The following is a 288,358-nucleotide window of genomic DNA, read 5'->3' as shown; positions in this document are numbered from 1 at the left end:
TTTAATCCTGGTCTTCTTTTGAAAAAAGTGAAAACTTAGAAAATCAGGGTGTCACCCTTGAGGCATCATCTCAATCAAGAGCGTGCATTAGCCCAAATGACTAATGGGACTCACTAAAATAATTAGAAAATAATTTTAAGAAGACCATTATACTATGTAAATGCATAATCGTAAAAAAAAGTGCTGCACTTGCAAATATGCATATGATTTCTTCGTGCCTGTTTTAATTAACCACGTTGTCCTGCCTGAGAGATAATATGATTTATAATCTATCATTAGCAGTTGATGCTCTCTCCTTTTTTTTCGTTTGTTTAAGTTGTCTTGTAATGTCCGCCAGTTTGATCTGTTTGCTTGGCTGCCATATAGTTCATTGTTAATGGAAAAATTAATTGCTAGGCGACATCAAGAGTGTCAGCTCAGAAAATGTAGGAGTCAGTTTGATAATGTAAACTAAGTAGCGGGATGATGCAGTAACCCAACCTTTCATGTTCTCCCCCCACATCAAAAATATCAGAAGTGATTAAAAACATTTACGCTTAATGTGTTTTGTCATTTAAAATACAAACCTGATAATATAGAAGGTCAAAACCTACTGTGTCATGTATTTACATATTAAGCTGTACTTTAATTTTTAGACTAACTTAATCTGGCAGTGAAGAAATCACATTATTATTTAACATTGCTGCGTTCATTCAAGATATTGTTTTGTTTAATCTGTAAAATAATCTGACACATTGATTCTATCATTTTTTTGGATGTTATTTTGAAATAATACCGCTTGTTTCTAATTTAGCATGTGTCCAGTTTAACATAAATTTGGTATTTGCATTTTGTCAGCAAGAATGTACAGTAACAACATTAAAAAAGTTTATCCATTTATTAATTTATCATGTTTGTTTCCATCAGACTTTAATTCCGAATACTCTGTAAATTTCAATTTGATAGCTTTATTTGAAAAAAATCTAGCAAATTTATTGCTTCAGAAAATCTAGTTAAGGTTACTTAGTATATTAAGCTTTCATAAATTGGCTTCTGAGTAAACTTAAATGTATAAAGCAACCTTAACTACATCTTTCTAAGGCAATATATTTGCAATTTTTTTCAAGTAACGTTAACATTGAAATGTACAGTGGTATGAATAGTCTAGTAAAAATAATAATAATAAAAACATTTAGCCAGCAAGGAAATCATACAATTCCCGAAAATTTATATATATATATATATATATATATATATATATATATATATATATATATATATATATATATATATATATATATATATATATATATAATTTATTTATTATAAATACCTGTACAAAATCAATGATATAGAGATTGAGAAATGCTAAAATCATCACCCAATTCCTTAAGATATGTTGTACATACTGTATATTTTCTACAGTATTATAGATATCTTTATTATGTACAAAGTCAATACTTAAGAGATTTAAGTGCTTATTTATAGTGTGCCACTCAGAAAATATCTATATTTATTTGTATATGGAAACAGCATAAAAATGTCGTTAAGTCCCAGTTGCCTTACACAGTGAAGTAAGTTATGAACACACGTTCATTTCGATAGGTAATAGTGATGTTACGTTCGTGAACGAATCGTTCTTTTTGAACGAATCTTTTAGGTGAACGAATCATTCTCGTTCACGTAATCCATTGACTCATATTTCTCGTTCACTGAAATTCCTCCCTCCACCGCAGCGCGCCGCTATTGCGCGCATGCGTAGCTCTGGACCGTTTCATCTGTCAAAGAATGACTAAACCTCGAGCCAATAGCCTTCGAGTATGATACGAGGACGGAGCATGTGATTTGTTGAATCTAGTGAACGAATACGCCTTTCATTGAGTTGCTTTGAGTTTGAAAGAGTCAAATGAACTGTTACATACATACATCTCGTCTCATTATTACGTTCGTCGTTCGAACAACTGGTTCTTTGTTTTATTTTTTTATATTATTGTTTTATTTTTTTTATTTATCATTTTGTTTTATTTATTTATATTGTTGTTTTATGTTTGAACAGTTACATACTTTTAAATAAAAAAATATTTCATTATGTTAGTCATGTCATGCACTTTTGTTTGTTTAAAAACTGTGAAACATAAAAAAATATGGCAGTATTGATTATTTGCGTCACGTCATCCCATCTCATTTGCGTCACGTGACTCACGTCAGCAAATAGCATTTCAGCTCGGGTTTAGAAGGGGCATGTAATTGGTTGGATCGAACGAACGAATATAATAGCATCATTGACCGAGATGGCTCTGTTTTGAGTCTGAACGAGAGAGAGATCTCCCGTTCGTGAACGAATTGAACGAACTGGTAGCTATACCCAGTTCGTTGACCGGGTAGGTCGGCCATTCTGTCAATCTAGTTCATCAATCAGCAGAAAGCGGATGCAAAGCACAGGTATCCGTACTGTGCACGCTTGTTTATATTCATATTTTACATACAGAATAACTCCTCGTTTAACATAATCTCAGATTTGAACGTGTAAATCTCTGCCTAAACAATTAAATGTTAACTAGCCTAGTATGCAAACAAATAAAAAAACACTTGTGCTTTGGTCATCCGAAAAGAGTGTAATTTAAAAGATAAAAAGAGTAATTACTTTGATCACTTATTTAGACTTATTTTATTCATTTAATGAGAAGGGCACACTTTTTAATGAAGCCAAATCGGTTTTTATTTTGTTACAAGTAAATACGTTAGTTGAACAACACATTTTGCCGCACATGCTGACGTATTTATGTAATATGGAAAAATGGTCACTGAACGAATTAGTGAACGAATCTGAACGAATCATTTTGGTGAACGAACGAAAAATGAACGAGTCTCTGGAAAGAATCAAAATTTCCACCACTAATAGGTAACACTCCCAGCTTGCATTCAAGAACATCTGAGAAATTACAAAACAATTATGAAGCTCCTTGTATGAAAACTTTAATTGGCCTTGAGGTCACAAAAGTGTCACAGAAGTTTTCTTTTCACCGCTTTCATACTCCGAACAAGAACCTTTGGTTCACTGCTCACTAGACACCTTTTTTCAGTTCCTTTTTTTATGCTGTCCTTCCCCCCCTCCGGGATTGTTTCTACAACACACATTTGTGAATCTGAATTGATGAAAAAGTAACAAAGCCGCTCTGTTGTGGCAGGATGAAATGCCTGTGAGAACACTGGGGTTATCTGCTCAATAAATATGATGCTACCTCATACTACAACTCTGTCGCTGACAAAGATCAAACAGCTGGTATATGTAATGATACATTGCAGCACAGGACAACAGACATTTTCAGCTTGGCTGACCAGACACTAGCCTTTGAGCTGGCTCTGGGAAGGCTGTTTGTTTGACCCAAAGGAGTGGAATTGACAGAGAAAGCCTGCAGCACTTTTCTCTTCTATGACTAAGACGGAATTATTTTCCAGTTCCCTGTGTGAGGTGCTGTGTTTTTGCTAGCTCTCTCATGACCGCTTTGCACCTGCTGTGTCTACAGGGCATACTTCAACAAAGAGAGCACTTGTTGACTGAATTCTGCTTACAGCTTCTTTTAACTTTTATATGATTCAACGAGCTCTTCATTAAATGTGTGACACTGCAGGGCTTTCATCGTTACCAGTCTTCACAAGACACACAATTTGTATGGATTCATTTTTAAATGATCAATATGAACAGTCTTTCCCAGGTAGCAGTGTGCACCAGTGTCTGTTGGTATAAACATAGCAGTCCGCTGGCATTGATTTATGATACAGGGCACTCGCAAATTGACTTATATGCAAGAGATGTAAATGGGGAAGGCTGTTTGATGGAGACGCTCATTTCCTGCTATAAATGTTTTAAATTAACTCAACCCTTGTGGCAGAACAGCACAAGCTTTTCTTTTTCCCCCACTTTCCCTTTTTTTATTTGCAAGATTATCCTCATTATCAGGCAATTTGTTTCATAAACGGAAACATTTCCCTTTGATAGAGTTGGGACGAGGGAGTTTGATTAAGAGGATTCATTTCTGAAAGTAAACCTATGAAATTAGCCAAGGAACGAGCCATGTTAACAATGATGCAGAGCAAAGATGTTTATAATCAGAGCTTTTTGACAGCACATAGATCACGGTAAAGGTGGAAATAAAGCAAGATACTGAAGAATCATAGTCCCACAAAACGATACAATAGTATTCATTTATCAAGTTTGTGGAGCTTTTCCATCAGACCGTAGTCAATTACCGGTATGAATAGTAAAGATGCATGTGATTCCAGATTCAGGATTCTTATTGGCTTTTTGTATGGCAGTGATTAGGATAAAAAATGATTAAAAAAAATATATATTTAGCCAGCCAGCAAATCATGACACAAAATAAGATATACATACACACACAGTGCTGCATAATTATGTGTGTGTATATGTATGTATATATATATATATATATATATATATATATATATATATATATATTCTACAGTATTAAAAATACTTCATAAATTCACTGTTTGTTCACTTTTTGCTTAAGTAGTTTTAAGTATGTACTTACATATTTCTCAGATTTTTTTGTACAATATTTTGTAACTTTGTTTTTTCCTTAACCCTATTGCCTCTACTCTTTTTCTGCTTGCTGTGTTTTTTTTAAACTCACATTTGCTTTCTTTTATATTTTCCTAATTGCTTTATTATGTTAGACAAATTCAAAATAATTCAAAATAAAAATATATTTTATATATTTTTATATTTGCATGATTTGTATGATTTTTTTTAAATAATTAAAATATTAAAACAAACTTATTTTACAGTTCTGTTTTACACACAGTGGTGCTCCATCAATATTTAAAAAAAAAAAAAAATATATATATATATATATATATATATCATATTTATCATATATATAAATAATATTTTATTTATTTATTTATTTTTATTTATTTATTATTTATTTTTGACAACAACACACTGTTGGACTTTTTTTTTTTAGTTGCTTCTTAATCTTATACCGGACAATTTAATTTTAAACTCAGCCTATCTCTTTCTGACTGCACATATCCTTAACTGTATGATTTTTAATTATACCTCTGTGCCAACAGACCTTTCAGACATAAAAGTTATCTACCAGCTCAGAATCTGTGGTTCCTGCTTCCTAATGGCATGGTATTAAAATCCCACTAATTAAATGGAGGAAATATACAATATGAAGTCATACATGACACAAACAGACTAGAGAGACTTGGCTGCTGTTGGCTCTACTTTAAAGCAGGCACCTCCACTGCTCGCTGTTAGTGGGAGGACCCCTACTGGAGGCTTAGCATTTTCTCCGAGCCACTTGGATGTCTATGAGATCTATTGCATTTGGACTCTTGGTGTTATATTCCATGCTCAATATTTAAATGCTTTTATATTCTATAAGGGAAGTCAGTAAAAATCTCTTGGTATTTTGGTCAAGAATGTGAATTGTTTTTACAGCGGCACTTGTTTTTAACATCATCTTGTAATTCATGACAGGCTTTAATGTACAGACACGCCAACATTTGCTCATGTTTTGGACTGATGATTATCTGAATAATTACAGACTTGCTGTCACACAGTTGATGAGGTGAGCAGTATGACTGTAAATTATTAAAAATACCTTAAAGTACATAATTTCATTTGTAGGTCATCGTCAGAGCTTGAGCAATCAGTCAAATTGCAATTGAATGAAACATAACAACCAAAGAAAACATCGAATCGACATTACATGTAATTTTATGCTGACAAAAAGTCTTTTGTTAAAAGCTTCCTTAATTTTTTTCCCACATTAGTTTTATCTATTGCTTAAGCTTAAAATTGTATTCTGTCAGCATGGTCAGGTGTTCAAACCATTCACAGAGCTTCCCTTTGTTGAGGCCCTGGGGTCTTGTTTCACTTGCAGATTGCAAAACCAACTCATAGTAATATTTTAAAACACTGATGGATGTAAAATCAACTTTATTATCAAAACGGTTAAAATAAAACTTATTGGAGGTTCATCTCATCTTGTTAATTTAAAACATTGTGCAAACGTGGTTTCCTTTGCTCAAAGGAAGCCTGTGTTTTATGTTTTATTTCACAGTTATCCTCTTACAATGTTAAATGAATCGGGGGGGGTGTATGTATGAACAAAACCTCAGTCCTCTGGGAGGGAATTTGTCTTGCTGTATTTAAGAAGCAGCACTTGTAAATTATAAGCTCCTAATTTTTGGTAATTAAATACTACTTGAATAATTAACACCATTGTTTGGGTCTCCAGCAAAATGTATACCATGACTTTCGGACTATCAAGTGACTATTGTCTCCTAAATTGGGATAAAAACCGAAGTGCAAACCAACCCCTTGCTCCTCTCCATAATTTATTTGCATAATTAGCTCTTAATTTTAATTCACTATGCAAATATGTGCCTCTTTTAAATTGCATTTAAATGTGAACTGAGCTCACTGTCAAAGCTAATGTGAATATATTGTTAAATCGTGATGAGAAATGATCGAAAAAGAAAGCAAGTGTAATGGGGAGCAGAGAGCAGAATGTGCTCGTAGACCAAACATATTGGCTATTTAATCGGTTTAGCTAGGTTCTGTCTTTTTAGTTTAGAAATACTAGAAACTTTAAATGATTACTTTTTTTTAGGAAGTGAAGCATTTTCCGTTCACTCCCCCATGTACTTTTAATACACAGACAGATATTTGTTACTTCTTGAAAGTGCCTTCTTTTTTTCTTGCCCTCTGATGATACTCGGAGGATTTTTTTTTCTGTATCCATTTCTGTTTGGATGCTCTTTTGTCAGTTTAGGGAGTATTTCTCTTAGAGAAGGGAGGCGTGCTTTTGAGGGCATTTATTACCTTCTATTATTCAAAGATATCAAGTGGTCAAGAAAACGGGGCTAACTCTCAGTGGCTAAGCCCATAGTCCAGCCCAATGGTGGCCTTTGTAGAAAAGGGAATACAAACCCTTGGCTGGGACAAAGTGAAGGGAAATTGACCTGCTTGATCCCTTTTGGGGGAGCGGCTCTGTCTCTTTCATCTCCTCTTGAGGTCCGTGATCTTGAAGTAGCACTTAAACAAATTCAATTATGCCCCTGCTATCATAGGAACCTTAATATTTGTCCTTAAATGTGTGCTGTTTAAAAAGAAGACAACTTCTTTGTCATTGACTCTTAGTATTTGTCCTGAATCACTTTTTTTTTTTTTTTTTTTATCTAAAATGCATTTGTTGAATAAGTCTAATAGTTTTTGCAGAAAAAAAAAAAACCTTAGTGAGAGAGCAGGAGCAGAATAGAAATATGAGACTGACAGGCCTTTGGGCCGAGGAAGTAGCCAAAAGGGACAAATTAGCTTTAAACAATAGGGGATCTCTTCCACTGGGGGATAATTAAATGTTTTCTTCATCAAAGCCAAGACAGTTTGCAAGCTGCTCATTTTGTAATCCTATCATGTTTGCCCCTGAGATATGCATTTTGAATTTTCTTCCCCCTCTTTCTTCAGGTTAGTCACTATCTCCATTGATGGCAATTCCATTTAATAACACTGTTGGGGGCGTTAATTATGCTGAGGGCTCAGGCCAGCCTGTTTCGGGCTGCTGCTAATGCAGGCCCTATGTTGTGACTGTGGGGCTCCAGCCCACCGGATCACGGCAAACAAAGACCTTTGTCATTTTCAGGTGAAGAGCAGGGCTTGCCAGAGACTCTCAATTGGGATGGTTTTAAAGAGATTTTTAAATATTTTCTTTTAGTTTTTTAATTATTTATTATTATTATTATTTTATAGCCATAAATGTGAAAAAAGAATGAATTAGAGAAATATATATATATATATATATATATATATATATATATATATATATATATATATATATATATATATATATATATATATATATATATATTCTGATACTTAATTTTTTATATTTTATGGTATTTTACCCTCCAAATAACTTACAAAGCAAATAAATGCTGCTTATTTTAAACATTTTAAAATGCCCAGCACTTTGTTTTTCGATCTCAGACCCAAACCTGTGGAGGAAAACTCTTTGCTATTGCTCTTCGTCCCATTGCCTCAACCGGTCCCATCTGCAGCATGTGACAGGGACATGTTGTGCCCGCTCTTTCTCTTTGGCCACTGAGCTGTGGATTACATGGTTTGTTGTAGGCCGAGGATCAGAAGGAGGAAGCTGAATAATGTTACCCGTCTCTTTGAGGGAGGCCCACGGTCGGACGGCTTCAGAATAGCTTTAACAGGATATCTCAGAGGAAACGATGGCTTTTGTCCAGTGCTTTCCAAAAAAGGTTAAGTCAAAAATAGCTGGGGGTCGCCTTTTAAACAGTCGCTGGAATACAGCTTAAACCCGTGCCCACAGCGTTGCCTATCTAACCTCGTGACACCATCAAACGGCATGCTGGGACGTTCCAGCCTTGAATATGTCCCAGTGCAACATGCCGCCTCGTCCCTGTGGGCATGGCTGAACATTAATACCGTCCTTGAAGCGGAAATTTTTAATGTAACAGAGGGAACAAAATGCATACGGTTAAAATAGATGAATACATTGTATTAGGCTCTTGGCACATATTCCTGGCTTTGTAACTGATTTGTTGGATCCCTCTATCTTTCGGTAGAGGGTCATTCCAGTGTTTGCTTTGGTGGTGCAGATTGTGGCGAGAGGATCCTTGAAGTGGAGGAAAGGATTAGCAAAGATTATCAGTCACAGTGAATAAGCAGAATTGGAAAAGTATTTCACCTTCTTGGGCTCATGCTAATATGAATAATCAAATGTTCTCCAACCACCCTGTAGTCCGACGCACAACCGCCAGTACTGTTCACAGTCCTTAAAATTATCATTTTTCATTGCCGCCACAAAGACAATATGTTTTGAGGGATAAAGCCATGCTGAAACAATTGCAGAGTCTTGCCTCGGGGTCTGACACAGACTCCGGGGACAGCGTTGAGCTCAGGGACCTGTTTGCTCAACACAATCCGTCCTCTTTTCCCAGAAGGCCTGTCACTGCTCAGATCATTTAAATAGCCATTTCTCTAACGGGAACTGAAGCCTGTCTTCTTAGATGTAGACGAGCTAGCCTGTTTGCTTACTGAAAAGCAGGAATTATGGATTTAACCTTACAATGCATTAAAGGAGTCAAATTGACACAGTAGGGTGTTATTTTTGGAATGTTTTTTTCAATAAAATCATTCAGTTCCTTCCATATATTTCTTATATAGCCTCAGCAATGTCATTTACATGTTCGCTGGTCATAGGTTCAGAATAAGTCATATTTTTATAGAACTGTCCCAAGTCTCTCCATTTTATTGTTTTATTATGCACTGTATTTTATCCTCACCAAGGCTGCATTTTATTTGATCAAAAATAGAGTAAAAAAGAAATAATGGGAAATATTATTAGGCTATAAATTAAAATAGCTGTTTTCTACTTTAATATGTTTTAAAGGGTCATTTATTCCTGTGATGGCAAAGGTGAATATTCAGCAGCCATTACTCCAGTCTCCAGTTTCACACGATTCTTCAGAAATTATTCCAATGTGATGATTTGTTGCCCAAGAAAATTTTCTTCCTATCATCAATGTTGAAAACTGTTATGTTGCTTAATGATAATATATTTTTTGTTGAAACGCTGGTACATTTTTTCAGGATTCTTTGTATGTAATTCTAGAATGTTTGAAAGAACAGCATTTGTGTTTTTGTAATATTGTAAAATGTTGTACAATATTACAAAAACATTAAAAATATAAAAAAGAAAATTGAACAGTAGTGTTTTGTCAATAATATTAATTCCTTGAAGCTATAGAATTCTCAATTTTTATTATTACATTTGTGTCATACAATGTATTTTTAATCATTATCATTTTCTCACTTTAAAAAAAAAAATATTGGCTTTGATTTGGCCTCTTTCATCCACAACCATTGAAAACTTGGACACACCTGGACGAATGTTTGTCATGATCCAAAAGATCACAACAAGTATAGGCAGATTTGTCAGAATGCCTTTTCTTTGAGGAAAACATTCTTTGCTTATTCATTATAGGTGTTATGGGCCATGCATTCTAGAGTTAAATAGGTTTCAATATATTATAGGGAATATTTGGAATAGAATAGTCCAAATTGTTGTTTATGAGATTGTTACTTTAAATATATTGCCCTGGCTACTGTATTTGAAACACTTTCAAATTTCATGTCTTGAAATTCTTCATTTCCTCTGGGGACTTCTCTCATCTCCATCTTCTGTAAAATATCCTGACAGTGACAAATGACAGGCCTGTTTTACATTCTAATGTGCTTAATTGAAAATACCTATGTAATCTCAGGTTAGACTGGGAGGTGAATAGTATTTTCACAAACCAATAAAAAAATAAAACATAAGCACATTAGAAAACCCCAGAGGCAGTTTAATAGACCTGCTACTGCTGCCCGAGGGCCCCTTATGAATGTGTTTTTAGTTATATAGTGATATCTGGGAGTATATAAGCTGACAAAACTTGTAAAAAGTGAATGTATAATGACTCTGTCAAACCTGATGGATTTGCAGGCCATCTGCAGTAGCTGCCTAAACTGAATACAATCACACCATGCTTTTATGTAAACAGGCAGCACCAGAGCTCTCCCCCCTTCAATTCACAGGCTGGTCAAAGCCAAGGAGCTTGGATCAATAAGACATTCATCCCTCAGTAAGCAGTGAGACAAAATACATGATGGTTAAAGAGTTCAGTTCATGAATCTGGAGCGACTCGTGAAGGCTTCTCAGAGGGAGTGTGTTTTTTCCAGTAGTTTGGCCGAATGCAATCAATGGCACAATGTGCTTCAGCTCATTGATGATAGCCCGTCATTACAGATTACTTTCGGTGAGTAATGAGACCCCACTAGAGAAGATAATGCGATTCAATAACATGTTAACTGCGCTCATAGAAAGAAAAAAAAAAAAAGTCTGTACCTGAGAAATTACCCCCCACCACCAAAGAGCTTTCTCACAAACAGAGGATTATCCATCTATAAATAAAAGGGTTTGATTGGCACATTGTGTTTTCATAGTCCATAACTTCATACAGCTACACCTGTGCCCATTATGAATATTTTAATATAATCCAGGTCTTAATTTACGGTGTTGAAACAGGAAAAAAAACTATCCTACAATGTCAATTAATTAGGTGTGTGTATAAATATTTTAATGGCTTCTGATACAAAGGTGACACCACACAGATAGAATTTACAACCGTCTGAATCAGAATATTAATAATGCAGAGATATGTTTTTCTCAGTTTTCAGGGCATTAAAGCCAATAAAGAACGGCATATGTTTCCATTTTATTTAATTTTTAATTTTATTTGATTTTTTGAAAATCAGGCTTTTACAGAGATCATGTCAGGCCTTTTATTTGTTTTAAATATACACTGAACAAAATTATTAAGAAAAATTAAGAAAACCAGTCAGTATCTGGTGTTACCACCATTTGCCTCACGCAGTGCAACACATCTCCTTCGCATAGAGTTGATCAGGTTGTTGATTGTGGCCTGTGGAATGTTGGTCCACTCCTCTTCAATGGCTGTACGAAGTTGCTGGATATTGGCAGGAACTGGAACACGCTGTCGTATACGCCGATCCAGAGCATCCCAAACTTGGGAGACATGTCCGGTGAGTATGCTGGCCATGCAAGAACTGGGAGGTCGAGACCCCGATGAGAACGACGAGCATGCAGATGAGCTTCCCTGAGACGGTATCTGACAGTTCGTGCAGAAATTCTTTGGTTATGCAAACCAATTATTGCAGCAGCTGTCTGTGTGGCTGGTCTCAGACAATGTTGAAGGTGAAGATGCTGGATGTGGAGGTCCTGGGCTGGTGTGGTTACACGTGGTCTGCGGTTGTGAGGCCGGTTGGATGTACTGCCAAATTCTCTGAAACTCCTTTGGAGACTGCTTATGGTAGAGAAATGAACATTGAATTCACTGCCAACTGCTCTGGTGGACATTCCTGCAGTCAGCATGCCAATTGCACACTCCCTCAAAATTTGCGACATCTGTGGCATTGTGCTGTGTGATAAAACTGCACTTTTTAGAGTGGCCTTTTATTGTGGCCATCCTAAGGCACACCTGTGCAATAATCATGCTGTCTAATCAGCATCTTGATATACCACACCTGTGAGGTGGATGGATTATCTCGGCAAAGGAGAAGTGTTCACTAACACAGATTTAGACAGATTTGTGAACAATATTTGAGAGAAATAGGCCTTTTGTGTACATAGAAAAAGTCTTAGATCTTTGAGTTCAGCTCATGAAAAATGGGGGCAAAAACAAAAGTGTTGCATTTATAATTTTTTTCAGTGTATATAAACTACTTGTTCAGAAGTTTGAGTCCATTAAGATTTTTTAAATGCTTTTGAAAGAAGTCTCTTATTTAATCAAAACAGTGATATTATCAAATATTATAATTTTAAATAACTTGTTTTTGTTAATTAGTTTTTTTGTTTTTTTTCACAGATGAATTTTCAGGAGCCATTACTCTAGTCTTCAGTGTCACATGATCTTTCAGAAATCAATCTATATTTAATAATATTTTTCTATTTCAGGAAAACAAAGTGCATGTTCTAGATTAGAACATGTGAGGCCATATTTTTGTTTTCTGTTTTTGGATTATTATGTGGTAGATCATCTGTTGTGAACCATTAGCTGCCATGTAAAAAAAAAAAAAAAAAAACATTAATACCTTACAAATTGTATGTTTTGTAGCTCTTTGTTTCAGGTGCCGGAATGTTTCAAGTCTTTAAAATTAGTCAGGCTTTGTTACCATTATTAAGGCTAATTCATGCCACAACTCTGATCAGTCACTGTACAGCCTCTTTGACACAAACATTATGATACGCATTGGTGCATTGGTTAGTGATTAAAAAGAAGCCCATTATCGCAATTATTAGCATTTTTTGGCACCCTTGTGAAAAGGCCATTAATGATGTGTGTGTGTTAGTGACAGAATTAGTTCTATGCACAGACACGGCAGGGAGCCCTCTCTTTCTACTCTAATTCACATCAGAGTCAAATCAGCATGCTCAGAAGCCATGAGTGGCATCAATGCTGTGTGTTCCATCCCTGAGACAGGCCTCTGCCATTAATCACCATTATTGTTATTTTGAGATTAGATGACTAAATGCTGACATTGGGGGTAGTGGCACCAGAGTCATAAGACCTTCAGTGTCTGGTGTGCAGGGCCTGGTGTTTCACCCTAAGTGTTTGAAAGGAATGAAGATAAGAGATGGCAAGATACATTTTAAAGATGCTATTACCTTGTCAATGGTGTGTGCAGTCAACAAGGCAACTTTGGTTTCTATAATTTTCTTATTTGGTTTTCTGTTGAAATGATATATTTCTATGACATTTGAATGTCTGTATGATTATGATAATCCAACACCCGGATTTCAGCATTTGTCTGTGGAGAACCGTGGTTCATTTCTATGTGGAAGAGTGTCTACTTTGCACATTTTATGGAATATACAGTCAGATCCAAAAATCTAGCATTCAAAATCTAGGATTTGAGTTTTTGAACAATTTAAACCAAACATTAGGATGTAAAATAAGAAATGTTTCAGATTCTGCACTATTTCTAGGGGAGTAATAAATTTGTATAATAAACAAATTTGTGACATTGACCGTATGAACTTTGTACAAAGTTCTTAATGTTTTTGCTTTTCTTCATTATAGCATAACATACCCTTTGGCTCAAACCATTCTGGAAAACATGATCATCAGGTTTGACACCAGTATATGAAGTTCATGCATCTTGAGTTACACTTACATATAAATTAATATTTTTTTTAATTCAAGTTTTCATAATCGTTATAATCTGCATTTCAACTTTTATTATATGAAGTGGAAAAAAATATGAATTTGTAAAGTCCAAAATAGAAGCATTTTCTGTAGTGGTCTTGTGGCCTCCACTTTATGCGTTTAACAATCCTGATATTTTATCTACTTTTGTCCTAAAATCACACTTGTGCATATTGAAAATGATTAATCTAGGGGAATTCATCATGTGCTTTGATAGGTCCTGATTAACATGTATTTATGCAATTAATCAAACTGTTCTTGCCAAAACAATGATCACACCGGTGGCAATGCCAAAGATTGTACACCTGCTGCCGAATCAACTTACACATTATTCTGAAGACGCTGGAGCATTTATCGTAGCATCCCTGTTTCACTCCACCAAAACCACTGAAGCAACAAGATTAAATTTATCTCTTCAGCACTAATTTTTCATCCATGACCCCAAAGTAAACAAATTGTCTCAACACAATCTATCAAACAAACACCAGTGCAAACATGGTCATTGGACATGATAAGCATCACTCATCAAAAAGTCAAAAACAAGACACGAGAGAGTTTGTATTACAGTGTCCAGAGGTTACAAAATGGTGTACACTCTCTGCAATAATTGGTGTGTTTATCTTTCCTATAAAAGAAGCATGTAACCTTGTGTTATTCATGGATTCAGTCATTTTCATCAGCATGGTTCGGTAGGAAAGCTGTAAAGTACTTTCAGATAGCCATAAACACATCTGATGAAAACAAATTAGAGCGGAGAAATATAACTGTCGCAAACATTAAAGGCTGCAGTCGAAATGCATTAGAGGAAAATTTCAATGTTGCAAATAAATGTAAATGTAATAAATGACACTTGCATTACATAAAATTTTGAATCACTATTTCACATACTTCATTTAAATGCGTTTCTTATCCATTAAACATGCTATTAGGAATATCTCAACACGTTTATGGAAATAAGGTTACTAAATTAACCTGTTGATACACAAGTAACCTTTTATGAGGAATAAACTCCCGCAAATAAAGCAACCATAATCTTTTGACAACATGAGATGAGAGTTTAGCTGATTTGTTGCCGGGCTTCTGTACTATTCTTGTTAATGAATTTTTAATACCCTTAATGACAGCAGAGGAGCGATGTAATTAAAGGAGCAAGTTAAGAAAAACGCTGACTTAAACTCTTTATGAGTACCATTTTAATGTTAGTTTAATTGGAACTAACACATTATCTTAATGAACAGATTGCCTTCAAGGAGGTTCTTTCCCTTAGCAAGCTCAAACTGGCCTGCGTGCAACTTTGAAATGTCTTTTTTTTTCATACTGGAAGGAAGAGTTCACCACAAAATGTAAATTCTGTCTTGATTTACTCCAAACCTCTATGACTTTCTTTCTGCTCTGGGACAGAAGAAAATATTTTAAAGATATTTTTTTTTGCCTTTATTATGATAGGACAGGAAGTGATGTGGAAGAGAGAGAGGGGGACGGGATCAGGAAAGGTCTGAGAGCCAGGACTCGAACTCGGGACACAATATGTCGGCGTGCTGCCCGAGATGCTATTGGTGGCGGAAAACATTTTGAAGTATGTTTTACTCCATACAGTGAAAGTCAATGATCCAAAACAACAACGTCAGACTTTTATTGTACAGTATGGACAATTTTTTGGGGTGAGCTCTTTTCAAAGTAAGAAGTATTCAGGCATGTAAAACAAACTCTGTTTTATACTTTTCTCATAAGAATTCAAAATTCTACCACAACTGAAGTTGGACTAGCAATGTCCATGTGGCATGAAATGGATGCAATGCATAACTCGAAAGGGTCCAAAGCCCCAGCAAATGGACTGTACTGCAACATGACACAGTTGACATTAGCGAGACCGCCCTGTCTTTGTCAAGAATGTCTGTGCACCTGGGTCTGGGGTGGGTTGTTGGTGGCAGGGTGGGGGCTGTTTTTATGCGATGAAGCTTTGGGCAGTTGAGTTTAATTTGGGATTTACAAGTGACATTGTGCCCCCACACCCATCCTCTTACTCTCTGGGGTTTATGGAGTGAGACAGAGGGTCTTCTCCTCATGAATAGACAGCCTGCAACCGGCCATGCACAAAGTATTATGGCTCTGCTGCATTATGTATCCAAATACACCTCAGCCCCCAGCTCTGTCAACTCGGCTCTGGCAAACTACGAAGGTCAAAGTTTACCTGCAGCACTAAGGCAAATGAATGTTTCATTGCAGGTTCTACTTCAGCCAAATTATTAAATTACAAGAAAAAAAAACTGGTCTTTATATTTGAATATGATGTTGGTGGCGGTTGGTCAGGGTGTTTGGGACGAAGTGATGTATGAACCGCGAGCACCCAGATGTCGACTGCAGGGCTTATCTTCCAGAAGCGGTTTCCCTTAAGCCCTAGCATTAATACACTGATAGCCCAAGGAATAGCCAAGCATAAAATGAATGTAAAAGGATGAAGAAACAACAATAAAGGCAAAGAAAGAGCATGCGAGTGTTTAGGCCAAAAGTTTAACAGACCAGTAATACAGAACTACCAGAAGCATTACAGGATGCCTCACATCCACATGTGTATAATTCATTTTTAGGCTGATTTAGGATGAAGCTCTCCAAACGAACGTTGGATCACGTTAACTCTTTGGCATGTCAGCAAAAACGGTGCACTCTTGAATAACCGTGCAGTATTTATCATGCCATTATAAGCATGAACTGACTGATTATTGAGTTTGTCAACACATTATTCTTAGGGTTCAAAGTGCTGTCATTTAAATCTCCTCCAGCTGAGTAAAAATAATTCATAATGTCCCAATTTTAGAATACAGTGGTATTATTGAGTAGTTGTTTTTCATGTTTGATCTGTCTGATTGTCCATCCTTTCCATAACATGGAAAGATTTTGTCTATATTATTTGATCAAAAGCAAAGATGAAGAGGAGATATTAAGAGAGGATATTAACATTGTGTCTGGGCAGTAATTTAGCCTCTGGATCTTTTGCTCTAGTGAAGTGTAAAACTATTTGTAAAGGACAGTTAAGTCGTTGCCACAGCTCCACCTCCTCTGTGCACAGGACTATGCAGGAGTAGCCACGTTAAAATGTATGAATGACCATAATTACATAAACTATATACTATATAAATAAACAACAGTTGAGGGTGATCCAGTATCAGGCAATCAATCGATCGCTCGCTTGCTGAATCAATCAATCATCAATTAAGGAATTACATTGGTCGGTATTAAAATGCATTTTTTGTTTCATACCTTGTCACAGTAATACTTTTATTTCCTTATTTTATTGATTTAAAAAATGCCCAGAGGCACTAAAACATACAGGCAATGATTAATGTCCCTCTCAGAAAAAGAAATTATATGGAATAAATTAAACTACTGCAGCAGCAAATTGAAAAATAAGGATGTAAATGAGCTTTGAATACTTAATATCTTATAAAGAAAAATAGTCAATGAGGCCCAAAAATGATGAGGGATCGCCAAAGAAACATAATATTAACACTAATGACCAAGGCTAGGTTTCTGCACTGTCAAAATCTAACTGTCACATGTGATTTGCTACCCAGAAAATGAGTAATAGGGGACAATATAGACCAATTGAAAGAGCTAACCTTGTTCACAAAGCGAAAGACAAGAGCACTAACCCACTGGATGTCGGCTGTGAAATATGGCTTAGAACAGTTTTTAAATTTCAAGCGTTTTAGTGAGAATTATGATTGAGCCAATCAACGTTTGCGTGTGTGTCCATTCCAGCTTTAAAGATCATAAATGACCAAATGTGAACACTTTTTGACATTGTGAACTGTGAGAATTTAGCTGAAATGATCAAGCGCTGTATCTTGATGCGAGAATTCAGCCAAAATGATCAAGCACCGTATCTTTTTGTTCCCAAAAATTAGAACCTAGTTCATGGCTTGCTAGAGACAATATGGTGCAGTCTTGGCACTCAAAAGCCCCTTCTCCGCTGAATCCCACCCAGAGGTGCTGGTAAAAGCAGTGGGGTGAGTGAAAAGATCTGGCAGTGAACCCCTTCCCATTGCAGCAGTAGGGGAGAGAAGAGATGAGAGGAGCTGCTGTATATTAAACATCGCTCTTTCAATCGGAACCTTTAATTAGAGCAGCTCAGTATCAGTTACAACAGTCCTGCACAGCTGCCCGGGCCTTTCGAAGCTTGGTTACTCTACCAGACTTAATCTGGAGGGGGGATATTAGCTGCTTCTCGGCTGTCCTCCAATTCCAGAGGCGGCCAGGGGCACATGACCCAACATCCAAGTCCAGGTCTCCGAAAATCTTCTGTTGTCTTGTTATTTGCGATTTCACACCCCCAATCCTCCCGCTCCCTCCACCGACGCCACTACCACGTTGCCGACATCCGTTCCTGGCTCTCTCTCCTAAGGATATACTGAAGCGTGTGTTATGCACACCTAAAGACGCTATAAAAATTGCTGAGGTATAAAATCGAAAGTGCTCAAACTGTCGGTGCAGAAATACCTGGCTGCTCGGCCTGTTTGGTGTGAGGGAATCGCTGGCAAGGCCAGAAGCACTGTAAATCAGACCAAGTTCCAGCCTGTTTGTTTACATATCACAGTCTTTACTGTGGTCCCAGTAAGCTGGAAGGCCTTCTCGACTCAGGCTATTGTATGGCTCATAAAGTGAAAAAATATCATGATTGTGCGGGTTTCTCTCTCAAGCTTGTTTGCTTGTGGGGTTTATTATGGTCTGTAGGGTGCAGTGTTGAAAATAGAGTTCATGGTTTGATGAAAAAGTGTCTCTGCATTATGGAGCTTGACGTTCACAGTGCAATGTTCCCAGAAGTTGACATTTCAGAACATCATAAAGTGTCATTTTGCTGGATTAACAGTGTACAGCATGTTTTTTTTTTTTTATAGGCTTATGGAAATTTAATTGTTTAAACAAAGTGTTTCATGCTCATGTCACTTTGGAAAATTCATAATTGAGGAAATGTTGCTAAATAAGTGTTTAGTTTCTATATGTTCAAAACTATTCGTGTTTTTTTGCAGATATGATGGTTTAGGGTAAGGAATTATATTGATTTATACCGATTTTGTTGCACCTCTGAATTATTGAACTTTATTGTGCATTAGTATTAATAATAGTAGTATTGTGAATAAATAAGTAAATGTTTGAATGAATAATTGTTATCATTGTAAAAAGTTTTATTCATAGTGTTATTGTTTTTTATATTTTTATGCTTTTGTAAAAGATTAATTTTTGACAATTTTTTGATGACGTTATAAATGCTTTTATTATTATTTTTTTTATATTTATATTTTATTAGTTACCATGTTTGAGGTCTTAGTATGCATCTTTTTTTTTTTTTTTGGTTTTGTCCACTGACAGTTTATTTATAGTTAAAGTCACATTTGTGTAGATTGCAGATGCAAATTATTTGAAAGCTGTGATTAGTTATGTTCTTCTCTGCTTGACACTGGATTTAGTTTTTTCCAGCATGGTTACAACTTTGGGGTCAGGAGCACTAAGACAGTGTAGTTAGATATCAAGCTTTGTTTATAACATATATGTTTACAGGTCATGCATTCTCATTTTACATGAGAATAACTAATCAATGGGGTTCATAACTCATATGTCTACAGAAAGAATCCTGCTGTATATCAAGCGTGCATGTGTGCTTAAAGTGGACAGCGGGGCAATCTGATATGTTATCACCTCTTCCTCTCCCTGTCCAGTGTGCAGCAGTAGCTGGCCTACAGGGAGCTGAATCAGACAGGTCAGGCATGCAATGTGGCTTCCTCTCTGTAATCAGAGCCTATAAGGACACACATACACTGATGTCTCCCTCAGTCCCAGCTGCCTGCATCACTGGGAATAGAGTCTCTCTCAAGCGCATGGCTGATTACAGTGAGTCCAGGCCCACCGATCTCATGGTGTTGGAACAAATATATACCAGGTTGCAGGCTTGACCATTCCACTGAATGGCTACACCTTTCTTCATCATGCCTTGACCTGCCTGATAAGCCAAGATTTTCACATTTAATGGTTTTGCTGCGGCCATAGTGTGCCTTTTTTCTTTTCTTTCCTTTTCTTTTGAAGGGGCACTGGCTTGGAGCCCTAGTTGAGAGAAAACATGGCAAAATGGAAAGAAACCCACAATTGTTAACAATATATTTATTTAATAAGTGTAAGATGCATTAGTCCAGTGGTTCCGCCTTATACATATATAAAATATATCAAATAAGAAGTAATATTGTTCAAAAGTTTGGAGTCAGAACCATTTTTTTTGTTTTGGTATCTTATTGTCACCAAGGCTGCATTTATTTGATCGAAAATACAGTAAAATAAGTCATATTATAAAAGTAATAGTATTTTGAGCTATTATAAATACTTAAAACAGTATGTTACTAGTGGAAACTTCTTGATGAATAGAACAGCATTTTTTTTTAATATATTTTTGTAATATTGTAATCTTTACTGTTGCCTAAAGGCAATTTAATGCATTGCTGAATAAAAGTATTAATTAATTTTTTTTATAAAAAGAAAAAAAGGATTACATTTTCTAACCCCAAAATGTTGATCAATAATAAACAAAATGCTTCCTTTTTATTATTTCATTTTTAATAAATCAAGCAAAATTTAATCTAACAAAATGTATTTTTGTTGTGTGGAAAAGAGCAGCTTTGACTTTTTGGTAATAACTCCTTTTGTGTTGCACAGGAAAAAAGTTTCAAGCAATATGAGGGTGGATGATGACAAGCACATGCGCCCTCAGTTTATATGAGCACGATGCTTAGGGTTAAGGTTTTGTTGCGCAGGCCATTTCTTAAACCAACACAGAATACAGCACAGAACGGAGCAAGAAACCATTGAAAGAAGCTACAGTAAATGTGCTCGTTTTCCTTTGGTTGTAAACAAAGCTTTAATGAAATATTACACCAGAAACAGTATTAAATGTCTGCAATAGGCAACCGTGTTATTAGGAGGATTCAGCCTGCATGAGAATGAGAAGGACAAAGTGAAAGAGAGCTGGGGGGGGGGATGAGGAGGGAAGGAGTGGGACAGGTAAACAAATTCCTTGTCATTTTCTGTTGTTGTCTTCACTGTGCCACTTGGCATTTTAATGGAAGCGAATCTGATGTAACATACAGTGGTATGGCGACCGCGGCATCATACAAGCCAAGAAAACTTAACTCCTCAGACCTATGCATTAAACATATTGTAGAATAGAGTGTAACATTTATCACTGTCAATGGCAGAGAGTTTGTATAAATTTAAATGCAGTCAAGCGTGCTGGTCCCCCCCTCCCCACTGTATATGTGCACAAAAGCCCATTTTCCTGTCTTTTCCATTGTTCTACAGCCCTGTGCCAAAAATACCACTTGAGTATTAGGAATGTGCAAGACCATTTCTCACCATGATATGCAACCAACTTTTAATGTATTAAGTTAGTGTAATAAATTTTCCATAATATTAGACATAGTATATTCATGTATGTCACAGTGCATGAAGTGCAATAATTATTGTGATCATTTAGAATTGCGCTAAATGCTTTGCATGTTAAATTCAAATCTAGGTGTTATATTTAAATATAACAAAAGGTGCATATATTTTGGTGAACATTATGTAAAATTTGTTTTGTTTAGCACCTTTTTAGCACTACTTTGTCATCTTGCAGGGAACAACACTTTAAGCTCCAACTCGAAGACGCAAGCTGCAAAAGTGGAGAGCAGGACTGCTGAATTAGAATGTGAGGGTAATTTATGGGGAGCACTTTTGCCAGAAATAAGGGCTGATTTAGAAAAAACAATCACGCCTGTAAGTGTGGAATCTGTCGGAGACCAGTGCATGGCAGCAGTGGTAGCTGACACTTTGCACATTAAAATAAATTACCTAACCTTTCCACTTGCAGTGACAAAAACAGGAGAAATGAAAGATAATGGGTTATTATTCACGGCAAGATCCTATACATAATAATGATATCATCAATAATGGCCATGATACCACAGCTCCTGCGGCTTTTAAAAAACATTTAATGGAATTACTTTTCGGAATCATCACTCCTCGTCCAGTCCCCAGTTATTCAGCTGGAAAGGAGCAGGCGAAGGGAAAGTCTGTGTTAGAGAGAGAGAGAGGGGAAGAAAGAAAAATGGAGAACATTATATTCCTAGAAGCCTGTTACCAACCGCCAGTCATGAGTCAATTTGCCCGATAATGCAAGCAGAACTAGAGAAAAAGGGCCATTTTAGGACCAGCTTGACTTTTTTTAGGCAGTGAGCAGCCATTAGTCTTAGCCAATGCTTTCAACTAACTGTCTTCGAAATGTAATGATGCTGATTGGCTGGCCTTCAGGGACGAATATGTTGATGTTCAGTTTTGAAACTTCAGGTAGGCACAGACTGTAGGATAAGATGGCATAAGCTGAAGCTGGGCACATTTTGGAGGGCAGGAGGCAAGACTGGCACAGAGACCCAGGGGGCTGGAACGCTCAGCTGCCCGTCACTCTTCACTGTTGCCCTGCTTAATGAGAATAAATCCTTTGAGTGGAACACACACAATTTGTCCTTAGGTGCTGGGAAGTAGTTTTTATTATTTCTTTGATATTGGTTGAAATAAGGAGGATAGTTTTTTGTGGAGCTGATTTTGGATCATTTAAAAGGATGAAATTGGATTGTGTGGAGCTCAATTATAAACCTGGCACTTTCAGCAAACAGAATCTTGGAAGATAAAAGTGATTTTAACAGTCTCTACAATTATAAAAAATTGTCTTAGTTACTTGAAGACATTGATCTTGTTTGTTTTGTGGACCTACACTGTAAAAAAAAAAAAAAAAAAACCGTTGACCTATCACAATCAACTTTTAAGTTAACTCAACTAGCAACCGACAACTTAAAAACTTTAGTTCATCTAATGAATAAAAGTCAGTCTACTGAGTGTTAAAAGATCTGTTATTGCAACCAAAGATTTTTTAGCATAGCAATGCTAACCTTTTTTAACAATCCTCTTTCTTTTAGATATACGTTTATTTTCAAAAACTAAAGGCAAACATTAATGCTATTAGACAAATGTATTACACAAGTTGCAATGAGATGCACATGATTCTCAAACATGGCGAGGATCATCAAATTTTAAATCAGTAAAAATATGAACTCTGATCCACATGACAGCTTAGTGACAGTGACCGCAGCAGCATAAATCAAGCCAGTCAAATTTAAAGCAATGATAATAGTTTAATAATAATTAACGTAAAATGTTTTCAAGCAATGCATGCTGGGAACTTGTGCAGTATTGTTCAATGTAAAATTGTTTGTTCAGATGACTCAATTTGAAAAGTTTGGAGAACATTTGGATATGTTGTGAACAAATACTTTAGTATCTAAGTAAGGTAAACAAAACAGCTTTTGCTAGCGACATGTTTAGAGTATTTTTGTTCCGTTCACACAAAAAAAATTAAACTGACTTCTCATACTAAAAATTCTTTGTTCAGTCTACTGTTTTACATTGGTTAGTAGAACTTTTCGAAAGTTTGATTTTTTTACAGTGTAAAGTAAGTTTTGGCGTCTAGTGATATAATGCATTTTTCTTATTACTATTTTATTTTTAATAATTCAAGAAAAATCACAACAGAATCTGACATCTAGTGATCAAAATACATGTTTGATGTATGCATGCTGTTTCTTAGCTTTGGCTTTTTGATTTATAATAAAAAAAAGTTCAAATTATATGCATAATTGAAACAGTATTTAATTTTGAGTAACGCTGACATGCAGTGGTCAAAATTTGTGTTGTATTAAGAAAGAGCAGCTTTGACTTTTTATTAATAACTCCTTTTGTGTTGCACAGGGGAAAAAAGTTGAGTTTCAAGCAGTATGAGGGTGGGTGAATTAAAATTTATGGTTATGTTTGATGAAGCTTAAAGGGATATTTTACCCAAAAATGTCAAATTCTGGATGAAAAATACTATAGTCTGTAGCTATAGTCAATGGCTACCATCAACTGTTGTTGTGGTTACCCACATTCTTCAAAATATCATCTTTTGTTTTCAAGAAATGTTTGGAACAACTTCAGAGTGAATAAATGATAACAGAATTTTCATTTTTGGAAGAATTATCCCTTTAAGCTCTTTTTTTTTGTCATCAGGTTTCATCTCTATGCACATATATAAGGATATAATGCATGTATGTCTTCATGGGCTGTATACTGCAAAAGTGAGATTGCTAGGAGCCTTGTTTTGTGACATGTTTGTTTGTGCACATTTGCACAAGCTTGGTTATCCTGAAATTGAATACGAAGTTAAGAGTAAGTTCCTACAATAGATAAGATGTCCTGAGCCACTCTTCTCTGAAGAATCACAGTGATTAGCTTTTTTAATTAACATTAGCATTATGGCATATGTGCTGTGACTGAATACCTTCATTTCACCGAGCATGGAGAGTGGAGCAGTATACTCTGCAAAAAATTCACTAAAGTAAATTTAACTGTCTGCATCCAATATAGTCCACCGGAGATTGCTTTATGCATTTGACTTCATAATTAACAGGTTTCAAACCCATAAACTTAAATCATTGAACACAGCTGGCGACCTGTAATTAAATGCATTAAATATTTGAATGAACATCATCTTCAAAACAAGACAGCATTGTTGTTACACAGCAAGAACTTTAAGCTTAAACTTCAGTTGGAAGCGTTTATCATTAAAGAGATGGTTATTTGAAATAAAAGTTTGTATTTTTTCGACATTAATCCAACGAACAATTTGCTATGTGTGTACACACGAGTCAAAAGTTTGGATAATACATAATACATTTTTTTTAAAGTAATGTATGCTCACCAAGGAAAAAATACAGTACTATTTTGAAATATTTTTACAATTTAAAATACCTGTTTTCTATTTAAATATATTTCATATGTATTCCTGTGATGGCAAAGCTGAATTTTCAGCAGCCGTTATTCTAATCTTCAGTGTCACATGATCCTTTAGGAAAACAAAAATCTAATATTTCTATTTAATATTTAGTATTCTTCCAGTTGTTCCAGAACCATTTTGATTTTAAAAATGTGCAGTTGTTTGCACAGTTTTTCTCTTGAATAAGAGCCCTAACAAAAGCTGTGTTGATGGACCACCGCTGTTTGTCGGATTCTTTTTTTTCTGTTTCTCCTCAACCCACCAATGATGCAGGACTCAATGAGATGTGTCCTGGATGCAGTGTGAGATTGGTTAATACAAACGCTTGTTGGTGAAAACAATGTCCTCTCAGTGGTGACAGAGACAAAGTAGCTCCGTTTGGGGGACGTGTGCGCTAGAGACAGGTGATGGCTGCTAGGGAGCCTTTGAAGAGAATTTGAATTTCATGTGCAAGAGGAGGCAGCTCGTCATTAAAAAACCTTAATTTCTATGTCAGGTAGTCTTACAGGTAATCGATCATCTTGTCAGATGGATTTTATTTTTTCCACTCCTTCAAAGTGGCCTTTACAACTCTCCAATTAAACTTGCAGGTGAAATGGAAAAATGTCTGATGCTGTTAAAAGAAAAGCCTGGGAATTTAAATTTGCAATAAAATATAAATGCACAGGCCCTGATCAGTCAATACAGAGCATCTAATCCTAAATTAGTGCTGATTTATATTGTACATGGAGTACCATCTTTACCTTCTGTGTAATCAGGATCAGATCATTTATGAGGAGGAATACCCTTTGCACACTGTATTACAGAAGCGCTGTGTTAGAAAGATCATATGAGGTTTTTCGATCCAGCTCCCATTCTAGTTTACATCCCGTTTTCTACGACTAAGACATACACTAGGTTCACCACCATTGCCCAGAATATCTCCACATGAGAGCCATTTATTGGTAAATTTCTAAACGTTAACGCTTGTCAGCTCCAATTTCTGTCCCAGACCTTCTTGTACCTGGGGAACAAAATGCTTGTACACTTCCGCTGGAGGCTCTCTGCCTCCCAAGGCACACATTAGATCAGACAAGGAATGATGAAAACCACCATCCGACAGTATTGGACACTCTCCTACCCTTAAAAAACATTTATGGCTCTTGTGAATTTTAACCACATTGAATGAATGAGTAGGCTATTTGGAAGAAACCAATAATGGTCATTGAGTGGCGCATAATTTGGGTCTATAATGTATGTTTTTTATATTATGTCCTACTTATGAGTTGTGCTGTGCAAGATAAATTTTGTTTCTAATGCATTTTAAATTTAATTTGGTAAACTTCCAAATTTGGTAATTTGGAATACAGTTTACACCTAAACAAAAAAAGCATTTTAAATTGTTGGTACTTGTCAAGTTCTTACAATTTAATTCAAATTAATTTATTACTAATTAAGCTTTCCTAATTGACACATGAAATCATTTAAAAATTTGCAAGTAATTTGCGTTCAGTACAACAGCATGCAAAAATAGCCCTGTAAAAATGCACTGAGCATGTTGAGCCGTAGCTACAAGGAACCTTAGAACATGAATGTGTTCTATAGCTGCTCTTATAAAGCCTAAATGACAAAAATGCCAGTGCAGCAAAAAAAAAAAATGGTGGAAGAAATAGAGTTGATTAGCAGAACCTTCCCAGCATGCTGTGCAGTGACAAATGATTGACTTGGAACAATATCTAAGGTGATCAGGATAAAGCACCGGCCATTTCAAGGCTCAGCAAAATTCAAATTCCAATTAGACTCTGTACCACATTCCAAATAAAAATTGTTCCCTTGGTATTTTACCCTATCAGGTGTCTCTCTCCGACCAGTGAAACAAAACGAATAAAGAAAATGATTAAAGTGATAACAAAGGCATAAAATTTAAATTATTGCGGCATCACATCTGGGATCTGTATGTCACTGGGCTGCCATTTTTGCCCCCACACTCAGCACTCCATTTTTTCTGCATGAGGGCAACTGTGAGAACAGAGGAGAGGGAAGGAGAGAGAGAGGGAGAGAGAGCGGGAGGGGAAAAAAGGGTATGAAATTAAAAGGTAGAAAGCGAGAACGCAAATAGGCTTTCAGCTTTAGCGTTATTAATGACTCTTCAAAAATCTCAGACTTTTCCAATCTCTCCGAGAAGCGCTTGAAGGAGCTTGCAGATGAAGCTGACCTTCAAAATGTTCTTTGGTCTTTAGTTAAGAAATTCACTCACCATTATGGCATCATTAGGGAAACAAGGATAAAATTACTCCATGGTTAATGACCTATAGGATCCCCCACCAAAATTTGTTTCAGATCTAATAAAACTGCGCTTAACACACTCGAATGAATTATGAAGACTGTTACGTGGGGTATTAAAATGTGGAAAATAGATTTTCTGAAGCTAGGAGGACTGGACTTTTCAAATCAGATAGTAGAATGGAATTTTCTGGGCAATAAATTCTACCATGTCTCAATTTCATTTTTTTCCCGCTCTGAATTTTTCAGGCTGTGATTGAATCTCTGAGTGGGATGGCCTCTAAAAATTAATTGCCAATAGCCAGCCCCCCCAAAAAAACTCCTCTTATGATCGAGAGATTGACGGATGCGTGGGCAAATAAGTGTAGTGCGTTTATCTCCAAGCAATGAAAAGTATTGATATGTGATACATGAACATGGATATGGATAAAATGGGAGTTTAACCTCCTTATACACGCAACGTTTTTTTTTGCCGGAAACACGTTGCAGACGCGTGACACACATAAAAAGAGCAGGAAATATAGAATAAAGAGTTTAATTAAGAAGATCTGTGTTACTGAGCTTGATAATTTACCATGAAGACCTTTATAAAATTGGATTTGCATGTACATTTACTCAGCATGCTTGCCAGATTAACGAATGCCAAGGTACTAATTAGCAAAATGTGTCCTAGAACTGAGAAAGCATGCAAAAAGCTGTTAGGGAGGAAAAATGAGGCTGCAGGCTATTGGACCTGTTCTCTTCCACACACACACACACACACACACACACTCACACGTGCACATACAGACACACACACAGTCATTTAGGCAGATATTATGTTATTCTCTGCAGTCTTAATGTCAACTTATTTTGAGAAAAGGGAGGAGAAGTGAAGAGTTTGGCTTAGCGAGAGCTGCTTATAGCCACTGAGAGGTGGTTTGTGCGGTAATGGCATTTGCTCTCTTTAAACTTTAATCTTTCCTATTAATTCCCTGCAACTGGAGAATGTGCAAGAGTTAATGTTCCATGAACGTGTTGCTCACTCTGCAATCTCTTCAAGCTAATTACCTTCAGGTGCTAAATGGAGGGAAATTGCAATCCATTTGGATGAGAGAAATTTCACCTCTCTGTCCCCTGTGCAAGATTTTTGGGTGCATTATTGAAGGAGGGTGAAAAAGATGGGGGGATGGAAGGAAATTAAGTCTAAGTAGAGTAGTTTTCTGGTTGTATCGTTTAGTGTGAGTGTTTTTGGGGCGTGCTGGCGCTGTCTGTCTGGTGTGACCCAAGAGATGCTGTGATGCTTACCTGTGGATGTCACTCAGAGGTCAACAGGTGTTGGCTGTGACATGTGGACAGTTTAGCAGATGTTTGATTGACATGAATCATTTGAATGGCCCATTAAAATCTTGTGATGGGGAGAACTGATAACACAGCCATTCTGAAGCGTAAACAGTGAACGACTCTAAAGGTGAAGAGCCTTTCAGTGGCTAAGATGTTGAATGCAGTGATTACAGCTGAAGGTTAATACGAACGTAGTTATCGTCTTCACTTTTGAGCTCTAATCATAATCGACCTGCTTCCGTTGTGTGACATTTACTATATATTAGACCCACGCAATCTGCACCCATTCCATATGTTATGTTATAATGCATACACTCACCTAAAGGATTATTAGGAACACCATACTAATACTGTGTTTGACCCCCTTTCGCCTTCAGAACTGCCTTAATTCTACGTGGCATTGATTCAACAAGGTGCTGAAAGCATTCTTTAGAAATGTTGGCCCATATTGATAGGATAGCATCTTGCAGTTGATGGAGATTTGTGGGATGCACATCCAGGGCACGAAGCTCCCGTTCCACCACATCCCAAAGATGCTCTATTGGGTTGAGATCTGGTGACTGTGGGGGCCATTTTAGTACAGTGAACTCATTGTCATGTTCAAGAAACCAATTTAAAATGATTCGAGCTTTGTGACATGGTGCATTATCCTGCTGGAAGTAGCCATCGGAGGATGGGTACATGGTGGTCATAAAGGGATGGACATGGTCAGAAACAATGCTCAGGTAGGCCGTGGCATTTAAGCGATGCCCAATTGGTACTAAGGGGCCTAAAGTGTGCCAAGAAAACATCCCCCACACCATTACACCACCACCACCAGCCTGCACAGTGGTAACAAGGCATGATGGATCCATGTTCTCATTCTGTTTATGCCAAATTCTGACCCTACCATCTGAATGTCTCAACAGAAATCGAGACTCATCAGACCAGGCAACATTTTTCCAGTCTTCAACCGTCCAATTTTGGTGAGCTTGTGCAAATTGTAGCCTCTTTTTCCTATTTGTAGTGGAGATGAGTGGTACCCGGTGGGGTCTTCTGCTGTTGTAGCCCATCCGCCTCAAGGTTGTGCGTATTGTGGCTTCACAAATGCTTTGCTGCATACCTCGGTTGTAACGAGTGGTTATTTCAGTCAAAGTTGCTCTTCTATCAGCTTGAATCAGTCGGCCCATTCTCCTCTGACCTCTAGCATCAACAAGGCATTTTCGCCCACAGGACTGCCACATACTGGATGTTTTTCCCTTTTCACACCATTCTTTGTAAACCCTAGAAATGGTTGTGCGTGAAAATCCCAGTAACTGAGCAGATTGTGAAATACTCAGACCGCCCCGTCTGGCACCAACAACCATGCCACGCTCAAAATTGCTTAAATCACCTTTCTTTCCCATTCTGACATTCAGTTTGGAGTTCAGGAGATTGACCAGGACCACACCCCTAAATGCATTGAAGCAACTGCCATGTGATTGGTTGATTAGATAATTGCATTAATGAGAAATTGAACAGGTGTTCCTAATAATCCTTTAGGTGAGTGTATATGAATCAATGCCCTAAATAAAAAAAATATATATATTTGTATGCCAAATACTTATATAGTTTTTCTGGTAACACTTTAGATTAGGGAACACTATTCCTTATTAACTAGTTGCTTATTAGCATGCATATTACTATTATGTTTTAAGAGCACACACACTCTAAAAAATGCTGGTTTAAAAACAACCCAACTTGGGTTATTTGGCAACCCAGCACTGGGTAAATATCAGACAGAACAGAAAGGTTATTTTGACCCAGCTGGTTGGGTTAATGTTTTTACCCAACATACTAATTTGTTTTATTTAAGTCAACTATTGTTTAAAAATTATTTAAAAAATGATAGTTTTTGCGGGGAAACTGCAAGCTTCAGACCGCAGCCTCGTGTTTCACTCGTAGCTGAAAGATGCTGTGACTGACTCCATAACCTGCCCATGAATAAACAATACTGAGATTAGAGAACACATTTTAACATCAAATTAAATTAAACTCAGTATTATAATGAATAAAATCCATTTATGTTAAAATCAATCATGCGAAATGACCGCTGAAGGACACATCGTCCTTATGTTGCGTCAAAATAATATAATTTACAGCACAGCACATTAAAGAATTTATAAGTGAAATAAAACGTATATACAAACCATTATTTCACTGTAGAAGTGTACCAAATCGGCTGTGGCGGCGCTGAGAACCGCTCTCTCCTGCAAGTGGACAAAAAAACCCGCGCTCTGACCGTAACTCAGCAGCTGGGTTGTTTTTTTGGGTAGAAAAAAATAACCCAGCGTTAAAAATTACCCAGCAACTTAGTTACAGAAAAACTTTCCAGCACCTGGGTAAAAATATTAAAAATAACCAAATAAAATGACCCAACAAGCTGAACCCAGCATTTGGGTTAAAAAAAGAAAATAACCCAGCATTTTTTAGAGTGTACTTTTCTTGCTAGTACACTCTTAAAAATGCTAGGTTAAATACAAACCAGTGCTGGGTAAATATTGGACAGAACACATGCTGGGTTATTTTTAACCATCAGTTGGGTTAAATGTTTAACCCAACCTTCTGGGTAGCAACCATATTTCGTCCATATTTTACCCAGCGCTGGGTTGTATTTAACCCAGCATTTTTTTAGAGTGTAATAAGCAGAAAATTTGAGTTTACAGGGGAAAACTCTTAATTAATAGAGAATGTGTTCCATAATCTAAAGTGTTACTGTTTTTATTAATAGTTTAAACGGTATATATATATATATATATATATATATATATATATATATATATATATATATATATATATATATATATATATATATATATATATATATATATATATATATATATATATATATATATATATATATATATATATATATATATATATAAAAACCATTTTAATTGTAATTTTATTTAAAGTTTAGTCATTTTGTTGTGTTTTTGTCATAAAAAAAAATAGTTTGTTTTTCTCAATGTCTGTATAGGTTTTATTCATTTTTATTTCAGTTGTAGTTATTTTAGCACATTAAGTTAAACAAGTTAACCGAAATTAAACTTTGAAAGCAACTATAAGAAGTTTTTATATTTCATTTTATTTCAGTTAATGTTTTATTTCAAGTAACATTTTTTTTGGTTTTAATTTTAGTTTTTTTGTTTTAGTTAACTATAATAACCCTGGTGCAGAATCATTTGGATTATTACATATATTTTTTTATTTTCCTGAAACCTTTGGAATTCCGCACAATATATTTAAACGTAGTTGTACAATCTATGCATTAGATACAGTTTTTAACCGAAAAGTTCAATAATTGAACGTGCAAAGGATGATGCATATAACATAATGACTGCCATTCCAATTCTGCAGAAATCTGCAGAACTTCATGTGAAATTCTGGACTAACTGATTCTGTCTGAGCCTGCTGATTGGGCCCTGAGGTTACATAAAATGAAAAAGGTGGAACAGCTTCTTATTAAAAGTTAACCTGAGTAATTTTGTTTGTGAGATGAAAATGAAAGTTTATAAAAATTGTGCATTAAAAAATGCTTTTCGTTCATAAGCCTCAGATCAATGTCTGCAAGATTTTTCACCTAGAGTGCCCCAGTGCATCAGGCGTTTTTAGAGTCAATCACAGAGACATCTCATATCAGACATGTGAAAGGGCCAGCTGGGGAGGGCTGGCCACATTGTGATCACTCACCTTCATCCTTAATTTGTTGTCATTACCTTTACGAGCACTTCAAGATCAAAAACAAGCAGAGAGGGAGGACTGCCATGTGACCGAGTGGGATCGAGGCTTCAGCAGGAAAGTGAGAGAGCGAGGAGACATTTTGGATACCCTCTGCTTCATTATGTCTTTCATTATCCCAGTTAGTGATGAACAACATGCTCTTTCCTACCCAGCATGCTCTCCTCATCTCTCCTCTTGTGCCACTCCTACTGTCTGCACATGGATCCAAATCCTGTATTTCTAGTGTCTCAGAATTCCAGATTCCCGTGGTGTTCGAGGGCAAATTGCCTTTCTTGCGCTTGCAATAAACCCTAACTGCTAGCTATTGACAGATCTCCCTAAATGTTTGCAGGAGGGGGATGTAATTATCTTTTATCAAATTTTTCCCTCCACCTTGCGGGAGGGTCCTCGGGAGGGGGCTAAAGGGAGAGGAAGTGAGGAGATAAGAGCAGAGGGAGGGGGGTGATTATCTGTAATAGAAGAGCATGGAGGGACACTTTGTCCCCTGTTTGATCTGTCCCTATAGATGACACAGTAGGAAATTAAAGATGAAAGAGCTTTACCACCACTGTCTTCTAAGCAGCGGGAAAACATGCACTCATTTGCTGGTCGCGCACAACTCCTGCTACGGACTTTTAGCACGAGGCATAGCGTCTGTTATGGTCATGCTTCTTCTTATTCTTATATGTATGAGGTTAGCAAGATTTTTTTTTTTCACTCATTTCTCAGAAATATATTGTCTGACACACACTACATATATATATATATATATATATATATTTAACTTTATAGACTATTTAAACTAATATTTTGAGTACCTAATAAACACATTTATTATTATTAAATGTATTATTTTTTTTTGGTTAGGCATATACCTTAAAGTTATGATTACATAAATGTGGGGCATGTTTTCACACTATGAGGGGTAAGTTGTCACAGTGGAATCTATCATTAAAGAGCCTATTTAAGGTTCTTCAGCAACATTAAACCGGTTAAACAGTTGGGAAACAGCAAAAATGTAAAAGATAATGAACAAAAATACCAAATAATATTGTTGAACTTTTGAAGCATTTTTGCACAGTTTCAGAATATCACTTAATAAACAGGTCTTCCCTCATCATCGTGTAATTATTGGAAGTGTGTGTGTGTGTGTGTTTCTTTCAAAACTTTGCATTGCATTTTTTAATATGAAAAAATTTGATATTTTAAAATAGAAAAAAAGGTCAATATTATGGTCAAAATATTAGGTCACTCTTTCTTTTAAGGCCCAATTCTCACTATTATGACTTTGGTCTCAAACTCCTAATTACTGCTAATAATAGTTATTAATATTAAAGTAGTTGTTAAGTTTAGGTATTGAGTAGAATTAAGGGATGTAGAATATGGTCATGCAGAATATGTGCTTTATAAGCACTAATAAACAGTATGCTACTAGTGAGAATTCGTCTGTAAACTAAAGTGTTACCAAATATTATTAATAATATACATAAAAATAAAAGTATTGTAATTCAAGATTTTTTGGAACTGGGTGTTTGAAACCAACATACATCTCCATTGTTAGAGAAAACAAGTTTCATGCAATTGAACTTTTAACTTTTCAAATCTAATATACTGAGATATAACTCTTTTGATCATTTGTATTCTAAAGCAATACAAATAATTAATGAAGCCCCCAGCATAATTAATTATTTATTTATTTATTTATTTATTTTTTACACGTTAAGAATGAATGTTGTGTTTTTAATCAAATATTTGATCTAGGTTTTTCCAGAGAGAATCTGATTTATGTTGCTCATTACACTAATTTAAACAGAAGAAAAACTGGCATGATGTTCAGAGCGGCCCTCACATTTTTCTTTGGCCATATTTCACTGGGGTAATAATAAATGAATTAGCACAGAGGAGGTTTCCAAACAGCCTGTATCTTACACAAACATGTTGAGTGACAGGGCAAAGCTCCCACTGTGGCAAAGAATCTCCCACAATTAACACTCCCCAACATATATTTCAACAGCTGAGAGGGGAAAGAGAGTCGGCCATCAAACAGGCCGACTTCAAAAGAGGATCATTACGAATCATCATATATCTCTTCAGCTTAAAAAATACCTCGTATGTCTTAAATTTCACAAACTTGTAAAATTATTAATTGATGTTATGAGCTTGCTAGTAGCTAATCATTGTTGACAATCATTACGCTTTGATAACAAGGATCATATCTCTTTCTCCTGATAAACAGACAAGTAGTTTTATTTAAAGAAAACATTGAATAGTTTATGGTGGAGGATGTATCGGCTTTCTGGGTTTTATTACGCATATATGCCCTTTGAAAAAACATACGAGCCACTGATCCTTTGAGACAGAAAAACATTGACATTTTAAGTGAGAGGAAAAAAACACTCATAATCTCTTAGATTTTTTCAGTCGCTTGCCACTTGTATGTGTCAAAGAGGCAAGTATTTCTGCAGAAAGCCCTTTCTATTAGCCTGTGTGTGGGTATGAGACTCTTGAAATGAATTGCTCGCTAGTGTCTCTACCCTAGAGCAGTACTTATCCTTCAATGTAGCATGAAATATCAAATAAGAGTAATCGGCTTTGCAAAAAAACACTGAAAGTTAGTTGCTAGAAGTCTTTATCTCCCTCTCCCCCTTTATCTTTTATTCCCCATTCAGTTTATTTATTTTAATACTTAATGTCTTTATTATTATTATTTTTAAAAGAGATGGTGTTTATCATAGCTATAGTTTTACGGTCAAAACCTACTGACATAAATGAACTTGACTTGATTCATCATTATTTAATAAAGAAATAGATTTGAAGTGATACTGAAGACAAAAAAAAGTTTCTTGTTATTTGTTAGAAATGCTTAATATGGTGGATATTAATATGTTGCTCCCTCTGCTGGCACAGACCCTCTAACAATGTGTAACTCGAAATAAAAGGTGATTTGTCTTACAAATGGCTGCGTATGTAATACCATTTCAAATCCAGCCTCGCACTATATTGTTTTTAAATTCCTCTTACACAGGCTGTGTATGTAAAATTGACCAAAGCTTTAATTTACAGGTATTAAATAATTCAGCCAAATTGTTATACATTTCTTGTCGTAGCATTTGGCCATGTGAATAGGCAGGTCGATGTAAATGGAGCAGCTGGCAAAGACTGTGAGTGACTCTCGCAGCAATACTGGAGGTGGCTCACAGCACTCAGAAACATAGATTTACTATTTCACGCTCCAGAGTCCATGCTGTCCTTAAAGACTTAAAGGCATTTCACACCAGGATTACAATTTTACAATCACAGAGAGTGACCTATCACTCACTCCCAGGTCCCACTACTCCAACCAAATCACCTATTCTTTCTTTAAAAATGAGCTTGCCCTCTATCAGCATTATTCATTCTCTCCCTGATGGGAATTAACAAACTTTGTCATGAGAATTTCACTTACTAGATTCCAGCAACTTGTTAAATCAAAACCGGCCGGTTAAAAGAATACAAATCCTTTCTTTTGTAAGGTTTGACTAAATGAAAAGCCACTATTGACCTCACAGTAATCTTGAATTGTAAATCCAGATTATAAATATGAATTTATAAATAGAACAACTACTTTAACAGGAAATAACTTACAAGCAACTGTGATAACTGGGTCTCTGTTTTTTTGTTTTTGTTTTTTTTAACGTATTTGCATTTTTAAAAATTTGAGCCAGACTTCCCAATTGCAGCCTTTTAATAATGCATGCAAAACAAATGGCTGTTTAATAGCATGTTTAGACAAAAGTCATTTTTAATATCATTTTTAATCTTAAATTTGGGGTCAGTAAGATTTCATTTTTCTTTTCTTTCCTTTTTATGGGAAAGAAATTAAGAAATGGCTTTTATTCAGCAAGAACATATTAAATTGATAAAAAATGACAGTAAAGACATTTATAATGTCACAAAAAGATTTCGGTTTCAGATAAATGCTGTTCTTCAAACTTTGTTCATCAAAAAATACTTTCCACACTTCATTATGCAGCACGACCATTTTCAACTAATAAGAAAAATAAGAAAGCTTTCTTAAGCGCCAAACCATCATACAGTATTAGAATGATTTCTTAAAGACCATGTAATTCTGAAGACTGTTGAAATGGCTGATGAAAATTCAGCTTTGCTATTTAAATAGAAATAGTTATTTTAAATTGTAATAATATTTCATATTTCATATTACCACTGTATGCAGCCATGGTAAACATTATTTCAAAAACATACAATCTTACTGACCCCAAACCTTTGGACTTTATATGTGACCCTGGACCACAAAACCAGTCATAGGTAGCACGGGTATATTTGTAGCAATAACCAACTATATGTTGTATGGGTCAAAATTATAGAGTTTTCTTTTATGCCAAAAATCATTAGGATATTAAGTAAAGATCATCTTACATGAAGATATTTTGTAAATTTCCAACCGTAAATATATACAAACTTAATTTTTGATTAGTAATATACATTGGTAAGGACTTAATTTGGACAACTTTAAAGGCGATTTTCTCAGGATTATTTGCACCCTCAGATACCAGATTTTAAAATAATTGTATCTCGACCAAATATTGTCCTATCATAACAAACCATAAATCAATGAAAAGCTTATTTATTCAGCTTTCAGGTGATGTATAAATCTCAATTAGAAAAAATGACCCTTATGACTGGTTTTGTGGTCCAGGGTCACATAAATTTATATGTTTTAAATTATTCTTTTTTTTCTTCTTGTCAGCCTACTCCTCTCTTTCTTTTCTTTTTTGGTCAGTGACTGGGAACTATTTGCATATGTGTGATTTTAAAATTCTTGATGTTTTGTGTTGTTGCTTTGTTTTTATATTTATACTATTAGCAGAGACCATACCAGTGGTCTCTTTCTTGTTTTCATCGTCAAACTAAGAAGTTTAACTGTGTATACCCACTGTCAGTAGAAGAGTGCCATGTAAAATAGTACAGTCAGGTGGCTTAAGCAGGTAGACAGACTCCTGTGCCAAGCTGTGACCATTTAGCCGCCGATAACGCAGGTAATTGCATTTCTGGAAGAGCAGAAGCAGATGAAACACGACGTGAACAGATACCACCGGCACACCGGCCCCTTCTGTCGGAAAATTTCATTTCTTTCCATGAGGAAGCCATGAATGCGAAGGCTGAATCCAAATCCGTTCCCCCTGCACGTTTATCAGGCCTGGCCCACCAAGTGGGGAGATGGAGGTAATTCACTCAGCTGAGACTCACCACTTTAATCCAATTTACAGCCTCCCCCAGCAAGAGATAATTACAAGTCTTAAACCAGTTAGGAGAGGGGTAGAGGGGGAGAGGAAAAACCTTTACTCTCCCAAACTGCTCCCGGGTCTGCAAAATATCGACAGAGAATGGGAGAGAAGATTTCTGCTGGGAGGACTCAAGCAAAGGCATTGTTAAAAACTAAGAAAGTGTGCAACTAATGAGGCAAAGTGAATTCCACTGCAAATGGAAGCCTGGGGTCGAGTGCCGAAATACACCCCGGGTCATGTTTGCACGTTTATGTGCACCCTGGCAAAGGGAAAGCTGCCTTTAAGGTCAACGCTTCGATGCTCGGTGTGGTTTTTTTCTGAAGAAAATGGCCAGAAAGCACGGCTAGATGACGTTTTTTTTAGTGCACGAATGGCATCAAGTGCTTTGTTGGCAAACTGCTGCGCTCACTCAAATCTAATTTGTAACTTGTTGCCGAGTGTTATAACACAAAACATAGCTTTTAAAAAATACAAAAAAGCATAGCTTTCCACTTTGAAACTTTCCATTCTCGAAATGCTTGACAAAACCCATCCTGTCATGTTGTGGTGAAGTCTTTTTCCACGCTTAGTCTGCACAACTACTTCAGCTGATTATGTGTTCATGCCATCACCTCGCTGAGATGAAATTTATCACTCTACATATATATTCAATTTTCAATGACCTGTATCCCACTAGCATCTCAAAAATGTCTTTGTAGTGAGCATTATCGATTTTCAAAAAGACGTTCTAACAAAAGAAAGGGCAGGTATTGATTTTTCTCTTCTGAAAATAATGTAACATTTAGCCCTTTGTAAACAGAATTAACCTAGTATCACTGGGCTATCCATGGGAAGTGACACTTGCACTGTCACATTAATAACCATACAGATGGAGTGTCATTGCGTGATCCTGGGGTCATGAATTGTCATTATTCTTTGCAGTCAGATCTTCTGAGTGTCCGTCGGAGAGTGTGTTCATGTCTTTTGTGTGTGTGTGTTTCAGGATGAAAAAAAAAACTGATATTCCAGATATCTGGGTCATTTCAGCTGTGTCATATATTTGAGACCAATCAGCAAATAATCAGAATTAATCACATGAATGCGTTCATTGATTCTTTTTGTTCATCCTTGCGAAGAGCGGCATTTTACATTCTGCACCACTTTACTAGAAACTACAATGGAAATGCATTTTATTATATAAAATAATGATTTCATACAGTATATGAATAAACGGTTAATACAGTGTAAAAAAATGTTGCCCTCTGGAAAACTGTATTCATGGAATTCTATTTTTTTTTTCACATCAGATATCCTGATGCATCAAAAGTCACTTGTAGGTACCTCAATTGCATAATATTTATGGCAGCTATTTTTAGTAGTGCTATTAAACACATAATTCAATATAAAAATAATTGAGTAAGCATCGTAAGCTTAAGTAAATATAGAAACAATTTGCGGCCACTTTTGAGAAACATACCCCTGATCCAAATTATTTTTAAAAATGAAGAAAAAAAAATTGACTCATGGAATTATTTGTGTAATTACACTACAAAAAAACAGCTCATCTAATTAGCAATATATATATTGTGCAACTGAGGTACTTATAAGTGACTTTTGATGCCATCAGGATATCAGATCTGAAAAAGAAAATAGAGATTGCCATGATTGACCAATCAGAATCAAGTATTCCAGATAATTCCATTACAAGAATAAACATATATAATATGTTGTAATATAATATTTGAAATTATATACTTTACATAAAATGCTTTTCCATTGTATTTTCTAGTGAAAATCGTACAGAATGCTTAACGCGATTCTTTCACAGATGGGAAAATTCTTCTTAATTTGTTTTCTTATATTTAGTGAGATATTTTTGAGTAATTAATTCACATCAGGGGTTCTTTTGCGATATGTTCTCTACATTTATATCTCACCTATGTTTATTTGTTGATCATGTCCTTGTTCATCAGCTGAACTGAAGGACTGAAGTCAAAATAAAAGTACAGCGGGAGCAGCTTTTCAATAATTGATTGAATACATGCCTGTTTTAAGTAGAGGTTGTGTTTTGACATCGTAAAATGTCATGTAAACTACTGTATTCCCATCTTCTCTCCAAATAATCCAGTCGCCAGGGCTAAAACATGCACAGTATGCAACTGCAGCCAAACCAGTGAGTGACTGTGGGTCCTCTTCTGTTCTTTGATGTGAGAGCTGTGGAATGGGGTTAAGTTGTGTTAAAGAATGTGAGGAAATCATAATGAGGCGGACTCTCAGGGAGCGGAAGCGTCAGTGAGCCCTAATTAATGGAGGCAGAGACACTCCTAAAGTCTCCCATTCAGCACTTCACAATGGGTGTCTCTCTGAAGCAGAACCTGCGGTGGAATATTAAAGAAATGAATGAAAACGGGCGCAAATGCCGGACCCTCTGCCACCCCCGCCCCACCTCCCGTTCCTTTGGCACCCTGGCTCTCATTGTGTGCCTGTTCTCGAGTGTCTCCTCCAATCTTCTAGGGGAGTCCCATTCAGCGCAATCTGCTTCAGAAGATCCAGCCGCGCCGTTTTGTAAATATGGCCCCGGACAATACACACAAAGGGAAGGCACGTTGCCAACAAGTATCCAATTTAGTGCTTAAAAAAATGCTAACTCCTCAAGCTCCCCTTGACTCTTTTAGACGAGGCACGACATGAAGAGCGACAGTGCCGTCGATGCAGAGGCCAGTCGGGTCGGGGGGTATTTAAGAGGGGTTGCTGGAGAAGTGTGGACCCACCTGTCACTGATTATCCCTCCTTTTAAAGGGTTTAGTCTTGACCTCTCCTCCTCCTATCTGCCCCTCACCACTAATCTGTTCATTAACCACCAGCAACAAAGACTAAGAGTTTTGAAGGGGTCAGTGCAATGTGGCGGTATCCGAGGCATGTGTATGTGTGAAATATGAACACTGAACTTGTGTGTAACCGTGAATGTGAATAACGGTGACTGTGTAGCCCACCAGAGCGCTAGTTGTGAATGGCTACATCTTGTTAGCGACATATGGCTTCATTTTGTTCTGTTACTAGTGAGTTCCTGTGCTTTTTTTAACCATGTGGAGAGCCATAATAGACAGGACATCACCTTTGACCCTTACTGTATTATGGTGGGCATACAACTGAAGAATGTTTGTAAGGCTTCATTATTGTTGAAGTTCGAAGTCCAGTTCTTTGTTGAAAACTATGCTGTGTTTTAAGCCTTTAAAGTAAATTTGGGGGTGAAATTATAGAATGTATTTTGTGTAAATATAACTTGGAATTTATCATATAATATTTAGAATTACATATTTCCTACAAAAAAATAAAAGACTGTGCCAGTATAGTCAACAAAAAAACTCACTTATTTATTCCAGACTACAATAAGATTAAATGAAGAACAAAGAGCCTTTGCGTCATTCTCCAGCTTCTAAGATTTTCTCAGTCTTTTTTTTTTTTTTCGGAAAGTCAATCGGACTTATAATGCAAGTCCGTACCTCCCTCATTAGTTGGTAAAATTCAGTTAATTAAAATAAGTGTTTTATACTTAGATTTGTATAGAATTTTCTAGTATTTTTTTTACATTTATATGGCCTTTAAATCCTAGTAAGTAAACCTCCAAGTCCAAAATGAACAAAATTCTTTTAAAATAGACTCATTCATGCTCCTAATCTTCACTTCCTGCCTTTTTTTTTGTGATGCTTGTCTATTTATAATTGCTACTTTTGTTGTCCCTGCTGTGCTGAATAAGCGGTCTAAGATGTCTAAGATGCGGTCTAGCCCTTTTTTAGTCACTGCCTTTGTTTTTGTACACACTAACTCAGACACATTCTGTTGAACTGGATATTCTTAACCTCCTCTCCCCCTTTGTTGGAAGATTTTATGTATATGTGTCATTTAGATGTTTTACATCAAGATTCTTGAGAGAACACAATTCTATTTTTAAAGTCAACTTAAAAAAATCACTTGCCCACCCTTATGTTGTTCCAAACCTGTATAACTTTCTTCCGCTGCGGAACACAAATTAAGATGGTTTAAGAATCAAAGTTTGATGACCATTGACTTCCATTGACATTTTTTAAAAATGACTTGTTTTATGCTCCACAGAAGAAAATAAGTTGACATGAGGGTGATGACAGCAGTTTTGGGTGAACAACTTTGGGAGGGATGAGACCATTTTAATGTCTACCTTCTGTGTTTGGTACTAGTATAATAAAAAAAATGTTAAAAAAAATAACATTGATGTAATTGAAATTTTTTGTTGTGTTCCAATAAAAATCATTAAGCCTATAAGTTATGGAGAGCATGTAAAAGTAGTCATTGCCATATTAATTTCCTAGGAAGCTGTAAAAGTCAGTTAGTTGTGTGTTTATTAGTTTGTGACAGGCATAAAGACATGTAGATTAATTCATGACCCCAAGAAAAATTGGACAACAATTACTGCCAAACGTGTCTGTCAGAGCAGAAAAGTAAAGGTAGCAAAAAGATGACAAGAATACATGCTCAATTCATTATACGTATTAATGAAGTTCTGCTTGATTACTTGTAGGTGACATTCAACGCCAGTATTTTTTTTTCACCTGACATAATGGACACTCGCATGTAAATAATTGAATCTTCAATGATTAAGCATAGTAACATTTTGAGTTTTATTAATGTCCTCACTGATAGGTCTAGTAATTAAACGCAGTGCAGTCGTTGGTCATAATTATACTATTAAGCATCTCAAGGTTTGACCTTTTCGCCTCTGACCCACAGTTAAAGCAAATGTAATGACTCAGAGAAACTCGTTTGTACGGGCATGGTGAGGTGACCTTTTAGTGGCATTGGACAGGGGGTTTTTATGAAGTTTCTCTTGAATTCAGTTTGAATACGTTACATACAGCCTTTGCATTCACAATTTGCTAAAGCTCTCAAATAAAGAGGTTATATATATATATATATATATATATATATATATATATATATATAATTGTTTTTTGTAGAATCTTTCAGCTATATATATATATATATATATATATATATATATATATATATATATATATATATATATATATATATATATATATATATATATATATATATATATATATATATATATATATATATTAGTATTGTATTATATAAGATATATTATATAAAAATATTTGTAAAATATATTCACATTCACTATGATACATATGGTATATAAATGATTATATATGGTATATATAAGTGTGTGTGTGTAGATGGATAGATATAATTTTTTTTTTTACTCTCCCAATAATTCCAAAGTATCATTTTGAATTCTTGAAGGTAAACTTACAAATGATTGCTGCCTTGAATCTTGCAGCACTGACATCTTTCCTCCATTTCTTCTCATTCCTTCGGTCGAGTAAACAACATCTGCCATTCCATTTGCCCACCTTACATACACTGTAACCTCTGTCTAGTATAGTTAAGTGAATGCACAATGGAGGGTAATGATCTTCTACTAATGTCTGCTATTACCAGCACTCTCACAGTGATAGATTAGAGTAGATACCTTGTATATTTTCCCAAGGCCGCTGTTGTCTAATGTGCTTGCATTGATGTTTTTCATGGAATGTTTTTAGTTTTTTTGGACTTTTTTTCTGTTGTTTATTTAAGGTTTTAATCAATGAACTGAATTAGGATGCTTGCAGTGTGGTATTCGAGCAGTTCTCTCAGGACATCCGATTTTTTCACATTATGGCTTGGGCTGTGTTAAACTGTTAATAAAGATAATTGCCCTCGACTCCCGGCTGCATTTGCTTTATAAGTATGCCACTGTGGCCGAGTCGTATATCAGCCTCTTATGCAGATCAGGGCTGGATCAATATGACACTACATCCTGACCCCGAGACCTCAGGTCAATACCCCTTAAATCAATGCGCTCAGAATTAGCCGTCATCAACCTCAGTTAATGGAGATGCTTCATCCATGCCGGTGAACTGAATGGCAGTGGGGTGTTTTTTGTTGTTTTTGCTTTGTTGCAAGCCAGGGCTTGTTTTGTGTTGTAGCAGCCCTCCCAGAATGCTGTGTTCCTATTTGAATTCTGATTTAGAATTTTTTTTTGTTTTAACTGTCATGGCAGTTCAGTTTAAGTGGGATTTGTGTCTCATCAGAGTTTTACATCTATTTTTTTCCCGAAAACAAGTTGAAAATGTTTTCATAGTGGCTCCAAGCATTTCCTTAGGGAAGTAATATTAAATTCAAAATATGATGGGCTCTTTGAACTCATTTACTCATGGTTACTGTTTAATCCACAGGCGTGAGTAGGAGCAGTCTGAGGGATATTGTTTCCCTGAGGAGATCATTGACTAAAACACTTTGCGTTCCATTCACTGTATGTAAGTCATTTTCAGAGGTTATAACCCGGAGCCGGTGAAGGAGGACACGATTGCCTTTATGGTCCGAATCAAAAAGCCTGTTCAAGTTTCCTTTTACGACTGGTACCTCTCAGCTTTAATATTTTACTGTTCTGTGTAAAACAAGTTTTGCACTTACAACAAGTAGACACATTTACACTTTGATTGTTGAATTTCTTTAACTTCTTCTTTATAAATAAACATTTTAAAAAAAGCCAACTGATCAACAAGTGCAAGGGCTTATTCCGGCCTCACCGCTAGACTTCCCCGCTGGTGAACATATCTGAGAGCAGCCATGCGGACCCTGCTGCTGCTAAAACTGACCATCACAATCCCAGCCACAGCTGAGACTTTAACTGAGCAGCACAAACTGTTTTCTCAACAAAGGGATTGGCTCAAACAAATGTCATAAGCCTTTAATGAGAGAGCTGATCTCTCTAAAACCTACTTCTATTCACAGGCCCTATAGCCATTGGAGTCATTGGGACTAAACAGAGGCTCTCTCTCTTAGGAACCCACTGCAGCCAAGCCACATGACAATGCAGGTCAATTAATTGGTTAAAAAAGTGGGAATCCAATTAATGTGTATTGAGCTGGCATTTTTGCATGATGATAGCTCATTAGTGGGGGTGTTTTGCTGGATTATCCCCCCCTCATTAAAAGGCTGTCTTTCTCAGTAGGGCTTTAGGCAGCAGGGAGGGGATTCTTTATGCAACAGGTCTGAAACAAAAACTCTATGTTATCCTTATTAAATGGATTTAACGGTGTTGAATTTTTAAATGGCTTGGGCAGATGCCTTTTGACAGGGCACTGCAATTCACATTCACTTTCACACTGTTCCTAAATTACAGAGGGGCATTTAGTGAAAAAGTGAAAGCACTCTTTAGTAAATAAAGTAAATAGTAAATTCACCTGTAAATAGTGTGGAGCTTTTCCAAACTAAAAAATGTCCAGTGAAATTAATTGATCTACCTATGTTTGGTCATTTTTGTGACAACACAACATGGAAAGCTGCTATAAAAATAAGTCTAAAATAGTGCCCAACCATACAGAAGAAATGCTACTAAAGTTACCAAGAAAGCTACTGTAACTGAGGCCAACATCACAGCGATGTGTAGGAATGCCTTTTCTTTTCTCTCGTTGCTGCCCTCCTTTACAAACATTTACAAAGAAATGGCAAGTAATGCACTGAATTAAACATGATACTATGAAGTAGAAAAACTAAAATGGTATTTTCTTATAAAACCAATCATTATGTTTGAATTTGTTTTTGAGTGCATGTTTTGTCAAGTAAATTTATACTACAGATATCTCGTCAATTTAAATAATACTCACTTCATTATTGAGCGTATAGGGTATTTTTCAACATGAAAAACTGCCAAAAATGGCATTTTTCACATTTTGCTCAGTTGTTTTTAGTTTGTCTCTGAGCAGAAGATTGATATCCTTGCCATACTTGTGTAGAATAACTTCACTTTAATCTTGTTTGAGGCAAAAATTCAAGTGGAGTGTGTCTAGTTGTTTCCGAGATTACTTCATCTTTCTCTCTGCAGCCACTTCCGCCTTTGTCCTCTGGCATTCAATGTCCCATTACCCTTCACAAGCAGCCAGTTTCTGCTGTTTGCCTAGTGCTTTCCACTGAGGCCAACATCACGGCGATGTGTAAGAATGCCTTTTCTTTTCTCTCATCGCTGCCCTCCTTTACAAACTCTGATTAATTGATGATAGTTTGTAGTGTGGGCCATTTTTGTTATATTCACCGCCAGAAGGAAATAGATTTTTTTTTTTTTTTTAACTAACTTTAAATTGTAAAGCTTTTAGGGTAGCCTGTTCTTGTTTTGGCCCAGTTTTTTTCTTTGAGGAAAATCCTGTGTTTGTATCATGTGACATGTTCAGGGAACTGTGAGAAGGACAATTAGTCCAAAGTCACGCGGTGTTGGGAAGTTACTGATCTTGGGCACATGATTTAGGTCACCAGAACTGGGTTTAAAGTTCTTGTTCTTAGAAATGGTGACATGGGTTGTGCTAGTTCTATCCTGAGCTATCCTGTAAGCTACCGTCACCCGTGCATCAAGTCACACCCATAATTCAACCCCTTTGTACATTCATAATTGTTTTAATTAGTTTTTAGTTCCTTTTCCCTTTTTTTCCTATTTTTCCATCACGTTCAACAAACAATCAGTTATCAAATCAAATTGCTTCCAATGGTTTATAATTGAAGTCAGTAATTATAGCCTTAGAACATTAAAAAGTAGTTTTGTATATTTGATATGTGCCCTGAACACTATGCAAAATATAAAACGGAGTGTCTATTTCATGAGGGTATCAAAGTTTAGATTAATTCAGCCTCAAGTCATGGCAAATGTTAATTGTCGACGAGTAATGATGAAGTGGGAAAATAATTAGGAATATGTTAATCATAGTGTTTACTATGCAACCAAAAGCATCCTGATTTTAGCCTTAGATTGCACTGAATGTTTTTCCCCCATACCACATATTTGGTCATTATTGAAAATGCAGAATGTGCTGGAATTTTGTACACCGATCTATTTGGACAGGAAGTAAGCTCTTTTGTGCGTTTGTGCAGTAGTAATTCAACTGTGTTGTTGACCCACCAATCCCCTCTTAAAGACAGTCTGACACATCACAGCATAAAAGACTGTTTCTATTACTTCCTGTCTAATCCTTAAGGTCAAACATAGAGCATCAGCACATGGTACAATTACATCTGTGCAATGTTTTCCCCTTTTTTCCTACTCTAAGAATTAGGCCATTTATCCAATTCCAAAACAAAAAAAGTGAATTTTAGGCTCATGTCATGTTTTCCATATTTAAGTTTTTCCACAGCTATACTATTCTCTCCACATTTGTTAAATTTAAAATGCTGTAGAAAGAATGTGTTCGTAATTTAATCATCTTTTATAGATGGACAGTATAATGTCAGAAAAAACAAATCTTTAAAAGAAAGATATTCAGTAAAAGCTGACATTTTATGTTGCAAGTTGATGTTGTATTTCTTTCTTCTTCTTCTTTTGGCAATATTTCCCTCTCATTCATCTCCTAATCATCTATTCTGTGCACCCAGGTGTATACATTGACAAATGTCTCCAACAGTAGGTATTTACCCAGCGTAGATAAAGAATGTTAAACATTTCCAATACCTACAGCATTATCTATAAATGAAGACAGTTTTTCCCTCTCCTATAAGACGCTACTCGCACAAATCTAATGGATGTTAGTTATTTTCCAAAGTCTCTTTTTCTGATTGAATCATTTCAGAACCTCTGTTGTTTTATGTGCTGATAAAATGATTCTTGTGATTTTGAGTTAATGTTTTGAGGATTTTAATGCTTTCAGACACACTGTAATAGACGTGTAGAGTTTTAATGGGCTACATCCCACCTAGGCCCTTCAGACCAGTTGGGTTATAACCCTAAAAGCAACCACTGTTATTTAAGCACTGTTTTAACCACACAGAGTGTATGTATCCATTTCGAAATCAGTTTAGACTCTAGCAGTGAGTCTAACAGTAGCCGTGGGGTTAAATCCTTTTCATTCATTCCCTGTAATATACTGAAACACAGTACAGTACGGCAGTGCATCAGGGAGTTTGATTTCAAGCAGATACTGACCCCAACAATGAACAGATTTAATCTGATTAGAAAGCGGCAGTCCCTGTAAAGCAGGGTGCTTGTGCGGGACCAGCCAGTGAGTTTACCCACTCATGCCATCTGTTAAGAGGCTGCTCCAAAGTTCAGCTTGGATTCACAAGCCCCAGGAGTTCTACCAGCTTGCTTACTTCTCCTGTCCGCTGGATCGTGGCGCGTGCGCGTATGTGTGTGGGTTATGTTTGTATGTGTGTACGTGTGTTCATGTGTGCATGTCTGGACCCACCTCTGCTCCACATACCAAACCGATTGTCCCTGCATTCACACAGGCAGGTAGGAGGCTGGCTGTCTTCAGAACAGGGTAAGCCTACCGTGAATATTTGAACCACGGTAACATTATTCTCAGAGAAAGTTTTGTTTTAGTCGCTTTCTGTGTATTTTTTGTTTCTCAGGTGGTTCAAATGAATTACACTTTTCACTCAGGCTTTGAAGAACAGCTTTGTTTGTGGCCTTAAGTGCAAAAAGTCAAAGCAAAGTCTCTCTTGCTCTGTCATTCTCTGATGTATAGCGCCACCATCATGCTGAGACTGACTAATGAAATATTTGACAATGCGTTAAGGCCGTATACTGTATGTTTCATGTCAAGTTGAGCCTTTGGCCTCTTTTTTTATATTATTTCCTAACCACTGATAATCACCTCTATTCACAGAGTAGATTTACAGGCACATGATTTAATTTATTATGCAGGAGAAACAGTGACTGACTTTTTTATTTTTATGTTTTGGAACGCTTTCAAGAGAAGTGACGCACAGAACAATATATATATATATTATAGACTACGCTTTTGGCAGAATATTTTTGAAATATGATTTACACTTTTAAAGAAGCAATCTAGGTGCAATTCACTACATTAACAATGAAATAATTTACTTTACATGGAGGATTGCTTTGTAGGCTGTACAAATTTGGCTTAAATTATGAGTCTGTGTTGGAAATATGGCTGGATCACGTTAATAAATCAGAATGGATCTAAAACTTATCTTTTGTACGTAATGTACAAGGTACGTACTGGCTTTTTTATATATAGCAAACACTTAAAATTAGCGCATTAGGCTCATGATTTAACTCCTATATCTTGGATTCCTTTGACTCTCCCCTGGGTTTTTGGGTTAATAGATAACCGCAAACAGCTTGTTGAAAAATGATTTAGTTTGACCCACAAAATCATTAAAAACTCTAGCCGTACCCATACATACTTTACTATTGAAATGCTTTGGAGTTGTGTGATTGAATTTCTGACCTTTATGTGAAATGAGCATGAGGGTTTTTTTCTGTTTTGCCGTAGAGACAAAGCTCTCAACTTGACTTGTGTAATATGCAGTGTGTAGAAGATAAGGGTGGCCATTTTAGACATACCATTTATGAATGATGTACTTTTTTGTGGCAGATACATTTTGTAGGTATTAATAGGGATTTAAAGTAGGAATTTCTATAAATGATATGTAAATAATATATAAATTCCTACCTTGAATCCCTATTAGTTCATATGCATAATTTAATTCTAATAATAATAAATATTTATTTTAACGTCTAATGTTTGCTGTACAGAATTTAGAATTTTTATTTTGCTTACATTGCACTTCCAATTGTAACTTTTTGCATTATCACATTGTTGTACATATATAGGTACTTTACATATTATTTATGATAATGCAATAGAAGAGAGAGTCAGTAAAGAGTCTCTGGGTCAGTAAAGTGTGAGTCACTGGTTTGAAGTGTTGAGGGTGACTGTAGGAGACGGGATGGCGGGGAAAGTTCGGAGAGGAACCTGGCAGGGCCTGCCAATCAATTGCAAAGTTCACATTAAAAAGTGCTGACAGCAGTGGGAGAGAGAGTTCCCACTTTCATCTAGCGCAAGACCTCCAGCTAACCTTCACGTCACACTTTTCCTCTCAAGACCTTCTTTCTTTATTAAATTGTGTTGCATCCCACGGTGGAATTCAAGGCACCGCCTGCTTTGTCACTTATCACAAAACTTTTGACTCATTGCATTTTTCAGATGAAAAACAATTCATATGATAGCCTTGAACCAGGGCCTTCTTTTATTTTTGTTCCACCCACACACACACTCCAGTTCAAAACCCCTTTGCTTAATTGAGTTTGCTGATCAAAAGCTAGAATCTCTACTGTAGAGATATACAATTATTGTGTGTCTGTTTTTAAAAAAAAAAAACATTTTAATCTGTATCTTTTCTGTCTTGTTCAAAGCAGAATTAGTTTGTCTGGGTTGAGTTGTTTTATATCCTCATCTGCAGTAATTTTCCAGTTCTTTAGTTTAATGTGACTAAAGGGAAGAACCAACAAGAAAATCTAATAAATGTGTGTATTACAGTTTATTTTTATAAAATGTTGTATTTCTTTAATTGCTATCTAAAGGTGAGCTTGGCTTGCGTTTCTTTACAAAGTCTAGATCAATAATTCATAGCATTAACATGTTTTTGTAAGATAATGAACTAGTAAGGATATCACTAACAGGAATATACTGACAGTTTAAATAAAGTCAATATTATAAAGTATTGTAAATACATATATTAAACATGAAGTATTGCAAATGTGTCTTATTAATTCTTATTAATTATTTGTTTTGTTTTGGTAGTCCAATTTGAGACATGAGAATGCATAAATTGTGCTCTGATTCATTTTTATAAAAATGAAAAAAAATTTAAAATCTTAATTTTAGATACAAGATAACTTTTCTTAAAACAACAAAAATGGACATGCACGGCAACAGAGCTGATTTCAGCATTCTTACCAAAAATGGATTGAACTTCAGCCTTTGGCGCTCGATTAGAGTGATCTGCAGGAAATTTTGGTTACCAGCCGGTAACTTCTACTTAAACACATATTAGCAAAACACAGTATTTTGCTGCCCCTTAAGGCTGTATGGAGGGCTATGTAAGTATGGCTATATATGTAGTTCTGTCTTTTTAACTAGGACTGTATATTTAATTTAGCTAATTAACTTAATCTTTAATAGTGCATTCAGTGAGAGTTTATCTAACCATAAGCATATTTGCATATAAATGTCTGTTTAGGACCAGCTTCAGAATTACTTCACACAAATCAGATATCTTAAACAAGTATCTACAGTGCTAAACTGACTCATATATTAAGAGACAGTAAGAAAAAATGGGGGAAAGTGCTGTGCTATACACTTTTCAGGTCATTTATTAACAAGACTAGTCTATGAAGTTTTGTTTTTGTCAAGGGTCAGGAGAGAATATGGTATATAGGCCTATTATATATATTTGTTCATTTATTTTTAATATATATATTTTCTTGTTTCTTGATGGTATTTTGTTACATATTTACTGTCTAGCAAAACATGATCAAGTGTATATTCAAATTCAAGCAAGAATTTGGGCCAGAGTTTGGAAAAAAAGGAAATTGCTGGTGTTACAGGAAATACTGCCATCCGGTGGTGAAAATGTACTACAGCAACAAAACTATATGGCACATACTGGACTTTTCAGGAATAAATATATTTTATGCAAAATTTTTAGTTAAAACGTTAAATGTACACTGTTTATGTATTTTTTTATGAACATATACATTTATTTAAATACATTATATACATTTTTAAATATGGTTATGTATGCATTAAACAGTGCTTTTAATTCAATGCATTTCATGTTACGTTTTTATTAGTTTTTTTTCTCTAACATCTTCACCATATATCTATAATGAAAGATTTAATTGTATAATGTGCTTTATTTAACATGGCTTATCTTAACTCCTCAGGAAGATTTTTGTGTATAATATGTGACCCTGGACCACAAAACCAGTCATACGGGTAAATTTTCCGAAATTGAGATTTATACAGCATCTGAAAGCTGAATTAATAAGCTTTCCATTGATGTATGGTTTATGATGGGACAATATTTGGCCGAGATACAACTATTTGAAAATCTGGAATCTGAGGGTGTAAAAAAAATCCAAATATTGAGAAATCTCCTTTCAAGTTGTCCAAATGAATTTCTTATCAATGCATGTTACTAGTCAAAAATTAAGTTTTGATATATTTACAGTAGGAAATTATAAAATATCTTCATGGAACATGATCTTTACTTAATGTCCTAATGATTTTTGGCATAAAAGAAAAATCAATAATTTTGACCCATGCAATGTATTTTTGGCAAAAAGAAAAATCCATAATTTTGACCCATACAATGTATTTTTGGCTATTGCTACAAATATACCCCAGCGACTTAAGACTGGTTTTGTGGTCCAGGGTCACATATCTCCATATATTTCGTTTGCGTGGCTTTTGAATGACAAGAAAAAATCAACTAATCCAGAATATTTCAGATATGTTTTTGGCTTTAGCACACATTTCCTCAGTGCACTTAACCTTGCTTCAACTTCAAAGAGACGGTCACTTTAGTCTTGTTACCTGTAAAATATGTCTTCTTTTTCTCTCTTTTCCCTGAGCCCCCTACAAGCTGTCAAGTCTACACAAAGGAAGGAAGTAGGATATTAAGTTGCTGAGCTTTGCTTGTGTGCTGTGTTTATTTGCTGTGTCAGAGACTGAGAGATTACACTGTTTATATGTGGGGTGGCTGGAATCTGGTCAGGTGTCTCCTCAGGGCTAAAGTGGTAGGTCGGGAGCTAGAGATGCACTGTTGACACTGGAATTAAGAATGAAAGTTTGACTGGAGACTATTCACTGTGAGTAAGTGGCTGCTATCAATCATTCTGGGAAAAAGTGGACGTATACACTCAAAATCCAACGGTGTTTGTTGCAGGAGAAACAAGATCCTGCTTTTGAAAGAGAGCTTGTGTGATGCGATATTTGTTTTCATATACATATTCAAAGGGCATGTTATATTAGTTAAGCAGCGTTGAAATCAAATGAGTAGTTGGGGAGACGGGGCTACTTTTTACTTTATTTTTGAAAGTCCTTTTCTGTATATAAATGTATTTTTAAGTTTTAAGTTATTTAACATTTCCACTGCTTTTGCTCAGGAAAACAGGGATATAGTTCATTGATCACACTGTGACCTTTTGACCCTATATCAGGCCATGTTGTCACACTATATGGAGTAAGGCTAATAAACTGGCAGCTTGTCAACAAACTTTGTAAAGTTATAATAAAATAATTAATATTATACACAAAGAAATGTATGGACCAAAAAATAAAATAAATGGAATCTACCATACAAAATATCAAACCATTGTTTTTGCATTGTATGAATTTAAACACATACTGCAACTTGTCCCATTCATGAAAAATACCATGCTTGTGAACACAGTTGAAATCTACCTGTTATTATATAGATTTATTTTAGTTCGATAGAAAAAATGTACCAAAAGTTGCTAACAGCTAACCTAAACCAAGTCTCTTTTGAGATTAGTCTTATGGTGCATTTTAATAAAATCCCTTTCCTGCCTAAAATGCATCTAGTGCATTCAGTAATAAATACTATAATAAAATACAAAACAGCTAAATTCTTATTAAAATCTAAAACAATAGCTTTTTAGCTTCAAAGTAGGCCATTGTTACAAAAATAAAAAAAATCTTCTATCATTGTAGCGGCATCATCTGAAGCTAAAAATGGCCAGTTGCCCAGCCCTGCTGTTATTGGATTTTGATTGATTACCATAAAAAAAAAATATCTGTTGCTGACTGTGTAGAAAGTTGATCCTGTAGACCGGAACCCATGTGAAAAATTGAGGGGATATATGTGATCATCTGACTTATTATCTGTAGGAGTAAAAACACAGTTAGTAGCCTTACAGTCCTGCTAGTGCCATATATAACCTGAGGCAGGATAAACAGTGGAAGTGCTGGGATACTCTCCCTCAGTCCTGGTCTAGCCCCTGTCCTGGCTCCACTGTCTCACTGATGGGAATAGATGGAGGTTTTTGCTTGAGATGCGATCAGAATGAATACAAATGTGTATTTGTGTTGAATCGTCAGCAAAGCGGGTCTTCAAGGTCAAAGAGGCTGACTGTTTTTTTTGTTTTTTTTCAGGGCATAATTCTCTGTATATCTTACTGTATTCTTGCTTCATGTTGCAAAAAGGAAAAAATTGAACTTGGCAAGTGCTTTTGAAACTGTCGCACTGTGAAAGAGGGTAAGAAACAATAGCATTTGTTGAATGAGATTTCCTCTTCTAGCTCTGTCATTTCATTGTATTTCTTCCTTAATTAAAACAGTCACAAGTTTCACTGAGCTGGATATCAAAGTCTGCGACATTTGGAAATGGACTTGGTGAAGTGTGCTTACTTACATGTCAGGCAACTTTACAACTTGCGCACTGACATTCCCTGTGATTGGTGGAAACGAGAATGAAACTTCTGATTTTCCCATTATCAATCCCTTAGGACCGCTAATCATCTGCATGTCAATGTACACACCAATTAGGCTCTGATTTCACTTTGATTTGGGGACAACAACAGTAACGTGTTATTATCAGTGACAGGAAAGAGAAGTGTCCCAAGAGTATGTGTTAGAATAAGCCAAATATTGTTTTAATCACATATAATAAAGCTTATTTTACACAGTTTTAAAAAATGAGTAGTAATTGTTAGAAAGAAGAACTATATATTTACTGTATCTCTTTGCCATTGTTATATTAGTATTATAGAGATAATATTGTAGTTTTAATTAATATTTTGCTTTTTTTTATTTTTTTATTTATTTTTTGAATGTCTATATAGTAATAGTTATTAATTTATTTCAGTTTAAGTCTACTTCAGTTTTAATTTAGTTCTTTTTGTACACCAATTTAAGCTAAATTAAAATGAGATGTTGACTTGGCAAGCAAAAATAAAAAAAAATATATTTATTAATTTTATTTAGTATTTATTACAAGTAAATGCAATTTTTGAATATCTATATAGTTTTTATTCATTTTATTTCTGTTTAAGTCTACTAGTTTTAGTTGTGAGTACATATAAGCTAAATTAAAATGACAAATGTTGACTTGGCAAGGTCAAATAAGTTTAATATGTCTTTGTTTTATTTAGCATTTATTACAAGTAAAAAATATTGAATTATTTGAGTTTTAGTTTACTGTAGTAACACTCTTATATGCACAAATGTAATTTTCTTTATTAGTGTGGGAACCCCAAATCATAATTTCTGTGATAAGTACAAGAAGGATGTTCTCGGTGTCAGTTAAATTTTGAGGGAAAGAACTCAGCGTTCTACTCCAGATTGTGCTGAGTGATGCATTAGGCAATGCTAAAACAATTAAAGATGCAATGTTTACTTTAGTGGGCCAATAGATGTCCTCTTTCTGAGGCTGGCGTGGGATTCCCTCTCACACTGAGGAGAAAATGTCATGATATCTGTTACAGAGAACATGAATATTGCAAGTGTAGAACAAATAATCCAGAAATGACTAATCATAGTTCAGGTCATTTGAGAAGGTTCTCCCAGGAGAGTGACTGATGGGTCTGCGTTTACGAGGCACCTTTGGATAGTGTGTCAGTGACGAATAAACTCTCCATTATTCATGTGTGCAAAGTGTTGACCTCACAGCATGCCACAAACCTTTAGAAGTCCTCTGGAACGTTTTAAAAAAGGGAAAAGTGATGCTCTTACGGTAAACCAATGTACATCTGTCCCTGTTTTCCTTTTCTGTTTACGTGAGGATTTTACCTTAGATTGTTATTATAAATTCTCATCAGGACATTATTAGTCTGTTTTCTGTTTAAACAAAGTTTACAAAAGTATGAGCAAAATCCAAAATTGAGAAACCTTTGTTCATAAACTTTAATCATCTGTAGGTAAAGAGATGGACACAAGAATCAAACATAAGTCACAGGGTTATAGTTAACTCTTATAGTTAACTAAAACTTAAACTAAAACAAAACCATACAAAATTGTGTTACCTGAAGTAAACTCTAAATGAATTAAAAAAATTTCCAAGGCAACTTTTCTCAATTTCATTTAGTTTATTTAATTTACATGTATTTTATTTCATGTACTTGTATTAAAATACCTAAAGCTAAATCTGAAATAAAAAAGAATAAAAACCATATCGATATAAACTATATAGACTATATTTTATTTATTATAAGCAAAACCGGATAAAACAATACAAAACACACAACAAAATTGTTAAAACTTTAACTATTATTACAATGAAAACAATAAAAAAAATGAAACCTAATTCAAAATATTAATAAAACTTTAATAGTATCTCAAATGATACTGAAGTAACACTGACAAGCCATGGAAACAAAAATATTAAAGTTTAACAAATGTTGAGCAAAAGCGATTGGATTGGGGAATAAAAGCAAGTAATTAAAACAAAAAAACAAGAAAAAAGAACTTTTTGACAAGAGTTAAATGATACAGTCTATTGGATTTTTAAATGTCTTATGAATCCTGCGATATTCTTTTATTTATATTTTTTTTATTCTTTAAGAATGCAATTATCAAGTTCTTTAATGGTTACAAGTCCCCTTTTAGATTTACGAGCCGCAGGTTTTGCAGCACAATGGCAGAAGAAAGCTCGTGTAAATGATAGGGGGTTTATATTTTCAGAGAACTGTGTAAAGCTCTTTCTCATTCAGCCAGACGCAGATGTCCAACATCTCACTTTACAGTGGAATCCAAAGGGAAAGGTCCGCAGCCAGAACAGGTAGATGATGGACAGCACGCCACTCCTGTGAGGGACCATAATAAACCTGACATGCCATTTTCCTGACAAGCTGCCAAGCATCTCCTTTACTTCTCCCAGTTTGTTTAATTAAAAGAACACAGCCATAGACACAAGCGTCAGTCCAACCAGTATTCACGAACAGACGGCTCAATAAAGATTACTATGTAGTGAAGACAAAATCAATCTCAGGATCTTCACACACATAATAAACGATGAAGTTTTGGTTGTACTGATGCTGTTTTGAAGATATGGTCTAATGGAAGGAGTGAACAGCTATCTATCGAATTCAGTTTTTAAAGGTTGCCTACATGTACACTACCAGTCAAAAGTTTCTGAACCGTGAGATTTTAGTTTTTTAAAGAAGTCTCTTCTGCTCACCAAGCCTGCATTTATTTGATCCAAAGTCCAGCAAAAACAGTAAAATATTTTTATTATTTAAAATAACTGTTTTATATTTGAATATATTTTAAAATGTAATTGATTCCTGTGATTTCAAAGCTGAATTTATAGCGTCATTACTCCAGTCACGTGATCTTTCAGAAATTATTCTAATATTCTGATTTACTGCTCAAAAACATTTATTATTATTATGTTGAAAACAGCGGAGTAGATTTTTTTCAGGTTTCTTTGATGAATAGAAAGTTCAAAGAACAGTATTTATCTGAAATATTTGTTTTTTGTAACATTACAAATTTATGTATCACTTTTGATCAATTTAAAGCATCCTTGCTAAATAAAATTATTAATTTATATACCCCCCCCCCCACACACACACACACAAAAATGCTAACTTCAAGCTTTTGAATGGTATAGTGTTACAAAAGCTCTTTATTTCAGATAAATGCTGATCTTTTGATCTTTCTATTCATCAAAGAATCCTGAAAAAAATTTACTGTTTTAAATATTGATAATAATAATAATAATAAATGTTTCTTGAACAGCAAATCACCATATTAGAATGATTTTATAGGATCATGTGACACTGAAAACTGAAGTAATGATGCTGAAAATGTAGCTTTGATCACAAGAATAAATTACATTTTTATAAATATTCAAATAGAAAGCCATAATTTTAAATAGTAAAAATATTTCACAATATTACTGTGTTTGCTGTATTTTGGATCAAATAGATGCAGGCTTGGTGAGCAGAAGATAATTCTTTAAAAAAAACAAAAAAAAAAATCTTACTGTTCAAAAACTTTTGACTCAAATCAAATGGCATCTTCTTAAAATACAAATGAATCTCCCCGCGACCGACATCCATAGTTCACTGCCCTCAGATTGTGGGCTGGTCTGATTTGAGGATATGCTTGACCTCTCAGCGCTTGGTTTCTAATCTCTTTGAAATATTCATAAGTGTCTTCCCTGCATGTGTCTTTCAGTGGGAGGGTTTAGAGGTGGGACAGGGCTGCTTGGGGAAGCGATGATATTTGTCGTGCAGACGGCCAGTTCCTCCTATCAGCACACACATGACCAAGCCGCTCGCTTTTACCTTGTAATTGGTTTCCAAAAAACCGGGATCTCCAACCGCTCGCCCCAAGCTACCTTTATCAGAACTGGCCGTTTAAAGAGATGCCGCAAAGAAAATAATCAAAAAACATATTATCTGAGAAGAGAACATGAACCATCTGTGTTTGCACTGCCAGCTCATTCTGGGATGGAAATGTGAGCTGATTTATATCTGTGTATTTTGATTGTTTGCAGTAATAATGAGAAGGACAGGGTCAGTGCCGCACATTCAAAGAGACTGACTTCTGCCAAACTTATAAACATTTTAAAGCAGCAGTGCAAATAATTTATGTATCAGTGACCTCGAAGGCAAAAGAAAGAGTTTATAAAAAAAATGGTCTAGCTGGAGCACAGAGCGTCCCACAACACTCGCTGATAGAGGCTGTTTCCTTTGGCATTAAATCACTCATTAAAGATCAGACATGAAAGTGCTCATTGAAAGCTACAATGTTTAGAGCTAATATGCCAAATATTAGCAACTCTTTCAAAGAAAAGCCGAGTGACGGTTATGGAAGAGGACATTGTCTGGATGTTTTTTTCATTATGACAGTGGTACCGAAGCTTGACCCCATTTTATTAGTTTTAAAAGGCAACCACAGACCACGGAAATGCTTGTTAGGTCTTTTATGGTCTGCGGTCTTGAGGTTTCTTTGATCATTACTGTGACTTCTTTTCAGCCTCTCATACAAATGACTAGATGTTTGTGAGTGTTTGAAATGAGCGTTTACAAATGTAACTGATTGTACAGTCTTTCCTCATTACCAGAAAATACAAATGTCCATATTTAATTTACTTTGGTAATTAAATAAAATGGTAACGATAACAAAGACTCCATGTGAAAAAGTAGCAAAAGGGAGTAATTGGCTACTTAAAATATATCTATTTATAATATATACAGTCAAATAAAAAGTTATTCCGACACCAGATATAATTTTTGATTTTTTTTTTTTACTAGTGAGTGCAGGACACTATAGTTCATCTATGTAAGTGAGGATAGCACAATAAAGTAAACTGTGACATATTATACCCAAAAATTCTTCATACAGTGGACTACCAGTAAAATTGATTAAAAAAAATTGGGACCAAAAATGCAGACACTTTGACCTGACCATGTCTTGCTTAAGTGTTTTTTCTTTAATTGCTAATGCGACCTTTTTACACCACAGATTGAACAAAATTAAGCATTGCTTGGTAATTGTTTGACCTAAATTGGTATCTAACTGCGCTTAAATTTAACATCTGACAGCTATTCAACCCAATTCATTACATACCTTTCTATCAAAGTTATTTGACATCATCAAGATGAATTTGTTCTGACACAATTTAATCCTGAGTTCTTGTCATATTTTATTACCATTTTCTAAACTATAGCGATAATATGAGACATGTTGAATGTGTCTAAATAAATTTTGGTTTGACCATCTATATATATATATATGGGGAAGTCGTGGCCTAATGGTTAGAGAGTTGGACTCGTGATCCAAAGGTTGCGGGTTCGAGTCTCCGGCCGGCAGGAATTGTAGGTGGGGGAGTGAATGTCCAGCGTTCTCTCCACCCTCAATACCACGACTGAGGTGCCCTTGAGCAAGGCACCGAACCCCCAACTGCTCCCCGGGCGCTGCAGCATAAAATGGCTGCCCACTGCTCTGGGTGTATGTTCATGGTGTGTGTGTGTTCACTGCTGTGTGTGTGCACGTTGGATGGGTTAAATGCAGAGCACGAATTCCGAGTATGGGTCACCATACTTGGCTGAATGTCACTTCATATATATATATATATATATATATATATATGTACACACACACACACCCATCCATCCATCTATTTTTATGTGCTTTCTGCAGGGGATGCTGGGTATTAGTGCGGTGTGCCCATTAGGAACAGAGCGATAGGGCTGGGCACCCCTGTCCGCCATTAACTGCGGATTAGTGCTGGACCTCACACCCTTTGATGAGCAGTTTCTTCACATCCGCTCTACTGAAAGTCGGCAGGCAGTCACGCTCTTGCACACACACTTTTTCCAAACCTACTGTATTGAAAATACAAACGGTGTGTTTGTCATATTCATTATTCCTTGAAACTGTATCTTGTTTGTGACAGAAGACAATTCTCCTAGTGTGATTTGAGATTAACGATTCCACAAACTCTTAAAGGAGTGTCAGTGTCAAAGCTTTTAACTTTTAAAATTTGTAGTAATAATTCTTTTGATGCTGGTGTTTAAAGGAGTGAGAGGTTATTTTAAGAAGCTGGCCTGTCTGTTTTAGAGCTGCTCTATTGTCTAGTGCACACTGCCCTCTACTGTCACAGAGCTTAAGCAACTGGACAACAGCATCAGGGTGTTTTCTAAAATTGAAGAAAAAAAAACATTTTTGACCAATTATAGTCAAACACCTGGGATAGCAGAAGCTAAAAGCATAATGCAGAAGCATCTCCCCAATTACGTCGCACAATACCCTGGAATTATTAGGTTTGGGGGATATTTAAATGTTTTTAAAAGGAGTCTCTTCTGCTCACCCGTTGCATTTATTTGTTTGAAAGTAATCAGTAAAAACAGTATTATTATGAAATATTATTATAATTTAAAATAACTATTTACTATTTGAATATCATTTTAAATGGGGGGGTTTTTCGCGCTGATGGTGAAGCTGAATTTTTAGCAGCCATTACTCCAGTCTTCAGTGTCACATGATCCTTCTGAAATTATTCTAAAATGCTGGTTTGCTGAAGCCATTACTTTAAAATAATTTTTACTGATGCCAAAAATTTTGAATAGTAGTGTACAATCTTAACTAACTGGTTCAGGGTTAATATTTCTGAATGAAAAGTTCAATAATCTGACACTCAGAAGAGCTTTTATATAGTAAGAAAAAATCGTAAAATAATAATCCATATAAAAATGAAAAATCTGTCATTTATTCACCCTTATGTCATTCTTAACCTGTATAACTTTATTTTTTCTTTGGAAGTTAAAAGCAGATGTGTTGGTAACCAAAAAATGTCATTTCCCATTTAATTCTAGTCTATGAGCTAAAAATAGAATGGAAGTTAATGGGAACCAAAACTGGCTATTAAAATTCTGCAAAATATCTTCTTTTATGTTCCGCAGAAGAACAAAAGTCATAACATGATGAAAGAATTTTCATTTTTTGTGGACTGTGACTTTAATTTTTTCTTATTGTGACATTTAAAGGGTAAAGCAATATTTACATTTTACATACTACATTTTATATATTTATACAATATTATTTATATAATTACTCTTTAATCTACATTTTATACCCAGGATGGCCAGTTATTTTGTTATTATTTTGTCATGTATTTTGAATAATGAGGTACAGTACTGAGTACTGAGATCATGATGAATGGAAACTTCATCATTTGGAGGGCTTTCCAGTCCCTTTATTTATTGTTTGTTGATGGTAATTATTGGCATAAGCAGACAAGTCAGAACTCTCTCTCACACCCTCTCTCTCTCTCTCTGGTCAAGCCACGTATTTACCCCACTTTTCCAGTGCAGACTTCAACCAGACACTAAAGATAAACATCAGCAGTGAGACCCAAGACTGCATGACTAAGCAACAACTCAGAAATATCCTGAAAGGGATTTTTCCATAAACACCCAGACGTTATTTTTTCCTCACGTTATTTGCGAGGCATCAATGAGTCAATTGGAGTCAGTGGAATAATCCCTCTGTGTTGCATATTAGTCAGCTCAGGCTCTAGCAGACCAGCAGGCTTCTGAGCTGTAAACAGGCAGCGCTGTGTGCTTTAGAGACTGGAAGCTTTGGAAAGGCAGTATGAAAGGCCTGTTCAACGGCCGTCTGAGCCCTAGTGTGGACAGAACGCCACTTAGAAGGTGTGGCACATCCTGAGAGAGTGGAGCGCATGCACATACACATCGAGGCTGATTTCCTGTTGCACTGCCTGCACAACACTGTCACAGTAGTCCCAAATCAGTCAAGAATGAGTTAAAGAAAACATACATAAAGAAAATACTGTGACATTTGTTTTCATAGGCCTTTTATGGCTTATATGAACATCAGAGATGTGTTTGATATTGATTTGTGGGGTGGAAAGTCCTGTGTCAATGAAACCTGCGTTTGCATTTGTCCTCAACATGAACTAGCAACAGAAATCTTGTTGGTATAAATCATCACACTTTATGCTCAGCGTCACAAAATCGTACACTTGGAGAACTGATTTTTCAGTTTGTTCTTGTAGAAATCAGCTTTAACGAAGGCTAAGCGACAATCACAGAAGCAGAGCGGCAGCTTCACTGTTTTGTCAATGCAAATTTCCCTACAGACTCATTAAATCGGGGATTCTGATTACAAGGGGCATTGCAACACTGGTGGATCATAATAAACCCATATTTTGTGAAATACCAGTGTGTAGACACACTCTGCTCTCTCTCTCTCTCTGTCGCTCTTTGTTTAACAGATGTTAGACTCTTGAATGCATATTTATCTTATAGTGCCAGTTAATGAAATAGCGGATCTTAAATTATTGTTGCAAACAGATAGCAGCAGTACAATTAAAGAGAAACATACATTTGTGTTTTTGTGGCTTGTTGTTCTGAGAAGCAACTCTTTCTGTGAAGAACAATGTATTCTGCATGATGTGCAGTGGAAATGAAACAATGCATGAAGATACTACTGTATCTCTTTTCAAAGAACCACTGTGTTGCTAATGCAGACATCTAAGCTGTGGCATACACTAGGTCTCCATGGCCAGGAAACTCAGGAAATAGTTTGAGGGTGATGTGGATATTTAGTGAAGGTAAGATTAGTCATTTTATTTGTGCATGGAGAACATCTCTGGTTTTCAGTAAATCTGTGTTGAGAGAAGATTGTAAAATTATGTGGGCAGAGAAAACATCACTGTTCCCAGAATGTCTGTGTAGATTTCATATTTATGTCATGCTGTCATCTAAGATTTCATGTGTTTCCTAACAATATTTCACAGACGTCATTCTAAAAATAAAACGTGATGTGTGAAATAGCTTTGGAATTAGGGCTTTAGTTGAAACTAAATGCTATTCAGCTATTTTAAGAATGCTATGTTTTTCAAAAGTCTACCAGTATCCTAAAGTCTAGAATACTGGAGGGTCCTAAAGAAACTGGTGCTGCTTTTTCTCTTTTTTGCTATATATGCGTGTATGGTCAAAGAGCAGATGCTCTTGGAAAATGTTGGTGTTTTCTTCAAGTATTTTGCTGTTTCTGTTGTTATGGTTTTACTTCTCATAATTCTATTTTTGTGTTTTAAAAAGGTTTAAAATATTAAACATTTAAAAATGTGCGTGGACAAAGGTCTATTCTGCACTTCAGTTTTTTAGAGAATAATGCTACAATTGTACTCTGGGATCACAGCTGGCTGTCAAAAGCTGCCTTTTATACTGACTGGCTCTTCACACACTGGAAGTTTTTTCTCAGTTAATATCTAGTAATATCCAGATCCATTAAAAAAATTATATCTTACAATAATGAGAGATGACAAACTGTCAAAGCCAATTTTTGGGCTTTAATTTCAACAAAGCAATTTGAAATGACTGTGGTGACCACACATAACTTTAGCAGCAGCACAACACATAAATAAGATGCCCACTTGTTTCACTTCCCTTTTTGTGTAATAATGATCTTTTAGCTTTTTTCAGAAAAAGGAAACAGTCTCTAGACACACACAAATATACACATTCACAGGGCAAATTATGTCTCATTTTATGAGTACAGATGATTTTTATCCTCATCAAACTTTTTCTCAGATGAAGGCATCTAGAATCATTCACTCATAATTTCAGTTAGGCTTTATGTTCAAATAATTCAGGTGATGCATGCCACAAGTGCCTCAGTATAAGCAACATCCCAATGTGCCAGTGTGTCTCTGCTATGCACATTTTTAGTCCACATATAAAAACAAAACCTTGTCACATTTCACACTTGGTTTTCCTGTAACAATGTATGCATAAAAATTTCACACTTGGTTTTCCTGTAACAATGTATGCATAAAAAAATGCCTATGCCTAAATAAATCGTTTTTCTTCAAGCAAACTAAAAGATCTGTTCAATAGTGTCTGTTCACTGTCTACAAACCTATACCCAAAAAGTTTCATGGTCGGTCCACAAACTTTCTGTACAACTTGAGCCAGTTTGAACGGTATACTAAGCCTCCATTTCTCTACTTGTTCTGAAGAGTTTTTTTGGGTGGAATACACGCCACTTGCCTCGGTTGATGCATGTGTGTTTTTGAGGATCCAATCCCGCGCTTGTGTCGTCATCGGAATCCCTGTAAAATTGTACATTTCTGCTGCTTTCTGCATGGGGTACCTGGCGATATCCTCATAACGTACTAGCATATAACGGTTTTTCAGCCACTTCGGCTGACTCAAGCCCAACTCGGCTGAGATGCGGATATTGTTACAGTTTCCTTCGAGACGTTTGACCTCTTCGTCCTCTATAGGAATGTCTCCATTCACTGCCCAGCTTTTCCAGTTCTGGTACTTACTTGCAAAGGCCACCATCCTTGATGCCAGGATGGCTCGGGGGTCTCTAACCAGCTGAACGAGTTTGATATCTAACCGAAGGTCCTCTACTAGAGAACGAAGTGTGTCTAATTGTCGGACTCGCACTGTTTTGATCACTCTGTGCTGTTTTCCTAAGCAGACCTCGGAAGCCAAGGTCAGATTGAGCGGCCCACATCGTCTCGTCTTGCAGTGGTACCTCTCAAAAACATCTTTTACAACCGGAGAGCAGACTTGCTCCTCGCACAGGGCCTTGCTGGACTCTCTGCGAAACAGGGCAGGGGTGACGTGTTCCTGTGGAGGAGGACTGATGAAGCGTTCCAACATTGAGAAGTTACACAAGAAGAGATGCTGTAGTACATCTCTGTACACCCAAACTGAAGTGCTGGCATTTGTGCCACTCGAGCCAATCAATAGCATCCTTTCCACGTGCCAGAGCGGCTCAAAGAGGTAAAACATATTTCCACCCTGTTGGTTGAAGAACTCTCCCACGAAGGAAGATCCTGTACGAGTGGTAGCCATCAAGAGGATGTGCTTTCGGCCTGCCTGAATGCCGTTCTCAGCATACATGTCCTCTGGATAGGAACTGTTGTCGTCCATTACTACCAGAGCGCTGGAAGCATTGTAGGGCACTGGAGGCTCCGTCTGTGGGGTCCGTCTAAGTGTCAGCTTGTCCGAGACCCTGTACATTTTAAAATGATGTCAAATTTAAAACATTTTAAAAATCCATTTCAATAAATATTTGTATTCTGGGGGGCATATTTTTAGTTAATCCAAAAATTCTCACCTTGAAATAATGTTGTTTTCTTTTTCAATGATGACAAGTGCCACAATGCAGATAATGATGACTGCGTACTTGTTCCTCATTCTCAAATTAACTTTGATTTAGGAAATGCCTCCACAAGACTGCTAATTCGTTGCTGCTGCCAACTGTTTTGGATTCATCTCATGTCAGAACCTGGGTTACATTTCATCTGCAAAAAATCAAGACAGGAGTTTTGGCATCATTTCAACACAGACATAACATTCACTAACAGACCAGCCCTATGTATTGATTCCAAGCGGTGACAGATTTATACTGTTTGGCACAGGAGATTATAAGCAGACACAGACGATTTCAGCTTTGTCGCAAACAAGCAGCCTGCACTGTCATCACCTGTCCAGTAATTCCACTAATGTGGAATGATGAGAGACGATGAGGCCCACAGAACACAGTGTCTCTCTTTGGTAACTGCTTACTGTGGATTCCGATGAATCATCAAAAGTAGTCCTTCTTTAGTATTTACATTGCAATTCAAAAGTTAGTCAAATAAGTTATTTTTGTAATGTTTTTGAAAGAAGTCTCAAAGGCTGCATTTATTTGATCAAAAACAGTAATATTGTGAAATGTTATTAGAATTTAAAATAAATGTTTTCTATTTTGATATATTTAAAAATGTAATTTCTTCCTGTGATGGCAAAGCTATATTTTCTGCAGCCAGTAGTCTTCAGTGTCACATGATCCCTCAGAAATTATTCTAATATAATGATTTAGTTTTAAAGAGTTGTGCTACATAATATTTTTGTGCAAACTGTAATACCTTTTTTCAGTACTCTTAAAATATAAATAAAATATTTGTTTCTTTAAAAAAAGCTTACTGACCCCAAATGTTGAATGGTAGTCTATATTAATTCCTGTAATTATATGTACAGTCATGGCCAAAAATATCGCCACCCTTGATAAATATGATCAAAGAAGGCTGTGAAAATTAATCTGCATTAATCCTTTTGATCTTTTAAAAAAAATAAATCACAAAAATCTAACCTTTCATTGGATAATAAGAATTTAAAATGGGGGAAATATCATTATGAAATAAATGTTTTTCTCTAATCCACATTGGCCACAATTAAACGGCACCCTTTTATTCAATACTTTTTGAAACCTCCATTTGCCAGTTTAACAGCTCAAAATTTTCTCCTATAATACCTGATGAGGTTAGAGAACACCTGACAAGAGATCAGAGACCATTCCTTCATCCAGAGTCACTCCAGATCCTTTAGATTCCCAGCTCCATGACGGTGCTTCTTCTCTTCAGTTCACCTCACTCATTTTCTATAGGGTTCAGGTCAGAGGACTGGAATGGCCATAGCAGAAGCTTGGTTTTGTGCCCAGTGACCCATTTTTTGTGTTGTTTTTGAGGTTTGTGTTTGTATTATTGTATGGTTGGAAGATCCAAACATGGCCCATTATAAGATTTCTAACAGAGTCAGTCACTTATTTATTTTTTTATCTGTTGGTATTTGATAGAATCCATGATGGCATGAGTCTAAACGAGATGTCCAGGACCTCCAGTAGAAATATAGGCCCACAACATGAAAAATACAGCAGTATATTTCATTGTACACATTGGGGTACTTTTTATCCCTGTGTTCACCAAACCCATCTTGAGTGTTTGCTGCTAAAAAGCTCATTTTTTTAGTTTCATCTGACCATAGAAGCCAGTCCCATTTGAAGTTCCAGACGTGTCTGATAACTGAATATGCTGGAGTTTGTTTTGGATGAGCTAGGAGAATTTTTCTTGAAATCCTCCCAAACAACATGTGGTGATGTAGGTGCTGTTTGACAATTTTTTTTTTTAAGGTTTTCTGACCCCGAGACTCAACTATTTTCTGCAATTCTGCAGCTGTGTTCCTTGGAGAGTCTTTAGCCACTCAAACTCTCCTCCTCACCGTGCATTAGGACAATATAGACACACGTCCTCTTCCAGGCAGTTTCGTAACATTTTCTGTTGATTGGAAACTCTTAATTATACCCCTGATGGCGGAAATGGGAATTTTCACAGCTCTAGCTCTTTTCTTAAAGCCACTTCACTAATTTGTGAAGCTCAATTATCTTTTGCTGCCCATCAGAAATATATTCTTTGGTTTTTCTGATTGTGATGGATGATTAAGAGAATATGGGCTTTTTTTCCCTCCTATTTATATTTCTGTGAATCAGGAAGCCATGATTGGATAATTTCATGTTCATAATCACCCTGGAGTGCTCAAAATTGTGAATATGAATGGGAATATACTTCAGAGATATTTTACTCATAAGAATTTCTAGGGGTGCCAATAATTGTGTCCAACGTGTGTTTGAGAAAAACATTTATTTCATAATGATATTTCCCCCCATTTTAAATCCTTATTATCCAATGAAAGGTTATATTTTTGTGAATGTTTTAAATAAAAGATCAAAAGGATTAACAATACAGATTAATTTTCACAGCCTTCTTTGCTCCTATTTACCAAGGGTAAATTTTTGGCCATGACTGTATATATTTTATGAATAATATTTATTGTAAATGTTAAATATTTTAAGTGATAAAATTGTAATAAGAATGAGAATGGAGTGATCTTCAAGCAACATAAAAATAGCTCATAATTTAGCCGCAGAATGGTTCTGCCTCTATAACCCGCAGAGTCAAAAGGAAAGTACATTTCCTATTGCAGCAAGTCTGTAAAGCTTTCATTAAATCTTGGAAGCCATATGGTGTGGGTGGAATTTTGTTTGTTTGACATGGTTTTCATTTTCTGAGAGTTAGGTATACAGTTTGAAATGAACAATTGGGTCAGTGTCTTCTACATTTAGTTTCAAATCATCTGTTGTTTCCTTCCATTTTAGGAAAGCAGACATTAGCTACACTGAAACATTGGTCTGCCCTTTCACCAAGGGTTCATGACCTCTGAATTCCACAAGCCATTTGTTCATTGTAGCCATGTGTTGCAGAGGAAGTTTAGGTTTACCTGTTTAAAGAAACCCTTGTTTTGAGATATAAGGATTTCATCAGATGTTTTCCTTATCAAAGTTATATCACCAGATTCAGAGTAGTTACAGATTTGAATACAGAGGTTTAAATATGCTAATGGCTGTTCCTAAGAAGAGTATTAATGTATGAATAACAGACTCTTTATTAAGCATAAAACGTCTAATATAAAGAAACTGTTTCCTAAGGGAAATGGTATAGGAACAACACCATTACAACACTACAAATATATTGGGCTGTTGTGTTGCAATAAAATCAGTAGCTTTAGGGTATGTTTGACCCCAGATAACCCCACTGAATGGCTTTAAGTAGGTGAGCTGCCATAACCTGACGTAGCTCTATTCAGAGCTGTCGTTTACTAGCAATAACGCATTGTGTTACCTTCACAGCAAGGCAAACAACACCGGTTGACAGGGGTTAATCTGGACCATATCGAGACCACATCTGTACAAATAAGCCTACCAGACCTCTGCCAGACAGCGGCTTTTATGAATGTGACAATTTCCTAAACTGTGCTAAAAACGTAAGTAGAGCCAGTGCAATATTGTAGTTGTAAAATAAGACGTGTACCAGTGGGAAAACTGTCAAATGCCATGCAATTTGTCTGCACAAAGAGTAGCATTTAGGATATGACACAATTTTCAAGCCGTCAAGGAATGATAGTGTGCAGTCTAAGTAAATATAAACCAATTATGTGGGCTTATTATGCCATAGCCGTCAAACTGTCAGGCACGGCGGTTGAGCTGAGATCTTTACATATTCAAAAACCACTGAAGCATTTGACAAATCTGATGATCTGCTCAAGCAGAAACGGACATCACTCTGTTCATCATTCCCATACAAATTACATTAATGGCTTATCTTACAGCATTATAGATGTGTTAGAAAAAAATGCTAGCGGTGTTTGGGCTTATTTTTCATTGTGTAAAAAATACTTTGATTTGATTTGTTCCCCAGAGATGGAAGATACACATCAGTAGCTTGTTAAAATAAACTACAGTGCATCTGATGCTTTCAGACTGGTCTGTGACATATGGTCAATCATTTTAAACCTTTGGGATAGAACCACTTTTTATCCAGGAGTATTACACGGATATAATCTAGTGGCATTTTCTGTCAGAAAACATGACACAGGAAGTGAGTTAGCATGGGTATCAGAGAGGTGTGTGCAGTCTGGGGCCAGGGAGCATGTTTCATCCTTGTGTTTTTGTCTTGTTTCATTACGGAGTGCTTTGCGGTTCAGCAGTGTGTGACGGCACCTTCTGGGAGATAGGCAGTGTTTAGCTTGAGTTCTTCTATATGAGATAAATCCACTATCACCAATGACAGGCTCACTTGTGCTGCCTGGGCCCACGAGTTGCAGCTGCAGCAGCGGTGGAGGAGGGGAACAGGAACAGGGGGTGTAGTTATCATGGGCATATCACAAAATGTAAACCTTAAAGAGACGTGGCACCAAATGGCTTCTCTCTCACACACGCACACGCATAGTAAGGCCATACCATGACTTTCACTTGCTGTTTTGAACTAATCAGTGTGAACTAACAGGAGATTAAGTGTGATGACACCAATCTAATGGCTAATTACTAGGAAATACATGGTAACATGAGTTGCAGTAAAAAAAAAATAACTTTAATTGCTGCATTAAATATTTATATAAATTCAAAGTGGTGGTTAAGTCACAGTAAATACATTCCTTTTTAACCACATTAAATTTCATTAAAGATTAAGAAGATTTGGATGAAAAGGTGGAAGAAACAATGTGTTTTTAGTTTTTGTTTTCAAGAAATATGGACAAATTTAAAAAAGAAATAACTCTATAGTCATGCATATTTTAGATTAGATTACATTTTTGTCCACATCACAGATTTATATGAAGCTGTGATATTTTCTGAAATGACAAAATCCTCAAGTCAACTAACTTTAATTTTATCTCAAGGCTTCATGATTTCTTAATTGTAAGAAGATAGATAGATAGATAGATAGATAGATAGATAGATAGATAGATAGATAGATAGATAGATAGATAGATAGATAGATAGATAGATAGATAGATAGATAAGTGTGAGGTAAACAAAAAGACAGAAAAGATTACTGTTGTAATGTTGCAGTGACTATTTTCAATGTGAGATAAATAAAAGAAAAGAGCAAACTCAAAATATTACAATTGTAATGTTGCAGTGAAAGTATTTACAGATATTTGGCAAAGATGAAAGTTAATACTCTGCGATTGTGGTAAAATAGCTCGATTGAGTGGAATCTTACCTTACAGACTGAACGGGTCTCCAGTAGTTCATCTGGAGCATCCTGGATGATCGCGTCTGGTACACATTGTTCCTGCGCTTATGTGAAGACTCCAAATAACCGCGCGTATGTGAGTGAAAAGGCTAATTACACTATAAAGTTAATATTTGATAATACGGACTTCATACCCTGTTATTTCCACGAACAAAAATAGAGCATTCATTGTTAAGAAAGTTCCAAATTAGACATTTTTGCTGTAACTCATAAGTTGAAGGGTCCTAAAGTTATATCCAGATCCAAAAAAGCCTCTTATTCATTTATCTCCATTTGCGCTTTTCTCCGGTGCAGCATGCTGGAAACGTGTCCATTTCACGGCGGTCTCCAAGTTTGGGCTACCCTTGGATACACGTCACGTGATCAAGCAAGAACACCCCCAGTGTGAGTGTTCACAGGGGCTTTTCTGTTTGAGGAGGGCCCTGGAACAATCCTACGTGCATTCCTGCATCCCCCTTTTGCAGTGGGGAGTCGAGGGGTCTGATCTGAACACGGTGCGTTAGTTCACGGAGACTGAACTCGTACACTCACTGAATGAATAATGAGCAAAACTTGGTTGAAAACTAGGCAAAACTAGTTCGAAATCATGGTTTATTAGGTTACCACATTTATTGTTAAGGTGTAAACCATAAATTATTATGGGATCTTTTTTAAACAGTGCGTATTTCTGTTTATTTATTTATTTATATAGATAAAACAGTGCTGCAATCAGTAATTAGTTTTAATGTAGTAACGTGTGCTGTCCAGATAGATATTGGCAGGCTACTATCTATTTTTTTTTTTCGTGTAAATTTCGTGTCGTTGATGTGATGCTGTAGTGCACCGAATGACCCTTATGGGATCACTAAAATAAACACTGTTGAAGCATAGGTCCAGCGGTGCCACGAGGGAGAGCCTCCAAACGTTCCGCGTTAACGTTTTGTAACCACGTGGGGGCGGTGATGTAGTGTTACTGACCATAACAGAGACTTACAGTGATGGAAACGATCTACTATTTTTAACAAACTACAGTGACATAAAATATTGACATCAAATTCACATTCCCGTCGCTTTTGTTGTCGAATAGCCAAATTATACTGCAGTTGTGGCATATAGGCTATACTAATAGCTACTGCCTTGTTGGGTGTAATCAAAACACTGCCAAAGCCATGTTTGAGGTACTGTTCTTATCTTATTTAAACTGAGGTTATAGCTATTTGTCTCTAATTTTATTTATAGTTTAAAAACAGAACCACGTTTCTTTAGGCATCTCCAATAATATTTTGACGATAAAAAATGATTGGGTTGGAAAACCATGTAAAAGCTTAAACTCTGAGCTAGAATGCATCATATATTTTCAGATGAACTGAAGTTTGAAAGATTAAAATTATCCTAATATGTTTATGACCCAGACATTGCATCCAATCCAAAGTTTATTTGTAATCCAAGAAGTACATTCAAACATGTGGATTGAAGATTTCAGATCTTTATATATTTTAATAGTTACACATTAATATTGAAACTGGGATTTCAGTAGTTAAATTAAGTTAAATTATTAAATTTTAGTTAATTTGTCCAAATAGTTGATGGTCCCAATTTAGGCACATCACACATGAATTCTGAAACTTTATAAATATTGAGATGTTTACATGATGGATTTGAATTTGTTGTTTATTTAGTATGAAATAGTGCTGTTATAATTGAAAATCACTGTAACAAACCTAGAATATCATTTGACGTTTCTTTTCATTGTAAACTTTTTTTCATATCCCATTTTAGCCCATGCCAGGATAATCACAATAAAAGCGATATCTAAGACCTTTTATAGTCACGTCAGAAACAGATTTAAGAAGATGATAAGATTTTGCATAAATGGCAAATCTGTGTGTCATTCAGAGTTTCTATTTTTTCCATATAATCCACACTGCTAACAATATACAAGAAATTTCCAGGGTTAATCCTACGATAAACTGGATTTTTGACCTCCTTTTCTTGTTTCCTCTGATTGTAAAACCAAACAGAAATGCAAACAGTTTCATGTTTTTAAATATTATTTATCAAAATGATCATAATTCTTTATTATTTCATTATATAGAAAAAGCAAGAGCTTTGAAACAATTCTGTTAATCATGAGCATTATCAAGGCAGCATTTTCACAGTCATATAAGGTAATGGATATATCCAGATCTGCCAGAGTCCAGTGCTTTCTGTGGCGTACATGCAGAGACGCTTCTAGTTTGTGTGTCCCTGTAGACTGGCTCTGAGCACTACACGATGATGAAGGATTATTGTAGGTTAATCTGCTTGCCTGCCATCTGCCTGCTCCAAACAAATTAAACCTGAAAGCAAAGCCACACTCACAAATGTAGATGAAGGTAAATTGGCAGGTGTTTCCTTTTCTGATCCGCACAGCTGCTCATCTGAGCAAAAAGTAATACGAAAACAGTTTTAATTCTATATGGCAACTGGATTTTGAAACTTTATTAACGTTTTTGAAGTCAGTAATACACTTTCATCCATCCTTATTTATTTGATATAATTTTTTATTTATAGTTTTGAATGCTAAATTTATGCATATAAATATTTTTCTTCATTCTAATGCTTTCTACTAAATAATCCAAATTAGCTCTTGACCTGGAGAAACTATAGAACCCGACTGTAAAAGATTTTATTGAGCATTAAACTTCTACTCTGAGCATAATTTAATGTTAAAAAGCTCTAATGATAAAGGTCATGAAAGAGTGAGATCGAGGTATTTGCTAATGCTGATGAGTATGAGATTACATAACTTTGTTTTAAATGTGACCTGAACGTGCGCTCTGAAACATAAACTGGATTGTCAAAGAGATTAAGACGATTCATCCGCTAAAAGGCCTGTAAAATGTCTGATGAATGCTTACAAATGTGCTATTTATTTATTTATGTATTCATTCATTCACAAAAAGAAAATTTCAGTTTTACTGTAAAAATTCGGTGACTATTTTCATTATATTTCTTCAGTATTCATTGGTGATTGTTCCTTTGTGACAGAGTTCCAGTATTCTGAATGTGGGATTTCAATAACACTATAACTAAGAAGAGTCTCTAACCCAGGGGTAGGCAACGTCGGTCCTGGAGTGCCGATGTCCTGCAGAGTTTAGCTCCAACCCTGAAAAAAACCTCACCTGCCTGTAGCCCTAGTAATTCTGAAGACCTTGATTAGCTTGTTCAGGTGTGTTTGATTAGGGTTGGAGCTAAACTCTACAGGACAGCGGCACTCCAGGACCGACGTCGCCTACCCCTGCTCTAACCTGTCATATCAGGTCAGGTGTGCTACTCATGAACCCCTCTAGTGGTCATTAGTTGCCGTGCTGCAAAGATGGGCTTCTTAAAATGTGCTCAAGGGTTAAGGCGTGTCATTGGATTAGGCTCTTAGCACCTGCCTTAGCTCTCCTCAATCCGAAATAAACACTCTCAGAAGGACACTGCCGTTGCTCTCTTCTCTAGTGCGCTGTCTGGCCTGCTGTAACTGCTTTGCTTTATTAGGATGAAGAATGATATGGAAATGCAGTTTTCATCAGTTCTTCTGCTAGCACATTTCTGCTTTGGTATGTATTCATCAGCATCTTTGAATACGGATGTGGCTCAGGCGAATAAACATTCCTTTACTTGATTGTGTTACACTGTTGATTAATGTATATAATCTTGAAATCACCTTCTTTGGTCTTTCCGTCTCATTTTCATCACCTTTATTTCTGATTGACAGTAGGAGGTGAGCAAACAGAGACTTCCCTGAAAGAAAACTAATTCTAAATCTATATTTAGATACAAATTAATTTTATAAATGAATTTATATAGTGAAATACCTTTGATAAACCAGGAGATATTGAAGCATTTATGACGTAAAACACCTGTAATCCTAGACAGAGTAGACAGAGATCGTCATTAGTATTATTACATTATGACATGTGTGTTCAGCCTTGTGCCAGAAAAATGACAAATATTGTGATAGGTACAGTTGTTGTAGGCACATGATGTCTTGTACTTATAAGTCTGGTTATGTTACACTATTAATTGTGATATTTTATTGTGATATCTTGTTGTTGTTTACAGCACAGACTGACTACGCACCCTGTTTCTATGACAATGGGCCTAACAGTAATAATGGTAATATGGCACTGTTAAATCTCTCAGAGGATACTCCAAAAGGTATGGTAAAAGTTTTGTACCATCTGATTATATTAATATCACCTGTTGATGTCACTCTAGCTAGGTGTAAACGGTATTAACATGGCGACAGCTGGTTTCCAAAGACCATGTGTCTTGAGCTTGATGCAGGGTGGTGATTTTGCCCTTTGACTTTGGTTGTTGGTATTGTCAAAGGCCCAATGACCATGCAATAGTTCAAAGGTTATTTTAGATTATTTTACATCTTCTTGAGGTCCCCTTGTGGGGCCCCAGGCCCTAATTGAGAACCACTGCTGTAAAGGTTGTTTTGACTGGTGTGAATTATAAAAGCACAGAAATAACTACTTACAAATGTAAATTACAGGAACACAGATATATGTTCTTAATGGAACTGACCCAGAAGGCCAGCCAGTAAAGTATGGAATGACCTTTCAACCCGGATCCAAAGAATATTTCCGTGTTCATCCCAAATCTGGAACAGTAACTCTAATAGAGGAACTCGACAGAGAGGTAAATTTCAAAACGTGGAACATTTTAAATGTGCTGAGAATACAGTGACGCTACATCTTTTTATTTTCACAGGCACAAGATGAGATTGAAGTCTTTGTCAGTATCTCAGATGGCCTTAATAAAGTAAGCATTGTTGATTTATGAGTCTTATCCGTTGTATGTTATGAGTGTTGTAGAGATCTTTCTGATGCTCCTTGTGTGTTGTCAGGTAGCTGAAAAGGTTTCAGTTTTTGTCATGGATGCCAATGATGAGAGACCACAGTTTCAGAGCATGCCTTCGATTGTAGATGTGCCAGAGGTGAGGAATTGTCTCGTTTTTTTTTTTTTTTTTTTTTTTTTCAATTATACTTTATTACATCATTTAGGTTCCATTTAAATATGTTTTCGAAACTACCTGGCCATCAAAAATGGTTTTGATTTGAATGTGATATGTATAAACAGGCTTGTTTGAAAACTTTAAATGTGTGTGTGCACAGAACTCTACATCTGGGAGTAGCATCTACAAAGTGCAGGCAGTGGACAGAGACACCGGCTCAGGGGGATCAGTCACTTACTTCCTCCAGGTAACTTCTGGCATCCAGTTGAGAGATAAAATCTGAACTTTCTTTTCCATCCCTTATGCAGAGTTTCATTAGAATCTCTGTTTGTTCTTAAATCCAGAGCAGTGAACCGAGCCCAAAATTTGCCATTGACCATCATAGTGGCGTGCTGCGGATAAAACCAGGTGAAAACCTCGATTATGAGAAATCCCGCACACATTTCATCACTGTGGTGGCAAAGGTGAGACTGCGTGATTTTGTTCTCCTTATTTTACCGGTTCAAGCATAGTTATTCATTTCCAGCGTACAATTCCAACTGATCTTCATTTTAATGCTTAGGCTATTATTATTTCTTGCCTCCTAATGAAATAGGAAATAACACTAACTTTTGTTTTCAGGATGGAGGTGGCATTTACAAGGGCAAGCAACAAGTGATGTCATCGTCTGCCTCTTTGACAATAAATGTGATTGACACTCAAGACACTCCCCCTGTGTTTGTTGGGACTCCTTACTTTGGTTATGTGTATGAGGTCTCCTCGCCTGTGAGCATCCATCGTAACACACTTCAGAATGATTTAACATGATTGAAGTCAATCTGCTGCTTAAACATAAATGTTAATGTATGTCATTTACAAATACAGTAAAACAGGAATATTGTGTATTAAAATATCTAGTTTAGTATATTTTAAAATGTAATTTAATCTGCTGAATTTTAAGCAGCCATTACTGCAGTCTTCAGAAATCATTCTAATATGCTGATCTGGTGCTTAAGAAACATGTCGTAGACGTAGATGTTGTCCACTTTACAGTTTGAACCTGCTAAAATATTTGTGCAGCAGCACAGATGTCTCATTCTGTCTGAGCAGCATGCAGCTTAAATCAGCTGAAAAAGACTCTACTGAGCTATTGCACACATGCTGTAAGGACAGGATATCTTATCCCCTACCAAATATCAAGAAAAATTACAGATGTTGTCTAGAATACATTTAAATATCTTCTTCTTAACTATTTGCTAATGTAACCCTGTCACTTTTTGAACAAATGCAAAGCTTTCTCAGATTCAGGTTTTTACCAAAAATCAAACTATGCAAACTTTACTGCTCCTTAAGGTCTAATTTTGTCTACAGGGATCTGAGATATTTACAGTTTTTGCCAAAGATGGAGACATGGATAATCCAAATCCAATCATATATTCAATAGAATCTGGTATGTATTATTGTATTATGTGAAAATGCATTTGTTGTGCACATCTTTTGATGTCTGGAAAGGAATTTCATTACGATGTTTCAACTCCACACCATTTGTCAAAACAACAAATTCTCAATCAATTTATTCAGGAGCAGATGGGGTTTTTGCCATCAATAAAACCAGTGGATGTATCACTCTGAAGGTGTACCCAGCAGACCTGAGGAGAGAAATCTTTAACATTAAAGTCAAGGTAAAATCTTCAGCTTCTATTTTTATCTGGCATCAGATGTTTGGTCACTAGACATTGCTGTCCCCAATTTTAGTTTTAGGAATAAGCCAATTACTAAAATCTATCTCTGTCCATGCTATTTACTGTAGCTATCTAAAACGTGTGCATCCTCATTACAAGAGTATGGCAAGCCAATTAATATAACATGGATTTTTGAAACTGTTGGTTTAGTATAAATGAATTTAGTATTAGTTATAAATAATCAACAATGTCTTCCTTTTTCAGGCTTCAGAGGTCAGTCCAGAAGTAAAACGCTTGGACTTTGCAGTCACCACAGTGACCATTCGGGTAGTGGATCTGAACAACCATCCACCCACATTCTTTGGAGAAAATGGACCACAGAACGTGTTTGAGTTAACTATGTATGAACATCCTCCAGAGGGAGAGTTCCTGAGGGGCTTGAAAATTACAGTCAATGACTCCGACCAGGTGTGTAGCATTTTTTTTTTCTTTTCAGCAGTAGGTTACAGGCTTGTCATAGCTAAAATAAGTGCATGCAGATTTATAAACATTAGAAAGAAAATCTGTCTATCTGTTCCTTTCTTTAAAATAATTTAATAAAAGCTTGAATTGAGTTGCAGTAATTTTGTAGTACAGATCAACCATTATTTAAAAATCAACAAGGCGCCATTAGTTTATTGCATTACTTCCATGAGCAGGGTTCAGTTATAATAAACATTGTGATTTATGTTACGTAAATGACAGGATGGCACCCAAACAAGCAGTTGATCTCTTTTAAGCTTTTGTCATATTATGCAATATTTTTAGTTATTCAGCATTTAGTCACATTGGAATGCAGAATTCCTTCCACACAATAAGATCACATGGGTGAGCACAACTGCCGAAATGATTATCCTGATCATTATTGTTTGCCATTCCTTTAAAATAGTTTTGACTCATGCCAACTCCGTATTCTTAATAGTTCTCTATATTAGCCCTGCATGAGAGTTTTGTGTTTATGCTGTACGTTTTCAGGGATCAAATGCAAAATTTCACCTCAGACTGGTGGGCCCAGGCCGCATGTTACGAGTGGTCCCTCAAACCGTCCTGAATGAAGCCCAAGTCACTGTCCTGGTAGAGGATTCTGCTGCAATGGATTTTGAGAAATCACAATTCCTGACATTTAAGGTAAGTTTACCTAAATTAAATCAAAATAATTTCCTTAATCATGTATAGGGACACAAATAGGACACAAATGGCCTAAGAACCAGCACAATTATAAATATAGAAGTATTAATCAGTGTTCAGTGATATGTTACCAGTTGCAGAAATATATTATACTCATTGTTTGCAGCTTCTCGCTGTAGAGGTTGACACCCCTGAGAGATTCAGTGCCACGGCAGACATAATCATTCATCTGCTAGACACCAATGATAATGCTCCCAAATTCTCCTCTGATTTCTACATCGCCCGGATTCCAGAAAATTCACCCGGAGGATCCAGTGTTGTGTCTGTGACAGTGAGTACAGAACACTCTAGACATTATAAGCACAAAAAGATTAACATGGTTGTCATCCTCTCCAGACTGTTCTCTGTTGTGAAAAAAAGACGCATTATACGCATTATTAATCTAAATATAACATTTGAGGGGTTGGATCAGAATCCAAAATCATGCTCAGTATGTGAATGCTTGCTAAACAGTCTATTAAGTAGTAAGCTGCCAGATGGCTATCATTTTCATTCAGTTGTGTAACACTAAAGCCCCAGATTTGAGCTTTAATAGACAAAAATATAATGATGTGGTCATATTATTATAGCATTCAGGTGGCAATAACATCACATCTCTTTTTTGTGTCAAAATAATGAACAAATTGGTAATAGTTTTTGTCTTGTTCAACAAAACTACAGTATGATACTGATCATGCTAAAATGTCTTATTTTTTATTTACATTTTATATGCACAAATACATTATAGTGAATGTAGTTGTATTGCCTAAAAACAATCTAAAAGCAATATCTAAAAACAATAGAAGGCCTTAATGGATAAAAGCACTACTGTTCAAAAGATTTATTCAGAAAAGATTCATTACATGTATTAAATGTGACAGTACTACTGCTAATATATGAAGAGTTCATTTGCTAAAACAGATAACTCCGTTTTTAACAATTTTCAAAAATCATTTCATTGTGGATTCCAATTAATCTCAATCAAACTGTAGTCTGGTTATTTTGATTAGGTTAAAAAATTACTACAAAATACAGCTAACTAACACAATAAAACACTATAAAAACATGATAACATTATAAAAAAACATGAATTTTGAAAGTTATCTGTTTTTGCAAATAAACTCTTCGTATATACTAATATATATATATATATATATATATATATATATATATATATATATATATATGCAGGTATGATGCTAAACTCATCTCTGTCATATCAGGGTCTAGACATCTGGCACTCCACCTTTCATCAGTGGATAGAGAGATTGAACTCTATTGAGATAAACCCTCTCCCTGTGTAAGCAGGCACTTGCCACATGGGAGTTAGCCTCTTTCCGGACTACAGTCTGTTAAATGACCTGACGGATTTTGACCTTGGACATAAGAACATGCTTCAACCATGAGTACAAGGCAAATAATGATGTAGTCTGATTAACAAATCCCACATCGCTCCTAATGTTCTGCCTTTTGGCTCAAAATGTCATCTGTTCGGTTACGTAGATGTTGGCCTTACAGTTATGTGTGGGAACAGATGCCAGTGGATGACGTTTGCTCCTTGTGCTCTTTTCAGGCCACAGATCCTGATTCTGGTCTTTGGGGTGTGGTCAAATACTCCATCTATGGCTCAGGAGCGGACCTGTGAGTACCCTGCCCTCATTGCATGTTTATTTCCCTTTTGTTTTCAGAGTGTGTGTGGTCTTTTTAAAGGCTAGAGTGCTGTAGAAATCCTATTGATTCAACGCCAGTCGACTGGAATAAGCCACATGAAAAAACAGTCGCTTATGCAACATCATTAATGCCAAAACACTGACTATTTAGTGAGTGGGAGAACAGGAGGGATGTAAGCTCATCCCAATTCATCACACACAGCCTACAGATACTAAAGCTAGACAGAATTCAACTTCCAATAACTTTTCATGTTGTTGTAAGACTAGCTGTAAGGACTTGCTGTACCCAAGAGGATCCGATTTTCTTTTCTTTTATTAGATACCAAAGTCACCGCACAAATAGTTGAAATAGCCTTGCCGTCTTGGAACAGGGTTCAGTCCTCCCGCTGTTCTAGGCTCCTAATTTAATAAATCCACCTCAAGCTTCCTAAACCCAGAGACAGATTCATGATCTCTGATAGTAGCATTCTTCTTATTTTATAGAGCATAAACACATAAATTCAAACCATATGAATGTATAATTGATGGTTTGCTGGCATAACATGCATGTTCAATCTTTGTCCTGCTGTTTGAATTTAATGTCTTGCACTCTTGAATAATGTATTAACTCTCTCATTGGAAAGGCTGAGTGAGGATGGGATCTTTTCTGTTTTGTTTCTGCCCGACAGACCACAGTCTGTTAATACCAGCTTGTTTCATTTTATTTAACTGACAAAAACTCTAAACTGTCAGCATGCTGCCTTCTATTCATTACAGTTTCTTTCAACATATTTTATGTCATCTTCAGTATTTATATAATATCTAATGAACAGCATACTTCAGCAAATGACACCAACATTTATCTTTAAAAAATCAGTAGTAGAACAACAAAACTGAATTTCTGAAGCACCGCAAACAAAGAGTTAACTGGCCCCTCTTGGTTAATCCACTAATGGGATTTGGGCAGGAAATAGACTGTTCTCCTGCTCATGTAACAGCCTCACTTAAAGGTGCAGCATATCTTTTCTGCACCAAAAATAATTAAATATGAAAATAATAAAAAACTGTAACAAGACAGATTTTCCAAAAACTCCTCCATCTTTCATTGTTTTGACAAACAGATAGTCCAAGCTACTTTCGTCTAAGATAATATTAGTTGCCATCATTGCTGTGTTGGGCTGGTGAAACAGAGCATACACTATTGTTTGGGGTAGAGGTCTACTGCGAGACCCGACCAGATTTCTTGCGTTGCGGTAACTCTGGTATAATTTGAACGGGAGCGGGCGGTCTAAAAATATCCCCTTCCCGACTCCTTTCAGAACAGCATATCTGCCTTTACTTATTGACCACTCAGGACTATTATGCACACGCTGCACGCATGGACCAGCTTTCTGCGTCATGCATTTTATTCGCAAGGTCTGTGTGCGCAGCATTTGCATAACGGTCCTCGGAGCGGGCTGTACCGAATAAGGATGGCAGAGCAAAGTGTGGATGCGCTCAACATGGACTGGAAAATGGTCAGTTTCACCCACTCACTAATTCACTCACTCACTCACTCACTCACTCACTCACTCACTCATTCACTCACCCACCCACTCACTCACTCTCTCACCCACCCACTCACTCACTCACTCACTCACTCACTCATTCACTCACCCACCCACTCACTCACTCTCTCACCCACCTACTCACTCACTCACCCATTCACTCACTCACTCACTCACTCACTCACTCGCCCATTCACTCACTCGCCCATTCACTCACTCACTCACCTACTCATTCACTCACCCACTCACTCACTCATTCACTCACTCACTCACTCACTCGCCCATTCTCTCACTCGCCCATTCACTCACTCACCCATTCACTCACTCACTCACCTTCTCATTCACTCACCCACTCACTCACTCACTCACTCACTCATTCACTCACTCACTCATTCACTCACTCGCCCATTCACTCACTCGCCCATTCACTCACTCGCCCATTCACTCACTCGCCCATTCACTCACTCGCCCATTCACTCACTCGCCCATTCACCCACTCACTCATTCACCCACTCACTCATTCACCCACTCACTCATTCACTCACTCATTCATTCATTCACTCACTCACTCACTCACTCACTCACTCACTCACTCAATGCATTTCTGCATTTGGTAATGCCATAAAATTTGGTTTAATTTGTTGGAATTTGGTGCTCTAATGTTTTGATAGTAATCACAGTGCAGTAAGAAATGTTCCTCTGTTTCCAGCTCTTTCTGCGAGCACAGTGAACACAGTCTCTGTTCTCGTGGCTGCCATCTTTGTCTGTGCCATCCTCTCTCTATAGCCAGAAAGTGATCACTCAGTCTGTACTTCGTTGGTGTCTTTCTTAATTTGTGATCTTTTACACAGCTCAGGTATTCTACTGGTTTGTAGTCTCTTTTCAGGTGTAAATACTGCTCCATCTTCTTTTGTATTTTAGTGGCATCTTTCCAATAGGCGATGTAGTTTTGTTTTTGTAATTGTGTGATTTGGTTGGGCCTGATTGTGCTGTGCTGGTTTGGGTGTAGTGTGAGTACCAGCTGTAAAAGTGCACTCTTCTGCAGGTTCTGCTCCTGCCACTGCAGGGCTTCAGCCTGGTAAGAGCTCGGATCACTGTATTTCAGGTGCTGGTGGAATTTCACAGCTCTCTTTTGAATATTAATTAATAGTGGATATTGTCCTAATTCAGCTCTGCACGAGTTGTTTGTGGTTGCTCTGTTAACTTTTAAGATGTTTTCTAGAAGTTTCCTGTTGATCTGATTTTTAGTCCCAGATAGGTGTATTCATGGGTGTGTTGGAGGACCTGGTTTCCTGCTCTGAAAGTGTATTTATTTTCCTTACACCTGGGTCTCTTTTGAAAAATCATTATTTTGATTTTTTTTATTCATTTTAAGAGCCCATGTTTGACTCAATGTCTCTATGATGTCGAGGAGCTGTTGTAGTCCCTCTGTTTTTAACAGAATGACTAAATCATCTGCAAAGAGGAGACATTTGATTTCTGATTCAGTTAGGGTTGGCCCGGGGGTAGTCGAATTGTTTCATACTTTGGCTAAATCCAAAATAAAGGTAGTTGACTGCAGACCTCTGTATATCTGTACTCACTGTACTCAGTTTTCTTTCTTCTCTTTCTTTTCTTTTCTTTAGAGGCAGTTGTATGACCTTTTGGGCCACTCTCAGCTAGCTGTCCTCTTCCTGTTTTTCTTGGTTAATTTAAAATCTTCTCTCAAGTAATATTGGTTGTAGGAAGTCTTTCTACTCTTCAATTCATCAAAACTGAATGTCTGTCTTATCTTAAAACAACATTTAAGGATAAAACAATCAGGAGCTCATTTTCTTGCTGCTGCTCTCACGGAATTCCTCTCCTCTCTCTTTCTCTCACTCTTTCACTCACTCACTCATTGACTCTCTCATTCACTCTTTCACTCACTCATTCATTCTTTCACTCATTCACTCTCACTCATTCACTCACTCACTCTTTCGCTCATTCACTCTCTCATTCATTCATTCATTCATTCACTCACTCTTTCACTAATTCATTCATTCACTCCATCACTCTTTCACTCATTCATTCACTCACTCACAGAGGGCATTGATGATTTTATTTAGCAAGGTTGCATGAAATTTATTAAGCGTTTCACATTGTTAACAAAAGATTTTTATTCCAAATAAATGCAGTTTTTTACAACACTGATAATAAGAAATGTCTCTTGAGCACCAAATCAGCATATTAGAATGATTTCTGAAGGATTGTGTGATGCTGAAGACTGAAGTAATAGACGCTGATCTCAAGAATAAATTACATTTTAAAATATGTTTATAGGAAAGAGCTGTTTAAAATTATATAATGTTTCACACCAGTAGTTTTTACTGTACTTTTTGATCAAATAAATTCAGCCTTTCAAACACATACCAACCATAAACTTTTGAACAGTAGTGTATAGACAATTTCATCCTGTTGACAATAAGTATAAATAACAGTTTTCAAATAGATAGAGTACCAGTGACTCATTTATATTGTGTTCTGAAAGCTTTAAATCATGTTAACATCTCCCTGAACAACAAGCTCTGTGTAATCCCGGTTTTCCCTATAGAACTCATAGCCACAGCCATATCACCCTGCTGCCCAAGACCGGTTGCCCACTGAAGCTAAGCAGGGTTGAGCCTGGTCAGTACCTGGATGAGAGACCTCCGGTGAAAACTTGGTTGCTGTTGGAAGAGGTGTTAGTGAGGCCAGCAGGGGGTGCTCACCCTGTGGTCTGTGTGGGTCCTAACGCCCCAGTATAGTGACGGGGACACTATACTGTCAAAAAGCACCGTCTTTCGGATGAGACATTAAACCGAGGTCCTGACTCTCTGTGGTCATCAAAAATCCCATGGCACTTCTCGTAAAGAGTAGGGGTGTAACCCCGGTGTCCTGGCCAAATTCCCTCTACTGGCCCTTGTCTATCATGGCCTCCTAATAATCCCCATCCACTTGATTGACTCAATGACTCTCTCTCCTCTCCACCTGTAGCTGGTGTGTGGTGAACGTACTGGCTCCGTTATAGTGTGGTTGCCGTCGCATCATCCAAGTGGATGCTGCACACTGGTGGTGGTAGAGGAGAGACCCCCCCACATGATTGTAAAGCGCTTTGGGTGTACAGCAATACACAAAGCGCTATATAAATGCATCATTCATTCATTCATTCATTCAACTCATTTCCTGTTTTATATTTTTCCGCAGGTTTTTCATTCAGCCTAATTCTGGAATCATCTACACTCAGCCCTGGGCCAGTCTGGATGCTGAGGTCAAATCCAAGTATAACTTTTATGTGAAAGCCGAAGACACTGACGGAAAATACAGCCTTGCAGAAGTCTTTGTCACCATTATGGACCTCAATGACCATTCACCAGCATTCAATGAAAACTCTCTAGAGAAGACAATGGTGATTGGTGCACCAGTGAAAATAGAGGTTAGCTATATTTGTTGTATTGTATCTTCTGTTTGTTCTTCTAATAGAACACTTGTCAGTTGACTGTGTTTGATTATTTGTAGGCGATTGATGAAGACGCAGAAGAGCCCAATAATATAATTGAATACTCCATCATGAAGTCTGACCCAGATAACATATTTGACATTGATGCAGACACAGGAGAAATAAAGCTGAAGTCGTACATCAAGTCCATGGACATAGTCCAGAATATCAGCAATCACAAAGACTGTACCTGGTCTGTGGTTGTTCAGGCCAAAGACAGAGGTTCACCATCTTTCAGCACCACCACGGTGGTAAAGATTGACATCACAGAAGCGGTAAGTGGGTCTTTATTAATGATTTTTTTCTGAGAATTCTATTAATTTAAAATATGAAAGTATTTATTGCATATAAGAACATATGGTTGCTTTTCAAAACAACTCAAGAGGCCTTTTCATTTATGCATTTTCACAGTCACGTAATTGCACACGAAAAGCTATCAGAATATAAATAAATCTCTTAAATGCATAGAAGAAAAATACAACTGAATCATGCTGTATTGTAAGCAAACCTCATATCAAATCTAGTATAAGTTTTCTGTTATTCTGTGCTTTACAGATCAAATCCAGAATGATTTCATACTTCTTGAGTCTGAGAACTCGGCCCTGGACTGTTTTCCGTATTTGTTTGAGCACTGTAGTACTCGCCATCTGTCTGACCATTTTCATATCCACCATAATTTTCTGGAAATCTGTGAAAAAGTCCCGGGTCCAGCCAAGGGGCAAGATCAGAAAGATTATTAGGAGGCCCTGACCATCAGCCACTTTGACACCGTCACCAATACTTAGCATTCTTCTTTTTTTGTTCCATCCTTACATGATTTTACTGTTAAAGGCAAGTAAAAAGTCTGTAAAAGAGTACACAAGCACAGTTAACAACTATTATTTTGCTCTTATGTGACTCCAAACAATAGCCCATTTATCCGTTTAGTCTACATCATACAGTAGATATTTTTGAGATGATAAAAATGAGGCTGCATGGTCATAATTCTGGGTGCCTCATTCAACTCTTCTGATCTTGTCTTACTGTGCAACCAGACTCTGTTTTAACATTCAAATCCATTTAGTCTTTAACAGAACTTATAAATCGCCAAATTAGTATCCAACGAATCAATTATCAATCTGTTCTCAGCTTTTGAGATGCCATGCAGTGTTTTCTAACCCATACAGTATACTGACTCTACATACATGTGATGCAAGTATGCTGTGTTGACTGCTGTTGGCCTCTCTGGGAGTTAAGATGTTTATTTGCCTCACTTTTACCATGTGTCTCTGACCAAACAGCGAGAAACCTATAGTACATCATCCTTGAGTCCTATGGACTTGATTTCTCTTTGTGCTCTTTTACAGACTCAACACAAGGGACCTTTGACGTCCTTTTTATTGAAAAGTAGGGAAAATCCCATGCAATTCCTAGGCTTGGTCAGTGGTGTCATTATAATCATGGTTTTTGTGACCGTCTTCATCTCTACTGTTATATACGTGAGAAATGTCAAGTCCAACAAGATCCTACCCTCCCGTCGTATCATACGAAGAAAGCGTAAACCCCGGAGACAAGACGACTTTCAGCAACCGTTCAGAGAGGAACGTTGTGGAGGTAAGTTTAGAAATGAGGATCTGGAGATCCCTACAGCAGACAATATCAACTGCAACAATAACGTCAAAGGATGTTCTCATCGAGCCCCTCCGTCGCCTCCTAACGCCCCCTTCATGCCCCCGCCGTTGCCAAGTCACTATAGACACGGTGACCGGGAGTGGACGGTACCTACAGTTTCTGCCTCAGTGGCCTCCAAGACAAAGAAAAGATCTCATAGGAGTAAAGACAATCCTGTCAACACAGCACTGGTTTCTGAACTCAAACTTAGACTGGAGCAGATAAACATGGCAAACCGATACTGATGAAATGCATGTATATAAATAACAGTGTTCAGTGGAGAGAAGACGTGTCCCTCTGCCAATTCTATGTCATGTTTCTTCTGACTGAAGAAGATTTCAGGCAAGATTTGAGCAAGGACAAGATAACAGCAGGCCAGCTCTGGAAGCTTCTTTTCTAATGCGTGAAGAGTTTAGCTGGGATTTGCAGGTTGAACCTAGTGGAAATGAGGGAAAGTGTCACTAGCCAAGACTAACACACTGCTAATGCTAGGACTCTGTGTACTGCCCTCTTCTGGATGGAAAAAAATTGGTTCATGTTTACTCTATTTATGATGGGGGTTTTTTTTGGGGGGGGGGGGGGGGTTTCTTGAACTGTGGATAAGTGGCAAGGACTGCGAGTCTTCATTCTTCAAAATCATGTAGTACTTACTATATGGTTTTTTAAAAGTTTTTCAAAAATACAATAGTGTCGCTGAGGCCAGTAAATAAATGCATTCTGGGTCTCATAATATCTTTTGGACCTTGAACAAACACTTACAATGCAAATTCTGAACATTAATTTGCTGGTTTATTTGATAAATGATTTTGACTGATGGACCCCTGAAAATCACAAACAGTCGCAATATTATATAATGATTTGAGTAAATAGTTATCTTCCTGTCCTTCAGTGAGGAAAACCAGTTATGTTATCAATTTGTGCAATTTTTCATCAATTTAATTTACCTTGTCAGTGTTCATGCAGTTCAGAATTAAATGTCAAATAATTGTTGAAGTGATCTGTTTATATTCAACCTTTTGTAAATAAATTGATATTTAATTCAAATGTATTGTTTAATTTGTATTTATTTGTAGAATAGCACATTTTTAAGGAGGACCTGTGATATGAAACTGCTTTGAATATCATCTTACAGCTTTGTGTCTGTTGCATTTTCTTCAGTGTAATATAGGATTGAGAACAATTATATTTTACTTTAATGCCGCATTTAAAACAGATTTTAAAACCCAGATGTTATTTTGCATCCTTTTTTTTTTTTTTTTAATGAGTAATGTGACTCAAATATTTCAGAAACTTACCATGTGCAGCTGTGATTTGGCTATTTTAGCACGTGCTTGTTCTTTTGGGGCTTAACATTTTCAGATTTGGTGAATTTAATATGTAGAAGTCAAATTATGAGTTGTCTTTCTCTGGCTTTCCTAAATCTCTAAACATGTGTTTATACATTTAAAGACACACATGCACTTTGTTTTTTTTTTTACGTGTGTGCTATTCATCGTTGCAAATGTTTATGACTCTTTCTTCTTTAAAGCACATGAGAAAAAACTGCTGTGATGAGGAAAGTCTGTTTTCAGATAGTAAAAGCAGCACTAGGGGTAAAAGCACAAATGACATGGAATTATACCCTGTAGGAAGCCAGTAGGATTACGTTTTTTTTTTAGAGAGGATTACAAACTTGCAAACTGCGCTGATGGACTAGGATAAAAGAAAAACAGAACATTCAAACCAAGATGCGTACATTTTGACTAGTTGATTTTGGAGCCCTCTGGTTAAGGTCACAGAGACCTGTAAAGTGATGTAAAGTCTGAACACTCAAAGTTTAACACTGAAATACATAACAAAGATCTGTTTTCTTTAAGCACTCTTCCAGAGCCCAAAGCTTATCCAATAGAATCATTTACAAAAAGTTCCACACAGATTTCAGAGCATAAGTATACCGTTTCTATATGTATACTGTGTGTAGAGAACTGTGCTCTGCTTTAGTGACGTAGCGAGTCTAATGACTGGTCGTGATTGGTCACGTACTGTATGTTTTAATCCTGGTTTAGCAGCACCACAATGGAAAAAACCGCATAACTGTCAACAAGCCTGGATTGGTGCAGAATGGCACACTTCAGCAGCACTAAACCTTCAGCATGATAGTTATTTCATGCATCTTCACAAATCTCTTGAATGAAATTTAAAGCCTTCAATTGCACCGTATACAATCTGTCACATTATTTATGTGTGATATACATTTATATACATATCTAAAAACCAACTACAGAACCACAAGTTCAGAAATATACTTTTATATGTTTACTGACAGTCAAATATTGCACCTATCACTCATTTTTTTAAAGAAACAAATTATAATACTTTAGGAGAAAAAAATGTATTATAAAACAATATTTATAACATTTATTTTACAAAACAGAAAACAGTTGTGTTCAAATTAAAGTCAGTTTCAGTTCCTGGGTCAGTGTATTCACATTTTCATTTGTTTGTCAAAGTGTTTGCTTGCTGACGCCTATGTCTATTTTAAAAGATAAGTATTGGGCCCACTGTTGGATTGACATGATATGGAACTGGCATAAAAAAAATCCTAATCTTCTTTTGTACTCCTGTGTTTGTATCATGTGCATTAAAATAAATCTGTTACATAAAACATGCCGATGTACTTAATCATATAAGTGCACCTCAACCTAAAATAATAATTTAGATAAAAATATCATTAAACACATATGATAAACAACTGATAAAAAATAAATTTTCTTTACAGTAGTTGTATTATGAATGTTTTCTATGTTTTGAGCACTACTAATTGTCACAAGTTGTCAAAATGCATTTCTCTTCTGATTATAGTTGTACTAGAGATTCTGTGGATTTTATGTTTGTCTGGAAAATCCTGTCCAGCAGCAGCTGATCCATGAGTTCATGACCAGTTGAGACTCTCTTCTGAAGATTGTGGCATCCATAATAAGCATATTAACTTTACTCTGATCTCGGATTTATCAAAGCTGGATAAATGTCGCAATGTAATTAAAATGGAGGCTTGCCTGAATCCTTTCATGGGTATTAATGAGTCTATAGCTATCTTTGAGTGTGTGGTGTCAGTAAAGCTCAGCTGTTGGTCTTCGGTCATTCTTTGGTTTCTGTATCTTCTCAGCAGACCTTCGTCTGGCTTTCCGCTCTTTGCTGGACTCCTTGCAGAGGCCTTCATCACTGGCAGCTTGGAGACTGTCAAATGTGCCATGTCTCTCATCAGATGTGTGAGAGCTTTCCGAATGTCTCCTGTTTCTCCACATCTCCGTGCAACGCTCAAAGCAGTTGAACTTGGCATCGGTGGTGCAGGCGTACATTCCCGCGGGCACAGCAAGCACCATGGCAAGTACAATGATGACAATATGAATGAGCTTCTCTCTCTGTTCCATCTCATTGAAATCACTGCCTGTCACAAATACAATGCACTGGTCATTCCGAGGAGCCTGGTTTTTTAGAGTAACACAGATTTCATATTTAGTGGCTGGTAGCAGGTCTGTGACAGAGTATGTGTTGATACCTGGCCCAATATATATCTGCTCCTTCTTGAGTGTGTCATATCGGCCAAAATGGATAGTGAACCAGGTTTCAGCTGGATTGTCTATAACAGCATGCCACTCGATTGTGATGCCATAGACTGTCTGCTTGGCAATACGGATATCGATGTAAACATTTTCCTCAGCGATGGCAGCAGGGAAGCCTGAGGAATGAGACACCGAGCCTTCCAGAGATTTCACATCCAGTAAGACACTGATGGAGGAATTGCCAATAAAGTTGTTGGCAGTGCAGGTGTAGAGCCCTCGATCGGCTAGATGGAGTGAAGGAATGATCAGCTGAGACTTGATAGTGTCCTCATCCACACGGCTCTGAATCTCTGAACACACAATAAACAGTTTTTGAAACTAAGGACAGTTTAACAACACCAACAAAAATTATAAAGAAATCTATACAAAATATATTAATAATTTATAAAAAAAATAATGTATTTGAGTATTATTATTTATGATATTAATATATTAAGCGCGGCTTGTCTATTTGGGCACCAAAATATTCATCCAAAACATAGACCTCTATATAAACTGAATCAATAATAAATTGTAAATGTGTTCAGCATTCTGCAACAAATATGTTTTGGATTTTCTATACTATTTTAAGTCGTAAAGTAAGCAGTAGCCTATAATCAAGTAAATAATAATTTAAAAAAATAAGTTAAGTGAACCTGACAATTCACTTAGCTTATTTTATTATTATTATTATTTACTTGATCATTTTAAGGCAACGGGTTTCCTCAATTTTTTTGAGTTAAGTCAACTTATCACTTTTTACAGTGTAGGTTTAGGGGTGGAGATGGGTGGGTTTAGGGATCAGGGGGTGGAGACGGGTAGGTTAAGGTATATGTAAGGTGGGAGGAGTTGGATCTTGTGTTCTGCAGTGAGGACCATCTCAAAATGTTGTGTTCAGAGAGTAGAATATAAAATTTTCAAAATAATCTGCCCCACCTAAATTTATGGTCAGGAGCCGCTACTGCTTTTGAGTAATTTTTAGGAACTTAAAAGAATATGAATATGCTTATATTTTATATAAACTGAATTGTGTTAGAAGATGAGGTTTAAAGATATGTAATTTTGTAACCATTTACAAAATGGTGTTTTTACACTTTTTGCAAGTAGGCTGTAATAATATCTGTGTGCACTAATTGAGAGTTAAGCACCTAATTTTTAAATAAAGATATCCAATTAAGTAAAGATAAACGTATCTAAACATGATTTACGGGAATATCTCTTACCACGAAATCCTCTTAGTATCTTAAGACCATATATCCACCGAACAGCAGGTTCAGGTCTGGCCGTGGCAAAGCATGTTAGCGTGATGTTCCCTCCTAAAGGCGCCGTGATGTTGGTGTCTGGGGCGCTGACCTCAGGCTTCACACACGTCTTTAGATCGACCTCGTGGAAAAATTTCCCTGCCTTGAATTCGGGACTAGAGCATGTCAAATATGAGTTCATTAGAATGAACGGTGGACTCAGCGATTTGATGAACTCAATGAAGCCTCCAAGGCGACAGTCGCACAGCCATGGGTTGTCGTGAAGCGCCAGAACGACGTTGGACGCTGTAGGTCGCTCGTGCTTGTTTTCTGTGTGATAGAGAGGCCAGTTCAGGAAGACGTCTTTAGAAATGACTGAGAGTTGATTAGAGGACAGATCTAAGTAGGTCAGGCCTGGTAGAAACTTTAGCGCGTGTTCAGGGAGGGCGTCGATGCGGTTGTGTTTCAGGTCCAGGATCTTGAGGTTGGGGGTTTCCTCAAACGCTGTCCATGGTACTGAACGCAGTTTGTTGCCCTGCAACCGGAGCTCCGTCAAGTTCCCCAAACCTTCCAGACTTTTGATATTTATGATGGCGATGTCATTGAAGTTCAGCCAGAGATGCTTTAGTAACTTAACATGCGAAAACGCTGCCTTTGGTAGCTCACTTAGCAGTGATTTCTCTATTCGGATTTTAGTTAAATCTTCCTGTATGTCCTCAGGAATGCCGGATAATGGCGCTTCCATACATGTGAGTGACCTAGAAAAAAACATTCCATACTTTCAATTGCAATTTTTTTTAAAGGTTGGATAACCTGTAACTTTGTATTTATTAAATATAATATAAAAATGTTTCTGAATTCAAGCTGTCTAGCAGAGGTATTCCCTTTCTCTGGAAAATTACTTGGCATGACAGTAATGGCAGTACTATCAAGGACAGCAATTCTAATAAATAAATAAATACAATAAAAAAAAGTTAAAATAATATATATATATATATATATATATATATATATATATATATATATATATATTATTCATTTATTTATTTATTTATTTTTTTATTTAAACTTTTTTTTTTTATTGTATTTATTTATTAGAATTGCTGTCCTTGTATGTATATATATATATATACATAAACCCATTTTTAAAATTCCTTTCTTTAACAAAAGGGGCAAAAAAGTTCCTCTAATCATACAAATATTCATATTTACAGACCATAGCACATATATACTATAGATAGCCCTGTTCTCAACACAACAACAATCATCTTTGCTCAATGCCACTGCTGACCTCTGTTAATACTGTGTGCACTGAAAGGAGCTGCAACTAACCTCCCATAACGGTCAGTCCCACAGGAGCATCCTGGAAAACACTCTGAGCTGATATGACTTAATAAAATAAAGAAAACAATCAAACGAAATATAATTGAGGCATCCATAGTCTCCTATAACATTACATCCACTCCGTGTCTGCTCGCGACATGACTGCAGGTAGAGTTGAGCAAAGCCTATTATCAGTAATCCTTGACGTACCCTGTGAGAGACTATTTGGAACTTAATTGTAGGTCTGACCTACTATTGTTGTTAAAAAACAAAGTAAATGTAACACGTTTTTAAAATATATATACAAAATTTATTTTGAAGCATGAATGGGTACTAAGCAACCTGGGACACAAAAATTATGAATGGTTTAGGTGGCACAAGTTTCACATGTTAAACAAACAGAAATAATTTCACATACATGATGACAATGTTGGTGCATACACTGTAAAAAATGTTTTTTAAAGTTATAAAGATTATCAGTATGGATTATGAGAAAATATTATTTTTGTCTTTCTATTCCAAAATTTAATTCAATTCAATGTGTTACTTGCTGTTTAAGAAGCTTACTTCCAATTTCTAAGTTAAAGCTGTTTCTGCACAAATGAAAATCCCAACTGATTTGTTTCCATTACAGTGTTACACTGGACTCATTCATTTTTGTTAGAAGAGTATGTGTAGTATGAACAAACTGTGAAAATGAATCCCCAATTCCTTACATAATAATAGTATTATTACATATTAACAGATTTTTTTCCCCACATATACAAATAAACAAGAATTCATATGAACACTTCCCTTTGAATCAGTTCCTCCTAGTCTAAAGGGGTAAAAGTACATATCTATATGTTCCTGGGATTGCTCAGCCACAACCCCACCACCAGCCAAAGGCTTAGTTTAGAACCAAGTCCAAAAGCACAGCAACAAAGAGCAACTTTACCAAGACAGCATAAAAGTCTTCACTTCTGCACTTTGTTACTTATGCTAAGTATCCTGAGGTTTCTTCACGGATGGCCAGTCATGTACTGCTGGTACAGGTTATGTGCACTCAGGTACTGTGGCTGGGCCTGGATACTGTGGTGGCTGCGTGGTGGAATTGTGGCTGAGGGATATTGTCAGCAGAAGTATTCGTTGGGCTGTCCCTCAATCTTAGCCGTGGACTCCGAGTCTAGGCTGGACCGGGCCGACAGCAGTCTGTTGGACTCCTCTGCATTCAGTCTGTTGAGATATTCCCCTTCCAAGCCTTTGGCCTTGGTGCTAGGAGACAGAGTCTCAAACGTAACATACGAGTCCTGAATGTCTTTGGACTTTTTGCCCAGAAACTTCTTTATTTTCCTCTTAAGTGCCCCGCAGCACACGATCACAGTCAGAGGCACGGCTATCACGCAGGCAACCGTGATTACTACTACATTAATGAGCTTTTGGGTTCCATTAGCGCTTGCTGCTGCATCTGTTGAGAAGATTACACACTGCTCCTTTTTGGGGATCAGCCCCTTGACGCACACGCAGGCGATGTATTTGGTTTTTGGAACCAGTCCCTCAATGAGGATCCGGTTGTTGCCAGGACTGACATTAATTCTGCGCATATCCCTCTCACCAAACACAGCGTAAAGGACGCTAAAAGCGGTTGTGTTCTTGGCGGTCGGTGCCCTCCAGTTCAGACACACAGTGTAGTCCGTATCGCCAATCACTTTTACAGCGCGCACAACCCTGTCGGGGTCTTGCTGCAGCGAGGATGTGTTTGCGGCCAGGTTGCTCAGATTGGTCTCTAGGAACCCGTCGGGACTGGCTGTTTGGGTATTCGTCCGACTGTTAGCGGCATTGTCGCTCTCCATTCCTGGATATGGGCCTCTGTAGCTCACGGTGGCACCAAGTGGTAGCGCAATGTTGGGAGTTGGGGAAACATATGTGGCGATGTGTTTTTCTTGATAGGCTGCCTTGACTATTGGGTTGGGCTTCTTGGACTTTACTTTGGTTTTTGGATCCACAGTCGGATTCTCAGCTTTTGGGGCGTCACTTATGATCAAAGAAATAACTGCTTCTGCACTCCCTGCATAATTTGATGCTTTGCAGATGTATTTACCCGTGTCACGAAAGGACACTGCAGGCACGCTTAAAATAGACCAAACGATTCCCTCCTTCGAATTCTCCAGTTGAGCTGCAAAATTTAAAGGAAAAAGGCAGAACGATTGAGTACATTTGCTCAAAATGCAAGAACTAATTAGTATTGTGTAATCACAGTTGTTGTGTCCGCGCCAGCAGTGAAATCACTGTGCATTAGCATTTCTGGCTTATGCTGCTTAGCCGCCGCCACTGTGCTGACTCACCTGTCCTATTCAGTGGCTTCCCATCTGCCCTTCTCCAGGCCAGCTCGGGGATGGGAACCCCAATGGTTCCACATCGCAGCAAGACATTGTTGCCCACTGCGCTTCTCACCCGGGCTACGGCTGTGTGGACACGAGGCCCCTGGCAGCGCCGGAGCTCAGCACCACTAAACAGAACTCCAGAGAGGCTCTCTGGATCTGCACACCTGAGCCTTGTGTCAATGAAAGCCACCGACAGACTGGGAGACTTTTGGAACTCGACCAGGTCGTATAATCGACAATCGCACAACCAAGGGTTGTCATGAAGACCTGGGGCAAAACAAATGATCAGTGACAAGTTACATCAAAACTCTTAAATTAAGAAAACCTTTATGATTGTAATAAAAAGTTATAATTGTGAGCGCATTTCCTCTAAAAGGTTTCTTAAGAAATTAAGAGATTTTTTTTTGTATTTCATATATTTTTCAAATGTATTTATATAAAAATATATATATACACTGAAAAAAAATGGTGCAGGATTTACTTTGAAATAATTTTCTGTCAGAAAGTGCAAGTAAATTTCACAAATAATTGAGAAGAAGAAAAGGCAAGTAACAATGAATTAAACAGGAAAATTTTAAGAAGAAAAACTGAAAAATAATCTATATAAATACTTAAATATACAAAATATACAATAACCTCAATTATATTAAATTAAGAAAAGAAGGCAAAGAAAAAAATTACCAAGAATAATTTTCGAACTTTCTGCTCCCTGGATGGGTTTGACTGTCAGCCAAGTATTGAGGACCTCAGATGGCACTGTCAGCAGATTATTGCTGGATAAATCCAGGTAGGTTAAATTTTTCATGTAGGGAGCAGCCTCAGATGGTACTGAGGACAGCTGGTTGTTGTGTATATCGAGTAGCCTCAGACTGGGCATGTCCATGAGGGATTCCCACGGAAACGAAGTGAGCGAATTTCCATCGAGCCTTAGTTCCTCTAAACTATACAAACCCCGAAAGCTGTCCGAGTTGAGAGAGGACAAAACGTTAAAAGACATCCACAGGAATTCTAAGTTAGAGAGGTAGCTAAAAGCCTCGCTCGGGATCCTCTTGATGGCTGTCTTTTCAATCCGAAGTTTCGAGGTGTCGCCTGGGAAAGTGGCGGGCACCAGGGAAATCTCGGGATCGTTGCAAATCACGCTCCTGCAAAACGCATTCGAAACAAGAATAAAGAGCTATAATTAGGGGGTTTGAAAGCAAGCGCACACGAATCTTTAAAACCAGCGGTCTTTGACTGACGCTACAAATGCTTGTTAAAAAAATTAAAAAATACTAAAAATCACAAATCAAAAGTCATTATTTGCGTCAAAATGTACCCATATTGCGCAATGAAAAGGAAAGATCATGTTTTCTTGATTGAATTGACTGAAAAAATAGACTGAATAGACTCCCGTATTTTAAAACTCTAAGAGATACTAAAATAAGAATAAATAAATACCTTCTGTGTGGACTACAATATGTAGCCTATGTAATGTAATGAATGTGAAATATGCAAAAATCAAAAAGGCACAAGTGCAACACATTTCAAGTGGGGAAAAATGCATTGCATGAATTAAATACAGTTGAGATCATAAAACACAGACTCACCTGGCTCTTGATCCATCACTCAGGTTATGATAAAAGCAGCTGCATTGGGAAGGGCAGGTGCTCCGAACAAGTGGAAAGCCGCCAGATGCCAGTAGGAGACCCAAAAAGACAGTAAGAGACATTTCGCTACTCGTGTCAACAAAACACCGCCGAACGTAGTTTTAATGAAAAACCATGCACTTGCAATTATGGGGAAAATAACCAGCATGTCATCGTCGCTCTGCTCCGATTGCCCATAGTGATCTGACGGCTACAAGTCCAGCAGATAAAAAGGACAGATGAGGATTAGCGAAAGCACGCGCGTTATTTTCATTTAGATGCGTATGCATCTTGGAATCTGATAGGCTACACAGATATACAGCTGTTAATTATAGGGAGGAAATATTTATGAAATGGTCATAATGTTTATTGCCCATCCCCCATCCAGCTCTCTTTCAAACCATCCTCTCTCTGCCTAACAGCCAAACAATGACATTTGTTGCATCACTTCTAGATTGTGTAAGAGCTGATGATACTTTTGGAAGCTGGTCTGTTCTGGCTGTACCAGTCACTATCGCCTAGGTATTCTTGCTCTGAACATAGGAGAGACCAGGGAGCGTTGAAAGAATTTGTTTCAACATCTGTTAAATAAAATAAAACAATATTTTTCTATGTTGTAAATAATATTTCCATATTTGCCATATATATAACTAGTTTATCGATTCTTCCTTGTAATAATTAATGTGCACTGTATCATCAGCATGAGAGTTGCCAGACTAAGGACATCCAAGTTTCTGCACAGCTATCGTTGAGTGGCGTGTCCGATAGGATTTTTAAAATATTTTCCTTCATGTAATCCTGTTAGGCCTCGGCTGACAGGCAGCTTGCTCTTCATAAGAGCCTGTTGTTAGGGTTTATAAATACCATGTTATTAATTGTTGTTATTTATTATGTTCTTAATAGACAGATACAAGCCAATGTAAGAAAAATGAATAAATACATATTTTAACATCATGAGCTCAAAACAGTAAACGAGAAAAGTGCAGGAATGATAATGAATATTTCAAAATCTTTCTTGAGTTTCTGGAATAAGTGCAAAATGCAGAGCAGTTAAAACTTTCAACACATTTTCTTTCTGAAAGGGTTACATGTAAATATTTATTTGGTATAAAACTGGTATGGCGTGTCTCTGTTTAATGAGACTGAGTTATTTTTGCCAGAAGCCTATTTGTTTTTGCTACTGTAGGTATGTAAACACAACATGGGTTGAACCTTGGAACCAGGTCATCTGTTCTTTAGTGCCAAGTTGAAAATATAAAACAGAATTTCCCTACTCTGCCATTAGCTTAAGGCAAGAAAAAAAAAATCTGCAAAATGTTATTTATAATTTTAAATAATTCATTTTTAACTATTTGTTTGTTTTGAAAAATGTGCAATAAATTATTGTAATATCAGTTAATGTTTTCTAATGTTTTAACCTCTGACTTCCTAAACTTCTCACACACACATCATTATTATTAAGGTCACATTATTCCTCTAAAGATCTTTTTGTGAGTGTCACAGTTATAAAGTATATAGAATTCAGTAAAAGCTTAAAACTGCAGTGAGCTCAGTACCTACTTTTCTTAAAGTTTTGTTACATTCATGTAAGGCAACTAATCTACTTTAGCAAAACCAAACAAATCTTTTACTTTACAGAGGTGTGGAAATTTGAGTGAAAAAAAGGGTTTTGAATGGTCATACGACTATAGGCATTTTTTAACATGTAAATGATATTTCATAACCTCATAATCTTTACTGAGGTACTTGACTGAACAATATGAGTCTTGTTTAGGATATGTATGGTATGATAAGCCCTAAATTCTCAGAAATTATACATTGTATATGTAAGTCCCTGTATGTGGAAATACACATGACTTCTTGTGATAAAACACTGATGATTGAAGATGTGGTTAAATCTTACCTGATGAAAGTAGGTTAGTGTATCAGTGTTACTCTTTGTAACTTATTATTTGGCTTTTACTCCTGTATGAATAATGCAATCAGGAAACAAAGGGCTTTTTAATAAATGCAATTCGGATTGGCTATTTTGTCTAAATATATTCAAAATGTTTCTATTTCAGCACCGAACACATCTTACGATTGGGACTGTATAGGATGTAAAGGCTTAATGTTGTAAATGTAGCCAAACTAAAATTATATCTCAGAACAACAACTAATCTATTTGTGAATACATTGTCATTTTCTCTCTCTATTGTGTCTGAAGATCTATTCTATTTCTCCAAACCACAACGTCTCCTACAATTGAGAAAAGTCATTGTAAACAGTTTCTCTAATCATCCCTATGCAAACCGTCTGGTATCCAGTGTCCGTTAGTGTCAGGAGTGACAGCTCGACAACAGAACACGACGCACTGGATTGGCACAGACTGGACTGGTTCCCATCCACCTCGGTCTTATCATCAGAGCGCTCAAGCGTCCGACACACAAAGGCTTGTTGTCTAACTGAATGAGCGATTTACAGTCGCCCTGTGTAAATACGTATTAGGGGTCAGTGGTAGGAGTTGTTATATTCATTAAGACATTCTTGTGCGGATTGAGGCAGAGGGAGAGGGCTTTACATAATTACGTTCATGCTTTTTCACGTGAAATGCTCCTTTAAAAGAAGGCTTCGATTGAACACACTGAGGCACATAGCGCGCGCGAGCGGACTGTCATTCTGCACAGTTTGGTATCAGAATTGCGTTCAAAATGGTGACGTCGTATCCATTACCGGAAGGATTCTCCGAGTTTGATGTGTTCTCCCTAGGATCTTGTCTACTCGTGGAGGGTAAGAGTCATGTTTAGGTAAAAAAAAAAAAAAAAAAAAAGAGGATCGCGTGTCTTACTTTGTGGATATGCATAGCCTCAATAGGATGCGCTTTATCCAGGAACGATAGCAAAACGGTTGAAAAAACAAACACATAGCGGTGATTTAACTGTCTGTCAGAAACCTGTCAATGAATGTGTGTTACTGTTGTGTAACCGCTGTGTTTTTGTGGTCTCGAGAAGCTCTGAATGTTCACACGTTTTCTGTGTCCTCTGAAGGTCTCCTCGGGTTCTTCCTGAATGCTGTTACCGTTGTTGCTTTTCTTAAAATAAGAGAATTACGGACCCCAAGTAATTTTCTCGTGTTCAGTCTGGCCATGGCAGATATGGGTATTTCTATGAACGCCACTGTTGCTGCCTTCTCCAGTTTTCTGAGGTGAGCACGCGCACGTTTGTGTGTTGGTGATGTTGACGGAACCCCTAGAGGCGACGCTGCGTCACGGCTGTGTATGTAAATACAGCTGTGATGTAAGAGGGGCCTTTTTTCGTAATGAATGACTAAAGTGCAGCCGTTACTTTAGAGCAGGGGTTCTGAACCCTGGTCCTGGAGGGCAACTGTCCTGCAGAGTTTTGCTCCAACCTTGATCAAATGTACCTGCCTGTAGCTTACTAGTAATCCTGAACAGCTTAATTAGCTGGTTCAGGTGTGTTTGATTAGGGTTGGAGCTAAAATTTGCAGCACAGTGGCCCTTGAGGACCAGGGTTGAGAAAGCCTGCTTTAGAGGGATATTTGGGTGTGCATGATATTTTTTTTTACTGTCTGTGTGACGAAATGTGTATTTTAATCACATCCCTGCTAAAGAAAATATAAGGTGATTTTCTTGTTTTAGCTGGTCTCCCTGATCTGGTCGGACTGGTTTGTTGGCTGGTTTTAGAGAAGTTTTGGGAGTTATCCCTTCTGACATCACCAGCTTGGCCAGGCTGGGAAACTATTATTGATTGACTGATTGATTGATTGTAAGTAGGAATTCATTGTTGGAAAATCCAGCATGGTAGTTGGTTTCCAACTGTTAGTCATTAGTTTTCCAAGTTGGTCATTAGCTAGTGCAACAAATCAGCTGTTTTTTGGAAAACTGTAGCCAGCTAATGAGCAGTTTGGGTTAGAAACCAGCTACCATGTTCTAAAACACCAATATGTTAGATTTCAATTTTTACTGATACAAGCAAGGATGTGATCAAATTCAAAATAGAGGAAACTATTTAGAAAAATGTGTCATTGAGAAAAATATATAGCACGTGACTATTAATTTAAAACTATTAATACTAGTCCTGGGCAATAATTAATCACGATTAATCGCATCCAAAATAAAAGTTTTTGTTTATATATGTGTTTGTACTGTGTATATTTATTATGTATGTATAAATATACACACATGCATGTATATATTTAAGAAAAATGTGTTAATATATGTTTATATATTAAATATATTTCTTTTTAATATAAATTATATGAATATAAATATATACAAGTAAATATTTTTAAAATATATACTGTATGTGTGTGTCTTAACATATACATAATAAATATACACAGTGTACACACACATATATAAACAAAAACGTTTATTTTGGATGCGATTAATCGTTGCCCAGCACTAATTAATACAGATAAACAACATAAGCTATGAACATCAACCAGCAAACTTTGATTTTTTTAAATACTTTATCTTCTTGAAACTCCAGATACTGGCCTTATGGATCAGATGGATGCCAAACCCATGGATTCCAGGGCTTTATGACTGCTCTTGCCAGCATCCAGTTTATTGCAGCCATTGCTTGGGACAGATACCACCAGTACTGCACAAGTGAGTAACAAAAGTAATAGAAAGAACGAGATGCTTCTTACCATATCAGCAGGATATTTGACATGCTTTGTTCTAGATCAACCCACCCATGTTGCCAAGATCACCTGCTGAAGGCACGTATAGGCACATAGGCTTCACCAAAGGCCATTCTTTTCAGAATCTCAGTGAATAGCCATTTTAAACTAACATCTGAACACAGAGCATCGTGGAGTGTAAAAGTCATGTTTAGGTAAAAAAAGAAAAGAGGGTCATGTGTCTTACTTTGTGGATATGCATAGCCTCAATAGGATGCGCTTTATGCAGGAACGATAGCAAAACGGTTGAAAAAACAAACACATAGTGTTTTCTTGCAGTGTATTTATATGTTATGGTGTGTAAAATGTAAATGTAAAATGTAAATTCTGTTACAAAAACATACACAACCATTCAAAACTCAAAAACATTCAAAAACAATATCTTTTTTAATAGATTAATACTTTTATTCAGCAAATATTTTTTGTGCACCATATCATAATATTACACTAATATAAAAAAAAATGGTTTTAAAAGTAGAAAGAGGCATTTGTAAAGATTCCATATAAGAACTACACTGTAAAAAATGAATCATGGGTCTTGTAATTTTCATTAAAAAAATTAAGGTGATACTTTAAAATAGTGTGTATATTTCATTAAAGAAATTGTGATTCAGTGTTGTGTAGAAAATATTGAGGACTTTTTACTAATAAAACCAAGAGATGTGTTTTCCTCATTTTTTTTTAAAGGAATCTTCAGCAGTTTTGAGGCTTGAATTGAGGAACTGATTAAACTAAAAAAAAAAAGGAAAGAAGGCTACCTGTTTATTTTAAGAGAATTAGCTCAATTTTGCAGTTTTATTTTAGAGGTGATTGTTAGTTCCCAGCATGCTTTGCATATAGCTGGATGGAGAGTGAATTTTGAAATTAAATGCTATTTTATGTGTTTTTGAGTGAAGGGAAACATCTATTAATGTTTAATGTTCAGTTATGTTTGACATTTGAAAGAGTTTATGTTACATTGAAGATTCCATTGTACAGTGCAATAGTTACCATTGTGCAGAAGAGTAGCGCATATGGTTCTGGATACTACACCTCTAAGGCATCAAACCTTGTTCAATGAGCAGTAGCTTTTCTTGTGCTAGTGCAGTACTTTCCAGTATTTCTCAAGTAGTTTCCTACTTGAGCTGTTTGGCTGTATACAGTCTTTTAAATGTACAAAATAACTCAGTCAACAATAACTCAAATTTTGAGAATCAACTTAAAATAAATGAGCACATTTCACTAATTATAATAAATTCATTGTGTCATAGATTAATTAATTTAGGAGATTTTACATGATTTTTTCAGGTAGATTCCATTAAAAAATCAAGTTGTAAAAACTACTCAAAAATATTAAGTGTAATATTGTTACCATAATATTTTTAAGTAAATAGCCCATTCCATTTTTTACAGTGTACTCTTCTGTAAACAGTTCTTAAAATAACCATTTTTTTGTTAGTATGAACATTTTTATAGCCTCAAGCATAGGCGCCGATCATTTTAACCAATAAGAACTGAATTGCAGCTTGTATGACTTTATTCTTATTTTCGTAGTTAATTTGAGGCTTTTTTAACGTTATTTTAATGGCAAATGTCAAGAGAGCATTATTTTAATTGAGAGGGTGCCAGCACGAATCTCTTGGCTTGCTCTCTCATATAGTGATCATGGCTCTGCGCTCCCTCAGATATTAGCCTACGTGTGTGCCCTCAAACTTTGTCCTGTGTACATGCAAATAAGTGCTTATTGTAAACATGTATTTATTAAATCATTTTATTTAGTGAAGCGCAGCCCTCATAGAAAGAATGTGTGTATTATTTGGTTACTAAATATGTATTTGCAAGATAAATTTTGTATACTATTTTGTACATTGAGTAATGAGAATGAAATATTTGAAGATATTACATTTGTTACGTATGTGTATGATAATGTAGCCCAGTTATTATTTAGTCATGGAAACAGTGGTGAAAATGTGTTTTCTATATAAAAAAATTAAATAAATGCACGTTGGGGGGGTGGGGGATTGAGCACCCACCGGCAGAAATATAAATCAGCGCCTATGACCTCAAGAGACCTTTTTTATATGTTAAAGGTTCTTCGTGGAACTACAGATGCTAGTAAAGAATCTTAGTTTTTAAGAATGTAGAATGATTTAAGAATGTGACACTAAAGTCTGGATTACTGGCTGCTGAAAAATCAGTTATGATACCAGCACTGTCTATTTAGTAAATTTATATTTATTAAACAGTATAACTTGTATTATTGTAGTATTATAATATAATAGTAATTACAATAACTAGGTACTAACCCTGAACCTACCCCATGTAGCTACCTTATATTACCAGTACTTTCTTAGGTAGGTACATTATAAGTACACTGTAAGTACATGTAAGTTCACATACTGTAAACTAAAGTGCAACCGTAATACCTTGTGATATTAGGGACAAAGCTGCAGTGGAGCAGTGCCATCACCCTGGTTATCTTCATCTGGCTCTTCACTGCCTTCTGGGCCGCCATGCCTCTGATTGGCTGGGGAGAGTATGACTACGAGCCCCTGAGGACATGCTGCACACTGGACTACAGCAAGGGTGACAGGTAAGATGCACCGTTAATTACTACATTCATAATTCACGTCATTTTGTATATTATAACATAAGACATTGCTCACCAGTGTCCGCTTCAGTCACATATTGACCCATATATTCAAATGTGAGTTCTGACCCACATAAAAAGCAATATTAGGGTCATGGAGAGGTCACATGACTCATTTCCTTGTAAATCTGTTCACTGTGAAATAAGACCTATAATGTAATTGTGTCTGTCCTTTTACACAGGAATTATGTGTCTTACTTGATCCCCATGTCCATCTTCAACATGGGCATTCAGATGTTTGTTGTGCTGTCTTCCTATCAGTCCATTGATAGGAAATTCAAGAAGACTGGCCAAGCCAAGGTAAAGTATCCTCTGTACCATATTAGAATTTGACATGTGAGACCAAAGGGTGCATGAAAGGAACAGAGTATACATTTCCCCTCACATTGCATAAGACTGTTATTCACAGGGTTTGAATAGGTCAAAGAAACGTTTTGCCTGGGAGCACAAAGGCATCTCTGCAACAGCTACTGAACTCTTCTCTAGGACAGAACTATTATGTAACACAAAAAACTTGCATGCACACCAATACCAAAGTGACTGAAAAGGAAGAGGATTTCCTTACAGACAGTTAAGACAACCACAGAACAGGGTTATTATCCTTAACTGAAACTAAAACTATTAAAAACATTTAGTTAAATGGAATAAAGCTGAAATATAATAATAATAATACTAGCACAGAATCACTTTAAGTTTGTTTTGTTTTTCTCAGTAGTGCACATAAGTACTACAGTCTGTAGTATGTAGGTCATTTTATTATGTCTTTGTTGAGCCCTCAAGCCTGATTGAGTTTATGACATTTATTCTAATTAACTCTTTTTGTGCGTGTGTGTGCTTTGTGTTTGTTCGCTCATCAGAAAAGTAGAATGTTTAATGGTGTATATCTTACATCAAAGTTAAATCTGCAGCATGTGACTTAGAAATCCAACTAAGACTAAATCTCCTGCTTGCTCTCTATGTGCAGTTCAACTGTGGCACTCCTCTGAAGACCATGCTGTTTTGCTGGGGCCCCTATGGTATCCTGGCTTACTATGCTGCTGTGGAGAACGCAACCCTTGTCTCTCCTAAACTGAGAATGGTGAGGAAATCATGTTTGAAGCACAGCAGACACCCAAAGAAGATCATACCAACATGAATCATTTACCTACCTTTATGTCTTCTGTCTTCTGTAGAACACAATAGAAGATACAGTAAAGTTTGGTTTTGTGTATACACTGAAAGTCAGTGGGTTCCAAAACAACATTGGAAAAAAAACAATACCTGATCAAATTTTCAATTTGTGTTCCACAGAAGAAAATAAAAAGTCATACAGGTTATGGTAATCCTCAAATAAAAACACACTACCATTCAGTCACTCATTTTTATTTCTTCTTTTTTTTTTTTACGAAATTAATACATGACACATCCAATTCTTACACTGATTTTATATATACAGTTAGGTCCATATATTTGGACATTGACACAATTTTCATCTTTTTGGCATCATTATGCCACCAGAACAGAATTAAAAATAAAACAATCAAGATGAAATTGAAGTCCAGAATTTAAGCTTTAATTCAAGGGGTTGAACAAAAATATTACATAAAATACTTAGGCATTACAACCATTTTTATGCACAGTCCCCCCCATTTTCAGGGGCTCAAATGTAATTGGACAAATAAATATAATCATAAATGTTCATTTTTACTATTTTATTGAGAATCCTTTGCAGGCAATGACTGCCTTAAGCCTGGAACTCTCAGAGTGTGCATTTTAAGCCCATATTCATGATATAACAGTAACTTGAATATGTTTTGGGCAGCAGCTAAAACAATCAAAATTGTGCCTGTGTCCAAATATATATGGACCAAAAAGTTTTTTTGTTTTTTTTTTCCGGTTACTTGAGCACCAAATCAACATGATTTCTGAAGGATCATGTGACACTGATGACTGGAGTAATGGCTGCTGAAAATTCAACTTTGCTATTACAGGAATACATTACATTTTAGAACAAATTCAAAGAGAAACTAGTTGTTTTACATTTTACTGGATTTTTGATCAAATACATTTGGAGACTGTAGTGTAAACAGTAACTGTTTACACATTTCTGTTAAACTATTTATTCAATACTGTGTGCATAAAATGAATCTGTTCTGAACTTATTCTTACAGATTGCACCCATTTTGGCTAAGACATCACCTACTTTCAACGTCTTTGTTTACTCCCTTGGAAATGAGAACTACAGAGGAGGAATCTGGCAGTTGCTCACTGGCCAAAAGATTGAGACTTCTGCTATTGAGAACAAGACCAAATAAACTAAGAATGTGATAACAGTTAATGTCCTGGTAGTTTCTAACAGGTATGACACTTGCTGATTGGAATTGTGTGCTTATATCATCCTTGTTGTATTTTTGTTGAGTGTTTGTGGACATGAGAGTTGAGTCTGTGTTTGTGGTAGTTTGGTCTTTTATATTTAATATAGATTTCAGCAAGTAATAAAATTTCTTAAACTGATATTTTGACAAAGCACATAAGCTGCTCCTAATGGAAATGTTACAGAACAGGGTCCAATTTTATCCGTATCGTTGCAAAGCACTTTTAAGAAGAGAATTTGTGGCCATCATTTAATAAGGGTTAAGCTGCTTCCATGTATGCAGTTCTGAAAGGAAACACAATCAGGAACCATGTAACCTATATTTTGAGGTTGTGGGTGAACTTTCAAAGATATTTCATTGCATATAAGTGCCGTTACACTGTACATTAAAGCTGGCTTTTAAATGTTACAATTAGTGAAAATGTAGCCATTACAAAAAAAAAAATAATTTACTGCTAGCAATACTTTTTACCATCTCTACAGTATATTAATTTATTTCATGTTAACCAGAATGTACAATTTGGCACACCAAGGAAATAAAGTGTACTTTATTTTGCACATAGGGAAATCATTTGCTATGAGATAAAGGTCTACATCAAGCTTATGAGACAGAATTAGGCAAGCAACATTTTCTAATCCCAGAAACAACGGTGCTTTTCATGAAAACACATTCCCCAGTGCACAAGATTAGTCAAAAGAAAAAGATTATGCACGAGACTCACTGCGATTGGAAATGTTCAGACTGGTGATCTCGTTTTCCCTCTGCAGATTCTGTCTGTTTTAACATGAATCATTCTGGCATCTGAAAAATAATTAATGAATTCCAAATCATTTTTATGTTGGTATTTTGTACACCGTAAGGGAAAAAAAAAATTGTCAGGTAACAAAAATGTGTTTCATGTTTTTAATTAAAAGTATTAAAAATATAATTTCACTTTGTGCATAACAGAAATATCATTACTACATACATAAATGGTAATGTTCAATGAAGAGAATGCATTTCACAAGCCAAAGTAGCATGTAATGCCAAGTAATTTTGCTAGAAATTGCATAAAATGTGCATATTTCTAGTTTTTTTTCAGAATTGTATTTTTTTTACAGACTACAATGCATGCAACGACAAACAGACAAAAGGTCACTCTTTTTACACATTTGTACCAAAAAACACATACTCAATACAAATATACAATACTTGTAAATACACAATAAAAAAAGTATATAATATGCTGACATAATGCAAAACAAGTTTTTTAGTGGATAGATAGAAGTAGAACATAAAATATATAAATACAATTTTCAAAAATACACAGTAGTATCAACTATTAAACATAAGGATGCTTATGAAAGATATACTTTTCTGTACCACAATGTTTGTGTATGTGACATGCTAATGAACAAATGATAGATATGTACAACTGTGTAGTCTGACACATAATGTCTCTGCAGTGGTTCATGTGTCGCTTGTAATGCTTCAACCTAATTAGTCTTTAAAAGCTCTTGTGTCCGTTTAAGCTTGACTTCCTCAAGTGCACTTTCATTAACCTGTGAATGATGTTCAGTGGATGTCTTGTCAGCAACATATGATGTGTATATCTCAGCCAAGATGCACAAGAGTGAAATAAACATCGGTGGCTACTCTTTATTATGTCTTAACTGTGTTCTCTGGACCACTGAATATTTTAGTGGACTGGAGAACTGCGAAGATGTTCATTCCCAAACTTCCCAAAAAGCAAATATTACACTGGTCAGCATCTCTATGCATTTTTTAAATGTTATTATTTTTACATTTGTACTTAAAAGTAACTTAACCCAAGATGGTTTACATCTTACTTCACTTTTTCTTAATTTGTACTTCATATGGCCCCATTAGTGTTTTTTTTTGCTGCTTTCTTTGAGGTCACATCACTGCTGACATAAGAGATGGCTTTAGCTTCTGCGTATATTGATATTTATATTACTTACATACGACTGCTTATTTCTAATATTTTAATGATCCTGCATTCAGAAATCCACACAATTCAAACTAAGAATAAATAACTAAAAGCATACTTTACAAACGATTCATTTTGGCCACTATTTGCATACCACTAAAAAGATTTTGGTGCATGGAAAGAATGATTTTAAAAATAAAACAATATTTTTAAAATACCCTAAATCATCATTCCAGATGTCATCTAAAAATGCGGCAAATTTGTGAAGCGGTCACAAAAAGTCACAAAACTCATAAATTTTGAAACATACCACTGGCATTTACAGTGGTTTTACAGAGGTAAACCAATCCATAACTGGCATAAATATGGAATTAATTGTCCAAACTTTTGAAATCTATTTTCATACTTGGAATACTTGTACCAAACAAAAAGCAAAGACTCTTCAAAATATCGCCTGTATCCCAACACGAATGGCCCACGGCTTTGTGAAATCCAAGTGGATTTGCTTTGATATAAATCACACGTGATGTCACTATGAGATACAAACAGTTCTTTGATGTGTAGTCAGTTTATAACATATAACACATTGTACTGACATCGAGAGTGTCTGATCTGCTGCCTTGCAATCCAGAGTAATCAGTCACAATATTACGATCAGATGTCCAAAGGTTCAAGAGCAGAGGGAAAGGTCAAAATGGCTGCCAGAATTCATGTATTTTTTTATTTGATTAAACAGCATTTGAAGCAGATTATGCAATCATTACGCAAATGTAAATGGGAAGCAGTCTGTCACTACAAAAGAACTGGCAGTTCATGCTGGCAGCGTTTTCACAACGAGTGATAGTCAACACAACACCAGTGGAAAAATGATGAAAGCGAGCTCCATTTAGCACCAAACATATTGGGATATTGGGGATTTGTGCTACTGTGTGCTCATAAACATTAAATAAATGTTTGAACAATTAGACAAAACAGTCAAAAAGCATTTTTGGTGGGTTTTTTTTTTTTAAGAAATTGTATTTTAAAGGATTATGGACATAGTGTAATCTGGATTACTGATGTGTGCGTCATTGCTCTTTAGAGAGCGTTGTGTTCTCAGTCATTTAAAGCGCTAAAGTCATATTAACTATACTGTGGAATGAAAAGGGATATATGCATATTGCCTACATGACTTTTGTAGCAATTTGATCTGACCTTAAAAAAAGACAGTAAAAACCAGGATATCAAGAATTAATTAGTACATAAATAAACACTGTTAGTGGATTATTTAAATACTAGCTATATATTTTCATAGTATTTATTAATGTTTTGAATTAGCTTTTGTTTACATTTTCAGTTTTAATTTTAATTTACAATTGAGAAATTCTAAGTGATTTTGTCATTTTTATTATTTAATTGTTTCAATTTCTATATGAAGCTTAAATATACATTTTATTTCAGTTTTAGTATCTCAAATGCATATTTATTTGAACATTTCTAGGTTTCTTTTAGGTTTTTTGTCTTTCTTCATCCCATAAAATTGACCCTCTAACATTAGCATTCTCTATTCTTTTTCTATGATGTTTACTTGTTTTCTTTTTATTTGTTATTATTACAAAAAACAAAACAAAAAAAAAACACCTTGCTATGTGTACTGCGTTAGACTAACTAGGACTAGTCACAGAACTAACATCATATTGCTCTTTTGCTGGTTTGATTGACTCTATTGCCTCATTTGTAAGGCGCTTTGGATAAAAGCTTCTGCTAATTGACTAAATGTAAATATTAATATAAGTAATAACTTGAGCCAATTCAATGTAATGATGTAATAACATCTAATCTTTAAGCAGCAAGCCAGAGACAAAAAAAAAATTATAATTGAGTTGAATTTATTTCATTAACAATGAATTTACATTGTAATAAGAACTCTGGAGTCTTTGAGGAAATGTATTTTGTATTCAATATTTTTAAAGTCTGTCACAATGACTAGTGGACAATGGGAACCACAGATTCCTCAAAGAAAAAGGAGTCTCAATTGCTCCAAAGTTTTGTGTGTCACACACAATAGATCCCCAATCTGGAAACAGGACTTTTTAAATGTGAAACTGCCTGTTAACATAAAGAGAAATAAAGAGCTGATGATGTGTAACGATTTCTTAGCTTGGGTTAATTTTACAAGTGACTAGCTTGGCTGTTTTCTGAGCCAGCCTCCATTAATGAAATTGTATTTTCTCAACAAGGTTAGCTTAAACCTTTTGTTTATGATTCGCTCAGGCACATGGATTAAACATTTTTAAATAATTTTTTTCCTGCATTTTTCAAGTCCACATGTGCAGCAGGTCTGTGATTTGTTACTTGGCATGACAAGAACACACGGTTTGATGTCAAACACTGTATTTTCATACTATACAGTATGTGCATGTAAACAGAAAATCAAACATACAGTAATCAGTGTATGAACACAAATGTGGCCAGTATGAAAAATGTACTTCTTTCTACCAGATTCGGTTTCAGTACAGAAACAGATTAAAAGATCAACCACAAATGAAATTCGCTCAGAACGTGCCACCTGATAAGCACAAATGTTGAACAAGGCTCAAGAAGATGACTTGGAAAAATGTGTTTCACCAGATTCAGTGATTCGGTGAATATCTGTCAACAGAAGAATACAATCAGAGCAAATATCTAAGTGTTAAAACACTGAAATAAAAGACAGCCTCCAGCTTATTACAGAGCTTTCAAAGCCAATAAATTTGGAGTTTAACCATGATTGCTTCAACTTAAAACACAGACATCAAGAATTAATACTTTTTAGCACAGAAGATTACATGGTGAACTTGTTTCCCATGATTTCAGATCAGATCAGAATGGAGTTCAGGCTGGAATAACACACAAATTTTGATCCGAATCCAGTGAAGAAGAGGAGGAGGAGGGATTGGGGATATGACGTATGTGCTTCACGCCAAGCCAATGCAAGGAATTAAAACCATATTATTTCCAGTGAATGAATAGGCTGCAAAGACAGGCTGTAGAGTGAGGGATTAAAAAGAGAGCGAGAGGAAGACAGAAAGAACACATGAAAACAACAGCTCCCAGGGGGAAACAGACCATTTGAATGCATATTATGTAGGGCACTACATGCCATGAATAAATGCACAACATCATGTGATGCAAAGGCTTATTATTATTATTCATTTTCTTTGTTGTGAGGGTTTGTTTATGATTTTATCATAGTGCAATTATGCCACTTTGTCTATAGAATAAAATCCAACATTTATATAGCTTTAAAAATCAGGTACATTAGAAGGAGTGTTTGCAGACTGTGTTAAATTGTTTTTAATGGGATATTTTTATGAAAATTATATACTTTATATATATATATATATATATTTATATATGTACGACCTACTATGGCCATCTTGTGGTAGAAGTTAATACAACATCATTTAATTAATTGTTGATTTGTATACCTACAGACCTTAATCAGGATAGCTTGTTATTTAATGTTTGCAGGAATGAAAATGAAGCTGTGAGGGATAAAAAAATATAGAGAGCATTCAATTGTTTGTACTGTTGTTTAACAGCATATTCAGCTCTTTAAAAAAAAAAAAACTTTCAGTAGATAAAAACTCAATATAACAGTTTTAAATGCTTAATTTTTGCTATCTAGGACATTCTAACTAGACGTGAATTTAATTGAATTTAAAGCCAAATAATTAATTAAATCATAAATATGTAAAATTAAAATAAATAATTTAAAAATAACAGCAAATATAACACTTAATAAACAGATCAAATATTTTGTTTACCTGTCATGTGGCCATTAACTAGTCAGAGAACCATGAATATGCAAATATGTTACTTAATATATTTTTATATACTTAAATTTTAAGGTCGTAAATTTTTTATTAAGTAAATATATGAAAAGTAAGTTTCGGAATCCCAACCTAATATGTAAATAAAAATAACATGACTGTGTATATTTTAATGTGTTTGAAAGATGAAAGGCTTTCAAAGGGAAGTATTGGGGGGAGTTGTGGCCTAATGGTTAGGAGTAAGAGTTGTAATCCGAAGGTTGCCAGGTTCGATGCTCAGTACTGGCAGGAAATGTAGGTGGGGGCTCTCTTCTACTCTCAGTACACACGACTGAGGAGCCCTTGAGCAAGGCATGCACCAAACACTCAACTGCTCCCCAGGCGCTGCAGCAAAAATGGCATGTGTGTTCACAACTCACTGCTGTGTGTGTGTGTGTGTATGTGTGAATTTGGATGGATTAAATGCATGGTTTACCATACTAGGCCTACATGTCATCTAACGTTCAAAGACATGCAATGCTGTAATGCACTAAATTGAAAGGATTTTTGTAAATCTCAATTTTCTGTGAAATTATAGCTACTTGACTAGTGACTGGTCTTTGTGTGAATGTCTACAAAACTGAAAGACTTTCTGAATGTATATACTGTAAGTGGTATGCTATTTTAGAGCAGAACATTTTAAAAAGATGAAAATAAAGAATTAGGCAGAATAAATACATTTTTAATCATTTCATATGAATAATGTGTAATCATGTAATCAATAAAAAAGTAAGTGTAGTTTGATCACAAGTATTTTAAAATGTAACAATCTAATTACAAGTACTTAATTTTTGGAATTTGGTCATTCTTTAACAAGAACACTAACAAGAATTAACAACAGTTTGTTTGTTTGTTTGTTTTTTGCTAGCGATTTCAGTAGGTTTTAAAGTTAAGTTTTTATCACAAGCCATCAAGCAACAATATTTTGTCTGTGATATACTGAAAGACAATGTCCAGATTCACCATTTGGCATAGGTTTGACCCGCTGCAGTATATCAAACAAACCACTAGATGTCACTAACGCCCAATTATTGTTCTTCACCAGGCAGGAAACGCCAAACCGAGCTCGCTGGCGGGTTTGCACAGCAGATGGCGTTACACTATCACTAAAATCACTGATCCTGGCTGTCAGTCAACGGCAAGGAAAAACAAATCTTTAAAAATGACAGTGTTTATTCCTGTCACTGCTACCTTGAAAGCTTCTGTACAAATCTTCACACTTTACAGCTGATCAATCTTTTCTTTAAAGGACGAGGAGCTGTCCAACCAGCAGTGGTGCTGAAATTCTATAAACTGATTTTTATACAATACATAAAATGTATCAAATGGAAAAGTGCTGCTATTTTGTTAATAAAATGCCTTTTCTCTTATAAAGATGTAAGATGTAGAGAATAACAAAAAATTATAATTTTGAGTTTCTCATCATAAAAACATTTGATCAAACAAATTAAACCCATTTTAACCTTGCATTATATAATTACATAGCAATTATTCCACTTTAGTTAAATTACGCAGTAGGTGTAGGGGGTAGATTACACATTGTGTGCGTAATTTTGTATTTTCATTTTTTTTCTTTCCCTCTTTCCGTCGAACTGAAACCTAAAAACATATTTTGAAATGTAAGCAATAACCGTCGGAGAATAATGCAACCTGTCTTGAAAAAAGAAACACGCGTAGAGCGCAAGTACTGTTTACTAACACAACTTTCGAAAGTAGGCCTGTGTTTATTCAAACAAATGAAAGCTCATGGCGTCTTTTTCAAAAACAAATAACGGCGATCATTAAGTTCTCAGTGAGTAAGTGAGTTCTTACAGAACAACTAGAATAGCACTGGAAGGCATCTTCCTCGCAGACAGCATATCTGTCGAGCTCGGTGACTTAAGGTTTGTGGTCCTAAGCAGTTACAGTATTTGGAAGTTATAAAGCAAAGCACAGCCTGGCGTTACTGGGTGGGGGCTTGACGTGTTAAATGAGCATAAAAGACCCAGCTGGTTGGGGGGACCACTTGAGGGGGTAGCAAACAGTGCGTCACATCCTTGGGAAAAAAAGAGGAGCGATTCCAATGGAATCAACATGTAAGCGCATCTGCATTGGGTGGCATCAATAAGAAGGCAGCTGAGGAGAAATGATGACATCACGCTACAGGTGAATTCATCTATTCGTGCGCATTCGCGCTCCGTGCGTCCTACTACAATGACAGCGTGAAGAAGGAGAAAACCAAGAAGGCGAATTTTTGACCTGACTGTGAGTTTTTGACTCGGCGTCCTCACCCGAATACGATGAAACAACACTGCCTGACAGCAGTCGCGAGAGAGGAAATGCACGCGCAACGAAGGACTGCAAGGTAAAGCAGGAAAAGTTGGTCCGCGCGCCGAGGCTTCGCTATTCAGGGAGTGCTGGACAATCCAATGTGCGCAGACTTTCTGTGGGAGAAAAGCACAGCGTAGAAGAGAGTTAGAGTCTTTTGCTTAGAACCGACCAAAGTGTGGATCATGGCTACGGAGGAATCGGGTGGCTTGGCGCAAACCGCCGCCGTTAAACTATCAGAGATGGGGGAAAGAACTAAACAGTTAGGAACTGCGATCCAGAACCCCGAGCGACAAAGAAGGATTATTTTAGTCATTGTATGTGTGGCACTTCTTCTAGACAATATGCTTTACATGGTCATCGTGCCAATTGTGCCCGATTATTTAGCGCGCTTAGAGAGCGAATCAGAGCAGGCGCATCATGTAACGGGTAATTCTTCAACTAACATCACGCAAAACGAGAACTTTGATCTGCAGATCGGCGTGCTTTTCGCCTCAAAAGCCATTTTGCAGCTCATTGTCAATCCTTTTACCGGAACTTTCATAGACCGAGTCGGCTATGACATCCCACTTTTAATTGGACTCAGTATCATGTTCGTCTCGACGTGCATTTTTACCTTCGCCGAGAACTACGCGACTCTGTTCGCCGCGCGCAGTCTGCAAGGGCTCGGCTCGGCGTTCGCAGATACTTCTGGGATTGCCATGATCGCAGACAAGTTCACTGAGGAGGGAGAGAGAAGCCGCGCGCTGGGCATTGCCCTCGCGTTCATCTCGTTCGGAAGCCTGGCGGCGCCCCCGTTCGGAGGGGTACTGTACGAGTTCGCGGGCAAACGCGTGCCGTTCCTTGTGCTCGCCTGTATATGTTTGGCAGATGGTATACTATGCTTGACTGTCCTCAAGCCCTTTTCCAGTAGGACTAGAGAGAATATGCCAGTTGGCACCCCAATTTACACACTAATGATTGATCCCTACATAGCAGTTGTGGCAGGAGCTTTGACCACATGTAACATCCCCCTTGCCTTCCTGGAGCCCACCATCGCCAACTGGATGGAGGAGACCATGGATTCATCCCAGTGGGAGATTGGGCTCACCTGGCTCCCGGCCTTTTTCCCTCACGTATTAGGTGTTTATATCACTGTCAAGCTGGCAGCACAGTATCCACACTTGCAGTGGTTTTATGGGGCGCTTGGCATGGTCATCATTGGTGCCAGCTCTTGCATTGTGCCGGCTTGCAAAAACTTTGAGCAGTTGATAATCCCCCTGTGTGGCATTTGTTTCGGTATTGCACTGGTAGACACAGCTTTATTACCCACGCTCGCTTTTCTCGTAGACGTCCGTCACGTGTCTGTGTACGGTAGTGTATACGCTATTGCAGACATCTCCTACTGTGTTGCCTACGCGCTGGGTCCCATCGCGGCCGGTAAAATAGTGCACGATCTTGGTTTTGTGCAGCTTAATCTGGGCATGGGTTTGGCGAACGTACTTTACGCACCAGCCCTGCTTCTCCTGCGCAATGTGTGCTTCATGAAACCATCTCACTCTGAGAGAAACATGTTACTGGAGGAGGGAGCCACAGGTCTGTACGACACCATCAGAATGGAGGAACGCCAAAGAAAGAAGCACGGCTACAGTTCATCCGGTAACTGCGTGCCCATCGACGAGAACGGGACATTTGCTGGACAATCAAAGCCATTCTCTGAAGAAGAGACGTCTGAGCCAGAATACATATAACCTGAGTCGTCCGTCCTAGTTCATCTGTTACAATCCTGTTGAAACCTCTGCTGAATATAAATGTTTTTCATTCACTCATTTACATGTTACTCATTGTTCCGAAGAAAACTGTTGGTGAACGGCATACAAATTTACAATGATTTAATCTATTTAATGAAATGATTAGCTCAATATTTTTTTTTCTCCAATAGAAGAAGTGTAAGAAAAAATTATTTCACTGTATAGTATTCCGCTGTATTAAATTGTATTCAGGGATATAAATATGGTGCAAACATATTAAATATGAAGATGCTTGTACGTATTAAATTGGCCTTCGTTGAAGTTAATCCGCCGATTTTGTGCTGTTACAAATAATATGCAAAATGTCACCTGACACCTTCAAAGAAAAAAAATGATGGAACTGGTGTAAATCCTACCTTTTCAGTGTCTGTTTCAAGTATTAAATGTTTAGGGTGTATTTCTGGAATGCATTACTGTATATTATGGAATATAATGGTGTACATATGTGCATATCAAATGTACATAATTAAAAGAAAATATGTGAAACGCCGTGTTGTGCGCTGTTTCTGTGACTTACACAACCGACATCTATCTACACGCTTTAAACAGACACATTCATCTATATAAGCATTGAAATGTTAATTACTCTCGTTTTGAATGTAATTTTTCTTAAAAAGGCAATGAGTAATTATTGATATTTATAAAATAGAAATTAATGTTCAACGCAATGCAATACCGCGGTATGCAAAACTTGTGCGTTTATTTAGTTTTAGTGCATCAAAGAGCCAACAAAACTAAAAAAAAAACGAAATTATTCATAAAAAAGAAATAGTACGCATAAACAGGACATAGTTACAAATATAATTACGAAATGCATATTTATAAATATGCATAAAACACACGGGGGATGAAATTCTTATGCAATAGGGTCCTCTGTGGTGGGGAGCAAATATATAGTATATATAATGAACTGTGCAAAAAAACAAACAAAACAAAAAAGCTTTTCTTTCCCCTCCAAAACAAGATTCATAAATATAAAGCGATTAACCAAAATAGACGTTTGTGGGGAAAAATGTACACGAGACTTTTCGTAAATCGAAGCTATTTATTTAAAAGAAGAAAAACAATTGCTTATGGTGCAAGAGGGTCTAAATAAACCTCTCCACTTTTCGTTTTAATTAAATTATCGAGCGCGTTCGTGTACGGACGGGTGCTCATAAATTTCGTTCAAGGACTTGACTTAAAGTATGAGGTGGGCTGGTAGATGCGGCATCGAGCGAATGGAATTTAGTGGGTGGAGTCTGAGAAAGGTACCACTCCTTCAGCATCCTTCAGCATCTTTCCTAAGGAGCATCCTAAGAAGCTCCTGACTTGGACGCAAGTATGCCGCCTGAAACAAGTTAACGCACAACATTAACGGCACTTTCCTCTTAATAAAAAAAACGACGGGACTATGAATCTGGATAAATCCTTAGAGATATCGGAGGACTCCACAAAGAGTATATGACATTTTGGTGAGTATTTCTTAAGTTGACATTTTTATTTTTTACACAATATGCTTACAGCCTTCTTAAATAAGGACCAACTAAAAAGCTATAACAGATATTCTACTTCATTTAAATTCAAGAGAAAACATATGGATTAGATGTCTTCAATAATAGACCTCTAACTAATTTGGAATAAATACAGGTTTAGTCTCAGCTTTGTCTAACTGATTTTTTTTTTAGTTTTGTTGAAAACTATTTGCAATGCAAGCTTTCTCTCATACCTGTATGTCTGTTCCAGAGGGAACTGGGAAAATTATCAGTAGATTTTCATTTTTCTTGACTGAACCTCTACCACTTTGAGGATGCCGGTTTTGAAAAGGGAGCAAGCAAGAGACACGGGAGATCCAAGTGTAAGCAAAATACTATTATATATTTGTACATAAAATGTAGGAATTATGTGGCTTAACTAAACTGTTACATTTCAAACATTATCTTCTAACAATGATTAAAAACAACATTGTTAACTACAGTACTGCATTCAGAACATAAATGATACCTTTATGCCATTATAATAGAGATTATCTTGTTTATCCAGCCAGGTCAAACACAGGGCAAAATTATTTAAATATAATACTTGTCTGGGGTCATTTGGAGCATGAAAGATGTACTAAGACTCTATCAAGTCTAATTAGACAAGAACTTAAGAACAATATAAGTTAATAAATCCCACTAAAGCTCTGGTCATGATCTCAATTTAGGGCCTCCCGAAGCTCCCAGTGCCGCCCTTGCAGCAAACACTGGACATGTACCTGAAGTGCATGAGTCACCTAATGCCTGAGGAGCAGTTCAAAAAGACAAAGGCGACTGTAGAGAAATTTGGAGCACCTGGTGGGATGGGAGAATTTCTTCAGAAAAAGTTACTGGAGAGAAGGGAACATAAAGCCAATTGGGTAAGGACTGCATTAATTGCTAAGACTTTTCTGTAAGCAACTTTGCTTTTAATGTGCAGATATATTGTCTGTTAAATATGTTTTCAAAGTTATTTGTCTCTTTTTGAACATTGTCCAAGGTGTATGACTACTGGCTTGAAGACATGTATTTGAGCAACAGATTAGCACTACCTGTCAACTCCAGTCCTGTGATGGTCTTTCCCAAGCAGAACTTCACGAGTCAAAGCGACACCCTCAGGTACGGGACTCTGGGGATACAGCAGGGACAATTTCACTCTTATAAACTGAGATGACTGATACCGCTGCATTGATATAAATTTGTTTAAGTGGAAATGCAGATGTCTACATAATTAAGGATACCGTATACGCATTAGATTGTGCAAAGCTGTCAGGTCTGTACACTGCATGATTTAATCTAACAACTGTGTAGCTCCATATGGCAACGTAATTGAAGGGGCACATTAATTAAAACTTGATTTCTCATTAAGGAGAGTTTAATCTACAGATACACATGTACACAAAGTCTCCCTCACATCATAAGCTGATGCTGATTTCAGTCCTAAAATTTGAAACACTACATCCTACAATGGACTATGCAATTAATTAATTGCATTATTAAAACTATTTTAAGCTTAACAAAGAATAGGTTATGTTTCTCAAAAAAGATTTCAAAATGTTGTATTAAAGGATGTAATCAGACCTCATTTGATTAAGTGCTATTGTAAAAACTAATTAAAAACAATGTAATTGCATTGCTTCCTGTGAATGTGCGTTCTTTAATGAAAATGAACGCTACAAAAGATTTCTGTTTTTTGTACTTTCTATGTGACATACTGTAGAATCCTGAAAAAAATGTATCACAGTTTCCACACAAATATTAAGCAGCACACCTGTTTTCAACACTGATAAGAATAATAAATGTTTCTTGAGAGCCAAATCAGCATATTAGAATGATTTGAAGGATCATGTGACACTGAAGTAATGATGCTGAAAATTCAGCTTTGCACCAAAGGAATACATTACAACTTTATAACCATTTAAAACCATTATATTACAAATTACAACCGTTTTTAATTGTAATATTCACAATATTACTGTTTTATTATATTTCTGATCGAATAAACACAGCCTTGGTAAGCATAAAAGACTTGTTTCAAAAACAAAATATGCTTTTTGTTGTTTTTTTTTTCAACAGATTTGCTGCCCATCTCATTTCTGGTGTATTAGAGTATAAATCTCTTATAGATGGGTAGGTTATACTCCTAGTTTTCAACAAAACAAGCTTCATTCATAATTAATTGCATAGTTTTCTAAACATGGCTGTATGCTGCTCGTTGTAGACGTGCCCTCCCTGTAGAATATGCTCGTGGGCAGCTGGCTGGGACGCCCCTGTGTATGGATCAGTACAACAAGGTCTTCACCTCCTACCGCCTGCCAGGGCCAAAAATTGACACTTTAGTGGCTCAGAAGAGCACAGTTATGACCGAGCCCGAACATATAATAGTGGCTTGTAAGAATCAGGTAGGTATTACTTCACCTAGTAGTGAACTATATCTGATGTTTTTAATTTGTTTTGCTTGTTCTTAATATTTATTTTAAAATTAGTCTCAAAAAGTCATAAGCAAAGATGTGATGTGTTTCCTGCCATACCATGTTGTATGTGTTTGCAGTTTTTTGTTCTCGACGTGGTGATAAACTTTCGTCGGTTGAATGAAAAAGACCTTTACACTCAGCTGGAGCGAATCAGAAAGATGGCAGATATTGAAGAGGAGCGTCTGCCTCCGATCGGTCTGCTCACATCAGATGGCAGAACACAGTGGGCCGAAGCTCGCAACGTGCTGATCAAAGGTCAGACATCATTTATCCTCAACTATACAAGCTGTATCTGCTACTAGACCTGCAATTTGACACCACAATATTAAGAAACAAAACAACTTGACTTTATCTGGAAAAGCAAGTCTCTCACAACTATAAATTCCCCTGATGACACAAAAAGTTCTGCACAGGTTAATGGAATTCACACACATAAAATGTAATACTTCTCAATCGGGTGCAGATTCTACCAACAGGGACTCTCTGGACATGATTGAGCGCTGTCTGTGTCTGGTGTGTTTGGACGAGCCATCTGGCACTGAACTGACTGATACCAACCGAGCTTTACTGATGCTCCACGGAGGGGGGACGGACAAAAATGGGGGCAATCGCTGGTATGACAAGCCCATGCAGGTAGAAAAAAAACAAAAAAGGATGGATTCAAATTGCATTGATCATAAGACCAGGAAAATGAATTCTAAAATGAAACTACTGTAATGATTTCAGTTTGTAATAGGTGCAGATGGATGCTGTGGTGTTGTATGTGAACACTCACCTTTTGAAGGAATAGTGCTTGTGCAATGTACAGAATATCTACTGAGATACATGTAAGCCAAATTATTATTTCATTCACAGAAATTAATTTCAAAGTAACTCTTGGTCTGGCAAATTCAAAGAATACATTCACTTCTGAAGGAATCTGTAATATCTTTCTGCATGCACTGGCACATCACAGTTACATTTATGTATTTGCCAAAGAGGCTGAGATGGAAAACTCTAATGAGACGACTTGAGATATATACCCACAGCCTGAGAATAGCAACTAAGCTAGTGAAGAAGCAATGAGATTGTTTCTCTCACAGGAGAGGAAGCCCTTCTAAGCTTGTGAGGGCAGCCAGCATGAGTGAGCTTCCTGCCCCCAGGCGACTGCGCTGGAAATGCTCGCCAGATATCCAAACGTTACTCACAGCCTCAGCAGACAAATTACAGAGGTATGTCAACATTCAGGTGAAACAACAGGGTAGTAAGTTCTGTACAGTCTAACAGATTCCATTCCGACAGCATGCCATTTATTAAACTAAACTTTGCTCATCCTATTAAAGCATTTCTTAGAAGCCATCAAAGTTAATTATTCATATAAATAAAAAAAATTTGAGCAAATAAATACTGTAAAATACAAGAAATGTTTTAGTATCTTTTGGTTTCTTACATGCACTACTGTTAAAATGTTTGGGGTCAGTAAGAAAAAAAATATTTTGGAAAAAAACTAAAAACTTTTATTCAGGATGCAAAGAAGTGAAAGACATTTATAAATGTTATACAGAAGATTTCTATTGCAAATGCTGTAAATCAAATAATCCTGAAATGCATCCCACTTTCCAACTGTTTTCATTGATAATAATAAGAAACATTTCTTGAGCAGCAAATTAGCATATTTGAATGATTTCGAAAGGATCATGTGACACTGATGACTGAAGCAATGATGCTGAAAATTCAGCTTTGTCATCAGAGAAATAAATTACATTTTAAAATGAGTGCTGTCAAACGATTAATCACATCCACATTTAATTTTTTTTTTACATAATATATGTGTGTGTACTGTGTTTATTTATTATGTATATCTAAATACATACACATGCATGTATATATTTAAATATATATTTCTATATTAAATATATTTATATATAAATATAAATATATACATGTAAATACATGTAAATATTTTCAAAATATATTCTGTATGTGTGTATTTATATATAATAAATATAGTACACACACATATATTACATAAAAACTTTTATTTTTGATGCGATTAATCATTTGACAGCACTATTTAAAATCTATCAGAATAGAAAACAGTTCTATTAAATGGTAATAATATTTCACAATATTACTGTTTTTCTTTTTTCTTTTTGATTAAATAAATGCAGCCCAGTGAGCATAAGATTTCAAAATTTCAAAAACATTTAAAAAAAATAGTACTGACCCCAAACTTTAAACCCCCAGTTTCACAGACAAGGCTTAAGCCTAGTCCTAGACTAAAATATAAGTCTGAGCTGTTTCAACTGAAATAAACTTGCACTGACTGATCATCAAATATATCAGTGCCTTTGTTCTGTCTCAAGATGTACCCCAGTAATGTTTTTTTTTTCTAAGCATGTTTATAAAAATTACTTAAATGTCCTAATTGAACTATGGCCTAATCCTGGCTTAGTCTAAGACCTGTCTGTGAAACCAGGCCATAGTGTATTAACTGTTAATTCCCACAGACTTGTGAAAAATCTGGACATGAATGTCAACAAATTCACTGGTTATGGCAAAGAGTTCATCAAGAAACAGAAAATGAGCCCTGATGCTTATATTCAAGTTGCCCTCCAGTTTACATTTTACAGGTCAGTCTTCTCTTTCATTTAAGATGTATTAGTACTACAGAGTGAATACTTATGTCTGACACTCTTTTTTTTCTTTTGCACTCAGATGTCATGGACGTCTAGTGCCCACCTATGAAAGTGCATCAATACGCCGCTTTCAAGAAGGACGAGTTGACAACATTCGCTCCTCCACACCTGAGGCCTTAGCATTTGTGAAAGCTATGGCAAAAAGCTCCAAAATCCCTGTATGTAGTTTAGTCTGTTTTCATTATATTCTATTCAAACTCATCTGCAGTCAATGCTGTGTGTATTGTCAAAACAGGAGTACCTTAGTAATAACCACTGTCTCTTTTATTTAGGATGCTGAGAAAATGGAGTTGCTTTGGACTGCCATTAAAGCCCAAACCAATTACACAATTCTAGTAAGTGAAACGGACAACTGAATTTGAACTACAATTACACAATCTGCCAGTTACAATCATGTTTGACTGTGATTGTCATACTGTCCACTCTGCAATAAAATATTGCTTGTCCACTCTTTGGAAACAGGCAATCACTGGGATGGCAATAGACAATCACTTGCTGGGACTACGAGAGATTGCCAAGGAGCTGAAACTAGAAAAGCCAGAGCTCTTTTCTGATACAACCTTTGCCACCAGCATCCACTTCATTCTCTCTACAAGCCAGGTTCACTTTAAACCCTAACTGAAATCATAAGAGATAGACCTAAATGGATTTGTGATTCATAGTGTGCATACATTTTTATTTTAATATAATATGTAGAAAAAATGTTAGAACTTGATCACCAATCTGTCTGTTCAAAAACACTTGTCTTTGCATAGGTTCCTACCACTGAAGAGATGTTCTGCTGCTATGGTCCTGTTGTCCCTAATGGCTACGGTGCCTGCTACAATCCTCAGAAGGACCACATCATCTTCTGTGTGCCAAGCTTCCGTGACAGTGCCGAGACCAGCTCAGATTTGTTTGTGAAGACTCTTGAGGGGTGCCTAAAGGAAATGCAAGATCTATGCATAAAATGCAACACCGAAGCTAAACCAACTGACTCCACAGAAAGGATGGACAGAACTACCAAGGTAATGAAGAATGGAAGCAAGTCATAGCAAGAAGCTACATCATTTGAATCGTATGGAAGATGCAGAAACCACAAAGATGGACATTTTGGGAGAAAATAAGAGTCTCAAAAACATATCAAGGCCCATTTTATTACCAACAGCAGTGATATAGAAATTCTATGGAGCTGTAGTTGTTTGACAAAAGTAGATCCATTTAGTTATTTTGCATTATTTGGCCTATGAGAGCATATACAAATATAAACAGCAGTAGATGAAACTCTATATATAAAGATATACTAAAGATATATAGTAAATTATGCCTTCTTAATATGACCTGAACTAGCTGAGGTCTGTCTCCAAGAATCCTACCCAGCTTTTCAGTCTGTCTATGAGTATATTAATAGTTGACACTGTCAAAGGCAGCATTAAAAGGACAGTTCACCCAAAAATAAAAATTCTGTAATCATTTACGTACCATCATGTCGTTCCAAATCTGTATGACTCACTTTCGTCTGTGGAACACAAAAGAAGATATTTTGAAGAATGTTTCAACAGTTTTTTTAACAACATTGAACAATTATTACTTGATGCTTGTTGCTGGAAACTAAATTGGAAATTATCCTAAAAAAAATCCCATTTTATGCTGCCTTTGAAAAACTGTACTATATCCACTTGCTTAATATGCATATGTCAATTATGATATGACAACCTATAGCTGTTTACAATCTACACCAGTTTTTTTATGGTCATGTCAGAGTTAACCTAACTTATGGTTATAGAGACCTGTCAAAATACAGTACCCTGAATGACAACCCTGTGGAACTGGACCAGAAGCTGCTATTTAGCCTTGTCTTTGTGAGTCTCATCTTTTGCATTTTAAAGTTTATTTAATGTATTTAAAAAAAAATGTATCTGTATATATAGCAAAGTCTATTTTAAGTCTGCAGTATACAAACAAAATGTCAGGACCAGGCATTATAATTTATACTCTATGGTATTATAGCTTTAAAGTGTGCTGTGTTTTATGTGCTCTATAAATTGAATTCTCACTTGGTCATATTCTGAAATGCACAGTCTGAGGTTCTAAAAACAAGCCAGCGTGCATAAATGTTTAAAGAATATGAGCCATTGTTATGTGTTTTCATTCTGTGGGGTTGTCTTGATTTCCAATGCAATAATAGTAACAGGAATGTTTGATTTCTAATGCAATAGCAGAAACCCATGAAGCCAAGAAGAATAGTTATACAGTGGCAAATTGATAAGCTTTTTTAAAAGTACAATCATCGTTGTGTTTGTGAAAATGTGCTTATATTACGTCTGAAAATGACACTGACACGTATAGCACACTAGATCTATACAGTATATCTAAAGAAAAATTGACAATACTTGATGTCTGTCTAATGTACACAGATAAAGACTGAGTGAGAATATGTTTTTATATTGTGAACACTGTAAACACTGTTTTTTATTTTTATTTTATTTGTATATCCTACATGTTGATCCAGTCGTGATAGTAATTGTGAAGTAGATGTAGATCAAAAAACTAAAACAGAGGCCCCTTGAGAAATTAATTTTAGCACTTTATAACTAGATCAAATATGTACTGTAGCTTAGCTGAAATAGACTAATAAAGCACTTGATGTTACTAGAGTATAGAAAATATGTATACTATATATAGAGAAAAATTATAGCCTTAGCCCAAGTATTAGTAATAGAATATATTTGTTGATTATCATGACATCAAGTTCAGCATGAATATTTGAGAATGGGCAAATCAGAAAATACATGTAAAAATGAGGATGTAACAGAATGTATGTCTAGCGGTGGAGTGCTTAAACTGTGATGTTATTTAACTCTGGGATATTTATTTTTTCAAAAAGAGTTTTCAAAAGATAAATGGTCTATTTATCAATATCACTGTATCCTAATGATGCCATAAAAAGTCCTAATCAAAACCAATGATGTGTTTGCTGAGTATTTACCACCAACTATGAAATATCTGTATTCTTGCATGTGCACAAGACTTTTTGCGACCACACTACAGCATAAAACATATTCTACATTGCACATCACATTGATTCATGCCCACTGCAATGATTTAGGGCAAGTTCATTAATATGATCATATAGCAAACCTAAAAATAACTTCAATTACAATTATTTAGATTCACCATATTATTGTTTGCATTGGAAAGGTATAGCATTTATAATATTTCTTAATAAAATTATTTTTTTTCTGTCTTCCTGTGACATGTTTGTATGTTTTAGGTTACTATGGTCACTGGTTACTATGGAGAGAAGTATAAACAAACACAGTTTTGACAACAGCCTAGCCTTGAGGTGGTTTATAGATAGATTTATAATTATGCCTACTAATTCAGTAGTAACAGTCAAGTATGGTCCATACGAGTCGTGTGGTATTGTCGAGCACAGAACATTTCGCCTGGACGGTTTACAAGGTAATCTTTAAAAACGTGTCCAAAAGTTTCAGTCATTTTGTTACATTTTTACCCATCAATACACGTAACACTCTTGTAATTTGGTGAAAATGACCCTCACTTCTAGCGGTTCTAAAAGACGACGGCCACCAGTGTGTCCTCGAGAAAACAGATGACTGGAATATAGTAGAGCTCATTGTGAATGGGGAGTGCGTCTACACGTGCAACATTACTGACCTTGAGTTTGGTAATTTGCGTCAGCATTTGAAAACCTCTGCTGTTTTGGATGATAAGAGATGTGATGCTCGTGAAGTGCCTGTCAAACTTCTCTTTGCTCATAGGGGGTGACGGACGACTTGATCCGCGGTGCCTGGAGGCCATTGACGCGGTGAGGGACGCGTACTGAACGCCATGTCTGACCGTGTTCGCAATGGAACACAAGCATACTACTCTGTATAACGTCTACTGTTTTATTACTGTTTATGAGTGACCATCAGTAGAACAACAGTAGGCCTACACTATTATTTAAATACAGGTGGAGTTATTCCATTATAAAAGGTAAACAAACATAGTTCTCTACAAAGTCACACAAACTCACTATTTTTGTTGTTGTTTAATCACAATGCACGCTGAATTCAGGAGAGTTAGCTAACATGGAAACAGAAATGTTGAACATTTTTAATTTTGTGTAAGATGTCTTAACATTTTTGCACTACATTGTGGGATACAGTAGTTCAGTAAATAAGTGTGCTGTTACACACTGCTAGTTTCAGCAAATACAGTAAATCAGGAAATTAGCATATTGCGCACAGTATTTACTACATAATGCAGCAACTGTAAGGTACAGTATACTACTATTCTAAACATAACCAAGGTCTTAAAATCTAGTGAGCATGAGCGTACTAACTAGACAGCGTTTTCATGCATAAGTCCACTAATGTTGTCTTGCTGTATAGGAAGGCAGCACACTGTGGAGAGACCTCTTATGCATGTGCACAGGTATATGAAAAATGATATAACGAAGCAAACATCCATCGTTTGTCAGTGACAGTTTATTGCATTATTGCTGAGAAACGTCTATCATTTATCACAATCTATCACAGTGAATTTTATTTATGATCATTTTCCCCATGTGCAATGCCTAGTGTCTATAATATACTACAACCAAATCTAATATTTTTTTTACCCTTTTTAAACATTTACATTAAATTCACTATAGCAAGTCATATGAATAACCTACAGCACAGATTCAAGTAAAATCCAGTTAGCTGGATTATAGTTGCTAGTTATAGCTGTTTAGTCCAGCTTGAGTGACAATTAAAGGTTTAACTATGTTTAAGCAGCCACAAAATGATCATTACAGATGCATGTAGAAGTTTTAGTGTTGCTAAAATCCACTGCAAATGCAGTTTGCTCACAGAAAGATATTGCATCGGATACTTGTGCTTATCAGATTGGTGGTTAAAGTAATTGTTTTGTAACTTCCTTTTATTTATTTCCCAGTGTGTATAGCATTTCAAAGTTGTCACAGACATGTTGACGTTACAAATGCTGTGATTCCCACAAGTCCTAAACTCCACAAGAACCCTAAAGTCTAAAAAGGAAGCATATTTTGTGGAAGCTACAGAAAATATCGCCACTGCCATAGAGAATATTGTTACTTGTCTACATGCCATCTGTTTGATGTCTCGGGATGAAGCCAAGTGTGACAGTTATGGAAGACAAATAAATAAAAAAAATATGAAAATCCGATTACTTAAGACAGATAAGGGATTTCTGGTGCAAATAAATGAGCTAAACAAATTTCTATTTGCTGTTTTGTGCTCAATTTATCAATTTGACATACTTTGGCAACATGTAAGTGACCTTATTTAATATATTGTGCGCTGATACCTGTTATATTTCATTTTAAAATCTAATTTCCACTTCTAACACAATAGCATCAAAAACTCCTGCCCTTGAAAGCCTCAAGGTTAAACGCAGTGTCCAAGAACCTCTTCAGCTCAGCCAGATGAGTGAATTTGTTTCCTGTGGCAGGGGCTGCAGCAGGGTCACGGCCCACATACCTAAAATGATTGTGAAAGTTTTTAGTTTGGTGTATATAAGTTTGATTAGGCTACATCAAACATTTAGCTTAAAGAAATAATTCACTCAAAAATGAAAATATGCTAAAAAAATGTACTCACCCTCAAGCCATCCAAGATGTAGATAAGTTTGTTTCTTCAATGGAACAGATTTGGAGAAATTTAGCATTATGTCACTGTGAATGGGTGCCGTCAAAAAGAGAATTCAAACTGCTGATAAAAACATCACAATAACCCACAAGTATCTGGCCAAAATAGTCAAATTATTCATAGTGCTTCATCCAATAAAAAAGTTGTTCCCCTGTTGTCCTCTCACATTAAAATCCACCGTCATACTTGTTAATAACTGTTTTTGCTTGATCTGTGCATATTTTTGATTCATATGACACAACTGGAGAAAGCAATATTATGGATAGGGGACTCGTCTGAAATTAAAAACATCTATGCAGCTTTCTGCTTCACATTAATTGATGGGCAGGAGTTGTTTTTATTGGCTGTTTGGACACTATTGGTGAACAACTGATGTAATGCTAAATTTCTCCAAATTTGTTCCGATGAAGAAACAAACACATCTTGGATGGCCTAAGAGAGTAAATTGTCAGCAAGTTTTCACTTTTGGGTAAACTATTCCTTTAAAAAGAGACTCACCATATTGGATTCTTGGGGTGCACCGTGAGGAAACGTGGCCTTATGTAATCATAGTAGCCCATATTCTTGTGCTCCTCTTGACACCATATGAGTTCAGCATTGCTGTACTTCTCAACCTCAGCCTTGATGAGGTCAAAAGGGAAGGGTGATATCTAAGAAGGAAGAATTTGATTGTGAAAACAGTCATTTTTGCAGTGTTGGTACACTTTACACCACAGGAAACTATAATTGGCAACCTGCTCCAATCTGACAATTGCAACATCCTCCTCTAACTTCAGCCGTTTTCTCTCTTTTGCCAGCTCATAGTACACTTTTCCGGTGCAGCAAATGACCCTTTTGACTTTTTCTGGGTGTTTGGATGCAGGACCACCATCTGGAATTATCCTTAGGAATTTTGTCCCTGCAACATAAATTAATTAGATATAGCCAAATTCTATCCCCAAAAGCTGGACAGAATTTAAAGTCTACCAGAATTTTGTACCTGTGATCATCTCATCGAAACTGGAGCGTGCCTCGGGCAGCCTCAGTAAAGACTTTGGTGTGAAAACGATCAGCTGAAGAAGAATATGAAAATGTGGTCAGTCAAATTGTTTTTGATTTATAGTTGCATTTATGTACTTTTAAACTTTAAAACTTCAATCTAAGGGAATACAAAAAATAGTAATATAAAAACAGCTGTGAAACCAAGCAAAACAGTAAATTAAGAGCACTTTCATACAAAACAAACAATATCATCCCCAGACGCTCATAGTTTAATTTGCTCTGGAGGAGATTTTCTCATGCTCCACAAACCTTAGCATTTCTCCACAACAGGGAATCACTTTAGACATATGCAGTGGCACAGAAGCTAAAGAGTGTTGGGACATACGTCAAACTTTCACATAAAATCTAAGTTAAAGCTTAAGTTAATAAAGCCATCAAACTACCTTCACAGCAGTGACATTAAACTTAAGACTAAATTCATAATACCAATGTAGCACAAAGTACTACATCTCTCAGTGTACATTTTCTCTCAATTGTACACAGCCATTCAAAAGTTTGGGCTCAGTAAGATTTTAATGGAGCCTTATGCTCATCAAGACTGAATTTATTTGATCAAAAATACAGAAAAAAACTGTAATATTATTGCAATTTCTAATATTGGTTTCCCTTTTTAATATACTTTAAAATATATTGATTTCTGTGAAGCAGCACTGAATTTTCATCAGCCATTACTCCAGTCTTCAGTGTCACATGATCCTTCAGAAATCATTCTAATATACTGATTTATTATCAATGTTGAAACTGTTGTGCTGCTTAATATTTTTTGGAACTGTAATTCCTTTTTATTTGATTCTTTGATGAGTAAAAGTTTAAAAAAGAACAGCATTTATTAAAAATAGAAATATTTTCTAACAATATAAATCTTTACTTGAACTTTTTATCCATTTAACACATCCTTGCTGAATGAAACTATCAATTTCTTAAAAACAAAAATAGAAAGAAAAAATTTACTGACCCCAAACTTTTGAATAGTAGTGTATATTGTAACACAAAATTTCTGTTTTGAATAAACACTATTATTTTTAATTATCAAAGATTTTTACTTTTATTTTTTTACATTTTACAATTTTTTAAATTTTTTATTATTATATATATTTTTTCATCCTTCATCCTTTTTATTTATCAATGAATCCTAAAAAAGATTCACAGGACCCACAAAATATTAAGCAGCACAACTGTTTCCAACATTGATTATAAATCAGTATATAAGGATGATTTCTGAAGGATCATGTGACACTGAAGACTGGAGTAATGATGCTGAAAATTCAGCTTTGCTTCACAGGAATAAATTATATTTTAAAATATATTAAAATAGAAAACTTATTTTAAATTGCAATATTATTTCACAAAATTAATATTTCTTCTGTATTTTTGATCAAATAGATACAGCCTTGATGAACATAAGAAAAAACAGAAAATCTTACTGATCTCAAACTTTCCCAAACTCCCAAAAAAGGAAAAAGTTTTATCTTACTGGCTTTCTGAATGGTAATAAGATTTGCCTTCTAAGCACATGGAAGTAGTTGGCAGGTGTTGAACAATTGACCACGATCCAGTTACAGTCATAGAGCTGCTGGACCTCAAAGTCTCCAGTGAATTCCTTAAATGAGGTAAATAAAGCACAGCTCATTAAAAATATCATGTCAAAAAATAAAGAAATACCCATAATGTGTCAAAGTAAAAGTTTATGAAAAACTACAATTCTATCATATTTCAATAGATGTTTGATCTTTTCAAATATTTATCGATTCATATGCTATTATATAAGATTCCAAAATAGCACAAGGTTTGATTTTTAGATTTTCATGAAAGACTTCCTTTGCATTAAGAGGAGATTTATGAATTGATTTAACTTCTGACTGTTTTTGTCAATAACCTGTTTAATGATCACGTCTTGTAAATACTGATCAGGCTTGTAATTAGTACCATTCTTGTCACCCCAATGCCCTGCCACTGTAACAGATATACTGCTAGACTAAAAAGAAAAGCAGTATTAACAAGAACTATACTAAGCATCAAACAAATTGGTAATCAGTGAAGTGTGTCCATTTCAAACTATCTGTGGCCATTCAGCATGAGGCATGGCAGGAAGGGCCACTTACCGGATAGCGATCAGGGTCATCCTTGCTCATCTGCAGGAAGCGCTCAGGCCGTGCTGACGAGTGCTCCGGGCCCTGCTCATTAATGCAAACACACCAGCACTAATGAGTGTAGGTCTATCAAACGCCACACTAAGCTAAAGAATTATAGCCTCATTTATTGGCTCAGACCAAACTTGAGTCATCATTATTGATCTTAGTACAGCTATTCTGCCTTTGAGTCAAGGAAAGGACTGAAAATGATTTTACCCTGCGTTTATCTCTGCAGGAAATTAGATTCAGTGGTCAATAGGACTGTTATGATCTACATAACTGACTCTAAAAATAGCATTTGCTTTGATATGGTTTAATAGGGCAAAGGCAGAAATAACTAAGGAGTTAAATAATACATGATATTTATTCTGCTGTCTTGTATGTTTTCAATGACATAATAAGGCTAATAAGATACACCAAATCTGTTGAGGAAAAACCATTACCATTCAAGATGTAAATGTTTTTGAAAAGAAGTCTTTTATGCTTTTATTTGATCAAAAATACAGTAAAACAATAATATTGTCAAATATTATTACAATTAAAAATACAATTTTTATACTTTAATATATTTTAAGATTACATTTATTACTGTGATGGCAAGGCTGAGTCTAAGGCTGGCTGCACACTAGACAATTTTAAGGTTGATTTTAAGCCCGATTTGCATCCCCGAATGATCGGGGGGTGTGGCCCGAATCGAGGCTTGTCGCAAATGATAGTTTTGTCCAAAAAATCCTCTAATGTGTCATTACGATTATTTATCTGCTCCCGATCGAGACGGAGCATCCCCGAATTCAAATTGGGCTTCCTCTGAAGTGATACCAGCGAGCAAGCGTCACTTACCGGATGTTGCGTGCTTCTAAAGCTGAAATTTGGCAGCCACAAACATGCCATGAAAGCAGAGAACATCACCCATAATCTTTTCTATACTTAGTTTGATCTCGCGAGTCTCTGTGAAATCGTAACGTTATGGTCGAATCGTCTAGTGTGTGCATTCAGAGGATTATAAGGCTAAAAATCGGTTGAACTGTCTTCATGTCTGTGGTCTCCCACGGTTTTAAAATAGTTTAAGATTTGAAAATCGTCTAGTGTGCGGCCAGCCTTAGCTTAGTCTTTCAGAAATTATTCTATTATGATGATTTGGTGCTCAATTATTATTGGTGTGCAGTGGTGCATATTTTTATTTATTGCTAATTTTCTGCTTAAACATGTTTTATTGTTGTGGAAACCATGATATACTATTATTCAAATGTTTGATGTAAAAGACAAAGAAAAAATAAATAAATTCATACTTTTATGGAATTATTCATTATTGATAAAAAATGACAGAAAAGACATTTAAAATGTTAAAAAAATATTTATATTTCAAATAAATAAAATCTATTCATCAAATAACCCTAAAAAAACATTATTACCGTTTCGGCATTTCCTCTAAAATATTAAGTGTTAAAAAAATGTTTTCAACATTGATAATAAGAAGAACTATTTTCAATAACTAAGAACCAATAATAATTGAGCACCAAATCAGCATATTAGAATGATGATCTGAAGTATCATGTGACATTGAAGACTGGAGTAATGATGCTGAACATTCAGCTTTGCCACCACACGAATAAACTATATTTTAAAATAAATTAAATTAGAAATAGTTATTTTAAATTATAATAATATTTCACAATGATTTTACTGTATTTTGGATCAAATAAATGCAGCCTTGTTGAGCATAAGAGAAGAGCAAAAGAAGAAGACTTCTTTCAAAAACATTGAAACAATCATAATTAGGCCAAACGTTTGACTAGTAGTGTATATGTAAAATGCCATCAGCAGACTCACCATTCCCTCCATCCCATGAGGCAACAGTAAAACGATGCCATTGTGGCGGACCCACTTGGCCTGGCCTGCAGAGATGAACTGGTCTATGATGCACTGGGCTGTGTTTTGGAAGTCACCAAACTGAGCCTCCCAGCACACCAGGGCATTAGGACTAGCCATGGCAAAACCCAGCTCAAACCCTAAGATAAGATAAAAATATTGCTGTATACAAGCTTCTTAGTATGGATTTTGCAAATAGATATGCTGCCGAATATTGGGAGCAGTTTGTTCTGTACAGGCTGGTCATTTCTGGAGGTAATTTTACAGATAACAAAAACAAGGAATATCTAGGATTTGTTTTTTGTTTTTTTGTGCACACTGATTGATAACCAGATGCAAACTGAGCACAGGTGGTTCTTACCCAAAACCCCATATTCAGACAGGGAGCTGTTGCACACTGTGTAGAGAGCCTGGTTTGGCCACAGGTGGTTCATTGGAATGCAGAAGCGCTTATCAACTTCTTGATCATGCAAGACGTGGTGACGGTGACTGCAAAAACATCACACACACACATTTATAATAATAAGAAATGTTTCTTGAACACAAATTCAACATATAATGATTTCTGAAGGAACATGTGACACTGAAGACTGGAGTAATGAATACCAATTCTTACCAATCTCAAACATGTGAACGTGTCTCTGTATGTGTAATCTGTGTATGTGTGTATATCATAAAATAAAATAATATAACACCTTAAGGATTTTTTGAGGAATCTTTTCTTAAGCTATAATGTCAGAGGCACTCTAACTCTTTCTGTCCTATCAGAGAGATCAAGGGCGGCAGTGGATTTCAGACAGGAGATGTGATGAGTTTTGCTGGCTTACTCTGATGTGATGTTCAAACCAGCCATCAGACCCAGTGCGATTAGACAATCTTTAAACTCCTTTAAATATCACAGTAATGATGTCCTGCGCTGGCCACCCCGACTTACAATGAGTACATAGACATTACATAACATTTAAATACAGTATTAACCCACGTATATTTCCCAACAACTGACAAATACCGGCTCCTCTAATAAATAATGTTGTGAAAAGGAGAATGTAACCACAAGGAATGTGTTCAGGCTAATTGGGGTCTGTCTGCCATGCTCATTTAATCACAAATGTAAATCAAAAGAGGCTCTTTAAGCTAAAGTGTCCTGTCTCTGTGGGTTAGATCTGGAAACAAAGTGAATCTGGGGAGTAAACAGTTTCCACGGTGCATCAGCTGTGTGTTGGATTCATCAATCAAGGGACCAGAGCACGGTACTCAGTGCATTCCCAAACACAGTAGACTGAATCAATTACTCATAGCCATTAACTCCCTGAGTAACAAGCAGAATCAGCAGACTGGAGCACACCAATATGTTCACTCCCAGAGCCTTTGCATGCGAAGAAAAGATAGTACCGCATATATGCATCGGCAGACAATTTACTTTGATAAAAAGGCTCATATCACACAGAAGCTACATTGCTGACGTCTTTTCACTTGGCACTATTCTAAGCAAAGCATAAAACTGTCCAATAGCCCATTGAAAGGAAACTCTAGAGTCAAAAACTGTAAAGCGAATCAGTAAATAATGCCATTTGTGGTGTGATAAATTCAGCTGCGTTGATGTTGAGTGTGAACTATTTCAAACAAACCTGACTGCTGAAATACCTTGCTCCTGACAGTAACAAATAGACGTGGGAGTATGTGTCTGTACTGCTGTGGGGGAAATAAAACGGGTTTCGTTCAGAAGCAATACCGTGACGGCACCATGTGTGTATCTCTCAGAGGACTCTGTGTGCGTGTGACAAGCTGACGTCATTTGTCAATGTGTTGACATTTTAGTTTTAATGGAGCCATAAGGTAGAAAATATTATTTTTAGTTACAGAAATCTAGTCACTTTAGGAATGGAAAGTGGCCCAACTCGTGAAATTACACAGTTTAGAAAATATATGATGATAACTGATAAAAAAACAACAAAAAAAAGTGCTTTAGGCTAATCGAGACTTGTTATAGCACTTGCATGTTGTTGCTCTTTTGTTGGTTTTTATTGCTTCTATTGTCCTTTTTGTAAGTCGCTTTGGATAAAAGCGTCTGCTAAATGACTAAATGTAAACGTACATGTAACTGATGGTCTTCCATGACTGCATGCGCTGAACTTCCACTTTTTGCTTCGTTCATACATCATAAAACAGAAAAAGGGAGCAGCTACAATACTTTTCATGAAATGGATTGACTGTCTTACCTAAATGTTCCTCTTTCCACATCTTGTCCACTGAGTCTCACGTGAATACCATCCTTCAGCAAAGAGCCGAAGGCCACATACTCTGCCAGGGCCCAGTCCACCGTGCGCTTCGTAACCATATCTGCTCTGCCTCGAAGGATACGTGACAAGCCTGAAATAACACAGATACAGAACATATAGAAAATCACAAACTTGTATCTTTTTTTGTGTGATACTATGAAAATAAATGCAATTTACTAGAAACCTAAAGTTAGTCAACTTTGATGTTGGCTTGACAATGCCCTGTTTGATAGATAAACTAGATAGTAGAGGTTTTCATTGTAAGTCTATGGGATTTTTGTCTGTCCAACAGGAAAAGTGTAGGAGAAAACATACAAGAAGAGTCAGAGCAGACATGCATCTGTGTCGAGCTCGGTGGATGCAGCTTTAAAGTTTTAGGATGAGTTACATTTAAAAAAAAATGTATCAGAAGAAAAAGTAAAATGTCTAAAAAAAGTTTAAAAGCTTTGTCAAGCCAACATAAATAACCTTGCACCTGTTTTATTTACACACACACACACACACACACACACACACACACACACACACACAAAAACAATAAAAAAAATGTATGTTAATTTATAATAAGCATTAAAACAATTACTTTTTCATTGGTCATTTTTATTTGTATACATTTTTCTTTTTTGGCTTAATGAAAAAAAAACAGTATTTTCACAAAAACAGTATTTCTTGTGGAATGCCAATAAAATCTAAAAGGATTTTTTTTTACTTGCAAATGTCCAATAACCTTACCAATACCAATACAAATACAAATACCTACCGACTGTATCAGACTAAAAATCATCTGAAAGATCAATTTTAGAATGTATCAAAGCATAGCTACGCTTGATTTTTTAAACATCATCTTTTGTGTCGTCGTCAATTTTGAAAATCTAAGTTCTAAAATATGTTATAATGTCTATACCATATGTGTTTATATGCCTTCTACAGTTCATGTTTATGAGAATCAAACCCATCAGGGTAGCCTGGTTTTTCACACACAATATCTCATTGGAATAAAGCACTGGCCTGTGTCAGAGAAATACGTTTGCCGGTGGGTTGATTTGATGCTTTGAGGTAGTTGTGCTTAGAGGCAGGCAATAAGTTTAGCTGGAGGGCTATGGAGGTTAGGGTGATTTAGCAGAATTTAAGGAAACCAGATTGGAGTCGGCTCTTTAAGTGCAATGGTCCCATAGTGCAACTCCATCAATCCACTATAGTTCCCCTATAGTTCCCCTGTGTCCGCTGCTCAGTGAAAGAAAATTATGACACGTGTGGAGCAATGAGACATTCCTATATCAGAAGTCTGAGGATCATCTGTCTGGGTTTCTTGATGTTCCACACCATTACCACCATCATCCTGCAATGCTTTGATGTCAGTTTCCAGTGTTTTGTCCCTAGTGGTTAAAGCTTAACAATACATAAAATATAATCTAGTTGATGAACTGACGGCTGGGAACAGCCTCTGGGACTCCACAGCAATAATTATAATGCTAGTTCAAGCAAAAGTGAAAATTCTGTCAACATTTACTCACTTACTTACTGTCTTTTTAAACCTTATCATCCATGGAATGCACTTTCGCTCTTTTCAATAGTCAATAGTAATCAATTTTAAGCAAAAATTTAAAGGACAATTTTTGAATGATAACTGTCATATGGCATCTGAAGATTTTAAAATAGCAAAATATAACCAAAATATTGTATGGACTAGTTTTATGATACTTTTATTTGTAATTTAAAAGGCCCCTTGTACCAATGATACAATGGTGATAGTTCAGGGATTAAAGGGTTAGTTTGCCTGTTTTTTACTCGCCCTCAAAGCATCCTAGGTGTATATGACTTTCTTCTTTCAGAAAAATCCAATCGGAGTTATATTAAAAATTGTCCTGGCCCCTCCAAGCCTTACAATGGGGTAAGCGGGTGCTTTTTGTCAACAGTCCAGAAGACATGAAATAAAGTGCGCGCATCCGTAATAAAACATGCCTATACTTAAGCTAGGGTTGAATAAAGGCCTCCTGTAGCGAATCCATGCATTTTTGTAAGATAAATATCCATATTTCAAACGTAATAAACACTTTTCTCTCACTTCCGGTATCTGTCATATGCAGAAGCCCAACATCCCAACAAACACAGAACGTTCCCATATGGTTCCCATTTGGTTATTTTTTTGGGAACCAAATAAGAACGTTATAGAAACGTTCTCTGTAGGTTACCTTTAGATTTTATTTTATAACCTTGAGAGAACATTCCCTGCAGGTTATTTTTAGTTGTCATAACTATGTAAACTAATTAAAACTTTGCAGATGTTTCTGATTACTCTAATGCTGAAATGTTTATTTTTTAATCATAAACAAACTATTTTTGCAGAATTTCATGTCTGAAATAAGCTTATAATAAAGTGTAGACATAAAAGTAGTCAAATCGCATTATAATGATAATATAATTCAAATTGTATAGCTGAAATTAAGCCGAGGTTAAGCATAGTCTGAAAAGCATACCATAAACACTGGGTTTGTTTGTATGTTTCTTCACAGCGCGCCTCTGATCTGCACGCGCGTCCAGCACGCGCTTTTCTCCTGTGTTCCATATAAAGCCGCGCACTCTCATAATTTAAAAAAATAACGGTCATTTTGTTTTACTGACTGACTAACACTCATTTGTTGATCTCTTTATTGAATAATATTGTGATTTTAGAGAGATTTGAGTAATTGAAGAGAATATGATATTAACCGAGAAGTAAACAGAAGGTTCCCGGAACGTTCCCCTAACCTAAAGGGGACGTTTTATTTACGTAAAAAAACTTTCCTGGCTACCCAAAATGGAACCAAAAATTGTTAGCTGGGATGATCTCATCATAATTCGTATGTATTTTACATAGAATGTGGTTCTATAAAACATACATTTACTTACGTTTTTAAAGGCATTAAAATACTCAATACTGACGTATTTTCAGCATTTAAATGTACAAAACTGACGTATTGACATCTAAAAATGAATCCTTATAAATATTGAAATCGCGGCATTCAATTTATTATAAGCCTTCAGTGTGAAGCCGACCATCTCCTCCAGCCTTCAGCGTGTAGCCGATCATCTCCTCCAGCCATCCTTCAGCGTGAAGCCGACCATCTCCTCCAGCCATCCTTCAGTGTGAAGCCGACCATCTCTTCCAGCCTTTAGTGTGAAGCCGGCTATCTCCTCCAGCCATTCTTCAGTGTGAAGCCGACCATCTCCTCCAGCCATCCTTCAGTGTGAAGCTGACCATCTCCTCCAGCCTTCAGTGTGAAGCCGACCATCTCCTCCAGCCTTCAGCGTGTAGCCGACCATCTCCTCCAGCCTTCAGCGTGAAGCCGACCATCTCCTCCAGCCTTCAGCGTGTAGCCGACCATCTCCTCCAGCCTTCAGCGTGTAGCCGACCATCTCCTCCAGCCTTCAGCGTGAAGCCGACCATCTCCTCCAGCCTTCAGCGTGTAGCCGACCATCTCCTCCAGCCTTCAGCGTGTAGCCGACCATCTCCTCCAGCCTTCAGCGTGAAGCTGACCATCTCCTCCAGCCTTCAGCGTGTAGCCGACCATCTCCTCCAGCCTTCAGCATGTAGCCGACCATCTCCTCCAGCCTTCAGTGTGAAGCCGACCATCTCCTCCAGCCTTCAGCGTGTAGCCGACCATCTCCTCCAGCCTTCAGTGTGAAGCCGGCCATCTCCTCCAGCCATCCTTCAGTGTGAAGCCGACCATCTCCTCCAGCCTTCAGTGTGAAGCCGGCCATCTCCTCCAGCCATCCTTCAGTGTGAAGCTGGCCGTCTCCTCCAGCCATCCTTCAGTGTGAAGCCGGCCGTCTCCTCCAGCCTTCAGCGTGAAGCCGACCATCTCCTCAAGCCTTCAGCGTGAAGCCGACCATCTCCTCCAGCCATCCTTCAGTGTGAAGCCGACCATCTCCTCCAGCCATCCTTCAGTGTGAAGCCGGCCGTCTCCTCCAGCCATCCTTCAGTGTGAAGCCGGCCATCTCCTCCAGCCTTCAGCGTGTAGCCGACCATCTCCTCCAGCCTTCAGTGTGAAGCCGGCCATCTCCTCCAGCCATCCTTCAGTGTGAAGCCGACCATCTCCTCCAGCCTTCAGTGTGAAGCCGGCCATCTCCTCCAGCCATCCTTCAGTGTGAAGCTGGCCGTCTCCTCCAGCCATCCTTCAGTGTGAAGCCGGCCGTCTCCTCCAGCCTTCAGCATGAAGCCGACCATCTCCTCAAGCCTTCAGCGTGAAGCCGACCATCTCCTCCAGCCTTCAGCGTGTAGCCGGCCATCTCCTCCAGCCTTCAGCGTGAAGCCGACCATCTCCTCCAGCCTTCAACATGTAGCCGACCATCTCCTCCAGCCTTCAGCTTGAAGCCGACCATCTCACACCTAGCCTAAGTATATGAAATGAAAATGTAGTCAGTACTTTTTAAAATTGTAAGAAATAAAAATGAGAAACATTAGAAATGTATTTTAGTGAAGTATTTAATTTAAATTACACTTGAGTTAAGTACAACCCCCAAAAACAATATTTAATTTCAGTAACATTAGTGAAATAAAATAACTCTTTACACCTCTGCATAAAATGATTGCAAGACATGTCATGTCATGTCATGGAACACGTAGGACGCCGGCTTTGCGTGGTTAGTGAACAAACGCCGGTTACGAATTAGAAGCACAAAACGAGGATTTGTAAAGAAAAATGTTGGAGGATTTCGATATAAGCCAAGAGGAGACTGGTTTTCCTTTGCTCAAGTAAGGAACTTTATTTCCTTTGCTCCTGCGTATCTTAGAGGCGCGCGACCATGATGCCTACGTTTGAAATATGGATATTTATCTTACAAAAACGTATGGATTCACCCCCGGAGCAATGTGAGGCACGTTTTATTACGAATGCACTTTATTTCACGTCTTCTGGACTATTGACAAAAAGTGCCCACTTACCCCATTGTAAGGCTTGGAGGGGCTAGGACAATTTGTAATATAACTCCTATTGGATTCGTCTGAAAGAAGAAAGTCATTATACACCTAGGATGCTTGAGGGTGAGTAAAACACAGGCTAATTTTCATTTTTGGGTGAACTAACCCTTTAAGCTTTTCCAGTTTCTGAACCTACAACCTTTCAGTTACCAGCCTAGATTTCTACCCACTGGGCTACAACACCCCAAGTTTAGGAAATCATATTTGTATAATTTAGGATAGAAATTGTGGCTTCAACACTCCCACAAACAAACATCTGTATTAAATGCTAAAATATTTGAAACTCACCACTGTGAATTGCAAAATCCTTCAGAGGGACTGAACTGGCTACCTCACCAATGTGCCTGAGCACCTCTTCGCTTAGCCCAGTGGAAGGACAGCTCATGCTCTTTGGCTCTCCATCTGGTTTGAAGAAGTCTTAAACACAAAACAGAGCACATATCACCACCAAAAGGGTCTAAATCAGTGGTGCTCAACCAGTAGGCCTTAGCAAACTTTAAAAGGAGTCTAAAGAAGACTTAAACAAAACAAGCATTGAAATCAATTTTCACAGTCTTGAAAACCTGTATATGCACGGTAGTGTGATCTCTAGACCTGGAAATGTCATACTGTATAAATTAATCTTAAAATGCAATGGGCATTTATAAAGAATATCATTTTTATTTTTTATTTTTTTTTATTTTAAAATATTAAAATATGTTACTGATACGAAATTGGTTATATATTTGGTTACACATTATTTTAAGGTGTTCCTGTTACAGTGTAATTATACATTTAAGTATTGAATAATATTAATTAACTACATACTATATGGTTAGGATTAGGGTTTGGCTTAGGGTTACTTTCATGCAATTATGCATAATTTATTGTTATCATAACAGTAAGTGCATGTAATATATGTAACAAGGGCATCTTAAAATAAAATGTTAACAAAGATTTTTATAAATCCTTATACTTGGGGCCCTATTTTAACGATCTAAACGCATGGTCTAAAGCGCACTGTGCAAGTGCACTCAGGGCGTGTCCGAATCCACTTTTGCTTGTTTAACGACGGGAAAACGGTCGGCGAGCCTGGGCGCAAAGTCTAAACGGGTTGTCCCTATTCTCTAAATGAGTAATGAGTGTTTTTTGGGCGTAACGTGCAATAAACCATTTAGAATCTCATCTTCCATATCCTTTAAGAGCGAGTTGCGCTCGCGCCATGGCGTATTCGCTATTTAAACGGCGGAATTTTAAGGCGCACTTAACGCGTCTCCAGAGAGCAAACGGATCTGCGCATGCTTGAGCAAATAGGTAGGCAAATTCTGATACACGCAATGACTATCCATTATGACATGTATGACATTTTTATATTTATGTAGCCTACACAATAGTATTCTTTTACACTGTAATCCTTTAATTTTTAATATTTGGCATGTTTGTGTGCTGCTGCGCGTACATGTGTGTAATAAGAAAAGTGAACGCGCGTTGTGGACCAGCCTAGAGGGGCATTTTCTACTAACGCGCTCTTTAAAGAACAAAAAATAAATAATAATATTGCGCCACTGACTTAGACTTTAGACCAGGTTTGAGTTGGTCTATGGCGCAGTCTATTTTCAGGACGGAAAAATGAGAACTGCGTCGGGCTGAAAACTAGCAAAAACACTTGCGCTGGGTGTATGATAGGGCCCTTGATCTTGCTCCAATAAATGACAAATGACACAAAAAATTATTATTATTTTATTTAGAATTTACAGAAACTAGTGCCCATAGATTAAAATCTGATTAAAAGTAAACCGTTTTAAAAACAAAACCAGGACTAGGGAACCTTCAAATATTGTTGCAGACAAGAGCAAAATAAGAACAAAACTTTAATTGAATCGAGCTGAATAACGGCAAAACTATTTTCTGAAATTGGTTCATAATTCAAGATTTTTGCAACAGAAACTATTATGAAGTTAATAAAGTAATTGGGCTCCTGAACAAAAAAGTAAGCTGAAAAAGTGATGTACGCAAGAATTAAAGATCAGTATGTTTAGGTAAATAAAAAATAAAAACAATTTAAAATGATTAAAAGCTGGCCAGTCAATGACCTACACTGTTACTGAAATAACGACCCTACTGTCTTTAGCAGAGTTGCTAAATGCGGAATTGAACTTTTTTGTAACGAATGAACACAATTATTGAACTGAATCGAACTAACACTGACTGGTGCTGAATAATGACACTATTGTCTCACAACAGCTATAGCTAATTTTTGAAGTTTGCATCTATGATTCTGTTGTTTTCCTGTTCAATAATATGAAGCTGCTTTGAAACAACCTCTACTGTATAAAAAAATGCTATATAAAATTGAAGGTGCCATGATTAAGGTGACAATGGTAGGATTTGGAGTCAAAAAGGTCGAGAAACCCTGATCTTATATTTTCACTGAAACACCTAGCCTCTATAAAGTCTTCAATATGTACCTGGCCACGGAGAGTCAAGCCAGTGGCGAATGTGTAGGATCTTCTCGTCTTTAGAGCTGGTATACGCCTCCTCACAGATCTTGTCATATTTAGCAACCTCCTCCTGAAAACAATTCACAGTATAGCGCTAGCCCGCCATCCACTATATTCATCAAAAAAAAAAACAGACACATGACACATTTGTGACAAATTATTAATTAATGATTCATGGCACCTATGTGCTACGGCGTAGAGAAAACAGCAAGATTCCAGTCACAATTTATTCTCTAAGTGAAATCCCCTGAGCTATGTCAGCGAGTGAAGAGTGACAGGGATGCAGTTGTAAATAAAACGAGCTGTCGCCGGGCGAGACAAGGTGTCAGCTATCCACACTGGAGGGATGGTTTGGTCTGGCGATTGTGGTTTCTACGGTGACACAAATCTGAGGGTGGTTGGGAAGGGAGGGGTGGCTAGCTCTGAGCCCAGGGAACGAGAGCCCGGGTCAGCGGGTGAAGTATGAAACGTGTCATCACCAAAGCGAAAAGACATTGGCTGAGCATCTGAACACAGCCTCCATCAATTGCCAGAAAACAATACACAAACTGCACAGGAAACCCATCACTCCCTAATAGGCCAGGAAAACAACAGCTGTGGAAAAGATGCTTTAGTTTAGTTAAAAAGGTCAATTCGGATGACCTGTGGGAGGAACAACAGCAGGTGGACATTTTCACTTTACATAATGACACAGTAATGAGATTTCCATAGAGTGAGACACAAACCTCAAACTCTTGCAGTGTTACAACTCCCTCAGAGATGAGCTTGTCGGCATACTTCTTGAGCACATGTTCCTGTTTGCGGATCTGCTTGTACATGAGGGGTTGAGTGAACATGGGCTCATCCATCTCATTATGTCCAAACCGCCGGTAACAAACCTATAAAATACATCAACATCGTCGGTATGTGTGTTTTAATACGCAAATTCAGTATCATTAATCAACCAATTGTATATCAATCTATTGTATAAAAAAGCACTACTGCCACTGTTTACCTAAGATTTAATGTCTATTCTGTTTTTACACATTTCTGTTTTTTTTTTTCAACATATTCAACAATTACAAATGAAAATTGAATTAATATATTTTAGGCCTTGTTTCATTCCCAAGTAAGTTTTCAAATACATTTCCTCAGTGTTCAAAATGAGTCACTTGGCTGTGCCCCTCAGGATCACGTGATCGCAAACCTAAATTACTTTCTTGAAGTGATCAACACATAAAACAAGGCTACTGTACTTGAGGGCGTTCAGGAATAGCTCTATCTAACCATATCTATTCAGGTCTATCCTAACCAGAAAGATTAAAAAATATATTTAACTAGAAGAGAATATCGGCATCCACATCACAACAATATCGTTGGAAACTAGAATCACAACACAAACACAAATTTATACAAAGATATTTTTGATGAAATCTGAGAGCTTTCTGACCCTGCATACACAGCGAGGGAACTACCACGTTCAAGGCCCAGAAAGGTATTAAAAACATCGTTAAAATAGTCCATGTGACATCAGTGGTTCAATTTTATAAAGCTACGAGAATACTTTTTGTGTGCAAAGAAAACAAAAATAATGGCTTTATTCAACAATTTCTTCTCTTCCGTGTCAGTATTTGGTGAGCATTCATGAGAATACGACAACGCATGCGTGTGCATTCCTCTGCTTATAAACAAGGCGCAGCATATCTGGATTTGTAGTAATCTTAGCTCAAGGGGGAATATTATTAATTAACCATAACTCTTTATAATTAATTATAATATTTGGATAAGAACTGCAGGCCGTAATCCATAGATGAAGATGCAGAGACTGCTGGGAGCGGGGAGAGCGAAATGTCTGAGCGAGGGCCTTTCCATGATGGTGAATTCCAGGGTTGAGTGAAGATGAACTCCAGTGATATTAAATTCCAGTGGTCAGGAGCCATCTACCCAGGCTGGGGAGACCACACACGGCTCTATGTTGGGGCCTGCCGGGCATGCCCGCACCGGTTCAGGCGCTCCATGAGTCCAACCACACAGGCAGCAATCGGAAGATTTTGCAGAAGAGAAAAGCGGATCTGTGCGTGAGACCTTGAAAGTCAGGGAAGTGTCACACCTTTCAGGATGGGCTTGACCAATGAGAAAGGCTGAATTTCCAAGCGGGAAGCTGGAAATATTGGGGGGGTTTATGACCCTTTGTCTGAGAGCATGGTTCGAAAGGCTCTGGCAGTCTATACTTTGATTAAATTACACACACACCTGGCATTCTATGAGAAGGTGGTGCACACCAAAGTGTGCGTCATCAAATGAGCATTAATTTGATAGGAGACACGATATAGGTGGGGTTACATTAAGTAGTACTTCACTCATAAAGCATGCATAAAACAAAATACAATGCAAGAGACACTATACAAGATAAAATCATACACACAATGTCCTGGGATGCATGTTTATCTGTAGAAAGGTTTGTCTATGCGTGACAAGGAGGAAATGTTTGTATGGGCATTGCGTGGGTTTCAGAAGGGTCCATTCTTACTGCACGTCACATCTCACATACTTTTGAGCAGGCACATGCAGAAGGGGGGGCTTTGGGGGCTCAAGCCCCTGCCCTTTTTCAAAATTATTCAAAAGTGCCCCTCTCAGACAAATAGCAATGATATTGTAGTCAATAAAACAAAATGCATTTGAATTATAATTAACATGACAATGTGTACAAAATGGTAACTAATCGCTCAAAAGTCGGAAAATTCATATTTGTCATATTCATATCTGAGGCGTTGCTATGGGTTGCGTGCGTTATTATGATATTCCACATCTGTTCGGAAACCATAGGCTCTCGAGCAATATAGCCTATGGTTCTTCCAGTGAGTGGGTCGACGGAAGGAAAAAAATAAACCAAACAACATTTTTAAACTCTTTTTTCATAAATAATAAAAGCTAGTGTGTCGATTTAATTAAAAATCCATATATTGTATATTTTAGAATAGGCTATTACATAATTCATCAATGCCCGTTTGTCGTATAATACATCTGGCACAAGAAGTTCAAATTTCATTGGACAATATGTGAAGTGGAGCGGTCATTTCCCGTTCTTATTCATAAATCGGTTGAAAATGACATGGGACCGACGAGCCTTTGTGGAGCGATCTGGATCTGCGGTTTGTCTCATTTTATAAATCAAATTACATCGCTGAGAAAATGTATGCTAAAATGACTACAAAAGCACGGCACAAAACCGTGCAGCGCCAAAAGTCGCAATAATGGTAATCAGTATTCAATTCACTTACATTTATGTATGATACACCATTTACTATTTCATGAAACTCATAATGAAGCCCAAGTGTCACCTACAGGCCTATTGTTTGAAGTGTAGGCTGGCGAAATGGTGACGTGAAAAGACTTTATCATGTTACCATTTTTGATAATTATGCAGCATTATGAAAGTGTCTTATGCTCATCAAGCCTGCATTTATTTGATCAAAAATACATAAAAAACTGTAATATTGTGAAACATTATTACAATAATAATAAAAAAATGTTTATCTATTTTAATATACTTTAAAATATCATTTATCTCTGTGATGTAAAGCTGAACTTTCAGCATCATTACTCCAGTCTTCAGTGCATGATCCTTCAGAAATCATCCTAATATGCTGATTTAATATAAATATTGGAAACAGCTGTGCTGGTTTATTTTTTGGAACACGTGATACTTTTTTTGGGGGTTCATTGATAAATAAAAAAATTTAAAGAACAACATTTATTCAAAATAGAGATGTTTTCTAACAGTATCAATCTTTACCATCACAGTTTCTATCGATTTAGCAAATCTTTGCTGAATGAAAACTAATTTCTTTCAAAAAAAATAAAAATACTGACCTCAAGCTTTTCAATGTATATTGTTACAAAAGTTATATTTTTAATAAATGCTGTTCTTTTTTTTGTTTTTTTAAACTTTTTATTAATCAAAGAATCATGAAACAAAAGTATCACAGGCTTCCAACATCGATAATAAATCAGAATTGCATGAAATGTATTTTAAAGTATATTAAATATTCAATCAAATAAATGCAGGCTTGATTACCATATGTGCAAAAATAGTAATTTAGTAACATTGCCCCTATTTTACATTTGAGCCCCTGTCCCTGAGGAACTCTCTGCACGTCCCTGCTTTTGAGCAATAAAACAGTCTTATCAGATGGTTGCCCTGGTAACTGAGCCCTTTAGGGTGCTCTTTCGGGGGGAAGACCCTCACAGATTGTTTGTTGAATGAGTGGGTTTGCTGGATTATTCATTAAATATAATGAATAAATGTGTGTTTGATTGGTCCAAATGCTACCGGCTCATGCATCAGCAGCACAACATGCAAGTGTCATGGTACTCTTGTGAATACATATCGAAGACTGACAAGGAGGAGAAGAAATTGCTGAATAAAGTCTTTTGTTTTTGTTTTCTTTGTACACAAAATGTATTCTCGAAGCTTCATGAAATTAAGATTGAACCACTGATGTCACATGAACTATTTTCATGATGTACTTACTATCTTTCTGGACCTTGAATGTGGTAGTTCCGTTGGTGCCTATGCAGCTTCAGAAAGGTCTCGGATTTCATCAAAAATATCTTAATTTGGGTTTTCCAAAGGTGAACGAAGGTTTTACGGGTTTGGAACGACATGAGAAGCTAGAAGCTAACGTAATTAATGACTGAAATGTCTTTTTTGGGTGAACTATCCCTTTAAGGGTGTGAACAGGCCTTTAGTAGTGAGGACACTTCAGTGAGCTTTTCTGCATGGTTACATTATTATAATAGGTGGCAATAAGTGAATCATTAATGCAAATTTGTTCAACAACTCATTCACTGATTCATTCTGTAATGTTTCTGAGTCTTTGATTCATTCACTCAACCAATTAATTCAGAACCACTGATTCATTCACACACGAAACATCACTACTGTATATTGCTCAGGGATGCACAACCAATGATCATGCGTTAGCTTTGTTTTGTAACAATTTACTTGCCAAAGTAAAAATAAACTAAGTCACTGGCCATATTATCGAAAATGTAAGTGACCATTGAAGTCACAAAAACAGAGGCAATGTTAAAAGTTTTCAAATTGTGTTTAAAAATGTTTTAGGTTTTAAATATCTGTCCATAGATCCTCTGCAGTACCTTCACAGACCATTGTTTGACATCCCTAAGTGTAAGAGAAAAGATTGTGTTTCTTGAACCAGGATAATAGATCTTTAGTTGTGTAATCGAGCAGTCCTTTCCAGTAATAAGATTTATCGTAACATTCAGTGATATTTTCAGTGATATGTAGGATGTGTCTTCACAGTATTTACCAGGTCTATCACCACATCCTTGTTGAAAGTGTTTCTCCATTCTGCAGCAACCTTACAAACATACATCACAGCCTCTGGATCATCAGCGTTGACATGGAATATGGGTGCGTTGACTACACGAGCCACATCTGTTGGGTAGGGAGAGGAACGTGCCATTCGGGGATCTGTGGTGAATCCAATCTGGCAACATCAGATAACACTCATCAATCTACAACATACTAAAAGGTCAAAGGTTAAGGTTTCGCCAGGTTTTAAGTAAGTCGATTCTAATAGGAAGATCTGATGTTTGATGTTAACCTGATTATTGACCACAACATGGATGGTGCCATGAGTGGTATATGAAGGCAGTTCACTGAGATGGAATGTTTCATAGACGACTCCTTGACCTGCAAAAGCAGCGTCACCATGCATGAGAATAGACATAACCTGCAAAGAAAAGAATTGATGGCTTAAAAATGATGTTATTTGTTTATGTTCATCCAACATTCCAAACAAATGAGCCATTGTACAGCAGAATATGTCGTTATATTTTACGGTGGCTCATCTTAAAAGATAATCTGAAGATAAATGTAGTACCCTCCTTCCTTCAGTGTCTCCTCTGTAAAACTGCTCTGCCTTGGTCTTGCCCTGAACGACAGGATCTACCGCCTCTAGGTGAGAGGGGTTTGCCATCAGAGACAATGTGATATTCTTATCTGTTTCCCTGTTTATCCGTTCATGGTACATCCCTAAGTGATATTTCACATCTCCTGAACCCTGAAGAAAATTAAAGTGTGAAATGTACATCAGAAATGCAATAAGAGAATGAGAATGAAAATCATCTTTCATCAGGTGAAATTGTATTACCTCATCTGCAGCCTCAAGTTTGGATTCGAACTGACAGAATATCTGATCCAGATCTTTGCGAACGACATTGGCCAGGACGTTCAGTCGGCCTCTGTGTGAATCAGACATCGTGTTATTATTGCTAGGGTGGATTCATAAGAGCAGAGTGAGATTGAATGGAGCTGGTTTTAGAGGTACCTGTGAGGCATTCCCATAATTACACTCTCTATACCAGTTTCACTGGACTTGTCAATGATCATCTTCAGGGCAGGGATGAGAACCTCACAGCCTTCCAAACCAAAGCGTTTCTCTGAAGACCATTTGCGAGCAAGAAAATCCTCAAACCTAGAACAATGAATCAAGTTCATCATAAAAATGCTTTCATTGTCAGCTTTACTTTACTAAATTAAAAAGAAGAAATAAATTAAAGTTTGATCTCAATATAAAATAGGTTTAAGCATGGAAAAATAATTATCTAATACGAAGACAAGAAAATAACACAATTTTAAAGATATGCACCGTGTTGAGCGAACCAGCCTGGCCAGCAAAGTCCTCTTCTCTCTGTCAGAAAACGTCATGATTCCTGGAGTTTCAAACTTTTGTCGGATCCACTGGCACTGCTCCATATTGTTGATGAACATGAATTCCACTCCAGTATGACCACAGTATGATGTCTGGAACATTCCAAGCAAATTCTGTTTACTCTTTCATTCATTATTGCATTCATTTTAGAAGGATAATTAAACATCAACATAATATAAGCAATGAGCTTGTCATATTTGCCCAAATTACATCCTTTCAGAATAGCTAGTCAATGTCATATCTGAATCAATCCAAGCACAAAACCAACTAATGAGGAATGAGGAAAGAGTGTTTCTACTCAAATACTGGATGATATCAGAGTAATCCAGCATCTACCCACCTCAAGTCTGTGTATGATTTCTCTCAGTGGGAGTGTGCTTTCGTTTCCCCCAATAAATGTGGTTAGTGGCAACTGAAATGATTTACCCAGATCAGATTCTTCCAAACCGTAGGACTCTAAAGATTAAAGGAGAAGCATATTGAGCAAAAAAGCAACATAAAGATACTGCAATGATCCTTTTTAAACCAAATATTATGCTTTACAGTGAGGTAAAGATGTACTGATTATGGTTCCAACAAGTCACTCAAACACAGTTTCCTTTACAGCCATAAACCTTATTCTATTTAATATTAAAAATACACACACAGTATATAAAATAATACCATTATTCATTTACATATCAAAAACTTTTTTTCTGTATTATACATCGCAGTAACGGTTTCCGGTTTGTTTTTGAAACAGCCATAACTGAAGAATGACTCGCAGTCTCAAAAATGGATATGAATGATTTATTGAGTGAATCTGATTCAAACAGATGCCTTAAAAAGACTGTTTTGTGAATCTTTTTTTGACTGACTCTCTAAAAAGAACCATTTCATAAAAGTCATTTATTCACAAATCAGACATCACAGCTTGTGCTGTGTTTGACAATTCTTGCAGGAAACACTGCCACAAGCTAAAGTGTCCTTTTTACCATCACAGACAATTGGCCTATTGGTATTGACCTATCGGCCCTTGGTTATTGCTGCTCCCTCGGACAAACAAAGTTGCTCACTGTCTTACAATGACAGCTGTTAGTGTGAAAACCTCTTTACAAGACGTTCTTGAACAATTTTGGACACAGAAGGACCACCATTCAAGTGGGAATTAAATATGCCATTGAGGGCTATATAAAAGATTTTAAAAGAAATATGGTGGGTAACTCGTTTAATTAGGAAGCGAGGGTTTACAGATCACAATGCAAGCGGGAGAAGCCTCTTGTTACAGTCGTCATGATCGCAGATGACAACATACTGGATCAACACTGTTCATGTATCATAGGGTACGATTAAATTAATTTAAATGTAACCATTTTAATTTGGAGAGGCACTGAAATGCAGACCTTTGTTTATGTGTTTTTGACCTACACTGTACCTACATGAGAACAGTCCGCCATTTAGGTTTGTACGTTACTTCAACGTTAGCTAGTTTTGGCCAGAGATACCTTGCTGAAGCACAAGATGACATTAATGTCATAAACACCATCAAACCGAGGAAAATTTTGGATCTTCCAATGTTTCTCTATGGTGCTAACACCTAAAGATGTCCGAGTTCTGGTCCCCGTGCAACTGATACTCAACTGCCATTGGCTCAAATGCGTTTGAAGGGAGGGGCTTACCGATAGGTCAATTGACAGACTGGAAGTCATTCATTTACAATGGAGAGTGGTATGGGAGCTGGCGGAATTCAGATCACGTTCGTATGTGTATTTTTTGGATGTGATTTGAGCTCCGGATACACTGAAATATTTGAACTTATGTGTATTTAAAACTAAAAGATTAGTGATTAAAACAAAGCGAATCATTGTTTTCAGACAAACTGGAAATTATTTGTTTTGTGTGGATATAGTCATACTTTTATTATTCATTAATTTCACCATGGTGAATAAGCAGAGGGTAATGGCTGCTACACAACCAATTTTAAAAAGAAGATATCCAAAGAAATCGCATAAGGACAGACACAACATTTTCTAGATTTGAAATTAATGTAGCACATTTTTATATTTTGACACATTTTCAACCATTTAGTCACAGCCTAGAGCCCTGATATGTAAATCCTAAGTAACATCATTACCAATTTCATGGTTAGTTACACCCCTAAACGGCGAAAGAAAACCAGGCAATCATAGTAGGTTGTAAATGCTTCCTGTAGATAACACCGGGGTCTATCAGTAAGACTGTGTCTCCTCAAGAGAGGAGCACACACAAGAGGAGACAGGTGCAAATGTAATTAAAGCCACAGTACGGATAAAGAGGAAAGATACATCATATCGAAATTAAGAGCCTCTGGTCCACTACAAGCCCTCATTAGCTACACAGAGGCTATCGGAACAGCTCTGACAAAACCTGACCTGACCGACACAATGAGAGTGTGTACTGAGGTAAAAAGAGGCATGTTTTGAGAGGTATTCTCACCAGCTATTACTCTCTCTTTTTCGATCTGTTGTGAGAGCATGTCCTACATCCTTCTACTCTGGCGACACTAAAGGCAATAGGACCCGACAGGAGCAAAGGGGAAGATTTATGGGCCTTTATCTCAGATAACATTAACCTGTGCTTGCCATTGAGTCTGGGGCATAGCTCTCCTTTCCAGCCCCTGTCGCTGTCTGAGACTGGGGAATCTGTAATGGCCGAATGAGGAATTGTTTGCTGACCACTTACACGGCTACAGCGCCTAAAAGCGGACACGTACGCACTCTCTCTCCCCCTTTCAATTAATGGAGCACTATGAGTCACCAAATAACCAAAACGCAAGCAGCAGTGTTACTAAACTTCATTACAATAATCTTGATCCTTATATAATATGAAGTGCTATCAGCTCTGATTATGAGATTGGGAAAGCAACTTCCAATGGTCTTCGGAAGCCCTGAGCTAAAATGAAAAGACTGATCTAAAAGATTAAACAGAGGAACATCTTAGAAATAGCACGGCATTGGGTTTTATGTGCACAGAATCCATATATTCGATACATTCAGCATATTTAATGGTTAATATTTTGCATTTTAATGATATGGGGGTAACAATTTGTTATTTGATGAATGGTCTAATAACTGGAAGTCCTCACTTTGCAATGAAAGTGTTTTTTTTCAATCGGCTCAAACAATCTAATTTTCCTTTCATAATTAAAAAGGAGATGTATGCAGCGGATGGGTGCAGCTTTGTTGCTACAGTGACGTATAAACACAGTGGCTGGGGTTGGCAAGGTCAGCCACCAATTACATTAGACACAGCTCCAGTAGCTTGCGCTGCCTTGTGTAATGCAAGACAGAAATGTAGCGCTAACGCTAGACAAAATAAAACACTAAGATAAAGATTTAAAATGAAAATTAAAAGACAAATATTGTTGTATATTTTTGGAAGCCTGAAATCTGTGGGTCAATGATATAAGAGTGTCCACAATAAAGGAAATAATAATAATAATCAATTTTAAACATATTCTTAGAAATATATTGTTTGTATTCATGTTGGTTTCATATGATTTTGAAAAAAATAATTCAAAATTTAATTTAATGACTTATTTAAAACATAAAATGTAATATCAAGAGTCACATTATGACATCATTTTACATCCTGAACTAACCTTTCCTTGTCATAAAAAGATAAAAGTATATGGCATTTTAAGAAACTGAATGATCTTGACACACAGTCATGTGTATGCAAATTTAGATTTTTTTTTATATCTATAAACAACAGAGCAGTTTTATAACATTTTGCAAAACATTCAGATTTTTTTTTATATGAAAAATGTTTTTCTAAGAATTAATAATAAAAGATTATGTTAATGTTTTTCATAAAGTTTGCTTTACAACAATTTCATTCCTTTAATTTTTTTTTCTTTGTTACATTATCTGGACAGGTCTTCAGTTTATTAAATACACTGTAATACAGAAATGCTTATCATAGAAGATGACAATGTCAATATATGTATGATTTATATTCCTAATGACTAGACAAAATATGGCATTGTCATGTCATTAATGTATTTAGTAGTAAGGAGTTCCTATTCAAAGAGAAGTGTATTACTCAGCAGCTGCAGTATTGAATGGTGCTGAGGGGGAAGCTAACAAAGAATAATAACAAAAACACTCTTATGGATGAGCCGCAAGCAAGGAACTAAGTCAGCATTTACTGGATGTTTTCATAACAAAGATCTTTCTTAAAGTAGGACACTGAAAGGAAGTGAGTGTTTATCATAATCATGTTAAATATGCTAAATAAATATCTCACCAAGCTTGTCAATTGACATGATTAAATCTGAGGGAACGAAGGAATCCAGATCGGCAGTGAGGATGCCAAGAGGGTCCAGCCTGGCCACATGGTGACCACGTACCTAAAGTGAGAAAAAAAGCATATGATTGAATGTGACTTGCCATCTCCATAACCACAGAAAAACAAGAACCAGAATAAAGACTGAGCCAGGAAGTGCATTCCCTCAACTAGGGGATATCTGACCCACACAAATATGAACCAGCGTGACACATGACTAACAAATCTCACAAGGATTCAAAATAAATTGAACATACAACCCCAACAGGCTGGCAACAGGAGATGGAAAGAAAATGCAGGCGTTGCCAAAAGACAAAATTTAATAAATCCCTATGATACTTCATCTAATTAATTAGAGGAAGCAGGGAAAATGTTACAACCTGTTTTGATTCAAGCAATCTCTTTGATATTTTAATTTTCAAAAGGGAAAAAAGCTAATCACGTGATTTGCATAACTACACAGAGACACTATAAAATGTACAGATGTACAAGCCTGTCTTTGATTTGTTGCAGTCCAGTGCCAATGTTGGAGAATATGATTTGATTATTTTATCAAAATAATTTATTGTGTATCAGAATCTCTTAACTGAAATAAACTCTGGAATTCTGCATTTCTGTCTCTAATCTTCAGTCTAAAGGCCTATCCACATTAAGAACGATACCTATAATTACATCCACACCAATAGATGGAAAAGTTCTGTTTAATATAAGCACACACTGCTGGAAAAAAAATGTGATACCAACAATATTGTTCCTCTGTGCTGTTATTGTTATAGCTGTGGTGAAGACTTTGCTATTGTTATACTTTACTATTTTTAAAACTTAGTTATGGTTATCGTTATAGTTATCATTGGTGGTTAAATGGAATAGTTCACCCAAAAATGAAAATTCGCTGGAAATTAACCTTAAGGCCATCTGAGATGTAAATGTGTTTAATTCTTCATCAGAACAGATTTGGAGAAATTTAGAATTACATCAGTTGCAAAATGACGAATGGGTGCTGTCAGAATAAGAGTTCAAACAGCTGATGAAAACATCACGATAATCCACATGACTCCAGTTCATCAATGAACACCTTGTGAAGTGAAAAGCTGCGTGTTTGTAAGAAACAAATCAATCAATTCACTGCATTGAGCAAGTGATGTAATAATACATTTCTCCAAATCTGTTCAGATGGGTGAGAAAACCTCATCTATATCTTGGATGGCCTGAGGGTGAGTACAATATCAGCAAATTTTCATTCTTGAGTGAACTATTCCTTTAACTCCTCAGTTTACCTGATAGGCTCTGATAAGAGTGTGGACTGCCAAATGATCCTCCACCACCTTCTCTGACATGGCAGGTGTCTGGGACATGGCTCGCCCCTGGAGCAGTGCAGACAGACGCTTCTCTCCAGTCTCCTCTGAACTGCTGGCTTGGGCGTTACGAAAGTATGCATCCCAAGACTGTTGCAAAAATACCAAGAGCACATTTCAAAAGGTCAAATTTTCTTATTAATTCAAAACAAAAAGCTTCAGAGTCATCCGATGTGGAAAAGACCGTTTACTCTCACTCTAAATGACTGTGTAACTCAAAAGGAGATATTTAGCAAAATGTCCAAGCTGCTTATTTTCTCTAGTCCCCATCCACTTTTACTGTACAGAGGAGCTTAAACAGTCTGCTAAATACTTCATCTTGTGTTCCATGCAAGAAAAATTACATGAGGGTGATCACCAAGGTCATGGGTTTGCGTCTCAGGCAATGCATGAACTGATCAAATGTATACCCTGAATGCAAGTTGCTTTGGATAAAAAGTGTGTGCCAAAAGAATACTGTATTGTGAACCAAGGTTATTATTGTTGACAAACTTAAACCATTAAAAAAAAATTTTTTATTACTTAAAATTTAATTAAAATTACTAAAAATAAAAATTAAAAATAATAAAAAAGACAACATTCTATTTCAGCTAGTTGCAAAGTCAAAATTTCTCATTATCATTAGGTGAAGAACTAAAATAACAACAACTAAATAAAAAATAAAAAAACTGAAGCTAAAAAAAGACATTTATAAAAAATGACTAAAACACAACAAACTTGCTAAAACTTTTAACTAAAATTACAAATAAAAAGTAAAAATAAAATCTAATTCAAAATATTTACACAATATAATAATATATCATTGTTACTAAAACTTGAACACTTATGTAAATGCCAAAGTCTGAAATGAGCAAAAGGGGTATTGGAATTGTAACAGAATATATGAGATAATTTTTAGCATTGCAGTGCACTTATTTACAAGCACACTAGGTTTCTGAACCGTGCCGGAGTTGGAGTGTCTTTAGTAGATGTTCAGTGCACCTCATGAACATTTTTGTGATCCTCCAGCCAAGCGTAGTACATCTCCACGACATAGCTGGATCTGCAATCCGCCAATGAGGGCTCAGCAGACCCACTCGAACAGTTACGACGTGGGTCAAAAACTCGCCTCCCTGTCCCCACGTGCCCCCTCATCCATTGGCTACTGCTTCTTAGGGCACCAGCCAGAGACCTCAGCTGACTCATGTCTGAAAAACTTCATAAATAGGAAACAGAAAGCTATTATGGCAGAATTAATCAACATATATGTTCTTGGAAGGTCTTGACAACATTTCAATTTTTTTTTTTTTTTCAGAAAATGTGTATTTGAGTGATTTAACCCTGAAAACACCACCTTATAAACTGGTTAGTGGTGATTTAGCCTGTTATGTTGTTCACCAACACAACTTGTTGGTTAAACTAGTTGACAAGCATGGTACTTCAAGTAAAGATAGTCAACAATGAGGTCTTTCTGATTTTGAATTTAAGCAGGCCAGTATGTATGAGGTGGTAGGGTGACCTGCTTCATGTTAATAAATAATAATAATAATCTAATGTACAACTGAGTGTTTTTTAATGATATTTTCCAAAAGTAGGCTACTACTTATTTCTTTAAAAAAAAGAGAAAAAGTAGAACCAAACTGCACATACGCCTTTAAAAATATCCTCGTTGATGCCGCCAGTGCATTTATGGATGCGCATATGAATTCCTATAACCATATTGTGCATAAAATGATGCTCTATCTATAGCCTAGCTTCAATTACCGGCAATTTATGAAAAGAGCTTTTAAATAGAGCTCGACCTTCATCTCCACCTATTCAATGACAAATTGATTTGGACAACGTAAGAGCCCGTTTCCACAATCACTTCCAATACATTTATGCGACGCAAGTATATGAGCGAACAGTCGTAAAGATGCATCGATTGGTTACAGATTTTACCCATCTAGGTTATATGTTTCTATTCGCGAGACGTAACGTCCACGTAGTCTTCCTCTACGTCATAACAAATATATTTGACCTTGACCGCGCGCAGAGAAGATGGTCCGCTTGAGTTCAAATGCGTTCTGTCGTGTGATTCAGGCTGGAGTTTGTTTTCTCTGTCCTATAATCTCTCCAACGTCATTCCGTCCCATAATCCGCATGCATGCACGCGCTGAATGCGGTACTGCAGTCGGTCACTTTGCTCTAAACTGCAGGATCAAAAATAACACCTGGTTTAGAGGATCTTTTCTTTGACTATTGATCTTTGTATAGTTTTGCTATTATATAGCATTTTTTTTTTTTTACGTTGCTACACCATGAACTACTTCACACTTGTGGGCAAACATCCAGTTCACTACAATTGCGTTAATGGACACAATAAATAATGCACGAGAAAGCACCTGAGCTGTGATGCCTATGGAGAGGGATCAGATATAACCAACCTGGCTGCATCATTGGGTACCAATCAGAATTGAAATAAGTAAGAATGCCTTGGAAATTTTGAATTGTAGAAGTAAAGGTGAAATTGCATAACCCTAAACATAATATGAGTAAATGGGAAAAATAATCAACAAAATGGCATGAACAAAAATATTTAAATGATTACAAAAAAGATCAAATGATTACAGTTAATTATATATATATATATATATATATATATATACACACACACACACACACACACACACACACTGTAAACACACATTTTTATTTTAATGGAACAATAAACCAAAACCATCAATCATCATTAAAGAGCTGGGTGACTCATTAAATTCATATTGAAAATGGACACAGAAAAAAATACTTGGCTCTTCCACTTCCTACCATGCTTTTAATGCACTTTTCTTTTAATAAAGGTTAAACAGTAATTAACAGACAAGCATAAACACCGGCAACCACTGTGTTTAAAATTCAATGAAATATTTATAAAAATGACTTCAAATTAAGTTGTGCCAGGGCTTAATGAGAACATTGATATTTTCAGTAACCTCTGATTCTTTATCCCATTAGACAATTACGCTTTCCTAATTTTCAGAGGGATTGAGCAGAATTCACTTGACCATGTGGTTTCAGTCATCTAGATTGATGGTCTTTATGTTGGCGGATTTTACAGTCTGAGCTAATTGCCTTCCCTCCCCCTCAGTACCTCAAAACTAGTTTCATCACTCTTAGTGGCCAACAACCAGAAAAATAAAGCATTGCCATTAATCATCACTAGGCTGCGATCGTGGTCGTTTCAAAAGTAAAACAGGCATGATTAAAATACAGCATTAAGAGAATGCCAAATGCATGATTTTCAGGATCAAAGCGTTTTGTGAGACTTTTTTATGTGTGGAAAAATATACTATCAATTCTGACTCTTCAACAGAGATATTAACATTAGTGATAGTCTGCACATTTGAACTATATGGAGCAGTATTCATGATAAACACAAAAAGTGCTGCATAACAGCAAAATGGTTCAAGATGTGCCACAGGTTCATATCGTGGTGCTGTTATACATGTCATTATAATAAAACATCTACATTTGTCCCTCTCTGTTTTTGTGCCATAATCGAAACTCTAGATTGGAGGACTGTCAGAGCAAAAAGCGTCTTGTAACCAAGCATAAGTAAGGTCATGCAATTATAAGTGTAAATGCCATTTTGGTGCTCTCTGACTTCGGCTCTTGAAACAGACGGAGCTAAGAGCCTTCCTTAGCAGGGATCTTATTAAAATCAGCTGTCATTTAAAAAAAGAAATATAATTTGATACTTCCATGCCCACAATTTCATTCTTCATGAAACAAATGTTGACAAGAATGTAATGCTTCTTAACTCATTTCATTGACATTTAAATTTCTATTAAAGTCTGGCCCTTTATTGACCCCAGTATTTGAAAAAACAGGGGGATACTGCATCTGTTATAAAACAATAGAGCGGCTATGGAAAAATCGTTTGGTCACCAAGTGGCACTTGTGTTCTGGCTGAACTGATGAAAACCTTCAAAAGCATTTGAGGTCGATTAGGAACAGTTATGACAAAAGATGGTGATCAAAAGTGGTCAGTTAGGTCAAACTAAAACTACAATTTATGACTCTAACATCGTCCAGTTAAACAGCATTAATTAAGGTGTATGCTGGACAAAGCCAAGCTACAATCTAAGTCTATTGGTCCGCAAAAATCAGACTGTTTATATGACATTTCAAAAAGAACAAATATTTAGCTCAACTGAAATGTGACTTAAATGTAAACGATACATTGTAAAGATACATCTTTAACCTTGCAATAATGTAGCATGGCAAAGACTGAAAGTATAATTTTTCATTGTGATGACTTTGATAGATAGCATTGACTTTGTAACTGAGCATATATCATTTAATATATTTTATAAATCATAGGTACTGTAAACAAGTTAAAGTCATTAAATACAGTGCATCCAGCTGTTGTTAAAAGCTGAGGTTTGTATCCACGTGTTGAAAAAAAACCAGCTGACAAGTATCTGAATCAACCATTTTAATTATCAAATCATAATAAAATAAAGAGCAAAACATATGAAAATATTCACTACCTTTAAATATCAATCCTTTAATCAAATCAAATGAAACCGTAAAAACCTTGAGCGTAATAAATCTCTAAAAATGTCATGCAGAGACTATATATGTTTTCCCACAATCTAATTTGCAGCAGTTCCATTAGTTTTTTCCCCAACAGGTAATATTTCCTTTTCACATCTTCCATTATCAAACCTTTTCTTATTTGAGGAACTAAAAAAAAAGGGTGAGTCTTGTGCAATACATTTCATAATCAAGTGTCAAAGGGGACTTTATTGTGTATTTAGAAGGTCTCATGCATATTTTGTTATTTATGTCTACAAACTTTATTGTGAATCACTGTTAGTTCCTGAATAAGAAAAATAAATAAATAAAAAGACTACACCTTGGTCACCCAACTTACCTAACATCATGCAGTGAATTTGATCCCAGAGAAGCGTGTCTGGCATTCCAGAAACAACTATCCCGGGATCAAACCTGGATGATGTTTAACAGAAATAAGGATTTCCAGTCTATTACTATACTTTCTGTCCCCTTATGCATAATGACTTGAAATTTACTCACTGGAACAAAAAAAAGGAAAAGAAAGGCAAAATGTGCTCCCAAGACAATCACCCAAAAAGTCTTTCTAAAGGAAAAGAAAGCACTGAGGCATTTGGACAAGTTGAGTTAGCCGTTGACCAGCATTAATGGCAGTCTGCAGGACAGGGGGAAGGCGCAGTGGTTAAGTTGCTGTCGCTGGGGCTGGGCTCGGCGTCTGTATTTGTATTGACCTTATCATAGATGTACCAATAGAGACTGATGTTAGGCCTCTGGAGATGCTTAGACACCACATTAGAGTACTGCTTTAAGTAGAAGTACAGAGTGCCTGAGAGACAGAGAGAGAGTAAAAGAGAAAGAGGGAGAAAAAAAAAGATTTGAGGGATGGCGAGCATCATGGCGTCAGCCGAGTCTAGAGTCATTCATAAATCACAGAGCGCACAAGTTTACTGCCGTCTCCACTTTAGTACAATAGATGGCTGACAGCATTTTCTCAAAAAGGTTTCAATAAATGTCACAAAGGAAAAATGGGACAGAAACAGTGGGGTCAGTTGAGGCAGAATATCATGACATCAAAAATCCCTAATGGTATGATTTAATTTTGCGAAACAAATTGTTCAATATTGCAGTAATTTCAAAATTAGCAAATGTATTGTACTGTTTGTCATACAGTGCCTTGCGAATGTATTCATACCCTTAATTTTTTTCACATTTTGTTATGTTGCTGCCTTATGTTAAACTGCTTTAAATTACTTTTTTCCCCCACATCAATCTATACTCCATACACCATACTGACGAAGCAAAAACAGAATTGTCACAACTTCGTAAATTTATTGAAAATAAAAAAACTCAAATAAGTACATTGCAAGTATTCATACCCTTAACTAAATATTTAGCTGAAGTACCTTTACAGCCTCAAGTCTTTTTTGTTTGATGTGACAAGCTTTGCTCATCAACATTTGGCAATTATCTGCCATTTGTCTCCTCACCTCTTCACCTCTCAAGCTCTTTCAGGTTGGATGGCGGCAGACGCACATTTTCAGGTTTCTCCAGAAATATTTGATTGGGTTCAAGTCCAGGCTGTGGCTGGGCCACTCAAGGACATTCACAGCGTTGTGTATAAGCCACTCTTGCTGTGTGTTTCGGTTCATTGTCCTGTTGGAAGGTAAACCTTCTGCCCAGTCTGAGGTTCTGAATGCTCTGAACTGGGTTTTCCTTAAGGCTACCTCGATATTTTGGTGCATTGAGCTTTTCTTCTATTCTGACGAGTTCCTCAGTGCCTGCTGCCCCATAGGATGAGGCTGCTACCAGCACACTTTACTTTTGGGGTGGTACTCTGCAGGTGATGAGTAGAGCTGGTTCCCTTCAAACATGATGCTTAGAATTGAGGTTCATCAGACCAGAGAATCTTGTTTCTCACAGGCTGAGGGTCCTTTAGGTGCTTTTTTGTAAATTCCAAGTGTGTTTTCTTTTGTCTTTACTGATGAGAGGATTGAGTTTGGCCACACCGCCATAAAGCCCAGATCGATGGAGTGGTGCAATGGTGTTTGTCCTTCTGTAGATTTCTCCTGTCTGCAAATACGATCATGGAGCTCAACTAGAGTGACCATCAGGTTCTTCGTCACCACTCTAACCAAAGCCCTTCTCCATCAATTGCTCATTTTGGCCAGGAGGCCAGCTCTAAGAAAAATCCTGGTTGTTTTAAACCTCTTCCATTAAGGGTAACAGAGACTACATGCTTCTGTGACAGCAGAATTTTGTTCTGAACTCTTCCCCAGATGTGTGGCTTGACGCAAACCTGTTTCTGAGCTCTACAGACTGTTCTTCTGACCCCAGGGCTTGGTGTTTGCTCTGATATGCATTATCAGCTGTTGGACCTTTTATTAAGACGTGTGTGCCTTTACAAATCATACCCATTCAATTGAATTTGCCACAGGTTACCTTCACTCAAAGTCTAGTAACACCTACAAGCAATATGAATGCTCCTGAGCTAAATTCCAACTGTCCCAGACAAGGGTATGAGTACTTATGCAATGGAATCATTAAAGGTTTCTTATTTTTAATAAATTTGCAAAGATTTTTTTGCTTTACCATTATAGTGTATGGAGTGTAGATTGATGTGGCAAAAAAGTAATTTAAAGCAGTTTAACATAAGGCAGCAACATAAACGTGAAAAAAAATTAAATTAAAATTAAAAATACTTTCGCAAGGCACTGTATTTATTTGATTTGCCAGGGTATTTAATTTTATTTTTGTCTTTTTACACACACATACACAACCATTCAAATGTTTAGTCAGTAAGATTTTTTTTTTTTAAATAAATTAATTTATAATTTTTTTTAAAGGAATTACTTATTCTGTAACTATACATTAATTTTATAAAAAAAAGCCTTTGACTTTTACATTGTTATAAAAAACGTATTTTCAATTGTTCTGAAAACAAAGTATCATAGTTTTCACTAAAATGTTAACATATTAAAATGATTTCTAAAGGATCATGTGACACTAAAGACTGGAGTAATGGCTGGTGAAAACTCAATTTTACCATCATGCGAATAAATGCATAACATTTTAAAATATATTAAAATAATCATAAAAAAAAAAATAGAAATATTTCACAATATTACTGTTCTTACTGTAACTATAACAAATAAATGCAGCCCACACACACACACACACACACACACATCCAATGAGCACAAACATTCATTTTTAAAAATGTGCACAAGAAATCTGAAACAGATCTGTCCAAAACTTATGCAAATGTAACAGGCCCCTTACCGACAGTGACACACTTGTCTTTAAGAAATTTGTACAAGTCATTCACATCCCTCATGAGTTCCTCATCTCCAAAAGTGAAGTAGGCCACATCTCTCCCCGCCTCAGAAGCTGCCATCAACTGCAGCAGAGCTTGAAGGACAAATGGACACAACTGACAGTGAGCAAAAGTTTCACTGGGCCTGCAGCCATAAACAACATTTAGGAAAGCTTACATATTTCACATTCATTTCTCTTTAAATTATGCATCCCTAAACAGAAATGACATGCATTCATTTATGCATAGATTCTTGTCATTAATGCATGGGAATATAGAACACAAAAGAAGAAAAATGCTATGTAGATACCCCTCCCACCCCCATTAGCAAAATGAAGGGCCAATCAACTGCTGCATGTTCTATGTATGACTGATATTCTCTGAGGTTCCGGAATAAATACTGATAGCTGCCCAACCCAAATGACTAAACATGGTCTAATACATCACTAACAGCATAGTGTGGATTCTTTTCTTTTGCTCCATGTTCCTAGCTGTAGAAAAAATGACTGACACATCCAATTTTTTTAAAGGTAAATAATCCATGTCAAACAACCCCTATTAAGAGACTCAATCATAGTCACCCAGCTTCAAATTGAGTCTAAAGATTTTAAATATTTAAAGAGGTTGAATGTAGCCCACTGATGAATGAACGCTGTTCAAATGAGAGCAGCCAATTACAATGGGTAATCTGTAGTCAAACCAGCACTAAACTAAACGGATTGTCCCAAAATACTCAGCTTCAAGATGAATTTAGTGTGTGGCAAGTCATTGGGAGAAATTAATTAACTCCACACATACAGACGGCCCATGGTTCAACAATGATGAACTATCAAAGATGGAATCATCTTATGAAATGGTTTCCAGCCTTACAACAGAAAACGATCAGCTGGCACAAGCTTGCCATGAATTTATGGATGAGGCTGGAAAATCAGTTGCACTTTTAAATGGAAAACATAAATGTGTGTCAGCTGATCAATAACAGGAAAGTGGAAAAACATGTCTAGGGTCAAAAAAACTAAGTGAGAGAGCTTCTCTGTATTGTCTGATTGCTAAAACACAAAATCAGAATTGATTAAAATAACCCCCCCCCCAAAAAAAACAATATAAATCTAGTAAGAAAAATGCTCAACTGACTATGTATGATTATTTCTCATACTCCAAATTATAATGCTGTGACACCTACATTCATTTGTAGCATTTAAGATGCTGATTTAAGGTTTTATTTTATTAGACAGTATAGCAATATAGACATTAAATATCAGTCATTAAATGATAACTAACAGTTAGAATCTCAATAATGGCCATAATTGTAATATTGGTACATGAAAATTCAGACAGAAATGTCCTATTAAAACGGTGTAGCTTCACTTTGCGAGGAACAGATGATGTTTTTATTTTCCGTTTCACAACCTGCATGTACCTTTGAGTCGCGTGTCGCCTCCAAACACACCACATCCCCAGTTTCCTGTGGCAACAGCAGAGAGGTTCTCAGGGTTCACTGCAGGTCGCATGAAACCGCAATATGCCTGAAAACAGGAGACAACCTTATATCGTAGAGGAACAAATACAAGCTAATCACGGCAGAATACAAGAGACTCATAAGAAGACTCGTGTCATGCCTCATTAAATCCTCTAAGCAACGCAGACTGGCAAGGTTAAGGAAATCAAAGGCCATTAGAGCTTGACAGAGGTCAAGGATTGCCATTTCATGTCATCAATGTGAAACACAGAAGAATATTTGCTTGAAGACTTTGCTGACCTTGTTTAGCTCGCGGATCATTTTCTCAGGCTGAAACTGTTCCATGAAATTCCTGTATTTCAGTGCATCCACAGCCACAATTTCGGTGCACCTCCGCTGCCACCCGTCTCTGAGAATGGGAAAAGATGTTTATTTTATTCTATGGTCTTTTTACTAGTCGCAAATCATGCATGGCATTTGTGTCTTGGTTGCTTGGTTATATTCAGGACAGCTAACTACATTTTTAAAAGTGTAGGAACCCATTTAAGTTATTATAATCAGTAATCCATTTTTGCCATTACCTGGGAATCTCATCTTTGTGATTGTCTTTCCATCTGAAGCTCTCTGCATAGCCAGAGTACTTGCTGTATTGCTCTGTGCCTAAAGGAAGACCAAATAAATAAAACAGAAATACATAAATTGAGGGTAATTCCTACTACAGTGTCCATAACATTTTCTTGTCCCCAACATATTACAGACAGAAATAATTCTAGATAATCACAAAATCAAAAATATGTGAACATTAAGGTGAGATTTATGCGTGCAATTATTTATAATAATTATTTATTACTTAAGTTAAGTGAGGATCTTTTTTTTTTTTAGATTTTACCAAAGCCTCAGCCTCTGAGAACCTGATACTTCTACTTTCTACTTCTGGAGACTCCAGAGTAGGTTGCAGTTTTGGAAAGTGGTGGCACCTGAGACTAAATGGTTCCTGTTGGCTTCACACCTAACTTTTCACATTCATTATTTTGCAGTTAACGTGTCTTTCTTCTCAACCTGTTTTTTTCTGACCCTGCTGACCCAATGAGCATTTTCACTGTCCATTGGCCTTAAATCATGCCTTAAATTCGAAAATTCTAGTGGTGCGTTAGTATTGCATCCTTCTCATGGGCATTTAATAATTTTTGTTAAATCTCTTTTTTTTTGGGCTAATTTTATCTGTAAAAGAAAACCTTCTTGATAATTATGCACACCTGAATATAAGGAGGTTTTCAGTTCCAGCCTTCATGAACAATTATTTATCACTTAATAAATGATTAAATAATGTTATTAGATTGATGTGGTTTGGAATTGGTAAAAATGTGTTTGGGGAAAAAAAAGACCAGTCTATCAACTTGCATAATAATTATGCACTCACAGAAACAACCATATTATAATACTTGACGACTTGACTAACCAGCTATAAGTATGTGTGCAATTTTCCTTCTTAATTTTTATTTAATTGCATCTCTCTCATTATTTATAATAAGATGTCCAATATTATAAAAAGGTTTTTTTCTTATAAAACTGGAAAACTATGATATTATAAGCTATTTTATAAGCTAATATAAAATAGTAATAGCAGTATTAGTAATAATAATTATTAATATTACTATTATTTTTATTGCTTAGAATATCCATGCAGAAAAACTATATATAGTTTTCCAGTTCTATCAGAAACAACTATACTATAACTAGCTAGAAGTGCCCTCATTAAATACTGCACACAATTTTCCTTCTTGATTGTTTTTTAATTGTATATCTATTTTACTACTTTTAGGATGCTCGAATCAAACCACTTGCTTAAGTGACCATATCCTGATGGGAAAAATGCTTCCAGACACTGCGCATCTCCCAACTATCATGAAGACCTCTAGAATCCTCCTCCCTCACCTTGATCTAATTAGTGTTTGTGGCCGGTTTCAGTGGCACTCTGACAAAGAGCAATTTTAAGATTAAAATCAGTCCCTGTACCAACGCTTCAGCATTTCTGCCAAGTCTACTGACGCAGAAAGAGTGCATTAAGGAGCGCGTATCATGATGCATTACTGGCGGGATATGATTTGTTGCGAGTTGCAGTGTAATAGAAACGGAGATGACGATGAATATTTTGTTTGTTGTAATAACCATGATGGAATGGCTGGATCCATTAGAGAAGGCCGTTCCCGCAGTCATTCATTGTGGCCAGAGGTAATACTGTTAAGTGGAAGGAGGGGGCATCAGGGGTGAGAGAGAGAACGTAAGTGAAAGAGAGAGAGAGATGACTAATATCTGAGGGTATTTTGAGACTGGGGTGGAAAGCTCCAAGTTTACAGTGACTTTGAGGCTGATGTGCAGAATTATAACTCACTAACACAGCTCTGAAAATGACTCCTCAGTGGTGTATAACCACAACTGTGCCTTAACCATCAAATCTTGTCCAAATTTCCAGGAAATTACATATTAGTTTGAAAGCCACAATATTTTGATCAGTTTGTTTATCTGTGCAACGGTTTGAGTCCTGTGCTTTGTTTGGAAGACGACAGAGGGCATGGGTGGATGAGAAACGAGTGGGACAGCAGGTGTGTGAGTGGGCAACAGCCAATCACAGCACATCTACATGGCTGTGACGGCAGTCATTCCTTAAAAATAAGGAGAGCATTCAACTACGCAAACAATTCTCTCAACGCAAACAGACAAAAGATTTGACTCTCGTCAACCATTTAAAACAACATGGTTTATTTAGTCACAGGTTCTAAGTGATGTCTATGTGACTTTGAATGTAGGTTTTAAGTAAAGCAGTGATGGGGAAAAAAAAAGTAGTAATAGGAAAACCGCAAAGCTCACTTTGTATCCTGTCTGCATCACCAGATAGGAAAACAAAGACACATGGCACATCATGGTGTCAGCCTTGGAAGAACCTTTTTTATATAACAAGGTATGAGGTCATACATTTCAGTTTCTCCAAGTCGTCACGGTTTTTCAGGCTCAAATTTCCCTTGAGAGATACTAATAATTTAGAGGAACATTTTTGACACATCAGGGTTATTACAGCAACTAAAACTGTACAAAAAAAATTGTTACCTGAAATAAAATAAAAATCTTAAACTGAAATAAACATTTTGGACTGGCATATAATTTACAAGCATTACTCAAGTAATTATTCTCCTATATAATTATTTGCCATTATTTAAATAGATGGTTCAACCCAAAAAAAATTTAATAGAAAAAAATAAAAATAATAAAAAGCAAAGTTTTTTTTTTTTTTTTTTTTTATTATAAATTGAAAGCCAATGGTCACCAAAACCAAACATTCTCCAAAATATCAAAATGTCAATATTACCGTTTAACATAATGCAGTGTGGCAGCTCTTGTAAGCTGCATTTACGTTGCAGTTTTTGACAGATTAATTTACAAGGACATTTCTATGACCAATCATTTGTGATTAACTTTAAAAACTACTTTGATTGAGCCAACTGAATTTTGATTCTTATCAATGAATTACTTAAACTGCTTTACAAACTGATTCATTACCAAAATATATAGAATCCATAACTAGTAATTATATAATTACTTTCCTGTAGCTCAAATAGTAGAGCATGGCACTAGCAACGCCAAGGTCATGGGTTCGATTTCCAGGGAAAGCAAGAGCTGATTAAAAAAAAAAAAAACTGTAACTTCAATGCAATGTAAGTCGCTTTGGATAAAAGCGTCTGCTAAATGCATAAATGTAAATTGTAATGTAAATGTAATTAAAACCAATAGTCATCAGGTAACCTAAGAACAGCTAATACTGGATTGACTATTAAAACCTCTTCAAGTTTTTTTTTTCTTATTGATCGGCACTGAAGTACCACTACTTTCTACTATCCTGTGTGTGTATCATTCTGGAGCAATAGAGGTTGGAAAGGAGCAGCGGGGATCACATGCTACAAACAACAAGTGAGGAAGGAAAGAGACAACCCGTTTGTAATGTATCGGATGCAGGACATTTACTCATGACCTGGGCTCCTCTCCAATCCTGCCATTCAGTCAAAAAAGCACAGTTCATAAAGACGGAACAGAGTGATGGAAGTATAGCACAGAGACAGAGAAAGAGGGAGAGATATGTAGTGTGAGGAAAGGGGGGTTGTCACTTTGCGTGTTGACTCAAGCACAGTGAGTTGGAGGGTGAAAAATAGGGCAATTCAGCTAGAGAGAAATGAGGAATAACAGGGCTGCCCTGAGTCCAGCGTGAATCAATGTAATGGATTTACGTTCAAATTGGATGAGGAGGGAAGACGGGGGGGGGGGGGGTAAGAATGGAGCTGAATGTACACAAAAGCTCCTGCGACAAATAGCAAATTGCTTGCAGCAAAAACATGTGAGGTGCTATTCAGCTCTCTATAAGTAGTGTTAGAGAAATGTGATTACAGTGACTGACTTCATTAGCGGATGAAAACAAACATGATCTCACCGATAATCAGATCCGGCATCAAACATAGATACCTAATAACATCTATGATTACTTTACTTGTCTCTTTTTATCTTGATTCAAACCCCCTCAAAATAAGCTGAGTGATTTTATGATGTTTGTTTCTATTAATAGTTTTTGAATGTCTACAATATTGCTTCAAACAATGTACAAAATCACTGTGACAGTGTCATCTAGTGCTGTCCAAATTGTAATATATTAGATAAACTAAAGCTAAACTCTGCAGGGCTGTGGCCCTCCAGGAATTGAGTTTGACTTTAAACCCTGCTTTAGAACAATGAAAATAAATAAACTAATCATTTTATTTAGGAAACAACACTATCTTCATAACATCAAGCTTTATTTTTCTCACAAAGTACAAATGCAGCTGCCGTGATTTTTTGAAAGAGGTCCCTCGCAAAAATATTGCCTTAATTTGGGGTCCTTGGCATTAAAAAGTTTGAAAACCTCCATGTTAAAGAAAGCAGAATCGTTAAATTCCTTATGATTCTTAAGCCAACTTATTATATAATGAGCCATAGGTTCATTTAAGTACAAAAAAGGTAATATTTTCACACATTTTAGACAACAGGTGTTTGAACAGCTAGAAGGGAGGAACAAGACATTTCAGTAGTGGCTGAGATCAATCAGACAGAGATGTGTGATGGTGTGCAAGACAGACGGGAGGGAGGAGCGGAGCTCTTCCACTGCTCTGCATGCGTGTGTGCTGACCTGTGATGATAAGGCACTCGTTGTGGTCCAGAGCTTCTGTGAAGAGGCGTGATACCATGAGCTCAGGGTTGATGATGAAGCGTATCTCCTCCTGGACCAACCCCATACCGGTCACCCCTCCACCCACGAGCCTGTTCGCAAAGTCCACCTGCAGCACAAATAAAAACACATTCATCTTCTGCAAAATTGTTCAACTGGTCTAAAGTGTAAAAAAAATATTATTTCATCCTTGGTGTGAAATGATGTTACGGTACAGAGATCTATGATACTTGTCTGAACATTTAAATGGTCAGACTGTAAGGCAGGTTGTCTGTCTAGCATGTCACCAGAGATTATAGGTTCTGGGTAGGGGACAGGGTGCTAAAATGCACAGGGGTGGAAAATAGAGTGCTCTACCCGACTGTGCATAAAACTACAAAAGATGAGTAAAGTAAAAGGAGGAAAGAATTTCCTGCACCGTTCTGGAGACCTTTAATTTGTGCACAATTTTTGGTGCATGTACAAATCCAAAATTAACTTTTTGCTACACCTGCTGATATTTGCCATCTGCCATGATGAAATTGTAATTGTATATCAATGAGGTAAATAATCAAAATAATAATAAAATAATAAAATAAAATAATAAAAAATCCAAAATTATAATAAACATGAAAACATTTTTCACTGAGGTAAAACACATGCAGAACAGACTTCTGTCCACTGTGACCCTGCAGGTTGCTTCCAAGGCCAAACGTCCATTCCCTTATTACTGAATAATGGATCTATTAAGGACTGGCCATTAGCCATGAAGGTCAGATAACTCAAACAAATGAGTAAATATGTTCACAACCTCAAGGCAGTTCAGGGTGGTTCTTGTGAAACTAAGCCAGGAGAGAGGGATCCAGCACATCGTCCCGGGCCACCCAGGATCTTTCCTCCGGCCCGTATCCCTCCCAGTCAATAAGATATTCTAGGCGACCACCCACGCGCAGAGAGTCCAAGATGTCCTGCACCCTGTAGACTGGGGGCTCCTTGATGATCTCGGGAGGAGGAGGTACTGCAGGCTCATCGGGTTCTGTGACAGAGGGAGACTCGACAGGCTTGAGGAGTGAGACATGGAATACTGGATGGATACGATACCGTGCAGGGAGTTGAAGATGGAAGGTGACCTCATTGATCCGCCTCTCGATGGTAAAGGGACCGATATAGCGGGGACTCTGCTTCCAACAGGGCAGGCGGAGACGCAGATCCCGGGTGGAGAGCCAGACCTTATCTCCAGGATGATAGACAGGGGTGGCAGACCGATGGGTATCTGCATAGGTCTTGTGTCTCCACACTGCCTGCTGGAGTTGGACATGAGTCCCAAACTCTCTCGCTCGCTCGGAACCAGTGGTCGACAGCTGGAACGTCGGAGGGCTCTTCTGTCCAGGGAAACAGAGGGGGTTGGTAGCCGAGTATGCACTGGAAAGGGGTGAGGCCGGTGGTGGTTTGCTTGAGGGAATTTTGTGCATACTCGGCCCACGGGAGGAACCGGTTCCAGCTATGCTGGTTGTCATGACAGTAGGCCCGGAGATATCTCCCAATCTCCGTTAGCAGTGGCAGGGTAGAGATAGCAGGCTCCAATTGGAGGGTACTCACCGCAGGGCGTGGGGGGCGAGAGGGGCACACCCGAATGAAATGCCCCGGAACTCAGCAGTAGAGGCACAGCCCCATGGTGAGATGTCGAGCACGCTCAGTGCGTGAGAGACAATTAGTATCCATTTGCATAGGTTCTGGTACTAGAGGACAGGCAGCTGGTGAGGACGGAGAATGAGCGGTTATGTCCGGCTGACAAGCCGTGAGACATTGGGAGATCTTAACGGCCTTCTGCATAAAGCTCTCCAGACAGACAGTGTCATCATAGATCGCCATCTGGGCTCTGATCTGTGGATCCAAGCCCTGACGGCAAGCAGTGAGTAGCGCTGCCTCGTTCCATCCACACGTGGCCACCAGAGTCCGGAACTGCAGAGTATAGTCACTGGCCGAAGAATCTCCCTGGCGGAGGAGGATGAGTTGGTCGGCAATGGAGAGCAAGCCGGTAGATAGGCCGAAGACATTCTTGAAGTGGGAAGAGAAAGCATCGAGAGTTAATTATAGTGGTCTGTGAGTTGCAGATGGCTCGTGCCCAGAGCAATGCTCGTCCGGTTAACAGGGAGATCAGGAAGGCAACTTTAGCCCATTCGCTGGAAAACTTATGGGATTGCATCTCTATGGAGAGTGAAACTTGGAGTAAAAAAACACTACATGGGACTGGCAGAGGCAGACTGAGGGTGTGTGACCGGAGAGAGAGCTGTTCGAAGAGTGCTGACCAACTTTTCTGCACGTTTCGGAAGCAGCTCTCCGCACTGCTTTTGTAAAGATACATGCACACGCCTCGTTCGGTTAAATATAGCCAAAATCTGCCAAAATCCCATCAAATTCCATTGCCATGACTTATCGCGAGAGGAAAAAATTAAGTTTTTGTCGCATAACATCTGTTAATGGAAACATTTCGCAATACTTTTTTATCGACATTTATAAAATATCGCCAAAGTTTTGCACAAATCTGTAATGGAAATGCGCCTAGTGAGTAAACGGGAGGAGTGCAGGGATATAGTGCTGCTGATTAGTGCTGACAGGTGGCGGGATTGGGATCTGGTGAGTGTCGTTGGTGGAGACTGCGGTGACTCTCTGACAATTACATTATACAACTAGAGTATATTATACAGTACGTACAACTGGCATATATTAGTATTTATATACCATATCAGGGCTCAACCATAAGGGTGGCCTGTGGTTTTCCAGAAAAGTGTCTAAATTATATCATACTTACATCGCAGATTTTTAATTTTTTCTGTAAAGAAAATGTTAAATTAATATAATGAACAGAATATTAACATTTTCTTACCATTATAATTTTTAAAAATAATTTTTAAATAAAAATTGTTTTGCACTGCTTTTTATCACATACTAATGTTGAAAGGGCAAAAAAAAAAAAAAAAAATACCTTAAGATAAAGTGCAGGAGAAAATAAATGAATACATAAAATACATAATTATATGAGCTACATGAGTGACTGATTTGTGGCACTGCTAAATTCTGCTGTGGAAGCCATTCTCTCAGTGTTGTCTCCTATTGTTATGCATTTTTATATTTCAAAGACTGGGAGTGTGAGCAGCAGTGCTAATATTGGCCCAGAACAGCTTTGAAAAGGTAAACAGGGGAAGTGTAGGACCCCTTTGAGGCTGTGTTTTGCAGGCTGTCAGGCCGGACTCACTGGGCCACAGCCTCCTCAGTGTGATGGAGGAGAAAAGGGGAGGGAGGTTGGCAGGCTGCCAGATGATCTTGCTGATCAGGTCACTCAACTCCAGCTCTGACCGCCCCGCCTCTCCTCAGCACTACTGACAACCTGTCAGACTGTCCCACCCTTCCGGAAACATCCGTCAATCTGGCCGGCAGGACCCCGGGCTCCTGGGACCTCCCAGGGCTGTTCATGTGTGCCCATCAGCTGTCAGGGTGTGCCCTGCCCCAACTGGGGAGAGATGAGAAAAGGAGAGCAGGGCAGAAGACCCCAGCAGACAGACTCTGCAATGAACTCGAGAGGTGCAAGAGGAATGTGATCGGGGCCAACGGATCTGCCGAACCTCAGTCATTTGGGTCAACACGGAGATGTTTAAGTTGTTTTTTTTTTCATATTGGGTCACAGACTTGTCTGAAATCTTTGACATGTAACGTCCAATATGAATATGATATGCTATAAAAAAGGTGCCATTTGTGCTCCATAAAAACAAAACAAAGCAAATCTAGACATATCAACAAAAATACTCTCCAGTATATTATTAAATATGCATATTTTGGAGAAAACTAAGATATGCATAAAACTAAGATAAGTCATAATGGCATTATCATCCCTAAAAAAATTTTTTTCATGTACAAGTTAAAGCCTCCTCTTGTGCAAAATAATGAATCTTCATTTGTCTTCAAAAAAGTCATTTGGAAAAGGACAAAAAAGCCAATATTGCCAAACTGGAAGAGGCAACCATTTTATAGAATGTCCCACTAATAGTTTTGGGGAAATATTATTTGTTTTTATGTTCTCATTCAAGATAAACTGCCAGAATTACTCACAGCTGGAACAGAATCAGCACAATTAACATACAAATTTTTTTTTATCAAATATGGAGACAAGTCCTTCTTAAAGAGAGAGGAAGGATGACAGAAAAGGCCTTTTGTGTCAAAGTAATCTCCAATCTGACAGATATCACAGTCAAAACTACCCATGCATGACATTCTCACCTGAAGCATCCCGTAGCCCTCATCCTCTATGGTGCCCTTATAGGTGATATGAAGACAGGTGAGCTGTTTCTTTGAACTAAAGGTCAAAAACAATTTAATCAAAACACCAATGGCAAAATAACCACCACTCACTAAAACATTAATTTACAAGTACTGTTAAACAATTGCATCATACATAGCGGCAGGCTAGAAATGCTATAGTGAACTAGGAGAGTAAGGTTACAATCGTGACTTTTTGAAATACAACCGTCTCAGCGGTAAGAGTTTTCTAATAAGCAAAACAGAGAGGAGGTTTGGCCTCGCCTGCACTGGCAGAGGAAGCAATTGGCCAAAGTGACTACACAGTGCCAAAGTTCATTTATCAAGCACAAAGTGTTGTGAAGGAGTGATCTCAGTGAACTACTTTAAATGTCAGAGAGCCCTCTAGCTGCAGCACATTCAGAAATAAATCTGAGATTTATATAATAGTATATACTCTTTTTTTTAATCACTACAGTACTTGTCGTCATTAAATAAAGCCAACAACACCACTGTGCCAAGAACTATAAATAAGGTACCTTTCCCATTTTGGAAAACAGCTGAAGCTCTGTCTTGTAAAAGTGACGAGGCCAGTGGGCACTGAAAATGAAAAAATTAAAAAAATTCAGGAATATAATAAACATTAATTACACCACTTTAAGAAAGTCTGAGCATTAAGTGGATATTTACGGTTCGGCAAGTCCAGACTTACTTGATTCAGTGACTCTTCTGAAATAGCACAGCAGAGCTTTGAGTTTCTCAATCTTGCGTGAGGAAGAACCTTCAAACAGTCTAGAGAATGATAAAGATACACAAAAATGTTGATTAGGTACATACATTAGCAAAATCAATTCACACAATCTATGTTCACTTTCAGAGGATGTATTATCAACCCAGTCATAAACGACCATTAGAGGGAGACGTTTAGTTCTCAAAGTCAATGTGACGTTTATATGAGCTTCAGCACCAACCTCTGCAGGTTAGTGCATCATTCTCGGGAACACGTGAGGAAAAAGAGGCCTTCCGTGTGATCGGACTTTGCCGCTTCATCTCACAAAGTCCTGTTTGCTCAGCACGCCTGCCTGTGATGGCTTCTCTGTCAGGACAACAATGATACGGACTCACGCCTGCGGGCTCAGCGCTGCGCTCATGTCCCATTTCACAAAATACAACGCAGAGAGGAGCACTCCTTCATTCCTCTAAAGACCATTAAAGAACTGCAGGCTTGCTTTTAAAAGTCCCAAATAGCAAAAGCCTTACAGTGATCAGCCGTGATCCCCCCCCCCCCCCCCACCCCAGTAAATGGCTTTCTTCATTTAGAATACTGCAGTCTTCAAGCTAACCATCTTCCACTTGCATTCATCCTTCCTCTTACTTGATGTAAATGGAATAAGCAGGGAAAAAGGGTGGAGCAAATGAAACGACAGAGGAAAAACTGATGCACTAAAAGCCCTTTGGGAAGTAAGAGAGTTATTGAAGCCTCCTATATATAGCCGCCTTGATGGTGGAGCTGATTTTATGTAATGTAACCCAGAAGGTAACCTGTCATTGACAGAAAATAGCTGCTTTTTAGTTAGAAACAGACTGTTGACCTTTAATATGAGAAATATGTGAGAAAATGTGATTTCATTCAACAAGACAAGCATTATTAAAGGATCTTATATGCCTGATTTCAATAACATGACAAGCTGGAAATTGCTAGGGTGAAATTAACATTTATTTTATTTTATTTTTTTATTTAAATGTTAAATCTGTTTTCCCACAGTACATGCCAGGCAAAATGAGTTTTGTGTCCAGGTGTAAAAATCTACAAACATTTTGTCAATATATAAAACGCATGTTAATTATTTTGCCATTGGTCATGATTTTTAAAATGTAGTGTTTTTCACTAAATGGTAGCTATGGGGTAAAATGTGCCAGACGTTTTAGGGCAAGTCGTCCCAGCGTCTCGAATCTATATCAAAGTGAGTCTTGCATTAAAATGCATGAAAATACGAACAACACATCTAATTACTAAATCATTCTAATACGCTGATTTGGTGCTCATGTAACATTTATTTGTATTATCAATGTTAAAAACAGTTGTGCTACTGAATACTTTTTGGTTTTAAATGTATATAAAAATGTGATACATTTTTAGGATTCTTTGATAAAGTTCAAAAGAACAAGGTTTATTTGGTAAGGAACATTCTTGATTAATTTAATGCTTAAATCTATAGCGACCCCCAAACTTTTGAATGGTATTGTACGTGATCAAGGATTTCCCCCCACAATTACCTATTGTAAGTCAAAAATTTTAAATTAGTCAAATTTAAGTTGATAGTGGACATCCAGAATTATAACTGATTTCTTCTTGACAAAAGGACAGCTAAGTAAACTGACACAGGTTTACCCCATTCTCACATAAATGTAATTCAATGATTGCAGTCGATGTACAACACAATGTAAATCTCACATAATCGAAGGTGACGAACATGGCAACAGAGGTCAATTTGGCAGCTTGTAATCAATCTGAATCTTTACAGGAAACAATGACAGCTGTTTGGATATCACTGGTGGATCTATACTCATAGTTTTGCAGGTGTACCGCTGGAAAGCTTGCTTTGATGTGCACATTTTGAAACTGAAGTAAATATATCTTCAGCAAGCCTATATGTCATTTCCCAGAGGGCAGACTTTGACAGCTCTGCCAAACAAGCAATCTCTAAATTGCCTGGTGCTTGATAGCAGCAGTGCTCAAGCCAATGAGTAAACTGATGGACAGTCACTCAATTAAAGTGGGCTGCACCGTAACGATCCACATGTCTGGATGCTCTGCGGTCTTGCTGAAACTTGTTTTCTGCAGCATGGCTGAAGTCACGGCCCACAATGTCCTAACTATACTACTTAAAAAAAAAGAATAATAATACAAATGGTACTTGTTTGTTAGTGTATGATGCTCGAGCACACTTTGTGTCTCTGTGTTCACCTGAATGACCGATTAGGTTTAATGCTGATCTCGCTCAGACCTTCATTATCTAGAGCACTTTATGTCCAGCAGGGAAGAAAAAGGCAGAAACAAGACAATGGCTGCAAATGAAGCCAAATGTATAAAATTTAGCTCCTCTGTATGTCTTGGAGTTTGTATAAGTACTTGAAGTGCCTGGGGAATCAATAGCCATCTCAGCATGACAGAATAAAACTGAGGGCTGCTGTTACATTTTTCTGAAAGTGTGCAGCACGATAAACTACAGGCAGTTTTCCTAAAGAGCTTTTAAAGGATGATTCTGTTACTCTGACTGAGCAGAGACAATCTATGACTGGCACTTTACAGGATAAGTGCTGTAACTAAAGCCATATTAAAGATGAAGTGTCTAATTTCTGCACCACTACCATCATCAAATTAAAATAATGTCTGTTTTCAAACAAGTTTCCTGATGACTTTCCTAAACAGCCATTTTCAATTAGTTAAACAAACTAATTTGTCAAATTCATGTCATTATTTGACAAACACAGTGCCACTGTACTAATACTTTTCTTTGAATGGCTTACAGTTTACAAGAAAAATTAGGGAAATTATATGTAAATTTTATAAATATATTTTTATACATTATATACATTTTTAAGTTTATATATAGGGATAATGCACGGCTAGCTGTGCATTAAACGACTTTAAGACATGACGTGGAGGCCAAGAACCACCTGACGCAAAGTGCATTAAATTATAGCATTCATTTGAATTAATTATTTATCAAGAGAGAGAGAAAGAGAGAGATGACATTTGTGTGTGCATTACCTTCGTCTGCGCATCTCTCTACAAACAATGAATCTGTGTTACTTCAAAAACAGTGATTTTACCACCTCGTTGCTGAGGAATATAATGTAGAGATCTAGTATCTAGGCTATTTTATTAATAAAAGTTGCGTTGACAAGATTGTGTGTGTGTGCGCGGGTTTGTGTACATCAATTAAAGCAATGATTAAACTGACTTGGAACTACCTGTGCATTAAACTGTTTTACTGCATACCTGCAAGCCAATCAGAATCAAGTATTCAGACAGACCATGGTATAAATAAAGGTTTCTTTAAGCATTTTGGAGATGTTGACACAGTTCTTCTGGATTTAATCTGTCTCAGTTTGTTTCTTCATGTCATTCCAGACAGACTGGCTGATGATGATATCAGATCTCTGTGTGAAGCACTGATTATTACAATATATTAATAGCAAAATGAATGTTTGGAAATGTAAATTGATATTTCCTACTGACACACTACAGCAAAATATAGAACCAACGATATGTACACTTCCAATATACTGTTGTTGAATACCAACAACATGTTCATGTAGTAAAATGAGCTCTGGCTGCAGGGGGATCCTGCTCATCAGAGGGAGACATCTGACTAGGCACGATGAAAAACGAGAGATGGATGGCCACGCACTTCACATCAGTCTCCCTAACATCTCATTCATCTGTTTTAATCAGCCCGTAAAGGCTTGATTTAAGTATTGTACCACATGAGTGGCTTTGTTGTACAGCTGCAATTTAAGAGAGGAGAGAAACTCCTATACGTTGTCCCCTCTACATGCTGTATAAAGGCAAAGACGATCTATATCAAACCAAACAACAGCAAACTAGGAGTTGCAGTCAACCGAGACCTTTTTTGTAAAATTAGCCATATTGTGTAAGTCTTAAAACTCTAAAATTGTAAATTTGACAACAATTTTGTTCACAACATATTTCTAAACCCATAATTGGAGTCCGAAGCAACATCGCCCCTTATGGGTGATTCAATATTAAACATTAATTGATGGAAAATTCAGAACAGTGCAAATGGTCATTGTAAATGAAAAATCACATTGTTGATTTGTGAATGTGGAGGAGTGTAATTTTGATAAAGAGGAACCTTCACTAAATTTGATACTTGAGGCCTCCAAATTCCACATTAACAGGCCAAAATCCATTGTAAATGTAATAGAAACAGACTACTAGATAATGGGAAGCTAAATTAAATCATGTCGTGACTTACCTAACAGCCTACATATAAACCCTAATTTGGATGGAAATCTAAAACCTCAGACAATCAATAACTAGACCGGCAAAATATGTAACGGGTGTCCAGAGCGATGCCACTGAAGAGGATGCAGTACCTGTAAAAATTGATCTCGGGGTAGTTGGCATACTCGGACTTGCGCGAGTTGCGTCTGGGAAATGTACAGAAGAAGGCATTGGCAAGAAGGCAGGCAATTTGTTTCTGTGACATGGTCAAGGACTGATTCATCCTTGTCTTAAGCAGCGGGATTGGCTGTGGAAGAGGAGAGAGAGGCAAAGATAATTAGTTTAGCAATTGACCAAACAGGGAGACAGAATTACATTAAGCAAATGGCCAGCAGTAATTAAGGTGCCCTGCTGTATCCCACCATCAGCCAGCAGCATTTACACAGAACGTCATTCATCTCTACTGATCAGACTTAAAGACTCTTAAGGGCAGTAAGGATGAATAATCAATGCAAACATTAATAAATGTACATAAATAAAGAGTGGGTCTGAGCAAGGGGAGATTTTCCTTTTTAAGGGCAAAAACTCCTGAATTCTTAAAGGCTTCTTATCTGTGCAAGCTCTTACATAAACAGTAATTCAATAGCTGAGTATTAGTTTACAGCCTTGTCTTGCCTATATTTATTCATTTTATAGCTGAATTGTTTATTTTCTCAATGTTAAAAATGCTTTAGCTTAATATGCAATATGTCACTCTATCAAACACTGTTTCTAAATGGTACGTCACAATCTTACAAATAAAGAATGTAAAATACACAAATAAAAACACACAATATCTAAAACCGGCCTAAGCTGGTTTAAAACCTGGAAGAAGCTGGTTTTAGCTGGTCTGCCAGCCTGGCCAATCTGGTTTTAGCTGGTTGGTCAGCTGGTCTTCCAGCCTGACTAGCTACAGAATTGGTCAAACCCCCACTAAAACCAGCCTGCAAACCAGTTATGACAACCAGCTAAAACCAGCTAACCATCTAAGGCTGGTTTTAGACTTTTTTTTCTTAAGAAGGGAAATAAAAAATAACATGAGGCTTAACATAGAAGTACATTAGTGAAAACGTAAAGCATTTAATTTAGATGCATTTAAGAACATATCCCTCAACAGTATTGCTCTGATGTCAGAAATTAGGCTGATGGACGTCTACCACTGGCTAATGAGGCAGTTGTGCTCATGTGGAAGTGTCCTTCAGCAGCCACTGGTTTTACACTGCAGCACACTGGGCCCACTGACCTTTACCAGCCACATTATCACTACTGATCTATTTTTGCCCAAAACCTGAGCGTCTCTCCAAGCCAATGTGAAGGACAGCATATGATCTTGTGTAGCCTTACCTGGGTGCAAATCTTGGGCATATCCAAAACCAGTTCCATCATCTTTGGCAATGTGACGTTAAAGAGATGCTGTACTTCTTCACTTTCCATACCCTGCAAGAGAAAGATTAAATGTGTTCGGTAGCAGATTAGGATTAATAAACAAATGAAGAAACAGGTCTGTTCACACTTTAAATGTACACAACTATTTAAGGTCTGTAAGATTGTCTAATGTTTTTGAAAGAAGTCTCTTATGCTCACTAATACTGCATTTATTTAATCAAAACAGTCTTTCTTGTCACTTAAAAGAAGTCAATATTTGTCTATTATATTAAATTAAATTAAAGTGACACCTCTGCTTAGAGAATGAATCATACTTTTCACTATTACCAATTAAAGATTGACAACATTACCATGTTACGTCCTCAATCTAATAAGAAAGAAAAAATAAATGTCAACTGTCTGGTACAAAATAGAATAAATAATGAAGCTTTTTTCTAAAACACCATTTAATGGAAAACAACTGTCAGAAAAAGGAGCCATATTGTTGAATAAGACACGTGAACCCAGCTGTCGACTTGTCATAGAGAGTATTATTCATGTGTCATAAAAAAAAAAAGAACGATAGAATGTCATGCTGTCAGGATGACATCAATAGCTGAACAAAAATTATTTGCATCATGAGATGCTGGCTTTCGGCAAACAAAAACAGGTTGCTTTCAACTTTTGCAACTAAAACGCATAGAAGCTCAGAGCGCACTGGATAAACACATTAAACACAATATTAACCATATTATTGGAGTTCCTATGTGCAATCTCAGCAATCATTGTATCTCTCTATTGCCTGGAGCATTCAAAAAGCTTGATTCAGGGAGTTAATAAATAAAACCCCTTGGTTTGTCAGCGTAGCAAGAAAAAAAACTCCGAAAAGGCAGCAACAAACTTGATCTATCGCAGAGGTCACAAAAACGTCATTTTGTGATATTAGCGGAGCTCCCACTGGTGAATGACATCACTGAGGTAAAAATAAAGACATAGCCCTCAGTGCACTTTTCATCTCAGTTAAAATACGGCTAAGCAACGTCACCGTAGATCTCTGATCAGGTAAACAGCACTGCTTCGTGATATTCAATCTGAAGCGGAAAGTGTCAAAACATCGCACGCTGGCTCAGCAACCTTGTTTGACTTCGGGAAAAATAAATATGCTACTGTTTTATCATCACACAGATTTACAACACACTTATTTACAAATATATTGGCTGCGATTGGCAGCGCGCTCAGTCATGGGCCCATTTCATCAAGGTTACTGGGCGTGCTCAGCTGATTAAATGGGATTCCTGGAACAGATGCAAATGGGTTGAGGAAGGAGAGGCAGCGCAGGGCTCTTCTGGACGGGAAGCCTCGTCTGACAATTTAACCATGGAGCATTTATACACCCGCAAAGGAGGCCTGACTAAATGCTGTCATAAGTAATGACCTGCTTGACATCGTAAAGTGCTCCTCTGGGTCTAATGAGTGAGGAGAGCTGACAGGCCGGATGGGCCTGAGCTGAGGTTGCAGGAGTTAGACCTCACTAAATCAAACGGCCTCTTTCATTCCCCCTTATCCTGCCCAACCAGAACCTGTTAGATCACATACTACAATCTCTATCCAATCCAACCAATAAAAATTCAGAGGGCGGACGGGGTCATTATTTTCTTATTTTTTAATTTGTGAATATATAAACTGAAAATTTTATAACTGCAGATTTTTCTTGGAGACACCACATTATGTGTACATGACATATCATGCTTATTATTTTAAGAGCTATTTTTTGGGTTTTAAAGGGGCATATCACCCTTGAACATGAAAATTCAACCATCATTTACACACCCTTATCCTGCTCCAAACCTGTATGACTATTTTTTTTTATAATGCAGAACACAAAAATATATTCCCAAGAATATTTCAACCATTTTTTCTATTCAATCAAAGTCAGTGAGGTTCAAACAACATACTATCGGACATCTTTGACTTCCTTTGTGTCCGGGGATGTGTATAGCATCCCTTTAAGATCCAAAAAACTAGACTGTTTTATAAATCAAATGCAATCCCTGTGACAAAAATAAAATAAAAAGGGCAGTTAAAGTCTTAAACCAACCTGTATTTCTTACTTGCAAAATCAACCAGTTCCATTCATAGTGTGATTTACATAATTAGCATTTTTCTGCAGGTCACTATGTTTAGACAAACACTGTATATTGGCTGCAGGGAATCCCGCTATTCTGAGACACTGAAATAAGATGGTTGTGTAGGCGAAGGCGTTTGTGGAGGCTAGAGGCTTGAAGTGGAGTTCTGTGCACTGAGCCAGCAGTGTGAATTTATCAGAGCCCACTGCTCTGACACTTTCATTTCAGGGTAGGACTGAGGCTCAACTACAATTTATGACAAGACAGGTCCTAATTTGTATTTTGCTTCTTTCCATAGGCATTACACCTCTGTTGTCAATCAAAATCCCAGCAGCTGCTCGGCTTTGTGACAACTATTGGAGTCCTGTGGTAACAGACACAATTTTAAGACACCAGAGAGCCATTCTATTTGCACATCTTACATAGACAATACAGTGTTACAGCACAGGTAAATACAGAATAACACAAGAGTATACATGTAGCTACAGAATGCATGTGATCTATCCAGATGACAAGTATATTGCAAATTATTCTGTTTTTCTTGAGCTTTAATCAAACTGAGAAATAACAGGTGTAATATTTGATACTCGTGTGCAGAATATTCTTATAACATTTCGACATTCTTCTCTTCAAATTGCTTATTTAAAAGCCGACAAAAAAAGGTTGTAATGCTCTTCTTGTTGGGGTTTCATCGTCAATATGTTAAAATCACAGCCAATAGATTTAAATGGTCATACTCATTATGAAATTTAAATTTGCCTACTGTAGATGGACACACGTAGAAGATCACTTTATGTCCCAGAGGAAACAGCATTCAGATAGTAGCATTTGTCTCCCTGTGAGTCAAACAGCCAGTTACTCTCAACAAACACATTGATGCCATCATACTTGTCAGGCTTCTGGACAAGCTTTAGTCTAGCACTCAGAAAGAGCAATACTCTAACTGATGCATAAGTACTAAAAACAAGTAAAATCACTATAGAATCTTCCACAACTTTTTACATTTGAATTAATTTCAATGACTTCCTCTGATATTTCCAAGGTGTCCATGACCATGCAATTAAAAGATGCATTTAACCAGAATAACTGTAAATTGAATGTTTCTATATTGATCATTTCATATCTTAAACATTTGAAATTATACATTTAAAAAATGAAATTATAAATTTTAAACCTATAAACACAATGACAAAGGTTAAAGGCCTGTTCACCCCAAATTGTTCTAAATTTAAAAGAATAACAGCACAACTATAACGTTAATGGGACAGAGGAACGATACTGTTAGAGTCACTTTAATTATTTTCAGCTGATGAATGATAAAAACATTGACAGCCAATCAGAATCCTTCCTGTTTTAGAAGCTGGAGCATTTAAAGCCTCAGACAAAACTAAACAGTATATTAATGTGCGTTAGTGTGGACACTAATTTAGCTATCATTAAAGTTAAAGTTAAAATCTTTTTAGTTACTGTTGTTGTGAATGAGCCTTAAGCCTGCTCTGATGCTTCATTTCATTTAAACAGAACCAAAGTGGAGAGTGTGAGCTGTCACATTTTCACTATGGCCTTGCGTAAACATGGCTTTATTTTTTGATGGTCTTGTTGGTCTATATTCTGCTTTAAAAATATTTGATTGACAGTCATAGAGCAAGCACACATTTGACATGCACGATTCATGACAACTCTCTTACAGTTATTAACTGACCGCTGTTCAGTGATGTTTCATTTAATCTCTTAAATTGAAAATCAATCGCCAACTCTCCAGGCTGACATACTAGTGCCCTCTGTTGATGATACAGGGAAATAAAGCAGCTGGCTTAAAAGCATTTAAATATTTATGCCCACAATGATATTACACCACAAAAGTCTATATAGTACCATAACATTCAATAACATTCCAGACAATTTAGAAAAAGGGCACTGGTAGGGATTCATAAAAAACAATTACACAAGGGAAAGTATGCATTTGTAAGCACCGGCATACTTAACCACAGCTGAAAGAGTGAGAACAACACTGCATCAGTTAATATCTACATGAAAACATAGAGATAACAAGATTGCTATATCATCAGTGAGGACAGGCCTTAAGGTTGAAGTATGATCACTAAAAGAGTACAGTAATAAAATGATTATGGCAAAAACAGATGGAAAAACACTGAGGAAAGTGAAGATGCATCGTGCCTGAGCCAAAGAGCAGAGGCACAGCTCAAGCTCTTAAGCGGACAGTTTAAGGAGCTGGTCCACTCAAGCATGCTTCATTAGAACGCGGTGCACTTTGCTAATGGCTTTGATTGGCTCCCTTATAGATTTAATGGCCGTGGTTAATTAAATTTGATACAGCCATAAAAAGTCACAGACAGCTATTGATTTACACAGGTCTGAGATTCTATCAAATCATCTTAAGCATGGAGGGGACGTTCTGATATCTTGGCTAAAGCCATAACTATAAGAATAACACTGTAATACAGAAATGGCTTTGGCTATTAATCTATGATATAGCGTAGTTCAAAGTCTGCCGTTTATTGCACACTGGAGAAAGACTGCACACAGAGAACTAAAGGCAATTAAAGACTTTCTTGTAACACAATGACTATGTGTTCTCTGGAAAGCGAGAATTAGTACCATTGCCAAACCAGCGACTGTACAAGTATGAAATGTATCGTCACTTTGGATGAGAGAGTTTGCTAAATGAAAAAGATCTACATAATCCTATGCCTCAAAAACAGTATGAGTCATGTAACAGGAATATAGCATAATGAAACCAATGTCTGGTGGGTTTATTCTCCACCTACTACAGTTGCAACCAGTGATTGAATTGGGCCAGTAATCACCAGTACAAGAAATTAATGTGCGATGATGTTAGAAATATTTAGGTGAAGAATTGAAGGCATTATCTATAGTCAATTGTAGCGATGTATGAAGATAAAGCTGACACAGAAGTCACTTTCAAACAGTAGCTTCTTGTTAGTCAACACAATCTGCATGACCAACTGGAACCGCTGTGAAATATGCATGGGCAAATTTTCTGCCCTCATGGGAAATTCCTATTGAAATGCAAAAAATTACAGAATAACAGTGAGCACACCTTTAATCTTACGTATCAAGAGTTTTCACAAATTGATAGGTGTTCTGAAAACTTGATCAGTGAAAAGTCATATTCAATGGTTTGTTCATAGCAAGAATTGGACCTTAAAATAAAGTGAGACCAATTTTACCGTTTTGGCCCGATTGTGTGTAAGAAATGCTGGAAAAATTTTATTTATTAAGAAAAACATTATAGTAATATTTTCTTGATTTGTGCTTTAGTTTAGTAAACTGATGATAAAAAAATGAATTATGTATACGATTATAATAATAATACCACACTTAACATTTTCAGCACAAAGTACCAATGTAGCAGCTTTATATTTTAAAAAGGGGGTCCCTCACAAGAGAACCATCATATTTAGAGATTCTTGGCAATAAAAGGTATGAAAATAACTTGTGTGGGCAACAGGGCCAACATTCAAAACAAAAACTGAACATAAGTTGTATGACTGCAACATGTACTTTAGAATTTTCTGTTTCCATACAGCTCAACAAAAGTTAGCTTAGTTAAGATTGAAAAGAACACGTACTGCGGCACAAAACAGTCAACAAGCCCTCATTTAAGTCAAGCTCTTGGTGGAATAGGAGCACTCAACCTCAAGCGTTCTTAAGTAATCTCCCTATCAGAGCCACCAGCAAGACCAGCTTCTGGCTATGCGTAAGACCACGGCCCATCTGTTGAGTGTGTTTATTTGCAGTAAACAGGACCCTCATCTCCATGGCCTTCCTCTGCCAGCTGCTGCTCGTTATGCTGAGTGCCCACCTCTGTCTTAATTGACTACTGCTGGATGCAAAGAGATCCCCGGGGACAAGGTAGCAGAAGGGGCAGACGCGGACTGCTTGGTGTGTATCCACTTGGAGGCTAACCTGCTTCTTCTCACTGACTGAAGAGCGTAATGCCTTTAGTGTGCCAGTAAATTCAAACCAGTCAGACTAAACAATGATGGAACATTTTTAGTATCATGGGGCCTTCTGGTCCCAACTGTGACACACCACAAGAAATCAGACTTTAGGATGCTCACTTCATTAACGCCACAACATTATAGCTTTCATTTTATGGCAGTAGCGGTTATGATATAGATCGTCAAAAATGCATCATGAAGTGAAATGTAACCACCTGGGGCCACCTGACATACTCAAAGTAAAATGGTTTATTCTAGCATTGGCAGAGAATCCAATAAAACTGGTTTCTTCACTTTTCACTGAATTCAGTTTTACTGCACAAGCATAATGTAATGCTGTTAAACTGAATTACTCATTATTTCTGCATGTACAGTTTGTTTAAACTCATTAGTGCGTTGTGCAAGTTGTAGATTTAATTTATTACTTTCTGATTTCATTTCCACTAACGACACTATCAGATGCAAATCAACCATCTGCATACACATTATTTGGGGTGCATTGAATTACATCCAGATGGGGTAAGTAAAATGCTTTGTACATTAACACATGATATCGACACAAATCCAATGGACAATTGGACAGCAAGCTTTCTTTGGTCTTCTCTATTTTACACAAAAGAAAACATGCAATCTCTATTTTATTTATTTTTCCTGAAGGAAAAAATATTTCTTACCTCAGTGCAGAGATAGTTCAAAGCTGTGAAGTCCCATCTTTTAGCATGTATTCTGTTGTAACTCAATATTGCATCCTGTAAGATTATGAATGTTACAACATTTTATTTTCCTTTTTTAACAATTAACAATTCCATTTTTTAGAATCCTTTCATGTCTAAGAAAAGGTAAACCAACAAATCACATTAAAATAAGTCAATACTAAATTTTGGTAAAATATAACATTTATTAGATAACTAAAATCAAGCAAAGAAAACGATGCCTCCCATCTTGGAGCAATTCTGCCACCCTCTGGTGGGATTCATCACTTATTCGTTTAGAACAATGTTTAGACATTATACCTACACCTTGACATTCAACAGTTCATTTCATAAAGTTCTCAAGATATAAACCAAAACATACCCTAATGTCAAGTGAACTTTTGCATTCTCCTTCCAAAGCTGTACGAATCAACTCCCATCGACTTTGCACTACACTTCCATCCTGAAAAGGGATACATCATAATTATTAAATTTTTTACGAAATTAATACTTTTATTCAGCAAAGGTGTATTAAATGGAACAAGTAATAGTAAAGACATTTGTCACAAAAGAGGTTTATTTTAAATAAATGCTGTTTTCAATTTTATATACAGCAAAGAATACTGGAAAAATATATCAAGGTTAACACAAAAATAATAAGCAGTACCACTGTTCTCATTATTGATAATTTAAAAAAAATTCATGAATCAGGATATTAGAATGATTTATGAAAGATCATGTGACACTACAGAAATGGAATAATGGCAAAGTGGTAAATTCTGCTTTGCCATCACAGGAAAAAATTACATTTTAAAGCAAACATTTTTTAACTATGCAGCATGATGTAACTACATCAAATAATCACTTCATTTTAAACCTAATAAATAGTATCAGCTATTCAACATTAATCCACTCTCATAAATATTGCAAAGTCAATATGCACACAGCACGGAGACTGCTTTAGTTAGGGTCTTAAATGACCTTCTTATTATAGTCGATTCTGGGGCTTTTGGCATTTTGGTTCTGTTAGATCTTAGTGCTGCATTCGATACGATATGTCACAGCATATTATTGGACAGACTACATAGATGGATTGGTCTTTCTGGAACTGTGTTGAACTGGTATAAATCGTATCTTTCACAACGTTCTCAGTTTGTTTACCTGAGTACTAACAGATCTCAGACTGTGCCTTTGTGTCAGGGTGTCCCTCAGGGATCAGTTCTGGGTCCTGTTTTATTTAGTGTTTACATGCTACCTCTTGGGCAGATTATTCAGAAGTACAGCCTTATCATTGTTACGCAGATGACACCCAGATTTATTTTATCTACTTCCTCTTTGACTCTTTCTGACTGTTTGTTGGAAATCAAGGCATGGATGAAACACAACTTTCTAAAGCTAAATGGTTCTAAAACTGAAATTGTATTAATTGGCACTCCATCTAATGTTAATAAATGCAGTAATTTTAAACTTTCAGTTGACAATACTCAAATATATCCTCATGCCCAGGTGCATAATTTAGGCGTTATTTTTGATGCTCAGATGACTTTTCATTTCAAAAACATAACTAAAGCTGCTTTTTTCCATCTTCGTAACATTGCTGGCATTAGACCCTTTCTTTCCAGGCCTGATGCTGAGAGGCTTATTCATGCCTTCATCACATCACGGCTTGATTATTGTAATTCTCTCTTTGGGGGTTTACCAACAAGTTCTGTTAAGAGATTGCAATATATACAAAACTCTGCTGCGCGAGTTTTGACTTATATATCTGCACGCCATCACATTACCCCAGTGCTCCAGCAACTTCATTGGCTCCCAGTTCAATCACGTATTGATTTTAAAACTCTGATTTTAACCTATAAAGCTGTGCATGGGCTGGCTCCAGATTACATCTGTGATTTGGTCACTCTCTCTACTCCTCGCTCTCTTCGCTCTGCTGGTTGTCTCTCCTTGTATCAGCCTCGTTGTAAATTAAAAACCATGGGGGGGGCTTTTTCTTATAACGGGCCTAAGCTATGGAACGCATTGCCTGCGTTCATTAGGAATGCGGCTTCCTTGGATTGTTTTAAGAAACTTCTTAAGACGCATCTTTTTAGTAAAGCTTTTAATTTGTGATTATTTACTGTGATTTTATTTTGATATTATGTAGTTTTGGTTGATTTGTTATTTTGTTTGTACATGTTGTAGCGCTTTGAGTTTAAGAAAGGCACATTACAAATAAAATGTATTAATATAATTTAAACGGCAATGAATTTTAAGTGAGACTTTTCTACATAGCAACGATTAACCAAAATTAGACATTACCTCATTCTCCACAGGAAACACGTTCTTTTCTGAACAAGGCATCTTTACGGTCATATCATCCCAGGAATCTCTGTATTTGCTCGGATATGGATGGGGGACTTGACCTTCTTTGAGCAGGTCTGTCTATAAACCAGAGCAGAGAGAGACTCTAGGTATTTACCAATTCATTTTACCTTTGAATCAATACAAACATTACGTAATCAGGTCAGTATGGCATTCTGATATTTTAAAGGATAAAATTTTAGTTTTTTAATGGTTGCCTGAAAATAATCAATTTTAAAAAACAAAGCCTGCAACAGACTCAATGCTTGTGATGTAAAATATGAAGTAAAAAACATTTTCTGCAGGGACAATTTAAGTACTATCCAACCACTTCAGTCCAAATCCTTTCAATGAAACATCAAAACGTAGAGCTGCTTGGACATCCACAGCAGCATTAGACTCAAACTGACAGGAAGCCCTTAGGCGCTGACCGAGAACATCACAGTGTCGCTGCGGAGTGCTGTGGAGAGCGTGGCTTACCCTGATGAGTACTTTGTGATTGTCTGTTGCCCTGAGGTGTGGCAGGGACTGTCCACACTGAGGCATTCTTCTGAGCTCCTTTATTGGGGTCCCAAGCCATTCCTGTTCTTTCTGCTCTACTGACACTTGCTCACTGGAAGAGATGGAACAAATTATGTTTATTATTATTAGGTTTATTTCATATTTTCATATGATTTCAGTGTTATTGGTACAATATTGGTTAATGGATTTATGTCAGCCAGTATTGCATATTTAATTGCACAAGCTCATTTTGCCTATTTTTACATTTAGATTACCTCTGTTGACATCTAACACACATTTTAAAAACATTCTTATTTAAAAAAAAATTAAAAAATTTGAACTTTAGAAGGAGCAGTAGATCAACATACTAGAATAATTTTCTGAAGGATCATGTGACACTAAATACTGGACTAATGGCTACTGAAAAGTGGAATCATGGGAATATATTAAATTTTTAAAATCTTTTAAAATAGAAAAATGTAGGGCTGTAGTCAACCAAAGAAATGCTTAGTCGACCAAAGTCCTGTCCTGCGCAACGATCAGTCGACTAAAAAAAAAAAATAAATAAATAAATAAAAAAGACGCAATGTTTTGCATTTTGATTGAACATTTATTAAACAATTTTCATAGAGCATTTATAAAACAACAACGAAAAAACATCAATACATAAAACTATAATAATAATACAATTCTTTGAAAATTAAGTGATTTTTTTTAACTGCAAAGTGAGGAGCTCTGTCCTAGGTCTATAGTGACAGTCACAATCGCGCACCTGACCACACCACACGCTACAAAAAAATGTAACTGCTAAAACTGCCAAATAATGAAAAATCCTAACAAAAGCTCTCATTTATACAGGCTGTATATTCTTCTTTACTTTCAAAGCTATGGGTTAACTTTTGTCCAGCCGATCTAGGCGTTTTAAAACAAACACACAAAAAACCCAAATAGCCTAGAAAACAACCCTAAATAATAGGCTGTATAGTAGAAAGGCCTATAGATTTAGTTTAGTTTTGTTACATTATTTAGGCTATTTTCAAACGCGTCAAGTGTACAAATAAAAACATAAGAAAACACAATCCTATATTCCTTACTGAGCGCGAAGCAGCAGTGCAGCCAGCCACAGGTGCGGTTCCCGAGTGTTCGTGGTGCGCTAAACTGTGGCGCTGTTATAAAATAGCCTAAATTAAAGCATTTAAAGTTGGGGATAAAACATAGGCTAATTATATTTAGAATACAGTAATATATAACTGCTAATAAAGCAATAAATATCAAGGAATAAATCAATGAAACTCTCTTTATTGGTGAAAAAATAAATAAATAAATAAATTATGCAACTGGTCGACCAATGAGAATGTCAGTCGACATCGACCGATTAGTCGACTAAACGACTAAAGTTGACAGCCCTAGAAAAATGTATATTTAACAATATTACTTTTTAAACTGATTTAAAAAATAAAAACAGCCTTGGTGAGCATAAAAGAATTCTTTCAAAACACATTAAAAAAATCTCAAAACTAATATCAATTTTTCATGTTGTGACGCCAAAATTCACTTGTATCATTAAAACAACTGATTTTCATTTTCAAGTGTTTTTAATGATCAATTTCAACAAAATACTATAGAATTTCAATCAGCCATTTATAAAACCAATTACTAGTAAGTCAAACTTTTAATATCAGTGCATCTGAGTAGTCTTTGATAGAGTGGTAAAATCATTATCTATAGCAATATTTCCAAAAACAGCAATACCTTTCTGAAGAAGACACCTGCGTCTGGTCACTCTCAGGTTCAGTCTCAACAACTTTTTCAGGAACAAAAGCATCAGCACCAGAGTTTTGCCCCTCTGTGTCATCTATTTCCATGGGTGTCACTTCAGGCTCGTCTTTGATGTTTTCTACAGCTTCTGGATCGGGGTCTAAGGGTTTGGGATCCACCACCATTGGGTCAACACTCGAACAGGGGTCTTGCAAGTCGGGGCAGGCAGGAGAGTTGCTAGGCAGAGACTCTTTGCATGCTGGACTCTCTGGTCTCATCTCCTCATCTTCGTTATGTGTGTTACTTGTATTTATGGAGGAATTGAGGTTTGTCCCTGCCATCTCTGTGGACATGCAAGTCATCTTGACCAGCTTGGCATCTGGTGAGGTTGATTCAATTGCCTTTTCTCCATTGCTTGGCTCCACTGGAACGTGTGCATCATTAATATCAGGAGTTTCTCTATAAGCGAAGCCCTTTGCGTCCTCGTCACAGTTCGGCAAAGAGGGCTGTGTCTGGTCCTCTGGTTCATCATTCTGTTCCTTATGTTTTCTTGTTGATTCACACAGCTTATCATTATCTTTCATGACAGGAGGACTGATTTCAAGGGTCTCATGAAGATCACACCCTGCATCCTCATCCCTATGGCTGTTAAAGACAAAAAACGTTGTTGTTGTTGTTTTACCTGTTTTAAAAACAACAACAACAAAACAACTTACCTATTTTTTTCTCTGTTACAAGTTTCCATATTCATCGTAAGCACACTTCCTGCCAAACTACTTGCTGTAAAAACAAAAATTATACTTAGAACTGAAATTTAGATCTTAGAACTGAAAAAAGTTATAGTTACAGTCATACCTACAACTCATAAACCTAAGCAATGAAAGGATTGCTGCAACACAAGAAAGCTAGCATTTCAAATGACAGTTTACTGTAAAATGTGTAAAATTCTTCTCGAAAAATATCTTTAATCTCACACACACTTCTACTGAGGGTCCCTGGTTTGGCTGAGAATTTGGGTGGGGCTCCTGTTGAAAACGCATGATTCTAACAATTATATTGTTATTACATGTTATATTACAAATAATATTACAAACTATTAAGTGCTAGATCAGTGTAGATGAAACTGTGGATTGGTTCAACAGGATTATTGTTGTTGTGAATGACTGCTAGCTGAGAGATAAAAGCAAGTCAGAGTTTGCATGGATTTTTAGGCTAATATATAAGAAAAAATCATGTGTGCATCTTTCAAATCCACATATATTATCAGATCTAGAATATGTATAACTGTAGTAAAAGCTAAAACACATCCCTTTATCTTTTGATGAAGCCTTTACGTTAACTGTTACATCTTTAAATCTACCGCATACATTTAAATAAACAATAGGTTACCAGAATTATTACTGCTAGAAAAACAACAATAATCCTTCAGTATATCACGCTAATATTTGTATATTAGACAGGCTACTTTACTGTAAGTCTGTTCGATTTTAACACGGATCAAATAATCATACTTGCTCTCTTTTTCTGCTTTGTCTTCGTATCGCTGTCAAGCTCACACACATATTCGAGCTCTTTTCCAGCAGACGGGAAAACTACACCTATTTTGCAAAGGTCTGCTGCTTTCACCACACTATCAAAGACAGCAAGATCACAGTGGAATAAAACTAAACACACAACAGAAAGGATAACTGGAGGAGGCATCAGTTCCGGGTCGTAAAGTTTGCTGCTGATTGGATGAAATCTTGTCACGTGATTGAAAGAAAGCCTCTCTATCTCAAGTTCATCAGGAACCGGTTTCTTTCCTCGCATGCTGTAGCTTTTTCATTCATGCAAGCTATGCTTTTATATATATATAAAATATTATTTAGAAATTTTGTATTGCAACTTAGAGTGATATTCCGTCAATCTGTTTAATATTAATATTATTGGTTAAATTCTAGATTTTTACATTTAATTTGGGGTTCATCCTCAGAATCTTATAAATAAACTACTATGTAACATAATTAACCTAGCAAGAAAAGTAGCTAGTGCACATAAATCAAGCTATAACGAATAGAAAACAGAACTGCTCTTTTGCAAACTTTAGTTTGTACACCTGAGGTTGACAATCAGCATTTTCTAAGCGCTTCCATAACTATTCATTTCTTGAAAAAGAAAATAAGATTTGGTACCCTGTTCATAGAAATAGTCTATTATTAATTATGTTATCGATGTATTTACTAATGATGATATTATATACAAGTATACAAGAAATAATTGTTTAATGTATAATGAACAACAAAGCAGATACATCTGATTTTAGTTAAAATTGCAAAATTAAAATCTCGTAAATAACTTCTACAATATGCACTGTATAAGTCACATAATTCTACAACAGCAAAACATTGCAACATAAGCATGAATCTAATCTTGTATGCATATTATTAACAAAGAAAATAAACATAGTCAGGGACTGGAAATCAAACAAATATAGTGCAACTTCTCGCAGCATTGTAATTTGCCAACCCAGTGTTGTCTACAAAGAAAAAAAATAGCTCTTGGTTTAGGTTATACATTCAAGTATTTTTGGAGGGGAAAAATATGCATAAAAATAAAATAAAATTTCTCTATTGGTTGTGTCCCATTGCAGGTTGCTGCGCCAATATCTTGACATTTTCCAATTAATATGGCTTCACGATTTTCATGGAAATGTAGTTCTGTAAGAAAAAAATATATTAAATTTAGAAAATGCACATGATATTGTGATTCTTACAGGTACTTTGCTTATAATATTTTGCTTATTTATTTATAATAATATCTGTAAAGGACTTACAGGGAAGGAATACAAGAGGATTCCAAGAAACAGGATCACCAGTATGAGAATAATGAGTCCAATGAAGAGCCATTTGTATCTGCGCCAAATTATGAATTTCATAGTCTTGCATGGATTTGTGAACCAAAGGAAGGACGTATCTGGACGGCTGTTTGAACATATTACAAAATACAGTATTACTCACATTATCTAATCAAACATGATACTGAATGGCCAAACATCGATATTCTCATACATACTTTGGAGGATCTAGTTTGGGGTTCATGTTGGGTTCATCTCTTCCTTTCCCAGCTGGCCTCTCTTCTGCCTCCTTCTCTTCCACCACTTCCAGTGTCATCTCTACTTTACCCTAACGCCACAAAGAGAACGGTCTTTACCGTTTGTACTGCACATATGCAGTATGCGTCATGTATCTTATTTTTATCAGTAAGCTACACTCACAGTCAGGATTTTTTTGCCATCTTCCTCCATGGCACAAGGCCACCAGCCTCTCACTGACTTCTGGGAGAAGAGTGACGTAGGTGTGCGGTTTTTCCCTGTTTGGTTTAGCATGCTTAAAGAGCACTTTTCAGGGGTCTTAGCTGGAGGGATGAGGTGAAGCATATCCAACTCCACCGTGCCTGTTTAAGAATAGCCAAAAACATCAACATTATCATGAATATTTCTAAAGAAACTCTAAATAATACATAATCATAATCCAAAAAAGGAAAGATTAAACATCTGATGGGTATATACAGTGGCCTCCAAAAGTATTGGAACAGTAAAAACAAAATTGCTCTGTTGGCTGAGGAGTCAAGACATTTACAAATATGATTGAAAGATGAATATGAGACAAAACTACAGAATGTCACATTTTATTATTGGATGATTCAACACAATGATGTTTTACCAGCTAAGAAGTTCAGAACTTTTAGAGTTTCATTCCTCTATCTGATGTGAGCATAAGTATTGGGACAGTTGCCTCACAGGTCTTTCTAAGTGATCAGCTGTGTTACTGTTGCATTAATTCTTCAGATATTAAAAGCAGGGAATGTGTCGTATCATTTCAGTTATAGCCATTACTTCTGTATTCTGAATCTTGCATTGATGACACACACAAACCAGGATGAAGATGAGGGAGCTGACTTTGACAGAAAAGCAAGCAAATTGGATGCTGAAAGAAAAGAGGAAGTCAGTTAGAGCTCTAGCAAAAACAAAGGGCATGGAGAAATCAAGAGTTTGGAAACCACCAGCGACACCAGCAACGACCTGATCGGCTGAAAAAAAAAAACAGTAGTTGATAACAAACAAATCATAAAAGCTGTGAAAATGAACCCTAAAAGACGTGTCTGTAAAATCACCAACAACTTCCAGAAAGCTGGGGTGATGCTCTGACAATCTACTGTCCTCAGGAGACTTTGACACAGAATTACAGATGCTACACAGCAAGATGCAAACCTCTGACCAGCACCAAAAATAGAAAGGCAAGATTAGAGTTTGCAAAAAAAAGCACAAAGGTGAGCCAGAAGAGTTTTGGAACTGTGTTTATGGACCGATGAGACAAAGATGAACCTTTATCTAAGTGATGGGAAAGCAAAAATGTGGAGAAAAAAAGGGAAATGCAATGACCCCAAGCATACAGCCTCATCTGTAAATCACGGTGGAGGTGGTGTCATGGCATGGGCATGCATGGCTGCCTCTGGAAAAGGCCCTCTCAACTTTATTGATGACAATGTATGATGACAGTAGAATGAATTTGGAAGGGTACAAAACCATCTTGCCTACCAATATTCAAGAAAATGCCACCAGACTCATTGGGAAGTGCTTCATATTGCATCAGGACAATGACCCAAAACACCCTGCCAGTTCAGTCAAAGCATTTATAAGGGCAAAGAAATGGAAAGTCTTAGATAGCCCAAGTCAATCTCCAGATTTAAATCCGATTGAACATGAATTTCACCAGCTGGAGAGGAGAGTAAAGGCAGAAACTCCCCAAAACAAGCAACAATTTGAATTGGCTGCATTAAAGGCTGGGAAAAGTATTTCAAAGGATGAGACCAAGAGTCTGGTGATGTCTATGGTTCAGACTCACTGCTGTGATTGTGCGCAAGGGATCTGCAACTAAATAATAGCTTTTAATCTTTAATATCTGCCTTATGTTCAACTGTCCCAATACTTATGCTCACATCAATGAGTGGGATGAGCTCTAAAAGTGCTGCTCTTTTTATTTGGTAAAACATATATGTGTTGAAACGGCTAATAATAAAATGTGACATTCTGTAGTTTTGTCTCATATTCATCTTTTAATTATATTTGCAAATGCCTTGACTCCACAGCCAACAGAGCAATTTTGTCTTTACTGTTCCAATACTTATGGAGGGCACTGTACATGTTGATTCGAAAAAGAGTATGCACCCAAGTAATCATCCAAGGAGAATTTGTCATTGTCCCAGATCTGAATGATCAGTTTAGGAGGGATCCTTAACTCAGTTTTGTCTAGATTCCAGAAGTGTTCCTGGAAATGAAAACACATATGGTTTGTGACTACCAATGATTGAAAACATGTCATCTAATATGTATTTATGATTTTCCAAACCACAAACCTTTCTAGACACCATACACAACTGTTCTGCTGGCAAATAATCAAAGCCAAAGACAAATCTCCAGTTGAAATTTCCATCTCCATCAAGAGACCTAAAATGGACATCAGTTTTCTGCTTGTCCTCCTCCATACCTGGAATCCACCTACAAATATAAATAAATTATGTATAATATAAATAAATATATATACACTACTACTAGTGTTTATAAGCTTGGGGTAGATATGTTTTTTTTTATGTTTTTGAAATTAGTCTTTTATACTCACTAATGCACCAATGCTGCATTATTTGATAAAAAAATATAGTAAAAACAGTAATATTACAATTTAAAAATAATGTATTTTAATATAGTTGAAAATGTAATATATTCCTGTGATGGCAAAGCTGAATTTTCATTCATTACTCCAGTCTTCAGTGTTATATGATACTTCAGAAATCATTCTAAAATGCAGTTTTGGTACACAATAATTTTTTTTTTATTATCATCAATATTGTAAACAATTGTGCCGATTAATATTTCTGTGGAAACCCTGATACATTTCTTTCAGGATTCTTTGATTAATAGAAATACTGACACTTCTGATAAATTTAATGCATCCTTTCTGAATCTAAGTATTAATTCCTTTCAAAAAAGTACTTGCTGACCAAAAACATCTGAATGGTAGTACTATACTAATATTATAATCAACATATTACCCTTTCACATAGATGTCACTCATGTTTTCTCCTGTGATGCTGGTTTCATCCAGAATGACTTCAGTTGTGTTCCAAACAATTACTCGCAGGAAATACCTTCAATATAAAGGGACACATTACAACACTAATCACACATAAGTAGTTTTACAGTAGTGAGCAAAAGTAGATGGTACTTCTTGGGTTTGCGAGGACTGATGTCACAAAGGGGTCCTGGAATACCAAGGTTTTTGGGGAATATTTCAACCCACATCTGGATTTTGCCCTATGAAGACAAAATGAATGTGAGCGACACGGACAGTACTTCTGGATAAACCAATGCAAAGTCTTTGAGTATGCATTAGAAAAGCTGAGTATGTGGGGACAGACCTGAGAGAGAGTGGGTTGGTAGGTGCTGTACAGGGTCCTGGTCTCCACATGCTCTGGGACGAGGCCTTGCCTCCTCAACACATGCAAGCAGATTCGCTCCTTAGGTGTGCCCAGATGTGGATGGATGGTTTTATTGGCTTCTGTGAGCAAAGACATATCCATTTATGTTTTCATTGCTTATTTACTGTATTATAAAATGCTTGTTTAGCAATATATGGTGCTGCAAGTTCCACCCAAAGAAGAAACACAACATACATCATGTACAGTTGTGCTGAATCAGGTAAAACTGTAGTAACAAAAAAGTGTACCTTTATTTACTACATAAAGGGTTCTTAAGCTCATATTCAGACTACTGTTCAAAAGTTTGGGGTTTATTTTTTTAATGTTTTAAAATAAGTCTCTTATACTCACCAAGTCTACATTTATTTGATCAAAAATACAGTAAAAACAGTAATGTGAAATATTAATACAGTTTAAAATAGCTATTTTTTCTTTAAATAAATGTTAAAATGTAATTTTACTGTGCTGGCAAAGCTGATGACGTCACGATCCTTCAGAAATCATTGTAAGCATTATTTATTATTATCAGTGTTGAAAACAGTTGTGCCGCTTTATATTTTTTAGAAACCATGATACATTTTTTAGGATTATTTGATGAATAGAAAGTACAATAGAGTACAATATATTTTGAATATAGAAATCTTTAGTAACATTATAAATGTCGTAACTGTCACTTCTAAATTAAAGTTATATATAACTTATATAGCTTATAATATTTCTTTAAAAAAAAAAAAACTTTCTGACCCCACACATTTGAACAGTAGTTTATGTACATAAAGTTGTGGTTAAGACAAGGTCTAATAGTTTGAATAAGTATACCCAGTTCATCTAGCCTGTACTCTCGTCCTCCAAACGACAGGAAACTTCCATCATCTGCGATCTGAGGAGCAGGAACTCCTCTCATCCTGGCCAGATTCTGTAGGATTTGAGATGGTTTGAGCTGGTCCCTCCACTGGTTCACTCCAGATCTTTTCCAAACATATAAATCAAAAAGTACATGAATATGTCTAGGAATAGGGAATGATACCATAACACTGTATGTGAAAAAGTTGCCGCTTGTAAGATAAACACTTACACACAGTAAGATTTTGGGATTCCACAATGTGAGCCGAACCGAGAAAGAAGTCGATTCTCAAGGTCTATGATTGTTTCCCCAACCTTCTCATCAGCACTAAGCAGGTCATAATCATAGATGGATATCTTCAAGTCCTTGTCTTGTGGAATGTAGCCGCTTAGTTCAAACACTCTGTGTACATATTTTAAAATAGTTTTTAAAAATCTCAACAGAAATACACAAACATCTGTATGTAAACGCATTACTTATCATATGCTCACCTTCCAAATTCTGGATTTAGTGTATTTGGTTTGTAGTGATCTCTGTCATCAATCATTTTCTTCCCCAGAGAAATCTTTATGTAGGGATCACACTTCATAAGGAAAGCATAAGCACATGTTACAAAAATGTCAAATGTGATGCTTTGTGAACCATCAGAATATTTTATTGTTTTACATTGTGAACTGGCTATATACTCACCATGCCATTGTTATCTTTGGGCTGCAGGTCAAGGCAGCGTATGATGTAGATTCTGACCAGGCACTCCTGAGGACAGCTCTCAGGCAGCTCCCTAAACTGCCGAGGTGGTTCTGAGACATTTGGGTCATCTGACAAGGGATACACTCGAAACGACCCCTGTGAATATAGTCATACTATATGAAGCAAAGCTTTCTTGGTTAGACGTCTACCACTAGATGGCAGTCTAATACAACGTATACTCTTCGTTGCACTTTTGTTTTTTGTTTTTTTGAGTGCCTCCAAATTTTGTCTCCAGCTGTTTAGAGTTGTCCAGAATCCCCTCTATTTGGAAACTTGTCTTGTAGCAAATGCCTTCAAAATGTTTTTATTATTACACGATACTTTACACCAGTAGGGGAACAGTTCTTTCTCAACAACCTGAGATTAAATGCCTTACACAAGGTCACAATAGTGATAGGGCGGGTTTGTAATACCCAAAAGTCTCTTCTACTTGGACTGAACCTGCAACTTTTGTGTTAGCAGCCTAGATATTTAATGACAAGGAAACCGCCACCCCTTATAAAAAAGCCATTAAATTCAAAAGCAAAGGAAGCAGTGCATAGCTGACTGGCTAGACTTGCCTTGAACTCTCCCACTACAGAGGGGTCTTCCTCCTCATCCTCGGTTTTGCCCCTCTGTAACTTGAATGTAGCGCAGAAGTCTGTTAGCCCTCTGAATTCTGGGACCACCTCAAGCTCGGTGTTGAAGACCTGAAACAGACGTGTACTTTTAACACTGTTCAATTATATAACAATGGTTATACCTTATCTGCTTTGAAACATAAGCAGGATGCAAACATCCACACAGGATGGTAAGATCGGGCAAGTAAACTCACTGTTAAAGTGTCATATCCTTTCTGGAGATAAGGGCCGCACTTTTCATGCTTGTTAATGGAGGCATAGAATTTGCTCCACCAGTCCACCGTATCCTCTTCCTACAAAAGGTTGTGGTATAATAGAAGAAGGTTTAGCTCTAAGATGCTGTAACAATCTGTCTGTAGCTATTCGCGCCATAACAGCATAGTTTCCAGACTGTTATATAATGACAGAAAAAGCTATTTATTTTTCTTTCTGCTGGCACTGGGGAAACCATGAATGAGTAGCAATAGACACAAAGATGTAAACTTATTATTGTAAGGTTTACAAATTTATGAAATTATTCTGAAAACAATTAGTATTTCAGATCTGTACTCTGTACCTGTTTAGAAGGACTGGGCATTCTGTCCCCCATGTCAATGACAAAATCTCTGGGAGCTGATGCCATCATGGCCACTGAGACACATAAATTATACATGAGATAATTAAAGTGTGTATATATAGAATGATGGCTGATAGAAATTAATCTCAAGAATAAGTATATACTGTAAGTATATATACTTATATTTGTATACAGTACATAATAGCATGTATATGTGTGTGTGTGTGTGTGTATGTATATACATATACATACTATTATATACTATATACTAATATAAGTATATATACTTATCCTTGAGATGGCAAAGGTATATATATATATATATATATATATATATATATATATATATATATATATATATACACAACTCTTTAATATTGTAATAATATCTTACAATAAATGCAGCCTTGGTGAGCATAAGAGCCTTCTTTCTAAAACATTAAAATTCTTATTATTTATATTGATTAAAAATAAACTTAAATAAAATTTTACCCTTGGCAGACATAGCCACTTCGGTGGTGATTATGTAAGGATCACATCTGAACTCTTCCAGGGAGTTTATAGTACACTGTCCAACGACTGGTTTCCGACCAAAGGGCCTGTGGTCAATAACTTTGAGCACAATAGGTGGAGTGTACATCTCATCTTTAGGAAGAAGCTGAAGAGATAGAGAGATTGTTAGCATTCTGCTTGTCCAAAACCAACAAAGCTTCATTTACAAACACAACTATTTAGTAATGTTTGGTGTTTTTATTTTCACTGCATGTATTGGGATCAAAAACCTGCTTAAATCTGGAAGCAGGGCAGATTTAGTATATAATCTAGACTCTTGGGGCACATGGTCTTTTAAAAGCACGATTTTAGATTTGCCACCACAGTCCTAGTGTGTTCTAAGTGAGCTCAGAGTTGTTTTGTGTTGCTACAATGTTCTGGATGGTTGCTAGGTCATGGCTAGGGTGTTCTATGTGGTTTCTTACTGGCCTATGTCACAAAAAGCCCACTCTAAAGTCTTAGTCTATGGGGTTTGTTTCTAGCCCATTTTATCATTCGTAAATATAATCACTTAGAAATGTAGCAGATCTACAACAATGCCTCATAATTTGTGTTTACATTTATTTCTGCAGCACAAAGGGCTTGGGATGAGTAACGCATCGAAGTTTATTCAAATCTCTAACAATTAAAATGAGCAATAGCACAGCTTGCCTTAGCAATCACCACTAATTAGCATTGTGGGAAGCTGGAATTAGAACTGAAGATCACATGTAATAAAAATCCTTCTATCTTTTGTTTTATATTCAGAGGCATTTCAGCAGTTCCAATTTTTTTTAGGCAAGCAAAAGCTATTTCTTTAGGTTAAGGAGGTGAAGTACCACTTTGAGGAACAGGACAGATCCAGAGAAGTTGGGATTTTTCTTGATGTTTTTGATGATGGCAGTCTGAACAGTCTGCCCTCCACATTCAACTATAAGGCTGGGGGAAGACACTGCAGCCAGCTGGTATGCCTTCATGTTTCTTAAACCCCAGGCCAGGATCTGTCAAAACACACAGTATGAGACACTGGCAGTAATTTTGTTTGGTTTTAGCGCATTATTGGTAAGGATGACTGCATTACCTCGACTGCGGTGAGCTGCACCACAGGCCTGATCCCCTGAGGAACCATGTACAGATTCTCACTTCTTCGAGGTGGGACCAGGGGAAGGTTAACGTCATTTGCCTGAGGTCAACAATGAACAGCATAGTGGATAAGCAAATGATAATGGTGCTGTGGTTAAAAGACACGCTAATGGCGACAACAGTTAAGTCATTGTGTAAAACTGCTATTCTCCAGTTGCATGTTTCCTTAGTATTGACGATTTAGCTAAATTTCGCAATACTGGCTACACCCTGCAAATCTGAAACTGCAGACAATCCTATGATACAAACAGTATTTAAATTATACTATTTGAGGACAGATGACAGTAACTTGTCTGCTAAACATATTTACATCAAACACATTCTGTTCTAAAGTACAGCATTCAAAAAATGTTTAATACAAACAACCATGTGTTTAGGTTTACATAAGAAAAAATGTTTTTGAAATTAAATTGGTATAAGATAATATATAATAACAATATATGCTAATAATTAAAAACATTTTGTCATGTATTAAAGTGTTTATTAATGTATGGGTAGCAGGGTTATTACTGTTAACTAAAACTACAAATATAAAAAAAAATAATTAACTAAAATAAATCAAAAATAATTTATTAGAACTATTTTATTTAGTTGCCAATGTAACATTTTTGATTTTTGTTTAGTTTAAGTTGAAGCAAGCTGAAACCGAACTAAAACTATGCAATATAAAAAGAAAATAAAAACTAAAAATGACCAAATCATTAACTAAAATTAAAACAAAATCTGAAAATATAAAATTAAAAGCTAATTTAAAATATTAATAAAACTAAAATAGTATATAAAAATGACTAAAATAAGACTGACGTGTAGAGGGAGAAAAATAATAACACACGGCAAGTAAGAATAAAAACAACCTTATCTTTAAGCAAGAGCTCAGCTGCTACAAGCATTTCTCCTGCATTTCGTCCCTTCATGGTGATGGGAAACCAAAGGAGTTTAGGTGATAATGGGGTTGAGGGATTCAGCTTCACTACTGGAGGACACGTGCATCTGCCCATCGGCTCATCCTTCCCCTGCAACACATCCATAGATCAAGATCAAAGCATGTAGTGCTTTTTGAAGATTCTCTGAAGGTCCAGAGTTTGGATTAACAGAGTGTCATACCACTTGGTCATTATCATAAACTTCCAGAACGACACTGGGTGGGTTATGAGCGATGGTCTGGGGGTCTCCGTAGATTTCAATGTCATCAAAAATAAGAGTTTGGTCCCATGTGGGGTTGAGACTGGACTTTACGATCTCCGTTGTCTTGCTGACATGCAAGAATGACACATGCACATAAGGATCTGTGAAAAACAAAAGGTCACTCAGACAATATTTACAATAAAAACACACGTGTAAGGTGAATTGTACTCATATCAGATGAAAAATTCCTCACCAGAAAAGCTGTCTTTGTCCATAGGCAAAAGATTCTTGGCTTGATATACATAGACTCTGAGATGGTAGATGAAGGACTCTGTTGAGACACATGGTGATTTGGGTGAAACTTGAGTTATTTATTCTATCACAAAGTGTCTTGCACCTAGTGTACAGAGGAATTCACAAGATACAGTTTAAAATAACAAATATAGTCACATTTTTAGATATAAAGTCACAAGTGTGAAATATAAAGCCACAATTATGAAAAAAAGTAATAAATTTACATTTACATTACATTTATTCATTTAGCTGACGCTTTTATCCAAACGAAATAATGGCAAATAAACACACAGCTGTGAAATATAATATAGTTTTTTATTCCAATCTGTATAATAAAGAGAAGGAAATGAATTTTCAAATTAAGCTTTACCTGATAAAGTTCTAATACTGAATTAACCAGTTAGTTCTAAATTATTTGACATACACTAACTGTTAAAAGTTTGTTTTATTCAAAAAGCATTACATTTATCAAAAGTGACTAACTGTAAATACATTTACAATGTTGCAAAAGATTTTTATTTCAAATAAATACTAAACCTCATATTCATCAAAGAATCCTTAAAAATGTTTTGCGATTTCCATCAAAATATCACCAAATGAGCATATTAGAATTACACTGAAGACTGGAGTATTGGTTGCTTAACTTGTGAACGCTGATGTACAGTAACCATTTAAAACAGTATTATAGTTTCCATGGAAATTCTGCCATGCAGCACAACTAGGTGTTTGGGCGCTTCCTCTTCCTACTGAATTTGGTATAATAATACCATTAATCAGCACCACTCAAGATTTAATTTGGCTCTCTAACTGTTCTTGTTGCTGTTTTGTTTTGTGCAGATTGTCAGGAAGAGGAGGGGTGTGTTAGTCTCAGAGATATAATCAGTGTAAGGAATTTAGAAGGAGTTCTTTAATCTGCAGGGTTGAATAAACATTACTCACTGTCAAATCTGCAAAACACAGTGGGGGTGTTGGCACCAAAGAGTTTAGACGTGTCCTTTTTGCTGCCTTTCTCGTCCTCATCTATTCCCTATAAGCAAATAAAAATAAGTGAGGAAGAGGTGGCTTTTTAAAGTTCAACATCCTTCAAAATGAAGTTCTACATAAAATAAGTCATGCCATTTTTAATTATTCTAAACATTAAACTACAACCACAGGAAGGGTTCAAAAACAAACAAAAATACATTTTTAGTCCCGTTTAATCCTGTATCAGAGACAAATAAATCCAAGTTCGTCCCCTACCCAAAACAGAATCTATTTCACTTTGTTTTCTATTCTGATAGTCATTCAAGACAATAAATGGACTAACCAAAGCCCCTTCCAGGTTAAAGATAGCTGATGCGCCCACACGTTCAGCTGGTGCCATTTTCCTCCTCCAGCGCCTGCGGCGGAAAGTATCCGAGGAACGCTCCTTCCTGTGGAACTTCCACCCAATCAGAGACGAGTATTCCCAGCCATCACCAATGTCTTTTTTCTGTTGTGAAAACATTGATTATACATACTGCAGACAATATTTGACTAATGAGTTTCACTGATACTCAATCAGATGTGAAAGTCAGTTGCAGTATAAGACAATAGTACAAGTTAAAATGGAACAAATCAGACAAATCAAACTAAAAATCAGAAAGAAACAGTAGTGAGGAGTTCTCACCTCTGTAGTGGGTGTGTCTGATATCTTCCTGCGGGGTCGGACCAGTCTTTTCCTGCGATGAATGTGGTACATTTTCTCAGTAGCACCCCAGGACCTGGGCTTATCATCAGGAGGAATGGTGACACCATATTCCCATCCTGACATTCAATTCAAACGATGGAAAAACAGATGATTAAATACTGGAATCATCTAAGGGATGCTTCCCGGATTACTCCAGTCTTCAGAGTGACAAGGTTTCTTATTATTATCAATGTTGAAAACAATTGTGCTGCTTAATATTGTTGTGGAAACATTTCAAAAGAAACACCATTCATTTGAAATATAAATCTTCTGTAACATAACTGGCTTTTAATCCTGGTAGTCAGAATTCCTGACCTTTCTCATCCACTGCCCTATTGCTGTCAAAATTCCAGTCATCTTCCCAAATCCATCCTGGAGGACACTCAATTTCTTGAGGGTTCTGGGCCTTCTCTCCATTCTGCACAGAACAATTTCCATCATTCTATACTTGAAGTGGTCATTCACCCAAAAATGACAATTCTATCATTGTTTACTCGCCCTCATGTTTTTCCAAACATGAATAAATTTCTTTCTTCCATGGATAAATGTGACATTTTGAATCATTTCAAGAGCATTTCAAGTACACAAAGACCATAAAAGTACCATAAGGGTATAATTAACAAGGCTTCTACAGCCATACAGTGCAATAGTTTAGTGTAATGAACAAACTGAAATTTAAATGAATTGTTATTTGCTGAATCATTTTGTGGGCCATTAACTAGAAAACCGCTTTGAACTGATCACGGAGTCAGTGAGTTGAACTTGAAAACCAAATCAGACGCAATATGAATGAATGAATCAGAAATGGATAAACTGATTAATTAAAAAGAATCAATGATTCCTTCATGAATCATTCATCACTGCTTATATCATGAACTTACCCAGATGTTCATCATATAAAGCTTTCGCATTCATATATAGTTGTACTGAAACTTTTATGATACTTATTGTGCGTTGTAATTAAAAAGATGCCCATGATATTTATCAAAATTTCACTTTTTTGTTCCACAGAAAGAAAATTCATAAATTGGAATAAACTGAAACAGGAGAATGAGTCAATAATTCACTAATCAGATTGTTGTCATTTGTGTTACCACCCAGTGAACTTTCTATGAGGCCACAGGAAGTTGGGGTACAATACGGCTGCTTCAAATGTCCATACTATTTTCAGAATCCAAATTCAAAACCGAAATGTCTACATTCTGAATGTGACATTAAGTGTTGCTGGTTCTCTCACCACATCAGTAAAAGGTTCAGCGGCAGGTTTCCATTCACCACCAGGGAAGCGAGTTTCGTTTTGGTAGACCTCATCTGTGAATTCAGAATGCCCTGCATCAGCCTCTGTAAGCAGACTGAGTCAAGCACAGAACACACAGCTGGGGCGTTAGCGACACATTTATTTCAGCACACACAAAACAGTCAAACAAACACTGAGCCAAGGCCGTGACAAAGTACAGGGTTGGGAGTGGGGTCAGTGTAAGAGGCCTGGAAGAGTAAAAAATGAGCTGACTATATAAACACAGTAGAGAGCGCCTGGCAGAGAGACTATGTTTATGTTACAGCAGGGCCAACTACGGCTGTATGCCAACTAGCACAATTTCCTCTGATTGTGTGCAAGAAAGCTAAATAGACTCTAACACACTTTACTTATGCCACAGAGTTACATAGACTACCGTTCAAAAATCAGTAAGGGGTCAGTAAGGTTTTTTTATTTTAAATAAAAAGTAATAGAAAATTAATACTTTTATTGAGCAAGGATACATTAAATTGATCAAATGTGACAGAAAATATGTTTATAATGTACAAATGAATTCTATTTCAAATAAATGTTTTAATTATTTTTCAGTGAATCCTGATTATTTTATTTTTTTTAAGTATCATGGCTTCCACAAAAACATTAAGCAGTACAATTGTTTTTAACACTGATAATAAGAAGAAATGATTCTTCGACAACAAATCGGCATATTAGATTATTAAATTCAGCATTGCCATCATAGTAAAAACTATATTTTAAAATATAATAAAAAATTAAATATTTATTATGAATTGTAATAATATTTCATTATTTTACTGTATTTTTTAAATTTATTTTTGAATAGGCTTGCACAGAAAAAAGCACAGTACATTAGTATAAAAATATTTAAACATTATTAAAAAAAGGATACATTTATTTGAGAATCAAAATTTAATTTCAAATATCTAATTATGTTTATTTAAAATTTAAATTTTTCTTACCACATTTGCAAATTGTTTCTTTTTTGTGCAAAAATGTAACAAGCCTTAGTTAGGTTTATTCTTAAAACAAGACTAAATATTTGGCCAATGGGATAAGAAAAATAAACTTAATTTAATACATATTTTTGTATTAATTTACATAATTTTGCTTATCAAAAATAACCTTTTTACTGGAAAAAGGCAAAATACTGATTAATACTTTTTTGCAGTGCCATGTATTTTAAGCTGAGTGGGTGCTAAAAAGTAAAGTTCAATAACCATGATGATTATAGCATATGACATATTCATATTGAAAATATGCATTATATGGCTTACCAGCGCTCAGGGTCAATCAACCAGTCTCCTTCCCACTCCCAGCTCCGGGGCGGCATGAAACGTTCCTGCTTCAGTTTTACTTTTCCTGTCACGTCTGAAAACTTATGCCGGCCAACTAGACCTGTGGTTCCCCACTTCCCAAAAACCTGAGCCTGATTCTCGTACTAACACCGGAGAACAGAAAAGTCATCAGTGTCGCTAAGGGAAGTTCCACACAACAAGCCACAACAAATGCCAATATTATATAGATTTCACTTCAGTGTTCCCTTTTACTAACCATCTCTGCATACACACTGAATGTTCCCTCTGCAAAGCTGTTGAAATTCTTCTCATGTGCAGACAGACCCAACCACATGTTCACACGCAGCTGCACAGGGATCTTGAGACCTTTGTTTTTATCCATTGGGTACTGAAAACAACAAGTTTACATAAAAAAAAATGTTTTCCAATTGAATCTGGATTATTTGGAAATAATGAGGGAATGGGATTGGGAAATGTGAGCTTGACACAAACTGGTATTGCATGCATGTGCATTAATTGCTAAGTCACATCTCTTACACATCACTCTCAAAATGATTTTTTTTTTACCTGCATAAAGACGCTTTGCATTCTGCCGCAGTACTTGCCGACGGCCTGCTCGCTGTGGGTGGAGTAGAGAACCTGATTGGCTGGGATTCGGGCGTAGGCCACACGTTTCTCTCCTCTCAGCATCCATATGATAACATCAGGCATACTGTTCTGAGGCTGTATTGTGAATTTAAACAAACATGTGAATGTTCATAGGGCTTTTGATTATGTATATATGACTTTTGGACAGCATTCCATTCTGCTTACAAACTCTATCTCAGTAGTATAAGATTAGTGTCACATGAGGCAATGCCAAACCTCCTCTGTGATCTGCTGTAGTCGCTCCAGCCAGTCCTCTATATCAGGCATTGTGGCTCTAACATCAACAGCCTCCTCCCTCATGCGAATGGCCGCCTCTTTGACACTGGCCAATGTTTTGTCATGCAGATTCTTGATCTGAATATCAAGTGCTGTCAGATTCGGCTTGCCCTCCAAATCTGGTAACTGGTAACTAATAGCAAGAAGATTCAAGTCAATCACATGCCCGACATGGTAAGCAAATAAAGTTAGTCACAAGGCAGTGTTCATTTTCACATTTTTACATTTTACCTTTTTGACGTTGTTTTAGTCATAGTTTTTGTTTTTTGACAAAAAAAAATGTATGTCTTATTTATTCATTTTAGTCCATTGTACTTTCTCTTATATTTTATTTTATTTTTCTTCATTTTAGAGACACTGGACTACATGCACATTTTTGTTATATTTTTATCACCAATATGGTTCAATTGTTTAATTAAATATGAATCAAAATGATTTGATTATCATCACAATGCCTCTATTTCATCATGTCTTCCTTATTATTATTATTGACAAAATAAAATAGAAATCCTGTCAACAAACAATTTCTTTAGTAATTTTGTTGTAGAGTTCAACACTGCTCCAAGGGCAATTCTAAGTAATAAAACAGAGAAAGATAAGAAAGTTTAGCCTCTGGGATTTACCTGGAAAGGTCATCGATGAGTTGGGTGATAAGTTTCAGCCAAATCTCAGCTAGGCGAGAGTCAGACACTTTAGCTAGGAGCGCCGTCTTCAGAGAGACGATGTTGGATTGCTAAAGAAAGAGGCATACAAAATATGTGACTGCTCTGAATGGTTTATCTGTTTGCTCCATGACATGAAAATGCATTAAAATCGTACCAGTCGGTCAGTAATATAGAGAATGATGTTCACCACATCCAAACGGTGGCTTATGTCCTCCCAGAAAGATGTGAGGATAACAACAGGCTTAGAATCAGCCCAGGGTAAGTAATAATAGTGATTTCCTTTGGAGAAACACAAACAATTATGAACAAGATAATGCAAGTCTCAAGCGGCTCCCATTTGGACTATTTGTATATGTTGAGAAACTCACCATCAAAAACAGCACAGCTAAACTGAGTGGTGGAGGACAGAGGTTTGCATGTGGAGTCCAGTTTATTTCCATAGTTTCCGATGCTGACCTCAAACTGAATAGGTTCTCCAGGCTCCTGAAGCATGCTGGCACTGTGGAACACGGCACATAAGGAATACTTCCTTCTCCGCTGGTACTTCTGCACAGTAAAATACGTAAAATAAGAGTTTTTAGTTCTGATCTGCAAAAATAATGATTGTGATCTCAATACCCTAGTCTTTTGTAATCAATGTAAAAAATATATTTAGAAGAATCTTTATTCCATGAAGCAATGGTGTGAAAAATGTTTGCTGTTACCTGTGTCACCAAAATGTCATCGTTTGAAATGTCTTCCACTTTCTTGTCAGTTTTGTCATCCAGTTGAGTGGACAGCTCGATCAGAACCCTCCCCCGATATGCCACCCCTTCACCCTGAAACACATAGACCGAGTTTAACAGCTCTGACAACTGCCACGGATTGTGCAACCGACAACTGATGGTGTGCATTTAAAATGTCTGCATGTATTGTTTGTTAAAAATTTTTATGCAAAGCAAACAGTGCATAAAAATAATATTATCTTCAAAGTCAAGGTATTGCAAAAATGGTTTCCTTCTCAGATTGTTGCTGAGCTTGGTCAGTATTTATTATATTTTATATTGTAGCTCTCACCAATCCCCCAGCAAACCCTTTTATTAATTTTTTTACAACAATCACCTTGCCGTAATTCAGATCCTCGTATGGGTCAGGTAGGCCAGTAAATTCTCTTGGACTTCCATAAAGGTTAACATAGCAAGGCCCAAAAGCTGGAAGAAATCCAACCTCAGATTCTGTGGTGTCCACTGAAAAAGAAAATTGGTTAGAGATACTTTGAGATGTACAGTAAATAAACACAAGACAACTGAAAAAAAAAAAAATATTGCTACTCCATTAGAAATACGAATATACATCCAGTTTTAACAAATGTGTGTCACCAAACTGCAAAAATAATGACACAGTGTCACTGAACATTTAACAGGGTTGTTTTACTTTTTAAGTATATTAATAAAATAAAAATAATAAAATTTAGAGATTTATTAAGATTGAATAAGATTCACAATACCATTAAAGGAAGGAGGCAGTCCATTTTCTGAAGGTGATTCTGGTGAAGAAATCCAGTTTTAGACAGGATACATACTGTTTGACAGTAAACTTTTATCCAAAAGTTCTGTTATGCAAGTTTTATTTTAAAACAAAGTTTGTACTGTTAAGGAAAAATTATGTGATACTTCATTAATATTCTACAGTAAAATCTAAATGACTTCAAATCTGCACCTCATGAGACACAAACAGAGAACCCTACCCTCAATTTCACCCCCAGATGATGCTATTTTAGTCAGATTAAGGTAGGTGGTCCCAATAACATCATTCCTTGACAACCGATCCCTGTAAATAGCACGAGTCCAGAGTCAAGCACCACATATGCACATTATAATATATTATAATATAAATGATTGTGTGACACTGAAGACTGGAGTAATGACTGCTGAAAATTCAGCTTTGCCATCACAGGAATGAATTTTCAATTGAATACATTAAAATAGAAAACTGTAATTGTAAATAGTAATCATATTTCACAATCTTACTGTTTTCACTGTATTTGTAATCAAATAAATGCAGCCTTGATAAGCATAAGAGAATTCTTTCAAAACATTAAAAATCTTACAGACCCCAACTTTTGATTGTTTGTGTACATATATGTCAGAGCTGTAAAATGATCAGTCACTTAAAGAACTTACCAGTCAAATACAGTAAGTTTGATGCGTTCACACATTGATGGGAACTAAAAGGAAAGATTGAAGGAATATTCACTTTGTGTGTTAGACTTCAGCCAACACTGTTTTATAAAGCATTCTAAGCATTTTACATAGAAATTGTTACTTTTTGATTTAATGAATCTCATGTTTTCAGTTTTATTAACCCAGTTTCCAGGTTAGCTCCCGTCTTACCTTAACCTGCAGGTGAATTAGCTGATTCCACTCTGGATTGGCATTCTTCTCTACGATCTTTGTACACACCTTAAAAGACCAAAATGAAACAAGTCATCACAGTTCTTTACCAATCAGTCTTATTCTTTAACAATAAACATCAATCACAACTTTTTTGCTTTCACCTTTTTGCCAGCAAAACTGACTTCTAAAAATGGATCCACCAAATTTTTCTTGTCATCTGTTCCACCAAATATGCTCTTTACTGTCTGGGCAAATGCATCATCCACTGAAAATGAAGTGACAAAAGATGCATGTTACTGACTATGGGAATAGAAATAGGAGTATATAGAATTGTTGCTGTGTGTTGCTGTCATTATTACTTTGTGGCATGTCTTCAGCACGGTAGATTTTTAGACTCAGCGTAACCCATCGTAAAGTGACTCCAGCTGGCAGGAGCAAGTTACTTTCAATGTCATCCTGTTCCTCATTGGCTTCTCGCTTTTCCACCTGACCAACAAATTAATCAGATACCACACATCGTTAAAAGACCAAGTTGTTTGTTTTGGACAACGCGGTGTAACATTAATTCTTTAAATATTTTCCTTTTTTTAAATGTTATTTTTTATTTATTATTAATAGATACTTCATAAAAATTTTAAATATTTAATTACTTAATAAATTGACCAGGGTGGATGAACAAAGAACAGTTGATTTCCCAGAATGCTCTAATTTCTAATACTGAAATTTAAATACAAAAATTTCCATATTTGCACAATTCATTTGGTTCCTCATTTTAAATTTAGCTCAAATTCAGGAACTGAGTATTAAAAACAAATTATTATATTTCTGGCTTTTTTTCACCTTGGACAGGATAGATAAGGCAGAAACAATGGGAAGGAGAAAGAGGGGACCATTACCGGGAAAGTACCTTGAGTCAGGACTCAAACCTGGGTCGCTGGAGGTGCAGTTGTGCTATATAGTATGTTGGAGCGCTGCCCATAAGGCTGCCCATAACACAATGAACTGTTTTAACTTTTAAACTTTCAGAGTGATGTGAACTTGGGAGCTTACCGGTGGCTCGTCTCCGGTGCCTACTATGAACATACTGACTTTCAGGTAACCTCTGGCTCCAGAGATTGAGTCATCAGGGTCACTTAGCAGTAACCATTTCCTCATTATTGCATGGCCTGTCAGAAACACACCACAGATTACCAAAGATCACTCTAATATGAATATGTACTGGCATGAGAAATTTTTAACATTACACAATTTTCATTGTGTTGCACAATTCAACAGTTCAGAATCCAACAGACAAACTCTTTACATACCAGGCTCATCATAGACATAGCCAACATCCAGCTGTTAAAACAAGGTTTGAAAGTGTTTGTAAGGACATATACTCAACATCAAAGCATTCTTCAGAAATGCTTGATATGAATTAGATATTACGATTCTAACCAAGTCATAAAACATGGTCAATATATTTAAATGACATTAGGATTGCATGGGTTATATGAAAGCATACCTTAAACTCCCCCATAAGACTGTCTGCTCTGAGGGAGTAGGCATTATACACCTAGATTTAAGAGAGAATATATTAAAAGACAAGACAGTAAAAAGCTGTAACCATGGTCTACATATAATATGAAGTAGAAATGAAAGTACAAACTCTCTTAGCAGCAAATATAAAACTATTTACTTAATATGATTTGCACAGGTAAGACATGTTCCTGTATCCTCATCCTTGTTTGATCCAGGAACAATATTGTTATAAACCAATCAGTGTCTTCAGATTTTAATATTAGGCATAGGGTTGGGGGCTATGATTGATTGGTTGATAGAATGTTGATCAAGGAACATATTCATCTTGTGGAGCTTGTATTGTGCCAGGATGATCTAAAGACCCATCTTACCCGGATCATGATGCTCTCATCAAAAAGTTCAGAAGGCAGCATGTTGACATTGTAGAAGAAAATCTGTGGAACCATCATCTAAATTAAATTATATTCACAACACAGCACTCTCTCAGGCCATGAAATTGTAATAGAAACAGAACTTTTGGTTAAAGTAGCCGCAACCGAATATGTATGTGAAATTAAGAGATTGTAGACTCACTGAGGCAAGTGTGAGAGAGACAGAAATATCAGGGAAAAAGAAAGGAAGTCAGCCAGGAGGTTTTTAGCCTAAACAGGTACAGTGCAGAGTAAAGCGGAAGCAGACAAATTCAGATGGGCACATTAAAACCCAAAATACCTCATCAAAGAATGGATTGTTTCCCCTTCGGATCCTCGTTCTGTGTGTCTGTCCACACACACTTACTTTGACGACTGGCTTTATGTTATTGCCGGGTAACTGTCGACCCTCAATTATTCGAATACGGATCTAAGTACAAATAACAATGTCAGCAGATTAAAGCTCAACGACTTCTCAGATAGGATGTTTAGCAAGAGGAATACATACTTGGAAATCTTGGGGTTTGTTGGCCAAAGTTCTTTGTCGCTTCCGAGTTGTACGGACCATCTTTTTTGGCTGTCCAGAAGGAGAAACTCCAGGTGCCCCTGGCTCAGCCACATCACCGGCATCTTCATCACTATCAACACCTTTCTCCTCTTCGCCAACTAGAAGCAAAGCCAACAGATATACTGTATATAAATACATAAATAAATATATAAAAATAACATAAAAAAGACAAATGTTTCTGAAGTGGGGTGGGTATCCTTTCAAAACATACCATTTAGGTACTTATATGTACTTTAAAAACTAATATGTACATTTAACACTAGAACCGCCACGGGGTAAATTTTACCCGTGGCTGTTTTTCAAATGTACATAACAGATTTTCAATGAAACATTCAAGTCTCCCAGTCATTGACTTTTACTAAAATTGTGTGATTTACAATCCCCTGTTGTTAAAATTGTTTTGATAAAACCAGATCAAAAAACGGGGCATTTATTCCTATAAGAGCCAGCGGGTCAAATTTACCCACTATATAATGCCTGTATTTTCCAGCTGTCATTTTCTTGACGCTTATGTTTTAACATTGTACATTGCTAGGCAACACCTTTCACTCACTGAATTAGCAGTTATCAGTTTAATAAATAAAGACAAAATGAGTAAAAGTAGGCAATTTATGGATGCTGAAGAGGCATAAGAAGCACTAAATACCACGAGCGATGGAGAGTATGGTAGTGAGATAAGTAATGCATCCTGGTCGGCTCAGCATCTGACAGCGATCAAGATATAATATTTATGTTTTAGCCTAATGTTACTCATAATTGTTCAAAATTTGGATTAATTATTTAATTTTTGTTTTGCCATTTCTATCGTTTATCGTTCGATCCTGTGGTGCAATTTAGTCTGCCCGTTTCCTAAAGAAGAAAAAAATCAGATCTATGATGTAACTGTTAATGAATAAAACCTTTTTTTTATATGTTACCCGAAGTTTATTGGTGTTGTTCTCTTATTCAACAAATTAAACAAATTAATAATTAATTAGGTGATTAGTTTTGTGCTTGAATTTGTCATTGTATCATGCAGTGTGGTAAATTATTATTGCTCATTATTGTCTATATAGCTATTTTAGTCATTTAAATAACATAGGTTAATATATTGTCTAATATGATTAGCCCATATTATTATTATTATTATTAATATATTAATTAATGACATTGTAGTATAATATTACACCACCCAAATATGTATTTACTTCCTTCTAATTCTCGTTGTCAGTGCTTGTTTAGCTTATATTGACCGTTATGAAAAGTGATTAGTGGCCTGTATAAAAAAAGCCTTGAACATTACAGGACAAAAAATATAGTTGATGACTAGACATAATCATTTCATGACTCTAGACACTTCTTTGTGAAGACAGTGGCATAATACAGTAAAATAATGTGTTCTTTAGCCATATAAAACAGTTGTAATGTGCGTGTGTAAAATTTACCCGCTGGCGGTTTTAGGTATACAGCGACCCCCGGCGGTTCTAGTGTTAAGGTACTAATATCCACCCTTTAGGGATTAAATAAGATGTAAAGGTGTACCATTTAAAAAGGCAATGGCCCAGTGACCCCCGTATTTGCTACTGTACCTTTAAGACACCTAGATGTAAATGACTTATGTTAACTTCACAAAGCAAAGCTTTGCCAGGCTGATGAATACTATATGTAGGTGTTGATATGTAAATGTGAGTAAATGTGTTGATACAGTACTTTTGACTGCAATATTGTATTGATTACTGAATGACCTAGTTTTACAGCATAGTTAAAATGTGAATCGTTATTGTTAGGCACACAGAGACAATGTGGCAGGCTCTGGTAGAGTGTCCTTTTTGATTGTGAGTGATCCATGTTCTGTCTCTCATTTGCATCAATCATTTCCATACGGTATGTAAACACAAATGCCCAAAATCTTCCTGCAGATCTGTAGGGCAGTCTAACCCAACTGGTTTAAAAAAGAACAACAGTTTATGTAGGAAAGTAATATGTAGGAAAATAAAAATACCTGTAGTTTCTCCAGTTTGGCCATCTCCCATGTTTTGATCATTTGGGTTTGGGACAGTACTTGCAGGAGGCTCATAACCAATCGTTAAACTGATAGTTGCCTAAAGTAGTAAATGCAGAGAAATACAGTTAGAATAGTTTTGCTAGATTATTCTAAGTTAGTCAGCATCATTATTTTTGTTTTAGTCCATACTGTACAAAAATATTTACCCCTATTTCCTGTTTCTTCTCATTAATTAGAGGAATATTCTTGGAAGGAAGAGATCTGGTCTGACCAGCAGCCAGTTCTTTAAGAGAGATCTTTGCAGAACCAATTAATCTAGAAAGCAGAAGAAAACAAAACTAAACAAACAGGGAAGCAAACTTCAATATTAACACAAATTGGACATACAGCTTATGTTTGTAATGTTGTATATAAAAGTATAAAATGTTGTATATGCGAGTATAAAATCGCTTTCTGAAACCTTCATTATGAAAACTTTCTCTGGTGCTGTTTCACTACTTAAACTGATTTTAAGTAGTGAAACAACACCAGAGAAAGTTTTAATAATGGAAGTTTTCAGAATAGGGTAAAAATCTGAAAAACAAAGACTACATTATTTGGTTTCATTTCTGCTTTTCTCATCCAGGACTAGTCCAGTAAGAACTCTCTGACTAAGAGCTCACAAAGACACCTAAAAGAGACCATGTATAGTTTTGTAGTGGCTGATGAATCAGGATGACTTAGGCTCAACCACCAGATTTCGACATGGGGAAAATCCTTGTATTTACACAACCCTATTATAATTATTTCATAACATTTAGCGACGGCTGTGCTCGTGGGAATCGCAGTTGGATCAGGTGGAGGGAATGAAGATGGGCGAGCCCCTATCTTCTTCCTTTCCCATCAGATCCAGCGCCCGCTCTCTGGGTTCGGAAACCTGCCCCGTGGTTTCTTCCCCCCAGAGAGAGAGGGCTCGACGCTCTGCCTGTCTTCCTCCGAGGAAGTGGACGTCGATGAGAAAATTGCCGTGTTTGCACAAACATTGTTTGCACAAGCATATTATGAATGACGTCATCTTTATAGCAGCGTAAAAAATGCATAGAAACGGAGTTCGCGCTGTCAGCTCTAAAGAAAAGGGTCCGATTGTGCTTCTCCCCGCCGTATGATCTCGCGGTTCCGGTCCCGACACTGCTGAGGGTTCGCCCTATCTCCACCTGCATTCCCCAGATCTAGCGCTCTCGCTCGGGGCTGGAAGGCCGCGGTGCGGTTCTTCCCCCTTTGAGTGAGAGCTGCTGTTGCAGCAAGCGTTGCCGAGGCATTACGTCATGCCCCGGGTGGAACAGACGCTCGCAAGCTATCTGTCCCCTGGCGCGGCGTCGTCTCTGAAGGCTCTGACCTTGCCCACCAAACTGCTGCGCACAACTTCAGTGCTGGTAGGGAAGGGGTACGCGGCTGCAGGTCAGGTTGGTGCGTGTCTGCACACCATGGCGGTGTTACAGGCGTACCAAGCCGACCTGCTTAAAGAGCAAGATGAGGGAGAGGAGCTAAAATCTGATGACATCTCTGAGCTCCATAGAACTGCTGATTTGTGTCTCCGCGCCACCAAAGAGACCGCTTGTGCCACCGGAAGGTCTATGGTAGCGCTGGTGGCTGTGTAGAGACATCTGTGGTTGACCCTATCTGACATGAAGGAGAAAGATAGGGTCTTCGTCATGGACGCCCCGCTTGCGCCTTCTGGCCTGTTCGGCGAAGCTGTCAATTCCGCCGTCGGCAGGTACCAGGAGGCCCGTAAACAAGTGGTGGCATTCCAGCGGTTCCTCCCTCACCGATCTCTAGCTCAGGGGGCTGCTGGGCGGGAGCAGCCCTCGCGCGTACCAGCTCCTCATATAGAGTGTTGCACAAAAGCAGAGCGTTGCTACTCGCGCCCCCCCCCCCGCGGCGGGGCAGAGATGGCAAATGCTCTGGGTCGGATCTACGGACCGTCCTTCAGTCTAAGAGGTCCTCGACCAAGAAGCCCTGATGGGCGTGGCCCAGGGCTTACGAGGGCAGGTCCCTCTGGGGACGAGCGGGTTACACCGCATTACACAGTGTCCGTCTCCTCCCAGTGACCTTGGGAGACCAGTCTGCCAACCCTGCCAGAGTTCCAGGGCGCAGCTGTCTCGAGCGAGCGCTTCTCTCAGTTATTTCCGCCCGGAAACATAGCGGAGCTGAGAAGCTCGCTACCCCTGCGGGGGTCTCTAGAGCAGCTAGTTCGGCCGTCTCTTGCTGGCCCTCTACTTCAGGGCACCGAGCTAGCAGCTCTAAGTACACCAGAGGCCATTCTCGAGAGACTGGTTCCCTTAGTAGGCACTTGGCAGTGTGGGAGCCCCTGCCAAGCGTGTCTCATTGGGTCCTGCCTGAGCAGGCTCTGGTTCTATCAGTCTAGTCTTCCTAGAAATGACGCGGGTCTGAGGACCGTCGTTTCAATAGGAGACTTTAGCTGAGGCAGTCCTGATGTCTATGGCCCAAGACTTATGAGGGCAGGCCCCTCTGGGGAAGAGCGGGTTACACCGCATTACACGGTGTCCGTCCTCTCCTCAGTGCCCTCAGGAGATCAGTCTGCCAACCCTGCCAGAGTTCCAGGGCCCAGCGGTCTCCAGCAAGCGCTTCTCTCAGTTATTTCCGCCCGGAAACGTAGTGGAGCTGAGAGGCTCGCCACCCCTTCAGGGGTCTCTAGAGTAGCTAGTTCGGCCGTCTCCTGCCGGTCCTCCGCTTCAGGGCACCGAGCTAGCAGCTCTAAGTACACCAGAGGCCAGTCTCGAGAGTACTTCATACTCTCATACTCCCGGTACTTCATAGTTCCAAAGAAGGATGGAGGGTTGCGTCCCATTTTAGATCTGCGTCAGTTGAACCGCTCAGTCATGAGACTGAAGTTCAAGATGCTCACACTCAAACAGGTCGTGTCTCAGATCAGGTCCGAGGACTGGTTTGTCACGAATGATCTAAAGGACGCATACTTCCACGTCTCCATCCTTCTCACTCACAGGAAGTTCCTGAGGTTTGCTTTTGGGGGCAAAGCATACCAATATCGGGTTCTTCCCTTCGGCTTGCACTCTCACTCCGCACTTTTACGAAGTGTGTGGATGCTGCTCTGGCTCCTCTGCGACTCCAGGGCATCCGCATACTCAATTACATTGACTATTGGTTGATTCTAGCTCAATCGGAGCAACTGGCGATTCGACATCGAGATGTCGTTCTCGCGCACATGAAAGAGCTGGGGTTGAGACTGAACACCAAGAAAAGTGTGCTTTCTCCAGTACAGAGAACCACTTATCTAGGCGTGGTGTGGGATTCGACCACGATGCAGGAACGCATGTCCCCTGCTCGGATCGAGTCGATACTCACGTCAGTCAAGAGAGTGAAAGAAGGCCGGTCACTCACTGTCAAGCAGTTTCAAAAACTGCTGGGCCTGATGGCAGCTGCGTCCAACGTGATACCTCTTGGCCTGCTGTACATGAGACCCCTACAGTGGTGGCTCAGAACCAAAGGGTTCTCCCCGAGGGGAAACCCACTTCACATGATCAAGGTCATGCGGCGATGCCTATGTGCCTTAGACATGTGGAGACGTCCTTGGTTCTTTTCTTAGGGCCCGGTGCTGGGAGCTCCTTGTCACCGCGTAATGCTAGTTGGGGAGCGGTCATGGATAGCCACCCTGCCCACGGTCTGTGGAGTGGTCGCCATCTTACGTGGCACATCAACTGCCTGGGAATGTATGCTTCACCCCCTGGTGGTGAAGCAGATATGGAGAGTGTTTGGCCAGGCACAGGTGGACCTCTTTGTGACTCAGGAGACATCGCAATGTCCCCTCTGGTTCTCTCTAGTTCCTCCAGCTCCACTGGGACTGGATGCTAAACTGTACGCCCTGAAGTGGAAACTTTTCACTCCATGGTGCGGAGACCGCCAGCTCGACCCAGTTAACTACCCGATTGGTACAATGCTGGAGTTCTTGCAGGCTCATTTCTCTGCAGGGTTAGCCCACTCCACCCTGGGGGTTTACGTGGCGGCTTTATCAGCCTACCACGTCCCTCTCGGTGGCCAGTCAATGGGTAAGCACCCCCTTGTTACACGTTTCCTCCGTGGTGCGCAGGGAGCCCGACTAGCGGAAGCTTAACTGTATGTGTCCAGTGCAAGCACTGGACGCATGCATCCACAGAGCTGCCCTGTGGAGAAGGACGGACCAACTGCTGGTATGCTTCGGTCCTCCTAAGAGGGGTCTGCCTGCCTCTAAACAGACCCTTAGTCGGTGGATTGTGGATGCTATTACCATCGCTTACGAGTCCTCTGATCTCCCCTCGCCTCTGGGGGTCAAGGCTCACTCCACCCGAAGTATGGCGGCATCCAAGGCTTTTCTGGCAGGTGTTCCTATGCAGGACATCTGCAAAGCTGCGGGTTGGTCCACGTCCCTGACCTTCGTCAGGTTTTATGGCCTCGATATGCGGGCCACTCCAGGCTCTTCTCTCGCCCTCATCATGCTCCTGAGGGATACACACAGGGCAGGGACTTGGAAGTCTGGCAGCGTGGGCATCTCGTAAACCTAGCGTTTCGACGCAGCTCGAGTTCCTGGAAGGGAACTTCTCAGGTTACGCATGTAACCATGGTTTCCTGAAGAGAGCGAGACGCTGCGTCTTGGGGCCATACTTCCGACATCCCTGCGAACGGTTGCTTCACTCCTAGAAGCTGATGCCGGTTCTACCACACGTGACTTTATGCTTCCCGGTCGGTGACGTCACCCGCCTATGACGTCTCGCCCATCCATTGGACAGATTACACACGTGATTCAGAGCGCGGTCACGCTGAAGACGTTCCCCTAGCGTTTCAACGCAGCGTCTCGTTCCCTTCAGGGAACCATGGTACATGCGTAACCTGAGACGTTTTCAGCAATCAGTACTCCAGTCTTCAGTATCACATGATCCTTCAGAAATCATTCTAATATGATTATTTGGTGTTCAAGAAACATTTCTTATTATTAAAAATTTTGAAAACAATTGTGCTGCTTAAAGGGTAACTAAACACTAAAACAACTTTTTTGAGTTAATGATCTGTAAGAAAGGGAAGTGGTGTGTGGCCAAGTATGGTGACCCATACTCGGAATTTGTGCTCATTAACCCAATCCATTTAACCCATCCAAATGTACACACAGTAGTGAACATTTACCCGGAGCAGTGGGCAGCCAATGCTGCGGCACCCAGAGAGCAGTTGGGGGTTTTGGTGCCTTGCTCAAGGGTCTCACCTCAGTCATGGTATTGAGGGTGGAGAGAGTGTTGGTTATTCACTCCTCCCACCTACAATCCCTGCCGGACCTGAGACTCAAACCCACGACCTTCGGGTTACAAGTCCAACTCTCTATCTATTAGGCCACGACTGCCCCTGTGTCTTTAGTAGTCACGACTGTGTCTTTATTAGTGCTGTGCATTGATTCGAGTAAATGCCTTGACATTTGGTTATAAAGTATTTTAATTCTACAATATATGGTGTAAAATGGAGTGCTGGCCTCTTCAGGTTGAACGGTGCCTACTGCAGTTGAATTTTCCAATTGGACGTTGCATATCCCTGTGACGTATGATGGCACTTACTAACCACGCCCCTGCGTGAGCTCACCACGCCCCTGCACGAGCTCACCATGCCCTTGGCATAGGGTCAGCCCCTGGTATAAAAACATCTTGTTCCGTCAAATCCACTGTAGCGAGTCAGGAGTTGGAATTGTGAGTATTGAAAACGATCAGGATAGCGTATATTAGCATCTAGTTAGCATAGCCATTTATATAGTTATTAAGATTATTTTGTGTAGCCTAGTTAGTTAATTAGCATACAGTTGTTAGTGTAGTATTGTTAGAAGCATAGTTATTAGCAGAGTATTGCATCAGTTAGGATAGCATTAAGTTAGCATAGATTTTTAGCATTAGCTTTATCTGTATTTATTTAGTACAGTGGTTAAGATGGTACGTAGGTGTAGTGTTGCTGGTAATGATGTAATCACGCCCCCCGCTCAGCCTCGCACTCGGTTCATCCCCTCTGTCTCCGCTGGGCCCTGCCCACTTTTCCAGCATTTTTCAAATATTGCCAGTTGGTGGAGTTAGGCTCTGACCAGGGGTTTAGTTACCCTTTAATATGGAATGCATTTTTTTTTTTTTTATGAATACAATTCATTTATTTTATGAATAAAAGTACAAAAATAACATTAGAAATAGACATCTTTTGAAACATCATAAATGTCTTTACTGTCACTGTTAATGTGTCTTTGATGAATAAAAAGTATACTTTTTTTTTAAATAAAATATTTTTTACCTGACACCTTTGAACGGTGATGTACTGTATACACTTTTTTTACTTTACTTTCTTACTTTACTTTCTTACTTAGGGCACTTTTACATTTGCTGTTTGTAGTAAAAGAGGCGTTTTTTTTAGCATTTCTATAATATTTTTCACAACAGTGTGGTTGTGATGTCTAATAAACCGTGCTGTAAATGTTAAAGTATGTTTGTGTTTTCCATGATACATCCCATTTAAATCCTGGATACTGTACAGCAGATCCAAAAGCTTAAATACAGAGGGAAAACAGCTGGAAGCAATTACAATAGGCCAGAGAATTATGTGCCAAGCAGAGGGGACAAAAAGAGCAACTTCAGAGGGGGTACGCCTGATAACACAAATTCTCTGTACTGCTTTATGCCTTAAGTTTATGTACAGCTTGTCAACAACTTCTGTGGAGACCCACACAATTTGAAGTGAGTAAGAGTGTAATATAAATAATTCACATTACAAGCATTCACATTGGTAAAAGACACATCCTGTTTGCACAGCACCATCACGAATGATACATTCATCATGTGGCCAGCATCACATGGAGATTAACCTATTTGTTGTGTAAGACATGGAAATTGTACAATCATGATCTGTCTAATCACTAAATCATAATCAATCAATCATACTACTTTGTGTTACAGTCCTGATCACCCTGTCATGTTTTTTTTTAAGACAGACTTATTGCATTATAAACATACTTGAAGGACTGCTGGTCTTAGCTTGTCTGTTTTAGAACATCATTTTGGAATATTTAAACCCTCTCTGTAAATATTCAGTAAATATAATCTCACATACCAGCACTTTTATTTCATGCCAAAAATATCTGCTGGCATTTCCTTTGTCAAACAATCACTGGTCTTCAGAAATGGACTTAACATAGGCTTAAAGAACACGTCCAAAAGATATAAAAGAAAAAAATGAAATTGTGCACATGATTTACTTATGAGTCATAAACTAGGATTAGTTTACCTTTTTTATTTTTACATTTGTTGCTATGTTACTCTCTAGACTGTGGCAACAAAGAATACAAACTTCAGCAAGTATGTGCAAACGTATGAAAATCTGCAAACTAAAAAAAAAAAAAGAAGTCATCTGCGTGACTCATGGAAAGTTCATTATCACGGCAGAATTTGCACAGTAAAACTTGCCACATGGAAGAAAGAACAGCCTTCTGATCCAAACCAAATGCTCACTAGTTTAAGACCCAGCTAGGTTTGACTGCATGTGTATCTAATAAGCCTTTTAAAGGACTCACAAGGTGCTACTTTGGACTGCTTAGAGTCTCTAACTCAGCAAGTTCAGACAAGGTGGTTAGGTGTGGCAGAGGTATTTTAAAGGCTTTCATGTGTAACTCTGCACTCCACTTATTAATCTCACCAACTCACTGCTGCTCCTAAAAGTTCACAGAGCTTTTACAAAAGTACAAGACTCCTGTAGGTTTATCATTTACACTGCAGTGATTTCAACTTCAGTCATATTTACATACAGTGTGAAATGATTGTGTGAAGTGATTGCAGGGAAACTTAAAGAAATATATTTTCTTTGACCATGCTTGCCATTTTATGGCTTGTTAGAATCCACAAAGGCCCATACATTAAAACAGTGGTGGATGCAACATACTTGTCTTTTCCAATGGTTTCATAGTCTTTCACAACCACATCAATGAATGAAGAGGAATCCAACGGTGTGCCTTTCAAATCAAACTCAATAATCTGAAATGGCAAAATCAGGTCTTGGTTATTCACATTTGATACATTATTTAAATTACATCATTTTAGGGTCCAACAAAAAAAGAAAACACTATAACTTATACTGACCTCATTCCAAACAGGATTTAATTCTTTGTCGATGGCTTTTGTTTTCTTTTTTTCACCTGTAAATTGAAATGAGTAAACTGTCAAGTCTCTTTAACTATATTATGATCAATCAAACTACATCAGCTATGATATTAATATAACAGCTTCACAGTAACTCTGAATATTATATTTAAAATATATTTTTATTCATTTCATCCTTTGTTTATACATTAGCATATATTTAGTTTTAGCGACTACAGTGTAAAAATGTGCTATATACAGGAATACCTAAAAAAAAAACAAAAAAAAAACACCAAAGTAAACTTTAATATTAAGGCTGAAATAACTGCACATTCTCCCTTTTTTACAGTGCTGTAGCCTATGGGAGGGACGTGTGTTTCACTAACGATGGGTCATTCCAAGCCCTTATAAGGAAATTTGCTGTTCTTTTACATGTAAACAAACCCATCTCAAACGTATGAGACAAAAACTTACGATAAGAAGTAAAGTTTCTTTAGAAAACCTAATATTTTTATATATATTTAAATAGACATCGACAACTCAACTTTTTAGTTCAAATCCGTTAACTTTTTTAATTAAGTTTAATAAGGTTTTCAAACGCACAAATGACCTCATAAATGCAAATAAATAAAAAGTGAATAAAAAGCACTCCTCGAGGGGAAAACGTGAAGACTTACCCTTAAAGATGACTCCTGCTATAGGATCAGGAATTCCAAGTGTCTTTTTAGGAATTCCTTTGGCGGATTCAACAACCACCTTCAACATGATGCTAAATGTTGTGAATTACTGTTGCAGAGAAGACATCGAGCTAATAGATAAAGTTCACCATCAAGAGCAGAAACATTGACCATCAGAGAAGGAAGTGCCAGTCGAAGAGATGAAAAACGCTGAATGAGAGGAGGGACCATGAGTCTGTAATCCCAAATTACAGGAACCTCAGACAACCACGTTTTTCCTATATTGAACGTTAAACAGATATTTCCTTATTGTTTTATTTGGATGTTTAGGATTTATATATATAGGCTAAGCCTGTTTGCTTTGAGAAGCTAGAGTGAATTTGGGTTGGCAAAGTTAAGGTAGATTTGGTTATGATGTGGCTCTCGGGGTGAGAAACCCCACAAACTGGGTTTAGCAGATCCGAGGGAAAAACAATGGCGATACAAACCAATAAAACCGAAATGTAACAAACAGTGAAGCGATACTTTCCTATATATTGGTCTGCGTCTGCACATATTTTCCACGAGCAATTATTTGAATAGTAATTTACCTGTACTCATGGCTCCACCGTGTGGCGGTATATTTACATCGATTCATGTACAGTTGTGAGACTGACATTTATTAAAAGCGATGTAAAGTGGAGAAAAACAAATTTATTTTTAATATCGGGAAAAATATTACATTGAAAACATAAATAGAGTCGTTATTTGTTTATACAATATAACATTCTTTATAGAATCACAGACTTTGTACAACGTGTTAGTTCCATTAACTACCAGACGATGGTGATAAATGACAACTTACATAATAAATTGGGTTGAAGTGCTGTTTGTCTCAAGCTAAATATTCTACATATTAAAGAATTCGGGTTTATTCTAAATTTACAAGACGCTAATGGCCAATTCCGTATAAAACTAATTCACGTGGGAAATACAATTTTCCAAATCCATGTAACACGTAATTATTTATTTAAATAACTTATTGTGCGGAACAGATTCATAATAAAGTTGGACTGAATGAATGTCTGGCAATTTATTTGGTGTATTGTTAAGTGCTGAAAAGGCCCGTGAATTGCTCTAGGGAGAGATGGAATAGACACTCAGAGCAGAAGGCAATATGATTACATGTCTATTCAACCATTTTAACCAAATGATGAAACGGGTCTCTTGCTCAAACCAAAAAGCCCACTGCAGCTGCCGAGGGCGATATCCAGACACTAAAAACCTTTTCACTCTCTCTCAATCGCTCTTGCTTCCGCTCCAGGGCATTATGAACACTTTTATCTCAGAGATAAACGGAAGAGTGCATCCTCTCCACATCTCTGTAACAAGTCTATAAAGACTGAGAGGAAAAGTTCCTTCACCCTGTAATGCATTTAATATGTCTTTTAAAACCACAATCTGATTACTATGAGAATGATTTTATGATTTAATGCGAAAATGATCCTGAAGAAAAAAAATCTTGGGGAAGAAAAAGGAAATCGCACGCACACACCCAATTTGAGCTGTATAACCATTTACAAAAGTCACACAAAAAACACACTCTCTTGTTAAACTAGGAAATATAATTTATTGCATAAAAATTATATTTAGTTACAGTAAGAAGTCTAAACATTTATGTACAGCATTACATGGAAAAACGCATGTACCTTCTTTGATATAAAATAACATCTGAAAAAAAGGTTAAATTCAGCCACACGAGTATCCATAAACAGCAACTACCATCCAGAGAGAAGCAAAGCCCATTCAGCTTTACATGTGACATGTCAAAGGCTTTTTCATGTAACATTGACCAAGAGACGACTGGAAACATTTCAGAGCCATTTATAAGGTTCAGAGTTCAGAATCCATCAGGGATTTTTAATGTTCTTTGCGCCCTTCGTCATGTAGAGGGTTAAAAATAACCCTCCAAACAAACTTCTTTTTGTTCATTGTGAAGGCGCAAGTGTCAACCCAAAAGCTTCCAAAACAAACGACGAGGAACGACACAGAGGTCATGGATCCCTGACCCACAATTAAAGTCATTTTGTTTGCATTTATTACAGCTGAGAGGCCCAAGAGGTCCAGTTTCCCCAGCTTAGTTACAGCAGTGATCAGAAGAGGGAAAGCAGTAAGATTCCCATTCCACGTACTTCATACACGAGACATCAAGACGTCCACTGATTCACTTTTTGTTGTGCACTTGCATAGTACTTATAATGGGAAAGGAGGAACAGACATGATGAAGCCTGTTCATTCATATACACTGTAGCACTGACTCATAGGTTGTAGCAAACATGCTCTCTCGTGCTGTTATTTTCTCACACGCAGACACACACACACACACATACACACACCTCAGTTATTTAATTCACACCTTTACAGGCATGGACAGATACTGCACTTTCTTTTTGTTTTGTTTGTTGCCAGACGTTTGAACACTTGTGAAGAAAAAGTCAAGAAAAAAAAGAAAAAGAAAAAAGAAATGGACCAACATCCACTTCAATTGATTATATGACTTCTCATAATAAGCGGTACATGGCTTTCAGGCTTACTCAAGGGAAACCCATTAAAACCTGAAAGTCAAAACAGACAATAAAGAACAAGTGGGTCATACTGCAATCAACAGAGCACTTACGCCACCTCTCAAGGCTACTATTTATAATTTCAACAGCACGACTGACTGGCATCAAACCCCGAAAAGGGCTTTCTGCCATCCGCGCAATTTTCATCCTATTTAACCAGCGCAGCATATTTGCAGTGCGCTTTCCCAAGACGGATCAAAGCACATTTAACCTCAGCGGAACATTTCAATTTCATCCCATCTCAGTTTCAATGACCAAATAAGTCAGCTTTTATTTGTGAAGTACATCACAAATGCACATTTTTACTGCAGTCCTGCCCAAGAGACGAGTGCAACGACACAGCAGATGCATAACGGCAGTAACGAACAGAAAAGTGAAAAACAATGATCCACAAATAGGGATAATAACTTAAAAAAAAGTCTGTTCCCTATAGGAAACTAATGAGTTTACCAGAAAGCTCTCCTGCATTACAAATGATCGGTTGAATATAAAAAAAGAGAGAGGCTAATGAAGGTATGACCAGAGAAAAAAATATGAAAATCCAGCAAAAAGGTCCTCTGCTAACGAGAACGCCCAAAATCATTCCTGTATGCCATTTCAGAAGACACACACAGAAAATAAAGTTTCAAACTAATGCCAAAGTGTAGCAACTCTCTGAAGCATGTGGTTTGTTTCAAGTGAAATCATCATGAAAGCTCATTTTAGTGCAGATGATCTTAGCTCCTTGTTGGTATCCTGGGTTTCCATCAATACTCGTTTATTTCTGTGTGAACGTGTTTCCTGAGGAGCTTGGCGCACTGCTGTTTTACCGGACACAGAATCTCAGTGTCTTTAAGAATCTAGCGGTCGCTAGGAAACAAAAGCCAGCAGCTTGATGTGCAATGGCGTTTGATCGTGTACTTTCCCACTTGGTATGTGTAGCAGGGAATCAGTGTGTATCAGTATGATGCAACTATCATTTAATCATGAGGCGATCAGAACCGTGCCAGCAAATGCATTTGCTTTTCGAACATCTCTGTTTTGTGATTGCAGCATCGTCACGTTTGCTACATTTCGATATGTATTATCCGGAGATCATCCAGAGTGCCTGACCCCGTTGCGATCCTTGAAATATTCTGCATGAGAACAAAGGAACTGAGGTAAAAGGCAAGTTGTAACGATGCACTGGAACACAGTTTCCATTCGCTTGCATTAATTCTAGGTTTTAGTGGCAAATATGTCCCCTTTTCACACTCTTCTGATTTGCTGATCAGCAATCTCCATCCGTCGTCATGACAACCAAGACCTCACTCTTGCCCATTTCTTCAAGTGCTGTCGCCAGAGAGACCAGGTCTGCGTCACCCTGGTGACAAGCTTCCCACAGGTCTAGCAGCACACCTGTGGGGCTGGGTTTGGTTGCAAAGTAGTTCAGATACCTGAGGGAGAGACGTGGAAAGAGATGAAATTATTCTCATCATCTGTCATGTAGAAATATATATGCAGATTATTTTGGTGCAGGCAAAATTACCTGTCGAAGTCCAGCCTGCGAGCCAGCATTCTCCAGTCGCAGCCACGTGCGCTGGGAGCATCCAGACTGGCACAAATTTTCTGGCGTATGGAGACGGGCAGTCGGAAAGCATACGGGCCCACTTGAGACGATGGTAGACGCGAACCGCCTGCTGGCAGTGGTGAGTGGGGGGGCAGGGTCTGAAGAGGATGCACACAAACACACAGGAAAACAAGTCAGTAGTTATTAAATAATGTATTAGAGACAATAAATAATCTATCTTTTCTGTACCTCTTGGATGTCAGTGTTAAGCTGGAATATCTGTCCTTCCCCCTCCACCTGTCTGACACAGATCTTGCAGGTGAGCTGGGAAACCACCAGGCTTCCTCTCTCCAGACTGAAGGTGCAGTGCAACGGCCGCTGACTCCCACTCCAAATGTGGTAGAACGGGATTTCCTGGGAAACAGAGACAGACACAATTAAGAGCCAGTTTTAGTTTATTTATTTGTGTGTGTGTGTGTGAAAGCAACATCATGAATTGCGTCTGTGGAATGTACATATAGAATTTTATACATTTATATATTTGAAAAAATAATTACTGACACAACCATTCAAAAGTTTGGGATCAGTAAGATTAAAAAATATGAATACTTTTATTGAGATAGGTTTATTGTATTAAAATTTAATCGGTTCTTTTGAACACTTTTGAAGAATCTTGAAAAGAAGTGGATTTTTCCTACAGTTTGGAAATTATATAGATTGAACAATCTATTCATCAAAGAATCTTGAAAAAAAGTTTCCGCAAATCAGTTTCCACAAAAATATTAAGCAGCACAACATTTTCAACATTGATAATAATAAGAAATGTCATCTAAGCACCAAATCAGCATATTAGAATGATTTCTGAAGGATGACGCTGAAGATTTGACTAATGACTGTTGAAAATTCAGTACCAATTCTTTTAATAAAATTTTTAAATATATTGAAATAGAAAGCAATTGTGTTAAATTGAAATAATATTTCACAATAAAATAGTTTTACTTTATTTTTGATAAAGAAATGCAGCCTTGGTGACCATAAAAGTCTAAAAAAGTTTTTTATTTTTTTTTTAAATCACAGACCCCAAACTTTTGAACAGCCATTATATATTACATCATGGCCCTTCTTTGTTTTGATTTAACTTCATTTAAAACAATAGATTTATTTTAAGAAATTTTTTATATTTTTTAGGAAAGCTGATTCAGAGATAAATACATTTGTATTCATCCCAAAAAGTTTAAACATAAAAATAAATTCTACCCATATAACCAATAACAACATGAAATCTCTCACCTGATACTTAGCCAGGAGTTTACTTCTCCAATGAGAATGAGGAATGTCATGGATTGATAGCCGCAAGTTGTGGTAACTGTCCTTAAAGAGAAGAGGTTTGGGATCCTCTAGTAAAATCCCACACAGACTTCGCTCGACCTCTAATACTTCCTACAGGAAGAGAATAACAAGATTTTAGCCTGTTTCCAAATTAAATTTATTGGCAAAGTAAACCTGCTAAGAGGGGCAGACAGACTGACCTTAAGCGCATGTGGGGTGTCCTGTATGCAGTAGACCCTCAGGCTGTAGTCCAAAGAGAGGCATGGAGCCCGGGGAGCAAAGAGGGCCAACTGCAGCCTCTTACAGGCTGGCCGAGGGGGAGCCGACTGTCCCACCAGACCATACGTCCCCAGCTGCTCCATCAGAATATGACAGCTTTGCTCCTCCACCTGTAGGTAGCATGGTGTTGATAGACTCTCCTCTCCCACAGTTAGCACCTCCTAGTGGACGCGAGGAAATGAGTGTGTCAGAAAACACCTCAATGTATGTCTCATTTATCCTCATCACTGTTTATAAAATGCTCTCCGTCTTGTTCTCTTCCCATTTCCCAAAGCTTCACCGATTGTCTACCATTATCTAGTGATCTAGCCTCTCTCAATTTTGAGAAGTCATCCTCACCTCCCAAGCGCCTTGATGGTTCTGCATTTTGAGGGTGAGGGTCCAGTCTGGGGGCTCTAGCTGGGCGCAGTGAGGCAGAGTTAGGACCACAGGTCTGCTCAGCAGCATGCCAGAGGGTCCGCAGCTCACCACCGGACTTAATACGGTCTGACTTCCATCTGACGGCAACCTGACACAAAACACAGAGCAAGAGAGGATAGCAGCACCTAATTCACAATGGCATTCATGCCGCTTGCCAAATTCAATACAAATTAAAAAGCACAAAATCAAAAACACAACATCCCAAAGTATGTACTTTATCATTTAGAGTAATCTGAGATTGAAATTTTTGAAAGAGAAAATAGTTTTTTTTTTTTTTGCTTAATGTATTTTTGTCCTTCTGCCACTTATAAAAGAAAGATGAGGGAGCAGGATAAAGACATGTTGTAAGCCATATTCAAACTTGTGTCGGCCAAATGTGCACCAAAGTTCAGTGTTTAAAAAGACTAGGATGTGTTAACCCAGAGCTATGGTTCTGACAGTAATTATTAGTGTTTTGAGAAAATGTATGGCACCTACAAATAGTGAGAAACACAAAGCTTGCAGTCTGTAAGCTCTGAAGGCACAGTGATATTTATATATTTCATTTCTGACAGCAAAAAACAAACACTGTAAAAAATAAAAAAGAGAGAGAGCCTCAGCAAAAAATTCAGAGCTCAGACAACCATTCAGTATTTTCAAGACATATTTGTTTGTTTGTGTTTTTCCACTGTGTCATAGTTTTGAAATGTTATTTTCTCCTTAGCACTGCCATTGGGGTCACAGCGTTTGTGCAGTCAATATTGCTCTGCAAGGGCTGTTGAGATGTCTTGAACTGGACTGTTTGCTAGCGCTCAAAGTGACAGATAAATGCAAGTGTTATATGTGGGGAAATGGCAGTGTGATGGGGACAGGGCACTGAGAAACAGTTTTAAGTGGCTGACTTACGTTGTTTTCTCCCATTTGTTAATAATGAGATACATCTCGTAGAACTTGCCCTGAGGAATCGTCCCTGGTGGAACCAGCAGGCTCACCCCTGGCAGGGGAAAAGGAGAACAGAGGGAGGATTAAAAAAACAATATGAATTTTTAATTTAAAAGTTTCAGAGAGTACATCATTACAGTATTTTGCACTGTAATGTGAGCTAAAAGGAGGAGGGAATATTACTGTATTTATTAGTTCTCTGTTTCAGGTATGATTCTGTATATCTATATGTCCATCAGTTTACACTGTAATGACGCTTGCAAACTCGAGCTGTTCCGCGAATCAGTCTTTTTTAAACTAAAAGATGGAAAACATTTTCTCATGCTGAGAGATAGACATACTGTATTTGTGTGGCGTGTTACATCGAAACATTCTCTTGTCGTTTACTGTTGCTGTCAGGAACTACAAATTTTTGGTTTTAATATTTTATTGTGAATAAGTCAAGGCTTTATTGTGAATAAGTTAAGGCTCGTACCTTATTGCTTACATTCTAAATATTACATTTAGTTAAGAAATAACTAAAATAATTAAAATTTGTAATTAAATATTTAGATTTTATTGTTTTATTTGATTTTATTTCCCACAGTTTGGATTTGCTAAACAGGTTTTCCTACAGTTAGGAAATATATATAATATTATATACATATATAAATAATAAATATATATACACATTAAATGTAGTTAAGAAATAACTAAAACAAAATATTTAAGAAATTATACAGAAAACATTATTAAATATTATTTTTAAAAATTAATTTTTTAATAATACATTAAAAAAAATGTGCATCAAACTTGAATAACAAATATATCCAGCATAAGTGGACATTATCAAAATACCACTAGAAAAGTGTGAAATCTGGCTCCAATAAAGCCTATTACCTGTATTGGGGATGGTGAGACGGCCACCAAGGGAGCCTAGTGTGGCGCTGGCACTGTGACTGGGCTCCCTGGGCAGCGTATGCCTGTGGTGGTCTTTAGGTCCAGAGCCCACGGTCTTCAGGCTCATGATCTCCCCATCAGTGGAGCCCAGGCCAGTTGGCAGCTCGAGTGAGGACATGGTAGAGGAGTTGTAAACCTTTATCTTCAGGCTAGGAAGTGGATCCAACAGGGGAGACGTAGTCATGGGAATCTTATGCTGAGAGTCCAGGGTGGCCTGCTGCAGTGAGAAAAGCGGCCCGCGGAAGGTTCCGGCACTGGCTGTGAGGTCAGGAGGGTCTGTCGGATGCAGTAGGTGTGGATTATCTAACAAAGTAGAGAAGCGAAAAAAGAGAGAAAGAAATGTTTCCGGCTAGCTGCAAAGTTAAGAGAGGATTTGCCTAAGAAATGAGAGTATTAAAGGGGAGAGGATTTAAAAAGGGAGCCATATAAACAAGTTATAGAAGATTAAATAGTTTTGAGAGAGCAGGTGACAGCAGGAGAAAGGATTAAAATTTAACATACATCGAGTTTATATTAGGATTTTAGGTGTGAGAGAAGGAGTGAGAATGAAAAATGAAAAAGAAAAAAAAGTTGAGGAAACACAGATGTCTCACCCTGTCGTGGAGGTTTGTAGTTGCCGGGGTGGAAGGCAGCAGTAAGGGCCGAGGACGAATCGGTGATTTCCCCGTGAAGATGGCGGCAGCTCCGACGATAGACCAGGATGCCCACACACAGCACGAGTATTACACACAACAGCAAAGCCCCCACCAGCCCTGCGTACACCGCTACACCAGAGCTAGAGCCCAGAGCTGAGACACATACAGTACAGACTTATTCATATATGCAAACATATCACAGATGTAAATTAATACATTATGCAACACAAAAGTGTGATCAAAGGAAAATAGGTTGGAAAGAGTACCAAGTACCAGGTACCAACACATTTAACTATCAACATAAAGCCAAGTAAAGACTGCAGCTTGTTCTGGCCAAGAGTCGCCCACTGCAAAATGGCAGTTTGAATGACACAAAGTGACCATTCACAGTTTATTTTGTTTTTATGTGTCATTTATGGAGGTTTATATGCATTCCTTTAGCTGCTTCATTTCTCAGATGTTACGTGGCACTGGCCAATCAGATTGTAAATGGTGACTGTAGAAAGCAATTGCTATTAATATGATATTTCATAAATAATATTTCAATAATAATAATAAATTCATAATAATAATAATCAATAATCATATTGCTGCAAAAAGCATCTTTTAAAAATTAACTGTTTATTTAAATAAAATAAAAAAATAAAATAAAAAAAGTATCTTATGCAGTAGATAATTTAAAAATTTTATTTTTAATTTGTCTGTTTATTTAATCAATCAATCAATAAATAAAAAGAAAAGAAAATTAAGCTGTAAAAAGTTTCTCATGCTTTGTATGAGAAATATTTGTATTTTACAAAGTTTTATAACACCGGTCAATCAGATTGTAACTACTGATTGCAAACAGTGGTTGCTATTTTCGTGGTTAGTAAACAGATTGTGAGTGGTCTGAGGATAATAATAAGGGTCTAAAGGTCCAAAATGTAGCCTTTGAACAGTTGGGGGTGCTGTGGATCTAACAGTGCACTGTGGGACTCTCTTTGCGACTCTTGATCCCTGGCTCTTTTTTATTCAGTCATCGCTGAATTAAGTACTATATTTACATACCATAGTATGCTATAAAAAGGCTTTAGTAGACGAGGAGAGATAGGGGTGATCACATAGGTACTGCACACAAGAGACAGAGGAGAAAAAAATGAGGAGGAGAGCAGATGCGTGTGAAGAGTGTGAGCGGGCAAAAGGGCTCACGTGGCAGGACAGAAGTGAATCTGACAGCCGTCTTAACTTATTATAGCAAAAAGAACCAAGCTGAATTAGGTGCGTAACTTTTTGGTCTCTCAAGTGCTGAATGTCACATTGATCTCAGAATATTAGCATCACTTGAACTGTAAGCTACACTATTGATTGCTCTTGGTCAGTAAGATGCACAGCCATTAACTTCAATGTCTTCGAAAAGCACTCTATTTCTGAACCAAGATTGCATATGTATTATACATCATCTTCCAGGAATGTGTATGCACATTTTCCTGTGTGTGTGTTTATGAATTGCATATGCTATTTAGAATGAATCAGTGTAAAATCAAATATGTTTGTACATTTTAGTAATTACATGGAGTCTCAGATAAAAGTCTGGAATTTATAAAAATGTCCAAAATTAAAGGAATAGTTCACCCAAAAATTATCATTTTATCATCATTTACTCACCCTTATGTCATTCCAAACCTGTATGAGGTTATTTATTGAAGAATTTTGAGGAACCAAACAGTTGTTGGTCCCCATTGATGTCCATAATAGGCAAAGAAATACTATTGAAGTCAATGGGGACCATCAACTGTTTGATCACCAGCATTCTTCAAAATATCTTATTTATGATCAACGTAATAAAGATACTCATACAGGTTTGGAATGACATGAGGGTGAGTAAATTATGACAGAATTTTCATTTTTGGGAGAACTATCCCTTTAATTACTGTATATTTGCCAACAACTTCTGAAAGTAGTATCTAAATGGTAATAAAAAAAAAAAAAATAGAAACCCATATAGAAACCATGTCAATTAAATAAACCAATATTTGATTATTTTGAGATTCTGAGCCAATAGCAGAAATAGTTGTCCCATGTCAGTTCAAAATATGGCAACATCCTACACAATTAATAATATAATATAATATAATAAACATTTTGGCTTTCAAAAACATTTCATGAATTTTGAGTAAAATAAGTGTTTCATTTATTTTAAATTCAAATAGCTTTATTTACTTTAACTGATTAGTTAAAAATTAGAAATCATAATTATAAATAAATAATCATGAAAAAAGGTTGTAAAAGTCTTGTGACTGTATATAGTTTAAAAAATGCACTGTGAGGTGCTATCTTCTATTTCATATTCTCAGTTCATATGAAGTTTTCACTTCATTTCATGAGGTTCTGCAGGACAGTCTGCTGCATATCCAGAGATGAACAGGACAGAAGTGACAGAGTGAAACAGCACACACACACACACACAAGTACTTCATGATCGTACTTATATAGCATCTATATAGATTCAAATTCCAGTCACTTTCCCTTGGGTTTCCCAGACACAATCACATAAGTAGCCAGACGCACAGAGAGAGAGGGTGAAAAGTGGATGTCAAATAAAAAACACTGTTATTAAAAAGAAAACTTACGATGGGTTGCTTGTTCAATAGAAACCTTTTTATCTGTTAGGCAAAAACAAAGCCAAAACAAGAAATAATGAACATGAGGATGGATGAGCAAAGTTATGAGAGTAGATCAGAGATGACTGCAAATGAAAGTGGAACAAATAATCCATAACTGCAAATACAAGACTCAGCAAATGAAACATCAAAGCATCAACTCAGAAATCATAGGTTTATGGCAGGCAGAGCAAAAGTAAATATCTTAGAGCTCTCAAGGGACGGTAGGCACTAGAGGAATCATTTGTGAGGAGATATATATATGATATATATATATATATATATATATATGTGTGTGTGTGTGTGTCAATGCTGCATTATTGATGCTTGAATCTGGGTTGTGCTCCAACTTTAAGCTCAGACAGACCACACTAAAACTTCCAGTCTGCACTGTGTTCTGGCTGAATAGTGTGTGCATATGTGAGTGTGAGTGTGAGTGTGTGTGAGCATGCTATTGATGTTCTCCTGAGATAATTCAATGCTGTCAGCTGTGCTCTTCCAAAACCAGCTCTGGGATGAGCACCCAGTGTCAAGATGAATCTGGCTCACCATCACATCGCTGATGTGTTTCTTCACTTGCTAGTATTAAAGTACATTTTGTCTGGTTGCCCATAATTCACCGTTTACCCTCTTGTCCATCTGTGCTCACAGCCATGTGCTAACTCATTTTCTGAGGGTATGAGAACCAGTGTTTTTTTTTACTAAATGAAAATTAGAAACACTACCCTGGCAACTAGCTGAAATAGTTTTTAGATAGATTTTTTAGTTACATGTATTTTATTTCAAGTAACATGTTTAATGGTATTCATTTTAATTTTAGCTAACTATAATATCTTTATATCTATAGACCAGGTTTATATATCTGTTCTCCATTTTAATGTGATGGTAAAGCTGAATTTTCATCAGCCATTGCTTCATTCTTCAGTGTCACATGATCCTTCAGTTAAAGTTTTTTTATTTATTTCAAGAGTCAACCTTTTTTATGGTTTTAGTTTTAGTTAAATATAATAATCCTGGTAAGGACAAGGTTCATATCAGTCACTTATTATTTGACTGGCAGAGTCACGTTTCATTAATGCTGACATTGTGTAATTGATGATTCTGGGTCATGTGACTTACAGTGGGCGCACAGTCCCTCGGTGCAGTTCTTGCTCTCCATCATGCTGCCGCTGCAGTGACGTCCTCCGTTACGGGGTGGGGGTGCCTGACATTCACGGCTTCTCCAGTGTGTGCACTCTGTTCCACAAGCTGACCACTTGGCCCACTCTGTCCAGCCTCCGTCCACTAGAAAAATACATAATGAGTGATTACACAGTGGATCATTAATCTGTTAGTGGATCATGTGAATTTTTTATATAGTGTGTCATGTGAGGTTGTGACAGGTGTCAGTCTTCACCTGGACAGAGGGTGGTGCAGGTGACTCTCTGGAATGGCGGGCCGTCACAGAAGGCTCCTCCATTGAGCGGTGCTGGATTGGTGCAACTGCGTGTCCGTCGCTGCCAGCCCCGCCCACATTGAGCATTGCACTCTGACCACTCTGTCCAGGATGACCAGCCCCCACTCACTAAGGACAGCCAGATGCACATATACATGAGATACATATACACTGATATGCAGTTTGCTCTGAGGAGAATGGAGCCTGTTAGATACACTCACTGGACTATTAAAAGAAAAAAACATGCAGCAATGCAAAATAAATTACTTTGAGCTATACAACAGGACACAATGTACAAAAGAACTGCATGTTATATCATACATGAGAGATAATGCACAGTCAGCATGTCATATTCCTACAGGACATCCAGGACGCTGACTTAAAGCAGAGAGTGCCTTGAATTTTTTTTTGTTTTTTTTGCAAAAATTACCAGATGAATGTATTTTCCCACTTATTACACAGCTGCTTACCAAATTAATTAAGAAATTAACAAAATATTGATTTTGTACAGAAATATTATGTATTTTTATTATTATGTTTTTTTTTTTTTTTTTAATATAATTTATTCCTGTGATGGCAAAACTAAATTTTCAGAAGCTGTTAATCAAGTCTTCAGTGTCACATGATCCTTCAGAAATTATTTACACATACTTACTCCTATCAATGTACCACAAAAGGGTTGATGCTTAATATTTTTATGAAAACCATGATATTTTTTTTTTATTATTCTGGATTGTTTGATGAATAGTGCAAAATAATTTATTTGAAAATAAAAATTTTTATAACATTATAAACGTCTTGATATATTTAATGCATCCTTACTAAATAAAAATGGTTTCTTGCAACAAAAAAATTAACTGACCCCAAACTTTTGAATGGTAGTGAATATATGTGAACTATTTAATTACACAAGAATAAAAATAGTGCAAAGTAATACAAAAAACATGAAACTTTCACTGGTCAAATGTTAAAAGATCATAATAGACTGCAGAATACTGAAACTGACCAACACGGAGTATTTCAGAAAGCCGTGAAATAAATATTCATAAACACTAGGGGTGATTTTGTCTAGCGAAATTTCCCTTGGCAGTTCCATTCAACAATTCAGATAACTGCAGGTATTCTGACTGGTCAAGTGGTTACCATAGACGATGAGTGTGGCAGTGCTGCTACGTCGCTTAGCGACCACATTGTGAGCCACGCAGGTGTAGTTAGCCGTGTCAGAGAGTCGAGCCTGCTTGATGATTAGGTCATGGTCGATGGTGATTAGAAAGTTAGAATCCAGCGCCGGGTCAATGAGCTCTTCGTTCTTCAGCCAGTCCACCTGTGGCATTATAAGAAATCAATCCATTCAGTTTGAAGAAGAATGATGTGCATCTAGACCTAAATTACACTTAAAATCATTTGAATAGAAAATTAAAAAGCACCAGGTATGTTCTGAATACAAAAAAAATTAATGCAACTGAATAAAAATGAACACTGTAAAATATCCTGTGTGGTTGAAAGTTTTATCAAAGCCTGCGATATTAAAGTACCACCGGTCACGGGTTTCACTGAAACCTCGAGGAATCAAAGATTGTTTGTTTGTTATTATGCATGAAACAAACTGAGGAAAACCCAGTAGGAGGTTGAAACAAAAACAGAAAGGATAGGAAGGCGATATGGCACCTCAGCAGGCGGGATGCCCTCTGGTGGACGACACTGCAACAAAACTTCCTGCTCCAGACGCACTTCCCTGCCAAGTGGCTCCTGTTCAAAGTTCTTCCTTAGGTCTGATAAACACAGCAATATATATATATTTTTTTAAACCAAAACAACCCCCCCAAAAAATTTAAGTGTTTCCATTAAAAATTCTAAGCAAAAAAATAAATAAAATGCATGTGTTGTGGATTAAAATAGCACAAGCAAAAATAGTGAGTGTTCTATAGTTGGAATACTAGGTTTCTCTTCAGGTTCTGTCTTTTAAATGCAGAGTGCCTGCCTCAGAAGGCATGTCACACCAACAGATCACATAAGCTGCTGAACACAAACTCACAGGCGATGCGGACGTAAGCCCGCCGGCTCTTTGTGGTGCCTGCCGAGCTCCAGGCAACACACTGGCACCAATAATCCTCCAGTCCAAACAACTCCTCTACCTGCGTCCGGGAGACAGAGATATCTACTTCTCTCACTACCAGACCTAAGACGGAAAAAAAAACAGGAATATATCAATCAAGTTTTAAATGTATGTGTTACTTACACATTCTGACAGAAGTAGTAAAATTGCAAGCCCCAGACTGTGCTTTATTTAAATTAATAAATTTACATCGATGTATTTAACAAATATAACAAAATATTTAATAATAAAAATGAATACAATATAATGGATATGCAACATAATATAAATGTGAATTGATAAACAACAAATAATATATTAATAAAATAAAACAATAAAATTAATAAACATTACATAATTTCATGAAAATGTTTAAATTAATACAAATAAAAAAAATTAATACAATAATCTAAAGCTAATGTAAATGTATCTATAGGGAAGAATAAAAGTTCTGAATGAAAATAAGTTTGACAATTGCACCATTGATATAATCAGAATAATCAGTCAACATATTTACATTTAAATTCATTGGAGCAGACAAAGAGTTTTACTACTTTTATGATTCAGTTCCCTGAAAGATCTTTTGAACGTAGCTGTGTTCACTCCTACACAAGCATACTATAAAGTACACTAAATAAATGGCTTTGACTATTTCAGTCATTCCTTCTGAATGGGAGCGGGTGGATGCTACAGTGTTCTCTTAGCATGATTTGATTGTGATTATTTGCAATTCCTTTGTACTTTCATGTTTTAGGATTCTGTTTAACGCAATTTAAAAAATAAGTTGAAATAATGTGGACTGATGGCTTCAGCAAAAGCATATACCATTGATTGCGTTGCACATTGTAGGTCTGTCTTTAAAGGTTAATACAGTACTTTCGTTCAAAAACAATTCCCCAGTGGAGAAAATGAATGGGATCGACTCAAATGTCAACTTTCAGGAATCTCTAAAGTGGCCTATTCTACAGTATATAGAAACTTTAGCAAGCCAAGACCTACATACTCCAATAGACATGTTTGAGATTAATCATAACCTCTAACTGCCTATTAATGTCTATGGTTTTACAAGTCAATGTTCAACAAGCACATATGGGTCTTGAGCTCAGGTTTCCACATCCTTTACCTGTGATAGGGTCCAGACTCTCTTTGGTCACATGGTCGTTCTGGTTCACCCATTCCCCGTTGCATTTAAAGTATATCTGCGTGGCCGGAGCAGCCTTGCAGGAAAGTTTGACAGGTCTGTTTTTCACTATGAAGGCGTCCTCTGGCTCGCTCTGGAATTCCGGCAACGGTTCAGCCGGGGCAGACGGAAATGAGTCCGGGAGAACTTCGCTGTAATCGCTGCCATCTACAAAAACAGAGAAAGAGAGGTAAGAACATGTGTACAGTTTATTCACAAGCATGTATCTGTCACAGCAAATTAGTTTTGCCAGAGGGGTAGTGGCGAGTCGGTGTGTGTTGAGAAAGACTCGGTCCCTGACATTTCAAGTGTACTCTTGTAATACAGCATTTGCTCAGTAAAGCATCCCTGGGGAGTCCACACAGAGCCAAGATGAAGGTGGGGGAGCTTGACCTTCCATTGAAACGCCCAGTGATCACACATTATCCCCTGACATTTTCCCAGTGACACATCTCTCCCAGCACAGAGCTCATCCAGGGGCCTGTGTGTTTCACAGCTCTGCACCCAGGCCCTGTCACCTCCAACACGACAATGCTGTTATCCTTTCAAGCATTAAAAGCTACATAGGCTATTGGCTACAGAGAAAATGAGGTCTGTAGACACCGGCACTGCAGGGCAAAACGAGAGAGTTGTTGGTTGGTTTGCACTTTCTGTGATTTGTAGCACACACCTCTCAGAGCTGACAATTTATTTATTTTTTTTTGTCTGGGTTGTCAACTGTGAAATGCTTCTTTTTTTTTGACTAACCTTAATTATACTAGGGTGATAATGTACTAAAACTTGAAAGCATGTGTTCAGATAAGTAAACATCCTTAGGTTTTTCCCCCAGTTCAATGCACTACATTTGTTTTCAGTTTCTATTCTTCCCTTGTCTGCAATATCGAAATAATAGTCAATGTCAAGCCTAAAAATTCAACCCAAAGCAGCTCTCTCATTGACAGGCATAATCACAAATGACAACAAAGGCAATTACAAACAAAAATACGACTCAGATGGAGATGACACCTCCTTTTGGCCGTGACAGGGGAGAGTTCACCCATTAAACCACAAAGGCTCTCATGGTTGAAGGCACTGCTTGAGTTTAATTATCACGCACGTACAACTGTCATCAACTGGTATTGTAATGATGTGACTAAAATATTTCTGATGGCACAGCTCATCTTGCTGCAGTGCAGGAACATAATTTAGTTCTCATTCATATCCTGAAGCAGGTTGGACTCCAAATCAGCAGCTTTGCCATCACAAGAATAAATAAAATTTAAAATATTTTTAAAATAGAAATGTTTTTTTTAAATAGTAATATTTCACAGTTTTTACTGTACGTATGTAAAAATTTTAATATTTACTAATTGCTCTTATCTGATCATTTCCATGTCAGTGAAATTTTATATACCACCAATTTCCCCAAAAAATCAAAAATCTGATTCAAACTCTGGCTTAAGCCAGAAATATTCTTCTCATGCACATCAGCTCATGTTCAGGTTGTGGGTTAAGTGCCCTTAAAACTTGGTCAGAATTCAATAAATTGCGAAATGCAGATGCAAAGAGAAAAGAATGAAGGACAGAAATGGAGAGAGCGTGAGAGACTGGGTGGGGAGGAGACATCATAAGTGCTCTGAAGGCTGACATGCGGGTCAACCGTCTTTGTGTGCCTCTGTGTTTGATGCAACAAGCGTGTGTGAGAGGTACAGGGTCTGGACTTGTCTGCGGACTGCAGAGGTGAAAGAGGTTAGGGAAGAGCAAGTTGAAAATTGGATTTGGGAGGGTGTTTTCACATACAAAGGAGGAGGAACACTATACAGGTCAGGTCGAAAATAGAAAGGGCAGAACAGAGGAAGAAAGAGAGATAGAGAGAAAGAGAGCAAACAAACTAGGCTTGACCAAAGAGCAGAATACACAAATGCATTATCACAAACATTTCCAAATCATTACACATTACTGATTCACTTAATACAGTTAACTGAAAATGTCTCAATATTATTTAATCTTGAGATTTTACTTGACAATAACATGCTGAAATAGGCAAAGCCCTGTGTAGTGTTACTGTGTGTGTTACACACAATAAAATCTAATTTACCCACACACACACATCAGATAGGTCAGTGGCTAGAAGGCCACTAGAAGGTCCTATAGCTGAAAGTGTCAGTCCAACTTTGTGCCATTTTGTGACAGCTACGTCCTTTCTGCAAGTTCACAGCGAAAAAACAAACAAAAAAAAAACATCAAGACACACACACTCACGTATCTAACCAATATTGCCAATATATATACTTAAAGTACAGATTAAAATAAAAAATATATAAAAAATACAAAATAATGAAATATTAAAATAAAATAAGAAAATAAGAAAAAGTTAAATAAAAAAGTGTTCTATTACTCATAGCCACAGACTACACAAAGTATCCTCTTGATATTTGAAGCAATGTCTTAAATGATGGTGTTCACAAAATTGTCACCATTATAAACTCTTCACGTCCTAAAAAGCATAAAAATAATAATACTTTCTTAACAGAGAGATTCAATAGTTTCAGCACTTTCCCAAATATCGCTCTCGCTTTCAAGACATGAAAGTGTATTGTGCCAATGACTAACTCTGCATCTCTATTTTCTCTCTCTTCCCTTTTCTCCTTTCCTCCCTTTGTGTCGCTCTCTCCTCCGACAGCTGTCAGCTTGTCTTTTTCAGACTTTGACTTCTCTGTCGATAAGCAATTGTGTTTCTCTTTTTCCACACTACCTCCATATGGCATCGATTACTACAGAAAATCACCAGTCAAAAACATAGCCTGTCATTCCCGATCACACACACAGAGAGGGGAAAAAAGAAAGCCATTTTGTCGAAACAAGGAGAGAAGCTGAGTGAGAATGTGTACTAGATTTCTTTACGTGTGTGTGTGTGTATGTGTGTGTATGCAGGATCTTTTGGGTGACAAAGCATGTGTGAAAGTCAGTCTGAAAAAGACAGAATCTGTGAGACAGAGATACAGACTGAACATATGGAAAGGTGATGATGGTTTTTAGATTCACAATATCTATCTATCTATCTATCTATCTATCTATCTATCTATCTATCTATCTATCTATCTATCTATCTATCTATCTATCTATCTTCGATAATATATATCTATCAATCTATTTATCTATTGATAATAGATCTATCAATCCACCTATCAATAATAGATCTATCTATCATCTGTTTACATATATAAGAGCTATTTATTGATAACAGATCAATCAATCTATCTATCTGAAGTAAATGTAGAAATTTAGAAAATAATGGACAATAAAGACTAAATAAAAGATTAAATTAAAATTAAATTAAACAAAACTAATATAAAATAAAACAAGAGGCTTATATATATATATATATATATATATATATATATATATATATATATATATATATTTATTTATTTTATTTTTTTGAAGAGCACAGGTTGCCTGAAACACATAATAGCTAGCCCTCCACTGGGCTGGACACTAACTTTACAAAGAATACTCTCACACAGTTTGAAGAGCAGACACGAATACCCATCAGGCCTTTTGGCAGCCCACAATTTAGCTGGAATGGTCCTGGCACTCCTAAAAAGAGGGAAGCTCTTAAGAGGCCCCCGACTGCAGGTCTTTTATCACGGTAATGATAGACAAGACACAGCCGGGACCAAAGCCTCCCAGATCTCAGTCTCTGGGAAGGGTAAAAACATCCACACATATGTGCAAACAACCACGCACACTCATGAACACAAAAACAAGACAGCGTTCAAAGCAGAGGCAGCTGCACTTTGAGATGTGTGTGAAGCGATTCTGGAGTTAAGATTGCGATGGAAGAGAAACAGAAATGCTCAAAGGGACAACACACACACAAACAAACACATGGCTAACAATGATGTGGCCTAAAATCAAAAATGTTCCTGGACCTGTCTTGTCTCTCTCACACACAAACGAACAATGCAAGTCACAATTATACACAAAAGAATGGCGACTCTCACTCAAGAAGCCATAGAGGGTGTCAGACAGTGTAATTTTGCTAGCTCCAGAAAGTCTGCAGTCATGGGAGTCACACTTTATCATTAGCTTACAAAGGCTGTCATTACCGTCCACATAATATATATTGACTACAGCTTTACCCTCAACTTTGCTCTCTTAATGATGCTTTGAAAACTAGACGATCTGGACTTCATCAATGCTTAGAATCAACATTTCTCAACAGTAAGACCTCAAGCGGTGAAAATGGGTGGTAAAAACCTGCCCACAGAGACCATAAGTACTAGAGTGCTCAAATCCTCTGCCCTGAAGTGGTTTTTACTACTTACTTGTTAGTATTTTTATTGACAGAAATACAATGAGGATATGAAATGGCATAGACAGGCCATTTAAAGTGATAGCTCACCCCCCTCAAAATACATTTTTGGTTCAACAGCAGAAAGAAAGCCAGACAGGTATGAAACGACACGAGTGTGAACTTCTCCTTTAAGATGTTCTGTTCAAACCCATGCTATAGCACTCAACACAAAACAGGTAGAAAATCACATTCTACAAATTCAAAAATAATTACCACTTAACAGTAATTTGCACAGTAAACAGCTAGTGTTACTGACTCATCTGCAAGTGTTTGATATAACCTGAGCTACTCCAACCTGTTCTGATTCATCTAAACTGGCAACAATATCCTGAGGCAGAAAACTGTTGATTTACAGACACCCATTCTCACGTTCGTTCAATAATATATTAATGCATCACGTTGCCTGGCAACTTTAATCAGCCTATGGGTAATTTAATGCACAACATTGTTTGGCAGAAGAACTGTATTTGTGCTTATTGTTATTAATACTGATCATTGGTTTATTCTATTGCTATTTTTAAAAGGAATACATTACCTTTCACACTTTCGAAGTTGTAAAATGTTTTAATGTTTTTGAAATAAGTCTCTTATGCTCACTGTATTTTAATCAGAAATATAGTAAAATTGTGAAATATTATTACAATTACAATAACTTCAATATCCTATTAATTTATTCCTTATATTAATTTATTCCTGTGATGCAAAGTTGAATTTTCAGTAGCCATTACTCCAGTCTTCAGTGTCACTTGGATTCTTTGATTAACAGAAATTTCAAAAGAACAGTAATTATTTGAAATAGACTGTTTTGCAACATTACAGATGTATTTAGTGTCACTGATTAATTTAATGCATTCTTGCTAAATAAAAGTATTAATTTATTTAAAAATATATATATATTTTTAAGGTTATGCATTATGCGGATTTACCACGTTTGCAGAATGTATTGTGGTAAAATTACTGTAACACATATCTCAGGTGACATATTTCTCTATATTGTTCATATTTTTGTGTGTTACTTTGTTCCCATGCATTCAGGCTGGAAGTTCTCTCTCTGCCACTAGTGAGCATAACATGATTGTTTGAGTTATTTCTCAGTAATAGCCCAGCTATATCCTGCTGATGATGAGGGTGCTGTCTCTGAGAAAGTGACACACAGCTGAACTGACAAGAATATTCTCTCGGCATCTCTGCTAACTACAGTAGAGTAGTCATAGCAGAAATGATCTTATAATGGCTGCATCATCACTGACACACAATAACCTCTTTCAAGCACACCTATGGTACAAAATTAATACTTTCAAAGCATCCAATGGCAGTAAGTGAGTTGGCTTTAGTAAGTAAATATATAAAAGTAAGTAAAATTATAAACGTAGGTGACAAGCCATTCAAACAAAAAAACAAAAAACAAACATCTGTTGCATCATTTACACCTTCTTAACGACTTCTACCACAGATTTATCAGAAGTTTATTTGGAAAGGTTTGTTTATACACCCACCCTTTCTTTTTTTAAATAAATTAATACTTTTATTTAGCAAGGACATATAAATTTGATCAAAAGTGTCAGTGAAGACATAGCCTGTCACAAAATATTTGTATTTCAAATAAAAGCGTTATTTTTTTTTGTGCTTTGCATTTAACCCATCCAAAGTGCACACACACAGCAGTGAACACACACCCGGAGCAGGTTTCATGGTTCCCACAGAACTATACAGCAGCACAACTGTTTTAAATAATAAGCAAAGTTACTTGAGCACCATATCAGCTATTAGAATAATAAGGATCATGTGATACTGACAGTATTGGCTGCTAAAAAGTCATCTTTGCCATCACTGGAATAAACAGCATTTTATAATATATTACAATAGAAAACACTTACTTTAAAATGAGATATTTCACTGTATTACTGGTTTTGCTGTATTTTTATCAAATAAATGCAGTCTTTGTGAGCATAAGACTTATTATTTTTTTTTAATATATTTTTAAAAAACTTACAAACCCCAAACTTTTGAACAATAGACAATGTTTGTGTATAGATTGCTAGTGTATATGGACTAAAAATGACCTGCACTTTGCCAATACCATTTTTTTTTACAAAAAAAATAAATAAAAAATAAGTAAAATAATACAAAATACAGTATCATGGGCAACTAAGAAATATTTACCCACTGGCAGGTGTCAAAAAGTTCATTTTGGACCTGTACACACCTTATATCATTGAGTGTTGCCTGATCTACTCGCAAGTTTCTTTATCATTTTAACAGGCACGACAAAAAGTGTGTGTGTTCTAACCACCACTACCATCATCATCATCATCAAGTTCTCCATAGGAACACTGTAGTAATGGGCACACAGGTTGGACTAAAGAGAGACAATGATAGATGGATAATAAAAACATCCCCTGGTGCTTCTTATAGGACAATTACGAGTGATTGATATTCCGAGTAAATTTACACACACATATCTGAAATGGAGCAAGGACAAAAACAGATGTGTTCTACAAATTTTCACCCCTTTTTGAAAGTTTTGAGTTTATTCAAAAATTTGCCTTATTGATTATGCTTCCAGCTACCAACAGATGTCTATTAATCTTAGTGTTACCGATTAGGCCATATTTAAATCCATTCCACAAAATCCTGTGAATTTTCCTCTAAAATGCAGCAAGAAAATGTGAGGAAAAACATTCAGTGATTCTATCTGTGCCTACACTGAGAAGAGGAATCAAGGGTAAAGTGAAAAGGAGATGGGGAACAGAAGTGTCATGGAAGAACATGAAACAAATCAAGAAAATGGTGTAAAAAGGACAGTAGGAAAAGGACAAGATTGAGTGAGAACAGATAAAAAACCACTCGAGACGGGAAGAGAGAGTGACGCAGCCTGTTGAAGAGTGCGTTTTTATAAACACCGGACGAGTAAGGTGTATATTGACAGGTTTTGGTGGTCCATTAACACATCTAAAGTAAAGAAAACAGTAACACTGCAAATCTACAAGGTCACAATGAGTTCACTGCACACACACACACAACCTGCATGTCTTTACTTGCTAAATTGCCATGCACACTGCGTAAAGAAAGAGGCAAAACGTGTTTAGAAAAACTGAGTGATGTTAGAGGACAAGAGCTACCAAATATAAAAGAACAAAAGCAATCAGTAAACATGAAAGACATATTTTACCCTGGATGGATTTCCCAGAATGCCCTTCACTTCATCAGTCTCTTATTTCCTCTCTAATCTGAATCAGAATCAACACTTCTTCCCTTGTAGGACAGGTGAGCTTGTTATCACTTGGCATTCTCTCACCGATACACACAAACAATACACACACGGCAACATGTAAACACTAGCATGTACAAACACACATGCGTAGACTTAAATGAGGTATGAGATGAAGATCCAAGAATAATGGCTCGGGGAACTATCATGGCAACAGAAATGTCACGCCTTTGATTGAATCTAGCATGTTAACAAGCTCTAGTGTGACAGGGCTATTTCTGTCCTCTATGTTTGTGGGTATGTGTGCGGATTGAGTCTCCAGGGTGGCTGGCAGATTTGCATAGGTGAGGGTTTGTGGGAAGCAGATATTTGAACTGACAATAATGCTGGTCTCACACGTTCAGCACATTTTAAGAGCCTCTGGACAAATAGGCACATGTACGTGCACTTTCACAGACACCGAAGTCCCTTAGGAAATGTATGTTGGTGTGTAAACAGACACAAAGAACACATGGCATGAATGCTTAAACACTACTGTATAAGGGCTTGACTCCGCCCCTCTGGTGCAGACACGCCCACTCCCTCAGGCTTCATAATTACCATTGAGAATATTAGTGAAGGCAGCTGTGGTGTGTGTTAGTTCGCAATATCAATGATTGGTGGTCATTTTCAAAAATTCAACATAAACACACTATACTTGACCAGACAATCTCAAAAAAAAAGAAAAATGCCATGAGTTTGGGTGGGGCATTTGTCTATGTTAGGGAAACATTTATTTATTTTTGAAAACTTTCAAATTGGCTTTAAATTAAAAAGAGGGCTAAATGAACGTACTATAAATGAAATTTTGACTCTCAAAGGAAAAGTCAAAATAAAAATAATTTATTTATCTGTCATTTCCAAACCTTTTTCAAAAGACGAATATATAAAACAAACAAATATAATATAGTATAATATTAATGCTCTCTCCCTCTCTCTCTCTATATATATATATATATATACACTGACCAAAATTATAAACGCAACACTTTTGTTTTTGCCCCCATTTTTCATGAGGTGAACTCAAAGATCTAAGACTTTTTCTATGTACACAAAAGGCCTATTTCTCTCAAATATTGTTCACAAATCTGTCTAAATCCGTGTTAGTGAACACTTCTCCTTTGCCGAGATAATCCATCCACCTCACAGGTGTGGCATATCAAGATGCTGATTAGACAGCATGATTATTGCACAGGTGTGCCTTAGGCTGGCCACAATAATAGGCCACTCTAAAATGTGCAGTTTTATCACACAGCACAATGCCACAGATGTTGCAAGTTTTGAGGGAGAATTGAAATGAAATTGAAATGTTCATTTTTCTACCATATGCCGTCTCTCCAAAGGCGTTTCAGAGAATTTGGCAGTACATCCAACCGGCCTCACAACCGCAGACCACGTGTAACCACACCAGCCCAGGACCTCCACATCCAGCATCTTCACCTCCAAGATCGTCTGAGACCAGCCACCCGGACAGCTGCTGCAACAATCGGTTTGCATAACCAAAGAATTTCTGCACAAACTGTCAGAAACCGTCTCAGGGAAGCTCATCTGCATGCTCGTTGTCCTCATCGGGGTCTCGACCTGACTGCAGTTCGTCGTTGTAACCGACTTGAGTGGGCAAATGCTCACATTCGATGGAGTCTGGCACTTTGGAGAGGTGTTCTCTTCACGGATGAATCCTGGTTTTCACTGTACAGGGCAGATGGCAGACGGTGTGTATGGCGTCGTGTGGGTGAGCGGTTTGCTGATGTCAACGTTGTGGATCGAGTGGCCCATGGTGGCGGTGGGGTTATGGTATGGGCAGGCATATGTTATGGACAACGAACACAGGTGCCTTTTATTGATGGCATTTTGAATGCAGAGAGATACCGTGACGAGATCCTGAGGCCCATTGTTGTGCCATTCATCCATGACCATCACCTCATGTTGCAGCATGATAAAGCACGGCCCCATGTTGCAAGGATCTGTACACAATTCCTGGAAGCTGAAAACATCCCAGTTCTTGCATGGCCAGCATACTCACCGGACATGTCACCCATTGAGCATGTTTGGGATGCTCTGGATCGGCGTTTACGACAGCGTGTTCCAGTTCCTGCCAATATCCAGCAACTTCGCACAGCCATTGAAGAGGAGTGGACCAACATTCCACAGGCCACAATCAACAACCTGATCAACTCTATGCGAAGGAGATGTGTTGCACTGCATGAGGCAAATGGTGGTAACACCAGATACTGACTGGTTTTCAGACCCCCAAATACAGTAAAACTGCACATTTTAGAGTGGCCTATTATTGTGGCCAGCCTAAGGCACACCTGTGCAATAATCATGCGGTCTAATCAGCATCTTGATATGCCACACCTGTGAGGTGGATGGATTATCTCGGCAAAGGAGAAGTTCTCACTAACACAGATTTAGACAGATTTGTGAACAATATTTGAGAGAAAAAGGCCTTTTGTGTACATAGAAAAAGTCTTAGATCTTTGAGTTCAGCTCATGAAAAATGGGGGCAAAAACAAAAGTGTTGCGTTTATAATTTTGGTCAGTGTATATACATACAGTAATCTTTAATATAACAATAAAATATAATGCTATATAAATATATATATATATATAAAATCTTAAACATATCGATTATATATTTTTATTATATTTTATATACATATATAAATACACATACACACATTTTTATATATCATATTATAGTTTATTTTTTACTTATTGATTTTATTTATATATATATTCATGAAAGTAATCATAAAAGTGTCAAAAAGATGGCAAATCTTCACATTTGGGTCAATTTTCCCTTTAAATCAGGTAGTTCCTGAGTGTCATTTGACACATTCCATGGGAATGGCATGAAGATGGAGAGCCCATCAGCCTCTTCTTCCTGTGCTGCTGACTCTGTATTGGGGCGCGGCTAGAGGGCGCCACCCCCCACTGAGCCCATTTATCAGCCACCATCAATAACTGCCCCATTCTGCAGAACCCCCTCTGCAAACCACTCTCCCCTACCACCACCTACCGCATGGGAACAGACAGAGAACCCCCAAACCATCAATCACCCCCAGACAAACACCAGGGGGAGAAAGAAAGAGTAAGACCAAGTGAGGGATTTTTACTCATGTGAAAGCAACCACTGAAACAAACAGGTCTTAACATCAGTCAAGTGACAGCACTTCATGGGTGTGTATGTTGTGCGTAGCTGTGAGAGTGCAAGGTGGCCAGTCGCTCTGCATGTGTGTGGCTGGTTGCCATGACATTCAGTCACATGGACTAGATCTCCCTGAGGACCTTTAGTTGATATACAGATCTCCATGGAACAGCACGGAATTCAACATCATCCACTGCTCTCCCTCGGTTTTTCTTTTCTTGTCAGAACTAAATTTTTTAAGAGAATTTTTCCAAAGGACAGAAGCTGTGTCATATCTGGATGGAAGAAGCTTTTCATCTTGGATTCAAGCTGAGCTCCTTTGCCACTTATATTTGTCTATGTCTGGATATTTTGATATCATGCAAAATTATTATCTTTTGCTGTAGTGTGTCAGTAGGAAATATCAGTTTACATTTCCAAACATTAATTTTGCCATTAATTGTAGGCTAATAATCCTTATTGTAGGCTAATAATAATTTGTTTGCACAAGGAGTCTGACAACAGCCAGTGCTCCACACAGAGATCTGATCTCATCATCATCTAGCCTGTCTGGAATGACATGAAGAAACAGAACAAACTGAGACAGACTAAATCCAGGTGACGTCTGTGGCAACGTCTGCTTCAAGAGAAAATAGTAGTGTTCTAATCATTTTGGCCACCGCTATATATATATATATATATATATATATATAGCCTATTTTACTTCTACGGTGAGTACACAGGGATTGCTCCTTCTGTGCACCTTTACCCCCAACACATACCCCACCCCCTTCCTCCTCGGGTTGAGTTGTGGAGCCAGGCTGCTTTAAATGGGTGTAATTAGATGAGAAGATGAGCAGCATTCCTTCCTAAGGGCAGGGTGATTACAGGCCCTCTCTAGACTCCCTACAATTACCCACTCTATTCTAAACACACACAGGAATGCCCTCTCCCCTCAACAAACTACTCCACCTGATTACCACTCAGTAGAAGGACATATAGAGGACGGCACGCACACACAAGCACTCAAAACCTAAAATCCCAATTTTGGGGAGGTGAGCAGAACGATCTGACCTCTGACCCCTGATGTCATCAGACACATGCCTCAGGCAGTGATGGGGTAATGCCCAACATTACCTTCGTCTTAAACCATGGACACAGACTGTTTCTTTGTCTTTCTTTCAATGTATCATATCACAGAGACTGTGGTAATTATAGAAAATGGTATGTTGAGAAACGCTCACTAGCTGTGGATTATAAGGAAGACCAACCTGTGAGTCATTCAGTCTTATTTTGCGCTTGAGAGAGTCAAAGACTAAACACATTTCCTTTCAAACCTCACATTTCTGAAACATTCATAAACACACTCTCACATTTATCAGTTAGATCCAATGATTCCCAGACCTTTAAACAGAATGAATAGGCAAAACAGATAACAATTGTTTGTATGTGCATGTGTATTCAACAGGAAAAATACTAATAACGAAAAATAAAAGATTAACATGATGAATTACATTACACTCACAAAACAGGTTGAAACCAGTCTTGTTTTGTATCTGATTCAGAGTCAGTGATATGTGGTGGATTGTTGTTTGTCTATAATCACATTCTTTTAGAGCGGAGTCAGCAAATTTCTTTAGTAAATACAAGTATCACATCCACAGAGGTGCAAAGGTACTCACTAATAGATCTTTAGTTTATTTTTGATTCAGTGGTCAAGTGCCAAATAGTGGACCATAAGAACCCTAACCTTTATTACGAACCTCTGAAAAATGAAAAACAGCTGCACTGCATTGTTAATAATTACAATTATAGTATAAATGCTATTTTTCAAACTAATCACACCTCACAACCAAAATGCCATATTGTGGAGACATAGACTTAAGACAATAAGCTGTCATCATTCACAAAAAAAAAAATCCAAGCAACCAAAAGCTGATAATTGTGAATAATTATATTCATACATGTGGCAAAAAAAAGTTCTCACCTTAAAAATCATGTTAAATGGGACAGCACTGTATACATGTAATGAGCTTTTGCTTAATGAGAGTGAATGTGTGTGTGTGTGTGTGTTTGTGTGAACTGCTGCATCAGCAGAATACCAGTGTTGCCTTTGAGATTTTGTGGCTTCGCACATGTGATGAGGGAAAGGAGGAACACTGCAAGTTGAAACTAAGAAACAAAGAAAGAAAGAAAGAAAGAAAGAAAGAAAGAAAGAAAGAAAGAAAGAAAGAAAGAAAAAGATGAACAAAAAACAATGCAAACAAACATACAGTTAAAAAAACAAATAAATAAAAAACAAGAAAACAAGAACAGAACGCAAAAAACAAAACAAAAGCAACATGAAAAAAACTAAAGAAAACAAAACAAATAAAAAAAATCTAACAGAACAAAAAATGCATCAAAACACACAAAAAAATGAAAAAACAAAAAACAAAAAAGCAAATATCAGTGTGCTAGTGAGACATCGGGTATTTATCTGCAGCTGGGTTCTTTAGAGAGGGATTCAATTAGATGAACCTTCCAGCAAAATTACATCAGAACTCAAGAGAAGATGCTAAAAAGATAGGGAGAAAAGACAGACCGAAAAGAACGTGAGATGAGCAAAGGGGAATTTATCCAGCAACCCTAGAAATCACTGGAGAACATGAGGATGTGCAGTGGCTAATCCTAAGAATCTTGCTTCTACAAAAAAAAAAAAAGAAAGTCGAAGCTTGTAAAGAAACAACATAGTTTGGAGACCAGGCTGAGAAAGAGATTGTTCAAGTAACCAAGGAGAAAGGAGAACAGTGAACAGAATAAGGCAATCTGTTGTAGAGGAGGAGGACAGAACCAGGAAGAGGGAGGGAACAAAAACATGTGTGCCGTGTCTAAGTAACCACGGCAAAGACTGGAGCATGGAAAGAGAAAGCAAGTGGTGAGACAGAAAAAGAAAGAGGAAAATAAAGAGACAAGGTATTAATGCAATTCCCTGGATGAGTTTAATGTGGCCAGGAGTGTGTTGGGCCATTGTTGTCTCTGGCGCTGAGCTGTCCTTACGAAATGTGTTGTGACAGCCCGGCATCTCCTGACAAAATGCTTTAGCAATGCTGCACCCCTGTCATGTTAATGAAGACGTGAAGACGTGCAAAACCGGCAACCAGTTGACACACTGTGATGGACTTGCACACTTACATATCGGTGTATGCACAGATACACAGCGGTAAGAACAGACAGCAGACTGAAGCTCGTGGATGAGCCGACACAATGCTGTATCAATCCCGTATGCCACGTACATAACAGATGCTGAAAGACTGGCATGATCACTCATGCCCGTGAATGGATGGGATGTGATATATTGGCTGTAAACAGCCAGACACACACAGACGTTCACACAAGCAGGGAGATTGGCGTCACTCTGCTCTGTCATTGCATCCCCTTGCATCAGAGTGTTCCCCTGATGCTCGCTCAGGCAAGAACAGGTACAAAGAGCACCAATGGTGCTCCTTGCTGAAACACTCCACATGCACACACAGTTAAGATGGAAAGATGCTTCGAGTTGGAGCCGGAGGGGGAAATTAGCAGACAAACCTAAAGTTTACTTAACAAGACAAAAGATGGATAAAACAGATAGACAGTGAGTGAGAAAGAAGGTAATACTGGAGCGCTTCATCGATCTCCTGACCCTACATTGGCTTTGGCTAAGTGAATGTGTCCTGTGTTCAGATTAGCGAAGCTTAATGCTGTTTACATCCTTTATCTACCCTGCTTTTTGCTCTTTCCTACCGATTTATTTTACCTCTGCCAGGCCACTATCCATCTTGTAGATTTAACTTATTTAACCTCTCACCCTCAACCCCCTCATAACCTTTCATTTTCTCCTGCACTCACCTTGTAGGTAGACAGCACAGCGTTCCTGTCCTCCATCTCCATTAAAACAACAGTAAAAAAGCTCTTACAGGCTATAATGCCTCTCACTTACATTACTGGTTGTTTTCCCAGTCTAGTGACTCAGCACTCTGATTTAAATTATTCAAAAACAGTGACTGACATGCTGACGATATTTTCGTTATAAGTAGACATGAGCGAGTGTGTGTGAACAAGATTTGGCATTGCTAGATTGTAACAAGCGAGTTGAAATGCAAGATTCGTTGCACAGTGAATAGAAAATAATTAGCCAAATCTTTTACTAGTCTCAAATTTGTCAGGTCACATGGGCTGTCTGAACCATGGAGGTCTAGAATTCCTGGAGAAAGGTAATGACCGTTATTCGGTTGGAAAAACAATACTGATGTACATCTATTTTATTTAAACCCACCCTAACAGAATTTACTATGAACCAAGCCACTGGATCATGAGCTGCATGTGTGTAAATGAACACAGTGCCGTACTTCACTCTGAAACACACAAAGCAAGAAAGCATATATTTCATTAAATCACATTCTTTGTAATTTAATAATTGCACTAAGCCATATTGAGATTTCGGTTTTATTTTGATTAATCATGCAGCTTTAAGACGCGACTTGGATGCTATAAATCTCAAGTCGGACAGTCTCTTCGTGTTTAAATGGGTGTTTCTTGGCCAGAAAAAGCTGCATGTGGATCAGATTTTATGCTTAAAGTCAAAGTCTGACAAAATTTGTGCATGAGGCAAAATATGGGAACCTCTGATGAATGAAGACTATGCTGGAACTGTAATTAGCTTCCAAATCTTCACAGAATGTCAGTCATTTGATGTGTCACGACTTGTCTAATTCCTCTGACTAACTACATTTTGGCAGCATGGTTTGATCAATTTTGTTTGAAACTGTTATATTGCATTATTAATTGAAAGAACATTATCAGGGGTCCTGTCAAATGAAAGCCTTCCACTTGACGCACAGCAAAAGTTGTGTGAAATCACAGCTGCACTGCAGTGATGGACAGATAGTGACAGTGTGTTACTGGGAGCTGTGGTAAAGAAAGACTGGTCCTGTCACATGACCAGAGCCCTGGGCTTGGATGTTTTCTTCTCTGATGCCTAGACACAGCGACTGGCGTGACGAGCCCCCGTGCCTGCTATGATGATAACAAGCAATGACGTCCCCTGTCTCTCTCTCGTCTCCTTCAACTGCTCTTCCCTCCTTCACGGTGTCTTTTCCCACTCGTTTCACTCAGCCAGGGCACTGGACGAGGACTCCAGTCTCTGTAACAGTGGCAGTGCTCTGGAGTGCAGAGAGGATGCCAACTGTGTGCCTCTATCAGTTCAAGCAATCTTGCTGTGCATGTTATCACAACCCAGTAAGATTGATTCATTAGCAGTCTGATGAATTTTACGACTGTTTTGTAGTGGTTACATACAGGTCAATAATTGCTAAATAGGCAATAGGCCAATCTATGCTAAAATGTAGAATCTAAATGTAATAATAATAATAATAAATATGTAATGATATATAAAAATGTCATTGTAATAAATCTGATTATAATCCATGCACACTATCATTCCAAATAGGGTCAGAAATGTAATTTATTTATATATTTATGTAATTATTTTCCAATTTTCAAAAAGTTTAGATTCAACACAACTTTTATCATTGATAATAATAAGCTATTTTTATTGTGCATCAAATTAGCATATTAGAATGATTTCTTAAAGGGATAGTTCACCCAAAAATAAGAATTCTGCCATTAATTACTCACCTTCATGTCATTCCAAACCCGTATGACCTTGTTCATCAAATTAAGATTTTTTTTGGATGAAATCCAAGAGCTTTCCGATCCTCCATAGACAGCAAGGGTCCTACTATGTTCAAGGTCCAGAGACATACCAAGAACATCGATAAAATGGCCCATGTTACATCAGTGGTTCAACTGAAATTTCATGAAGCTACGAGAATACTTTTTGTGCTCCAAAAATGTAAATAATGACTTTATTCAACAATTCTTCTCCTCCGCGTCACCTCTAGCAACATTTTGGCGAGTATCACAATGCATAGAATTACGATTGAACCACTGATGTCACATGCATTATTTTTCTGGACCTTGAATGTGGCAGGACCCTTGCTTTATACGGAGGGTTAGAAAGCTCTCGGATTTCATCAGAAATATCTTAATTTGTGTTCCAAAAATGAACAAATGGGTTTGGAACGACATGAGGGCGAGTAATTAATGGCAGAATTCTCATTTTTGAGTAAACTACCCCTTTAAGGATCATGTGACACTGAAGACCACAGTAATGGCTGCTGAAAATTCAGCTCTGCCATCACAGGAAAAAAAACCCTGCATTTTGTTATATTTTTAAAAATCATATTTTAATATTTGGAATATTTTAATTTCTATTAATAAATTAATCATTAAATCTTACCGACCCTTTTTGAACAGTAGTGTATAGTATTCTAAAAATGTATTCTGTCAGCTAATTTTTAATGGCCATCAATGGAGAAAAAAATGCTTTTTACAGCAAAATGGTGCAGTTATGATCTCTCCTAGCAGAGGCTAATGAGGTCATGATAACCTGCCAAACCATGACCCCTCTGGTACAGGCATGTTCTGAGCTTCAGACCCTAGGAATTTAAGTGTTTCTATATTTGTTGTTTGCAAAGTTTTCTTTTACACATCTACATAATTTTACCATTCCACTCACTGTGCATCAGTATTAGTGTCTTTGACATGCCACATGGATCACATGCTGTCTCTGGGTCAGCTGTTTGTATGCAGCAGCACTCTCTAGATACCACGGCTGCATATGGACACTGTCTCCAGAGCTGAGAGGGGCGGCGTGGGCCTGACTATTGCGGAGCTTTCCGTGGTCCCTCACCGCATGCAGGCAAGCCCAGAGCTATGTGGCTCCCATTAGGATGATAAAGAGACCTCTCATCAGCTCAGTCCCTCTGGCCAAGAGCTGACATAAGATTTACCTTCAAAAGAGCTTCGTATAAGCCAAACAGCCTACCGAGAGACTGAACAGACGGAGATAGAGTGGGAAAAAAAGACAGAAAGAAGGAGGACTGTACCTCGTGGCCATATTTATTATATTTCTAAGCTTGTAGTCTAAATTTTCTTAGGCTGTGGTGTAATAGAGGAGCCTTCGTAGTACAACAGCACTAAGATTTTAAATGTAGAGGGTAAATCAATAGAAAGGCAGGAAGACAAATGGATGGGGAGATGCAGTGCGGACAGATAGAGAGAAATAATGAGGAAAAGGTAAGAGAAAAATTATGTAGGTTGAGTCTGACCTGCATAACAGAGAATAATATTGATTATTACTAAATTAGAGCTGGAAAAACCAAGAGCACAAAGTTTAAAAGAGTAAAGACTAGACTGAACAGGGATAGTTCACCAAGAAATGAAAACACTATCATTTAATCTCGTGTCAAAATGATATTGACAGAGACAAAAACATCAATTCATTAAGTAACCTATTTTCAACGCAATATATTAAAGGCACAGCTAAATGTGACATTTATTATAATGGGTTCTTGTGAAGACTGTTTTTAGTAACAGTAATGGTACAAAATCAAATTTTGCTGTAATGCTGAATGGCTATATTTACACAATTTATCCACAAAAATTTATTAAACAAAAAAATCACATTAGAAAAGATGCCATTAAACAATTATTTAAAATAGACTGTCTTTGTTGCTTCTACATTAATTTGGAGATGCAATGTAAAAATATATTTATGATTACAAATTTGAATGTTACTGTGATTAATGGTGATTAAATACAGAAAAATGTGTGATTAACTATTTTTTGATCGATTGACAGCATTATAAAAACCTTATCTTTATTTACTCATCTCCATGTCATTGCAAACTTGTATTATTTCATCATAGTATTACTATGAATGAGGACTGAAGATTTCAAGCTTCAATAAGGATGTTAAATAATTTTATAAAAGTGTTCAAGTGTGCTAAAAGAAGTCTAATTCATGAAATAATCATTCTTTTGAATCCTTTTCAATGAATCTGTTTGTTCATGAATTGGATTGATCCTTTCGACTCTCTGATTCAATTATTCAGAAGCAGTGGTTCAGCATAATATCAATGATGTTTATAACAAAATAATGACTTAAATTTATGTCTGCTTCTCATATAAAGTTATCATTTGGCTTCAGAAGATTTGGAATACAGCGCACAAGTCATATAGACTTTAATGATGCATTTCAGCCCTTTTTGAAGCATAAAAGCTCAAGCCCTTGTTCATGAAGAAGGAAAGTCGTAATACTTTAGAACAACATAAGGGGGAGTAAATGAAATTTTTGGGTGAACTATCCCTTTAAACGAAGCCAAACACAATTAGAGCAAGTCAGCCAGCTTAGACAAGAGGACAGAGACAAATGACATGAGGTGCTTTAGACAAAATCACTTTATCTACGAATGTGCCGTTACAGACAAATCCGTGTGGATTCCACAGCAACACGGTGACCGTTACTAAAGCTAAAATCTGAGAGAGTGGGTAAATCCACTTACGAATGTCATTAACATGAGCAAAGGCAACATATGGGGGCTCTAACGGATGATGTCATGGTCCGGGTGGTCTACAGGAGTAGAGGAATAAACAATGCTGCCCATACTGGCCCCCCCTCAGACCTTTACCCTCCTGAAAGCCCAGATTATTGCAGTCAATCATAATAGATTATCTTTCCACGAGAGCCTATAATCGCTTTGTGAAATCATAGCTAAATCACATGCAAGCCAAAAAAGAAATTCCTGGGAAATGCTTTAGAAAAACATGCTGTAGGTGAAATAACTGTCTCTATTGTACATCGAAACTTTCACAAACATGTGAACGTGTTGTAATAAACCTCACAATTCACATGCACCAGAGAATAGAAAACCAATATGAGTCCACAATAGCTTCCATGTGCACCGCAACTGGCATGCACACACACACACCCTCACACACACACCCACGCACTCAAACCAATATAATATCCAAGTGTCCCTGTGGGACGCTCTCAAACCTTTTAGGGCCAATGAACCTCCTATTTCAGTGGAATGGGCGTGTATTTTTTGAAAGCGCTTGTCTGCTATTAAGAGAAAAGCCTGTCATAAGAATGTTACATATCTCAGGGGTCTTGTATTAACTGACTCTTCACACTTAGCTGTCTAAAACAATACCCAGGACAACTACTGACAACAGGCCTGAGTGGGCCTTTGCTTTGGCCATGGGACAACTCACAAAAGACATGAAAGGTTACAGCAGACGCAAAAAGGGGCAATCAGAGGTTTATTGGAACCTAATTTATTAGGTTCCAATAAATTAATAACTTTACTCAGCAAGGATGCAGTAAATTGATCAAAAGACAACATTTTAAATAAAAGCTGTTCTTTTGAACCTATTCATCAGAGTCATGAAAAACATCAGCTTACACACAATGGATTTCAACATTGATAATAATAAGAAATGTTTCTTGAGCAGCAAATCAGCATATTAGAATGATTTCTGAAGGATCGTGTGACACTGAAGCTGGATTAATGCTGAAAATTCAGTTTTGTCATCAAAGGAACAAATTCTGTTTAAAATATATTAAAACTATATTAAACTAACAGGAACAGTTGCCACAACTGCCACAATCCCTTATCATAACACATTAAAGGAACAAGGAAAAATACAAATGCAAACATTTTAAGATTCAATAATGGCTCCTTAAGATATTAACAGCCAGCCCATGAAAATGAATTGCTTGAATGAAAAAGAAGCTGAACAAAGTACTATATTTCTGACAGAATGGTAGGTCTTTCGACTTCAGGGTATTTAACTTCAGCTGAATAGTTACTCAGCAGATGTGACAGTTTCCCTTGAGCAACCTGAGGTTAAGTGTCCTGCTCAAAGGTCAAAATGGTAATAGTGTTCTCTTAATAATTGCCAGTTCACAGGTCACCTCATCCTGGGATCAAACCTGTAAAAGAACCTCACCACGTAGCTGTCGCGTGCACAATTATAGTACATTGTATTTTTTTGATGAATCACTATGAATTACATTTACAAGTGCAAAGTCTGAACTGAGGATTTTAAGGAGGTATTTTAATTGCAAATTTAGTAACAATACTTTAAGCTTAAATAAACCTTTGGGTAAAAAATGGAGTAAAGATTTTTAGCAAATAGCAAGTATAATACCTTCAGGGAAATTAACAATCTAAACCAAATTAACAAAAAATGTCTAGGGGCTATTACAAAACCACAGTACAGCGCATTTCTGGTGAATTAAAAGTATAAATACTATTAAAAACTTTTCATTTTTATTACCGCACATAAACACACTCGACCACTTAATGTACCGTAGAGTGCACCAGTCAGCTTTTAATGTAATGAAGTTCTTTAAGAGTCTATGAAGTACTCAAATAATATACACACCTGTGTATTTGCACATTGTTAAAGTGGTTATATTTTAGCCTAGAAACTTTATTACCACTACAAGGCAACCATGAGTCACTTACAGATATGGAACAATTCATCACCTCACATAAGTTGCTGTACAGTAAAAACAATTAAGACTTCTCCCTAGTGTACAATCTAAACCATGTCTCATCTTCTGTACAATATTCGACATACACTGCATGTTGTATATTAATGTTCTTCGTTAACTTTTATGCAGTAAAATATTCAACAACTAGTTCAAGAGTATGCATCCACTGTGACTCATGCATACTAAAAATCCATCCCAGAAGTTTGAAATGAACGAGGCCAATTCGAGTCATGCTCTAATCTCACTGTACCATGAAATGCAATTCGAAAACATCACGTGAGAAAAAAAAGAGAGAGCGTGAGAGAGCAAGGGAATGATAAACAGACAGATATCGAGATTGCTATCAGCAAACCGAACTAGACAAGAGACAAATACGATAAAAACACAAATAAGTGCATGCAAATTGGATAATATCACCGATGCGCTCAAGTTGGGAAGGTGATATTAAAAGAATTGGTGACCAATTACCTGCCAGCACCCTAAAATCTTCCAGCTCATAATCTAATTGTGCTCTGTTTAACCTAGCCCACCAGATCCTCTCAGGCATTCCCTGGAGGAGGGAAGAATAATGAAATGTACACGGCAGCCCAAGTCGGGCCCCGGCTGAGAGGAAGCTAGTGTAAACACACAGCAACCCCCTCAATCTCCCTCATATGAGCAGTAAAACCAATTCTAATATGCAGTTTGCTGCATGCTTTCATTTGTTTAGCTTAGGTGCATATTATGTGGTCCAGTGGGAATAGATGCATTAGTAAGTTTAAGGAGAAGACAAAGTCTCCTTCTATCTCTGTATCTCTCTCTGCCCGGGGCTGAACACCTCAACGCTCACTCGCTGCAGCTCTCCGCTTCCTCTTCTTGCTTCATAATTCATTTTAAACAAGGGGGGGAAAAAACAAACAAGCAGTGAAGCAACAAGAGGATGCTAAGAGCAAAGCCCATCTTTCAAGGGACTGCATGTTAGGGAAAGTAGAAGAGGACAGATGAGTGTGTATGTGTCTATGTCTGTATTAAAGATTGCCTCTGCATTTACATAACAGCCCAGGTGCCCAGGTACAGCTGAATGACACTAAATACTAAACGTTCATTGAATAAGCGATGTAATTCTTAATCTCAGACAGACAGATTGTTTTGGCTTGCAGCAAGTCTGGTATAGCAGCTTCAAGCACACCTTTTGACCAATTCATTTATTTTCCACAAAAATATTGAACACGGCTGTTTTCAAAATGAATAATAAAAATATTTATTTATGCACGCACCAAGCTTGCCATCACAGGAACAAATTGTATTTTAAAATATTGAATTAGAAATATTAAATATTAAATTGTAATATTTCAAAACTGTTTTACTGTATTTTTGATCAAATAAATGCAGTTTTGGTGAGCATAAAAAAATTATTTCAAAAGCATTTTTGTTTTATCTTGCCAACCCTAAACCTTTAAAGGGTTGTGTGTTCTATATTTTCTGTTTACATAACTTTGATGCCATGTCCTTTTTTTTTCCAAAATCCAAAATAAATGAAGTTACACAAAAAATTACATTAGATCCCTTTTAAAAATCTATGTAAAAAACGCCATTTTAATCTCAATAATTATAAATTAAAATGTTCAGGTCTTTCATGACAATGGAAAGGAAACCCTGTATCTTATTCTGGATAAGAAGTGAAGTGAAGTGAAGTGACATTCAGCCAAGTATGGTGACCCATACTCGGAATTCGTGCTCTGCATTTAACCCATCCAACATGCACACACACAGCAGTGAACACACACACACCGTGAACACACACCCGGAGCAGTGGGCAGCCATTTATGCTGCGGCGCCCGGGGAGCAGTTGGGGGTTCGGTGACTTGCTCAAGGGCACCTCAGTCATGGTATTGAGGGTGGAGAGAGCGCTGGACGTTCACTCCCCCCACCTACAATTCCTGCCGGCCGGGGACTCGAACCCACAATCTTTTGATTACAAGGCCGACTCTCTAACCATTAGGCCACGACTTCCCCATTCCCCAAGAAAAGAAAAGAAAAGAAAAGAAAAGAAAAGAAAAGAAAAAAAAAAAGAAAAGAAAAGAACGAACAAGAAAAGGTTGCACCAAATAATCAGACTTGAACTCAGTTGCCACTTTTGTTTACCATATGCATCAAGTGTTCAGTAAACAGCATGTGTCAGAGGCTATGTAATCCCTAGTGTGTTTTTGTGCCCAGAATCAACACATACACACACAAAAAGGGCAGTTCACACGCACAAAAGCGCAAACAAGAAATCAATTGCGGTGTGTCATCAACGGTGAAGGGATGAATACACGCGCTGTACGTTGATGTAGTCTGTCTGTTTATATCATCACTCTGATGTCATGTTCTTGGAATCTGGGACAGTGGTCAAGCGTTTTAATCAATTTTCTATTACAGTAACATGGTCGGTAAGAGTGTGAGTTGGGTACAGGCCCGGGCCTAAAAATAATACAGAATCTAATCTGAATTATGGTTCAAAGAGATTAGGGGTCCATAATCCCTTGAATAAACAGGGGGGAAAAAGTGAGCATGAAAAAAAAAAAGCTTAGGTGGGGGGTTGAACTGCCTCCTGCAGACACAATTTGATAATAAATCCATGTGTAGGTCTTCTGAGATGGACAACACCATTTCATAAAAACTACGTTAATCCCTATGCCATCCCTCTCTCTCTCTCTCTTCTGTAAACCTCCTCGATCCCACCCTCCATTCCCTTTGACCATCCATCTCTTAAAAGCCTCAAAGCAAATCTGAAAGCCAGGACTGAAAATCCATGGCTGTGATCCAGGAAACCTGGAGCTCCAGGAGAGACCTGATTACTGGAGGAGTAAGTGAGATTGAAAATTAAAGGGATAGTTCATCCAAAAATGAAAATTCTGTCAGTTACTCACCCTTAGGTCACCATTTCTTCTGTGGAAAATAAAATTATGTTCTGAACAATATCTCAGTGTCCATACAGTGGAAGTCAGTGGGGTTCAAAACAACACTGATCCCCACTGACTTTCATTGTCTGGACAAAAACAGTTGAAACGGTCTTCAAAATATCTTCTTTTGAGTTCCAAGGGTTTGGAACACCATAAAAGACAATTATGTGTAAAGTATCTTTAAAGCTGCAGTAAGTTTTGCCTCTTTGTCGCTATCTGTAATCAAAAGCATATTTAAAACTGGAATATAATTTAATTTCATTCACATGTGTTTCATAAACACATAATCCTTTCTGGATCACAATACGCCATCAAAATGACACATTTAATTATTCTAGCTGCTGTGAGAAAAGGCTATAAGCGATGCGCCACCTGCAGGATCCTCACATGCGATAGCCTACTAGCAGGGACAACTTCTTTATGTTTAATGATGCAGTGCCATGCTCGAATTTCCCATGAAAACCTACCCGTACCACTCAAATTAGAAAACATTATTATAAGCTAACCGTTGTGAATCGGGCTAAAGTAAGGTGATAGTTTTTAATACTGTATGGTTATGTACTAGCTTAAATATTGATTTCGGATCATTTTTAACTGAAAAAAAAGTTACGGACTGCAGCTTTAAGGTATGGGTGTTTAAAACTCACTTTTACCAAAAATGTGGTTAGAATGGACATAAAAATGACTAAACGAATGGCATTTATGTAACTGTTGGAAAAAGGGGTCAGCCCAGTCACAGCATGGGAACACAGAACATGATATAGATTTTGTGCTTCAGCTGTGAGCGATACACCACAGGAGGCAGCTAATGTTGTGAGTAAGACACACATCAAAATTGGTTGGAACATTAATAAGTTATAATTAAATCCAAAAAAAATAAAAAAAGTTGCAACTGATCTGCACTGGAAAGATATTTTTGCACATGCACATCTTCCATGGCATTTTTATGTCTATGCCGATGTTTTATCTGCTATAGCTGCAACATTAATCAACACTGTCTTGTGTTTCATATATTAATCTGTCTTTTGTTCAAAATCTGTCTTTTGCTGAAGCCTTTGTTTTTTGACCTTTGGATGAGTTGTGGTGAAATGCCATTCAACCATGCATGACATCAATGCCTATTAAATCTTACAGCAGAATGCGGTTTGACGTTATTACGCTCAATGAAATCACCAAATTTATAGGCTAGTTAGTCTGGAGAATATTTTCAATCTACCTTACATTAGCCATACAAAGACATAACATTGCTTCTTTTTTAACTAAATTTGCAGATATCAAATGAAAATTCCTTAAATTTATTTTATACTTCCTTCCTTGGGAGGAACAGCCAATCTGAAGACCTCTATAATGGACCAGAATATTTAGTTTCACAGTTCCTCTGATGGAAATTTTATTGCACAATGTAACATTTCTGAAGTTAAATGTTAGTTTCATCTCTCAAGCTGATAATTACCAAACACATTTAGGGAGAAAATGTTCAGGAATAACAGTATCGGCCATACTTTCTATTACCTCACTGTGACTGGGTGGGCGAAGTTTCTGAATACTCAAAAGGTGTCACTGACATTTAAATAAGGTAATATTTTAATGTTTCAGACTGTGACGTCAGAAAACAGTAAGCTGTTTTGCAGCTAAATTTCAGTAGATTTTCAGTGATTTTTTTAGGGAGGAAGTTTTGAGTATCATTCAGTTACATATGAAACCGGAAAATCTCAAATTTTTGGAGTAATAAAAACAATTCACACACAAATGTTTTAATCAAATTAGATTAATACTAAGCTATAAATCTACACTGCCATTGTATATTTGAAAAACTTGGGCCTTTTTGGAGTCCTTCTTGATTTTTGACAAGCCTATTTCACACATCAGACATTCTGTTAACAAAACAGAACCACATTAAGGAATAATAATTAGTACTAATGTTTCTGACAAATAACCAAACTAGATTGAAAATGAGATCATGCACACAGACTCTTCAAGAAACAGAAGAAGCCTCAAGGTGCGAATTGATCAGACGAGTCAGATGACTCTTTTTATGTCCTCAGAGGTATTTAAGGCTGCATCTCTGTCACGGGGTGCGACAGACACCCTTATCCAGGACGTCTCTGTGTAATTACATGTGAGAGGACCGTCATTTCAACACTGCTCCCCTCACTAGATGAAAGACAGGTAAGACAGTTATGTAATTGGTCCTCTCGTTGAGGGAAGAGGAAAAGGGAGCGGGTGGGTTTGTTTCGATATGCCCTGTTCATCCTTGTTCCCACAATTTCTCTCTCTTTCTCTCTGACTGTCTCCAGTCGATTGTGGGTCATTATTTCCAATGCGTCTGTGCCTTCGGGACAAATCTGTAAATTGTGGCGCTAAAGTGTCCAGGCCTCATTTAGGACAGATTTACACACTCCACGCCACTGTATAACTGTCACTCAATGTAAACACGCTCACAAACAAATACGTGCTTAAACGCAGCTGTAAGCAAGCGCATGAGACGTGGGTGGACACATCAACTAACAAAGACTCGCTTTTTCCTGTCTGTCACACTTGGTAATTTAAATCAATGAAACAAAAGCTTTCTTGCACTTAATAACAAGAGCGTGTACACAGCAACATAATCGTTATTTGCTACTGACAGCCTGCATAATGAAGATGTAAGCAGCAAATGACTACAAGATAGACTTCACATGCCTTCTTTTCTCCACCATTTCACCTTCAATTTATTCTGGAAATAAAATAAAGGGACAAACAGGGTATTACAGTGATGGCACCTCAAAAAAGAAATATATATATAAAAAATATAGATGAATTGATAAATACTAGTGAATAAAATAAAATCTTGTAATAGGAATAAGTTTACATAGTTTAAATGCATGGGAATTAGTTTACCCTTACAGATCCCTATAGAGCCTTTGTTGTGCCTAAATCCCTGTTATGGACAGATGGCAACATAAAGACCTCCACCAAAAGTATTCTCTGACCCCAGAACAGAAGTTAGTCTTTCATGCCAGTTTGTTTCTTCCACCACCTGTCTACCCCTGAGTGACATACTGTAGGGTACAGCTCTTACATCTCTCCTGACAGACGGGAGTATACACACAAAGACTCGCTGTGAGCCTGTCCTTCCAAAAGCATCTTCTGTCAAACCTCTCTATCCCACAGGCTGCTGTTGTCTGTATGTCCCGGCTCAAGTCAGCTATTAAGATTCAATGTTTGGTCGTTTAATGTTAAAATGCTACACTTCAGAGAAAGGAAGAGGGTTGGAGGTTTAGGTTAACCTTGTGTGCTGGCACAAAAGGTTAGGCTTTGGGGTTTAACTGCACTGTACATGGCTTACAGTAGAGATGGTACAGAAGTATTGAGACCGACTGTTTTTTGCTGCAATAGAATGAAATGTAAATGTAACTGATTTCATCTCTCTCATTCTGTAGTAAAAGACAAACTTATTGGGTCATCTTCAGTGCAAGAAACAAAATTCATTCTCAAAACAGCCAAATGTCATTTTTTAATTTATTATTATCGGCTGCTAGCTAATGGATATTTAATTGTTCATACTCATTTCCCCTGTTTTTACATTTGCCATCATCTAACTCTCACTTAAAGTTCATCTTTAAAAACACTAATAATTTAATAGCACTGTTAAATGTAATCATCAGCAAATGTCATAATAAAAATCAAATTTTTCATACTGTATGTTATAATGTTGTAATTGTAGTATCTTTATTTACTTATTTGGCCATTCATTTTATCAAGATTGATATTAGCCATTTATAAGTTTTCTGTCATAACATGAACATAATTATGTTTATTGGTAGAATTATCTGATTATTTTAACCAGAATTTTATTTTCTGTGCATCACCTTATTAGAGATCAATTATGTTTCATGATTGAATTCTTAAATAGTTTTAAATTCTGCAATAGTTGTACACTATCAAATACTGACATTCCTTTTAAAACTTAAGATTACACTTTTCTGTGTAACTAAATTCATGTTTTAAAAGGTACACTTTAAGCATAAGGCAATGGTAAAGGTTGTTTAAATGTAAAATTAGCATAAACAATTAAATATGTATTATCTAATATCATTCTATAAACAATGTTGCTCTGAAATATCATGCATTCACAGCAAAAATCAGAATGAAACAATTTTGGTCTTGACAACTGTCTGGTCAAAAAATAAAAATAACTCCTATCAGTCCTGATGTACATTTTAAATAATGTTTGTTGTTATTATCAAGCTTAATCTCAGTCAAGTCACATACAGCCATACAAACCTCAACACTAAAGAACTACTGTCACATACAGAACTCTACTGAGAGAAAAAAACACTCTCCCACTGCTGGTCTGACAACATGATGTCAGAAATCATTCTTTAAAGAAAGTCCCACTGCTTCACTTCAACATTAATCAATCAAAGAGAAACACCCTGCCCACATCTCAGCTTTCAGATCAATAAACATCTTCACAGCCTTCATGAGTGCAATCCTGCTCCCCCTCCCCACAGACCTCAGGTCTGGCTGGGCTCTGTACGGAGCACTCCGGAGAGAGACGTGCAGGGGCGGCGGAGTTTAGAACGGTCGCGCGGAGAGTTAATGAAGCCACACCAGTCAGCATGACCGTCCATCTGTTTCCTTAATCCTCGTAAACATGAGCCACACTGTGATAGGGCGCTAGCCAACCCTATTGCTGTGATTTACACACATAAGGACAGTGCTCACTGTGAATGGATGGATGAGCAGGAGGGGTTTGGGAAAGTGTTGGCCGTGACAGCTTTTAGGAGATGTCCCCGTAAAGCATCGGGGTCTGCAAGTAGCCATGCCACGCTCAGCTCACCTGCTAATCGGAGCAGAGAGGTGGAGCGGAGCTGAGTGAGCAGAAAGGTGATAGTGAGGTCGGCCGTGCCGTCCATCTGTCCATCAGCGGGTAAGAGGCTTGAGGAAGTGAAGAGGGAGCATAAGTAAAAATACAAGTGAATGCAGAAAATCCCAACATTATGCCAGCAATAAGTGCAAAGATGCCAATCTAGATTAAGGTAAAGTGTCAAAAGACAAAGAGCGAAGCTTGTTGAGTTTGCACAAGTGAAGTTTGTAAAAACACACCTGATTGACAGGCCTTGTGAACATGGCCTTGCTGTGAACCCCAGTTAGTAGTTTAAGGCCCCCTCTACTTCACTTCACTCTCCAATTTGTGCTCTCTCACTCATCCCATCACCCAGAACCTGTCAAGTTCTGCTACCTCTCGCACTTTTAAACCATTCTTGTGTCTGAACTATGCAACAACTTAACCTGCTTACTAATAAACAAAGCACATTGTTGACTCTGTTTACAAGTTTTTCAAGATTTGAAAACATATCTGAACATCTAAAGAGATTAATTTGGATATTTCAGTTATAATATTCATTTGCGTTTCAGACTTGTTCAAATCAGTAATTTGTCTATAACTATTCCTTAAAATAAACATTGTAATAGTCATTCGTTTCAGGAATTAGGCTGGTTGTGATGTGTATTTTTGATTCACTAAATAGAACTGGTTTGTACAAGTCATTTTCAGTTTTGTTTGATTTTGCCTGCAGCCCATTAGAACAACTCAAAAAAGCAGTTTTTCACCGTTATGTTGCCGGTATACTGTAGTTTTACTGCATCACATTCAATACAGGCCTCATACTGGGACTATTCCAATGAAGGCTGTGATTATTTGAAGAAGAAAAAAAATCAATAAATTTACTCAGCCCCATAAAGTTTAGTTCACTGTCTTTATGCAATCAGAAGCTTTTTTTAATGGAACAGACTGATCAACAAAAAGCGTCTGGAGCCTTTGTGTATGATGTCTGTAAAATAAACTTGCATCTCAGCATCAGGCGTTTACAGTGCAAACAGCTTCCAGGAGTAGTCGCTTTAACTTTTAAAAGTAAAACTGTACTTGGTGTACAACTGAAAGCACCCCACCCCTAAAAATAGGTTTCACAGGGAATCACACAACCAACTTATTCCCATTCACCCTGTTCTGCATTTGAAACACATTAAACGGCTCCAATTTGGATACTGGCTCCAGAACCAGAACCTTGTCGGTGGGAACGCAGCACCAGAGTCTGGGAGTCACGCCAGAGGGTGTGGAAGCGGCAACAACACATACTCCATAGGGATTAAGCATCACTATTTTGCTTTTTCCAGAACAAGCCCAGCAGTCAGGGTGCAGCCAAAATCCACGACACTCATCCCAAGGGCGTTGACTGTGGAACCGGGCCTCCTGGACTAGACATGACCTGCTTTAGATGTGTAAAGAGTGCCTTTCATTTGGTTCATGTGTAAAGGTCAAATTCTACGCAACCGCTCCAGTGCATAAAACATTTACTGCATTGCTTTCACTGTGAGTCTCTAGACTGAACATATTTATTAACATTTATACACTTCTCTTGAGTGTCATACACTCTCAAACATTCTCATTTCCCAGTCAGGCAGAGTCAGGGTTGCTCTATAACACATTGTGTGTGGCCTTCTACATCTGGCACAAAGAAAACTACAGCGACGCCACAAGAGGACATTACTCTTTGGTCACACACCATCAGACTGACTTTACCAGCACACCACACACACACAGGGGACGTTTTGTTCCAGCATTTCAACATTGAAAACCAGCCGGTGAGCAAGCATGTGTGTGTTCTCGGGTAAGACAAGCCACATCCCTCCCAAGAAGCCCCCTGTAGCATGCAAACCATGGCAGAACCCTAATAAAACCCCCCAAGAGATCCTCAGCTCCCCATATTCCTCTACCCCTGGGGCAGATGGGAGTCTTAATAGGCGTTAAACTAAGAGAGATAGGATTCTCCACACTGCCTTTCGAAAAAGGAACGTCACAAACCCCCATCACAATAAAGGAGCCAGAAAGAATGGGAGCACATAAGGGAGTGGATAGGAGGTAAATGAACTACTAAAAAGAACAAGAGAAAGATGTTTGACAACAAAAACAATACATTTTGGAAAGAGATGCTATATTTTTGCTTCTGTATGAGGTACAGAAACAAAACCATACCGTCACACTTGGGCATAAACCAGAGATTGGCTGTGGTCTAATCTTCAGGCATGGACCGGGTTGAACTTCTTTTGAAGGCTAAGAAGATGAGGGAAATCTCCATGGCCTCAGAAAGTCTCTCTTTCAAGGCAGGAATCACAAAGGCAGGTGGACCGCAGGAGACCTATTCACGTGGCCCTGGCACCACCGCTTCCAGACTCCTGCCGAAAGGAATCTGACATGCTACCCAAACCCCCACCAGCACCATCAGGGGGTCTAAGCTAAAGGCTCTTCACTCCTGATTTTTATAACTCTTTTAACTTTCACATATTACTTTCAAGATCCTGATGCAAGCCGTTGGTTTGCCAGTTTGACTTAGAAAAGAGGTTTAGAGAGCAAAAAAGAACAACTTTACAAGTCACATCCATCTATCAATCAAAACGAGGAGTATCGTTCCTCTAGCCAGCACAACTCAAAGCGAACCCAGAGAGTAGGCGATCGATGCTCCTAGATGTCTGTCATGCAGTTGGGTTTGGAATGGATGCTACTATATGCAGCAATTGCTGTACCTTGCCAGACACAGCAGCCTGGGGAAAGGCTGTCCGCCAAAGACACTGTTGGCTTGGCATGAGCCTCGGCTGCAGGTCTGGCTCACTGTGAAATATTCAGGCGTTTCCTAGAAGGGAAGTGTAAAGCTTGGAGTCAATAAGCTGGCGTTAACAAGAAGAAAAGATGAAAGACTTGGTCATATGTACAGTAAAGCCCTACGAATTTCAACTCAAACATGTCGGCTCATTGTTCGTGAGGACTGAATAAGAAGTGTGACTATGAATGGAAAGCCGAGACAGGAAATACAAATATATACCGTCAGTCACTCTCTCGCTGCCTAAAGGAGTTGCGAGTACGCTGACCCCTCCTGCCCATCGCCCTTCACCCCACAAACACCCCACACACGGTGGCAGAAAAGAACCCCATTCAGTTCTCCATTCAACCCCAGCACAAAGCCACCCCACCGAGTCATTCTTTTATGGACCCTGTCACTCTCCGCCCCTCCGACCCACCACCACCACCCAGCTGCCGTAAACCCGGGTGGGGTGAAGAGTCTCTCTCTCTCTCTCTCTCTTGTATTCTCATACAACTATCCACTACTCGCTTTGACTTCATTAAAGTCTCTTTCTTTGCTTTCCCATCATCCACCCATCAATTTACACACAATGTTCCCCCTCAACACAATTCTTGTTCATGTATCTTTGAAGTGAGTCTTTCTGCTACTACTGCAAGTTCAACAACTACTTTGTAACATCAGCAGTTTGTTACTGCAAAATAAACCCAGACAGGATGTTCGGACTGAAAACGTTTGACAGCCCTTATGAAATTTAACCATGGTTTTGCTACAAATAAAACCAAAAATACCAAGGCTATTGTAGTTAAACCATAGTAACCACACATTTACCATGGTACACTATGTGAAGTAAAACTGTGGCAATCAATCTGCCAAAAAAAAAAGTTGGTACACTTTTACTATAGTAAAACCATGGTTATATTTCGTAAGGTAGTACAAAGCTTAATTGCAAGACTACTTACCAAATAAATGAATAAATAAATACACCCATATTAAATATTGATTTGAGCTGAAATTAAATATTATCTTAAATGAGAATAAAGCATCTAGACCATTCTAAAGTAAGAAAAAAAAACATTAGCCTAGCAGCAAGATGAACACTACAAGAAAATTCAATTGCATATTATTATTATTAATCTGCAATACATTTTTATATGGACTATAGTCCTATAAAACAACTTCCTTCTCAATTTTAAAATCTCTCTTATTCAGCTATTTGTGTTTTTTTTTTTTTTTTTTTATATAAGCAGTATTTTTTTACTGCTTTCCGTTTTCTTCTGAGCTTAGCATCTAGCAGAGAATTTATGCCCACCATATACATGCTAAAAGTTTGCCAAAGTCATTTTTACTATAGTCAGCTTTTCTGGCATTAAAAGACAACGACACCAGAGTGAAGTGGCAGACATGAAAGTAGGATGCTATGTTGAATGAGCAACAGTGAAATGAATAATTTAATCATCATTATACATAAATACAAAACCGCTGAATATAGCAATGGACCAATCAGAAACAAGTATTACAGAGAGCCGTGTTATAAATCTTTTTAACCTAGTGTCCTCTTCCTTCCGCTCCCACACACTCTCTTTCCTGTTTGTTCCAGATTTATGAGAGCGTACATGCACAGTATTGGCAAAGCATTAAAAATGTCCACCATTAATACAGAGAGCTCTAGGCATCGATAAGAACCTTAATAAAAACATCTCCACTCAACGATCTGCTCATCACTTGCCCCTCTCTGTCGCTGTCCCTCACTCTCCCTCCTTCTCTCGCCCTGTCACTGTCTTCTTCTCTCAGACTGTGCCAGGGACTTAATGATGCTTGAATGCCAATGCTTCTGACTCCTGACTTTCTACTCTCACTCTCTTTTTTTAATAAAGTCAATTTAAAAGGCAATCCCTGGGCTCCATCTATCTCAATACATCTCTCGATATATATTTCTCAGGCTTTTCCTTTATCTCTGCTTTTTAATCTTAAGTATGAATACAGCTGTACTCCAGGCTTCACACACACACACAAATACACACGTATCCACATAAAAAAAAGATAACCATTTTATGTTAAGGTAGATAATCAAAAATACACTCACTCTCTCTATATCCCTATAGGAGTAAATAATCAAAATACGTTTGGAAAAATAAAAATAAAGATTACATTATCTGTGTTTTTAAAGATTAACTTCAAGTAAGAATGGCAAAGTTTATCAAAATGTAAAAAAATAAGTAGACATGAAAATACACAATTATATATAAGCCAATATACACATATATAGTATATGTACACCAATAAATATTTTTCATGACCAATATACAGCCTATATATATATACACAGGTCCTTCTCAAAAAATTAGCATATTGTGATAAAGTTCATTATTTTCTGTAATGTACTGATAAACATTAGACTTTCATATATTTTAGATTCATTACAACACAACTGAAGTAGTTCAAGCCTTTTATTGTTTTAATATTGATGATTTTGGCATACAGCTCATGAAAACCCAATCTCAAAAAATTTGCATATTTCATCCGACCAATAAAAGAAAAGTGTTTTTAATACAAAAAAGTCAACCTTCAAATAATTATGTTCAGTTATGCACTCAATACTTGGTCGGGAATCCTTTTGCAGAAATGACTGCTTCAATGCAGCGTGGCATGGAGGCAATCAGCCTGTGGCACTGCTGAGGTGTTATGGAGGCCCAGGATGCTTCGATAGCGGCCTTAAGCTCATCCAGAGTGTTGGGTCTTGCGTCTCTCAACTTTCTCTTCACAATATCCCACAGATTCTCTATGGGGTTCAGGTCAGGAGAGTTGGCAGGCCAATTGAGCACAGTAATACCATGGTCAGTAAACCATTTACCAGTGGTTTTGGCACTGTGAGCAGATGCCAGGTCGTGCCGAAAAATGAAATCATCTCCATAAAGCTTTTCAGCAGATGGAAGCATGAAGTGCTCCAAAATCTCCTGATAGCTAGCTGCACTGACCCTGCCCTTGATAAAACACAGTGGACCAACACCAGCAGCTGACATGGCACCCCAGACCATCACTGACTGTGGGTACTTGACACTGGACTTCAGGCATTTTGGCATTTCCCTCTCCCCAGTCTTCCTCCAGACTCTGGCACCTTGATTTCCGAATGACATGCAAAATTTGCTTTCATCCGAAAAAAGTACTTTGGACCACTGAGCAACAGTCCAGTGCTGCTTCTCTGTAGCCCAGGTCAGGCGCTTCTGCCGCCGTTTCTGGTTCAAAAGTGGCTTGACCTGGGGAATGCGGCACCTGTAGCCCATTTCCTGCACACGCCTGTACACGGTGGCTCTGGATGTTTCTACTCCAGACTCAGTCCACTGCTTCCGCAGGTCCCCCAAGGTCTGGAATCGGTCCTTCTCCACAATCTTCCTCAGGGTCCGGTCACCTCTTCTCGTTGTGCTGCGTTTTCTGCCACACTTTTTCCTTCCCACAGACTTCCCACTGAGGTGCCTTGATACAGCACTCTGGGAACAGCCTATTCGTTCAGAAATTTCTTTCTGTGTCTTACCCTCTTGCTTGAGGGTGTCAATGATGGCCTTCTGGACAGCAGTCAGGTCGGCAGTCTTACCCATGATTGCGGTTTTGAGTAATGAACCAGGCTGGGAGTTTTTAAAAGCCTCAGGAATCTTTTGCAGGTGTTTAGAGTTAATTAGTTGATTCAGATGATTAGGTTAATAGCTCGTTTAGAGAACCTTTTCATGATATGCTAATTTTTTGAGATAGGAATTTTGGGTTTTCATGAGCTGTATGCCAAAATCATCAATATTAAAACAATAAAAGGCTTGAACTACTTCAGTTGTGTTGTAATGAATCTAAAATATATGAAAGTCTAATGTTTATCAGTACATTACAGAAAATAATGAACTTTATCACAATATGCTAATTTTTTGAGAAGGACCTGTATATATACATGTTTCATGACCCTTTAAGTGTGTGTGTGCGTATATATATTTTATACACACACACACACACACATACATACATATATATATATATATATATTAGAAAAGTATCTCATGCACATCAAGGCTGCATTTATTTAATTAATAAAACATAATATTGTGAAATATTATTACCATGTCAAATTTCTCTATAAATGTAAAAAAGTAATTTATTCCGATGATGGCAAGCTGAATCTTCAGCAGCCATTCCTCCAGTTTTCAGTGTTACATGATCCTTCAGAAATCATTCTAATATGATATCTGGTGCTCAAGAAACATTTCTTATTATTAGCAATGTTGAAAACAATTCAGCATGTAATTCAGTCAGGCGATAATGAAGTGCTACTAACAACCCTCAACAAGTTTCTGTAGCGCCACTCTCACACCTGCCTGCACAGACGACATGTCCAACACCACTTCAGAAATCCATTGCATCACAAACAGATCACACACACAACCATAAACTGCTTTAAAATATTAAAGAGGGCCACTTTACAGTGATAAATAATACAGTATGGGGGTGAGTGGAAAACCAGCGATCTTCTCTGCCTCCCACAGCGGCCATAAAGCTAATGCACACCACAAGACTGGTGGTTCAGATCTCAGCCAGACCTCTCACCGATCCATGCATTCCTTCCTTCACATTTCCCTTCCTCTAGACCTAATTACAAGCCTTACTGGTTCTCTTCCTACCTAAGTTTTCTTCTCTTTGCCTTTTGTAGATTTTACATTCATAACTGAATTTCACAATGTGAATCTTACCATTCACAGCAAGCAAACTCAACCACAGTTGACCTATTCTCAGAGATAACCAATTATCCCCCCACGCCCTGGACTACCGGCAGCCTTGACTGGGAGGATCCGACACGTTATGCTCTCTGAACATGATGGGCAAGCAAGAGGACACCTCCCTACTCCATCTTGACCTTAGGCACTTCAGCTTGACCTACACCCGCCCATTTTTCCACCAGCAGCACTGGTCACTAGGCCTGAACTTAATCCTCTTGAAACTGTCCAAACAATACGACTCAAAAGTTCAAGTCTTATTCAGAGCAGTCTTGCGTGTGTTATCTTCTCCAACTCCCAAAACACGCACCCGTGCACACAAATCCAGACAGTGTGACTCCATTGCGTATACAACAGCACACGTCTGCCGCCTCGAGCCAGCTCAAGCATGTATACAGGGACGTTCTGCCAAACAAACACACATGCATATACTCACACAAACACACACAAACAGGGAGGAGAAAAGCTGATGGGGCAAAGCAGCCAGAAGTGGGTTCCTGGCAGTCTGGGTAATTAATGTGTATGTCAACACTGAGAGAGCTGTACCATACAGGAAATCTGAGCTCAGCACATCCACAATACAGACAGACAGGAGGGGGAGAAGAAGAATACAGGAATGGACAGAATGAGAGAGAAGATAAACGTTATCCATCTTGACTCTGATGTTTTATGGATGATGTGAAATATGTGCTGGCATCTCCGTCTCAACGAGAGACAGGCTTCGAGTATTTCTGTCTGTAAAATCTAGATGGTTCATGTATGCAGAAGAAGTTTCTCACATACTGTTTAGGTGAGATCGGGGCGAGTTGTCACTTTTTTTTTACACTACAGTGAATAATTCTTCGAGTGGGTTTATCTAGTTGTTTCTTGACTACAAAAAAGCAACTGAATATTTTCACTGCTTTTGCCCAGAGGAAAAAATTAGTTTGCTAAGCAAATCCAATAACATGGCACGTTGTCTCACTACAGCATGATGGGGTAAGTTGTCACAATCTATAACAGGCTGTTCAGCAAATTTTTAACAGGAAATCAATTATAAAACAAATAAATTAATGAAACAGCAAAAATCTAGAAAAATTATGAATATTGTGAATATAGGTTTTATTAATTTATTTTATTTAAAAACAACTTGTTCTTATGCATATCCTCAAAACGCAGTTCTCAGTTCTCACCTTTTCAGTTAAAACAATTTTTAGACAACTTCCCTGTGTGACAACTAGCCCCGATCTTGTCTATATCAAAAACCTGAGGTCGAAATAAGCATGTTTTCTACAATGGTCTCCACTGCTGGTAGATCAAGGGCAAGCACACTTAAACTGCAGTTCACATTCGTCTCCGTCTCAAGTTAAATCAACCTGTCCTTTTTCTTTCCGATTTCTCTTTCCCATTGGAAAACCAATCAGCTAAACCCTTTGAATGTGCACTTCTATGTCAATCTGATTACATATGTGGCCAGAGCGCAGAGAGATTTCTTTGACGCTTCATTGCTTCCCGTCACTTCTAAGGTCAGACAGAAGGTAGGCTAGCCTTCATACAGAAACAATAACACATCACAACATGATCTACACATGAATATTTCTCTTTTGTATTGTAAATAATATCCAGAACTTGTCAAATATGTCAGTGAATGGTTTGGTTATTTTTATTAGGTCATTTTCAGATGAATTGCTATCATTGCTGCCAATTCAACATTGTTTCTTCCAAATTCTTCTATAAAAAGTACTTAAACAGTATGAACTTGCCGATTACAAATGAAAACAAAATTGAGCTACTTTCAACTAAATTCATTACTCCACAAAATTAAGCTTTAAAAACATCTTCAGAGGAACTTCCACCACCACTTAATCAAGAGCATGTGCTAAACGTAACCCTAAACTACATCAATCTGAAAAGTAAAATAACAGAGGAAGAGATTTTAAAGCAGCACACTTTAATTCAGAACTCACTATCTCTGCTTTCCCTCAGATGTTGTTTCCTTTTTTACAAGGTTTATTTTTTTCGGTCTTTAAGGAGCCAGGAAGGCATTGAGCTAAACCTTAATTACTCCAAGAACACCAGGGGTTCTGCTTTTTATCTGCTGCTTGGAAGCTCAGCATGGCAAGCAGAAAGAGAGGAGATCAACAGAATATTCCTCTCTGAAGGCAGAGAGAAACACAGATGAGTGCACATGCAGCAGTCACATCCCTTCATCTGGTTCTTAGATATCTATCACACTGCCTAGATAGATAGATAGATAGATAGATAGATAGATAGATAGATAGATAGATAGATAGATAGATAGATAGATAGATAGATAGATAGGGTTTTATACAGGGTTTAATATTTAAAATGAACAGTGCCACCTGTTATATTTCAGCGATAATGCATGGAGACATTAAGTAAAGTGGATCAACAAAAACATTATTCAATAAAATTTTCCCCATAATCCCTCTTTTAATGCTTCTGTCTCTTGTAAAAGGTTGCAGGAGCTTCTATGCAATTTTAAAAAGTAGGCCAGAAAAAGTAGCTTTATAAACGACCAGTGAGTCATCTGCTGATTTATATATATATATATATATATATATATATATATATATATATAAATCAAAAGGCATCACTTGATAGTCTTGATAGTCGACAAATGTTGAGAAACAAATCCTGCTCGACGACCTCATTATCGCTAAACTTATCTGTTTTGGGTGTGTATACGTGAGTGCGCGTGATTAAAATCCACTCCTGCTCTCCCGTATGTTTCAGACCGAAAGTATAAGGAAGTGTATTATTATTATTATTATGTACACTATTCAAATTAATATGTTATTATTAAAATGGCTCATACCTGCGTGGATCACAAAGGTTGCGCAGAGTAGAACTAAACCGAGCAGGGAAGCGGGAGACTGGTCGCGGTGTATCCACGCTGAGAGCATCTTCACCCGGTCACGCTACTGCCAAACGCCCCCCAGGTGCTCTCGCTCCAGTCGGCTGAAGTCTCGCTGAATCCTCGGAGAAGGATACTTCAAATATAGTGTGAAACGTGGAGGCGGACTCCTCCTTAAACTTCACAAACTCACAAAAGAACGCACCGTGGTTTATAATAAAACCCCAAAACACGAGGCGACAAATTTTGAATTACAGTTACAGAAAATGTTCAGTCAGGCACATTGCAGTCTCCCTCCGTAGCGAGACACAAAATAGCCAATAACATGCGTTAAGTTAATCTCCTTCACAACTCCACTGAAGCAGATTTTCTCTGGTACTCTTTGAAAACAACTGAATTTCAACCGAAAACAAAAGTACTTGACAGCTTTATTCCTGTTGGGACGAGTAGAAAAAGTTGTTCGTAAGCGTTAAATATAATGCCATAGTTGTGAGGTCTCCGCTGTTATCTGTGGAGCGCCATAGTCCTGACGCTGCCGCTCTTCTGTGTCTGGAGAACTGAGTGTAAACATACGAACACGGGTGTGAAGCGCGAGCCTCCAGACTCTCATCTCCCATCAACCAATCATCAACCTTCACAGACCCACACTGAGCGCTGGAGAGCAGAGACGCGAATAGAGATGTGAATGGAAACACGGAAATCACGGAGACGGATTCAGGAATTCACGGGGAGGAACAATATTCATATATTGAATGTAACAATATTTATATATGTATATACTAATTATAGCTAAATGAAAATGATTTTGTATTTTTACTAGGAATTGTATTATTATTATTATTATTTTTATTATTGTTGTTGTTGTTATATATTATATGTGAACAATATAATTAAAAAATAATTGTTTAGTTATTCATGTAGCCGTTTTTCTAATAAAGGTGAGTTGTGATCTTTGGCCTTTACCAAGTAAATAATCGTGATCTTCTATGATTATGATTAATTAAGGGTGGTTTGCATGAAGGGTTTCTATAATGTGTTAATGTTAGTTTTAGTATTAGTGTTTGTAACACAGTTACAATTTACTGTGGTGCCTCCCAGCATGTTTCATTCATTGTTCAGTGCATTTATGAACATGTTCTCCGGAACACCACAAGAGGACGACAGTTCCTACATGTGCTTATGAGTCACTTTAGATGCTGAATATGGGCCGATTGTCCAGTGTCCATTTGGTTTCATTGTTACCCTTCAGAAGGCTGCAGTCAGAGCTCTCAGGTTTTAGTTGTGTAAGCAGGAACTAAAATGTAAACAGGTTATTCAAATTGCAGTCTACTTACCACAGGAAGCAGAATCTTTTGCAATGCAGATGGAGGACCACCATACTGGAGTCTGGAAAGGGCAGCAGTTCCTGATTTGCAGGTATTGCTAAAGTAGACAGGGAAAATGCTCTGTAAACAACAATTTAATTTATATTTAATGAAAGTTTAGACTGTTTTGTCAATGTTAAAAAGTGTAAATGTTTTCAGATCTCAAATCGAAAAGGTTCTGACACGGTTTATAGGCGCAGCACTACAACTTTTTCTCCCCATATATCAGGTTAAATTCTTGCATTTATAAATATGCTCTATTTACACCTGCTAAAGTAGCTAATAGAAGAAAAAAAGAAAAGAAACATCCTGTGCTAAAAATGGTGATTATAAAAAGAAAGTCTCGTTAACTGTCAGACAGTGTTCATGTTAAAATGACTGTGTCTGGCAGTCTTTAACACAAATCTGACTTTGAAAGCTCATAATCCCTGCGGACCAGTGATGATTCCCCTCATCTTTCCCTCTTCAGTTTCCTGTAACCTGGATGTGTTTCAGAATTCAGAGTTGTGTCTGGTCATAAAATACAATAAATAAGATTTGTCAAGCACGAAAAGAGTGAATGATTACACAGCAATAGTTTATCCAAAAATGAATATTTGCTAAAAATATATTCACCCTGACGCCATCCGAGATGTAAATGAGTTTGTTTCTTCATCAGAGTTTGCATCACTTGCTCACCAATGGTTCCTCTGCAGTGAATGGGTGCCGTCAGAATGAGAGTCCAAACAGCTGATAAAAACATCACAATAATCCACAAGTAATATACTCCAGACCACCAATTAATATCTTGTGAAGTAAAAAGCTGTGTTTGTCCAATCCATCATTAAGATATTTTTAACTTCAAAGTGTCCAACTAAAATGGAAGTCTTCTATTTATGATCATGTTATTTCTCATGAAAAAGTCATAAGCTAAATGTGCACCTATCACAAGTGAAAACAGTCCAAAACAGTTCTAAACAAATGTTGGTGGATTTTGATGTGAGAGGACAACAGGGGATGGATTTTTTCACTGGAGGAAAGATTATTATGGATTGTCCAGAAGCAAAGGTTTCAAGCTAAAATGCCTAAAGGATGGATTTGTTTCTTACAAAGACGCAGCTTTTCACTTCACAAAATGTTAATTGATGAACTGGAGTCATGTGGATTCCTTATGGATTACTGTGATATTATCTGTTTGAACTCTCATTCTGACGGTACCCATTCACTTCAGTAGGATCCATTTCTCCAAATCTGATGTAGAAACAAACTCATCTACATCTTGGATGGCCTGAGGGTGAGTAATTTTCAACAAATGTTCAGTTTGGGTGAACTACTGCTTTAATACTCCTGTTCAAGAATCAATTAATAATGATAGCAGATTTGTGAGCATGGACATAAAGAATTACTTTCCTGTATCTTTAATTCAATCCATAAGACGCTGCCACTAGCTGAGCAAACTGTCATAATGATTTGATCCTCTGCCAGAGTCATCAGCTCAGATAAGTTTGCAGCCTACTAATGGAACACGGTTTGCTTTCATTACTTCCCATGCATATCTCAAACACATCTTCAGTTACTGTGCAGATGGCAATTGCGATAAGATTTGCGGTGCTTCAGACTGAATAATGTTGAGATTAATTGGAAATGTAACTCATGATGAGCCGTGTAACAGTGAGGTGAGAGTAGGTAAGGAGTGAGAGTGACGGAAGCGTGGGGGTAAAGAGGATGAATAATGGAAGATGATGCTGCTCACTGAAGAGAGACAATGAGAACATGCACATGCTATTATAGTCATTATAAGAAAGATGCTTAAATAAATGTCTAGCACTGCTCACATTAAAAATCACATTTTGAAAAGCATACAACTTGTCCCTTAAATACATGAAGGAAAACCCTAAAAATAGTGTGTAAGTAATAGAGTGGGATAACAGAAAATTATTTTCAGGAATTATCGAGCTGACCCAAACCACAGACTAATTATCCCTGCTGCGCCAGAGAGGAAGTCATGCCATAGATTTCAAGTAAGATATGTTTTTTTCTTCTGATCATACTATTTTTGATTATGATTATGATGGTAGCATCCATGTTCTGATGTAACACCATCATGCTCCCATGACGGTATTACATTACAACTGTAGGCTGTATGTAATGTATAAAGACAAATATGTAACCTTTGGGCAATACGTCAACTTTAGAAAAACATGTAACATTTTTTACATAAAAGTATATTTTTCTTTACTGTATTCATGGTTTAGTATGTATAATGTTTGGGAAATTGTTTATTTTCACCTCATTATTTGTGTGTGCGGTTCAGGTTTTGTCAGATTTGTGGGAAACAAACGTCCCTATAAAGAAAGTCAAACCTGAATACCTTTACAACCTTCCCACATAAAGGGAATAATGTTTTAATTAAAATATAAAAAAATGGGTTACATTTAAACGTAGGTGTAGGGTTAGTGTATAGACAATAAATAGACAATAATTAGCTCACTATTAAAACATTTTTGTTCCCACAACGATTGTAAAACCTGACACGAACCTTCCAATGGTCCCCACGAGGAAAATGACTAAGTAACATTTTAATTAAAATATAAAATTGGAAAAAAATTCTCTGTAGGTTAGATTTAAGGGTAGGTGTTGGGTTATAGCATACAGAAAACATACTAATAAGCTCAGTATGATAACAATGAAAAGGCCCTATAATAATGGGTGCATGGTTATGAGTATGACTTGTGAGCGATTCCATGCTGAGTTCACCTGTCCCGCCTTGTTTTAATCCCCAGGTACACCTGGGCCCGTGGGCCACAGGGGCTTTTAGCAGATTGCATGGGCAAGACTATTACTCTGATTGTTGCCCTATAAACTCAGCTCTCCTGCGGGGGTATGGGGAAAAGCTAATGAAATTAAAGGTGCCACAACAATTGGGAAAAATTTGAATTTTCTGTTTGCATGCTTCTTTGAACACGTTCCAGCAGCTGCATGCTGAAATGTAGGAGTTGGCCTTAAGCTAGCAAAGTAAAAAAGCGTGGCAGAGAGGTCAGACAGAGGTTTCCAAGAGTCTTTACCTTCTGACTTTTCAATTTCAGAACCCCTTGCTTGTAATATGTGGAACCGTGGACTGCTAGCATCATTAATGAGGGAAACAGATCAAAGTTCTGCAAAACTTGCTCAAAAAGGAATTATTTATTAGTGATAAAAGACCCAAGAAACTTCCCATTGAAACAGCTTAGGTATCTGCTAAAGGTTCATTTAACTGAACAATACACTACCAAGTACACTACCGGTCAAAAGTTTGGAATAATTCATTTTTTTATTTTTTTTGAAGGAAGTCTCTTATGTTCACCAAGGCTGCATTTTTTTTTAAATACAGTAATAAAGCAATAATATTTTGACCCTGCGCAGTGCGAGGATAGGATAAATGCTGGGAAAGAGAGAGAGAGAGTAATAAAACAATAATATTTTCAAATATTTTAATTTAAAACAACTTTCTATTGCTTATAATATAATATATTGTAAAAAGTGATTTATTCCTGTGATGGAAAATCTAAATTTTCAGCAGCAATACTCCCTCAGTGTAACATGATCCTGCAGAAATCATTCTAATTTGGCTCTTGTTCATGGCTTTTTGAGGATTTTTTTGATGAATAGAAAGTTCAGTAAACAGCACTTATTTGAAATAAGCATGTTTTGTGATTATAAATGTCTTTACTGTCACTTTTGATCAATAGTGTCCTTGCTGATTATACAGTATAGTATTTATTTATCTTTAAACCTTACCACAAACTTCTTAATATACAGTATTATGTTTTCAACATTGATAATAATAAATGTTTCTTGAGCAGCAAATTCAGTTTTGCCATCACAAGAGTAAATTATATTTTAAAATTAATTAAAATGGAAAACAGTTATTTTAATTTGTAATAATATTTCATAATTGTACTGCATTTTTCATCAAATAAGTTTAGTCCTGGTAGCACAAGAGACTTCCTTTCAAATACATACATATCTTAATTATTTCAAATTTTTAAAACAGTGAAGACGCTCTACAAGCTAAGAAATAATACAACTTAAATTTTCATACTATAATTTAGCATAGCATAGCATTAAAACGAAGAGACAAGACAAATTAATTCAACAACATTTTCAGATCTGAAACAGCTTCCAAAACCCTGGCATATCTCATATTCCAGTCGACGAGTGGTGCGGGTAAACAGAATTTAATCGGAAATGCATGTTTTTCTTTGTAATTACATGCTGACAGAGAGAAGCACAATGCCTTTCAGAGCTGTCAGTTGTACTGAAGACCTACAGTATTCCACACAAAATGCAGGTTTGCCACTAAATAGCAGGTTATTTTTTATGTGAGGAGATTCATTCTAAATTGTTTCCAGGGTAAACAGATCCATTCAGAATGAGTCAGTGCTCTGTGAAATAGCTGGTTCCTGGTTGATGCTTACACTATGTGGCATTTAGAGCACATAAAAGCAGCGCAGATCTGAGTAATCCAGTCCTCACATCTCACTGTCACCTGCGTAAATAACTGAGCACGAAATATGAGATTTGAGAAGACAGAACAGTCTGCTGAGAAGAAGACCTCTGCATCTGGCAGCTGAGTTAAATGTGAAGAGGATTCACTTACAATATTTATTTCCTCCAAATAAGCAAATATTCAAGACAGAAACATGAAAGGATACATCGTTTTAATTATACATTTCATGATTTATATTTGATTTTTAAAAGTAGTAGTATTAGTTCTCTGTTGTGGCTCTCATTGCCATAGAAACATATTACTTCAATTAAATATTCCTGTTTCTTTAAGTATCCACACCATTGATCGCCATGGAAACATATTCATTCCATTAAACAATCTTGATTGAAGTATCCACACAGTTACTCCACATTTGCTGCATCCATGCAACAAAACTGATTTGGAGTAAGTGGCAGTACAAGATTAGGCTCTATTGAGGCTGCTTCTTTTCCCAGCGTACCAAGTTCACATCTGTGCATCTTCTCATCTCTTTCTCTGCTCATTTATTTATTTTGCGCTGAGACTGAGCCAAGCAAATGAGTCTCATCGGGGAGATGTAAGTTGATTTATCCAAATCAAGAATAAATTTGCACTCTTTTTATGTCTGTACATGCAGGCATGTGTGTGTGTGTGTGTGTGTCCTATTGATGAAGGCTAAATGGTTAATTAAATAGCATTTGCCTTCATAAAGTCCTTTGGGAACAAGGGCTGTAAACACTGAAAGTTCAAATGTCAACATGGGCCATATATAATAGTCAGTGATGTGGTAAATCCATTGCATAGTACATACTTGAGACAATGGTATTATTTGGTCTGTTTCCACACATTGTATAGCTTGAGTGGTGTAATGAAATACACCAATGTTCAATATGCAGTTAAATTCATTATTACTAATTATTGAAATAATTCATAATTTGTTTTTATATTTGTATATTATATGTTTTGGCTTTGCCTCTTGTAACCTATTGTATAACTATTGTTTGTACTGTATTTTATAGTGTAGATTGTTCTGCTATTGTATTGCACAGTCTCTATTCTATTCTATTCTATTCTATTCTATTCTATTCTATTCTATTCACCAAAGATATAGTTCAGTATTCTAACTTCTATTCTATTCACCAAAAATATAGTTCAGTATTCTAACTGTATGATGCCAAGCAGTGTAGCTAGTTTTGAATTAAAATAGAATAAACATAGAATAAACACTTAAACTCATTGTTGTGCAGGTGTGTGTGTGTGTTGGTTTTGCCCCCTTGTATAACTTTATATAGTTTTTTATAGTGTGGATTGTTCTGTATTGCT

At 37.1% G+C, this 288,358-nt stretch overlaps 12 protein-coding genes across 18 annotated transcripts; 5 read left to right on the top strand and 7 right to left on the bottom strand.

The window, feature by feature from the left end:
• Positions 1 to 62,611: 62,611 nt before the first annotated feature.
• LOC306882034 (carbohydrate sulfotransferase 3-like) lies at positions 62,612 to 70,402 on the bottom strand. Its single transcript, XM_079436466.1, has 4 exons — positions 70,030 to 70,402; positions 64,770 to 64,956; positions 63,440 to 64,664; positions 62,612 to 63,400 (listed from the first exon to the last, which is right to left on the bottom strand). Exons 2-3 carry the CDS (start codon positions 64,847 to 64,849, stop codon positions 63,485 to 63,487), a joined length of 1,260 nt encoding a protein of 419 aa, XP_079292592.1. The 5' UTR covers positions 64,850 to 64,956; positions 70,030 to 70,402; the 3' UTR covers positions 62,612 to 63,400; positions 63,440 to 63,484.
• A 3,065-nt stretch (positions 70,403 to 73,467) lies between these two features.
• LOC306882032 (cadherin-related family member 1a) lies at positions 73,468 to 87,285 on the top strand. Of its 4 annotated transcripts, none has more exons than XM_079436462.1 (17): positions 73,468 to 73,632; positions 74,134 to 74,229; positions 74,573 to 74,718; positions 74,791 to 74,841; positions 74,927 to 75,016; positions 75,195 to 75,281; positions 75,379 to 75,498; positions 75,656 to 75,799; positions 76,385 to 76,463; positions 76,595 to 76,695; positions 76,960 to 77,163; positions 77,710 to 77,862; positions 78,029 to 78,193; positions 79,475 to 79,542; positions 84,302 to 84,530; positions 84,614 to 84,868; positions 85,940 to 87,284. In XM_079436462.1, the coding sequence occupies exons 2-17, from the start codon at positions 74,193 to 74,195 to the stop codon at positions 86,486 to 86,488; spliced, it is 2,478 nt and encodes an 825-aa protein (XP_079292588.1). In that variant the 5' UTR covers positions 73,468 to 73,632; positions 74,134 to 74,192; the 3' UTR covers positions 86,489 to 87,284. The 4 variants fall into 4 exon arrangements, with proteins under 4 accessions (XP_079292588.1, XP_079292590.1, XP_079292587.1 ...); XM_079436464.1 differs by having other exon boundaries at positions 85,149 to 87,284; XM_079436461.1 differs by having other exon boundaries at positions 73,482 to 73,628; positions 85,940 to 87,285.
• A 27-nt stretch (positions 87,286 to 87,312) lies between these two features.
• On the bottom strand, positions 87,313 to 92,584 carry LOC306882033 (leucine-rich repeat, immunoglobulin-like domain and transmembrane domain-containing protein 2). The gene is made up of 3 exons (XM_079436465.1): positions 92,398 to 92,584; positions 91,048 to 91,823; positions 87,313 to 90,135 (listed from the first exon to the last, which is right to left on the bottom strand). The coding sequence occupies exons 1-3, from the start codon at positions 92,502 to 92,504 to the stop codon at positions 89,333 to 89,335; spliced, it is 1,686 nt and encodes a 561-aa protein (XP_079292591.1). The 5' UTR covers positions 92,505 to 92,584; the 3' UTR covers positions 87,313 to 89,332.
• A 96-nt stretch (positions 92,585 to 92,680) lies between these two features.
• On the bottom strand, positions 92,681 to 96,575 carry LOC306882902 (leucine-rich repeat, immunoglobulin-like domain and transmembrane domain-containing protein 1). The gene is made up of 4 exons (XM_079437896.1): positions 96,338 to 96,575; positions 95,433 to 95,893; positions 94,713 to 95,018; positions 92,681 to 94,543 (listed from the first exon to the last, which is right to left on the bottom strand). Exons 1-4 carry the CDS (start codon positions 96,457 to 96,459, stop codon positions 93,501 to 93,503), a joined length of 1,932 nt encoding a protein of 643 aa, XP_079294022.1. The 5' UTR covers positions 96,460 to 96,575; the 3' UTR covers positions 92,681 to 93,500.
• A 2,121-nt stretch (positions 96,576 to 98,696) lies between these two features.
• On the top strand, positions 98,697 to 107,685 carry LOC306882130 (RPE-retinal G protein-coupled receptor-like). Its single transcript, XM_079436613.1, has 7 exons — positions 98,697 to 99,145; positions 99,403 to 99,559; positions 100,867 to 100,988; positions 103,481 to 103,634; positions 103,874 to 103,991; positions 104,656 to 104,769; positions 105,842 to 107,685. The coding sequence occupies exons 1-7, from the start codon at positions 99,067 to 99,069 to the stop codon at positions 105,983 to 105,985; spliced, it is 888 nt and encodes a 295-aa protein (XP_079292739.1). The 5' UTR covers positions 98,697 to 99,066; the 3' UTR covers positions 105,986 to 107,685.
• A 6,615-nt stretch (positions 107,686 to 114,300) lies between these two features.
• On the top strand, positions 114,301 to 115,845 carry LOC306882047 (putative vesicular acetylcholine transporter-A; the record flags this gene model as incomplete). The annotated part of the gene is made up of 1 exon (XM_079436480.1): positions 114,301 to 115,845. The coding sequence occupies one exon, from the start codon at positions 114,301 to 114,303 to the stop codon at positions 115,843 to 115,845; it is 1,545 nt and encodes a 514-aa protein (XP_079292606.1).
• A 1,849-nt stretch (positions 115,846 to 117,694) lies between these two features.
• chata (choline O-acetyltransferase a) lies at positions 117,695 to 125,490 on the top strand (the record flags this gene model as incomplete). Its single annotated transcript, XM_079437286.1, has 14 exons — positions 117,695 to 117,742; positions 118,091 to 118,282; positions 118,402 to 118,520; positions 119,478 to 119,531; positions 119,623 to 119,803; positions 119,953 to 120,130; positions 120,339 to 120,508; positions 120,602 to 120,702; positions 120,958 to 121,086; positions 122,365 to 122,487; positions 122,573 to 122,711; positions 122,826 to 122,888; positions 123,016 to 123,153; positions 123,309 to 125,490. The coding sequence occupies 14 exons, from the start codon at positions 117,695 to 117,697 to the stop codon at positions 123,585 to 123,587; spliced, it is 1,914 nt and encodes a 637-aa protein (XP_079293412.1). The 3' UTR covers positions 123,588 to 125,490.
• Positions 125,491 to 125,827: 337 nt separating this feature from the next.
• On the top strand, positions 125,828 to 127,783 carry cUnh10orf53 (chromosome Un C10orf53 homolog). The gene is made up of 3 exons (XM_079437671.1): positions 125,828 to 125,997; positions 126,104 to 126,223; positions 126,318 to 127,783. Exons 1-3 carry the CDS (start codon positions 125,829 to 125,831, stop codon positions 126,380 to 126,382), a joined length of 354 nt encoding a protein of 117 aa, XP_079293797.1. The 5' UTR covers position 125,828; the 3' UTR covers positions 126,383 to 127,783.
• On the bottom strand, positions 127,017 to 156,538 carry LOC306882784 (2-oxoglutarate dehydrogenase-like, mitochondrial; the record flags this gene model as incomplete). 2 transcript variants are annotated; one of them, XM_079437669.1, is made up of 22 exons in its annotated part: positions 127,017 to 128,042; positions 128,709 to 128,860; positions 128,945 to 129,108; positions 129,190 to 129,262; positions 130,726 to 130,851; positions 131,354 to 131,425; positions 133,214 to 133,392; positions 133,614 to 133,741; positions 135,472 to 135,622; positions 140,780 to 140,908; positions 142,939 to 143,041; positions 143,697 to 143,849; positions 148,287 to 148,466; positions 148,584 to 148,712; positions 148,863 to 149,042; positions 149,133 to 149,223; positions 149,310 to 149,456; positions 149,631 to 149,785; positions 150,034 to 150,149; positions 153,960 to 154,062; positions 155,276 to 155,443; positions 156,335 to 156,538. In XM_079437669.1, 22 exons carry the CDS (start codon positions 156,536 to 156,538, stop codon positions 127,919 to 127,921), a joined length of 3,027 nt encoding a protein of 1,008 aa, XP_079293795.1. In that variant the 3' UTR covers positions 127,017 to 127,918. The 2 variants fall into 2 exon arrangements, with proteins under 2 accessions (XP_079293795.1, XP_079293796.1); XM_079437670.1 differs by lacking the exons at positions 148,287 to 148,466; positions 156,335 to 156,538 and having other exon boundaries at positions 155,276 to 155,323.
• A 1,473-nt stretch (positions 156,539 to 158,011) lies between these two features.
• On the bottom strand, positions 158,012 to 193,708 carry LOC306882754 (poly(ADP-ribose) glycohydrolase-like). 2 transcript variants are annotated; one of them, XM_079437618.1, is made up of 18 exons: positions 193,475 to 193,689; positions 192,680 to 192,743; positions 191,958 to 192,608; positions 190,185 to 190,317; positions 189,663 to 189,785; positions 187,744 to 187,824; positions 187,344 to 187,418; positions 180,537 to 180,629; positions 179,306 to 179,460; positions 174,891 to 174,970; positions 174,718 to 174,778; positions 174,161 to 174,236; positions 169,868 to 170,015; positions 165,243 to 165,321; positions 164,962 to 165,070; positions 164,623 to 164,728; positions 163,169 to 163,297; positions 158,012 to 160,715 (listed from the first exon to the last, which is right to left on the bottom strand). In XM_079437618.1, exons 1-18 carry the CDS (start codon positions 193,662 to 193,664, stop codon positions 160,534 to 160,536), a joined length of 2,535 nt encoding a protein of 844 aa, XP_079293744.1. In that variant the 5' UTR covers positions 193,665 to 193,689; the 3' UTR covers positions 158,012 to 160,533. The 2 variants fall into 2 exon arrangements, with proteins under 2 accessions (XP_079293744.1, XP_079293745.1); XM_079437619.1 differs by lacking the exon at positions 192,680 to 192,743 and having other exon boundaries at positions 191,958 to 192,645; positions 193,475 to 193,708.
• Positions 193,709 to 194,207: 499 nt separating this feature from the next.
• Positions 194,208 to 226,102, bottom strand: myofl (myoferlin like). The gene is made up of 53 exons (XM_079437493.1): positions 225,881 to 226,102; positions 225,204 to 225,259; positions 225,007 to 225,098; positions 217,272 to 217,380; positions 217,063 to 217,162; positions 215,022 to 215,179; positions 214,815 to 214,943; positions 214,475 to 214,537; positions 214,087 to 214,137; positions 213,890 to 213,920; positions 213,633 to 213,748; positions 212,942 to 213,068; positions 212,744 to 212,847; positions 212,580 to 212,648; positions 212,370 to 212,413; positions 211,934 to 212,016; positions 211,694 to 211,732; positions 211,309 to 211,433; positions 210,912 to 211,025; positions 210,576 to 210,753; positions 210,362 to 210,486; positions 210,166 to 210,275; positions 209,483 to 209,675; positions 209,186 to 209,341; positions 208,875 to 209,006; positions 208,598 to 208,761; positions 207,285 to 207,399; positions 206,363 to 206,465; positions 205,988 to 206,124; positions 205,646 to 205,810; positions 205,279 to 205,366; positions 204,299 to 204,376; positions 204,025 to 204,206; positions 203,775 to 203,933; positions 202,859 to 202,960; positions 202,617 to 202,778; positions 201,739 to 201,904; positions 201,247 to 201,320; positions 200,885 to 200,983; positions 200,631 to 200,759; positions 200,011 to 200,166; positions 199,812 to 199,903; positions 199,552 to 199,722; positions 199,296 to 199,444; positions 198,417 to 198,556; positions 198,224 to 198,312; positions 198,051 to 198,146; positions 197,358 to 197,499; positions 197,170 to 197,269; positions 195,217 to 195,395; positions 195,015 to 195,124; positions 194,776 to 194,923; positions 194,208 to 194,659 (listed from the first exon to the last, which is right to left on the bottom strand). The coding sequence occupies exons 1-53, from the start codon at positions 225,966 to 225,968 to the stop codon at positions 194,624 to 194,626; spliced, it is 6,123 nt and encodes a 2,040-aa protein (XP_079293619.1). The 5' UTR covers positions 225,969 to 226,102; the 3' UTR covers positions 194,208 to 194,623.
• Positions 226,103 to 227,471: 1,369 nt separating this feature from the next.
• LOC306882186 (netrin receptor UNC5B-b-like) lies at positions 227,472 to 281,835 on the bottom strand. Of its 2 annotated transcripts, none has more exons than XM_079436660.1 (17): positions 281,147 to 281,835; positions 241,827 to 242,051; positions 240,644 to 240,787; positions 240,277 to 240,380; positions 239,752 to 239,932; positions 238,570 to 238,737; positions 238,293 to 238,457; positions 237,144 to 237,176; positions 234,493 to 234,687; positions 233,840 to 234,175; positions 232,925 to 233,012; positions 231,959 to 232,127; positions 231,541 to 231,780; positions 231,302 to 231,451; positions 230,261 to 230,425; positions 229,991 to 230,169; positions 227,472 to 229,898 (listed from the first exon to the last, which is right to left on the bottom strand). In XM_079436660.1, the coding sequence occupies exons 1-17, from the start codon at positions 281,232 to 281,234 to the stop codon at positions 229,733 to 229,735; spliced, it is 2,796 nt and encodes a 931-aa protein (XP_079292786.1). In that variant the 5' UTR covers positions 281,235 to 281,835; the 3' UTR covers positions 227,472 to 229,732. The 2 variants fall into 2 exon arrangements, with proteins under 2 accessions (XP_079292786.1, XP_079292785.1); XM_079436659.1 differs by having other exon boundaries at positions 233,840 to 234,202; positions 281,147 to 281,834.
• Positions 281,836 to 288,358: the final 6,523 nt, after the last annotated feature.

The sequence above is a fragment of the Barbus barbus genome (assembly GCF_936440315.1).
Source record: "Barbus barbus genome assembly, chromosome: 16".
Classification (NCBI taxonomy): Eukaryota; Metazoa; Chordata; class Actinopteri; order Cypriniformes; family Cyprinidae; genus Barbus; species Barbus barbus.
Note: the sequence above shows the minus strand (reverse complement) of the source record. Positions and strands in the feature narration are given on the sequence as shown.

Coding starts and splice junctions, on each gene's coding strand:
- LOC306882902 (XM_079437896.1), bottom strand. CDS start 96,459: ATGTCTCTTACTGTCTTTTTGGGTCTCCTACTGGCATCTGGCGGCTTT. Junction 95,019..95,432: donor AAGTTCGAAAATTATTCTTG/GTAATTTTTTTC, acceptor GTTTTGCCCCAG/GTCTTCATGACAACCCTTGG. Junction 94,544..94,712: donor GAAGCCACTGAATAGGACAG/GTGAGTCAGCAC, acceptor TAAATTTTGCAG/CTCAACTGGAGAATTCGAAG.
- cUnh10orf53 (XM_079437671.1), top strand. CDS start 125,829: ATGGAGAGAAGTATAAACAAACACAGTTTTGACAACAGCCTAGCCTTG. Junction 125,998..126,103: donor TCGCCTGGACGGTTTACAAG/GTAATCTTTAAA, acceptor CCTCACTTCTAG/CGGTTCTAAAAGACGACGGC. Junction 126,224..126,317: donor CATTACTGACCTTGAGTTTG/GTAATTTGCGTC, acceptor CTTTGCTCATAG/GGGGTGACGGACGACTTGAT.
- LOC306882754 (XM_079437618.1), bottom strand. CDS start 193,664: ATGCCTCCTCCAGTTATCCTTTCTGTTGTGTGTTTAGTTTTATTCCAC. Junction 164,729..164,961: donor TGATCCGCGAGCTAAACAAG/GTCAGCAAAGTC, acceptor TCCTGTTTTCAG/GCATATTGCGGTTTCATGCG. Junction 163,298..164,622: donor AGGCGACACGCGACTCAAAG/GTACATGCAGGT, acceptor TTGTCCTTCAAG/CTCTGCTGCAGTTGATGGCA.
- LOC306882130 (XM_079436613.1), top strand. CDS start 99,067: ATGGTGACGTCGTATCCATTACCGGAAGGATTCTCCGAGTTTGATGTG. Junction 99,146..99,402: donor ATCTTGTCTACTCGTGGAGG/GTAAGAGTCATG, acceptor TGTCCTCTGAAG/GTCTCCTCGGGTTCTTCCTG. Junction 104,770..105,841: donor TCTCTCCTAAACTGAGAATG/GTGAGGAAATCA, acceptor TTATTCTTACAG/ATTGCACCCATTTTGGCTAA.
- LOC306882186 (XM_079436659.1), bottom strand. CDS start 281,234: ATGCTCTCAGCGTGGATACACCGCGACCAGTCTCCCGCTTCCCTGCTC. Junction 242,052..281,146: donor AACCTTTGTGATCCACGCAG/GTATGAGCCATT, acceptor CTGTTTTTGTAG/ATGGCAGCGATTACAGCGAA. Junction 233,013..233,839: donor TCTCACCATCCCCAATACAG/GTAATAGGCTTT, acceptor TTCCCCTGCCAG/GGGTGAGCCTGCTGGTTCCA.
- LOC306882033 (XM_079436465.1), bottom strand. CDS start 92,504: ATGGATGCCTCAATTATATTTCGTTTGATTGTTTTCTTTATTTTATTA. Junction 91,824..92,397: donor GGGACTGACCGTTATGGGAG/GTTAGTTGCAGC, acceptor GTTTTTTTCTAG/GTCACTCACATGTATGGAAG. Junction 90,136..91,047: donor GATACTAAGAGGATTTCGTG/GTAAGAGATATT, acceptor TTGTGTGTTCAG/AGATTCAGAGCCGTGTGGAT.
- LOC306882032 (XM_079436461.1), top strand. CDS start 73,568: ATGAAGAATGATATGGAAATGCAGTTTTCATCAGTTCTTCTGCTAGCA. Junction 75,800..76,384: donor TGTATGAGGTCTCCTCGCCT/GTGAGCATCCAT, acceptor TTTTGTCTACAG/GGATCTGAGATATTTACAGT. Junction 77,863..78,028: donor CACAATTCCTGACATTTAAG/GTAAGTTTACCT, acceptor CATTGTTTGCAG/CTTCTCGCTGTAGAGGTTGA.
- myofl (XM_079437493.1), bottom strand. CDS start 225,968: ATGTTGAAGGTGGTTGTTGAATCCGCCAAAGGAATTCCTAAAAAGACA. Junction 214,538..214,814: donor ACAATCCATTCTTTGATGAG/GTATTTTGGGTT, acceptor ATGGTTCCACAG/ATTTTCTTCTACAATGTCAA. Junction 195,125..195,216: donor ATGGCAAAAAAATCCTGACT/GTGAGTGTAGCT, acceptor TTGTGGCGTTAG/GGTAAAGTAGAGATGACACT.
- LOC306882034 (XM_079436466.1), bottom strand. CDS start 64,849: ATGAGGAACAAGTACGCAGTCATCATTATCTGCATTGTGGCACTTGTC. Junction 64,665..64,769: donor GAAAACAACATTATTTCAAG/GTGAGAATTTTT, acceptor TAAAATGTACAG/GGTCTCGGACAAGCTGACAC.